The following is a 288,358-nucleotide window of genomic DNA, read 5'->3' as shown; positions in this document are numbered from 1 at the left end:
CTGCATCGAGTATCTAAGGGACATAACTCTACTATACCTATACATCAAGGGTGCAACAGGCCTTCCCTTGGCCCAAGTTAGCCTTTAAACTTGGCAACAACTTCCACATTACTGGGAAATTAACAGACAGCTTAAGCAATAATGAATCACTTACAGTTATAGATCTACACAGTAGGCCAATGTAAGTTACAACAGAACAGACTACGCGTGAAAATCCGGGGTAAAATTGGCCTTCAGCAACCCATGCTTGCTTTGAGAGGCAACTATGCTTGTTGTAAGATGCGACTAACGGGATTGGGTGGTCAGGCCTGCTGACTTGGTTGATGCATGTCATCGTATCCGCATCGTATTTTACAGACCGCTGTCATATAGCTGGAATATTGCTGAGTGCAGTGCTAAACAACAAACAAACAAACAAAAATGACAAATACAATTAAGTTCTAGTTTATGTGTAATAAACTAACAGGTGGTTATTTTGTATATTCACCATCCCAAGGGGAATCTGGAATTAATGAATGGTCCCCAGCAACCAATGCTGGTCATCAGAAGATGGATTGGGTAGTGAGGGTCATACGTGACTTGGGTGATAGCGTATCAACAAACTGACAACCTGACATCAATCATTGGTTTGTCTGGTTCAGACTCAGCTATTTACTGGTCACCATCATATCGCTGGAATATTGCTGTACCGCGCTAGACAAACAAATCAGTTCACTGGGTGCACTGAAGCATGGTGGTTGTTGTTTTTGTCTGGGGGACAAATGATTCAGTCTACAGTTCCTATATCTGTTTCACAGTCAGCTGTCACAGTTCAGTTTTGTTTTGTGTGTACACAGCCCCACCCAGCAATATTCCAGTAATATGATGCCAGCCTGTAAATCGAATCTGGACCAGACAATCCAGTGACTGGTATTGTGAATAATGATCCACATCATGGCGCAGTGACACACCATCAACCAAGTCACCTAGTCTACAGGATCAGGTGGTCATGCTCACTGGCTTGGTTGATGCATGTCATCATATCCCAATTGCGTGGATCAATGTCAATCACTGGATTGTCTGGTCCAGACTCAAATATTTACAGACCGCCATCATATAGCTGGAATATTGCTGAGTGCGGTGTTAAGCAACAAACAAATAAACAAACAAACAAACCTAGTCTAACCAGCCGATGCATTTTGTCACCTCTTTCGACCTGCAGAGGTTGCTGCGGACCAACGAGGGTTGCATTTCCAAGGAAGGGAGATTGGCTTAGTATTTCTCAGTGATGGCACAAACTATCTGTATGAAGACACTTGATGTTCTGTTGGTACATGTAACCATGACAACGCACATGATAAAGAATGTTTATTTGGGCTGTAACATCACTTCATCGAACAATACAAAGCAATGAAATGGCACACATACATAACATGTAAAAACATGGATACCGGGTAGACTACTGACAATCCAAGATATGTACCACTCGCTTCTGTCATCAGGTTTCTCTAAAATAGTTTGGCAGACTAAAAGATTTACTTGAGTATGTTTTTCACACCACTTTTAGCAATATTCCAGCAATAGAATGACAGGGACACCATCAATTGGCTTCACATGCGGTGAACCGAACCCAGATCTTTGATGTGATGAGCAAACACATGTACTACTTAGCTAGTGGCAACCCCCATCAATAACTGGTATTGATGTATTTCTAATTACAGGTAGAAAAGGTTTCCTTTAATTTCCAAAGATACTACTACAACGGTTAGGTTTTTATCCATTAACAATTGTCAAATGCATAAATCATGTACGAAAATATATAAAATGTTCCACATTCGCCAGATATACCCCATACACTTTATGATTTTCTATTTGAAACCAGCTAAGGAAACTACATACTACAGACAAGATGGATATTGTGAACTGACAAAGATAACATAGGTAACCATGGTCATCATGGCAACTACATCCTTTGTCACACACTTACAGGAGAAATACAAAAGTGAATGTTTTTTTACATCACTGCTGCACGTTCATTATCAAATCTGAACCACACAAACAAGTGATTTATTGCATGAGTAAAGTTCTTATTTAGCCAGGTCATATATTGCATAACCATGGTAACCAACGAAAACATTACCTGCAATACTGAATCTGGAGTTTATTAAATTTTATAAAATCACCATAGAGTTAGCTATTCCTTGCATAAATGGTATAAAATTGAGTTTTGTATAATAACTGGTGCCACTGCCTCCTGGTTGACCAGGCAGATGAGTGAGATGGGGGTTCACTCAACATGCTCAATAGTCCACCCCTCAAGCTTCTGACAAACGAGTGAGTGAGTGAGTTTGATTTTATGCAGCTTTTAGCAATATTCCAGCAATATTACGACTGGGGACACCAGAAAAGGGTTTCACACATTGTACCCATGTCAGGAATCGAATCCAGGTCTTAGGTCTTAGGTCTATACTACCGCTTTGTTGTGTTTTAATGAAGTACATGTCTATATTTAGTCAGCTAAAGAAATGACATTATTTATCACTCATTAAAGTCAAACAAACCCGACTCCATACAGAGCTTTGTGTGAAGCCTGCATTGCCTACATTGCCTTATAGATGTGTAAAAGCAATGTGTAGAGCTGATGATTGTATGGCTAACATAGAGAGATGCTGTCATTTGTGCAATGTAATCTGAGCACTTGGTAGATTCCCTCTCGCTGGAACCAGGCTGTCTTAAAAGTTCAAAATGGCGATTGTGGTGTGTTGGTGTTGGAGGTACATATTGTTACATACCTGTGAAGTAATGACAAGGTAATGGCTATGAGTACATGTTTTCAAGCTACAGATTGTTTTTTTTAAATACAACTAGACAGGCAACATGGCAGTGCTGTTACAGGTACAGAGCAGGATATATGGAAGAAAATTGTGATGACAGAATGGACTCCTCCACATGTGTTGGCAGAATGGATTCATCCACAAAAGAACTTATTATGAACAGGAACTATAGTACAGGGTCCGTAACCATGGATTGAGGCAGTTGGCATGGAAACTGGCACACTTCCAACAATGTTCAAACCCAATTCATTTCAAAATTAAGGACAAATGGAAATAATTAAATTTTGAGTATTTTACATCTAAACATCAGGTAAAGGACAGCTGACTTTCATACTGCTCAAACAATGCAAATTGGTTTCCAGGAAAACTACCGGAGATCATCATATGGTACAACTACCACAGAGCTCCAATATGTTCAATAGTAAACCATCCATTATCATTGCATAATTCACATGTGGTTGATACTGGTTACCATGGATATTTAATTGTCCAATCAATGGGGAACAGAGAAGCACTGGTCAGTTTCCAGGGGCTACAATCAAACTGTCCAATGAGAATGCCCTGTGAATATCACAGGTAGTTTGCTGCCTCAACACAGACGAGGTCCCATCTTGCGTGCTCTGGGCTGCTGTCACGATGTTCACAAAGTATGCACAGCTCTTCCGCTACATGTCGTCGTCAGAATCATCCATCTGACACCGTCGCCGGTCAAACTGAAGTAAGGAAAGCAGGCAATTAACACGGATAATTCATTACTGAGAGATGTCAATCCCAATTAGGAACATCTTAGAAAATTAGGGTGAAACTTTGATAAAGTGAGGTGAAATGGGATTTAATGTTGTGTAAAAAATAATATTATGGTACCCTGGGTATTCATTATTGTAAATTTTACAATAAATTGTATATTTATATATGTATCCTATCTCACAACATCTTCCCGAGGCAAGGGAGTTAACTGACTGTAAAAGTCCAGTTTCCACCCTTGCCGAACTAAGCAATCATTCGATCGTAGCGCCACCAGTGGCTATTAGAGTTATGTCCCTTCTATGTTCCTCCTGTTGACCAGTCAGTTTATACCTCTGATATCACTTGCATTTGTAACAAACAAAATGGCAGCACCCAGTGAAGGCAATCTCATTGATAATCAAGATCTATATTGTAATAGCACGGGTCTTGTTTAGCGAAGTGCATCAAATCATGTGAGCATCTTGATTAAATACATGAAAAGATTTGAAAAATATCTGTTGACACTAAGTTCACGGCAGTTTACAAACCGGATGCTGATTTTGTTACACGATTTTGATTGGACTTGATTGGACTCATAGTCCAGCCAAAATGAAACTCAATAATTCCTGCCTAGTTCGGCAAGGGTGGAAATTGGACTTTTATAGTCAGTTAACTTCCTTGCCTCAAGATGATGATCTCACAAAATCCCAAATGTATTCTCAGTTAGGTAAACGTCTGTAACACCAGGCAATAGAATTAAGAATGAGGGTGCTGTAATTTTCACATAATTATTACAGCAAGTCCATTTTTTTCTAAGCTAGACACCTGCCATGCAACTCACAAACTGATGCAACTTACTAGTGGCTTACAGAAACTGTTGGATATAAGTGTGTGTGTGTGCGTGCGTGCGTGCGTGCACTAGTCCAGACTGATGCCGATTTATAGTGCTAGCTCACTGAGATACCATGCTGCAGTTTAACATGTATACCCCACTCAGACACAGTATACTGACTCCGAGCCGACGAGTCCTTGTTTTAGCCCCTTAAGCACCAGACAGGGTAACAACAAGTACCCTCTTTTAACGTCTTATGGTATGACGCGGCCGGGGATCAAACCCCAGGGGGGATGCTCTACCACTAGACCACGGAGGTGGTCTGACTAGGTAAGAAAGACCCTCACCTTGACTGTGGTCTTCTTCTGGGTCTGTTCACTCACTTTCTCCAGCAGGCCAATCAGCTGATGCTCATCGAGCTGGAACATAACATACGTATCACACATGTGGTATAGGGTGTCATTCATATTGAAATATCCACTCCAAAGTATCACGATATATCAGTATACTGATAAATAACAAACTTAGTTACTCTGCAAACTTCAGAAATGGGTTTCAGACAAGGCTTTCTACACGGGTCACCTTAGTTTGTATTTGTCCAGTCCGTGTCATCTGTACAAGGAGGTTCTCCACCATCTGAGCCTTCTCAGGTTTTGCCACGGCTATCGTGTTTACTGAAACACATATACAACTGTGTTGGAAAAAAACTCTTACCTGCTCAGAGATACACACAAAAAGTTACAAACATTTCCTCTAGTGCTTGGATGGGTAACTCGGGTTCTCGGGTCGGGTGGGTACTGAGTAGGACCAGAGTACCCACAGGGCTACCCGGACCCTTGGTTAGTCACATGATATATTGTTTATTGACAAAACTTATCTATGCTTACACTACAAGTCACTACATTCACATTTCTTTCTGACTATGCACCCATTCCTTCTTATTTATAGTCTGAATAAAGATAAAATTTTAGTCAACTTCAGCGTATGCATGACCAGATTGTTTTATACATGTATCTAAATACATTTTGCCAGGGCTAACGTCAAACTTTTCCCGATTGGTAGGGTCAGATAATAGGGAAGTGGGTACCCCATAGAAAATTTGGACTTGTCCCAGCCCTGATTTCCTCACTGTCACTCACTAAATCGATTCCAAATCGGACTGTTGTCACGAATAGTACCAGTAATATGTCTGCTTTCTACTTGGGTGAATCCTAGTACATTTTTTAAACAATAACTGATGCTATGGGTATTAATCTATTGAAAGAAGGTCAATACAATAAATTGTATATTTATATACAATCTCATATGATGCATTTCTTCCTTCTTGTTTTGATCCATGTGACGACCATCCTAGAATAAAGTTTCCAGCTTAAAAAACCCATTTCACCCAAATATTACCCAGCATCACCATGGTCACCACCTAACAATGGGTCACACAACAAGGCACTCCCTGTAATCAACTCCAAGCTACCTGGTCACATGACATACCCTGCCACATCATTCTCTTACTTAAAGCGGATAGCCTGGTGTAACTGTGACATAGGGATGGTAGGGCACATAGCGTGTGAGACAGGATAAGTATATAAATATAAATATACAATTTATTGTAAAGAGAAAATGTTTTACGCTTTGCCATTTTTTAAATTTAGAGTGAGTGAGTGAGTGAGTTGGGTTTAACGCCGCTTTTAACAGTATTACAGTTATATCACGGCGTGTCAGCTTAATGTGGGAGGAAAGCCCGAAGTGATGCATGTCTAAGACGTTTACCACTCCGGTGAAACCCACGAGCACGGGTATGGTGCTGACAAACCTAGAAACATAATCGGGGCGAACCGGGATTCGAACCCACAATCATAGGTTTCTGGCGTGCCCAAGGGACGCAACTCTGCACAGCGAATCGCGGCGCCTTAGACGACTGGGCCACCCGTGCCCCCTTTTAATTTAGAAGTTGATGTAGGCAACTTTGTTGATATGATTTCTGCAAAATTTCTGGACTCCACATAAATGAGCATGTAAGTTATCATCACAGTGTTTTCGACTCATAACAACATCATACACAGTTCACCAAGGTACATTATAAAATATAAGGCCTGGAAAAAATGAAGGTGCTCCAATTACCAGAATGTCCCCATTGATGCTAATAAATGGTGCCAACCCAAACATTTTTATTCAGTGGCACTCACGTGACAAAATACACAAACCATTGTCAACTCAGCAGTAGTTCTCATAGTTAAAAGTTTGCTTTTTGAAAAAGATCCCAACTACCCCATTTTATTGGGGCACTTAACTACCACATTTAATTTGGCCTAAAATTTGTCTAAAAGCTGTAAAGTTCCTGTGCTCACATCTTGTCCTGGCAGACTGGTCCAGCACCTGACTGAGGATGGAGTTCTTCATATCCTGTGCCTGTTTCTGAGCTTGCTGCTGCTCCTCTTGAGAGGGACCACCGCCAGATCCCTGAAGTTCATAACAATAGGCTCTTGTTAATCAGGTTCAAGTATTGGGAGACTGAGATCATAGCCATCCTCAATGATCAAGTGTATCATATCTTCTTTCCATTACCATAAACACCCTGGACCCATTCGCCACTATAGCTTTGTATTGAGTCCAGTTCTAATAACACAGCGCTAAAAACAGATTCATGACTGATTCAAGCAATGCTATCACCAGTACTGAACTTGACTTTTGTGTGTCTTCTCATTTACAACCTGTTCATCTTGAATCAAAAGCACATTCCTCCCCTATCTTAGCAGGCTTAGTACTCTGGGAAAGTTTATTTACAAAGGTCTTATGATGCAATTAATATAACAAGGGCCCATTATCCAAAGACAACTGCAATTTTGCCGCAAATTTATATCTTTGTTGAGTGAGTGAGTGAGTGAGTGAGGTTATATGGCGCTTTTAACATATCTCGGCAGGGGACACCAGAAATGAGATCTATGTTGAACTGTCAAGGATTGTATTTTGACTGGTTGTTGATTTCAACATGTTCAAGCTTGTGAGTGAGGAGTGAGTGAGTGAGTTGGGTTTAACGCCGCTTTTAACAGTATTCCAGTTATATCGCAGCGTGTCAGCTAAGTGGGAGGAAAGCCCCAAGTGATGCAGGTCTAAGACGTTTACCACTTCGGTGAAACCCACGAGCACGGGTATGGTGCTGACAAACCTACAAACATAATCGGGGCGAACCGGGATTCGAACCCACAATCATAGGTTTCTGGCGTGCCCAAGGGACGCAACTCTGCACAGCCTTAGACAACTGGGCCACCCGTGCCCCCTTGTGAGTGAGGAACATTCTGTGCAAAGTTGGTGATTAGAGAGATGGAGCTGGTGACATCACTTCTGAAATGAAGCTGTGGCAGCAAATGCGACCATGGTAGTTATAATAATAGAATGGAGATATAATACACTGAACAATGAAGGATGGGTCATACCAATAACTTTGAGAAGAAATTCAAAATCTCATATCAATATACAGTCAAGTCCCGTTAATCCGACATTGTTGGTTGCATGTGATTATGTCGGATTAACGAGTATGTCAGGGAAAGGAAAACGTTCGTGATCGAAAATCGGACGGCTACACGATAGATAATGATTCAAACACGATATCAGTTGTAATAAAAAAAACAGGAAATAGACAATATTCATATTGTTATGTGAGGTGAAATGGGGTTTAACGTCGCGTCCAAGATTATTGCACTTATATAGCGCCGTCATGTACGTGTGTGTGTTTGTGTGGCTGCTTGTACTAGTCAGGACTGATGCCGATTTATAGTGCTAGCTCACTGAGATGCGATGCTGCAGTTTAACATGAATACCCCACTCAGACACAGTATACTGATGAGTCGACCAGTCCTTGTTTTAGCCCCTAAATGCCGAGCGCCAGACAGGGTAACAACAAGTACCATCTTTAAACGTCTTTTGGTATGACGCGCACAGGGATCGAACCCCGGACCTTCTGCTCTCTGGGCGGACGCTCTACCACTAGACCACGTAGACGGTCCCATATTGTTATGTTACATTGTTAGCAGGAATATGTTTTCTAATCATGCAACCTCTAATGTTTAACACAATGTATGACTGATTCAAAATACTTTAAAAGCATAGTCTGGAATGGAAGCAGCCAATTTGAAATTAGTGCCACAATGCTTAAGAAAGCTGCTTTCTTAGTGGCTATTGTTGACTTCCAGTCAGTAATTTCATTGGTTGCTCTAAGTTCGCGAAAGGCCGTTCTGACGTGACTTGTAATGAGATGTTCTCAGCGGTAGCGAGAACTTGTATCTCATTTTATGAGATTGAGGTAATCGAAGCATGTGATTAATTTTGTTTTGTTTATTTAAGCAGTAATTGTTTATTGTTAAGCAAGTTTATCTCTGCAGCCGTTGAAATATGCAACTACTCGTTGTTTCGTCTCACATCAAAACACAGAAGTGTATTCGTGGGCAGATGACCATGGAGTTCACTGATCACTGTGTCGGATTAACGAGACTGATTAATGAGTGATTTCGGTAATTCATTGCAAACTAGGTATGTTGGAGTGCGAGACTGTTGGATTAACGGGTCGAAATAGCACTGATTTAATCGGTTCCTATCCTAAGTGTCAGATAAAGGCGATTGTCGGATTGTCGAGTGTTGGATTAATGAGACTTGACTGTAACATGATTATCAATGTGTGTGATGCATGAACAGTGGCCTCAATATGGATATACTCAGTCATATTTTTATTCTTGTAGCATTCTCTATTCACATGGTTAGTGTGTTTGTTGGGTTTTTTAAACATGTTAAGTCCTTTATGGTGCACTTAGCAATGTCACTGAAAATCTAGACAAACCAGTGACTGATATTGAGAGCAATGCCCCACGTCGTCTGGGTAAAATATGCAAATAAACCAAGTCACTGACCATGACAACATGATTCATTCAGCCACCTCTTTTGAAAAGCATATGCCACTAGGAACCTATTCTTATCCGAAATGCCCATTAAGTAGCATTGTGCGTGTATAATAAAGAATTGCTGCCCTTATCATTTTTTGTTATATGACTGCAAGGAGGAGAATTACAGTCAGTTTTAGCCATGGTATTCAACATGTCCCAGAGCACCACGCATCTCTAGATTTTGGCATCAGCACCAACAGAATAGTACATAAAAACGCTTTGTTCATTCCTAGATTCACCGTGTTCATATTATTTGGGAATACACATTGAAAACTTGAGGGGTTGTTGTATGAACAGGTACTACAGAAATGTGCTCCAGGTACCTTCCTGTAAACGTATATAGCCATCTTATGGCCTGTCTATAATGTAAGCTTTTGGTAGCAACAATGAGTTGGGGTAAAAGATCACACACGTTATTTGCGACAATTCACAATCAAAATCGTTTCTATGCAACAGCACAGGGATTCGGTTCTGAACACGAAACCTTTCTGTAAATTTTATGCATCACTACCACATGACGCGAGCCATGAGGGTGCCCATCATTCAAAGGCAGAGTCTTGGCTTTGACGGTTGGGGCTCCTCGGGCCTCTCGATTACTTAGCAACTGTTAGATCCTACTGTTTTTGATTTGATGAGAAGTGTCAACTGATTTTGAATTTGTATTTTGGGGAAGTCGATTTGTTCTTCCATCGAAATTTTCTGTTCCCATATTAGGTTTAGGGTTTGTTAACATCACACGCTACAAGCTAAACGAATGTACCCACCCCATACTGTTGTTGAAGCTCGGCCATGCGGCGAGCACGAATAGCTTCCAAATCGTCGTCAGCCATGATTCTAGAATAAGCGGTACAGAAAAGTTCAAAACTTGATCAGCGGAACAATAAATTTTATACTTCGTTACCAATGAATACCAATGTCTAACAAAAAAAATAAAAATTACCACATAACTTTCAGTATCAAAACAAGCCACAAATGTATGGTAACTAATGTTAAAATTAATCTTTCGATTTCATTTAGAGCCTTATCACGACCCAAAAACACTAATAATCAAATTTCACTATTGCGAGTGTTACTTTTTGATAAATCGGACCACAATTCTGCTGAGAGGAGGCGCTTATAAACAATAGCTGTAGAAAAAAGTGATGTGTAGAGTTTACTCCTTTCCATGACTTCCGGTGTAAACAACAATGGCGGAAAAGGGAGCGCATGTGAATGTCATGAGAAACTTTGTTGACAATCTACAGCTAGTATTGTCGCAAATAAGAGGTTGTCATATATTTGTCGTTCGTCTACATTCAATCCTTGATTTTAATGAGAAATGGTCATAAGCCTACTTTGTAAATAGCTCTAATGTTTATATGCATCCACATCAGATTGCTCGTACGTTGTGCAACCGTGGTGTAGTGGATAGGGCGTATGCTCGGAGAGTGGAAGGACGGTGGTTCGATCCCCTGGAGCGTCATTCCAAAACATAAAGATTGTTCTTGTTTGTCACCCTGTCCTGCGTTCGATATGGGTGGCCATATCCCCTTATCTGTTTATTCAGAGGGATTATCTTCCACAGTCTGTTGTGCATTTCTGGATTCTAATTAGCACCACGTTCACAGAGAAGGATCAAACTCACATTGACAGTTTGAAGCTAGGCTAGACTGATGAGACAGATGATTAGCCAATACTTTACAATGAAACCATGGATGGCAGTGCTGATAGGTGCTAAGAGTAGTGTTTGGGGTAGGGCTGGGACGAGTAACTCAGGTACTCGGGTCGAGTGGGTACTGAGTAGGACCCGGGTACCCACAGTAATGCTCGGACCCGTGGTTAGTCATGTGACATATTGTTTAATGACAAATCTCATCTAGAACTCTATGCTTACACTACAAGTCACTAATGTTCGCATTTCTTTCTGACTATGCACCCATTCCATTCATATGTTTGAATAAAGATAAAACTTCAGTCACTTTCTTTGTATGCATGACCAGATTGTTTTATATGTCTATCTTAATACATTTTGTCCAGGGCTACGGACAAACTATTCCCATTGAACAATTTATATCTTTGAGACCTATAGTAGGTACCCAGGTAGTAAATTTGGACTCGTCCCAGCCCTAGTTTGTGGTAACCTACCCTAATTCTAAGGACTGAAGAAACATGCAAGATCAGTGAGACAATTAGCACCATATAACTGAGCTGGACAAACATGACAAACTACAGTCTTGCAGTTGTTGTTTGTGTCATGTTTGAAACTGAGATGTTATATTTGTGTAAAAAGGGTAATCATTGACTGCTAGATATTCTTGATATGCATCACAGTGTTTGAAATTAAGCGTGAAAGTAAATGGGTCCATGTCATTGCCCCATCCACTGCTAATGATATTGTTAAAAGGTTTAGGGGTCCCTAGGTTCAAACACAATCGTGACAAACCTCAAGGACCCCACTTATTTCAAACACTCCTGCATGACAAAGTAAGAAGGCAAAGTGCGTGAGATGGGGTGAAATGTGGTTTAATGTTGTGTTCCAAGATTATTGCACTTAAATTGCTTGTACTAGCGTTGACTAGATACTTTGCCACAGTTTAACATTGATGCCCCACTCAGATATATGGACTCTGAGCCAACCTCTCCTTGTTTTATTCCATTAATGCCAAGCACCAGTAGTACCATCTTATTTACATCTTATCTTCCACACCAAAGTGTATCAAGTGATGTTTGATTACTTGACTGAAACTAGCTAGACCTGCCAATTGACCTGTGCCAGGTCCCACTTAAACTACTGGTATATTTCATTGAAAGTGAACTGTGTATAAGGATTCCAGATTGAAAACGAAAGTCATTTGTTGCTCTGTGTACTGACCTACCCCTTGTGTTTATATGTCACGTTTGATGCTGATAACCAAGGGATCATAATCACGACCTGTCGGTTCAGGCACATCTAACATGTCTAACAGACACAACTTGGCTATATAAGTGCAATAATCTTGGACGCGATGTTAAACCCCATTTCACCTCACCTGCATGACAGTAATACAGCAGGGCCACCTGTGCCCTTTGTTATGATAACAGCATCTGTTGAATACCATTACCATGTTTACTCCACAGTAACTCGCGAGCAACCAGTGTAACTACTGGGGTGTATCAACATATACAAGTCAACATTTGATAGAGATATTCTCAGTGTCCAGGTGGGAGATAAATTTGGAGATGTTGTCGTATGAATAGGATGCGATTTGGTCTGGACCTGATGCATGTTAAAATGAGTTTTTTTTATTTCTTGAAATGTACCTTAAAAATGTTTACATGTGTCATTTCCAAGTCTAAAAATCATCCTATTTGTACGACAACATCTCCAAACAACCAGTCAGGTTTATGCCCCACCTGGGCACTCAGAATATCCCTTTCGAATGTTGAGTAGTGTACATGACCTTGAGAGGACCGGGAATGTATACTGTGTCTGACTGTTGCAGAGGGAGAGTCGCAGAGGGATGAAAAGGATGAGTTTGATCGTCAGGCCTATTGGAGTCACTTAGGTATGGGAAGATTCTTGCTATATTAGGGGGCACGGGTGGCCCAGTTGTCTAAGGTGCCGCGAGTTGCCGTGCAGAGTTGCGTCCCTTGGGCACGCCAGAAACCTATGTGGGTTCGAATCCCGGTTCTCCCTGATTATGTTTCTAGGTTTGTCAGCACCATACCCATGCTCGTTGGTTTCAACGAAGTGGTAAATGTCCGAGACCTGCATCACTTCGGGCTTTCCTCCCATATTAAGCTGACACGCTGTGATATAACTGGAATACTGTTAAAAGCGGCGTTAAACCCAACTCACTCATTCACTCACTCTTGCCATATTATTGTCATCTTGTTAAACATATTTAGTACCACAGCTATCACTCAGGTTGTGAGAAACAGAATTGGACCTACTGTTATCTTTGTTTAGCTGTAGCGAGAACTAAGATCTGATTTTAATGAGATTGAGACTGCTATCTATTGCTGAGTGCAGACTTGGTTGATGCATGTCATTGTATCCCAATTGCGTTGATCGATGCTCATGATGTCAATCACTGGATTGTCTGGTCCAGACTCGATTATTTACAGACCACCGTCATATAACAGGAATATTGCTGAGTGCGGCATTAAACAACAAACAAACAATGTCAAAAGTTGTGAAATGTAGACATCAAAGGCTGGAGCTACTGGAATATTCACTGGAATATTCACAGTGTTGGTTTGGGAGGTCGGGTAGCCTAGTGGTTAAAGCGTTCACTCGTCACGCCGAAGACCTGGGTTAAATTCCCAACATGGGTACAATGTGTGAAGCCCATTTCTGGTGTCTCCCACCGTGATATTGCTGGAATATTGCTAAAAGCGGCGTAAAACTATACTCACTCACTCACTCACAGTGTTGGTTTGTCAATTATTTCTGATCTCATTATCATGATTGTTTGTTGTCCTACAGAGCACATTTCCTTTGGCGTGTGCTCCCCTTACTTAATTAGCACAATACGATTATACAGCAAACTTCATGTTTCCAGGGACAATATTTACAGCCATATCAAATGAAGCTACCAAACTGTCCATGGCATTCTCCAAACCACCAGCCCCGCCACCTGAGGTGAGTAACCAATGCAACATGTTCAGGTCAAGCAGGCACATTTACTGCTAACATGCTCAGTGCAAAAGTGGTAAGATACACAATATTAATATATCTACCTGTCTGTTGATTGTTGCAGCATTCACAGCTCATGATTACATCCCTGGAGAAAGCCACCCTGGCTCTAGTGTCTGCCTACTACTCCTTTCCCAAGACACAAGGTAAGAACTGTATGTCAAGTCACATGGTAAGAACTGTATGCAAAGTCACATGGTAAGAACTGTATGCAAAGTCACATGGTAAGAACTGTATGCAAAGTCACATGGTAAGAACTGTATGCAAAGTCACACGGTAAGAACTGTATGTCAAGTCACACGGTAGGAACTGTATGTCAAGTCACATGGTAAGAACTGTATGTCAACTCACATGGTAAGAACTGTATTTCAAGTCATATGGTAAGAACTGTATGTCAAGTCACATGGTAAGAACTGTATGTCATGTCACATGGTAAGAACTGTATGTCAAGTCACATGGTAAGAACTGTATGTCAAGTCACATGGTAGGAACTGTATGTCAAGTCTTATGGTAGGAACTGTATGTCAAGTCACATGGTAAGAACTGTATGTCAAGTCACATGGTAAGAACTGTATGTCAAGTCACATGGTAAGAACTGTATGTCATGTCACATGGTAGGAACTGTATGTTAAGTCACATGGTAAGAACTGTGTCAAGTCTCATGGTAAGAACTGTATGTCAAGTCACATGGTAAGAATTGTATGTCAAGTCACATGGTAAGAACTGTATGTCAAGTCACATGGTAAGAACTGTATGTCATGTCACATGGTAGGAACTGTATGTCATGTCACATAAGAACTGTATGTCATGTCACATGGTAGGAACTGTATGTCAAGTCACATAAGAACTGTATGTCATGTCACATAGTAAGAACTGTATGTCAAGTCTCATGGTAAGAACTGTATGTCAAGTCACATGGTAATAACTGTATGTCAAGTCACATGGTAAGAACTGTATGTTAAGTCATATGGTAAGAACTGTATGTCAAGGGCTGTGCAGCCCAGACTGTCATGTAAGTTGAGACTCAAGTGTGTCATGTAAGTTGAGACACAGGTATGTCATGTAAGTTGAGACACAGGTATGTCATGTAAGTTGAGACACAGGTATGTCATGTAAGTCGAGACACAAGTGTGTCATGTAAGTTGAGACAGAAGTTTCATGTAAGTCTAGACACAGGTGTGTCATGTAAGTCGAGACACAGGTGTGTCATGTAAGTTGAGACAGACGTTTCATGTAAGTCTAGACACAGGTGTGTCATGTAAGTCGAGACACAGGTGTGTCATGTAAGTTGAGACACAGGTGTGTAATGTAAGTTGAGACACAGGTATGTCATGTTAGTCGAGACACAGGTGTGTCATGTAAGTTGAGACACAGGTATGTCATGTAAGTTGAGACACAGGTATGTCATGTAAGGCGAGACACAGGTATGTCATGTAAGTTGAGACAGACGTTTCATGTAAGTCTAGACACAGGTGTGTCATGTAAGTTGAGACAGACGTTTCATGTAAGTCTAGACACAAGTGTGTCATGTAAGTTGAGACAGACGTTTCATGTAAGTCTAGACACAGGTATGTCATGTAAGTTGAGACAGACGTTTCATGTAAGTCTAGACACAGGTGTGTCATGTAAGTTGAGACAGACGTTTCATGTAAGTCTAGACACAGGTATGTCATGTAAGTTGAGACAGACGTTTCATGTAAGTCGAGACACAGGTGTGTCATGTAAGTTGAGACAGACGTTTCATGTAAGTCTAGACACAGGTGTGTCATGTAAGTCGAGACACAGGTGTGTCATGTTAGTCGAGACACAGGTATGTCATGTAAGTTGAGACACAGGTATGTCATGTAAGTTGAGACACAGGTATGTCATGTAAGTCGAGACACAGGTATGTCATGTAAGTTGAGACACAGGTATGTCATGTAAGTCGAGACACAGGTATGTCATGTAAGTTGAGACACAGGTGTGTCATGTTAGTTGAGACACAGGTGTGTCATGTAAGTTGAGACACAGGTATGTCATGTAAGTCGAGACACAGGTATGACATGTAAGTTGAGACACAGGTGTGTCATGTAAGTTGAGACACAGGTATGTCATGTAAGTTGAGACACAGGTATGTCATGTAAGTTGAGACACAGGTAAATGTCATGTAAGTTGAGACACAGGTAAATGTCATATAAGTTGAGACAGGTAAATGTCATGTAAGTTGAGACACAGCTATGTCATTTAAGTCGAGACTAAGTTAAATGTCATGTAAGTTGAGCCACGAGTCTTGTTTGTAAAAAAAACCCATATATGTTTTCTTGGGTAATTTGTATGCCTTGTTAATCAGAATGAATTTGATCCAACACTGATAATGTCAATGCTGATAATATTGATTCCCACAATGGTTTGTCTGGAAAAGACCCCATTATTTACAAACCTGCAATAATTGGTATATTGTTGACTTTGGCACCTTACGATATTCATCCAGTGACTCACTGGTTGACAGAGATACAAGAGCAATGAAGATCCGGGTAGAATAGATCGTCAGCAACCCATGCTTGCTGTAAAAGGCAACTATGCTTGTTGTAAAAGGCGACTATGCTTGTTGTAAGAAGTGACTAACAGGATCGGGTGGTCAGGCTCGCTGACTTAGTTGATACATGTCATTGTATCCCAATTGTGTAGATTGATGCTCATGATGTCAGTCACTGGATTGTCTGGTCCCAACTCAATTATTTGCAGACTGCCGTCATATAGTGGAATTTTGCTGAGTGCAGCGTTAAACAACAAACAAACAAACAAAACAGAGATACAATGGAGTGACTTGTTTCATTAAACCATGTTTTATCAAATTAGTGTGAGATACAATTTTAGTGTTTCTATGACAGGTGTGACACTAAGAAAGGCTCTGAAGAAGGCTGTTCTGAATATAATGGAGAGTGTCAAGAGCTTGGCTCAGAACATCGCAGACTACGATCTAGGGTAGGTGAACAGGCTGGGACATTGATTCTACCATGAATTTATAAAATACTCATTTCTGATTACCCGGTAGTCAAGCAGAGGTTTAAATCCCAATACAATCAAGTCTCGTTTATCCAACAATCCGACAGTCGGCTTTATCCGACACTAATGTTTGGAACTGATTAAATCATTGCTATTTAGGCCCCATAATCCGACAGTCTTGCACTCCGACTCCGACAGACCTAATTTGCAACGAATTACCGAATTATCAGTCTTGTTAATCTGACACAGTGATCAGTGTACTCCGTGGTCATCTGCCCGCGAGTACACAGCCCCATGTTTTGATGTGAGATGAGTCGGCTGGTAGCTGCATATTACAACGGCTGCAGAGATAAACTTGTTTTGCAATAAACAATTAATACTTTAAATAAGCAAAACAGGATTAATCACAATCTCATAAAATCAGATACAAGTTCTCGAGGACAACCCAATACAGGTCACGTCAGAACGACCTTTCACGAACTATGACCGACCAATGAAATGACTAACAGGAAGTCGACATAAGCCACTAAGAAAGCAGCTTTCTTGAGCTTTGCGGTACCAGTTTCAAACTGATGACTGCCATTCCAGACTATGCTTTTTAAAGTATTGTGAATAAGTCATACAGTCTGTAACAGTAGTTTTGTTTTTAGCTTTGATTACAAAACATATTCAGCTAACAAGGTAACATAATGATATGAATATTTCATTTTTCGTTTTTTTATTTCAATATGTTTGTATTGCTATCTTTCATGTAATTTAATTTCGTTTGTCCGATATACTCGTTAATCCGACATAATCATATGCAACCAACTATGTCGGATTAACGGACTTGACTGTAACTAACTCTGAATGAAACAGCTGATTTGATTGGCCGACTACCATTAAGGTGAATATTTAGCAACACATCCACATCTCGCTTCATTGTTGTCATGCCCAAGGTATCATCTTCCTGAGGCAAGGGAGTGAACTGACTGTAAGTCCAGTTTCCACCCTTGCCAAACTAGGCTGGAATTATGGAGTTATATTTTGGCTGGTCTATGCATAGTCCAATCAAAATTGCATAACACAATCGACATCCGGTTTGTAAACAACATGGATTTCAACGTGCAGATTTCGGTCGACTGCAGGATCTGTAATTGATGTGTACCGTCAACTCAGTGATGACATATATTTTCCAAATCTTTTCATGTTTTTAATCAAGGTGCTCATGTGATTTGATGCACTTCCCGAGATGAGACTTGTTCTGTTACAATACATATCTTGATCATCGATCAGATCGTGTAGACTGGGCACCGCCATTTTGTTTGAAGAAAATGCAAGTGATATGAGAGGTGGAATCTAATTGGTCAATAAGAAGGCCATAGAAGGGACATAATTCGTAATGGCCACTGGTGGCGCTACGATTAAGCCCAGAAATTTCATCCCAATTCGGCAGGGGTGGAAACTCGTCCAAGCCCTACAGTGTTTGAACCCATCAACATAGGTTGCTTGCACGTCAAAGGGACATAACTCTGCATAACTTGTGTGGAACATCAGAAATGTTGGCTCATCATGCCAGGAAGCCAGGTTTGATTCCCAACCCAACATGGTACCAGTGTGTGAAGCACGTTTCAGTGTCCCCCGCTGTGATATTGCTGGAATATTCCTAAAAGCCGCGTCACCTTACTCCTGTTGGCTATTCTGTACCATGTTGTGTGTGTGTTGACAGGTCCCAGGAGCAGATGCGAGCTACTGGCATTGTGTGGCATGGAGCAGAAATCCTCTCAACTCTACCTAAAGGTGAGAGGGAGAGTAGTACTGTAACGTGTACCTTTATTTCAGGAAGCATCGCACCAGTGAACCTTACTGTGATAGACTGTGTCAATACCAGTAGTGGGGAAGGTAGCCTAGTGGTTAAAGCATTCGCTTGTCACACAAAGGACCCTGGTTCGATTCCCGACATGGGTACAATGTGTGAGCCCATTTCTTGTGTCCCCCCGCCGGGATATTGCTGGAATATTGCTAAAAGCGTTATAAAACCATACTCACTCACTTACTATTGCTGTTCCTGCGATGTAATCTTAATCATGTTAATGGTCACCGGTCACTGGGCACACACTGGTTTCCTTATCATTTGAAGGTGAGGTGAAATTGGAAGGTGAGCTTCTGTACCTGGGCTACCCTGGTTTTCTGTTGTCAGTCAATATGATACTTTGATTGTAAGTGATATAGGGGGCACGGGTGGCCAAGTTGTCTAAGGCGCCGCGATTCGCTGTGCAGAGTTGCGTCCCCTGGTCACGCCAGAAACCTATGATTGTGGGTTCGAATCCCGGTTCGCCCTGATTATGTTTCTAGGTTTGTCAGCACCATACCCGTGCTCGTGGGTTTCACCGAAGTGGTAAACGTCTAAGACCTGCATCACTTGGGTCTTTCCTCCCACATTAAGCTGACACGCCGCGATATAACTGGAATACTGTTAAAAGCGGCGTTAAACCCAACTCACTCACACTGTAGGTGATATAGAGAACCTATTACAAGTATAAATATTTTACTTATCCTGCATTACTACTTAATGCATCTATTGCCTTCCTTACGACAAAGAAAGACAGCACAACTTCCCAGCAGCACAATGAGCAAGAATATAATTTGGTGTGACGTCACGATCTGTCACATGACAGAAACAATGGGTCCTACAAAAAGGAGACTGAAGATGGAAACAACATTTTTCTTCACCCCGTCCCATCGCAAAACACTGTCTTTCTTTGTTGTAAGGTAATCAATAGATGCATTAAGGAGTAATGCAGGATAAGTATACAAAGTGTACAAACGTAAAAAAAATATTTATATGTTACTGAGTTTAATAAATCTCTTCCCAGATAACCAGAGAGCCGCACTGGCCATACTTGAAGAGACGTCGGAGTTAGTGAGGGATGCATTACATGAGCTGCAAGAGGTGAGACGGGGACACAGTGTTGTGTGGGAGGCTTGGGGATACAGCTCACCCATAGGTGTGAGGGTATCATAACACTACACCCATGAGAGAGGGCAGTGCTACATAGAAGATTGGTTGTTCACAATGGCTGAATACCACCCTAGGCACCAGTGATCTGTTGACTTAGGTGCTGCAGATCACTCTGTAGAGTTTTATGTGCAAGAATCCTGATTTTCCTCAGTTAGGCTAAAAAAATTAATAGTCTTGGTTCTCAGGCACCGCCTGCATCATCAGAAAGTCTGCCGCACAGTTTGTTTTTATTTCCATTTAAATTTTTCTTTAAAAATCCTAATACTTTAACACAATGCAATCCAATATAGTACAGTTACTTCCCTTTACATGCGCACTGCTTTACTGTGCATCGGTGTTATGGTCATTGGAGCTATAGGAGTTTGTATGCTTGTTTAGGTAGGGAGGCCCTTTACCAGGTTGATGGTACACAACTGTTTATTTGGTTACATACTAATTTGAACAAGCAAAAAACAAAACACTGCCCGCCCGCCCGCATTATCTTTTCAAAAGTAATTGCATGAGAACCAATTCTTTTATTTTTTTAAGCCATATGATCCTTGACCTGTTGGAACAGTGCTTGTGAGTTTCAATGAAGTGAAAAACTGTTACGAGCTGCCTCATATTTGGTAATCTGCCCACATTAATCTGACATGATGTCAATCACTGGATTGTCTGGTCCAGAGAATTTTTTACAGACCGCCGTCATATAGCTTGAATATTGCTGAGTGTGGCGTTAAATAACAAAGAAACAAAAATCAGATCTGCACATGCAATGCAATGCAATGCAATGCAATGCAATACAATACAATGCACAGTATTAACTGCTAGTTCGTCTGCTTGAGGTTTAACAAGGTTTAACACAGGTTCAATTCCTGACATGGGTACAATGTGTGAAGCCCATTTCTGGTGTCCCCCGCCATGATATTGCTGGAATATTGCTAAAAGCGGCACAAAACCATACTCACTCACTCACTCACTCACTCAATTTTCATGTACACAAGTCACTTCTGCCAACTGTATGACACCTAGTTCACTATTCGTTCTTCTGTAGGCCCTGGACAATGAAGGTCAGGCAGATGACCTTGACGAGCTGCTGATTGCTGATGGCTTTGTGATGTCTAATGAGGACACATGGACGGACTCGGACAAGGAAGTCTTGACTGCATGTATGGGTCTCATCAAAACCGTCAAGTCACTGCTGAAGAAGTCCAAGGAATCGGTCAAGCAGAACGCTGTATGTGACACTGAGGCTAACATCGCTCAGCTTGACGATCTGGTGGACCATCTGGGCAACTTGAGTCCTGCCACGGACAACCTTGCCGCCTGCCTCTACCCTCCCATGGTGTACCAGAGTATCATGAAGCATGTACGCAAACTTCCTTGTAAAGGGGGAATATTCTCAACAGGATGCGACCCGTGAAGATTCCGGGGTAGAATAGGTCTTCAGCAACCCATGCTTGTCGTGAAAGGCGACTAACGGGATCGGGTGGTCAGGCCTAGCTGACTTGGTTGATACATGTCATCGATCCCAATTGCGTGGATCGATGCTCATGATGTCAATCACTGGATTGTCTGGTCCAGACTCGATTATTTACAGACCGCCGTCATTTAGCTGGGATATTGCTGAGTGTGGCGTTAAACAACAAACAAACAAGGATGCCGGGTTAGAATAGCTCCTCAGTAACCCATACAGGTCGTAGGAGGTGACTAAATGGATGGGGTGGTCAGGATCGGTGTGTTGATTGCATGGCATCATACCCTAATGGTGTGGGGAGCATGGGTGGCCCAGTCGTCTAAGGCGCCGCAATTCGCTGTGCAGAGTTGCGTCCCTTGGACACGCCAGAAACCTATGATTTTGGTTTCGAATCCCGGTTCGCCCCAGTTATGTTTCTAGGTTTGTCAGCACCATACCCGTGCTCGTGGGTTTCACCGAAGTGGTAAACATCTGAGACCTGCATCACTTCGGGCTTTCCTCCCACATTAAGGTGACACGCCGTGATATAACTGGAATACTGTTAAAAGCGGCGTTAAACCCAACTCACTCACTCACTCACCTAATGATGTGGATCGTTGTTCACCGTATCAATCCCTGTATTTTTTGTCCAGACTTGATTACAGTAAAACTATGGCTATAATGAACTCAAAGGGACCACTTATTTCAATTCGTTATAACCATATTTTGTTATAAGCAAATGTACAGAATACATACAGCAAATGGACAAGGCCCCAAAATAGTTCTTTATATCCGTCAGTTTGTTCAGCGTGTTCATTATAAACATAGTTTACTGTATTTACAGGACTCCGTCATGTAGCTGGAATATTGCTGAAACAATACACACACATTAAAAAACATAGGTTTGAAAACCTGAAATTTTACATAACAGAATCGTTGAGAACTGAGATGCAAAATCGGAGAAACTAGTATTTTCAAAGTCTCAAGTTTTATTTGTACAAAGTTGACAACATGAATGTCACCTTTCTTTCACTAACTCCTCACACTGCATGTTACAGACGGACGACCTATCAGCTTGTGTGGAGAAGTACCTTCAGTTCCTCAAGTAAGTCCTCTCAGCAGACACTGCACAAATATAGTTTACAGTAAACTTAATCTGTACTTCACTTTCCAGTTTCACATCAACATGATCAAGATCTGATCAGTATTAAAGTTCAAACTGGTATCTGCTTAACATGTTGCTCTAAGAAGTGAGTCGGGGGGGGGGGGGGGGGGGGGGGGGGGAGGACATGTTCTAACACAACACATTCCCCATACAGAATTAGGTGTGCAAGAAACCTGTGATCATTGTATACTCCCCAGGGAGCTGAGAATGATTGTTGAGTGTACACTGATCAATTGTCTAAGCGCTTAAAGCATGCTTATGAATGCAGTACAGCGCCATATAAATGAACTTTTATTATTTTGATTATTATCGTGGGTTCGAATCCCGATCCACCCTGATTATGTTTCTAGGTTTGCCAGCACCATACCCATGCTCGTGGGTATCGCCAAAGTTGTAATTGTCTAAGACCCGCATCACGTCAGGCTTTCCATGCCACATGAAGCTGACACAAGCTCATTATATTAATGATATGTTGAAAATGGCGTCAAACACAACTCGCTCACTTAGTCCACACACGTGTGAAGATCTGGGGTAGAATAGGTCTCCAGCAACCCATGCTTGCTGTAAAAGGCGACTTTGCTCGTCGTAAAAGGCGACATACGGGATCGGGTGGTCAGGCTCGCTGACCTGGTTGATGCATGTCATCGTATCCAAATTATGTGGATCAATGCTCATGATGTCAATCACTGGATTGTCTGGGCCAGACTCGATTATTTACAGACCGCCGTCATTTACATGGGATATTGCTGAGTGTGGCGTTAAACAAACAAACAAACAAACAAACAAACAAACAAACACTTAGTCAACGAAGTGGACATGATTACCGCTGCTTCTTTCTGCAGGCACTCTCACATGACGGGGGAGGGAGACCAACAGTGGCTGGAGTTCCTTCTCAAGGCTAATCTACACAACCGGGATAAAGTTCACAGCCTTGTTCACAAGAGCTAGTTGCGATGCCAACCAGATTTCATCGTAGTTCACCAATCTGCTGAAATATTGTCTGGCTGTGTCTTTTGTGTGCTCAGCACCATTGTGTTGTATTCCCAGTATGTGTGTGAGGAAGTGTGTTAAAGTGGTGCCACACATTACCATGTTGTTGTATTCCGAGTGTGCGTGCGTGTGTGTGTGTGTGAGTGTGAGGAAGTGTGTTAAAGTGGTGCCACACATTACCATGTTGTTGTATTTCGAGTGTGCGTGCGTGTGTGTGTGTGTGAGTGTGAGGAAGTGTGTTAAAGTGGTGCCACACATTACCATGGTGTTGTATTCCCAGTGTGTGTGTGTGTGTGTGTGTGTGTGTGTGTGTGTGTGTGTGTGTGTGTGTGTGTGTGTGTGTGTGTGTGTGTGTGTGTGTGTGTGTGTGTGTGTGTGTGTGTGTGTGTGTGTGTGTGTGTGTGTGTGAGGAAGTGTGTTAAAGTGGTGCCGCACATTACCATGGTGTTGTATTCCCAGTGTGCGTGCGTGAGTGTGTGTGTGAGTGAGAGAGAGTGTTAAGTGATGCATCATCACACTATCCCATGGCGTTGTATGTGTGTGAGAGTAATCAGTGACCTCACATTACCATGGCATGGTATTCCCAGTGTGTGAGAGAGTGTTGAGTGATGCCACATTACCATGGCATGGTATTCCCAGTGTGTGAGAGAGTGTTGAGTGATGCCACATTACCATGGCATGGTATTCCCAGTGTGTGAGAGAGTGCAGAGTGATGCCACATTACCATGGCATGGTATTCCCAGTGTGTGAGGGAGTGCTGAGTGATGCCACATTACCATGGCATGGTATTCCCAGTGTGTGAGTGAGTGTTGAGTGATGCCACATTACCATGGCATGGTATTCCCAGTGTGTGAGTGAGTGTTGAGTGATGCCACATTACCATGGCATGGTATTCCCAGTGTGTGAGAGAGTGCAGAGTGATGCCACATTACCATGGCATGGTATTCCCAGTGTGTGAGAGAGTGTTGAGTGATGCCACATTACCATGGCATGGTATTCCCAGTGTGTGAGGGAGTGCTGAGTGATGCCACATTACCATGGCATGGTATTCCCAGTGTGTGAGAGAGTGCAGAGTGATGCCACATTACCATGGCATGGTATTCCCAGTGTGTGAGGGAGTGTTGAGTGATGCCACATTACCATGGCATGGTATTCCCAGTGTGTGAGTGAGTGTTGAGTGATGCCACATTACCATGGCATGGTATTCCCAGTGTGTGAGTGAGTGTTGAGTGATGCCACATTACCATGGCATGGTATTCCCAGTGTGTGAGAGAGTGCAGAGTGATGCCACATTACCATGGCATGGTATTCCCAGTGTGTGAGAGAGTGTTGAGTGATGCCACATTACCATGGCATGGTATTCCCAGTGTGTGAGTGAGTGTTGAGTGATGCCACATTACCATGGCATGGTATTCCCAGTGTGTGAGGGAGTGTTGAGTGATGCCACATTACCATGGCATGGTATTCCCAGTGTGTGAGGGAGTGCTGAGTGATGCCACATTACCATGGCATGGTATTCCCAGCATGTGAGGGAGAGTGTGACCCCCATGCTTTACCATGGTTGTGCTGGACAGATTTGTATCAGCTTACTAAAAACAACTGGTTCTATGGAACTTGGCAGTATCTCTTTTGCGTAGAAAATAAATGTGCTACCCAGGTAAAAAACAGAAATAAGATGCTGTTACATCCTGGCATTTTACTGATGAAGATGGGAAGAGAATCAAGACTATTTTCTTTTACCTATAAAATCTTCTTTCTTGACTTTCACATTGATAAATCATTATCTAATGTTAAAATATAAAAATATAATATTTTTGGTTAGAAATGTTAAGAAAAGACTGTTAGAATGGTTAGTAAATGAAAAAACAAGTCCATAAATTTTGTTGTTGCACAGAGCAATGAATGAACATTGTTGTTACCGGTAGTTTATCAAGCAGCGTATTGATGTAAGCCTGCATGTTTGTCCTTCTACCACAGTTTAGCCTTATATCACTATGTAAACTATCAGACAGCTGACTCCCACCTTCCCGAGGCAAGAGTGTCGACTAGCCTTTTTATCAAAGTCTTGTTTCCACCCTTGCCACATCAAGCCCACTTTCCTGTGCTAAATATATTTGGACTATTGCACATATCAATAGTCCAGTCAGAGACATCCACCACTGTACACCTTCGTATGAAAGTGATTTACCACTGCCTGTCTTTGTTGACATTAAAATGTCATTTTTATCCTTTAAACCCCCCAATGATTGCCTATGTTTTTGTGTCAGGGATGAAATTGCGAATGTTTTCGTTATCTGATCGACTAGGTCGTTGCCTATGGTAGTAACCAATCTCTGTGAAGCTATTGATATTTGATATTGACTGGTGGACACGCTTGCCTCAGGAAACAAGGCTTTGATATTGGCTGGTAGACATGCTTGCCTCAGGAATCTAGGCTTTGATATAGGCTGGTTGACATTGGGAAGATGGCTGTCTTCATGCACCTTTCAGTTGTAGTATACATGTCCAGTACCATTAGCCAACACCGTTCAGAAAGATGGGATGACGGACATTAATACCAATGAATGTCAATTTTGCCAAACCCGGTTCTCAAAAGAGTCCCTTCCCAATGAATCATTCCCAGCAGTAGCACAGACAGGATACAGGCCTGTCAGTGTTAAAACTCACTTGGGAATTCAAGTCTTCGCCAGGCATTTACAGGGGGACAGAACATGAAGACATGAAACTTTTCATGGATAACTTTTGAATTATTTGTTACATTTCAGGGCAAGATGAAGAGGTAACCAGTAGCCCTGAATTAATTCAAACAATAAAGAAATTGTTATCCATAAAATGGTTTCATGTCGTCACCCGTCATGAACTTGAGTCTGGACTTCCTGTCATGAACGATGGCACAAAACACAGAACCGTTTCAGTTTTACATTGTTTATTGTCATAGTTTTACATATGTACATACTTGTACATACTTTTATGCATATTAGTGTATTTAAGTTCTTCATGTACATTGATATGTTGTGTACAGGCTTGTTACCATGGTTACAGTATATATCTTGTTGGTGGCATGTACAATGGTGAAGAAATAAACTAAGTTCATACGAAGTCTAGGATTGTGTTGTAAGGCTGGAGACCCATTTTTGGCTAAAGTTGTCAAGATGGTTTTCACACACCATTGCTAGAAAGAGTTTTGAATCTGCTTTTAGCATTATCCCAAGACATCACAGGGGATACCAAGAACTAGCTTCACATATTGTACACGTGGGGAATGGAACCCAGTCAGAGACAACGCTTTTACCAGAAATCTTGTTTGATATGCATAACTTAGAAGTTGACGGATGACAAGATAGACACAATTTTATGGATAACACAGTATTAAAGAAGTTGTTATCAATAAAATTGTGTCTATCTTGTGTAACCAGAAATCTATCCAAATAACTAAAAAAGAAACCATTTTCTCTATATAACTAAAAAAGCCACCATTTTCTCTTTTTTTCAATGTTAAACATATTTTATTGTCAGAAGACAAATGGATTAGACAAGTTGTGAAACTAACAAGCCATCTCCATTATTTTGCATTTATAACATTCTAATTTCATTTCTTCATACTTATAATAAAAAAAAGACATCACAACAGTTTTTTAAACACAAAGGACCACCACATGACATACATAGACGAAACCTTCTTCCATTCCACCAAACATTAAAGTTAACAGGTCCGCCCTCGACCAGTCTGTTTATGCTGCCCTTTTTTATAGGTTTTTTAAGTAATATAACAACTTCACGTATGAATTATTACGAACTACTGTGGTGAAAAGTTGGATTGTTCATCAAAACATTATTACATTCTTGGCACATAGTGATTGTCATTGTTAATTATGCAGAGACAAGAATAAAGTAATTGAATCAAGTCTGTCACCATATTCCCCAAAACATTCATGTATGGTCACATGTCAAAAGCTATTAAATTAAATGTGTCATTTAAAAATACCATAGCAATCTCATAATAACAGCAGAAATTTGTGCAGACAAAAATCACATGCTTGCATAGGAACACGACTTGAATATGTGACTGAATATTGCTCCATGGAAACCCCTTGTAGAAATTAAAACTTGTTCTCGTAAATGTATGGCTGAAATAATGTCGATGCAGCTTTATAGTTTAACTCACTCACACAATCAAACTATGCCAACCCTGTTAACTGAGAATGGAGCGGTGTTCAGTGATGATTTGATGTACTGCTTGGAAAACAAGGAATGATTGAACCACATCAGTATAAGAAGCTGTAAATATTAAAAGATTCAATGGCGAAAAGTTTGAATCTTAAGGATCCTTAAAGAGATACTCAGCTCTGGCAAATTGACAGTCCCAGCAGGCTTGATCAAGTCATTTAAACACTACTTTGTTTGTCAGTTACATATTATGACATATATCCACCTAGTGGTTTATTATTTCCTGAACTACACATGGACAATGTTTCAGTTTCTCACAGAGCACTAATTACAATGTCTCTACACACTATACTAGAAACGGGTACCAGAACATGGAACAAAGTCCCCTTTGAACTTAAATTTAAAATCTTGATGGTTTTGCCATTGAACACAAAGTTTGCGGAAAATAAATCCCCGATCAGCAGCCATTGTTCCATCTACGAGAGCGGCTCCTCCTTCACTGGATTCTCATACTCTGATGTCCCCAGATACCAGAACAGCAGCATGTAGAGACCAATCAGCATGGCCAGTCCGGACCCTGTCACCAGGACAATCTCCTGGTGGTTACAGAAAATCCTCATTGATGCCAAGTCACTTGGGACATTGGAAATACATATATATTGGGTTATGTGTAGTTTGAGACCAGCAGAGAGTTGATTTGATATCACAGTGCTGATAACAACTCTGATGGAATGAAAAAGTTATAGTCTTTATTATGCTGAACCAGTGTTCGAATTTTTTTTTAAACCCAACAAGACAATCGGACAGGTGACCCATAAGTGTTGCCTGCCCATCGTCAAAGTTACCCGCCTGCATTCACGCATTATAAAAATTGAAAAATCGCAAAAACTAAGAGACAAATAATTTTTGATTCAGTTGAAATATTGCAAACAATTACTTGAGAATTCACAAGGAGTTATCATAAAACTGAAGTCTTAAGCTTATCTGCAAGATAATGGGGCAGGTGGAGGAAAATTTCATGCAGCCCAACAGAACAGTTACCAGCCATGGGCAGGCAGTTATTTCGGACACTGTGCTGAACAACATTATTAAGTTCAGGACTAACTATTTGATATTCAAAGGGAGGTGGGGGTTGTTTGAGAGGGAACATTTTCTCTGACTCTATATCATGGTCCAGACGTTTTTGCTGGGGACCTACAACACACTGTTGTCAGGACATGCAGTAAACAACCTACCTTTTCTAAACCCATGTCCAAATTATTATTTTCACTATTTTCTGGAAAAAAATCCTTTTTGTTCACTAGGGGTAAAGAGGTTCTCAGTAGTACCATAGGATCATGGATATTGCAGAAAAATTCAGTAAGTCTCATTGTGAAATATATGAAATTTGACCCAAACCTTGGATGTGAAGTATGAATTCATTAACAAAGTGAACTGAAAAATTATGCGTCAGAAAATACTTGCAGGGCCTACCAGCCTGGAATAGCCCCACACTCACCTGTATTGTCATGGCTGATCTCTTCTGGTCAGTCTGTCTTTTCTTGGTTTTAGCATCTTTCTTACTTTTTTTAACATCTTGTTTACCTGTGAGATGGACAAAAATGGGAAAATTGTATCATATCTGCTCCTTCATGTACATCATCTACATGTACTAACAAATCATTTTCCACTAATAATGGACACACTGTGCCTGTCCTCTTGAACTTGACTGCAACTAACAGATGAACAAAAATAATACAAGAATAAATAGCTTGGAGAAAGAGGAAACTGAGTCAGGTTTACTAATTCAGCGCTCCTGATACTATTTTACTGATAAGTATTTGACCACCATAATCATTCCCATTGGGTACTTTCATTTTATTTTGAATATTCAATATAATTATACCCCATGGGTTTTCACTGTATTTGACAAATGTCCTCCTTGACATAAAACAGTGTTATCACCATCCCCCGCCATGGGGCTCATTAGCATTTTGTTTGCTCATATAGTAGTGAATATATACCATACAAATGAGTCCTATTAAGCCTTAAGAAGAGATAGACACCAGGGTCACTTTATGTCATCAGAAAAAATGATTAAATGTGAAATTAATAAAAAGGACCCTTCTCTGGAAACATTTATGGCACCAATTATCAAACTTGTCTTGATAAGTATCTCTTAGATAAACTAACTTCAGTAGTTTATCAGAAGACTTGTCCCCACTGCAGACGTTCTGCACTAAACTAACATGGATCAAGGGTCGTAACGGCATGCTCAAAATCTAAAAACATGTAGCAAGGGAAGTAACTCTGGAGTGAGTGAGTGAGTGAGTATGGTTTTACGCCGCTTTTAGCAATATTCCAGCAATATCACGGCGGGGGACACCAGAAATGGGCTTCACACATTGTACCCAAAGTAACTCTGGAAAAAATCACAGGACCAATTTTCTAACAGTCTTGACAACTATCTCTTAGATAAGCTTGTAAACTTTCAGTCAGTCAGTAAAGGTTTCTGAGAAAGCTTGACCCCACTGCAGACACTACTAAGTTGAAAAACATGGAGCAAGACCAAAAACACTGTAAAAATATAATTTACAGCACCAATTATGAACAGTCTTGACAGTATCTCTTATATAATTATGCGAACTTTCTATCATCTAATTTCAATTTTTTCTGAAAAAAATTGTCCCCATTTCACGCAGTATGCACAAAGTTTAAAAGCATTGAGTAAGGGCCATAACTCTGTAAAAAAATCAATTTAAGACACCAATTTTCGAACTCATTTCAGATCATGACCAGTAATATCAGTATCTAAAATTTTGGAACATTTGTCCACTTTCAGAAGTGGTCAGATGGACAGAGAGACGGAAGGCTGGATGGATGAACTCTGTTCCTTATATCCCCTGCCCAATATCGTGGCAGGGGATAATAAACATGATATCATGATATATTAAATTACCTATTTGTTTTCTGTAGTGATCTACTGGAGCGAGGTGTGCACTTGTACCACTATGACTACTTGCATCTTTCCTCCCCATCCTGTGAATCTGGCTGATCTCTCACTCTTTGGGATAGCTTCCTGTCACCAATCTTATCCCATTCTAAGTCAACTCTGCAAAATATGACAGAAGAAAATCATCCTTTCAATTCGTTTGAAAAATAAATCTTTAAAAGTGAAAGTGACAATTATTTCTACTCCCTAGTTAAATTCTAACCTTGCACATACACTAAACCTATGTTCAGTGTCATCTTCACTAATTGTAACCACAGTAATACGCAGCTGTACAAATAATACCATCAAATATGTATTGCCTTCGGAGAGACGGTAAGACTTCCATCCCCTAAATAAATATGTATAGTTGGAGTGAGTGAGTGAGTGAGTATGGTTTTACGCCGCTTTTAGCAATATTCCAACAATATCACGGCGGGGGACACCAGAAATGGGCTTCACACATTGTACCCATGTCGGGAATCAAACTCGGGTCTTCGTCGTGACGAGCGAACGCTTTAACCACTAGGCTACCCGACCGCCCCATATATAGTTGGAAGAAACATGCTACATGTAAATATATATCACTTTTGGAAGGGGGATACGGGCAGAAGTCTTTCCATTAAGAAAGGATGATTACACCTATTAGAACAATAATCAACAGTAGTCTATGAAATGTTATATAACACAATATCCTTCTTGACTCTAAAAATATAAAAAATCCCTATCCTGAATAGAGCTAGCTAGAGCTTGCTAGACTTGCTTTTGTATGCGTTTCTAGATTTAAAAAAGATAAATTCATGAAATAAATATATTCCACAGTCATGGTGCAAGACTAGTTAACTGGCTATATATAATATTATCTCACTATAGTTGTAACAGTGTACCACTGGTAAACAATTCAGTTTATTCTAATGCAGTCTAGGATTGCAAAATAAATATGACAATCGTCACGAACTATTGTCAAGTTATAGCTCTGTACTTGCATGTTGTCATTTAGTTCTCAAGTGAATTCTTTGTTTGAATCGAGATACGGGGAGTACTCACATTTTGCCGTGTTGTCAATCCATTCGTTGTACTGACTGCGTTCTGGCTATACAATGTTTGAATGTCGCACGCGCAGATCAGACTGGGAACCAGCTAATCGTCACCAGAACAGGTCGTTCTATTCTCTCAGACGCAAGGTAGTATGGCATATATTTTGTTGCTACACCTTTAATGTAAAAACAGAAAAAGTTTGAGGCCACTGTCGGTTCAATTTACAGAATATATAATTTTGATAATGTTATAAGAGGTAGCAGGTATTAGGGGCTCTCACAAGATATAGTAACTTTTAAAGAATAAGCAACCCCCTCCGGGATAATAAACTCTTCTACCAAAACTTCCTGTTGGCTGACCATAAAAAGGCGGGTCCTACTAAAACGAAATCCGTGTGCGAAATACGCTGCAGTCGGAAAGCGCACGTAAAATCTCCAATATAAGTACGTAAGCAAGTAAAACGAAATAATGTTTGCAGTAACATTATCGAGAACGCCTTGTGCGCCATTTCCAATAAACCGCCGTCATAAAGCTGGAACATTGCTGAGTGCGGCGTAAAACAACAAACCAAACCAAAACCTTTCCACTAAACACAACAAATATAACAATGGTTAACTTTTTCTTAATCCATAAAAGAAATAGAACTGTGTGTCATATTACAAAACATTGTCATATTGTTGCATTTCCCTGAGCGAGAGCATTGTTACGTAGTGTATAATTATTATATAACCCATGAGGATAGAATGACCGTGTGTCAGTGGATGCAAAATGACACCGTGTTCCATTGCTGAGAAATATACGATATCGCGTCATCCATTGTTCATACGTTCTTTCTTAATTGTCTCTCTTAAATTGCCAATGGGTAACATATAGAATAATCTACTCGAATCTCGGAATTACGGATGATCTGTTCCTCTTGAATGCTGTAGTCCCTCAACGAAAGAGTTTAAGCTAATATCAGCTGTGAGGGATGGTACAAACAAACATCGATGTCAATGCCAAAGCTAAAGTTGTAGTCCAATAATCTGTCTTGGTAGATTGTAGAAACCAAAGTTGCCATCTGACGTAGGGGACTGGAATTTGCTGGAGGACCAAAATGCAGTATATCTAGTGAGTGAGTTGAGTTTAACGCCGTTTTTAACAGTATTCCAGTCATATCACGGCGTGTCAGTTTAATGTTGGAGGAGAGCCCGAAGTGATGCAGGTCTCAAACGGTTACCACTTCGGTGAAACCCACGAGCACGGGTATGGTGCTGACAAACCTAGAAACATAATCAGGACGAACCGGGATTCGAACCCACAATCATATCTTTCTGGCGTGCCCAAGGGACGCAACTCTGCACAGCGAATCGCGGCGCCTTAGACAACTGGGCCACCCGTGCCACCCGTGCCCCCCCCTGCAGTATATCTAAACAAACCTACCCGAGATTCATTGATCTAAACAGTCATTAGATGGAGTGCTTCCTCCATTACGTTTCCCCCTGTCAGACCCTTATGTATTTCGGTATCCAAATTTCATATGAAACAATAAGTATATTATATTTTTGAGAATTTTATCATTTAGTGAGTGAATGTGTTTGTTAACGCCGCTCTAAACAGTATTTCAGTTATATCACGGCGTGTCAGCTTAATGTGGGAGGAAACCCCGAAGTGATAAAGATCTCAGACGTTTGCCACTTTGGTGAAACCCACGAGAACGTGCACGAGAACCAAGAAACTTTATCCAGGATTCGAACCCACGACCATAGGTTTCTGGCGGGCCCTAGAAACGCAACTCTGCACAGCGAATTGCGGCGCTTGAGACGACTTGGCAACAAGTGCGCCCTGTTTTATTATAATTAAATAGTAAGGACTGTGTTTATCAAACGATAAACTGATCGACTACCGACTGCATAAATGCTGATTAATTAAATTATATTAATTCATGGCACGTGCTACCTACACACCCAAGATAGCCGTAATGAACTTTGAACCGCCATGCACATGGAAGGCATTCGCGTCAATTCCAAAGGTGGATACTTGTAAACCCGAATCGTTCATAACTTAATCAATCAATGTTATCAAAATGAGAATGTATAAAGGGTATAAATAAGTAATGAAGATGTGTGTTAGTGTTGAGATGTAGCAAAGACGTAAATAGATGTATGTACGTCTTTAGATGTAGCAATCTCATTGAAATATATAACTTTTATTCCGATATGATTCGACCTGTGAAGATCCGGGGTAGAATAGATCTTCAGCAACCCATGCTTGCCGTAAAAGACGACTATGCTTGTCGTCAGAGGCGACTAACGGGATCGGGTGGTCAGGCTCGCTGACTTGGTTGATGCATGTCATCGATCCCAATTGCATGGATCGATGCTCATGATATCAATCACTGGATTGCCTGGTCCAGACTCGATTATTTACAGACCGCCGTCATATAGCTGAGTGCGGCGTTAAACAACAAACCAATCAACCGATATGATTCCTCTGCGTGAAGATCTGAGGACACCTCAATAGAAGGACGCGCCGGGTGAAGTTTCAAATGAGGTGAGGTGAAATGGGGTTTAACGTCGCGTCCAAGATTATTGCACTTATACAGCGTCGTACATGCACGTGTGTGGCTGCTTGTTCTAGCCCGGACTAATGTTTATCTTATAGTGCTAGCCCACTGAGATACCACGCCGCAGTTTAACATGAATACCCCACTCAGATACAGTATACTGACTCCGAGGCGAGCAGTCCTTGTTTTAGGCCCTCATGTCGAGCGCCAGACAGGGTAACAACAAGTACCATCTTTTAACGTCTTTTGGTATGACGCGGCCGGGGATCAAACCCCGGACCTTCCGCCCTCCTGGCGAACGCTCTACCACTACACCACGTGGGAGGTCGAACTTTCAAACGAAGGAGTATAGGTGACATGCTGGCATAAGCTCCCTGGTCAAACCTACACATAAATAGGAATGAAACTGAATCTCCGTAGGCAACTTGGGACGAAGGCACAATGGGATGTAGGCACAATGGAATTGAACCCTGTCACCAAAAACTCTAGGCTGGGAATTGGAAACACATTTTACATTATTTTCTTCTTTCCCCATTATTTCATCAATAAGAAAAAAGCATACTTTTCTTGTCATTTATTCTAATGCCACTAACGCAATTCAGAGGTATTCTTCTGTAATTCGACAACCATTATGTTAAAATATTGCCACATCAATCGTTAGCTCGAGAAGAGACGAATACAATCCCACTTTTTGCGTAACCAACACGCGCCATTGAACTAAGGGGAGGTAATAATGTAAACAGGAAGCAATGGCGATTTGACAGAAGTTTTCCAGACAAGCAAAATACAAGCGTTTATCAGCGTGACGCGCGATGAATGTTGCCTTATCTCACAAGGACTGACATCCGTGTATTGATTTCTTAACTTACGAAGAAAAGATCCCTAACAATAATAAAATTACTTAGATTATGACAAAATTGTGATATTTGCAAGCTGACAGTGACATTCACAACTTCTCACGATGCCTGTAAAGATCGGCAAAATGCTGATGTGCGGCCAGACCGGTGTCGGAAAGACGTCCATGGTGGAGCAGCTGCTCTACGCGAATCACGTCATCGAAAACACGGTGAGGCATCGCCGTCTCCCGTATAGTTTTAGATATTTCTTTTCTTTATTTTTAAACTCAGGAGAAAGCATAATTCATCCTGAAGCTTTCCAAACAAAACCAAACCTAAGTGCCATATGAAATAGAAATTCGGAAGCCTTTAGTTTTCATAAATGGAACCCACTTCATAATGATTGATTAATAATCAAAATAATGTATGAACAATTGACTTATTAAAGAGTAGACAAGGTTCTTGTAGCAGAATGCTATTTGCCTACTGGACTTTCACTGATTGACAGCGCCAAAATAGCAAAGTTTGTGCACAGAGCCTTTTAGGATGAGAAACTTTTCTAATTAAAGAGTGACTATGCTTCATAATATAGAGTTCCTTTTCAGTCTTGCTCTTAGGTTGTAATTAGCTCATAAGGAAACTAAGACATTGTCTCTGTATTCTAAGGGTTATCAATTGTTGGACTAATACATGCTATAACATTTGGTTTAAACATGTAAGGTTTGTTGATTTGCCCGATCATAAACCCCCTTTAAATATTACTTGATTGATGCATTGCACCATCAAATTTACCTTAGTACCTGTTTTTATGATGATCTTAATTATTTCTTAAATGATAATGCCAGATTATTTGTATATCATGTATATTAACAATGATAAATGGAGTGTGTTCATTTGGAATTGTGTTTGAATTTAATGGATGTTTGAACACTGATTATAATGATCTTAAATAGCGTTTAACCCGTAATGTATTATGAACACTTTAATTGATCATTTCACCAGTACATGGTTACTAAACGATCAGTCTATCATCAGATCATCAATAATTATGAGTAATTATTACTGCTTGATGAATATTTGTCTGACTTTTAACAAATGCGGTGAAATGTGTGTCCATGTTGTTTCGTCAGCCGATGCAGGCCACCATTGAAGACATCTACACAGCTGTGATTGAGACTGATCGGGGCATAAAGGAGAAGATACGCATCTTTGATATTGGAGGTTTTGTAAGTCTTCTCAGATACAAAATCTTTGTAAAAACATCTTGTTTTATGGGGCCATTCATCCTTGTTTATCTAGAAAAATAAATCTCTGTTCTATTTTGATAAAAAAATTATGCTAAAAGTAGCAATCCACTCAAATTACTCAAATTACTTTCATTAGTGAGTTGTGTTTAACACCGCTTTTACTGGGTTTCACTGGGAACAGTAGAGTTCAGATTATTAGGGTTTCTATGGGAACAGTAGAGTTCAGATTATTAGGGTTTCTATGGGAACAGTAAAGTTCAGATTATTAGGGTTTCTATGGGAACAGTAGAGTTCAGATTATTAGGGTTTCTATGGGAACAATAAAGTTCAGATTATTAGGGTTTCACTGGGAACAGTAAAGTTTGGAATATTAGAGTTTCTATGGGAACAGTAAAGTTCAGATTAATAGGGTTTCTATGGGAACAGTAAAGTTCAGATTAATAGGGTTTCTATGGGAACAGTAAAGTTCAGATTATTAGGGTTTCACTGGGAAAAGTAGAGTTCAGATTATTAGGGTTTCACTGGGAACAGTAGAGTTCAGATTATTAGGGTTTCACTGGGAACAGTAAAGTTCAGATTATTAGGGTATCACTAGGAACAGTAAAGTTCAGATTATTAGGGTTTCACTGGGAACAGTAGAGTTCAGATTATTTGGGTTTCTATGGGAACAGTAAAATTCAGATTATTAGGGTTTCACTGGGAACAGTAGAGTTCAGATTATTAGGGTTTCACTGGGAACAGTAAAGTTCAGATTATTAGGGTTTCACTGGGAACAGTAGAGTTCAGATTATTAGGGTTTCACTGGGAACAGTAAAGTTCAGATTATTAGGGTTTCACTGGGAACAAGAGTTCAGATTATTAGGGTTTCACTGGGAACAAGAGTTAAGATTATTAGGGTTTCACTGGGAACAGTAGAGTTCAGATTATTAGGGTTTCTATGGGAACAGTAGAGTTCAGATTATTAGGGTTTCTATGGGAACAGTAAAATTCAGATTATTAGGGTTTCACTGGGAACAGTAAAGTTTGGATTATTAGAGTTTCTATGGGAATAGTAAAGTTCAGATTAATAGGGTTTCTATGGGAACAGTAAAGTTTGGATAAGTAAGGTTTTACTGTAACATGATTCTTGATATTCAACTTGACTTTTGTTTTAATGTTGCCATGGCTTCATGAGGGTTTCATGTGTTGTGTGTTGTAGGATGGGAGCAACACAGATCTACCAAAACACTACCTAAACTTTCCTGATGTAAGTATAGAATTAGAAACTTGTTAATTATCTGAACAACACACAATATGATATTAGAAATATTGTTTGGAGTACACATGTACAATGTAAATTATTAGTTCTTACCGAGACCATATACTGATTTATAGTCTCTGGTTCTTATCATGCTTATCATTTTCAAATAATTAATATGTACAAATGAAATTTGAAATTATATTTCTAAGTTTTATTGATATTATTTATTTGAGCCGTTGAGCTCATATCATATATGGTGATTGTATTTTTTTATATTTGCCCCCCAAATAAAATAAATAAAAAATCCCAAAACTGTTTCTGTTATAAGTCCTTTGTAGCACTGCTTATTGTAGTTTGTATGTATCTCTGTTTATAGGGCTTTGTGCTTGTGTATGATGTGACAAACTTTGAGTCTTTCAAGAAACTAGACAAACTAAAGAGAGACATCGACAAAACCAGGGACAAGAAGGAGGTGAGTTCAGGCCGTCATAAATATTCTCTTCATAATGTCCATGGCCCATGGGTAACCTGGGGCAGAACAGGTCCCTTTAAAACCATGCATGTGTGAACTAATGTAACTGAGGACTGGGTGGTCACAATGTGTGAACTGGTTGTGTGTGAAGTAATAAGGTAGATATTTGCTCATGCTGTCGACATCTAGTTTGCCCAAATCGGCAGGAATGTAGCTGAATGCATAAAACAACTCTCACCCACCCACCATTGTTGAACCCTGCTTTCTGATTCTTTACTGCTTATTGTCTTCTGTCATAAGCAGGACACAGTAATGTCCTCGAGTGAGTATGGTTTTACGCTGCCGTAATAATCCAGCGGGGGACACCAGAAATGGGCTTAACACATTTTACGCATGTCGGGAATTGAACCCGGGTCTTCAGCATGACAAGCGAACGTTCCAGTAATGTCCTCGAGGGCTTATGTGATATAAATCATATCTCCATAGCAAGGTCATTATATTAAGGGTGAAATGAGACATCAAGGTCACAATATGATACGTGTCATGATACATAGGTCACGATATGGTACGTATCGTGAAACACATATTTACGTCAAATCATGTGGAAACGTCTATATATTTATGCAGAACAAAATGTAAAGCACACCGAAATGCTTGCATTAGGCTCATCATTTGCCTCTAATAAAAAACATGACTGAAGCCAGTTTACTCTGCACAGCGCTTGCGTTTTTGGCTTCGCTGTGCAGAGCTCTATTGTTTTGGTTTGAGAATTGAATCAGGCATGTGATTTCACTTGGAAATTATTTCATGTATGATTTAAAAACATGCAGGACCATAGATGTACTGTCCCTTTAATGCAAGGCAGGGTAACAAGTACTATCTTTTAGTGTCTTTTCGTAAGATGTGGCCTGGGTTTGAACTCCAGGCAGATGCTCTATCCACTAGACCACGGAGGCGGTCCCATGCTAGGAAACATAATGCATCATCAAATGGAATGAATAATAGCCCAACCAAGACATATTTGTTTTATTGAAGTTTATTGATTTAAAAGTAGCTTGAGACCTCTTGTACATCCTCGTGAGCTGTTTAATCATTTTGCTAAAGCTTGAGCTCTGCCATTGCTGTAATTGTTTTTCTCAACAATGCTCCTTTAACAGAGTTAGAAACTTCATACCTGATGTACCTCTTCTTTAAACATTTCATTTAAGATTTGATTCTATATTTAATTGGAAGCTACTCATTCTTCTGCATCTGTATCATCTCAACACAACCAGCTCATCTATTTATCTTCAACAGATTCACATCATCGTCATCGGCAACAAGAGTGAGTTAACGGAACACAGACAGGTGGACTTCAACACTGCCATGGCCTGGGCCGGCAAGGAGAAATGTAGGCTTCTGTCTGTCAATGTCATGAAGGACTAGTTTAAAATATTACATACAGACCTGTGTCATGGTTACTGGAGAAATAATAACTTCTAAAATACTGATTATTATGATGCATAACCCTGCATGACTCCATTTCTTTTGTACCCCATGCGATTCATTATTTCCACATCAATTATGGCAACACTTTTTAACTCACCTGACTCACACGTGAGGTTGTCATAACCCTGTTCAATGTCTGGCATCTGTACGCTTTTTTCTCAGAAACAATTGACAAGGATTGGTTAAAATATAAACAAACTTGTGTAGCTGAATACTTTTTATTTTATTCGGTGAAAATTAATTTGGGACATTTTTGATAACCAAACAATAAATGCTACTTCTAGAGGATGGTTTTACAGGAACAATGTACTTGTATTTACATTGATAAATCATTATTTAAACAGTAGACAGTAATCAATCAAAGAACATGCAGTTGGGAAAATATAAATAAACTGAAAATGTTCATATTTTATGTATATTTTCTGTGTCCTGTCAGTTGAATACAAAACCAGAAATATCCTTAAAAGTGTCACCCGAGAAAGAAGTCATTGCCTGTTAGAAACTAATTTGTGGGTACATCATTCATCAAGTTCATGGACTTAAAGAAATATGTGGTTTAATTATGTAGGTATGTAATCAGCTGATATCTGAGTTACCTCGTGAAGATCCTGGTTAGAGTTGGTCTTCATCCTTGCTTGCTGTAGGAGGTGACTTATGGGATCAGGTGGCCATACTTGCTAACTAGGTGGATCCCCAGTTCTGTAGATGGATACCTAATCACTGAATTGTCTGGTCTAAACTTGTTACAAACATACAAAACAAAATGGTATCTAAGGAAGAGAATATATGGATGTCAACTTCATAATATCTATCATAATAAAGAAGTTGACATCCATATATTCTCTTCCTTATGTGTATCACTTCTAAATGCCTTTCAAAGACCTAAAATGGTATCTGTGTTTAATATATTTCACAACTCTGTTATCAGTGCGACTGTGGGAAGTCTCCGTTACGAACCGTCAGTCCCTTGTTGAACCATTTGTGTGGCTGGCCTCCAAGATCACAACACCACCAAGTAAGTACTGCCGCCATGTCTCTGTGATTGTTGTAGCTATGTAGGCAGTAGAATCAGTAAAGTCGACAGATGTATTCCTGTTATTGTTTAGTATTTGACTGTACTAATACCAATTTCACTAAAATCAGATCTTAGTTTTCGCTACCACTAATCAAAGATCTGAGAACATTCCATTTATAATACAGGTCTCGTCAAAATGACCTTTCATCTGACCAATCAGAGAGTTGCCATGAAGTGACTGAAGGGATGTTTTCTAATCATGCAACCTCAAAATTGTTATGACAACAGTATTCCAAATGACATTTAGGGGCTTACTCTTTCAAAATCAATGTTTATCTCTCACTTCAATGGGATATATATTTGAACAGAAAAAGCTTTACATAGCCAGTGTGAAGTACTATTATACATTCTCGGACATTTATGAGAAATTCCATTCTTTTGTTCATTTTTCAAATTTTGAATCGAGAATTTTTCAAAATATATTTGAAAGTGTAGTCTGGAATGGAAGTCACCAGGGTGAAACAAGTGCCGTGAAGCTCGAGAAAACTGCTTTTTGATTTGCTAATGTCGACTTCTTGTTAAGTGATTTCTTTGATTTGTCAACTTTGCTATAGGTCGTTTTGACTTGACCTGCAATGTCATGTCCTCTGATCTGTGTGTAGCAGAAGCAAACACTAAGGTTAGATTATAATTGTACAGATACTAATTCTGTACAAGACAGTAAGAGGAGAACTTCATGTAAAGTTGGTGGTATTGGTAAGATGGAAATGTTCTAAAGAATTTGGTTGTTCAACTTTGTCTGCATTTGTAATCTAGTTTCATTTGGCTCATGGAACTTATTTCAGAAGAAATCAGTATTGTGTTTAAATCAAATCCACTATGACTTGGACATTATGAAGACAATGATCTTGTGACTGCAAACAATGTATGATGGAATGTCACATCAAAATTAACACACTCACATCAATAATGGTATTAACTAGCCAATCTCTTTTGCAGACTCTTTTGCTTGATTACTGCTTATGTCACACAAGCTTGCAAACATTTACATGTATATTTTTTTGCAGGCAAGTCAACATTCCTGCCCAGCAGGAAAGCCAAGTCTGTAAGCATGGAGAGCTGAGGAAGTTCAAATGGAAGTCCAGGGTCGTGTTCATGTAACTAATGTACCTTTTAGGCCTTGTCAATATGTCATAGTCCTACGGTCAATTCACAAACGTCTTGCATCACTCACTTAGCTGAGGTCAGCTGATTAACTTACTCTCTATTTCATGTTGTCAGGCCAGAAACCACACTATCATCTTGTCATTTAAGAGAATTTGGGGAATTATATGAGGTAACAACTACCTTATTGATTTTGTTGTAACTTAGCTCATCTTCCTGAGGCAAGGGAGTTACCTGACTGTAAAAGTCCAGTTTCCACCCTTGCTGAATTAGGATGCAATTTCTGTTCTGGGCTCGATCGTAGCGCCGCCAATGGGTATTATTAGTTATGTCCCTTCTATGTCCCAGCTATTGATCAATCAGCTTCCACTTCTCATATCACTTGCATTTGCCTTAAATAAAATGGCTTCACCTAGTGAAGACAATCTGATTGATAATAAAGATCTATTTTGTATTGAAACGGGCCTTACTTCACAAAGTGCATCAAATCACATGAGCACCTTGATTAAAAACATAAAATCATTTGGAAAATATCTGTTTGACGCTAAGTTGTTGGTAAACATGCTTTGCAAATCCTGCAGTCGACTGAAATCTACACGGCAGTTTACGAACCGGATAGCGATATTGTTACGCGATTTTTATTGGACTATGCATAGAATCGTTAGTCCAGCCAAAATATAATTCCTTAATTCCAGCCTTGTTCAGCATGGGTGGAAACTGGACTTTTATTTTCAGTTACCTCCCTTGCATTGGGGAGATGCTACTCACTGTACCACCAAGGAGCAGTCTCATTGAAAGCAGATCTTAGTTCTCGCTGCCGCTAAACAAAGATCTGAGGACATCGCATTACGGGTCACGTCAGACCGCCCTTGCGCGAATTTTGACCGACCAATGGAATGACCAATCAGAAGGCAGCTTTCTCATGCTTTACGGCACTAATTTCAAATTGGCGACTATTTTGACATATTCTCAATTGCAAATTTGAGACCTGAACAAAAGAACATTCTGGAATGGCAAATAGATGGTTTACATTGTATGGATTCAGTTGTTAAAACCGTAACTATCGTTCGGAATACCCCATGTTAAAGTTTTCGAGGTTGCATGGTTAGAAATCACATTCCGACTGTCACTTTCATAATCTGGTAAGCGACGCTCTGATTGGTCGGATGAAAGGTTGTCCTGACGTGACCCCTAATGGGATGTCTTCAGATCTTAGTTTAGCGATAGCGAGAACTAAGGTCTGATTTTAATAAGATTGCACCAATGAGGTCCCCCGCCGGGATATTGCTGGAATAGTGCTAAAAAAGCATACTCACTTACTCACTCATAACGACTACATGCAGGCCAATCAAGAATCTGGCATGATGTCCAACACTGCACACATCTCTACAAAGGCATGTCCCCATAATGTTACTAAATTACCTAAAAACAGGTGTCATTGCATGAGTGGTATGTCATTACAAACATTATTTTTTCAACTATTGGTTACTGCTCAGAAACAGAATAGAGGTATTAGTCTATCAGTTCCTCGTTTTCAAATTGTTTGTTCAATAACTGGACAACCTACAAGTAGGGCTCTGACGGATACTCAATTACTTCTGGATTTAGATGGATTTGAGTACTATGTCAAGGACATACATACCCTACCAGGGGAAATAACTCACATCTTCACTTCTCTAACATGCTAGTGTCTTGATGTATATTGACTCAGATGAAGCTGAAAAATATGAAAATGTTGATTGTATGGCATATAAATCGTGTACTCTAGTCGGAAAGGGTTTTGAGACAAGGTACCTTGTTGCAAGTGACGCCAAACTGTCTGGCCCAGGCTGGAACATGGTCGGCAGACAACTGACATGAGCTGTAGTTCGTCTGATGATGTTCCACGTTGTGTTAGGGACCAGTCATTTATTAAAGGGGTGGGTGGGTCAGAAGGAATCAGGAGAGGGTCCCCCCAAAAATATGATAGTCCCTAGCGGGAGGGTCAACAAAATACATACATTTGGGGAGAGTCTTAACAAAAATGGACTTTTTATAATAAAATATAAAGGACTTGGCATGTTGTCTTTTCTGGAATCGTCATCCAAAAATATGACAAACATTAGGGGAGGGCCACTGTTTTCAGTACATTGGTGCATACAAAACCCTCAAGCACCCACTGTAATAAATGACTGGTCCCTTAGATTGAGTAATGATTACAAAGTCCTGAGAATAACCTTCGTATCGCTCAGTGGAGATGTAGTGAGGTGTTCACGTAATCCCTGCATGAAATACAATCCCTATGGACAAGTAGTACATGCATTAGGCCAGATGTATTGTTACCACACATCATGGTATAACTGTTTGTATCCCATGTATGCTGTATAGTGAATATATTGTTGATGGTGTTTACAAAATAAAAGTTTTGAGAACACTTCACTGAGTTTTCATTGCTTACAAGTTTTGACTGTCTGCAAGTAGTGGGAATCAGACATCTGTGTCTGGGGCTGAAGGTCAGGGATTATCACACAGACAATTAGTAAACAAGTGTCTGTTCCTGGAGGTGAGACATGTAGACAGGTCAACAACAGACGTTTGTTGGTTAGTGCAACAGTACAGAGTTCCACCTTCAGCCAGTGTTCTGTTGTAGACTACTCAAAGATGTTAAACACCCGATTCTTCCACAATACTACAGTTAATCTATCGTATGACATATTTAGTACAGTAATATTAAAAGAACTGTGTACTGAGAGTAGTGTATAGTGCCTTTCCGGGTACTAAATTGTAAGCTGCAGTCAGCAATATTCCAGTTATATCATAGCAGCCTGTACGTAATCAAGTCTGGACCAGACAAACCAGTGATTGATATTATGAGCAACATCCATTACCTTCAGGGCACCATGATAGGCCATCAACCACATTGCTCAGCCTCACTGTCTTAAGTAACAGCTGAGAGAATGGCCATTGTTGTGTGTTACTATTAGCACTAATCTATCCTTATCACAGCAGTGTACACTGAGGGTAGTATTGTAGCCATGTGAGAAGCTGAACTCAGGTGGAACTTTAACCACGAATCTACCTCTCTACCCGGCTATAACAAGGCTAGACCGCCTCCGTGCTCTAGTGGTAGAGCGTCTGCCCAGAGAGCGGAAGGTCCGGGGTTCGATCCCCGGCCGCGTCATACCAAAAGACGTTAAAAGATGGTACTTGTTGTTACCCTGTCTGGCGCTCGGCATTAAGGGGCTAAGACAAGGACTGGTCGGCTTGGAGTCAGTATACTGTGTCTGAGTGGGGTATTCATGTTAAACTGCGGCATGGTATCTCAGTGAGCTAGCACTATAAATCGGCATCAGTCCGGACTAGTACAAGCAGCCACACACACACACACACGTGCATGCACGTCGCTATATAAGTGCAATAATCTTGGACGCGACGTTAAACCCAATTTCACCTCACCTATAACAAGGCTATATTTCTGTACTCAGTTGTAATGATTGTTACATACTGATCATCCTCTAAGGTTATTGTCGGTTTACCGAAATTCTAGCATTAGCTCTTACCACTGGTGACCTGGGCCTAGACCCATGAAGATTCCGGGTAGAATAGGTCTTCAGCAACCCATACTTTCCGTAAAAGGCGACTTACTGATCGGGTGGTCAGGCTCGCTGACTTGGTTGAGCATTTGCCGTATCCCAATTGCGTTGATTGATTCTCATGATATCATACACTGGATTGTCTGGCCAAGACTCGATTATTTACAGACCGCCTTGCAGCTGGAATATTGCTGAGTGTGACAATAAGCAACAAACAAACAAATCAAAACAGCGTTACACCCAACACCCAACTCACTCTGTATCCTCATCAATATCCTCATCAATGTCGATCCTGTCACCCAGGCCACACGAAAAGAAACAGCCGTACTGTCTGCCGAGAGGAGTGTGTTCGATAACGACAGATTACCCCCACAAACAAGAACGTTTGGAATAACTTCAAACAATTTTTGTAAGTCCCAAACTATCTAGAAAGCCTTGTCCTAAACAACATTGAAAAGGCTTCAATGTTAGAGCACGATCACCTCAGAGACCCGAAACAAATGCAAACTTCGGACAAAACTGTTTCAACTGTTGTCTCCACCTTTAATCCAAATCACTAAAGTGCTCTTTCCCTTGTGACGCAAAATGCCAAAGGCAAAGTCATCTAGACATCATCCCGCGGGAAAGGTGTTAACTGAGTGAGTGAGTGAGTGAGTATGGTTTTACGCCGCTTTTAGCAATATTCCAGCAATATCACGGCGGGGGACACCAGAAATGGGCTTCACACATTGTACCCATGTCGGGAATCGAACCCGGGTCTTCGGCGTGACGAGCGAACGCTTTAACCACTAGGCTACCCGACCGCCCCAGGTGTTAACTGACTTCATAAAAAAGTTCACTTCCTTAAGTCAGTTAACACCTTTGCGTCATCTGCTGGAAGATGAGTCGTCTACTGGATTCTTTACTTCATAAAACTCAGATAAGCAACAAATAATTAACCTATTCTAAATTTACTCCGGTTAGTGAGTAGCAACTGTTTCAAAATACGGCGACTCTCGTTGCCTTCCTTGTAAAATATACTTCTTAGTTCCTCTTTGAATATTGCACACAACAAAGTTTGTTAGTGTGGAACAGAATCTTGAATGCAACAGCAGAACTGTGGTACATGTTTTGTTTGTTTGTTGTTTAACGCCGCACTCAGCAATATTCCAGCTATATGACGGCGGTCTGTAAATAAACGAGACTGGACCAGATCCATCAACGCAATTTAGATACGATGACATGCATCAACCAAGTCAGCGAGTCTGACCACCCGATCCCGTTAGTCGCCTCTTACGACAAGCATAGTCGCCTGGGTTATACGGCAAGCATGGGTTGCTGAAGATCTAGTACATCTAGTAAATTGGGAAAACTGAGCTAAAACTTAAATTACGTATGAATTTCATATCTCACATAGAACACAGTTTACAATTCGCACTCTGACTTTAACTTCACATTTAGACAAATGCGGAAAGGGGTAGTTTCCTTACTTACTTACTTATATTGGAGATTTAACGTGCGCTTTCCGACTGCAAGCGTATGTCGCGCACGGAGTTTCCTTCCCGATGTAGACTAAATATTGAAAACGGAAACCTGTTAGAGACCAAACAAGAAGGACTTGTTAAACTGTATTCCCCTACCTTAAAAGAGCCTTGGAGGAAACACACTCAACTGTAGATTTGACTGAAGTTGATACAGGATAAGGCACTGTAGGGGAGGGAACTCTTCACAAGCGGTTGAAGTAACAAGAACTCACCTCTAACTCCCAGAACGGTAACAACCCCCTTGTACGAGGGCTGGTCAAAAAATGTTCTAAACCTAACTAACTTTCAACTATGGACCATAACAAAGTGAACTTGTCAATGTAGTACATTGTTTGAGTAGTTCATTGCAAGTGTATTTTGTCTGTTGATGCTGTTTGTATATTAGTGACAGCCAGTTGAACGTGATAGGGGTCCAAATAGACACAGAAATGGAAAAGAACGAATACTGAGCAGTCATCAAGTTTTTGTCTGAAGAGAAAAGTGCTCCCCAAGAAATTTATGTCACAAGTGTATGGGGATAAGTGCCGTAGCTATTCCACTGTTAAACGTTGGGCAGCTATGTTTAAGGCTGCGAGAACAAGCCTTTATGATGACCCTAGGTCTGGACGTCTATCGACTTCCATCAATGAAGATTCAATCAAGGAGATAGAAAAACTTATACTGTCAGATTGACGTATTACCATTGCTGAACTTGAGGAAGACACGGGTCTAAGCCATGGATCCATTGAAACTATTATTCATGAACATTTACAGATGAATAACATATCTGCTCGTTGGGTGCCAATCTTGACCAGACAATCCAGTGACTGAAATCATGAGCATCGATCCACGCAATTGGGATACGATGACGTGCAATAAGGAAGTCAGCGAGCCTGACCTCCCGATCTCGATGGTCGCCTCTTACGACAAGCTTAGTCGCCTTTCACGGCAAGCATGGGTTGCTGAAGACCGCGCGTGAGAGAGAGAGAGAGAGAGAGATTGTGTGTGTGTGTCTGTGTGTGTGTGAGAGAGAGAGACAGAGAGAGACAGAGAGAGAGAGAGGGAGGCCTATCCTACCATATTTATAAATATCTCCTTTGATGTATGATTATGCACGGTTACGTTCTGATATTAACTACGTGATATTTTGTATGTGCCACTCCTTAGCCGACATGCTCCATGAGAACGTGATGCTGGCGAAGCTCCGGCTTGATGACCAAGCGTTACATCCTTGTAGAGGTCGTGTCTTCTGTTCGTTTATATAAAGAAGCGCTTCCTCCAGAAGTCATCTAGCCCCGTGTCCTTCGGATCCTGCAATCCATGCTAGAGACAAACCCGTACGTGTCGTTGTATAACTTGTACTTTATCTAGTCTATAACACATATACATATGAAGGCAATAGAAGTTTTATTTAAGACATATATAGACTCTCCGATTTTACATAGTTTTTAAACCAGTATGTAGAGATATAGGCTTTAGAGCTTGATTTGAGCATGAGGTCAGTTCCCGAATTAGTTCGATCCCCGCCCGTGTCACACCAAACGACGTTAAAAGATGGTACTTGTTGTTACCCTGCCTGGTGCTCGGCATTAAGGGGCTAAAACAAGGACTGGTCGGCTCAGAGTCAGTATACTGTGGAATATTCATGTTAAACTGTGACATGGTATCTCAGTGGGCTAGCACTATAAAAACTGTAATTAGTCCGGACTAGTACAAGCAGACACAAACACACATGTGCATGCACGTCGCTATATATACGTCCAGTACGTAATTTTGAACGCGACTTTAAACCCCATGTCACCTCGCCTCACCTTAGTAATACGAGAACATACCTTCTGTCAAATTGTGTACAGTGCTATATGCAGAACATCGTGAGTGCACTTGCTACATGCATGTTAATCTGTCTCACAGTCCCAGAACCACAGTGTGTTCCCCTCCGCCCAGCCCTTACTGTAATGCTACAGCCCTATACGAAGCAACTCTACATGTTTTGAAGGGTCTGAATGTCGAATTTCACTGGGGGGGCCTTTCAAATTAAATGTAGTTGCTTGTTTCTATCTAAATTATATATTTTCAGAGACTATGCGTAAGTCTTCCTGCATGCTTGCATCGATAGTTGTTTTTGCAAGCAGCAGATGTACATAATCATGTTTATGCACGACCGCGTTGCAAGCGCATGTGAATATTATAGTGAGTCATATATAGTGAGATAGTCGGTGCAAGTTACAGGACACAATAATGTAGGGATGAATATTATATTGGCGCCACAATTACATCCATGAAAGAGAGCATCATTTATGGTTGTTTGTTGTTTGTTGTTTAAAGTCGCCCTCAGCAATATTCAGCTATATGACTGCGGTCTGTAAATAATCGAGTCTGGACCAGACAATCAATTATGGCCCCGTGGAGATCCGGTATAGAATAGGTCCCCAGCAACGTATGCTGGTCGTAAGAGGCGGCGTGGTGGATCGGGTGATCAGGCATGGTGACATGCTTGATGGCGTGTCTTCAAACCCCGACGGCGTGGATCGTTGCTCATAATGTCAATCACTGGATTGTCTGGTCCAAAATCGATTCTACAGGGAGCCGTCATACATAGCTGGGATATATTGCCGAGTGCGGCTTTAAGCAACAAACAAACAACAACAGCTTAATTTGTGCTTGATGGCACATGACACGGGTTGCCCAATACTGATATTATACTCTAAAACAAAAAACAAGAACACTCACTCACATATTTAGATTTTTTTTAACATGTATAAATTCTGTTATAATAACTGTAAATGGCAGTGCATTTGATAACTCCGAGCAAATCACTCAAAACTAACAATGTTTATCTGCTCAACATGCTCAAATTGTGTAAAATTTAAAGCTGAAATTTGGGCTTGTCGTGTGTATCTTTTACAGAGTCTGTGCAATGAGCGGAGTGATAACAACTCCACGTGTTTGACCTCCTTTGACCCGCGACCTTCACCCTTGCTATTTATGTCCGACAGAGTATCTGAAAGTCGTTCTAACAGTTTTAGGCCCTGACTTGGAATCATATTGAAATTCGGCGATGTTTCGGACGGCAGAGAGACGCCTTGAGAACGCAGCAAGACGCGCAGCATGCCTTGCCCTCAGAGGAAAGACGGGGGAGAAGATGTGCACGAGAGGGAAGGTGTTGACAGTCGCAAATATGAACCCGTTCGTGAAAACGATGGAGTATGCCGTTCGCGGCCCCATCGTGATAAGAGCTGGCGAAATAGAACAGGAACTGGCAAAGGTGACGAACATTCATTTCTTCTATTTACAGCATGTATATTATCTTCGTAAATTTAACCAAGCATGCAAAACAAACGTAATCAGCTGATAATAGGTCGGTGGTTGAAATCAGTTCCAGAGTTACTTCCCCTCCCTTGTGGTGCGCGTACTGGTCAGGTGTTGTGCATTCATGTGTGGTGATGTCAAAGAAACATAAGTGTACTTTGCCCTGAGCCCTGTGTGACGTCAGACTATGACACAGGCGTCGTTATTTGTTACATAGGTCATTCAATGTGTTGTCTTGGTGAGATTACCCTCACCATGATAGTACTTCACTGTTTGTTATTTACATCTTTGTCACGTTCAGTACCAAAAGCTTCAGGAAAACTGAACTCCTGTTAATCTGGACAGTAACATTCCCATTGAAATCATCCAGATTAACCAATATCTTGAGTATAAAAAGAGGTACCCAACACTAATTGTCTTGAAGGCAGGCTTCTGGATTGATGGTTGTTTGGACTAACAAGGTCTCGCCGGACGCACATGCAGTGGTTCAAGATTGACTGACACCTGTTGATTGACATCTGAGACAAACCTTTGGGATTAGGGTATTTTCATGATTTGTTCAACATTTGATAGTACATAATTCTGTGTAATTCATACCACATTTACAAAGTGTCTGATTGGGAAAAGTTTGACCGTAGCTCTGGTAAAATGTGTTTAGATACATGTATGAAACGATCTGGTGTATGCACTGAAGTTGACTGAAGTTTTATTTTTATTCAAACATATAAAAGTCAGAAGGAATGGGCGTAGTAGTCAGGAAGAACTGTGAACATTAGTGACTTGTAGTTTAAACATAGAGTATTAGATACTTTTTGTCATTAAACAATATATCACGTGACTAACCACAGGTCCGGGCAGTCCTGTGGGTACCCGGGTCCTACTCAGTACCCACCCGACCTGAGTACCCGCGTTACCCGTCCCAGCCCTACTTAACAGGAAATAGTCACTAGACCCTTGCTGTGAATATGTAGCTATATATCAGCTGATATAATGGCACTGCCTTTGACCTTTTGAGGTTGCTGTTCAACATCTGTTGTTCAATAACAGTCAATACATGGATCGGGTCATCTGTCTCCTCAGAAAATGTTAATATTGTTGTTATCATGACCCACAGAAACATCAAGTATTTTATCTTGCCATGCTTGTAGGGTGTGAAGAAATCCTTTACCGATGTCATCCGAGCCAACATTGGTGACTGTCATGCTGTCGGACAACGCCCCTTGACCTTTATCAGACAGGTGAGTACCAATCTCATTATCATCATACAGGCAAGGTCGAATGTCATGATCATCAGACAGGTGAGTACCGATATCATCATCATCATACAGGGAAGGTCGAATGTCATGATCATCAGACAGGTGAGTACCAATCTCGTCTTCAGACGAGTACTGACGTTGTTATCATCAGACAGGTGAGTACCGATGTTGTTATCATCAGACAGGTGAGTACCCATGTTGTTATCATCAGACAGGTGAGTACCGATGTTGTTATCATCAGACAGGTGAGTACCCATGTTGTTATCATCAGACAGGTGAGTACCGATGTTGTTATCATCAGACAGGTGAGTACCCATGTTGTTATCATCAGACAGGTACTGATATCATTATCATCATACAGGCAAGGTCGAATGTCAATATCATCAGACAGGTGAGTACTGATATCATTATCATCATACAGGCAAGGTCGAATGTCATGATCATCAGACAGGTGAGTACTGATATCATTATCTTCATACAGGCAAGGTCGAATGTCATGATCATCAGACAGGTGAGTACCGATATCATCATCATCATACAGGCAAGGTCGAATGTCATGATCATCAGACAGGTGAGTACTGATGTCATCATCATCATACAGGCAAGGTCGAATGTCATGATCATCAGACAGCTGAGTACCAATCTTGTCTTCAGATGAGTACTGATGTTGTCATCATCAGACAGGTGAGTACCGATGTTGTTTTATCATCAGACAGGTGAGTACCGATGTTGTCATCATCAGACAGGTGAGTACCGATGTTGTCATCATCAGACAGGTGAGTACCGATGTTGTTTTATCATCAGACAGGTGAGTACCGATGTTGTTATCATCAGACAGGTGAGTACCGATGTTGTCATCATCAGACAGGTGAGTACCGATGTTGTTATCATCAGACAGGTGAGTACCGATGTTGTCATCATCAGACAGGTGAGTACCGATGTTGTTATCATCAGACAGGTGAGTACCGATGTTGTTTTATCATCAGACAGGTGAGTACCGATGTTGTTATCATCAGACAGGTGAGTACCGATGTTGTCATCATCAGACAGGTGAGTACCGATGTTTTTTTATCATCAGACAGGTGAGTACCGATGTTGTTATCATCAGACAGGTGAGTACCCATGTTGTTATCATCAGACAGGTACTGATATCATTATCATCATACAGGCAAGGTCGAATGTCATGATCATCAGACAGGTGAGTACTGATATCATTATCATCATACAGGCAAGGTCGAATGTCATGATCATCAGACAGGTGAGTACCAATCTCGTCTTCAGACGAGTACTGACGTTGTTATCATCAGACAGGTGAGTACCGATGTTGTTATCATCAGACAGGTGAGTACCCATGTTGTTATCATCAGACAGGTGAGTACCGATGTTGTTATCATCAGACAGGTGAGTACCCATGTTGTTATCATCAGACAGGTGAGTACCGATGTTGTTATCATCAGACAGGTGAGTACCCATGTTGTTATCATCAGACAGGTACTGATATCATTATCATCATACAGGCAAGGTCGAATGTCATGATCATCAGATAGGTGAGTACTGATATCATTATCATCATACAGGCAAGGTCGAATGTCATGATCATCAGACAGGTGAGTACTGATATCATTATCATCATACAGGCAAGGTCGAATGTCATGATCATCAGACAGGTGAGTACTGATATCATTATCATCATACAGGCAAGGTTGAATGTCATGATCATCAGACAGGTGAGTACCGATATCATCATCATCATACAGGCAAGGTCGAATGTCATGATCATCAGACAGGTGAGTACTGATGTCATCATCATCATACAGGCAAGGTCGAATGTCATGATCATCAGACAGCTGAGTACCAATCTTGTCTTCAGATGAGTACTGATGTTGTCATCATCAGACAGGTGAGTACCGATGTTGTTTTATCATCAGACAGGTGAGTACCGATGTTGTCATCATCAGACAGGTGAGTACCGATGTTGTCATCATCAGACAGGTGAGTACCGATGTTGTTTTATCATCAGACAGGTGAGTACCGATGTTGTTATCATCAGACAGGTGAGTACCGATGTTGTCATCATCAGACAGGTGAGTACCGATGTTGTTATCATCAGACAGGTGAGTACCGATGTTGTCATCATCAGACAGGTGAGTACCGATGTTGTTATCATCAGACAGGTGAGTACCGATGTTGGTTTATCATCAGACAGGTGAGTACCGATGTTGTTATCATCAGACAGGTGAGTACCGATGTTGTCATCATCAGACAGGTGAGTACCGATGTTGTTTTATCATCAGACAGGTGAGTACCGATGTTGTTATCATCAGACAGGTGAGTACCGATGTTGTTATCATCAGACAGGTGAGTACCGATGTTGTCATCATCAGACAGGTGAGTACCGATGTTGTTATCATCAGACAGGTGAGTACCGATGTTGTTATCATCAGACAGGTGAGTACCGATGTTGTTATCATCAGACAGGTACTGATATCATTATCATTTTAAGGAGTCCACACAATTCATTAATCAAAACTTTGCTTCTGAACTATTGGTCTGTTAAAGATGGACTATGTTTTTTCTGTGCTTTGGAAAGAAAAATGCTGAAATAGACAGTAGCTCCTGTTTCTTATAGAAAATGTATCTTTTGTTTAGAATACATTAACCTTTAACCTCGAGCACCAATGTATACTCCCACCAGGTGTCAGCACTGTGCACCTACCCGGAACTCCTGAATGATCCCAAAATGCCTTCAGATGCCAAGGACAGGGCAAGCAGGATACTGAAGGCGTGTGGAGGAGAGAGCATAGGTGAGGGAGAGAATAGGTGAAACTGGAGGGCATAGGTGAGTGAGAGAATTGGTGAAACAGGAGGGCATAGGTGAGTGGGAGAATTGGTGAAACAGGAGGGCATAGGTGAGTGAGAGAATTGGTGAAACAGAGGGCATAGGTGAGTGAGAGAATTGGTGAAACAGGAGGGCATAGGTGAGTGAGAGAATTGGTGAAACAGGAGGGCATAGGTGAGTGGGAGAATGGATGAAACAGGAGAGCATAGGTGAGTGAGAGAATGGATGAAATAGGAGGGCATAGGTGAGTGAGAGAATGGGTAAAATAGGAGAGCATAGGTGAGTGAGAGAATGGGTGAAACAGGAGGGCATAGGTGAGTGAGAGAATTGGTGAAACAGAAGGGCATAGGTGAGTGAGAGAATGGGTAAAATAGGAGAGCATAGGTGAGTGAGAGAATTGGTGAAACAGGAGGGCATAGGTGAGTGAGAGAATGGGTGAAACAGAAGGGCATAGGTGAGGGAGAGAATGGGTGAAATAGGAGGGTATAGGTGAGTGAGAGAATGGGTGAAACAGGAGGGCATAGGTGAGTGAGAGAATGGGTGAAATAGGAGGGCATAGATGAGGGAGATAATTGGTGAAATAGGAGGGCATAGGTGAGGGAGAGAATGGGTGAAATAGGAGAGCATAGGTGGGGGAGAGAATGGATGAAATAGGAGGGCATAGGTGGGGGAGAGAATGGGTGAAATAGGAGGGCATAGATGAGGGAGATAATTGGTGAAATAGGAGGGCATAGGTGAGGGAGAGAATGGGTGAAATAGGAGAGCATAGGTGGGGGAGAGAATGGGTGAAACAGGAGGGCATAGGTGAGGGAGAGAATGGATGAAATAGGAGGGCATAGGTGAGAGAGCATTGGTTAGATCTTAGGTTAGAGCACAATGGTTAAAGAGAATTGGGAGAAAGAGAATTGGTGAGAAAGAGTGCATTGGGACAAAGAGAACATTGGTGAGAAAGAGAGCATTGGTGAGAAAGAGAGCATTGGTGAGAAAGGGCTTTGGTGAGAAAGTGCATTGGTGAGAAAGTGCTTTGGTGAGAAAGTGCTTTGGTGAGAAAGTGCATTGGTGAGAAAGTGCTTTGGTGAGAAAGTGCATTGGGACAAAATGAGCATTGGTGAGAAAGAGAGCATTGGGACAAAAAGCATTGGTGAGAAAGAGCATTTGAGAAAAGAGCATTGTGAGAAAAGACTAAAAGAATGCATTGAGAGAATGTGCACTGGGAGAAAGAGAGCATTGGTAAAAAAGAGGGCAATGGGAGAGAGTAAGAGCATTGGGGGTATTAGTATCTGGAGAAAGAGTGTAGGTGATAGTGTACATGCTGATTCCACTGGTTCACTGTTACTCAGTCCTGATCCAATGATACTACTCTGTTTCAGGAGCATACAGTGACAGTGCTGGTGTGAGGGTGATCCGCGAGGATGTTGCCAAATACATCGCCGCCCGTGACGGCCATCCATGCAGCCCTGATGACATCTTCCTCAGCACAGGAGCCAGTGACGGCATCAAGGTGGGTGAACAATCCATCTCTGACTGGTGTGAAATAGTTTGCTCAAAACAATTTCTTTCTAATTCTTAATAATGACACTTTGGACAACTTATGTTTGAGGAAAGCCCAAAGTCATTGAGCAAAACAGGTTTTGAACTAACAAAGAGTGAAAGTCCTTGGTAAGAAACAGCTTACAAAGCTACTCATGCATTATTCCCTGCCATGGTTGTGTGATGCTACTTGTATTGTGGGTGATGACGGAAGTGAGTCATGACAGAATACAATGATAGAGCTCAATACCTGTATAACCAAAACACAGACTACATGCATGTGAGTGGTTTATTGTGATTAAACCTTGAAACATCAAAACTAAACATTAAAAGATGACTGGTAAATGGAAGTTAGATAGTAGTGTGTGCCGTGTAGCAACCTCATTGATTACAGCCATTATTGTGGCCACATTTGAAAAAATACATATTTTTCATTAACTTAAATGTTCATTTGAAAGAATTTATTACAAGGTGTCGTTATTTTAGCCCGGCTGTGAAATATGTTGCTGCAAAACTATCTGTGGCTAAGGAAGGAACTTTTGCACATCCCTTGCCAGAATGGCAGAATGTTGCTGGTAAAATGCATTCTTAGGCTTAAAAAATTTAAAAGAATTGGTTCTTAGACAATGGTTTTGAAAATACAGTGTGGGCGAGCAGTGTGTTTTTGTTGTTGTTGTTGTTGTTGTTCAAGCTAGTGTGTAACCAAATTTTCTTTACAATAATTTCAGCTAAATCATGTTGTTCTTAAGTATTGTAGCATTTCACTGCCATGGTCGTTTAAAAAATAATAATTGAAATTGAAATAGAAACGAAATGTGCAGCAGGCTTTATGATGATGCGACTAGTGCCTGAGAACCAAGACTATTTTTTTTTTTACCTTACTGAAACATTTCACTTTGAGTTGCTGCAACTGAAATCTATGGACCACCACCACCGCCTGGGATTGTGGACTCCTTCAGCTCCATGAGAGGATGACGAGGTTACAATAACATGAGATGTTCTTGTTGCAGAATGTGATGAAACTGACGATGACAGGAGAGACAGGGAACAAACGTGCGGGAGTGATGATTCCAATTCCTCAGTACCCATTGTACACAGCAACCATAGCTGAATACAACGCTCACCCTGTAAGTACAACACCCAGCTGTTGTTGTTCGGCTCTGATCCAAGTCAGTAAAGGGGCGGTGGGGTAGCCTAGTGGTAAAACTTTTTAAAGCGTTCGCTCATCACGCAAAATCCCTGGGTTCGATTCTCCACATGGGTACAACATGTGAAGCCCATTTCTGGTGACCCCGCTATGATATTGCTGGAATATTACTAAAGGTGGCGTAAAACCATACTTACTCAATCAGAGTCAGTAGGAGCGATAACATTAAACCTCACTCACCTCGCCTTGCCTTGCCTCGCCCCGCCTCGCCTCGCCTCACCTCACCTCACCTCACCTCACCTCACCTCACCTCACCTCACCTCACCTCACCTCACCTCACCTCACCTCATCTCAGCTCACCTTGTGTGCCAGATTACAAATATTTTAGAATTTACTGGTCACACGACTATTATATTTGCAGATCGGCTACTTCCTTGATGAGGACAACGGCTGGGCGCTGAGCATCGATGAGTTGAAGAGGTCCATCTCTGAAGCCAGGACACAATGTCAGCCCCGCGCCATCGTCATCATCAACCCTGGCAACCCAACAGGTGAGAGTCACTCCTTACGTTGAACATGTCAGCACTTGGTGCTGGTGGGATGGTGATAAGGCTGTAGTTGAAAGGAGTGTAATGAGATATCAAACTAACAATGTATTACATTTGTTTGCCCTACGATTGTAGTACATTGATTGGAATTTATGAATGGCATTGAATATAGTATGTATAAATAATTGATAGTTTTAATTAGTTAATATTAATAAAACATACATTATAATGCAGAAAACTCAATTTGTATGATCAAATTTCAAACCTGCATCTTGTTGATTAGCAAGGATTATTACAACTTCAGATTAGAGTTACTTCCCTTTAAAGGGGCACTGATCTAACGCAATTCCCCGGACTGGTTGTTGCCTTTGTTATTGTTTTTTCCCCCGTGAGTACCCGGATGATACGCAGCGCAACTGAACGTGACCAGAGACTGGGCTACCGTCTGCAAGGACAGCTAAATAAACTTGGAGGCTGGAGGCAATATTTGTTTTACGCATTTTTGCATAAACACTGATTTGTTTACCGTGATCTAAAAAGATTTGGACAAAGGGCGCATGTTAATTAATTTCTTCAGCCTAAACTAACAGACAAAAAGAACGGCAGAGCTCATCGGATGTCGTCATTTGGAAATACCCCAGATGGTTATAGTTAACACTAAAAAAAAGTATACATGCAGTGAAAGCATTTTCGGATTGCGTCGATAATACGATTACTACACCCTTGTTGTCATCCACGTTTTCTCGCATAACCCTACACTTGTGTATTTGTCGTCATTCACTTGATGCTCAGTTAATGAAGTTATTACAGGTACAATTAGTGGTAGCACCACATAGATTACCTGACAAAGGTTCCCATTTGGCATTTATTGTGTCTGGGGTAATTATTCAATCTAAATCCAGGTTTGAAGTGAGGTGAAATGTGTGTTAGGTAATAGGTTCCTAGTCATCAAAGGATTAACAGAAAATACGCTGATTGATTAATCACTGTTATCTTGCACAGTGGATATGTCAAAAGTGAGTGTTTACATGTCTAGGTTTACTAAAACAAAGGGAATACACACATATCCTTGCGTGAAGTGCCGATGTAAAAACAACATACTTTGTTCAAAGGGTGAACTGATAATACGTTGATTGATTGATTATTGTTATCTATCACTCAATGGATTTTTTAGGAACCGTGGACGTTATGAAAATAGTTGTCACGTGGGCTTTCTCAGCTGACCCTTGAGACTTGACACCTATGTGAAACACCTGAAACAATCCAAGTGATCAGTTGAGAAACGAACACGGGTTATAATATCCCGAAACGATATATATCTTTTAAAATATGTGATTGTTACAGAGACATGTGACATCGAATAGGTTTCTTTGTACAGCTGCAGACGAATGGGATATTGTTCCTTTGTGTGGATATTCACGGATACATTCCTCGAATAAGGAAGCTGCCTAAAATTTATACACATAAATTTGGTAGGTTGTAATTATGGTATTTGCATTTTGTTTTCCTTCATTTGCTGTAGCATTGAACCGATTCGTCCTTGTTTCTCTACGTCTTGGTTGGGAAATTCTTCAATGCGCGATAGACATTGTTTTCACAGGCCTTTTCCCTTGTAAGCGTGTATATATTACCGTCAATTTGTAAAATGTAATTCTCTCAGGCAATTTATAAAATGTGTAAATATTTCAGTCATTTTGACTAAAACATCTGTCCAGATTGATTAAGGCGATCAAAAGGGCCTGCAAACATCACAACAGATTATTATGTAGGATTAGAAGCCAAACAACATAGAAATATACTTTTCAACGTAACATTTTCAGTCTCTTGGTGATGACATTAAACATCAAAATGTTTGGAATTCGTTATCATAATAATACAGATGGAAATGTTTTTCAGTCACTTTGTTAAATAACTGAATATTTAGGCGTTGAATAAATTTGAAAATGTTACACATTTTGACAGTAAAAAATATACACACTATCAAAAAGCAATGCTCAGGTGAAATATTTACTTTGTGTTGCAAGTCAAAATAGTGTAAACGAAAATCGCAAAATTACCAAGCAAGTGACTTATCAAAACTTCGTCACCATTACCGATGCTAACCACAAAGATACCTACATTTCCTTATTATCTCCAAAACTGTATTTCATTTTGTTGATCAATGTGACCATACGCCCTCTATATTACTACCCATACAAGTGACTAATGCGCTTACGAATGGCGCAGCAGAGGTCGCGAACTAGTCTAGATTTCTGCTATACATCCGGGTACTCACTGGGAAAAAACAATAACAAAGGCAACAACCAGTCCCGGGGAATTGCGTTAGATCAGTGCCCCTTTAACTTGAGATGTTACATGGAAAAAAATTGTCGTCAAAACTTGTCATCCTACAAATTGTATATTTGAAATAGAAATCTGAAACTGTAGACAGGTGATGTAACTCCTTATCATTCATTTGAAATAGAAATCTGAAACTGTTGACAGGTTGTTGTGGAGAAAAAATAAGTAAAACAAAACAAACATTGTTTCGGTTCATGTAACATGAACATTTAGCACAAACGCAACATGCTTCGTGGAAATCAGATCGTGGCATGCGTTTCACGTGCAGAAAATGAATGCTGACATGTGATGCATTGACAATAGCAGTGCAGGATTTCATTCCTTGGGGCAAGACACACTTTACGGTCATTGACCAATATTCGTGGTCTTTATAGGAACTAGTTATCGTTGGACCAATATTCGTGGTCTTGGTATAAACTAGATGGGACAATATTCGTGGCCCTTAGAAACGTAAAGTGTGCACTTGCTCCTATAGTCAATTATTCATTCCTGCATTCGCGGTCATGTACCTTGCACAGTTTATTTATTTTTCATTAAGAAGAGAATCACGTTTAGTTCCCCACATGTCATTAAAAGAGAATCACGTTTAGTTCCCCATTAATCGTATAAATTCCAGTGGAGTAGAAAAGACGAAAGGTATACACATGAACATTGTCGCCTTCCACTGCGCAACAAACATTGGTAGCAGAGACTGCGCAACAAACATTGGTAGCAGAGCTTAGTTACAAGTGTGGTTACAAACGTGGTTTTCTGCCTATATATATTTGTCTTTTTTACTTCACTTTAATAGTTCAGATGGTTTCCTTGTAAATCAGTTTTCATTACATTACCTGTGAATATTAGGCTTTATAGGCCTACATTTAAACCAGGATAATGTCTCATAGTTCGGAATCAAAAGTAGATGCTAAAGGATCAGAATTCTCAGAGGACAGTGATAAAGTCGGGATAAAGTCCATAAATTCTAAATCAAAAGTGGATTCCAAAATGACTGAATCCACAGATGATGATTTAGATGTCACAATAGCAGCTTTAAGGCAACAAAAGACAGTTGCTAAATCAGCGTTGACAAAAAATAAGAATAAACTAATGGAGTTGCTTGAACAAGAACTTCCAACACGTAAAACAATAAGGGAAACAATTAATAAAGTCTTTTCTCTTCACAGTAAAGCTGTTTGTATAATTGTAAAGATCTTGAAAGCTTACAAAAAAGCTGGTGAAGTTGATAAGGCGAAGAAAACAAGCATTGAAATAGATGAAATAGAGGAAGTCGTAGATTCAGCTATCGACAAAGCACAAGTGTATCTTAGCAACACGTTGGATTCTAGTTCAACTAAGTCTATGCTATCGGGAATACCTGCTATATTTCATTCAGAAAAAAGTAAAACTTCTCATGGAGCAAAAGGTATTAAACAGGCATCTGATAAGGGAGCTAGTGTTGATGATGCTCAGAGCTGCAGTTCTGATGGTAAGTACACACAGCAAAAATCTAAGAATGATGAACAGGTTCCACATCCCAAACCAGAATGTGACGGAATTCGAGACTTCCATGTCACAGATATCATAGCACAGGTAAGTCTAATCAAAACAGTATTTGCTAGGATCTATGGAAGCAATTGAAACGAGTTTCAATACCAATGTTCTCTGGAAATATAAAAAACTATGAAGGGTGGAAAGCCACATTTATGGCTTGCGTTGACAGTGCTCCTGCAACAAATGAATATAAATTGTTGCAACTCAAGCAGTACCTATCAGGTGAACCTGCACAGCTTGTTAAATTAGGTCATAGTGCGGTGGCATATGATATTGCTCTTGAGAGTTTGGAGGCAAAAGACGACAAATAGCATTGAAGTTAGAGGAAATTTCTAACGTCAAACCATTACGCCCAGGAAATGCCAGAGATCTTGAAAAGTTTGCTGACATGCTAGATGTGGCAGTTGTTAGTCTCAGAGAGGCTGACAAGATAGAGGAGCTAGGTGATGGTTGTTTGTATTCGTTGCTTCTGAAAAAGTTAACGGAAAGCATGATAGTTCAGTATAGTAGATGGGTCTTAGAGCAGCAAAGATAGGAATCTGTTGAGACTCTTCGTGAATGGATTACCGTATTCAAGAAGCAGAATTCAATACTGTAGCCTCTGAAGTTAAACATGGCTTATCAGAGAAGACATCAGAATCTAGACAACATCAAGGATCAGGTATGTACTTTGGTGCACAAGGTGTAAGCAAGGCACAACATTGTCATGTCTGTAAAAATCCCAATCACAAGAATTGGCAATGCAGAATATTTAAAAATCTTGATGTTCCACAACGATGGGATAAGGCACAGGAACTGAGTCTTTGTTTCTGATGTCTTGGAACAAAACATCATGGACATGTATGTACTATTACTTTAAGTAATACGTTACCACTTGTTATACCGAGGCTGCTGTCTCCCACAACTGCTCTTATAGCGAAATCTACCACAGAGATCTCAGTTACCTCATGCAGCACGTGCGTAGCCACCTCAGCTACCATGTGACACCCGTCACTCTTGTCTCATCGCTTGCTCCAGCAAGACGTGTACCTTGACTGCTCTGAAGCGTTCCTGTTTCTCCAACCTTTGGTGCTATTTATTACTGTTGATTGACTCATATAAACTGTGCATTTCGGGGCGTTTGCTGTAACTGCGCTTGAAAATCTTTTGCCCGCCAAAAGGAAAATCTTTCCCCCCCTTTTTTCTATATACTTGCGGGGTGTCTCTTATGCACGTTGCGTCTTACATTTCCCTGTTATAGTATGTTCTGGGGGTTTACATCACCTATTTCTCTATATGCTATATGTGTATGTTCTATATTCGTAATGCTTGTTTATTTTCTTGTGAAAATGTTCGTTTGTGAATATTGGTGGTGCGTGTGTTGTAACCATGCCGAACTCAGAATAATTCACAATCTGAAGTCATTCAACGAGTTTTACCTGCACAAGCCGCCCAAGTTCAGAATGTTGACCTTGGCGGACCTGAAAGCTCTGATCATGCCCGCCGACTGGCTCACATCGATCGACCTGAAGGATGCTTATCTGCATGTTCCGATCCATCCGGACCATTTCACAAGTATCTCAGGTTTGTCTTTCAAGGCAGGCATTATGTGTGGGTAGCACTCCCATTCGGCCTATCATCCGCTCCCTGGCTGTTCACCCGGTTAACCAACCCCATAGTGGGGTTCCTCCACAAGAGGGGTGTCCGGTACTCTGCGTACCTGGATGTGATTGTCAATCCCCCCCAAGAGCGAGTTAACCCCCTCACAGAACTTGAAGTTCATCGGAGGTCGGTTCGACACGGTGACCCATCGCCTCTTTGTCCCCCCAGACCGGTGGCACAAGATTCAGGTGATAATTGCCAAAGTCTTAGTGGTGCAACAGACTGTTCACTTTTGGGAACAGCTGTTAGGGCTGCTTGTATCAGCCCAGGACTGCACCGAACGGGGTCGTCTCCAACTCCGCCCGCTGCAACGGTTTCTAATCCAGTTGTTAGCACAGGAGGAGAACAAGCGTCCGTCGCCCTCCCGGATCGGCTCAGACAGCATCTGGAGTGGTGGACGGTCCCTTGCAACGTCTTATCAGGAGTCTCTATGCGGCCCTTCCAGGCCACTTTGAACCTGTATACAGACGCCTCTCTAGTGGGCTGGGGCGCCTATCTAGAGGGGAGGTGAGCTCGGGGCTGTGGTGCGTAGACGAACTAGGTCTTCACATCAATTGCCTCGAGTTCAAGGCAGTGATCAACGCAGTCAATCACTGGAAGCATCGTCTCGTCGTCGCCCGGCTCATGCTGGCTACCGACAACACGATGGTAGCGTCTTATGTGAACAAACTGGGGGGAACCCACAGTCACTCGCTTCTCGATCTCACGTTCGAGTTTTACGCTCTGGTGGACAGTGTCCCGTGCCAGGTACGTGCCCGTCACATTCCCGGTGTGCGGAACGTACTGGCAGACGCTCTGTCGAGGCCTCGGGATCTGAGCCCCACGGAGTGGATGCTCAATCCAGTAGTGTTTCAGTGGCTGTGCGAACGTCTGGGTCGTCCGATGGTCGACCTGTTCGCAACACGGTTCAACAATCAACTCCCGTTGTTTGTATCACCAGTCCCGGACCCGAGGCCATTGATCACGATGCTCTCGCGTTAGACTGGACGGGCATGGACCCTTATGCTTACCCGCCGATGGCGTTAATACCACTCATTCTAAGCCGGCTCCGAGGATTTCGCTGTCGAATGTTGCTGATCGCGCCCATGTGGCCGAACAGATCGTGGTATCCCGACTTGCTGGCCAAGGTCACGCAGTCGCCACTTCCACTGCCTGTGAGACCGGATCTACTGATCCACCCTCACACCCGTCAACTTCATCCAAACGCAGGGCAGTTCAATCTGGGCTATTTTCACGAAGTGGTGCTGTAAACATCACATTCATTCGCCAGATAAGGTATCTGTGCAGGACGTTGCTCGTTTCATGTCTCACTTACGAGAGACCCGGAAACTCTCCGGGGGTTCCATTGCCAACTATGTCTCTTCCGTTGCTACGGTACAGGACATTGCTATGGGTACCAGTCTCTCATAAAGAGATGGTGATTCGGGGTATTATCAAGGGTTTCAAACAGCAAGATCTTAAGAAAGGCCGCCTTCGGGCTCCGGCCTGGGATCTTTCCTTAGTGTTGAAATCACTTACGGAAGCTCCGTATGTACCCTTGAGTAGTGCTTCGTTTCAGCATGTGACTTGAAAAACAGCATTTCTCCGGAGAGAGAATTCACTTTAAGATCACTCAAGGAAATCTTATGTCCTGCTGATACTGAGGACAGATCACTGTGTCCGGTTAGGGCCCTTAAGTATTATCTTAAGGCCTTGAATAAACGCAGACAAGGGCGTGACCGTCTGTTCATATCGTGTAACCTTACTCGGACTGCTGACATAACTCGCAACTTGATTGCGTTATGGCTTCGTTCTGTCATCAATCTGGCGTACCGGTCTCGGGGGATACCGGTTGCGGGGTCAAACCCGCACAAAATCAGGGCGCTAGCGGCAACTTTTGCCCTACACTCCAATATCTCTGTTCACAGAATATTACGAGGTTGTTACTGGTGTTCTGACTCGGTTTTTGCCAATCATTACCTCAGAAAGGTTTCTGATGACGACGTGGAGGGTGTGCACTGTCTTGGGCCACTGATCGCGGCGCAAGCGGTCATCTAAGGGGTGTGCCCAGCGCAATTCCGAACTCCTCAGGCGTCAGACCTTGCACGGTGGTCAATCTGGGTCGACTCCAATGTTCCCACTGCCGTGGGTACAGGAGTGGGGGTCCTGCAAACCAGCAACTCACACCACAGGTGCACTGTCCCCCGAGTACTTGCTCTCGCTAGAGACAAGAGTGAAGGGTGTCACATGGCAGCTGAGGTGGCTACGCACGTGCTTCATGAGGTAATCTAGATCTCTGTGGTAGGTTTCGCTATAAGAGCAGTTGTGGGAGACAACAGCCTCGGTATAACAAGTGGTAACATATTACTATAAAATATTCCGAATAGGAAAATTCAACAAATCATGTTTAGTTCCCCATTAATCGTATAAATTCCAGTGGAGTAGGAAAGACGAAAGGTATACACTTGAACGTCGTCGCCTTCCACTGCACAACAAACATTGGTAGCAGAGACTGCGCAACACAGGTGATGTTACTCCTTATCATATATTTGAAATAGAAATCTGAAACTGTAGACAGGTGATGTTACTCCTTATCATTCATTCGAAATAGAAATCTGAAACTGTAGACAGGTGATGTTACTCCTTATCATATATTTGAAATAGGAGTCTGAAACTGTAGACAGGTGATGTTACTCCTTATCATATATTTGAAATAGAAGTCTGAAACCAAGTAGACAGGTGATGTTACTCCTTATCATATATTTGAAATAGAAATCTGAAACAGTAGACAGGTGATGTTACTCCTTATCATATATTTGAAATATAAATCTGAAACCAAGTAGAAAGGTGATGTTACTCCTTATCATATATTTGAAATAGAAGTCTGAAACTGTAGACAGGTGATGTTACTCCTTATCATATATTTGAAATAGAAATCTGAGACTGTAGACAGGTGATGTTACTCCTTATCATATATTTGAAATAGAAGTCTGAAACCAAGTAGACAGGTGATGTTACTCCTTATCATATATTTGAAATAGAAATCTGAAACTGTAGACAGGTGATGTTACTCCTTATCATATATTTGAAATAGAAATCTGAAACCAAGTAGACAGGTGATGTTACTCCTTATCATATATTTGAAATTTAAATCTGAAACCAAGTAGACAGGTGATGTTACTCCTTATCATATATTTGAAAGAGAAATCTGAAACTGTAGACAGGTGATGTTACTCCTTATCATATATTTGAAATAGAAATCTGAAACCAAGTAGACAGGTGATGTTACTCCTTATCATATATTTGAAATAGAAGTCTGAAACTGTAGACAGGTGATGTTACTCCTTATCATATATTTGAAATAGAAGTCTGAAACTGTAGACAGGTGATGTTACTCCTTATCATATATTTGAAATAGAAATCTGAAACTGTAGACAGGTGATGTTACTCCTTATCATATATTTGAAATAGAAGTCTGAAACCAAGTAGACAGGTGATGTTACTCCTTATCATATATTTGAAATAGAAGTCTGAAACTGTAGACAGGTGATGTTACTCCTTATCATATATTTGAAATTTAAATCTGAAACCAAGTAGACAGGTGATGTTACTCCTTATCATATATTTGAAATTTAAATCTGAAACTGTAGACAGGTGATGTTACTCCTTATCATATATTTGAAATTTAAATCTGAAACCAAGTAGACAGGTGATGTTACTCCTTATCATATATTTGAAATAGGAGTCTGAAACCAAGTAGACAGGTGATGTTACTCCTTATCATATATTTGAAATAGAAGTCTGAAACTGTAGACAGGTGATGTTACTCCTTATCATATATTTGAAATAGAAATCTGAAACCAAGTAGACAGGTGATGTTACTCCTTATCATATATTTGAAATTTAAATCTGAAACTGTAGACAGGTGATGTTACTCCTTATCATATATTTGAAATTTAAATCTGAAACCAAGTAGACAGGTGATGTTACTCCTTATCATATATTTGAAATAGAAATCTGAAACTGTAGACAGGTGATGTTACTCCTTATCATATATTTGAAATAGAAGTCTGAAACTGTAGACAGGTGATGTTACTCCTTATCATATATTTGAAATATAAATCTGAAACTGTAGACAGGTGATGTTACTCCTTATCATTCATTTGAAATAGAAATCTGAAACCAAGTAGACAGGTGATGTTACTCCTTATCATATATTTGAAATAGAAATCTGAAACCAAGTAGACAGGTGATGTTACTCCTAATCATTCATTTGAAATAGAAATTTGAAACCAAGTAGACAGGTGATGTTACTCCTAATCATTCATTTGAAATAGAAATCTGAAACCAAGTAGACAGGTGATGTTACTCCTTATCATATATTTGAAATAGAAATCTGAAACCAAGTAGACAGGTGATGTTACTCCTAATCATTCATTTGAAATAGAAATTTGAAACCAAGTAGACAGGTGATGTTACTTCTAATCATTCATTTGAAATAGAAATCTGAAACCAAGTAGACAGGTGATGTTACTCCTTATCATATATTTGAAATAGAAATCTGAAACCAAGTAGACAGGTGATGTTACTCCTTATCATATATTTGAAATAGAAATCTGAAACCAAGTAGACAGGTGATGTTACTCCGTATCATATATTTGAAATAGAAATCTGAAACCAAGTAGACAGGTGATGTAACTCCTTATCATATATTTGAAATAGAAATCTGAAACCAAGTAGACAGGTGATGTAACTCCTTATCATATATTTGAAATAGAAATCTGAAACCAAGTAGACAGGTGATGTAACTCCATATCATGTATTTGAGTAGAAGTCTGAAACCAAGTAGACAGGTGATGTTACTCCTTATCATATATTTGAAATAGAAATCTGAAACCAAGTTGACAGGTGATGATGTTCCTCCTAATCATTCATTTGAAATATAAATCTGAAACCAAGTAGACAGGTGATGTAACTCCCCATGACTATCATGTGTCTGAATATATGACCCCTGATTGCAGGCCAGGTGTTAACGAGAAAGAATATTGAGGACATCATCAAGTTTGCCAAGGAGGAGAACCTGCTGCTGATGGCGGATGAGGTCAGTAGTCCTGGTACATGTTATTGACCAAAAATGTATGAAATAAGAGCAGTAATTACCTTAAAGAGTATATTCAGTAGTTATAGGTTTGTTAACACACCTTTAGAAATTCTCTCAAATTGGAAAATACAGTATTTGATTCTAATTGGTTAATCAGAGATGTCGAATCACAGATCTGCCTCTGAATTAAACAACTGATTTGAAGTTCGCATGACAGAGGAAGCTGCAATGTACATAAAATTACTGTTTTCTCAATCATGGTTGGTAGGCATGTTGAACATGACATGTACAATTATAGGTTACAAAGGCAGAGTTGTTGTTGCTAGGGCTGGGACAAATCCAAATTTACTACCCGGGTACCTGACCCCCTATTACCCGACCCTACCCGGTCACCGCTGTAGGTCTCAAGAGTTTAGTACAAAATGTCTGATTGGGAATTATTTTACTGCAGCCCTGGGAAAAACTGTACACTGAAGTTGACTGAAGCTTTATCTTTACTCAAACATATACAAGTCAAAAGGAATGTGCTCATTGTCAGAAAGAAATGCGAGCATTAGCGACTCTTAGTGTCACCAATGAGCTATAGTGACTTTTTGTCATTAAACAATATATCATGTGACTAACCACGGGTCCGGGTAGTCCTGTTGGTATCCGGGTCCCACTCATGACCTACCCGACCCGAGTACCTGAGTTACCTGTCCCAGCCCTAGTAGTTACTACAATATTCAAAGTATGTTTGTTGCCCTTTGGGTTCCAAGTTCAGTTTAGCATTGTCCAGTCTATAGGTAACATAGTTCTACATGGAAACAACAGTATGATTTTCTCCTGTATAACCTATGAACTACAAAAATTATGGACATTTGTCATATGTGAATTCATTTTCACATCTGATATTTTTTCACCAGGGATAGTGATCTGTAAGTTCTGTGTTGTGAATATGTTGTTGTTCATCTTACACATAGTCTTTTTTCTGAGAAAATGTTGCAAAATATGGATTTTTTTCTATGACAGTTAAGTACATCAGCTCAGTCAATCTGTTGTTGGGGTGACGTTACGTTATATAATTTATGACATCATTAAACAGGGATGAAATTATCTTGAGTTGGGGAAGCGGGGTAGCCTAGTGGTTAAAGTGTTTGCTTGTCACGCCGAAGGCCTGTGGTTGATTCCCCACTTGCCTGTGTTTGATTCCCCACTTGGGTACAATGGGAGTCCCCCGCTGTGATATTGCTGGAATATTACTAAAAGCAGAGTAAAAGCCAACACCCTCACTCACTCACTCACTCACTCATCTTGAGTTATTTGTGACAATGTATTTACTGGATTATGGGACACTTTCCAAACAATGAAAACAGTGGAACAATTGATATGAACTAGCCAATCAGCATGAAGCAAGAATTATAATGCTTAGTTTGAAGTACTACAAATAATTTAACTTATACCCAGCTCTACAATATGAGTAATATATGTGCTATCTCCTCTCCATGTTGATGCTGGTTTGGGGTGGTGGGGTATCCTTGTGGTGAAAGCGAAGGATGAGGTTCAGTTTCCCACAATGATGAAGCCAATAGTTGGTGTCCCTCGCCGTGATTTTGCTGGAATATTGCTGCAAGGGGTGTTAAACAATACTCACTCATTTACTTGCCTGTGAAGATCTGGGTTAGAATTGGTCTTCAGCAACCCATGAGGCGACTAACGGGATCGGGTGGTCAGGCTCGATGACTTGGTTGATGCATGTCATCGTATCCCAATTGTGTGGATCGATGCTCATGATGTCAGTCACTAGATTGTCTGGTCCAGACTTGATTATTTACAGACCGCTGTCATATAGCTGGAATAATGCTGAGTGAAGCATTAAACATCAAACAAACAATTAAAGAATCAAACACTCACTGACTCACTCACTGATCCAGGTGTACCAGCACAACGTCTACGCTGCGGAGTCTGAGTTCCACAGCTTCAAGAAGGTGTTGATGGAGATGGGGTCGCCGTACAGCGATATGGAGATGGCGTCATTCATGTCCACGTCTAAGGGGTATATGGGAGAGTGAGTATAGTTACTTTCACCTGATGATGTAGTATGGCAGTGTAGCACTGAGGCTAAAAGGCTTAAATTGTCAGAAAGACAAATGTTTTGTCGTAGCCAAATATGGGAAATCGTGAAATAAGCATTGTGTTTTCATTGGTTTAGATGTGGATTTCGAGGAGGCTATTCAGAGGTCATAAACTTTGACCCTGAGGTGAAGGCAATGTTAGTGAAGTCAATTTCAGCCAAACTCTGTTCATCCGTGTCCGGCCAGGTGAGTAGGTTGGAATGTCCACAATTAGAATATTATCAGTAGGTTACACTGTTCAAAATACATCTGAGACACTTTTTATAGCATATTTGAACAACCTTACATTTACTTAGAAATACAATATTAAATTTTGAGTTGTAATTGTCATTTATTTATGATTTTAACTATATTGCCTGGGTCAGGCATATTTAAAATAGAGAATATTTTGTCCCAAATTCAATCTCATTAAAATCAGATCTAAGTTCTCGCTGCCGCTAAACAAAGATCTGAGGACATCCCATTACAAAACGACTAACAAGAAGTCGACATCAGCCAATTAGAAAGCAGCTTTCTTGAGCTTTATGGCACTCACTTCAACCTGGTGACTTCCATTTCAGACTGCGCTTGAAAAATATGTTGACACAGTTCTCGATTAAAATTTTGAAAACTGAACAAATGAACATTCAGGAATGTCTTATATATGGTTGCGATTGTATGACAGTGCTTCCCACGTACTATGCAACGCCTCCTCCGTTCAAATGTTTATCCCACGGAAGTAAGAGATAGACGATAATTCTGAAGGAATCAGTTGTACGGCCGTAACTGTCGTTCGGAATACCCTGTGTTAACGTTTTCGAGGTTGCATGATTAGAAAACACATTCTGACTGTCACTTTCATGATCTGGTAAGCAACATTTTGATTGGTCGGATGAAAGGTCGTTCTGACATGACCCATAATGGGATGTCCTCAGATCTTTGTTTAGCGATAGCGAGAACTAAGATCTGATTTTCATTTGATTGTCCCAAATTAGAAATTGATGTAAAATCCTTACTTTCTGAAATTCAGATGTATTTTTACATTTGGATGACATCCAAGGAAGGAATATGCTCCTCATTCTGTTGTCTGTATTCAGAAAAGGTCTAGGTTTTGTAGGAGCTGTCGGGTAGCCCATTTCTGGCGTCCCCCGCTGTGATATTGCTTGAATATTGCTAAAAGCGGCGTAAAACCTCACTCACTCACTCACTCACTCATTGTGTAGCTGTGTGACACTGAAACGTCTTATGCTACGCCAAAAGAAACGCAAGCCATAGAAACATATAGAACCATATCTACCTTAAGAAGAGAAGTTTCCAATGTGTACCAATTAATGACAAAACTAACAATCAGTCAAGTGTTACCACAGAGTGACTTCATTCTTATCATGATATGCTGCATGTGATTTTCAAACTTTACAAGCTCATCCTGCATGAGACAAATGGTGAAACTCGAGTCATGGATCTACGTCATATGTGATGCATTCATGAGCATCGGTTCACACAGGATACCACTATGTTCATTTGTGCATCAACCAATCTCATGTCTCTTGATCATGAGGGGGCACGGGTGGCCCAGTCGTCTAAGGCGCCGCGATTCGCTGTGCAGAGTTGCGTCCCTTGGGCACGCCAGAAACCTATGATTGTGGGTTTGAATCCCGGTTTGCCCCAATTATGTTTCTAGGTTTGTCAGCACCATACCTGTGCTTGTGGGTTTCATCGAAGTGGTAAACGTCTAAGACCTGCAACACTTCGGGCTTACCTCCCACATTAAGCTGACACGCCGTGATATGACTGGAATAATGTTAAAAGCGGCATTAAACCCAACTCATTCACTCACTAACTTGATAATGAGTAAGTCTTCATATTTCGACCAACAAGTATAGTTTATGTGTTTCTTTTGGCAGTGAGTATAGTTAACTGTGATATAAGGATTATAAGTTGTTTGTATGAGATGAGGCTGCTGATTTGCCCAAGTCCCTGTTGAAGCAATGTTCCATCATGCACTGGCCTTCTGCGTTGGCTATGTTGCAGACCCGTGAAGATCCGGGGTAGAATAGGTCTTCAGCAACCCATGCTTGCCGTAAATGGCGACTATGCTTGTCGTAAGAGGCGACTAACGGGATCGGGTGGTCAGGCTCGCTGACTTGGTTGATACATGTCATCAATCCCAAATGGCTGGATTGATGCTCATGATGTTAATCACTGGATTGTCTGGTCCAGACTCGATTATTTACAACAGTCATATAGCTGAATATTGCTGAGTGCGGCATTAAACAACAAACAAACAAACAACTAAACCAAATCTATGTTGCAGGCTGTGATGGATGTCGTGGTCAACCCGCCACAGCCAGGCGAACCTTCGTACGAGCTCTTTAACAAGGTGAGGTAGATATGTGTTCAGGGTGACTGAACCTTGAGATGCCAGGATAGCCAAGTAGGTCTCCAGTGCCCCAGTACCCCATGCTTATCTTAAGAGTAGACACCAAGGGTACATAATTGTGTATCATCGTACCCTGGTACCCTACTTGAATACGAGGTCAAATGAAACGGAGTAGACATGTTTTCAGAGCTGACTGAACCTTGAGATGCCAGGACAGCAGAGTAGGTCCCCAGTACCCTAGTAGAGTACCCTGGGTTACCTTACCTGGCTAATTATGTATCATCATACCCTGGTGCCCAACTTGAATTTTGAGATGTCTGAACGTTGAGATGCCAGGGTAGCAGAGTCCCCAGTACAGTATGCTTGCTGTAACACAGTGGCAGTATTCAAGGGGCACTGGTGGCATTGTTTAGGGGCACTGGTGGCATTGTTTAGGGGCACTGGTGGCATTGTTTAGGGGCACTGGTGGCATTGTTTAGGGGCACTGGTGGCATTGTTTAGGGGCACTGGTGGCATTATTTAGGGGCACTGGTGGCATTGTTTAGGGGCACTGGTGGCTTTGTTTAGGGGCACTGGTGGCATTGTTTAGGGGACACTGGTGGCATTGTTTAGGGGCACTGGTGGCATTGTTTAGGGGCACTGGTGGCATTATTTAGGGGCACTGGTGGCATTATTTAGGGGCACTGGTGGCATTATTTAGGGGCACTGGTGGCATTATTTAGAGGCACTGGTGGCATTGTTTAGGGGCACTGGTGGCATTGTTTAGGGGACACTGGTGGCATTATTTAGAGGCACTGGTGGCATTGTTTAGGGGCACTGTTGGCTTTGTTTAGGGGCACTGGTGGCATTATTTAGGGGCACTGGTGGCATTGTTTAGGGGCACTGGTGGCATTGTTTAGGGGACACTGGTGGCATTGTTTAGGGGACACTGGTGGCATCGTTTAGGGGCACTGGTGGCATTGTTTAGGGAACACTGGTGGCATTGTTTAGGGGCACTGGTGGCATTGTTTAGGGGACACTGGTGGCATTGTTTAGGGGCACTGGTGGCATTGTTTAGGGGACACTGGTGGCATTGTTTAGGGGCACTGGTGGCATTGTTTAGGGGACACTGGTGGCATTGTTTAGGGGCACTGGTGGCTTTGTTTAGGGGGCACTGGTGGCTTTGTTTAGGGGACACTGGTGGCATTGTTTAGGGGCACTGGTGGCATTGTTTAGGGAACACTGGTGGCATTGTTTAGGGACACTGGTGGCATTGTTTAGGGGACACTGGTGGCATTGTTTAGGGGCACTGGTGGCATTGTTTAGGGGCACTGAAGGCATTGTTTAGGGGCACTGAAGGCATTATTTAGGGGCATTGGTCAGATAATGCAAGGAAATCTACATTGTGGGAAGATAAAGGCACTCATAAGTTATGTATACCCATGAAGATCCGGGGTAGAATAGGTCTTAGGCAATCCTTGCTTGCCAAAAAAGGCGACTATACTTGTCGTAAAAGGCGACTATCGGGATCGGGTGGTCAGGCTTGCTGACTTGGTTGATGGATGTCATCGTATCCCAGTTGCAAAGATCGATGCACATGATATCAATCACTGGATTGTCTAGTCCAGACTCGATTATTTACAGACCGCCGTCATATAGCTGGAATATTACTGAGTGTGGCGTTACACAATAAACAGCAACAACAACACAAGTTTTTTATGACTGTTACAGTCTTATTGCATTGTAAAATATCCCCAAATGGCCCACCCAGGGATTGATCTAGGTGTTCCCAGACTCCAAGATCAGGGCCCACTTGCACAAAGCGATCTTAGCGCTACGATTGTTGTATGCCTATGTTAAAGTATGGGAGTTACGATCATCTTAGCGCTAAGATCGCTTTGTGCAAGTACGCCCTAGTCCCAATGAATAAAAAAAGAAAGAGTTTTACAAAGGTGGTTAGTTTGTTACCCATTAAAGACCCAGTAACGAGAAAAAGGCTTTGCTGCAAAGTCAGTGTGAGCATATGCTGTCTCCCGTCTACAGGAGAAGACTGAGGTGCTGAGTCAACTGGCGGAGAAAGCCAAGATGGTGACGGAGACCTTCAACTCCATGGAAGGCATCAGGTGTAACAAGGTGCAGGGAGCCATGTACGCCTTCCCACGGATCACACTGCCACAGAAGGCCATCGAGGCCGCAAAGGTAGGCCACCCCTGTGTCAGGGCTGAATACATCTACATATGGTCACCCAGCAGTAGAAATAGGTACCCCGTGGGATGATATGATACTGTGACTGTAAACCCTCTAGTAGAGCCTAAGAGGGCTGTTTGGTTTGTATACTCCCCAGGGAGCTGAAAATGAACATCGCGTTCACACTGATCCATTGACCTGGTAAGAATGTAAGTGCTTTGAGCATGTATCTTGTGTATGGAAGCAAGCACAGTATAAGAACACATCATCATCATCATCATTACATAGAAATAGGCAGGATATATAGTAATGTATTATTATTATTATTATTATTATTACATAGAAATAGGCAGGATATATAGTGATGTATTATTATTATTATTATTATTATTATTATTACATGGAAATAGGCAGGATATATAGTGATGTATTATTATTATTAGTAGTAGTAGTAGTAGTAGTAGTACATGGAAATAGGCAGGAGATACAGTGATGTAGCATCAAGGTGTAAAGATGACTGATGCTGTATTGTTGACTACAGGCCAAGGGACAGGCGCCAGATGCCTTCTACTGCTTCAGTCTGCTGGAGGACACTGGGATATGTGTGGTGCCAGGGAGTGGCTTCGGTCAGCTGCCGGGGACATTCCACTTCAGGTGAGTGAGTGAGTGAGTGGGAGAAGGTGGGGAGGCCTTCACAAACAGATCAGGATTGAGTTGAGATGGAGAGTTAACAGAATACCAATGAGAATATAATCACACTACATTAATCATCCGGCTGTGCAAGTTGTTCAGTCAGTCTTCTGTAGAAAGTTATGTTGAAATCTTGTAAATTTTGGCAAAGCCACTGTAACAGTGGTAAATGTGACCATGTTAATATATGATCAGTTTGAATTAAACTGTTTTTTCTTCCTCAGAACCACCATTCTTCCTCCCGTTGCCAAGCTGGGTGAAATGATGGAGAGGTTTCGGCAATTCCACAACAACTTCCTCTCCAAGTATTCTTAGATCACTCTCACAGATTGAAAGGACAGACACAGACAGCCAGACGACAGACGACAGACTGGATGATTCCACAACTTCCTCTCCAAGTATTCTTAGATCGCTCTCGCAGAATGACTTGACAGACACAGACACAGACAGCCAGACAACAGACTGGATGATTCCACAACAACTTCCTATCCAAATATTCCTTGATTACCCTCATAGATTGACACAGACACAGGTAGACAAGAGACTATTCAGACTGGACGATTCCACAACAGATTCCTCTCCAATTATTCCAACACCACCCTTACAAACAGACAGACAGACAGACAGACACAGACAGCCAGACCACAGCCTGAGAGACAGACACAGACAGCCAGATCACGGACTGAGAGACAGACTGCTAGAGCACAGCCTGAGAGACAGACACAGACAGCCAGACCACGGACTGAGAGACAGACTGCTAGAGCACAGCCTGAGAGACAGACACAGACAGCTAGACCACGGACTGAGAGCCAGACACAGACAGCCAGACCACGGACTGGGAGACACACATTTTGCTTCAGACTGCAATACAACAGGAGTTAGGAAGTTTCTGGAGTTGAGAATCTCATACCATGGCTGGACCCATGTTATCAGAGTGCTACACACCAGGAAGTATACTGTAGCTATAGTATGTGTCCATAGACCAGGAATCACAGACAAAGAAGACATCATTGGATGGACGAGCCTTAGACGTCCTCACAACTACGTAGTGTGCTATATAGTGATGGCTAGATGTATCGATACATTGCAAACTTACTCCTGATGATACATGTGGATATGCCTACCCATTTATCGATTCAATTTGTCAATTTTCAACAGTGTTATTCTCGATGTTTTACAAAAATCTGGCCTGATAACTACATTGGCTAGCATTACCTTCCTAATTGTAAGGAAACAAAGAGTTGGATTGGATTGTGTTATACTATTAGAAAGAGCCTCAATTAACCAGTCATGTAAGTAAAACAGTCAGAATTGGATTGCGTTACACTGTTAGAAAGAGCCTCAATTAACCAGTCATGTAAGTAAAACAGTCAGAATTGGATTGCGCTATACTGTTAGAAAGAGCCTCAATTAACCAGTCATGTGAGTAAAACAGTCTTGTTGACAGCAAGTTTTTGTACGCCACTTCACGTGGAATATGGAGACTTTCATGAAAAGTGGCACAAATTAAGTATCATGATACATAGACCATGACTCCAGTATTGCAGTGTGGGTATCAGTACGGTATGTAAGCATATCGTGACACCCATGGTTGTGACCTTAGTAATGACCTTGGTGTTTAACATCAATACTGACCAAAGTGATGACCTTAGTAATACCTTGGGTGATGACCTTGGTCTTAATTTTCAATATTGACCTAAGTGATGACCTTGGTGATGACCTTGATAATAACTTATGCCAGTTAATATGTTCAGATTATGAGCTGTTATGATAAGATTATATTATATATCAAATATTTTCTGTCTGTCAGTGTGGACAAGGATCAGCCAGCTGCTACCTTCACCTTCATTACAGGTGGTCAAGGTGGGGTATTGTAACTTTGACCCCTATATGTGGTATATTGCATATAATGGATTAGGTATACTGACTTTGACCCCGATACGTGGTATATTGCATACAGTGGATTGGGTATACTGACTTTGACCCCGATATGTGGTATATTGCATACAGTGGATTGGGTATACTGACTTTGACCCCGATATGTGCTATATTGCATACAATGGATTGGGTATACTGACTTTGACCCCGATATGTGCTATATTGCATACAATGGATGGGAAAATCATCCTTATGGCTGTAGTGAAATGCATTTTATGGGAAGGATACAAGCAATAAAACAATTGCTTCCCATGAAGTGGAATTTAGAAATAGGTGCAGAAGGGTGGTCTCCTGTTTGACATGCAATTGTAAAAACACTTGTTTTTTCTCCAAACAGAAAAATAATGCTTTTTTATTGAGCTCTGGTATTCTCCCTGAGAATCAATCCTGTTTGTTAGTTGAAACAATTATCAGTACTGCGAGTGGCGTGATGTACTAGAGTTGATAGATGTGAGTGAGTTTGTTACAAGTGTGTTGAAGTGACTGCACTGTACAGCTGGTGCTATCCTCACTGGGCATGGATCTGCCTGCTGACACAGTTGTCAGGTTGGGAGGGATCGGATTCTATGTATTCAGCTATCAGTTATATCCTATAACACCCTACACAGCCATTTATACCAACTTTCATCAGACATATTTTTTCCATAAAGATCTGCTCATCCAATATTATCAGAAAATCCTCCATATTATCTGTCACTGCTTCAGTGTGTCACTTCCTCTTGTGCTGAGACTAATCTGAATGTCTACACAAATTATTCTTTTACCTGAGAGGGTATTTTGTGAAATATACCTGTTTGTATAGAAATTTGTGGTCTGTTAAGACAATTTTTTGGTTACCATGGTGACAAATAGCCTCAGTCTGACTTACACCCTTAGGCATGACATTTCCTGTTTTTATCGAAGTTTTGTGTATGAAAAGCCAAAAAATGTGTATTGTAGTTTAATGAAAATTGTAAGTTGAGTGCTATCGTTGAAGATATTTTCATTGTTTGTTAACCTTATAGATTATTATGTCAATTCTTTACACACATTTTAGTACTGGTATACAAATGTACATATTTTATATTAATGTTAACAATGAAATAGTTGAGATGATTCCACTTTATTGACATATATCAAGAATTCCATGTGATAGGGAGAGGAACTCCCTATGCTGTGTAGAGGATGTACCTGAATTCTAGTGTTACCATACTCAATGTATTTAGCGTCCAGGGGCCCACACAATTTAATTTTACAAACTGTTGAATACAAATATAATCTTGTTAAATCAGATCTTATACTCCAATACGATTCCTCACTCAATGAGCGTTCGCTCGTCATGCCGAAGACCCGGGTTCGAATCCCGACATGGGTACAATGTGTGAAGCTCATTTCTGGTGTCCCCCGGTGTGATATTGCAGGAATATTGCTAAAAGCGGTGTAAAACCATACTCACTCCTCACTGCATGAAGACCTGTGGACACGTCCATTACAGGTTGTGTCAGGTTAAAATTCTAGTTAACAAGTCAGCATTGATGCTTGTAAATTCTGGGTATGAGTGAGTGTATCTAAAACATTAATATGATCAGGGTATTCTGAATGAACAATCAAGGTTATATTGTCATAGGTATTTTGCACATCCTGCTTTAACTCGGGGATAGACATGGCCTTAGTCTGAGACTAGTGAAAATCTAGATGGACCAGTTATTTTCCTCCCAAAATCTATTGTATTTCACACAACCACTTGTCCGAAATGAGTTGCAGACTAGTTGGATATGACCAATGGTGTCTGTTGCCCCTGCTGCCTTGCTGAGTATCATTGCATCCCCATTGAAAAGGGACCAGCGAAGATCCGGGGTAGACTAGGTCTTCAGCAACCCATGCTTCCTGTAAAAGGCGACAGTGCTTAGGCGACTAACGTGATTGGGTTGTCAGGCTCGCTGACTTGTCCTGTCATTGCATGTCATGTATACCAATAGCGTGGATCGATGCTCATGATGTCAATCACTGGATTGACTGTTTCAAACTTGATTATTATCCCCCGCCGCGCGAAAGCGCGAAGCGGGGGATATAGTATTCACGACCGTCCGTACGTCCGTCCGTCCGTCCGTCCGTCCGTCCGTACGTCCCACCTGTTTGTTGCCGCGATATCTCAAGAACTAAACACTGGATTGTCTTCATATTTGGAACTATGGTGTATATACAGACTCCGCAGACACCAGTCGGTTTTGGTGACCTTGATCCCATTTTCAAGGTCACAGCAGACAAATCTGCTTTTAGAGTTGGAAAACGGTGTTGCCGGGATATCTCAAGAACTAAACACTGGATTGTCTTCATATTTGGAACTATGGTGTATATACAGACTCCGCAGACACCAGTCGGTTTTGGTGACCTTGATCCCATTTTCAAGGTCACAGCAGACAAATCTGCTTTTAGAGTTGGAAAACGGTGTTGCCGCGATATCTCAAGAACTAAACACTGGATTGTCTTCATATTTGGAACTATGGTGTATATACAGACACCGCAGACACCAGTCGGTTTTGGTGACCTTGACCCCATTTTCAAGGTCACAGCAGGCAAATCTGCTTTTGGAGTTGGAAAACGGTGTTGCCGCGATATCTCAAGAACTAAACACTGGATTGTCTTCATATTTGGAACTATAGTGTATATACAGACTCCGCAGACACCAGTCGGTTTTGGTGACCTTGATCCCATTTTCAAGGTCACAGCAGGCAAATCTGCTTTTAGAGTTGGAAAACGGTGTTGCCGCGATATCTCAAGAACTAAACCTCTCGATTGTCTTCATATTTGGAACTATGGTGTATATACAGACACCGCAGACACCAGTCGGTTTTGGTGACCTTGACCCCATTTTCGAGGTCACAGCAGGCAAATCTGCTTTTAGAGTTGGAAAACGGTGTTGCCGCGATATCTCAAGAACTAAACCTCTCGATTGTCTTCATATTTGGAACTATGGTGTATATACAGACACCGCAGACACCAGTCGGTTTTGGTGACCTTGACCCCATTTTCGAGGTCACAGCAGGCAAATCTGCTTTTGGAGTTAGAAAACGGTGTTGCCGCGATATCTCAAGAACTAATCGCTGGATTGTCTTCATATTTGGAAGTATAGTGTATATACAGACACCGCATACACCTGTCAGATTTGGTGACCTTGACCCCATTTTCAAGGTCACAGCAGGCAAATCTGTTTTTGGAGTTGGAAAACGGTGTTGCCACAATATCTCAAGAACTAATCGCTGGATTGTCTTCATATTTGGTACTATGGTGTATATGGCGGGGGATATTTCGTCACTCTGTGACAAATACTTGTTTACAGACTGCCGTCATATTGCTGAGTGCGGCGTTAAACAACAAACAAACAATCAATCAAACCATTGAAGTTGGTTACTTTCAAGGGTATATTTGTACTCTCTCGAGGTTCTCTTTTGCTAAATTGAAATTTCAGAATTGAGTTAGTAGATAAATGAATGAAAGCCGACATCTGAACCAGGGCATTTTTTATTTATAATAGGCAGTCTTCACACCTTGACAACGAGAGGCATCGCATTGGGGCATATGATCTGATTTTAATTAGATTGGTTTTATACTGCTGCATTACTCTGACTACATCAGCCTGTACATACGATCCACCACTAATTGATGTACGGAGCAACACACAAACTACCAGATCACACCGTGAACCCGATACTCATGTCTGTGTAGTCCCTTTTGTCACAACAGTTTCATTTGAGAAATTAGGTCACCACCTCCATCTTTTATATCAGTATCTTTGCAGATTTTCTCACACTAATGTGTATGATTTGATTGGATGAGTGTTTTCCCACCATAAAAAAAACGTCACTTCATGAAAATAAATCATGAAAGATTCCAATAATATCCATATTTGTGTCACTTTTTGGCCTTTATGATTAAATTTGTATAACGCCAAAAACGAGATACCTCCAATAAATGCATTGATATTTCAATAGGAGTCTTTCATGAACTATTTTCATGAATTAAATCCATGAACTGATGTTTCTTTTGCGGCTCAGTATATTTCAAATTGGACTTGAAAAGCTGTGGTGGCCATTGTGACATTGGTATTTATCATAATAGAATGAAGACTGTATGCACAGGAAAACTGCAAATGAACTGATTAATATTTGTTAATACATGTCTTGTGATACCCATCATGTATGCTATTGTGTGTGAAGTCTTGCTGTACTTTTCTGTGCATCAGAGAATATGTCACAACTAGAACATTGTTTAAAGCATATTTGGTATGGCACTAGCTTTTGGGGGATGCATTTGGGATACAATATGCAGTGTTGTAAATACATGAATAATGGCAAATAATCTCGTCACATTGTTCTGAATGGTTATACTCTGTGTATCTGATTTATCATGGTTTTGATACTATGTGTCTTTGCTTTTACCTTATTAATCAGATCTTTGTGTCTACGTAGGTGAGTAGGTCTGTGTTAACTTGTAGGAATCCAGAAGCAATATATACCGTAAATCCTTGAATAAACACCCTTTGAATACAGTCGGTTTTGACTCGTGAAACAACAGCCTTGAATAGACTCCAGGTCAAAATCAACAAAACATAGAAATACATTTAGAAACTCAAAAAGTGATATTGAAACAAAAGTTCTTTTTATACCATCATGCAAATACATACATTATATTCAAAGAAGTTAAAAGTGTTTACCATAACTAAAAAATCTCTGAAATAAATGATACACCAAGGATTTATGGTAACAAGATTGTTGTAGCTTGAAACATATTAATTTGTCTTAAATGTTTTTCTCATTAGCTGGAGCTGAGAATTTGATGGTCAGGCCACAACAAAGTGACTACTTATTTTTGTCAAAAGAACATTTTCTTTATAAATTATCATTAGAATTATGTGTGTTACATAACCAAAAATATTGCATGTTATCCATAGGATTAAAAGGCCACTGGTCCTTGATAAAGTCCCTTTAAGATCAGTTCTTTTTTTCTTGGTAGACATTCTTTTGTCCATGGTTGATTTAACTGATCAACATTATCACAACCCCATATTAAGAAGGGAATTGTGCTTCAAGATAAAGTGTGACTTTGGCCAAACTATTTTTTTCAATAGGTAGTATCAGTCATTGTGCAATTATAGGTCAGCTTGATTTTGTAGAAGCCGATACCCTGGATGGGCAGACAAAGTAGTCAGTGTACATCTTGCAATTGTTTTGTATCTTTGACTTTAGTCTCTGTTTGGCTTTAAAAGCTAGTTCAAGATCCTTCAACTTAAAGAGAGAAGTCTTGTTGCTGTGCCAGTAGTGAATACCAGAATAAAGGGAGTTCTTGCATGACTACTGAAGCACAGACCGTGTCAAGTATGGAGTGCATGGATTCACATTGTCATTACTTGCATAATTGTTTTTATATATCCTTGAATAAGCTGCCAAAGAATATCCCCTTGTCAACTACAACTCATGTAAATTATCAAAGATCATCTGGTAAACCAGCAGCTCATTTCAGTTATCAAAGAATATCCTCTGATTAACCAGTAGCAGTATCTTTAAATTATATAATGTAGTGTACTTAGTACTGGGCCTTGCGAGTCTTTTTCACAATTGGGGGTAATATTCATGGCATTGATACAGTACATATGGATTCAAACCCAGGCCTTGTCTGGCATAACTGGAGCACTACCCACTTGGTCATCTCTACTACCGTATTAAACATAATAAGCGCCCATGGTGATATTTGCTAATATATTGGCTAGTGAACAATCCCAATTAGCACCCCTTCCGATTGATTAATGTACACAGACTTATTTATTCGCGTATAATATGCACTCTTGTGTAATATGCACCCTTAATTATGGGCAATTAAATTCGGAAAAAATATATCTTGTATATAAACATTTCAGGCTGTCAGCATAAACCACGAAATTTATCTTTCAACTTTGTTTTTTACCACCAAAATAATATTCTAATAAGAGCCCCCTGGGTGCTTATTACGTCAAATACGGTATTTTGCATCTTGCTTTTGTAATGAGCAAGTAACTCCTGCTTGTAGAGGAATGTGTAATTGCGTTGAAATGTAATTGCAATTTTTAATGTAATAGTGTACTGGATGTTGAGTATTTATTTGATCTTCCACCAGTCCATTCCATATATGGTAATGCTAATTCAGAATTTACTAACATAATATTCCAGGTCCACAGAACCAGTATTTTCCCTTGGTTGATATAGACTTGGTTCAAGTCTGGTAGGTCAGACCAAACTGTAGTACCCACAGGATCGATGTATTCCATGTAAACTGCTATTTGTTACATGTTTCAGCACTGGGTTGCATTAATACAGTCAATTCATACACACCCAATTTGCTAGCGCAGTGTCTTCATGGACATACGTGTTGCTGCAGCAGAAGCAGACCACACTGCTTGTATTGAGTGCTTGGTCAGGTCATCCCTGTCAATAAACCCTTTATTGCTGATGATACTTTGTTATATGTATGTTGGCTAGGGATGAAGAGAACAGGATTAGACCACAATAGCATTAATATTTGTTCTTTAGGATTAACAAAATAAAAGAATTGGTTCTCAGGCAATGGTTTTTGAAAATATAGTGCGCAGCGGGTGGGTGGTGTCTTTTTTTCCTTTCTTTTTTTGTTATTGTTCAAACTAGTATGTAACCAAATAAACAGTTGTGTAACCAATAAACAATTGTGTACAATCAACATGTAAAAAGGGCCTCCCTACATAAATGTATTCCTTGATGAGTAAAATACGGGAATACAGTATTTGACTACTATTGAACTTGGAATATTTAAGGATTTGTTTGTGTGTTTTTAAAAAAATGTAAATATAACGAAATGTGCGGTGAACTTTATGATTATGCAGGCAGTGCCTGAGAACCAAGACTATTATTTTTTTAGCCTTACTGAAGACAGTGTTGATTAAAAAAAGTATTGTTTCTGTGTGACATTTAGGTACAAGTATTAGCACATTTATCAATCCATAAGTCTTCATTGATACAACAGCTTCTAAAATGGCACCTAAGACATTTGACGTTCAGTTATGGAAGACAAATTTGACATCGTCAGCACAGTGAAAATACCAATTTTTTAGCACATTATTCTGCCATATGTTGATGCAACATGTTACACTCTGGGGTATGTCTGTTTTCAGTTCTGAAGCTTATTAGTTTCAAATGATTTCAAAATCCAAAATACTTGCAAATACATTTTCATAAATAAATTATGTAAGCTACTGAGAAGCTAATGTTTACTATCCAAGAGATACTTGTCAAAATTGGTCCTGTCATATATTTATTTAGAGAGTTATGTCCCTTGCTCCCTGCTTTTCAACTTCGTGCATACTGTGAAGTGGAGACAAGTTTTCTCATGAACTACTGACGATACTTGCAAGCTTATCTAAAAGATACTTGTGAAGACTTCATAGGACTCCTTTTATTCTTTAAATAGTTTATTCACTTCTAATGAACAAACAAAATTCTAATGTGCCCCATGGCGGGGGGATAGTGATAACACTGTTTTCTTGTTTTAATTAACTTGGCTTCACTACAATGTAAAAATAATCAATATTTTGTGGCTTTAAATGATGGATGGGTATGAAAGGTGTTAAGATTCTTTTGACAATAACCAGCAGCAATATGCGGGTGTGACAAGAATGATTCCAGACAACCAACTACTGGAAACACGCAAACACTCACCAAGTAATATTTCACTGCTTCAAAGAACACTAAACACATTATGTTGATGCAAAATATTTAATAAGATGTTTGCTGAAATGATAGAAATTTTGTGAGAAAATCAAACAGACGTATTCCTCTGCAAATTAAATCAAATGTCATAAATACTTGCTGGAGTGTCTGAACTAAACTGATACTGATAAAGTGCACAAAGTAATTAGTGAACTGAACTTAAAGTGAAGGCTATACATTAACTCAGGGGAAAATGGCATCACAGAGATATTGAAATGAGATGCATAGTATTGGCGTGAAACAGGTAAGATAAAAAAGTTTGAGGTTCCTTTTTATCAGCCTACCGGATTGCAAGTTTGCAACTTCAAATAAGCAGTTATGAGTGAGTGAGTGAATTGGGTTTAACGCCGCTTTTAACAGTATTCCAGTTATATTGCGGCGTGTCAGCTTAATGTGGGAGGAAAGCCCAAAGTGATGCATGTCTCAGACGTTTACCACTTCGGTGAAACCCACGAGCACGGGTATGGTGCTGACAAACCAAGAAACATAATTGGGGCGAACCAGGATTTGAACCCACAATCATAGGTTTCTGGCGTGCCCAAGGGCCGCAACTCTGCACAGCGAATCGCGGCGCCTTAGATGACTGGGCCACCTGTGCCCCCTTAAGCAGTTATGAAGCATGAAACTAAAATCAACTGCCACATGAAAGGGCGTCAACAATTTCCTTGGTTTGTTATTCAGAAACTCAATAGTTTACACATTGTTACCTTAAGAGTAAAATGCTTTCAAAATAATAACCTCAGTTTCAATTATATGGGTTGGCAGGTAAATAATTTTGTCAAAATTTTAACCAAAAGGCCCAATATGCTTAAGTTTTATCACATAATGAGAACATGACATTACCAGGAAAAACACATAACATAGCTTGGGGGACACTTAACAGATTTCACATCCTGTAAATGTGAAATTTACTCGCCAAAAGAAGTTAAGGACTACCTGATTCTTCGATATTACGATAGTTAACTAGTTAACTGAAAGATTTGTGTATTCTTTAACTTCTTTTGAGTAGTATAGACGAAACAAAAAAGTTCATGAATGATCTCCAAAAATTCTTAAGATTGTAGAGGAAAATGATTTGAGAAAAAGTGTTCCATGGTCTTCCTGGAGAAACCCATCAACATAACAAGGACTGCTCTGATGTTATCTCGTCTACTTTCAACAAGAACTCAAAGATATATCATTCATCATGATCAGTGGTGTCTTCAACAGGAAACATAAAATGGAAGATAAACAAGAAAGCATGTAGCTCACCTACTGATGGTACATACCTCAAACACTCTTGTGAAACAGGTACATTAAAAACATCGTAAGGCACATTATCATGGTATTGTTAAAACTCACAGACCTGTCAACAGTGACACCAGGTAGATACAATGAATAAGAATCTGATTAGATAGACAGTCAGACTGATTGATAGACAGACAGACAGACTGATAACTTATAGATACAGATTGATTAATTGATTAATAGATTGATTGACTTGGGGGTTGGGGTTGGGGGGATAAGGGACACCAGAAAGGGGCTTCACATATTGTACCCATTCGGGGAATCGAACTCAGGTCTTCAGTGTGACGACTAAACTCTTTAACCACTTGGCTACACCACCATCAAGATCAAGAACTTGGCCATGTTCACCTAACTTATGGACTACTTCAAAAAAAAAAGGAATGTAAGTGCTACAACATATGAATAACTGAAATATTGCTGAGAGTGGCGTCAAACAACAAGGAAAAGAAACCAAGTAAAATTTGAGCTTAATTATATTTTTGTGAAATAACAGTCTTGACTTATCAGACCTATATGTGATTACATGAACAATCAATTACGGACACGTTCTCAGAATTCCTATTAAACAATTTTCAGAATGGTTTCAGGACAATAGGGGAAAATATGAAACAAGTTACTAAATTTTAAGGATGGATGCAAGGTATATTATGCAACACTCTTCTAAAGTTAAATTCAATTGCTTCACAAAAAGTCAATTTTCATGAGAATCTAATCAGAACATGGTTGGTGGTTACAAGTGAGCCAAATTTAAGCTTCATTGCTCTAGTAGTTCTCATAAGAAGATGTTTACACACACTGCAGATATACATTAGCTCATTTGACTTTCATTCCAATGACCCAAACAGCAAACATTATGGAACAACGGCTCCTAAGCAACCAGTAACATCTGGTTTCCTAGCAACCAGTGGTGACAGGTCATGTGATTAATCATGATCAAGACACTGACAAGTAAAACACAGTGCAGCACTTCAATGCTGGTAAAAGAACAAGTATAAAATTGTAGTGTAAACTGGCAAGAAAACAACAGTGGCATAGCAGCATGTACTTCCTACTATAAAACACTGGTGGAGCATGACTGCCCAACAGCCATGAGACATAATACCTCCACAAAATACACCGTAATCCGACACAAGAACACAAGTCCGAATATCATAACACAAGTCCGAATATCCGAACACACGTCCGAATATCCGAACACAAGTCCGAATATCATAACACAAGTCCGAATATCCGAACACAAGTCCGAATATCCGAACACACGTCCGAATATCCGAACACACGTCCGAATATCAGAACACAAGTCCGAATATCAGAACACAAGTCTGAATATCAGAACACAAGTCCGAATATCATAACACACGCGCAATCTCCCATTAAAATCAGATCTTAGTGCTCGCGACTGCTACACAAAGATTTGAGAAAATCCCATTATGTCAGAACAACCTTCCATCCGGCCGATCAGAGCATCACGAGATCGAGAAGTGTAAGTCCAAATGTCTTTTCTAAGCATGCAACCTGGAAAAGGTTAACAAGAGGCTTTCTAAATAAGATGGGTTCTATGACAAGATTTGGTCAAAATCATCATCTATCTGTCGCTTCAATACGATAAACATTTGAAACGGAGGAGACTTCCCAGGGCATGTGGAAACTACTGCCATACAATCTCAGCCAAATAATTTTTTAAAAGGTAATTTGAATTAGAAGTTTTCAGTTTGAAACTAGTGCCATAAATTTCGGCAAAGCTGCCTTCTGATAGGCTAATGTCAACCTCCTGTTAATCATTCAAAGTTCATGAAAGGTCATTCTGATGTGGCTTGTAATGGGATGTCCTTAGAATTTCGCGAAGTTGCAGCGTGATTTAAGATTTGATTTGAATGAGATTGACACAAGCAAGGACATTGGTAATTAAAAATGCATTCACAAAACATAATTGAATGCCTCTGCATTAAAACATTTATCTTAAATGTGATCGATGCCACACAAATGACTTCCTGAAAATCAGCAATGTTAATACTTCAGATCTGACTAAAAATAATGTTGATTTCTAGATTCAAGAAAAGACGATGTTTCAAAGACATACCAGACAAGCATGGAGTCTGATATTATGTTCAGTGCTGGTTCCATGGCTAACTGAATTGCCAAATCAAACATTTCACTTTAAACAGAATTCTCTATTTGCCTATCATTAACAACAATGTCTATCTAAAACACATAATATCAAATCAGTTTTACAGCAAGCAAAATATCCTAAATAATAAAATAACCCTTCATTCTCGTATATTTAGAATATTCATATTTGCAGAATTCTACACAATACAGCTTAAAATCAGCCTATGTGAATCAGTACATCAAACATCCATCCAGATATTACTGTATTAGCACTAGAGAATGAACAGGATACAGCTATGTCCAAACACATGAACAAGTATCAAATTAAATAGGTTATAAATATCTAGTCATAAAACCTTGAAGAAAACATTCTGTTGGCAAATGCCAGAGAATTTTTATCACCAAATTAACCATCTTTAACCATCGGGTTTCTTAACAACTTATTGAGCATAGTTCCTCTAATTCTACTCCAAAGGTAGTCTTAGCATTACAACTTTAATGAATCAATGTTATACAACACAAAGTGAGTGAGTTGGGTTTAAGGCCGCTTTTAACATTATTTAAGTTATATCACGGCGTGTCAGCTTAATGTGGGAGGAAAGCCCGAAGTGATGCAGATCTCAGACGTTTACCACTCCGGTGAAACCCAGGAGCACAGGTATGGTGCTGACAAACCTAGAAACATAATCGGGGTGAACCAGGATTTGAACTCACAATCATAGGGACGCAACCATGCACAGCGAAACCTGCCTTAGACGACTGGGCCACCTGTGCCCCTACAACACAAAGAACAGAGTCTGACACTGTTGCCTGCCTGTTAGCTATGGCTAGTAATATATCCATCTAATGTATTCTCTAATAAAATATTGTCATCTGTCATACTGAAAACATTTGTGAACTCTCGAAATCAAATTTCACTTCTTTCTATGTGATGACCAGTATCAGTCTTGGCCCCACTCCACAGAGTGATAATCTCAGTGCAACAACGACACTTCCACATGGACTGATCAGTGTTTCAAATAAAGTGAGTCCAAGAATACATGAAGGCTGCCATAGTATACTCACTGACAAATGAAACGTGAATACCATACATCAGGGTTAGAAATTAACACTAGCCCACCAGCCCTGGGCTAGTACAAATCCTGCGGGCTAGAACAAATTTCCAAATTATTTTATCTTTACGTGGGCTAGTAAAGTCTTTTAGTTTAGTTCTAAGCCTGTACATGTTGGTTAATATATGAAGAATTACTCAAATTCAAGAGATATAAGATTGGTTCTACGCACAAACGAACATACTGGCATGTTGTGTGAATTGAGTCTCAAGAATGTATCACATGTGACGTCATAGACCCATGACTTGAGATGCACCATTTGTCTCGTGCAGGATTAGCGTGTACATTTTGGAAATCAAGTGCAGCATATCGTGATAACAATAAAGTCACTCTGTGGTAACACTTGACTGATTGTTAGTTTTGTCATTAAGTGGTACACATTGGAAACATCTCTTCTTAACATACATACTTCTCTATATGTTTCTATGGTTCGCGTTTCTTTTGGTGGTGAGTTTATTTGCATCTTGGGCACCCGCAAAATCTGCAGTTGTAAACATTAGGGCTATGACGTGTACCCCTTGACTTTCATGGTTATTTGGAACACTGTTTACGATAGTCATAGCGCAACGTGAGTGAGTGGGCTTTAACACTGCTTTGAACAGTACTCTAGTAACTGTAAACCTGGAAACAAATGCGTTTCCAAATTAATACGACTGCTGACCCCTAGCCAAAAATGCGTCTTGATATCAATGCGACTGCCCCATCCAATCCCCAGCGGAATGATGCATATCCTAACCTTAATCCAACCTTACCTTAATCCAAGCAAACAGCAAATAGCATCGCTTTTTAGCACTGAGTAGAGAACTTCCTCAAAAACAATAAACAGAGTTTTCTTAAAAACAACACACAGATTATATGGTAAATTTGTTAACTTGCATTAAAGAAGTTCAATGGCAATAAAATGTATTCACCAACAACAGTTCACTGATTGGTATGCGGAGAAGGTGTCAACAACCTTGACACGAGTGTGTACAGCTCTTGACCCCAGCAGTGATAACTTACCGAATGCCCATTGGGTAATTCCGATTCTTTAAATGGCAATGTTATATACTTGTTACAACAGCTGCTTAATAAACTGTGTTTGTGTTTATATTCAAGTTGGCATTTCCTCTATCCAAATTGTGCAGTGAGGCCATCTTTTTGTTGACAGTCATTTTGGAGACATAAATGCGAAGTTAATTAAAGCGAGCATAGACCACTCACATTTTTTGCATTTTATTCACACTTAATTTCGAAATTTACAGTATATCACTGCATGTCAGCTATGTGTGGGAGGAAAGCCATAAGTGATTTTTTTTGCTAGTGACCTTGGCCTGTAAAGTTACAAACGTGATAAACTACAGTGTTTACCTTATCACTTGAAACAATAAACCTAAAACAATAACAACTTAAAACAGATATAACATAGATTTAACACACATATCTCACATACACTAACATATCTTGCATTCAATAATAAAACAAAATCCTAAACTGGAATGATAGCTTCCAGCTAACTTCATTACAGGTTTACATCAGAGACCAAATATATGGTCTCTGTTTACATGAACGAAAACATCATGTGAATCAGAGGGAAAACAATGTTGCTTATTATGTTTAGTCATAGGTTTATCCAGACACTTCATAATGGGGTATCTATCCTTCTACTGCCCTGGGGTCAACTTTCAGCTCAGGCAGTACCCAGGAACTTCTCATCTTCGGCGATCTCCTTCAGAAGTAAACTGAATTCAGCCTTCAAACGACATTCTTCAGAATCATCAACTTCCTTTATAGCATCACTGGATTCTTCTGAACAGTTGGTCTTGTTATTCCGACTTGACCACACAAAGTCCTCGGTTACCTCTGCATCTACACTGTTTTGACCAGGAGATGTAAGTTTCCTTCTCTGCTTCGACCATACTAAGCTCTCAGTCACCTCATCACCTACACTGCCTTGACCAGGAGATGCGTGTTTCCCATCCAGTTCTGACTGGACCAGACTCTTAGTTACCTCAGGATCTACACTTTCCTGACTTTTGTTGGTATAGCCCGGAATTTTTGAATTCTTATCCTTGCCAGTCTGAATCCAACTCTCAGTCTCAGAACAGTCAGCACCTGCGCTGCTTTCATCCTCGCTGGAGTCTGTGTAGTCACACAACAGTGTGATATTGCACTGGTGAGATGGAAGAATGTCTGATGGAATTGCAGGCAGTTTCAATGGTAATGGCTGAATGCTGTTCGATGTGCAGGATGGTGTTGATACTTCCTTGAGTGGACAGTCTGCTGGTGGCAAGATAGGTGCACAAGGATGGTCCGTGTCTGATGCTGAGGCAGTCTGGGTTTGCTGTGGGTCATTGCATGTCAAGGAGTCATGAGGTCGTTTATCAACACATGTGTTTGTGGCGTCTGATGTGCTAGTAACTGTTGACAACATCAGTGGGGCAGGTGGACCAGTATCAACATCAACCATGTTTGTCAAGTTTAAACACAGAGGACCCTTACTATTTTCTGTTCTGACAACTCCCTTTTCATTGTGATCAGTGTTGACATAGACATTCATATCACTGTCGCCCAGATGTGTGTCTGCTATAGCAACACTCTGACCATACTTCAGGCACCTCTCATTATCACCACTGATCTCCGCAGGGAGTGCTACTGAAGAAAGACTTTTGTCTATGGGACAAATTGTACTGTCACCAAACTCAGTGATGACCTTGACATCTGTGGTGAGAGTTGCTTCAGTCTCCTTCAGAGGAAAAGAAAGAACAGAGCAATTGTCCTGACAAGTTGAAAGTCTTGTGTTTATGTCTATAACGCTGGATGACATCTTTATAGGTGTGCTGGTAAATGTCACAGGCCATACTGATGGCACCTGTTCCTGACTCCTGTTGGGGAACAACAGATGTCGAGACATCTTGTGAGGGTCATCCCAATCTGAGAAGACAGACGATTCTGTGGCCGAGTCTGTGACTGGCTCTGTGTCTGTCTGATGCTCATACATATCTGTATGTGGTGGCTCACCCTCGCTACAGATGACCACACTGGATGGCTGATTATTACTGTCTATGGATAGCAGTTCTATGTTTGTCATGTTGTTGTCTGAAATTAACTGTTCTTTACTGGCATACACATTTGAAATGTTCTGGTTTTCGGAAACCCGTCCTGATAGAAATGGATCCTTCCACTCTGAAATAGCAGTTCCCAGAGCTTCACTGAGACTTAAATCTAGAAGGTCTCTGTCCTGTAAAGTTATCTGTGTGGATACCTCGGTCTCAGATTCTGTCTCTGTTGTAAGAGTCCAACTCTCTGAGTCCTGCACAGGAGGCAGAGGGAAGAAGAAGACATCTGACTGAGGGTCCGTGTAGGACACTGTTGCTGAAGAATCCCCGGAGCCAAGTGCTAGAGTCTGGGCAGGACTACATTCCTCAAACTTCTTCACCATTTGTCCTAGCTCTGGATTGTCGTAGTAGAAATGGCGGAGATGAGAGAGGTTGGGAGCAGGTTGGGGAGGAGGGACAGGCTCATCCTCTGGGGCTGCGAGAGCTTTTTTTCCACATTCCCTCCCTGGGTTCCACAAACCTGTTTCCTGGCTCTGTACCTTTCTGAGAGTGTCTACAGATAAAAAGAAACATAGAATATGTTCCATATTGAAAATCAATAAAACTCAAAGAACTCACTTTGTTTCAAGAGGCTGCTAATAATAAACTAGAAACGTTTTCACTGGTCCTCCGAGTTTGTAGCCTAAGTACTGTCGAAAATTCAAGAAAAATGCTTCATATATTAAATATGAATAACTGGGCTATGAAAATAGCATATATCAAAATAACGCAAAACTACCTAATCTTGCCTGTCCTAGCAGACACTGTGATTAACTTAATAAGGTACTTTTACAAGTTAAATGATGATAAACTTAGAAAATATTCATGTGTTGTCATGCATGAATGAAACGGCCTGATGTAACTACCTAACACCTTTCCCGGGGTGATGACCCCACACCGGCCCGTGCATTCTCACAGGTGTTAAAATCAACTTGGTGTTGGGGATCGTCTCAAAATATTGCTGTTAATGTACTTTATTGAGATATGCGTTGACAGGTGTAGCAATAAGGATATGTACTGCATAATATTTGCTTATAAAAATCATGGAACAGTTAAAAGGTATCAAAGCTGTCTAATATCCTTGTATGTCCCGGTTTTGTTTTTGAGATGTCCCTACCTTCTTTGTTTCATTTATCGTATTGTGGACTTGTTGAAATGAAAGCCCCAGAGCTTGGGCAATTCAGTAATCATGGTAATACACCCTATCTAAACTAATTAATAGTTTCCCTCAATGAATGACAGACAATGACACATTGAAACATCAACATTAGTCACTCAATAGATTTATAGTTTCAGGCCCAACCTTTCGTTCGACATGTACAAACTTTTACCTAAAATACATGTTTTGGGGGCTACAAACGTTTTCGAGGACATGGCATGGAGTTGACTTTGCTGGATTACTGCTAAAATCTGTGCAAAAACCCTGCTCACTCATTCACTCTCAGTCATCTCACCTGCAAAATCCTCCTGACCTCCCTGAAAGAACGCCCTGCAGATGGCCCCAAGAGCCTCTCGCTGAGCCTCCATCAGACGCAGGTGAGATTTGCACTGGATGTGTCTCTCATAGCGGAGTCTAGACGTCAACACTTTGTGACACAGCATGCAATGGTGGACCTCCTTCAGATGCCGGGACAGCTTGTGTGCCCGTGCCTCCAGCTAAAATCAGAACATATCTTACAGATTTAACCCTAGCATCAAGTTCTTAAAGATCAATACAGTTCAATACCACACATCTTTGTTCCTTGGAACTGCAAGAAATATGCATGATGATTTGCCACTGATGTTTTCTTTACCTTTGTTGTTTGACAATTGTTTGTGAACAATTTCAATCATATACAATCATAACAGTCAAAGAACACTAAGCAGGCACGTGATTGGATGACAAAAACCCAAGAACTCATAAACCTCATAAACCACCAGAAATCATTATATATCAAGTTGGCAAACATGCAGAGGTAATAAAGATGGAATTCTGACTTTAAACAGAAATATCGCAAGTCTGAAAGAGGTACAAATTAATCCAAAAGTTTAATCTACAAATATGGACTTGAATTGTCATCTCAAAAAAATGAAAAATATGTAGTCAGCAATATTTCAGCAGTATACCCAAATGTTCAGTTGATAACTATAAAACTAAAAATTGGTGTATAAGTACAGAGTCAGGCACCTTCCTTAAGTTCACAGAGATGCCAACTCTAATTGAAGCTTTGGAGGAATTAGTGTGGTTAAAAAAGATTAATTTTATGTCAAAAAGAGTAATGTTAACAGTACCATGATAATCATGATGATGACAAAGATATTTTAAAACAATTATGCTAATAACAGTGCGCACAATCATATATTTTCTTGTTCAGGGCAGAGTGTGTGGCGCTTTGACATTTCTAAGTAGTTTCTTTTAAGATATTTGTTCATCAGAGTGTGTGGCACTCTTGACCTTTTTGAGTAGTTTCTTGGTAGGTATTTGTTCATAACAGGCAGTTAACTCTGCAGCCATTGACACCTCCCTTCAGAATGTTCAGGATCATCATTGATGAAAGTACATTAACTGACAAATTTAGTCTGAAGTCAGTTTTGTTCTTTCTGACTTGGCTAAATATGTGCTCACTGTCAGCATTAATTTAGAAAGTACAGAAAGGCTTTGTAATGCACTGTCATCGATCGATAATGTGAGTAGGTCGGCGATCAGACTAATTTTCTTCAGAAAAACTTAGAATATAACAACAGATTGTTTCCTTATTTAGATTCTACATGTATAACATCCAGTCGTAAAATAATACACTGTACTTTGATTAACTACCTACCTTTGATTAACTACCTACCTACCTTATTTTTAAAGGCGATATGGCAGGTGAGACACTTGTGTGGATGAACGACTGTGACATGTTCCCTCATGATGTGTGTGAGACGGGTACAGAAGGAGCCGCAGTAGACACACTTTCTTAGTCGGAGGCGTGGCTGAGTCAACTGATCTCCCTGGATTATGTTGAACGTGATGCGATGTGTGTTCTCCTTCTCTACTGCCACTCGGCTGTCAAATTGACATTTCGCCTTACCATGTGACTTGCTGGCCGGGGACCTTGGCTTCAGGGCACTGCTGTTGGAGGAAACATTTGATGTCCCGTCCTTGGATTTCCTCCTATGCCTATCCACATGGCTCCCACTCTCTCTACTGGACAATGCCCTGTTATGCTTGCAGTCAGAAACCTCAGATAAGTGCCTTTTCCTCTTGGAGACTTCACATTGTTTTGAATGTCTGCCTCTACGATCAGTTCTTCTACCTACCTTACAGCTGCATTTGTATTTTGAGTTAACATTCTCGCCTTCAGAGTTGCTCCCTTTCTTCCTTGAATGTTTGTGATTCACTGGAGCATCCCACATGCCGACAGAGCTTCTGTTCTTTTCAAGACTATTCGACTTCCTTTTGTTTCTCAAATCATAGTCCTTATTGCCATTGATATGCTTCTTCTTATCACCTCTATTTTGTTTTTCTGATGATCGTACGACGACTTCAGAATCTTTCCTAGGAGACTGAATTTCCTGATTCATCAGCATATCACTTGAGACAGTTGATACTTCAGGAAAGCTGAGATCAGTAGTGTCCACTATATCTCCTTTCATCTGAGGATGTACATCAACATCAAGGTTCACATCTTGACTCCAGATCTCCTGGTCATTGGTATGGCTTACAGGATCCTCATTGTCAGCTGGACGGTTTTCCATCTCTGAATCAGAGACTTCACTATTTGATAGTCTTGCCTTCTTTGAGGAGCAGTGTGGATTCACATCAGATGAAGGTTTATCTACTGACCTTTGCTTCCTCCAAACGTCTGTGTAACTAACATTGACAACACATTCAGCACTGAGCTGTTCCTCAGAAGACTTTAGTTGACCCCTCTGACAAGCACCAAGTCTACTGTGAGGAAAACTCTTTCTAGTAGCAGTACCCTTCGTATCCTGAACACAAGAGAGTACTATACCATCTTCTATATTACTTGATGAAGAGCAAAATGGCTTCCGAAAGTTGTCTTTCTTGATGCTAGTAAACTTTAACTTAATACCAGGATTCGTGTCTGTCTCTGACTGGATACTTGTCACACTCAAAGCAAGTTCCGTGACATTTTCAGTGTTGTCTCTGTTCTCATCCTCGCTACTTCCTGTATGATCTGAACAGTTCCTTGTTGTGCCCTCATCATTTCTGCAATGAGATCCTTCCTCATTACCACTCCAGGCTGTTGTTTTGGTGCCTAGGCCCCATGATGCCTTCTCTGGCTCAGCGGTTCTCTGTGTCTTAGCAGTAACTGACTTCATGGACATCTTCAAAGGTGTCAGTGACTTTAAGTTCATGGTGGGAGTCACACTGGAACGGGAATGAGTATTCTCACTCCCTCTCTGCCTGGAGTTCCGGGTGCGAGTCACACAGGTACGATTTGTAGGGGAATGAGTGGACACCGCCCTAAGGGGTGTTCGTGTCTTCTTACTCCATTTTTGTCCCCGGTTCATGGGAGGAGTCACATTGGTACTATGAGTGCGGGAATGTGTGTGAAACATTTGTGACTGTTTTGAAGACACAGGAGTCCCTACCTTTTGAGTAGAAGCTGTTGGTGCAGCTCGATGGTCTCCACATCTGGACGTCATCACATTGGCAGTCCCTTTCTTTGTCACAGACAACCTGAGCGGGGTCACACATCTCGAGCCCAAGCTTTGTGTCGAGTCTGTCTTGATAGGTTTCTGTTGAAGATCTCTTAGTCTACGCATGGGTATACTCAATGGTATCACCTTGCCAGATGGAATGACTTGGGACTTCAGGTTTCTTTTTCGATCACAGATCTTGCGTTCAAGGGAACGTGTTGATGGAGTTACAAATGTCTTGCTTTTACTTACAGGAGACTTGATCAGATTGAGAGGTGACCTTGCTTGAATGGGAGGTGACTTAGTATGACTTGATTTAGGCTTATCTTGACTGGGGGTTAACTTAATGTATTTTAACTGACTCATTGGAGATTGAGTGCGGCTTATCTTTGCTTTACTAGGGAGTGATTTAACATGATGAAGGGGAGTTTTCAATAGACTCAGTGGAGATCTAGCATGGCACAGAGGTGTCCTTACTTTACTAGGTGGTGGATTAATGTGACGAAGAGGAGACTTTAATTGGCACATTGAAGCGTTAGTGTGGCACAGAGGAGTTGCTGCTTCACTTGGAAGTGATTTAATGTGACTTTGAAGGGATTTTGTGTTGCTCTCAGCTTGATGCCGGGATTTGGTTTGCTTCACAAAGGACTTTGTATGACTTAAAGGGGACTTGAGTTGTAAACTAAATCTATCTCCCAGGCATCTCCTGGTCATCCGCTTCCGACCCTGTAGCTGGCAATGCCCTTCCTTTTTGACATCCATTGGACTGCATTCTAATGATCTTGACTTCCTCACTGATTTGTTCTCTCCTGTAACTACACTCTTTCTTGCAGACACACATGTGCGAGGGTTTGTTCGTCGTGATACTGGAATTGACTTTGGTTCACTACCTTTGTTACTTTCTGATGGACCTTGTGAGCCTGGTTTTACACATCTAATGAGAGTTATTTTCAGACCACTTCCTGACAATTTTACTTTATGACTTTCTTGAGTTTTGGGGGCCCGTGCTCCAGAATGCAGAGACATGTTGGCAAGGGTAGGAGGAAGTGAGTTACTCTCAACACGAGTGTGTTCTGACTTTCTGGACAAACTGGAAAGTTCAGGGAGATGCATAGCTGATGATGTTTCTTTGAATGATTCATGTTTTTGTTTATTTAAGGAAACTGTATTCTTAGTGGCTACAGTGACTGGATCAGGTGTAAACAACTGATCCTGCTTGACTGGTTCTCTGCTCTTCATACGGCTCATTGCTTGTGTAACTTTGTTTTTTGCACCTTGTCGGGCAGCACGACCCAAACTGACAGATCGTGGAAGGAAACAATATGAAGATTTTAGCTTGGCTGAGCTGGTTTCACTATCACTATCATCAGTGGAGTTCTTGTGAGTCTTTCTAGAAGACACATAGTTCAAATATTCAGAAGACCAGAATCTTGGAGGACTTTTAACCTTAGAGGATATGTGTTTTTCACCTTGTTTGGGCTTCAAAAATGAAAATCCTAACCCTTGAGAGTCCATATTTTTCAGATTATTCTTTTTCAACTCCAATGATACGTCTGGGGATTTCATGGTTGACAGTTCAATTTGTCTTTCACATGTTTTTGTGTCATCATGCTTTATGATTTTAGAAGACTTTTGTGGAGATCTTACAATCACAACAGTTCTTTTGCTATGAGAGGCATGTCTATTTTCTGTACTGTACGAAGGAGAAAAGTCAACATGTTCATTTTTCTGCTGATCATATGGCTGTTTCGCTGATGTGATGATAGGATCTGAATGTCTTCTTGCATCCCTGTTGACAGTCTTTGAACAATTTTCAGTCTTATCCCTATGTGATCTCTTTTTCTCAGAATACATCTGATCCACTGATGTTCTGTTTTCATCCCTGTGTCTCACAGCTTTGCCTTCTTCATGTGAAGACGGACCTTTGTCTTTACCTCTTGGAGAATATGACCGAGTTGCTGATGTATTGATGGGATCTGCTTGTCTCACTCCACTGATGACCTCACCACATGGAACACTTCTTACTGTATCCAGAGATTGTAATTGTGTACCAGTCTTGCTCTTGACAACTGATGGATGACTCTTCTCTTTTCTGGATCTGTGATGTCCTCTTTCTGTTCTGTGCTGATATAACCTATTCTCTGGTTCGTCTATTGGAGAGGACCGTCTTTCAATTTGTCTGTCAGATTGACGTAAATGATTTTTGATTTCACTCAAGTGAACATGGCATGAAAGACCTGCACTGTTTCCCTTTGATCTTAATTGTGAGTATTTGTCAGGGGGCGAAAAAATATGTTCATTTTCTTTTATTACATCTGGTGCTTGCCTCCCTTTCACTGTCTTCGAATCTGACTGCAGGCTATCTTCACGACTCTTGTCTTCTGTTTGACTTCTTTTTGCTGTGTTAACATGATCAAAGGAGAGACTTTTGTCTACAACAGGTGGAGGGATCTTTTCCATGCTTGTGGGATGAGGTTGAATACTTTGATTAACTTCTTCACCTGGCTTGTAATCGGTCCATCTATCTAATCTAGACCTGCGATGACGATCTTCTAATCCACGAACGAATGATTTGTCTCTACGTTTCTCTGTAGATGTATCACTTGGTACCAGTTCATCGACTGAAACTATAAGACTACCTCTTGATTTCAACTCCTTCTCTGTCTCTGGAGAACTATCTACATTCACATCCAGGTTATCTGAGCTGGCCTTTCCTGCAGAATCATTCTCATTCTGACATTTTCTGTGATGATATTCTCTTACAAGTGTCTTTACATCCGCACCACAACTGCGATTCCTGCTCATGTCATCACTCTCTGTTTGATCAGCTTTTTTAGCAACTTGGGACTTAGCGTCTGCATCTCCTCCACTGTTTGTATGACTGTGATCTCTGCAGAGAGAGACTGGTTTGGCACCACCAGATGGGTGTGAGCTGTTTGTATGACCATGATGACTGAGTTCTCTGCAGAGAGACACTGGTTTGGCACCACCAGATGGGTGTGAGCTGTTGTGGTTGTACTCAAATACTTCCTGTACTGGGGTCTGCCTGAAGATAGTCTCTCTGGTCTGCACTGTGACAGTCTCTTTCCCACAGGTCTTGTCATCCTTCTGCATGTGAGACCTTCGTAGAGTGCCAGTAACCGTCCGACATGTGACAACTTTCTCCACATGTACTTTCTCTGTTGCACACTGGTCACCCCAAGGCTGTTGCTGGTATCCTGAATTGTCTCCTGGATTAAAGTTCTGATTGAGAAAGGTGGGATAATTTGTATTTGATTGCATACTGTTCATCATATTGCTACTGTCTTGAGCAGTTTGCCACCGACCAATCCTAGAGTTGTGTAATGGCAATGGCTTACTGTCTGTGGACACACAGCTGTCCATGGACATACCATGGGCTCTGTAGAACATCTGCTGCTGCTGCAGACACATTCTCATCTGTGATATGTTTTGCATACAATTCCCACTGAAGTTCTGTTGCTGGATCATCATCATTCTGTGTGCACTGTTCTGGTTTATCTGTGGATTTAGACTATGGTTTTGCAACATTCTTGGCTTGAGAGAATTCTGAGACATTGGAAACCTTGGCATATTGTTCCCTTGATTCGCCTGATTGTAGCTAAAGTTTCCCTGGTTCCAGTTCATCATACCACACTGATTGTCATTCAGCATTCCAGCCGCAACCATGTTGTGCTGGGCTCCTCCAGTCCACTGATTCTGTCCAACGGAACCATTCTGGTGGATTGCTCCACCTGCCATATTCAATGGACCATACTGTCTAGAACATATACCGATGTTGTTCGGTGTTGAGTGTTGAAAATGTCTACACCCAAAATTACCCCTTCCTTCAGCAAATAGCCCTGGACCACATGAGCTCAAGTTCACATTTCCTGAAGCACAGAATCCCATGTTTGCCTGTGCATGGTGATTGTTTCCAAAGGCTTGAGTGGGATCCCCAAGCAACCCTGGACGAAACCTGAAATTCATTCTTTGACTGCTTATCTTTTCATTTCTTTTTTCAATCAAGGAAAATTATCACATTCTTTGGAAAACTCAGTTTCAACTTCAGAGTTCTTGTTCTAGTTGGTGTCTGTCTTGCAAGGAAGCAGGCTGCACTTTTCCATAGTGTCCTGATATAAACAGAAGAATCATTGTTACAAAACATTGCTAGAAAAATATTAATCATCATATTAGGTAAGTATCTACAGTGTTCAAAATTCAGATAAACTTCAGTCATACAGATGGACTGGCAGGTATGGTAAATTGCCAGTCAGGTAACAAATCATCCACCAATAAAGACTGAACAATAAGACAAATAATTACAGATGATAATACTCTATACTCACTTAAGAAGTTCATATTCAATGTTTTATTAACTAATGGGATATGTGCATTTTTAAAAAAAAGGGAGAGAGCATCTGAGAACAGCCCGTCGGCAGGTAGGTATCACTGACCAACACCCATGCACATTATAGAAACAAATTCTACATCATTTCCTGTTTTGAACAGGTTCATTTCGACTGGACCAAAGCCTTTTGAACTTCTTAGTCTAAACTTGTTTTGTTTTTTTTGCATCATTTTCAGAAGATTGTCTTATTGATTGAAATTAAAAAGTAATTGTATTTAAAATGCCAGGCTTTTGCTAAGTGCAGTCTGTGCCCAACACTTATGAGTCTACTAGTTCGAACTTGGCTCTTAGCATCATTATTGGTATCTTTTAGTGTTATCCAATCTCATTAAAATCAGATCTTAGTTCTTGCTACCGCTAAACAAAGATCTGAGGACATCCCATTAGATCTGGGTCAAATCAGAACGACCTTTCATCTGACTAATCAGAGCGTCGCTTACCAGATCATGAAGGTGACAGTCGGAATGTGATGCAACCTTGAAAACTTTAACATGGGGTATTCCGAACAATAGTTACGGGCTTAACGACTGAATCCATACAATCTAGCCCATCTATTAGCCATTCCAGAATGTTCTTTTGTTCAGGTTTCAAATTTTTAATCAAGAATTTGTCAAAATATGTTTCGAAGAGAAGTCGCCAATTTGAAATTAGTGTCATAAAGCACGAGAAAGCTGTCTACTGATTGGCTAATGTCGACTTCTTGTCAGTCATTACATTGGTCGTCAAATTTCGGGCAAGGTTTGTCTGACGTGACCCGTAATGGATGGGGTGTTCTCAGATCTTTGTTTAGCGGTAGTGAGAACTAAGGTCAGATTTTAATGAGTTTGAGTGTTATCATATGGTATTTTAATAGCAGATCTTATGAGACCAAACAGAACTTTACTAGACTCTGTCTTTGGACTAGTGGCTATGATTTTTGAGTGTGGCTGAATGAAAAACTCTCGGGCTGCTAAATTTCCAAAATGTATTTTTAATCTTTGACTAGAGCAAAAGAACAGGGAGTAACTAAGAAAATCAACTGATTTGCCTCACAACTGTTGAATACTACTGTTGTCATATTGAAAACCACATAGAAGTCAAATTTCGGGTCCCCCATGTGATGTACAGCCTGTAATAGAAAGAACAAAGATCAAAAACTTTCTTGGTTATTTTATTGTCCCCGAACGTTATAATATTTTGAAAGTCAAGTTTTTTAGTCCAAATTGTATTGTTGCACACTCTTTATAAAACTCTAGGAACCAGAACTTCGCTTATGGCAACATGCAGTTTCTTAACCAAGGCGCCTTTGTCTTTGACTGTGTATTAACTAACTGAATTATTAGTAATACAACTACTTTTTCCCCCTAAACTTTAACCTTGATGACAGAACATGTTCATGAAAGATGTGTGTCGAACCCACAAAGTCCGCATCGAAGTCTAATGAATGTAGTCTTCTGCCACGGCGAAATGGGAGAAATTGTATGAAATTAACAACTAAATATTTACATACATCAGGACTAATTGTTTATCCATTAATGAACTGCAAAATATGTGTTTTATGCAGTTTTAATACAGTATGTTACTCCATGTATTGTAGAATTTGTACATACAAATCAGGCCTCAAAGTTGTGACTAAAACGGTCGCCAATGCGACTTAATTTTCAATTTGTCTACTGTCTAAAATTCAGAGGTACATTCAGGTGTATTCAGAATGGTATACTTGCCCAAGGCACATGCATTTCTGAGTCAGCAAAGTGTGAGGTGCACTTACAAAATTTCATGTGCATTACGCAGGGACAACTCACAGTGTCCTCACAGTTAAGCATAGAGTTCCTGAATATCTTTCAAAATACCTTGAAAAAAACACAACAACAATGTTTTTTAAATATTTTAGGTGTTTTAAATATTGGACATGCATCATTGACATAGTTAGTTAGTCTCAACGATTAGACACAAGGTCCTTGTGCTCTAACCCATACTTAGAAACTGATCAATATCTTGTACTTGTAGTTGACAATTTTCTGAGGTACCAGGGTGTGGTCTTAATTCTTAAAACCTTGAACATGTTGAACATGTCTAAACCTTCACATAATGAACTCTCAGCCCCAACTAAGGCCAAGTTATAGGTGATATCCAAAGGACTGAATTTTCAGTTACATTTATTTCCCTCACAAGAAGATTGAGCGAGTACGATGAAGTAGTTTCATGTTAAAAATTTTGGCTGCAGGAACTGTCATGGAATTAAAAGCCACTAAAGCCACTTTCACTCACTAAACTTTGTCAGTAATCATTCAGTAGCAATAATTATGCCTTCCTAGTTCCTCACTATGATCCACGTTATCCTTACAATGTTAACACTTTTCTGACAAAAAAATTACCCAACAAATGATTAAAACCCTGTCATTCATGCATAGGTGTGAATTCAACATCTGACGCCAGGAGTTGTTCGCGTCATATCGGCTCATTCCTCACCACTCAGTATCTTGTAGATTACAGAATGGGACAAGTGTGCATCAGGATCATTCATAAGTGTTTGTAGACTAAAGTCACGAGACACCAGGCCTACCCGTAATCTTCGGAAGTGTCTGTCTGGTCACTTATTTGACCCTTTCCATTCAGTTCTATAATCAGTGGGGGGCACGGGTGGCCCAGTCGTCTAAGGCGCCGCGATTCGCTGTGCAGAGTTGCGTCCCTTGGGCATGCCAGAAACCTATGATTGTGGGTTCGAATCCCGGTTCGCCCCGATTATGTTTCTAGGTTTGTCAGCACCATACCCGTGCTCGTGGGTTTCACCGAAGTGGTAAACGTCTGAGACCTGCATCACTTCGGGCTTTCCTCCCACATTAAGCTGACACGCCGCGATATAACTGTAATATTGTTAAATGCGGCGTTAAACCCAACTCACTCACTCACTATAATCAGTGTTCCTGTTGGCTTTTGAAACTGCCAGTCCAATGGACTGGTAACACTTAAAATTACCAGTCCCCTCTTATTTTTGTCAGTCCCAACTTTCAACAAATAACAAAATGTATGCAAATTACCTGGTTTAATTACTTCAACATCATGTTCAATGCAATGACGTCATCTCTGAAGCAGCTTAGTTAGATCTACACGTCATTCACACAAAGTTCAGTCACAATTCTCTCTTCTTCTTTTTTAATATTTCGAGACTAAGTCGCTACAAATATATACTCTAATGTTATTTTCTTGCACTAGAAATAGACAAGGGGAAACCCTAGACAAGCTGACTTTATTCCAAAAATATACTTATAGGAATATCGCCGATGTTTTGTTCAACAAAGATTTGTAAGGTACTTAACTTGCCGGTCCACAAGGACTGGCAGTCACATGAATTACCGGTCCAAGCCTAATTTTACCGGTAAAAAAATGGTAATTACCAGTAAACGGGAACACTGATAATGTCTTAGGCATGACTAGGCAAATTTGCACTTAGTCTAAAAGTCTGAATGTAGCTCAGTCGGTTAGCTGTCGGGCTAACAATCCGAAGGTTCGGGAGTTCATGTCCAATTGATTCTCACAAAAGCTGGTTGCTTGTCTTTGAGACATGTGACCTATCGCGGAGATTGTCCTCCTGAGAACCCATATTACACGGGGATATTTGATCAATAAATGCCTAGATGATTAAACTTCCTATTGAGTGAGTGAGTGAGTATGGTTTTACGCCGCTTTAAACAATATTCCAGCGATATCACGGCAGGGGACACCAGAAATGGGCTTCACACATTGTACCCATGTCGGGAATTGAACCTGGGTCTTCAGCGTGACGAGCGAACGCTTTAACCACTAGGCTACCCCACCGCCCCACTTCCTATTAAGGAATGAATCGATGACTTTTTTTAATTATCGAACTTTATTGAAAACCACTTTACTGTAAACAACAAGTCAGTAGTAGATATAAATTCTAAATTCATTAAAAAATATTCACGTCTGCTCGTGATGTTCCAATGAATTTGAAAAGATGAAACTATTTGTACATTAGATTATGTTATTGTCAGTGCATGCAACATGACAACACAACCCGACTCTCCACCAAGTCTGTCGCTGTCGCTTTAGGCATGGACGAATGTCATTTTTACTTGATCAGTGTGTCTGACGAGACGGACAGGCATTTGGTTCAGAACGCTAATGGTTCCCCACCAAAACAAACACAATATTTTGCATCTGCCAATTCTGAAAGTGACATGTCCTAGGACTCTTTACGGAAAATTTATGCACATGACAGAAGTTTCTTACCAAATTATTAAGATTCCTCTGCCATTGACTTGTACAACTTCTCTCTGTTTTCCCCTGGACTCGCCATTACTCACGTGCGTGAAACGATCGGAACTTCTCTTCGTTATGCATAACGACGGGCGTTCCCGAATGATATGCCGGAATAATCCGAAATATGACAAACGATAATCTGCCGAAAATCATCATTCAAAGGGTAAGGGAATATCAAGGGAAGGGTTTATTTAAAAAAACATTAAGGTCAGGGACTTGAGACAGATACTTTTACAATGATAAATAGAAGAAAGGAGCCAATACATATAGCCATTCCTCTTTTACTATAAGTTCCATGTTTTGGGAATGTGTGTTTTTGTGCTACTATCTTATACGATGATACGACTCTAGCAGTCAAATTAATTTATCAATAATCTATGGTAATAGCAACTAAATCCTATCTACATTTCATTTTAAAATATTGTTTTTGTTTAACGCGGCACTCCAATATTCCAGGTATGTGATGGCGGCCTGTAAATAATCAGGGTCTGGATCAGACAAACCAGTGCTCGATACTGTGAGCAACGATCTAAGCTGTCGGGGCACGATGACACGCAATCACCCAGCCCGACAACCCGACTTATCTAGTCACCTCTTACGACCAGCATAGAGTGCTGGGGAACAATTCTAACCCGGCATCCCCACGGGGTCCTACCATTCGTGACCAACTCGTGTTATTCCGGGACAAGCCGAAAATGGCTTCTTGCAGGGTACGGAAATGGGCGAGTGGTGACGAGCCCCTGTACGATTTAATTACGGGTGCTATCGGAAGAATAAAAGAAGCAAAGTGTCTACAGCGGTTGGTTTTGGTTATTGGACTGGGGGCATTAACAGGCAGGACATGTTTACCCTTTCAGCGAACACCTGGTGTCATTTTCACCACTATTTTGCCTTTTACGCCCAATGGAATCTGGTTTCGTCAGGTAATCGCGACTGGTTATTCTCTGGCGTTTACGTTTTATATTATACAGCTCTTACAAACAGATAGGTTGGATTAAGACAGAAGGACCTCTATGAGTATTATTTCTTGTCAAGTAAATACAATATGTTAAGAAATACAGCTTAGGTGCATCATGTGTCTATCGCCTCCAACTGCAGGAGTAAGTGAGTGAGTATGGCTATATACGCCGCTTTCAGCAATTTTCCAACTTTACCATGCACGGCGGGGCACCAGAAATTGGCTTTACGCATTGTACCCATTTAGGGAATCAAATTGGGTGTTCGTCGTGACGAGCGAATGCTTTAACCACAAGACCAGCGGTCATTGACGTCAACGCATGGTCAACCTACGTTGTGTAAAGGAAGCTCCCACTGCACGTGGGATTAACGTCACGTTAAAACTCACAGAAGCGTTAGTAAAATATTACGAAGACGCTGCTACCGTTTGTTCCATTCTTGTTTCCCGTTGCGTGTTTGTTGTTTAACGACGTACTCAGCAGACTTGCAGCTACACGACGGCGGTCTGTAAATAATCGAGTCTGGGTCAGACAATCCAGTGATTCACTATAACACAACAAAGCGGTATTCAAAGGTGATGGAGGAACATATTCAAAACCAGTGAAGTATTGATGCAGCCATTGTATCTTATTAAGCAATGGTTGGTTGGTTGGTTGGTTTGTTGTTTAACGCCGCACTCAGCAATATTCCAGCTATATGACGGCGGTCTGTAAATAATCGAGTCTGGACCAGACAATCCAGTGATTGACATCATGAGCATCGATCCACGCAATTGGGATCGATGACATGCATCAACCAAGTCAGGGAGCCCGACCACCCGATCCCGTTAGTCGCCTTTCACGACAATGGAGAAGTTTGTTTATAATTTACTGTATGGGAGCTACTTCTTACTATTACTCAGCGATGTCTTCATCATGGACTAGTCACTCGGTGTGTGAAGTGATGAAGAGACAGGAGCCCCTTAACTGTCATGAACGATGTCTCAGAAATACATATTACCTTAAAGTGTTAACTAAGTCACCGAGCTTGACCACCTGATCAATTTTGTTGCCTCTTACTTCCGGCATTGGCTGCTGGGGAACTAAATTTGTATTTTATTTGAAGCATGGACACACATTGTGCACTGATACAATTTCTGTCATCGACTTAAGGACTTTCTTTCTTAAATGTCTGCACCAAAGTCTTGGCCAAACTGCTTCTATCACAAACAGTTAGTGAGTGAGTTATTCTGCGTGTTTTTCCCCAGCTGCATGATGGAGACAAACACACGTTGACCATATATGGCATGCTCTTAGAGTGAGTGGGTAATATATTTCAAACCGTTCGCTAACTATTAGTGTTACAAGTCCTCAGGCAATTGACATTGTTTTCAAGTACAGCATTAACGTGAACACTGGCGGTGCACTCCTACTTTTTCCAGAAATCCTACATGTTGACAGTGCACTCGGCCAAGTCACTTCATGACTCTACCCCGAACTCCCACCACCACTGCACACCACCCAACCATCCCTTGGACCGCACCACCGACAGCAACCACCATTGCAACCCCATCCCCTCCCAATCCACACCCCCACCCAACCTCCACCTCTTGTACTGTCTAACCCTCCAACCTCCACCCCCACCCCACCCGCCCTGTTCATGCAAGCTGGAATAGTATTTCTGTAGAGTAATATACAGAAGTTATGAGCGTTTTATCAAATAAATGCCAGTGTGTGATATCTGTACATTGCACTATCAGCACAGCACAGTCAGTCTTCATAGATAAATAAGATCGTAGTCTACACGCTTGTTTGTCTTTTGCTTGTAAAACCACTGTATTCATATTTGTGAGATACGTAAACGTCCCTTGAAACTAACGTTTATGTACCTGTCAGGGCTGTGATGTAATAAGACGGGGCGATATGAAGATGGACTATTTACCTCGCTCCCTGAGTGAGAGGCACGCTTGTGTACTTCCGATTTTATATGGTTAACTCACTGAAATCAGTGATATGTTTGTATAATAATTACAGCTTTTAGAATAACATGGATCGCTTCGGGGTTATAAAGATACTATGTTTCCCCGTCTTCGAGTTCAGGGTAATACAGATGCCATATTTCCCTGCCTTCAGGTCAATATAGATTCCAAGTTTTTCTGCCTTCGGGATAATATAGGTAGGATGTTTCCCGACCTTCAGGATAAAATAAATAGCATGTTTTCCTGCCTTCAGGGTAATATGGATACCATGTTTCCCTGCCTTCAGGGTAATATAGATACAATGTTTCCTGCCTTCAGGATAATATAGATAGCATGTTTCCCTGTCTTCAGGATAATATAGATAGCATGTTTCCCTGCCTTCAGGATAATATAGATAGCATGTTTCCCTGCCTTCAGAATAATATAGACAGCATGTTTCCCTGTCTTCAGGATAATATAGACAGCATGTTTCCCTGTCTTCAGGATAATATAGATAGCATGTTTCCCTGCCTTCAGAATAATATAGACAGCATGTTTCCCTGTCTTCAGAATAATATAGACAGCATGTTTCCCTGTCTTCAGAATAATATAGACAGCATGTTTCCCTGTCTTCAGGATAATATAGATAGCATGTTTCCCTGCCTTCAGGATAATATAGACAGCATGTTTCCCTGCCTTCAGAATAATATAGACAGCATGTTTCCCTGTCTTCAGGATAATATAGACAGCATGTTTCCCTGCCTTCAGAATAATATAGACAGCATGTTTCCCTGCCTTCAGGATGATAAATAGCATGTTTCCCTGTCTTCAGGATAATATAGACAGCATGTTTCCCTGTCTTCAGGATAATATAGATAGCATGTTTCCCTGCCTTCAGGATGATAAATAGCATGTTTCCCTGCCTTCAGGATGATAAATAGCATGTTTCCCTGCCTTCAGGATAATATAGATAGCATGTTTCCCTGCCTTCAGGGTGATATTGATGGCATGTTTCCCTGCCTTCGGGATAATATGGATACCATGTTTCCCTGCCTTCAGGGTAATATTGATGGCATGTTTCCCTGCCTTCAGGATAATATAGATAGCATGTTTCCCTGCCTTCAGGATAATAAATAGCATGTTTCCCTGCCTTCTGGGTAATATTGATGGCATGTTTCCCTGCCTTTGGGATAATATGGATACCATGTTTCCCTGCCTTCAGGGTAATATTGATGGCATGTTTCCCTGCCTTCAGGATAATATAGATAGCATGTTTCCCTGCCTTCAGGATAATAAATAACATGTTTCCCTGCCTTCAGGGTAATATTGATGGCATGTTTCCCTGCCTTCAGGATAATAAATAGCATGTTTCCCTGCCTTCTGGGTAATATTGATGGCATGTTTCCCTGCCTTCAGGATAATATAGATAGCATGTTTCCCTGCCTTCAGGATAATAAATAGCATGTTTCCCTGCCTTCTGGGTAATATTGATGGCATGTTTCCCTGCCTTTGGGATAATATGGATACCATGTTTCCCTGCCTTCAGGGTAATATTGATGGCATGTTTCCCTGCCTTCAGGATAATATAGATAGCATGTTTCCCTGCCTTCAGGATAATAAATAACATGTTTCCCTGCCTTCAGGGTAATATTGATGGCATGTTTCCCTGCCTTCAGGATAATAAATAGCATGTTTCCCTGCCTTCAAGGTAATATTGATGGCATGTTTCCCTGCCTTCAGGATAATATAGATAGCATGTTTCCCTGCCTTCAGGGTAATATTCATGGCATGTTTTCATGCCTTCGGGATAATATAGATAGCATGTTTCCCTGCCTTCAAGGTAATATTCATGGCATGTTTCCATGCCTTCGGGATAACATAAATAGCATGTTTCCCTGCCTCTAGGATAATATAGTTACCATGTTTGCCTGCATTGGAAGTGTCAGGATAATATAGATACGATGTATCCCCACCGTTAGGATATTACTTGCTTACTCACCGTGCCGTAAGGATAATATAGATAAACTGTTTCCTTATCGATAGGACAATGTTGATAATGTTTAATTAATTCATCATGACCCATTTGTCCTTGCTTAAAAATAATAAGAGACTCCAAGGTTCTCAGTCTTTAGTTTCATAGGGACTCCATGATTCCCTGCTGTGAGTATACTATAAATCCAGAGCTCCAGATAAGCTTTTGGTGTTGTGGGTATTTTACCCATGCATTTTAAAATCATTGGGTATCAGTAATTCACTCTGGGTATTCAAATTTCTGTTACCCACTAGTTTTTACACATGTGGGTATTTAAGTTAAATATTTAAAAACACTATTCATCTAGTCCCTGCAAACTGGTGTCGTGTGGGTTCGAGAGCTTTATAGGACTAAAAAATACCACGATACTTCCACAAGAAAGTGTGATGGCAAATGATCATGATGTAACTGTCATCGTGGAGTTTGGCAAGGTTGACGGAATGTCCGTTTATAATTTCAAAATAAGTTGATGATTTGCTAATCGAATACGCAGGGTTACTTCATAATATTTAGATGATACGCACAAGTTTTATTTTTGTAGCGAATCTGTAATGTTCGTTGCGTATTTGATACGCTTGGATTTTATTTTACTGCGTATTTCTGCATTTTTGATGCGTATTTTACGCAGATACGCAGCTTATCTGGAGCTCTGTAAATCCTATATCTCCCTGCTCAATAAATACCTACCAACCTCCCTACATACCTACATACACATGTGTTGTGTTACATACTAGATTTCTCTGCTATTTAAGTACAGTATAGAACTTATGCATCCTAGTTTTTAAGATGATATAAATACTCTCTCTCTCTCTCTCTCTCTCTATATATATATATGGAAACAGGGGTTGTAAACGGTATCTGCTATAAAGTACAAAGGAGGTCTTATGCGTATTTTCCTAGTGTGAAACTCACTTGTTAAAACCGCATTACAACACTTGTTTCCCCGCATACAACAATTTTGCAACCCTTGTTACAATCTTTGTTTCCCTGGTAACAACCGTTTACAACCCCTGTTTCCATGGTGACAACCCTTGTTACACCGATGTTTGGCTCCTTCCAAACGACAACTGACCCGTGAAGATCCGGGGTAGAATAGGTCTTCAGCAACCCATGCTTGACGTTAGATGCGACTATGCTTGTCGTAAGAGGCGACTAACGGGATCGGGTGGTCACGCTCGCTGACTCGGTTGATGCATGTCATCTGGACTGATTGGCCAAGACTAGATTCTTTACAAACCGCCGTCATATAGCTGGAATGTTGCTGAGTGCGACGTTAAACAAACAAACAAACAACAAAATCACATCTATTGATTTGATAAAAAGGAAAAAACACACGTGAAAAGATGTGATCGTACTTCAAACACTAAAGGGGCGGTCGGGTAGCCTAATGGTTAAAGCGTTCGCTCGTCACGCCGAAAACCCGGGTTCGATTCCCGACATGGGTACAATGTGTGAAGCCCATTTCTGGTGTCCCCCGCCGCGATATTGCTGGAATATTGCTAAAAGCGGCGTAAAACCATACTCACTCACTCACTCCAACACTAAGTACCGACATTAGAACGAGACGTACCAAGCACAAGCCACGGTAATGGAGACTTGACCGGCCCACGTGTCCAAGTTTACGTGCCTTTATTCTTTTATTGTCTGACACAGTCAAATACATGGTATCTACAGCCAGAGACCTCGTGTCAGTAGCCCCCGCTCTCGTATTGACACAAAGACGGAGATTGTCCGTTATAGATGACAGTCCACTTCAACATCTCCTCCCTGTCCTGTTAAACGTCTACTTGTAGAGTTTATTGATTATCAAATACAAGAGGCACTTAAATTTTATCTGACCGAGGACCATTTGGACCAGATACTATACTAATTGTACAAACCGGCCCTTTCACGTATGTACATTTCAGTGTTATTTGGAGATAAATCTCTGAAGTAGATTTATTGCATACGCTGACAATAATTTTACGGGGATAACATCATATACCTTGCTGAAGCGGCATAAAATCCCCACAGTTACCTGTTGACACACGTAAAGGATGTGAATTTTTCCATCTTTCATTACCTGTGGAATTAATCCCCCTTCAAAGATTTATAAAAATATAATGTATTTTTTCCAAGATTACTGAAGCTAAAAAAATGAACTATGTAACACTTTTATTTGTTACACTTCTAAATTATGTGTGACGTATTTCTAGTACACTTTGCGTTGTAGTATTTGTAGTGAGTTTCCACTACAGGCAGAATCAGCGAATGAACTGCCGAGGTACCTGCCACACACGCGGAAGTAGAACATGTTGCGCTCCAGGGGTTCGTGATTCCTGCATATCACACTGCATCAGTCAGGTCAGTGGGGGAGACGTTGTATTCGGCAATATGGTTAACTGATCACGATTAATCTAAAATGAATTTCAGCAATATAACAGATCGTTACTGAACTATGACCACGTGGATTTCATTCTAAAGAATCAGTTTCACGATTCGGTATGGGCTTATGGATGCTTTCGACCCCACGTGGGCACATTTGCAAGCCACGATATGTTAATATTCATACGAGGAGCTACATACTTTGCTTCCAGATTAAAACCTTATTGTCACGGGAAATATCATTCGTGAGACTTCGTTTATTGTTTAGGTTTTGTCCTATCTGGGTACTGCACTAGAAATATGGGTGCCTTGTGTTAGGGACCCGTAAAGATCAGGGGTAGAATAGATCTTCAGCAACCCATGCTTGCCGTAAAAAGCGACATTACTTGTCGTAAGAGGCGACTAACAGGATCGGGTGGTCAGGCTCGCTGACTTGGTTGCTCCATGTCATCGATCACAATTGCGTGGATCGATGCTATCAATCACTGGATTGTCTGGTCCAGACTCAATTATTTACAGACCGCCGTCATAAAGCTGGAGTATTGCTGAGTGCGGCGATTAACAACAAACAAACCAAACAAACCAAGCCTTGTGTTAGGTGGGTGGTACCCTCTGTATACAGGACCGTACCGGGGTTCTCACCAGTAATATCCATCCCACGCTGCTCACGGATCAGCGCGAGTAAAGCAAATTAAGGAACAAGTAAATGAATTAGGTTTCCTGCCGCTTTGAATAGTCTTTCAGTGTAAGTTACAACTTACTGCAGGTGGAGCGCCTAAAGTGACCCACGAGCAGGAACTAGTCGGGGGGGTCAAACAACGATGGCAATAACGGCAAATTTGGGATTTGAACATACTTTAAGCGGATCCTGGCACGACTAAGGGGCAAAACCGTGCAAACCGCATTGTATTGTTTTAGACCACTGTGCAACGCTTGAAAATGAACATGACGCATCCAGCCCCATTCATATCGCAGACCCAGCTCATTCGCTGTCAGATTGGGTTAATTTCACCCCATATTCTCAGTAACACTTCCGGGAGCGACTTCCGGGCGATTAGCATCATGCCACTCAGTGTCATGTGGTTCAGATGCAAATACGTCTTTTTAGCAGGACAAAGTGTTGAACAGAATGCTTATCTGTAAACGTTATCTACTCGCAAACAGAAGTCTACAGATATTCAGAAACAATTCTTGAAGACATTGTCACGTGATTACATGGTCAAGGTTAACTTCGTGTAATCGTCTTTGATAAAGAACTTGAAACATACAAAGTACACTATAGCTTTGTGTTAGGTGTACATCCTTTTGAAAAGCACAAAGTGCTTAATTTTGAAGAGAAAATTATAAAACAATAGCTATAGCTCCCCCAAGATCACGTCTGTTACCGCTACTAAGCTCCCGACAGAACCACTGCTGGGTTCGCTGTGAGGAGATTAGTGAGCTTTAGACAAAGAAGACGGTGGGTATCACGTCTTACCGCCAGGAACAGGGAAGCAGACGACATAACCAGTGTAAACCACCGAGGGACATGCCAGCAAACAGCTCGGATGCTGACCACAGGATTCTGACTCTCCCACGCTTAAAGAACAGAAGCGCGTTCCTTTGCGAAGACTGTGAAGACTCGCAAACAATCTACACGTGGATGAAAGGAACTACCACGTTAGGACCACAATGGTGGCGGTTTGTGTGTCGTGGCGTGGTCTGGTTTGTTTGTTTGCTTTTTGTTGTGTTTTTTAAATTTTTTAACGCCGCACTCAGCAATAGTCCAGCTATATGACGGCGGTCTGTAAATAATCGAGTATGAACCAGACAATCCAGTGATTGACATCATGAACCTCGATCTACGCAATTGAGATACGATGACATGCATCAACCAAGCCAGCGAGCCTGACCACCTGATCCCGTTTGTCGCCTCATATATAGTCGCCGTTTACGGCAAGCATGCTTTGCTGACGACCTATTCTAATGTACATTGAAAATTTGCATTAATTATTAACTTCAACACTGGGGTTGTTGACATAAAATTTAACATTCAACTCTCTAAAACAATGTCCGTATAGGAAAATATAGCGCATATTGAATTCAATAAAGTAGACATGTAATAATGATATGGTTTGATTTTAAAGGTATACAGTATTTACAGAATTTCAGCGCCTTGTATAGATACTACACACGTAATGTAGTGATATTTCCATTGTACTCCATGTATGTTACGTCATTGTCTCAAGGAGCACAAGGAGTATAGGTATGTAAAAACTACAAAGGATTTTAAGTCCGATCGTCTTTTAAAAGACCTATCTGGCGTGCCCAAGGGACGTAACTCTGCACAACGAATTGCGGCGCCTCAAATGACTGGGTCACCCGTGCCCCATCTTGGTGAGGTGAGGTGAAATTGGGTTTAACGTCGCGTCCAAGATTATTGCACTTATATAGCGACGTGCATGCACGTGTATGTATGTGTGTGGCAGCTTGTACTAGTCCGGACTGATGCCGATTTATAGTGCTAGCTCACTGAGATACCATGCCGCAGTTTTAACATGAATACCTCACTCAGTCACAGTATACTGACTCAGAGCCGACCAGTCCTTGTTTTAGCCCCTTAATGCCGAGCGCCAGACAGGGTAACAACAAGTACTATCTTTTAACGTCTTTTGGTATGAAGCGGTCGGGGATCGAACCCCGGACCTTCCGCTCTCCGGGCGGACGCTCTACCACTAGACCACGGAGGCGGTCGCCCCATCTGGGAGTGGTACGTATGCATACGAACTTCTGCGGCAATGGTCGGCAGAAGTTCTGCGGGGATGTACAAAATGCCTATAATACTGGGCTCCGTCTCATTAAGCAACACTACTACCATGCTTTACAGTTATATTTGACAGCATTGTTTCAGTTGTACCAAAGCGTGTCAGCTAGATGTGGGACAAAAACCCGGCGCGATGCAGGTCTTAGACGTTTACCACTTTGGTGAAATCCACGAGCACGGGTATGGTGCTGTCAGGGCGAAATAGGGATTCAAACCCATGCGCCAAAGTGTGCGGAGTGTCGCACATATATCGGCGCTCATACCGAGTATTTTGAACCGTCCAGCGCCCCTCAAGTCGGCGTGTCGTGGTTTCCCGTTACGCGGCTTTGGGATCAGGTGTAATTAAATCGGTTTATGTGGCACAAAGACAACATATAAACAGCATATCTGGATATATATATAACAGCAACGTGTAGAAACTTGAGGTGTAACCGGGTACGTAGATCTGGGGTCGGCGTTTCGGGGACAAGGCATCAGCTGCCACAGGGGTAGACTGGTCGGTGGTTATAGATTTAAGGTTATATCGGGATAAAAACTCAAGATGTCACAGGCTCTTAGTTTCAATTAAAAATATGTTTTTGCATCTGTAGCTGAAAAAAACATCCAGTCTCCCTACCTCCACCACATATCGACTCCTTACCATATACCATACGGCAAACAGGGGATTTGTTTTAGGTGACAGTATTGTATATAACATATACACGTCAACCACTTAACGGCAATATAGTGATTTTACAAGTTTCAAGGGGTAGCAAGGCCGTATCACTTGTCTCCAACTTGTATTTTCATGAGTCAAATAGAACTGTTTTCTATAAAATAAATTCGGGGGGGGGGGGGGGGGGGGGGGACTGCCCAGCCACCCCCGGCTGGCTACGGCACTGGGTAGAACAAGTTCCTAATGCCATAACAGGACATTATCACCATACCACAAACTACACACAAGATAAATAGTTTTAAGGCAATGCTGCAACGACAATTTATCACAATATTAACAGCTACCAACAGAAAATTGTTTCGACAATATTATCCACGTCCCGGGACAGATAATAATAATCCGTCACAGGTTGTGAGACGTTAAAGCAGGCAGCGACTCGAGTAAAGCGAGCCTCGTCGGGTGAGCACCCGCCGGTAGTGTTACTACTGTCTGTAGGCTTCACCCACAACGTGGCGGGGAGGGTTCGTTTCCAGCTAATTATTATGTGGATTGAAGAGAAATACTCTACGGGTGGGGGAGTGCGGGATTTGAATGCCTGGTTCCGCACTACCACTTGTCCTCGATATAGCGCGGCCGAAGCAATTATTCGTTACTTAATGACATTAATAGACATGTCTACGTATAGTTGGGGAATACTGATACCCAGGGAAGCATGGTCTCCTCATTGATCACAAATATAAGACGTGTCATGCACGCCTCATTGCAGGGGGAGTCACCTAAAAATAGAATACTTCCACGTAGTGAATAGGCACTAGACTAACATCTAGTCTCTTAATGAAATATTTTACAGAATAAAATAGTTGTTCAATCATCTAAATGAAATGTAATAAAAAGGAACCCAGATATTATTTTCATTTTCCTGAAACGGTAGTAATCTGGACTTGCCGATTGTTATAGACATGCATGAACTGTATTGGATATATATGTTTCAGGATCTGTATGGCAGACTAAATAGGCTACTACCGCGTAATGAATAGGCATCTTAGCGTAGGGAATAGAATACTTCCACGTAGTGATTTGGTATCTTAGCGTACGGAATAGAATATTTCCAGGTAGCGAATGGGCATCTTAGCGTAGGGAACAGAATACTTCCACGTAGTGAATGGGTATATTAGCATAGAGATTATAATTCTTCCACGTGGCGAATGGGCATCTTAGCGTAGGGAATAGAATACTTCCACGTAGTGAAAGGGCATCTTAGCGTAGGGAACAGCATATTTCCATATAGTGAATGGGCATCTTAGCGTAGGGAACAGAATACTTTCACGTAGTGAATATGCATCTTGGGATAGGAAATATATATCTTTCCATGCAGTGAATAGGTATCTTATCGTAGGGGATAGAATAGGCTTCCACGTGATAAATAGGCATCTTAGCCCGAAGAATAGAATGATTCCACGTAGTGAATGGGCATCTTAGCATAGGGAACAGAATACTTCCACGTAGTGAATGGGTATATTAGCATGGACATTATAATTCTTCCACGTGGCGAATGGGCATCTTAGCGTAGGGAATAGAATACTTCCACGTAGTGAAAGGGCATCTTAGCGTAGGGAACAGAATATTTCCATAAAGTGAATGGGCATCTTAGCGTAGGGAACAGAATACTTTCACGTAGTGAATATGCATCTTGGGATAGGAAATATATATCTTTCCATGCAGTGAATAGGCATCTTATCGTAGGGGATAGAATAGGCTTCCAATTGATTAATAGGCATCTTAGCCTGAAGAATAGAATGATTCCACGTAGTGAATGGACATCTTAGTATAGGGAACAGAATACTTCCACGTAGTGAATGGGTATATTGGCATAGGGGAAAAAAAATCTTCCACGTAGTGAATGGGCATCTTAGCGTAGGGAACAGAATACTTCCACGTAGCGAATGGGCATCTTAGCGTAGGGAATAGAATACTTCCACGTAGGTAAAGGGCATCTTAGCGTAGGGAACAGAATATTTCCATATAGTGAATGGGCATCTTAGCGTAGGGAACAGAATACTTCCACGTAGCGAATGGGCATCTTAGCGTAGGGAATAGAATACTTCCACGTGGCGAATGGGCATCTTAGCGTAGGGAATAGAATACTTCCACGTAGTGAATGGGCATCTTAGCGCAGGGAACAGCTAGAATACTTCCACGTAGTGAATATGCATCTTGGGATAGGAAATATATATCTTTCCATGCAGTGAATAGGCATCTTATCGTAAGGGATAGAATAGGCTTCCACGTGATAAATAGGCATCTTAGCCCGAAGAATAGAATGCTTCCGCGTGATGAATAGGCACCTTCGTGGGATGAATGGTGCACTTCGCCTTCAGTTAACAAGACTGAACAACCCACACCACAGCATATATACACGTACTCAGCTTGGGCGAGGGGAGGGGAGGGGATTATTTGACGGAGGTGTGAGTGTGAAGGAATATGAGGTTATCCAGCATCAGCATTTTTACATCTTTATTGTGCCATGACATCATAACAAACAAATAACGATACACAATTCTAACGGATATGAATTACAAGTGACATGTATGTACAACAAAAAGATATACAAAAAGTCTCATGTATGCCCTTGACGCAGATGTTACAGCCATGCTGCCAGTAGCACCAGCCGTTGCCATCTTCCATCGCAGGACAATGGAGTGCAGAGGACTTGCATTCGTCCTACACAGGGACGTTATAATCGTTTAGTTACAATGTGACACGGCAAAATCTAGATTGTACCGCTAGACAATTTACATCCATCTAATCATCCCCGGGCATCTCATTTAGATCCATGATCATAAGTACCATTTCTGTTCGAGACTATACAATGGATTGACCGGAACACGTGCGATCGTTCCAATTCTAACAGGTAGTATAACTCCAATACCGAAGAATATTTCATTAATATTCTTTTCACATGGTCCCGTGGTAGCTCTGGTGCAATGTGATCATAAAAGCGAGTCTTCTTGTAAGGCACGAGCAGTCATTGTGCGCTACACAGGTGCGCGTGGGGAGATCGTGGTGGGGGAGTACGGGTCATAGCTGGGAGAGGGGGTCGGGGTGGGGGAGGCTGGTAAAAAAGGGGTTTGGGGTAGCGTGGTGGGGGGATCGGGAAGTGGGGATGGGGGTGTTGTGAGGGTCGGGCTATAGCAGGTGGCAGAGTCGGGTGGATCTAAAGGAAACGGAAGGGATATAATGAGCATCACGGTGCTTGCGTTAACACAAATATTCTCCGAGGCTTGAATAAAACCATAGTAATATGTATCGCTTGTTCTGGTGAACGGAAACATGACAAAATTCCCATCGCGACACATACCATTTTGCAGGCGGTGGTGTTAATTTGATTTATATGCCGTGGTCGTTCGATCATAGGAAAATATCAATTATAATACGTTTTCTTTATTTATGCTCACAATACTACGGGGAGCTAGCTTCCAACAGCTGGAGCCGACTTCATATATAGAAGCATACATGTAGAACGATATGGTGGTTAAAGATCCAAACGTTTATTTGTAGGTTCATGATAAAACAAATAAATCGTGTTTAATGGACCGAGTTCAATCTCCGTTTCAAACATAACCGAGGTAACATTTGTTGTGCTCGTGGGTTCAAATTGCATGAAATTCCCTGAGATGAGATTTTCACTGTCTTGCGTAGGATTATAGATTTCTTTTTAACAAACAAATAGGTAGGTATATAAGGTTGTCCCTCGTATTAAACAAAGTATATTGGATATTGAATGCTTAACTTCAGTCAGAAACCTGAGAACACGGTGGTCGATTGCGCTCTGCACGACGCAGTAGATGTCGATCTGATGGAGGTGCAGCTGTCACCGTCCCTGCCTCCTATATTACCACGCAGCAGCTGCTCAGACTGATAATATATAATCAACAGTACACGTATAAGTATTTACTTTTATGATTAAAGTCAACGTTTACTTAGGTTTTACTTGTAATTACTTTGAAAATATTAAGAGCTGTAACAAGTCATGCATGTTACTATTTTGATAAATAAAATTATCAAGGAATGTTTAAATAATAAAAAATATAACACGCCCGGGGGATGTGTAATCGTTCACTGAAGTTTTAAGTCCCAAGTTTGAAGGCTGTAGAATTAAACGTACCACTGACATGTGACAAGTTTCATTGTTCCAGCATTTGGTATACATGGCGGAGGGATCTGGGATATTTGTGTGGAGACAAGATATTTAATTCAGCTGCAGCTGCAAAACCAGATATTAAAAAAATAAATAAAACAATGAGCCATGATATTTGGTAAAAAGTGAATTAATGGTATAATGAAATGAGATTAAAGTTAAATTGCATTTTAAGTAGGTAACCAAGTGATTAATGTATTACAACAATATGTCATGTGATGAATGCTTAGTCCCTAAACGAACGCCAGTGTACCCCCAAAATGAGACTTCAAACATTTTGGGGAATGACAGGATAGTAGTATTTCACCGAAATTTGTGAAAAGTGTAGATGAGCAATGTACAGTAAAACCTCGCTTATCCGGAATCTCGTTCCCATTGACATAGATATATATTTATAATGCGCCACATCGATGCCCAAAGCACTTATTATTACACTGGTCAGTGGATCTGTGTGCACTCGTTATTCATTCTCAGCTCCCTAGGGAGTATAAAGTCTGAGAGTACACATTTCCGGTTAAACGGGAGAAGGGTTTGGAGGGATATCACGTCATGGTACTCGGAGTCAGAAGGGGTGCATGGTACCGGGGATAAATGGAATATATTCCAGCACTGATAGCTTTGACAGCAAAACAAAAAAACCGTGCCCAAACACAAACACGTTTTGGACGAAAAGGGAATATATCTCCGCACTGAAAGGTTTGGTATTCTGCATGCAGTGATAAAGACATATATCTCCGCACGGGTTGATTGTGAGAGGTTACGATGAGCAGCGTCGGTAATGACAAGGGTGAGTGAGTGAGTGAGTGAGTGAGTGAGTGAGTGAATGAATAAATTTCACGTCGTTTAAAAACATTCCAGCAATATCACGACGAGATACATCAAGTGTGGGCTTCACATCACAGTGAGATGACGACAGACAGGGTTGCTTTAGACAAGTGACGGTAGACAGGTTTGCTATAGACAAGTGACGACAAAATGGGTTGTTATAGACGCGTTATGACAGATTGGGTTGCTAAAGTCACGTGACGACAAATTGGGTTGCTATAGACACTTGATGACAGATAGGGTTGCTATAGACACGTGATGACAGACAGGGTTGCTATAGACACGTGATGACGGACAGGGTTGCTATAGACACGTGATGACGGACAGGGTTGCTGTAGACGCGTGATGCCGGACAGGGTTGCTATAGACACTTGACGACAGATAGGGTTGCTATAGACCAGTGATGACAGATTGGGTTCTTATGGACACGTGATGACAGATTGGGTTGCTATAGACACGTGACGACAGATATGGTTGCTATAGACACGTGATGACAGACAGGGTTGCTATAGACCAGTGATGACAAATTGGGTTACTATAGACATGTGATGCCAGATAGGGTTGCTATAGACCAGTGATGACAAATTGGGTTGCTATAGACACGTGACGACAGACTTGGTTGCTAAAGACACGTGACGACAGACTTGGTTGCTAAAGACACGTGACGACAGATAGGGTTGCTATAGACCAGTGACGACAGACATGGTTGCTATTGACACGTGACGTCATTCAGGGTTGATATAAACCAGTGATGAAAGATAAGGATGATATAGACACGTGATTTGGAGGTGATGGCGCAGAGTTGATACATAGAGGTTTTGACGCTTACAGTTGGTATGGAGAAGAGATGAAGGTCGTGGTTGTTATAGTGAGGGTAGAGGCTAGTTCAATGACCCCGACACCTCTGCCTATTACTCAGAATCCCGACCCAGCAACAGCTGTCATGGCCGCGAGTTCAGACCACCATGGCGGACCTAACTTACAGATGGACGTGGAGATTGAATTAATGAGTTTCAGTGTCGGCAACGCGTGTTGCACTCAGTGGAACAAACCCAGACCCTCAGACTGGTTCGACCTTTGTCCAGACTCCCTGGGTAAATATGGCGTGCTACCACCATCCAGTCACCCGCCGGATGTTACGTCACTAAGACAACGTCAGCATGTCTGATACTACGCACATGCTTCAATATATACGTTTGATCTAATCTTAATGTATGCACAGAGAGAGAGAGAGAGAGAGAGAGAGAGAGAGAGAGAGAGAGAGAGAGAGAGAGAGAGAGAGAGAGATTTTCGGAAATAGAAAACTTTTGGGGTTCATCAATATTTGAACCGCTAGATCTCCAATAAATGCAACTTCTTGTGTGTGGTTTAAGTAAGTGCGACATTTTGTTAATTAGTGCCCAGGATGCTAATTACAATGAATATGGTCCTAATATTTATGCTTGTTGTCTGTGCCTGCAAGTCTGCAACGATAAACGTTGTCACAAGACGATATCCATCTGGAGAGTAATGTAACCGTGCACTTAATGAAACCTTGTATACAGACTTATATCCCATTTTACAGGAAACGACTGGTATCTAAGAGTAGCTGAATGGGTTAGTGGATAAGTGGGAGAGTGGATGAGTGAGTGGGTGGATGAGTGAGAGAGATAGCGGGTGAGTGAGAGAGAGATAGCGGGTGGCCCCGGTTAAAAAAAAAGAGTTTAAACTGGTAAACGTTTGTTATCGAGGTCAAACCCCAACCATTCCACTTGTTGCCGTCATATATCTCCCAGGAGTGCGTCCAACATCCCACTCCTAGTCCCCGTGTATAAACAGACGTTCACTGCAAGGAATAGCGATATGAACTAACACCTGACAGCTGACGAGATCTCGTGGGGTAGGTTTAACTCTTATATCGAGCAGGCGTGATGAAACAATACTACTGCGGCTAGAAATACGTGTGCTCAAACAGGTGGGGCTCTACACGTGAGACAAGAGCCGTCCGCTTCCCTCCGCATAATTTCGGCAGTTGACTCAGGCGAACAGATGGACAACCCAGCTGTAAAGGACTATAGGCGAACACCTATCTCGGTTTGGAGACGTGCACAGCTGCGAGCCTCACACATATATAACACTCCACACGTCGATAGTTTAGGGATTCTCACACATGTATACAAATATACGCTTGGCCACAGTCTACATAGCCACTGTCACGTGACACGTGCCTCGACGTAAACATTGATTTTTCTTTATGTGTTATTTTGTTAAAACCACGACCACGTATACGAGACGTCAGTATCCTCCCCTCGACTCCTACACTGTGACAACATTCTATAGTTGCTATGGAAACTCGGTTTTGTCACCAGCTGGTTCTGTCATAAAGACAATATTACAGAAATATCTGAAAACTATGCTTATGCATAAAATCCGTCCGGAATTATGGATTGCTTTCCCCAACTGATGTTGCCATGCCCAAAAAAAACCGCACTTTGTTCAACGAACGCACGCGTCGGACTATAAACGTAATAGCCAATGTACTGTAACTAATGGTAGTTATTTAAACCCAATTTTTCTATTCAGACGGCTGTGACCCAGGGTTGTTTTTTTACCTGCATGGTCCTGTGGTCTTGTACGGAAGCCTTTTAGGACCATTTGTTTTTTGTCTTTTGATCTTGAAATTTCAAGATGTTATGTTGAAATTTCAAGAAACTAAGTTGAAATTTCAAGATACATACTAAGTTGAAATTTTAAGATAATGATCTTGATATCTTTAAGATAAAATGTTGAAATTTAAGGATTATAACTTGAGATTAAGATAATGATTTGAAATTTCAAGAGAATGATTTGAAATTTCAAGAGAATAATTTGAAATTTCAAGATACTAACTCATTCCGAGGTTGCTCATTATCTTGAAATTGTAAGTTGATATCTTGAAATTTCATGTTGGTATCTTGAATTTTTGAGAAAAAACAAAACAAATGGCCCTAAAAGGCTTCCGTTGTCGTGACCGAGATTGCGATTTATATTGAAACAGAATATGTTTTTTTTTCTGAAATAAAAAGTCGAACATTGTTTTCAGGACATCGGGCGTGTCCAGTGAATATTATTTTTAAACCTGAGACAAAACTTTAAAAAATCAAGAATTTATTTGGAAATGTTAACGAGATCTATGTGAACAGATTGTAGCAATGCATTGGATGTTAACTGCCTTTATGCTTTCCTGGTGAATATATCTTTATCACCTTCACTACAAATTCAATAACACACCTGTATGTATAGTATAGTTAATGCCTGTGGTGTGTCGGAAACAGCCCTTGGCAAAGGATGTTCTACACTTAGTATGAATAGAGTGTGTAACATCTACTTCTGGATTCAGAGAATTAGAACGATTTTGTATAAAGTGAGTTTTCTTTTCTTATATTTAAATCCGTATTTTTGTGACATCGTATCTCTTGCTACTTTTCATGAGCTTCATATTCGTATTTGATGAGTGAAATGACAACAAAACACTGTTTGAATAAGAGAAGGGGTTTATTCACGCCTCCAATAACTACATTTGTTGAGGCCTAGAGTGCCAGGCAAACGAAAGTACATAAAGTGTATAAACCCATGTTGGATGGTGGCTAAAAATGAAACATACAAGAAATGGTAATTCGATGGTGATGTACAGTAAACTACGTTTATAACGAACACGCTTATAAGGAACAGACCGATATAACGAACTTATTTTGTAGTCCCGGCCATTTGTTGTATATATGTTGTTACATGCTTATAACGAACTACAGTTATTACGAACTTAAATTAGTGGTCCCTTTGAGTTCGTTATAGCCGTAGTTTACTGTATTTGCTACGGGTATCAAAGTTGTATTTTGGACCATAAAAGTTGGCAGTGTTTCGGCGACTGGTTTCAGAATACTAACGTTTTAATAACGTTTGTAATTGGTTTGTAATTCCATTCTTCAAGGGTACATGTATATTTTCTAAATACTAAATGCCCGGCATTTTATGATAGAATGTTGCAAGAACATGGATCCATACACCTGGAAAAAAGTTAAGCACCACCATATATTTTCAAATCCCCCTAATAACCGCGTGGTTGGGAATATCTACACATAACATTGATGTCATTTTAATAAATATACAAGGTTTTAATAGGAAAATATACAGAAAATGGTGCTTCACGATTTTCCAGGTGTACAAATTGTAAATGAGTCATATTTCATGACTTGCATTTATATTGAGGACGGGCCCTGTGCAATTACTTTGAACATCATCTACACATATTCTGGAAACTGTATAAACGCTATGACTACCACGCATTGCACGTGAGAGGCCAGTGCATCTGATGGACAATGCACAAGAGCTGGTGCATGTTTCCTGATAAAATTCCTTACATAAACGTATTGGACTTTAGTTAATGATGACAATAAACTCTACTCTCCTTTCATGTTGCGTTGCATTATAACCCCTGCTGTCAGCCCCCAACCCCCCTGCCGTCCGCTCCACCCTCAATACCCCACCCCCATGCTCCCTGCGAGGTCCCGTTGAAACAAACATTAACTGGCTACTTTTATCATCTTCATTAATATATAAATACCCTAGGGGTCGTCGTGCCGCTTTTTCCAAATCACCGAATAATCCTCTCTTTGTTTACTACAAACATACGGCACAACGCGCCGTCACTGACGACGTCTTGGGATGGGGACGTCTTAGAGAGTTTGCCCCCGGCAGGTCTCCTTAATGAGTGTCCCGAGGGGTGGGGGGAGGGGTGGGAGGGTGTCCTCAACCATGCAGGATCCAATATGTCGCCACCGTCAGATTATGGCAAGGGGAAGTCACTCGTGTGTGAAACAGTTAGTCGTATCTTAAATCAGCTTCTCTTCCTTCAAACTGACAAGCGAGCCCCGGGGCGGGATAGAGATTACTACCCCCGGGCAGACGGGATAGGCTTGGGTAGCAGAGGGGTGTCACGACTTAACGGCATCTTCTCGGCGACGTGATTGACAATGCGCCAGCATGACGACTTCCGCGTTAGGACCTCATCGTTGTAACCGTCTATCGACTAATTTGTTAATTTCTTATTATGAACGCCATATCATCATAATTTTTCAGTATGAGATCAGCGAGTCGGGCGGGGTCAGAGGTGAAAGTTCAATCAAGATAGCTTCAGGCTATGAGATGGTTGAGACCTAGGTATACAGTCGAATGGGGTATGACTCACGCTAACCCTTTTTTGATCAGCATTCTTACAGAGACAAATTGTCCCGCAAAGTGCAAAGTTTACCTCATTAGACAAGAGCTTTCGTGGTGTCTGCGCATCAGCGGTAATACGTCTCCTAGATCCAGGGTATCACAGCTAGCTACATGTACGTTGTTAAGGGGGCGGTTGGTTAGCCAAGTGGTTAGGCGTTCGCTCGTCACGCCAAGGACCTGGGTTTGATTCCTCACATGGGTTCATCGTATGAAGTCACACTCGGTGTCCCCCGCCGTGATATTTCTGGAATGTTGCTAAAAATGCTTTAACCCCACTTTCTCACTGCAATCCTCCGTCATATAGTTCCAATATTGCTGAGTGCGGCGTTACACAACAAACAAACAAACAAACAAACAAACAAACACTGCAATGCAGACTTATTACAGGTTCATTCATAACATTAGTTCATGTAACCTTGTAATTAAACATATCAGTTGTACTGTAGAAGATGTAATATATTTATGTGTACGTTGCTTCTTTTCATACAGGGGCGGTCGGGTAGCCTAGTGGTTAAAGCGTTCGCTCGTCGGGTTCGATTCCCGACATGGGTACAATGTGTGAAGCCCATTTCTGGTGTCCCCGCCGTGATATTGCTGGAATATTGCTAAAAGCGGCGTAAAACCATACTCACTCATTCACTGTTTTCTTATATATCATTCAAACTCGGTCTGGGCTCAGTTCTTTGTAATATTTTGGGTTACGCATACCCAGGTTTTAGAAATAAAGTCAAAAGTCGGCTACAATACGGTGCAACCACGTCAAAGACACAGAAAAATCCAGGTGTGTTATAACCGATTTCGTCTACTCGCATAGAGATGAGATAATCCTCCGTCTGGGGGATACATTAGTTTCGTAACAGCCGATGTCACGCTACCCATGATTCGTCATATCCGAAGTATATATATATCTTGTGAATGTTGAGTTAAGGAGAATGCTGGAAATTATCTGCAAGGAGTGCACATAGAGAAGTAGAAATACCATAGCAACTCAGACCAGTTAATAGATATATTGCATTATACTACTTAATATATGATAGGAATATTCCTTGTCGCCCATGTCACAGCACAGAGATTAACTATAATATGTGAATAGATGTAAAGTATATGAAACATCTCTATTAAAAGTGGAATAGTATATATCACTTTTTCGTAGAATATAAAAATGAATAAAAGCTGTAACATTTCATGTGACCGTGCCTTCGATTTTTTACGATAAGTCAAGGTTGTGAGATGATGCAACTCGATCGTGGTGTCATGAGTAATGCTCACGTCTACATAACCAAAGCATTCCCCCTGCAGTAGGTAGTGTTAGGCATATGCAGCATGATGTCGCATACTCTGACGTCTCTTATGTGAATGTATGATATAACTGTGTATATCTGAAACACGATTCGGTTAAACTAGACGTGTATATAACCATGCGTGCGAGAGTAGGGCGACGTGTGGAGGCCGGCAGATAGGGAGATATAGATAGATATACACCAGTCTGGGAATACGAGAACATCACACTAGGGGCGTGAGGCAGATAGTGAGAGGTGTATTTATTACCTTGTGTCTATCAATATTTGTCTATGACAGGGAAATCCACTTACGCTGATAAGTTTACATTCAATCCGACAGGTTTTGACAATGTCGTCTTGAGCTCTACCACCTCTCTTTCTGTTTCTACTTGTCTTGAGACCTTGTGTGTTTTCCTCACAGCGTTTACAAGAGTATCAACGTGTATTGTTATATGGGCACTCCATGGTTTTGTCGTGACGTTTGTCAATATGTTAGTACACACATTGTGTATAGCTGATATCAGTACATAGTGTGTATAGCTAATATCAGTAGATAGTGTGTATAGCTAATATCAGTACGTAGTGTGTATAGCTAATATCAGTACATAGTGTGTATAGCTAATATCAGTACATAGTGTGTATAGCTAATATATGTACATAGTGTGTATAGCTAATATCAGTACATAGTGTGTATAGCTAATATATGTACATAGTGTGTATAGCTAATATCAGTACATAGTGTGTATAGCTAATATCAGTACATAGTATGTATAGCTAATATCTGTACATAGTGTGTATAGCTAATATCAGTACATTGTGTGTATAGCTAATATAAGTACATAGTGTGTATAGCTAATATCAGTACATAGTGTGTATAGCTAATATCAGTACATAGTGTGTATAGCTAATATCAGTACATAGTGTGTATAGCTAATATCAGTACATAGTGTGTATAGCTAATATCAGTACATAGTGTGTATAGCTAATATCTGTACATAGTGTGTATAGCTAATATCAGTACATAATGTGTATAGCTAATATCAGTACATAGTGTGTATAGCTAATATCAGTACATAGTGTGTATAGCTAATATCAGTACATAGTGTGTATAGCTAATATGAGTACATAGTGTGTATAGCTAATATCTGTACATAGTGTGTATAGCTAATATCAGTACATAGTGTGTATAGCTAAATATCAGTACATAGTGTGTATAGCTAATATCAGTACATAGTGTGTATAGCTAATATAAGTACATAGTGTGTATAGCTAATATCAGTACATAGTGTGTATAGCTAATATCAGTACATAGTGTGTATAGCTAATATCAGTACATAGTGTGTATAGCTAATATCAGTACATAGTGTGGGACTTATGACGACAGTGTAGGTGATGGGTGATAAGGTAGGGTTAAGTATACATATTTTACAATAAACATTATGAGAGGGTTCATCTTTTTTGCATTTGTTTCATCTGAAAAGTCAGTCTGGTCATTTGTTTGAGCCTTTGAACTTTGATAGTGACTAGAATACATAATTTCTGCCTGTATGGACCACATATCACTCGCTCACGAAACGTTTTAACCAGAAACATTTAAAAACATCACACGGACACTGATTATACTGAATATAAGTCTCGAATGCTTACAATACACGCCGGGCAGCAATGTGAGTACTGCTTTGTGTGTTGCTGTAAGTACATACATGGTGTATCGCATGACTGTGGTTAACCTCAACTGAAATACGGATCTGAAGGTTACATTTTGTGACTTGACTGAGCGCTATCGAACCCCAACGACGTTGATCGTTGTGCATGCCATCACCCACTGGTGCCCTGGCCCAAATTTAGCCGCCCTGATAAAAAACAACAACTGTCAATGAAAGTATTTTCTCATATTCGAGGATGGTGGCTAAACACAAAACAAACAAAAAATGATTATTCGACGGTGATGTATTTATAACGGGTATCATATTTGTGTTTTGGACCTTATGTTTTCAGTGTTTTCAGCTTAGTAACGTTTTGATAATGTTTGAATTTTTTTGGTCAAATCCAATTTTCAAGTGTATACTTTCTTTTGCCCGGTAGTGTAGTGGTAACATTGCCGAACAGAAACCCCCAAAATGTCCGTTTTTTACCCAACAAATACTGTGTATATAGTGTTGTTGACTATGAGGTTCACTGGTGAAAACATATCTCTTCAGTATGTTGACATAATACTGTCTACCACACGACTCAAATCACTGTAACTGTTTAACGGCGACAAAGCCTCGGTGTGGAACCGCCTCACGGACCGACTCCCAGTCAGTTGGGAGGGAAACATTCCCGAAAACTGGACACTTTGGTGACCTTCACGTGACCTTGAGGTCAGACGAGCGTGTTATGATGGGGAGAAATCATCTTTATTCCATCGGCTGAGATCTCAATCAGAGGGCATTTATCACGACCGACTTAAACCTGGAGTTTAACCTATGTCACCTAATGTGGCCCTCGCGGTGATGAGTATGAGACGGGCCCTCAGCGATTATACGACTAAACACCAACGGATAAGCATTCTATCTATTCTATAGGTTGTGTATCTCCTGCAGTGACGTGAGTGGGGATGCAGTGTTTCTCTCCACAATGGAACGTGTATTTCTGCCATATAGCATTGCGGTGCATACCAGGAATACAAGCAAGTGAATCTATTTTGGGAATCAAACTCAAGACTTCAGCATGAGCGTCTCACCGACTGGCGAGTGAGTGAGTGCGTGCGTGCGTGCGTGGGTGCGTGCGTGGGTGCGTGGGTAGTTGAGTTTAACGCCGCTTTGAACAGTTATAGTTTGTTTGTTTTTTTGTTTAACGCCGCACTCAGCAATCTTCCAGCTATATGACGGCGGTCTATAAATAATCGAGTCATGACTATTCTGTGACTGACATCATGAGCATCGATCCACGCAACTGGGATACGATGACATGCTTTAACCAAGTCAGCGAGCCCCATCTCGTTAGTCGCCTCTTACGACAAGCATAGTCGCCGTTTACGGCAAGTATGGGTTGCTGAAGACCTAGTCTACCCGGGATCTCCACGGGTGTGAACAGTTATAGCAGGGAACGTCAGGTTAATGTGGGGGAAAAGCCAATGCAGGTCTTAGACGTTTACTACTTTGGGTATGGTGCTGACAAACCTGGAAACAATCAATGCGAGCCTGTGATGAGAACCCATAAGGGTCCCTAAGGGACGCTGGCAAGTTGTAAATTTCGTGTTTTACCTTGGGTTTCCATCGGATTGTGTAAATACTAAGAATCAAGTTCACGTTGCAGTTTAACCACATTCCTTAATTTATCACAACTGTCTTACAACCTTGTCTAACTTTGCACCGACGACATTGACAACCGTTATACCATCTCGTGGTAGATCAAGACGGAAACTGGAGACAAACGGCGTGTGGATGCCCCAAACTTTCTCCAGATTATCTCCCCTGATACAAGGTCATGGATACTGATGCGGGCCGATAGGGACTCTGATCACCCGCGCGTTAAACGTCAGACGAAGATTGCACGGAATTGTGTTGACAGACACCGGTATATGTATATACGGTGCTAGAACATGTTTGTAACCGCGAAACCTGAATGTACCAGACAGCTTTCCATAGTGCTGGTCGGAATCTTTACTCGTTACATCACATAAACGGACCAGGGCCCATTCGCACAAAGCGATCTGAGCACTACGACTGTCGTAAGTCTATGTTAAACTATGGGTGTTATGATCATCGTAGCGCTAAGCACGGTACGTATCTCTGTAGTAATGACAAAGTAAACGGATCAGGGCCCAGTGGCACAAAGCGATCTTAGCGCTACGACTATCTTAAGTCTATGGTAAAGTAAGGGGCACGGGTGGCCCAGTCGTCTAGGGCGCCGCGATTCGCTGTACAGAGTTGCGTCCCTTGGCCACGCCAGAAACCTATGATTGTGGGTTCGAATCCCGGTTCGCCCCGATTATGTTTCTAGGTTTGTCAGCACCATACCCGTGCTCGTGGGATTCACCGAAGTGGTAAACGTCTAGACCTGCATCACTTCGGGCTTTCCTTCCACATTAAGCTGACATGCCGCGATATGACTGGAATACTGTTAAAAGGCGGCGTTAAACCCAACTCACTCACTCACTATGTTAAAGTATGGGTGTTATGATCATCATAGCGCTAAGCACGGTATCTCTGTAGTAGTGACAAAGTAAACGGATCAGGGCCCAGTCGCAGAAAGCGATCTTAGCGCTACGACTATCTTCAGTCTATGTTAAAGTATGAGAGTTATGATCATCGTAGCGCTAACATTGTTTTGTTCAAGTGGACCCAGGTGTGCTGAAACTACAAGAGCTATGGGTTGTAAACCAGAGTGTCGTTGTACAAAACAACCCTAGCGCTACGACTGTCGTAAGTCTATGTTAAGCTATTGGAGTTACGACCACAAAGTTCGCTCTGTACAACCCTGAACATGCACACGTGACACTGACGGTGAAAGAAATACATTTATGAATGACATAAATATCCTCACAGCCATAAACTCAGGATGCAGAACGCGTCCCACACACTGAACATACATCATGCATGGAATAACATGTTAAACATATGTCGTTTCACTGGAGTGTTAAATAAACATTTGTATTCATGAGTATTGAGTTCTAGTGTACCCTCAGATATGGGCTTGTCATTATACACCAGTCATCTGGGCTAATATGTATTATGTCTAAACGTACAGCTATAATACATAGGACTAAAATTGATGATGTCTGAACTACAGATCTAATTTATTTCACCATACTAATATTTATCTTGTCTGAACATTCAAAGAACCAATTTATTTCACCATACTAATATATATCTTGTCTGAACATTCAAAGACCAATAAATATTATGTCTGAACCTAGATACATGTATCTAATTCAAAGAACTAATATATATTCTGTCTGAACCTACAGATCTAATTCAAAGAACTAATATATATTATGTCTGAACCTACAAATCTAATTTAAAGAACCAATATATGTTATTTCTGAACCTACAGATATAATTCAAAGAAAAATTATATATTATGTCTGAACCTACAGATCTAATTCAAAGAATTAATATCTATTATGTCTGAACCTACAAATCTAATTCAAAGAACTAATATCTATTATGTCTAAACCTACAGATCTAATTCAAAGAACTAATATCTATTATGTCTGAACCTAGATACATGTATCTAATTCAGAGAACTAATATCTATTATGTCTAAACCTACAGATCTAATTCAAAGAACTAATATCTATTATGCCTGAACCTAGATACATGTATCTAATTCAGAGAACTAATATCTATTATGTCTAAACCTACAGATCTAATTCAAAGAACTAATATCTATTATGTCTGAACCTAGATACATGTATCTAATTCAGAGAACTGATATCTATTATGTCTAAACCTACAGATCTAATTCAAAGAACTAATATCTATTATGTCTGAACCTAGATACATGTATCTAATTCAGAGAACTAATATCTATTATGTCTAAACCTACAGATCTAATTCAAAGAACTAATATCTATTATGTCTGAACCTAGATACATGTATCTAATTCAGAGAACTAATATCTATTATGTCTAAACCTACAGATCTAATTCAAAGAACTAATATCTATTATGTCTGAACCTAGATACATGTATCTAATTCAGAGAACTAATATCTATTATGTCTAAACCTACAGATCTAATTCAAAGAACTAATATCTATTATGTCTGAACCTAGATACATGTATCTAATTCAGAGAACTAATATCTATTATGTCTAAACCTACAGATCTAATTCAAAGAACTAATATCTATTATGTCTGAACCTAGATACATGTATCTAATTCAGAGAACTGATATCTATTATGTCTGAACCTAGATACACATATCTAATTCAAAGAACTAATATCTATTATGTCTGAACCTAGATACATGTATTTAATTCAGAGAACTAATATCTATTATGTCTAAACCTACAGATCTAATTCAAAGAACTAATATCTATTATGTCTGAACCTAGATACATGTATCTAATTCAAAGAACTAATATCTATTATGTCTGAACCTAGATACATGTATCTAATTCAGAGAACTAATATCTATTATGTCTAAACCTACAGATCTAATTCAAAGAACTAATATCTATTATGTCTGAACCTAGATACATGTATCTAATTCAGAGAACTAATATCTATTACGTCTAAACCTACAGATCTAATTCAAAGAACTAATATCTATTATGTCTGAACCTAGATACATGTATCTAATTCAGAGAACTAATATCTATTATGTCTAAACCTACAGATCTAATTCAAAGAACTAATATCTATTATGTCTGAACCTAGATACATGTATCTAATTCAGAGAACTAATATCTATTATGTCTAAACCTACAGATCTAATTCAAAGAACTAATATCTATTATGTCTGAACCTAGATACATGTATCTAATTCAGAGAACTAATATCTATTATGTCTAAACCTACAGATCTAATTCAAAGAACTAATATCTATTATGTCTGAACCTAGATACATGTATCTAATTCAGAGAACTAATATCTATTATGTCTAAACCTACAGATCTAATTCAAAGAACTAATATCTATTATGTCTGAACCTAGATACATGTATCTAATTCAGAGAACTAATATCTATTATGTCTAAACCTACAGATCTATTTCAAAGAACCAATATACCCACCTATTTTGTATATGCATGTACATACCATTGATGGTTTCGCCTGTTACAGACTCGATTAATTACAGGTAGACAAGGATACAGGTGGCATGGAAAGCAAATCACGCGCATAGCACACACAGCAATGTCTCTGTCAATTCACACGCATTTTCCCACATGGGGATTCTGGGGAAGGATAGATCTCGTGTATCCGTGACTTGTCGTCAAAGGCATCATTGGCTCCGATGTCGTGGATCGTTGCTCATGTGTTCAGTCACCGGTTTGTCTGGTCCAGACTCCATCATTCATATGCCGTCGTGATAAGGCTGGAATAATGCTGACTGGTGTTCAATTTTCACTCACCCACTCACTCATATACGCGTGTTTCATTGACTAACGTCTCGTGTGCAAACTACGAGTATATAGCGTAGAGTAAGGGTTCATGCGAACCATGACTATATTGAACAGCACACAGTGAGTGAGTGAGTTGGGTTTAACGCCGCTTTTAACAGTATACCAGTTATATCACTGTGTGTCAGCTTAATGAGGGAGGAAAGCCCGAAGTGATGCAGGTCTCGGACGTTTACCTCTTCGGTGAAACCCACGAGCACGGGTATGGTGCTGGCAAACCTAGAAACATAATCGGGGCGAACCGGGATTCGAACCCATGATCAAAGTTTTCTGACATGCCCAAGGGACACAACTTTGCACAGCGAATCGCGGCGCCTTAGACGACTGGGCCACCTGTGCCCCGAACAGCACACAGCCTCCTGCACACCACGCATGTATTTCATAGTACAAGATCCAGTACAAACTGCGATGTATTTCATAGAACAAGGTATCGTGCAACCTACACGTGTTTTATGTAGAACAAGATCTCGTGCAAGCCACGTGTGGGTGTGTGGGTGGATGGTGCGGCGCGGTGCGGTGTGGTGGTGCAGTGCGGTGATTCGCGGTGCGGTGTTGTGTTGGGTGTTGTTGTGTGGTGCGGTTCGGTGAGGTGTCGAGTGGTGCGGTGATGTGCGGCGTTGTGCGATGCGGTGCGGTGCGGTGCGGTGTTGGGTGGTGTTGTGTGGTGCGGTTCGGTGAGGTGTCGTGTGGTGCGGTGCGGTGCGGTGCGGTGCGGTGCGGTGTTGTTGCATGGATGTATTGTATAAATCCGAGTGTATCTTGTTATAATGTATTCTAGCATGTGTTATAATTAGCATAATCAATTTATTTTAAATGCCATGTACATGTTATAAAAGTGTCTCATATTTTAAATATTGTGAATGAGTATTGATTTACAGCACGTATATAGCACGTGACACTATATAAAACTATCATTGTTATCGTTATTATTATTATTATTATCATCATCATCATCATCATTATTATTCTAAACACCTATTAGAAGCCAGTAATACAATCCAAGACATATTTTAATGGTTAAAGTATTTACACGCATTCCAAGGTGTGCTAAAAGCTACAAGTCATAGCCGTCACCTCGGTATGACACACGTAATATATCTCTGTCATTAAGGTTCATCAAGTTTGAATGATTACACGATTCAACTTCTTTATATTAGTGAAATTGTTAATAAAAAAAATGGAAAAATACATCTGAGCTCGGTACTAGGTCGAGTGTCACGTAGCTACTGCGCATGTCTGCTTCTTGGTGATTTGCTACGACAAACAGCGAAACTACTTATAATGAGTAAGATGATCGGTCTCAGGCAGAGCATTCATCATCGTCCCATCTGACGTCTGCGCATGTAGTTATCAGAATCACGGCTGTGCTGTAATAAGTAGTATAGAAATTAACGTTTAATGACGTGGTGAAATTACTTATTTTACTCCAGGTGTAATCTGGGCGCAAGGTTTCCCGGCGCAATGCGGCACCATTTCCATAACAGGTTTTCGCGGCGGTTTTGTTGTTTATGAGGATGGGTTTAGAATACACAGGCAAGGTATAGTGTTGTTAAGTCTTCGCTCTCCTAAATGAAGCATAATAATATACGGACCACTGACCGAGAATATTTCAGGTCTAGAATCACTGAACATAGTGACGAATATGAAAACAGTTTGGCGAATAATATCGCCCGGAGCCCTATACCCATAGATGTGGTTCGTACTAATGCAGTTTAATTTATAGTTTGTTCACCTAAGTGAAACGGGTGAAGTATATATCTTAATCATGCAAACGTATCTTTCCGAAACATAAGAGGACAAACTTTTAAACTAGATAACCCTTTGGCTTTACTTGTCTGAGTATATATCAGTAATATTTAGGCTACCCATATGTCAAATTATCAAAAAAGGCATCCGTCACCCCTCGCCCCTTTCCGTAACCTGCAAGAAGACGCTATTCGGCTTGTCCCGGAATACCACGAGTTGGTCACGAATGAGCAAAATTATAGCATCTGAGAATACAAGATACATCAACGGAAGTATAAAAGGGTTTAAATAAAAATGTTTGTACTAAACTGCAAAAGAAAGTAAAAACATGAAAATTGGATTTTGACCCAAAAAATACGAACGTTATCAACACGTTACTAGACTGACCTGTTGTGCCATACTCATTGATATGATGCATGTCATATCGCCTGTGATACCCGTATCAAATGCATCACCATTGAATAACCATTTCTTTCTCCGTTCTTTTTTCCGTGAGTGTTTTTATACATGAGTGTATATTTTCAGTTTATAAGTTAGCAGACTAATGAACTTGGAAAATGCGCCAGTGTTAAGTAATTGTGTTTTTTGCAAATTATATGAAATGTAAGGTTCTACACTCAATGTTGTTTTTCGTTGATACAAAAATATAACATTTCAAAAACATTTTTTTAACTTGTTACACTTAATAAAAAAGATATGTGATTCGATGTTAATTTTCAAAGTATAAACTTGAGGTTAATGTGACCTTTTGTCATGCAGTCATACGACGATCTGTTTACTGAAACTGTTATTAGTGCTGCGCAGTGTATAAATAAACATTTTAAATCAACTTGAAATACCTAGCTCCTGAAGTTTGACAGAGACGCATATTTAACGTACCCTCGGGGCCCCAGACTCTGTCTGCCTTTTGTTTATGCTAATTATTGTCTTACAAATACATCCACCCATATGACCGCATAATGACATTTCAAGCAAGCCGGTTTTTACATAAAATTTTATTTACTTGTCCAATAAAATAGATTGCTGCTATTTGTCTGAATTATTATCGCTCAATAAAGCTGTCAGTTGTAGCGAGTAAAAGCTGACATTTCGCTTTATGGCCACGCCCCTTGGGCTGTCACGTGACCGACTATGAATAGCAATTAATGTTATTCTAAAAACATTTTATTGGTCGTGGCATTATCGGGGCTTAGCGATACTGAATTATAGCAGTATAAGCTCTTTCCTCGGGCAAAACGGATTAGAAAGAAAAAAACTAACACATACGTAGACTAAGTTTGTATAGTGTGACCTCTACCGGTTGTGTAGTAAACTGTCTTAACTAGATTAGTGCGCATGAGTGAGAACTTGCCCTGGTCTGTTCGGTAGGAAACTCTTACAGTTGAAACACAATATATCATCTAACGGAATTGCCGAAGACGAAGTATTTACTAGTAAATTAACATGATGACATATCCCACATCAAAGACATCTTCATGCTAGTGGCTCTTGCATCTTTATGTCAATACGTGCCAAGCGTTTTTCTCCGTCGATATGTAGTTAAAAACATCGCCTTCGTGTTGGCGTGTGATGTTCTACATTGTTGGACATAGTACATGTACTATAAAGATACATTTAAGTTGTGACTTGTAGATATTATTCAGTGTGCATACATTTTCAAGAACTGAGTATTAGATATATTAATAATATATTAGTATAAGATATAGAGATGTACAGATTATACAAAATATGGAGCTGTGGTGTGGTTACCAACATGTGCATGTGGATTTCTACATTCCGTCCGCCTTATGTCTGTGATATTTTATATATCTCAACGATCTCTATCAATATCGTCGCATAAAGATATTTCATGCAAATAAGTTTTACTTAATTTTGTATTGACTTGTCCTCTAAGGAGGTTAAACATATAAACACGATTATAGAGCACAACATTAAACAAGAAATCCGAGACATAAAAGATGTCTTTAGTTAGACACAGAAAAATGTCCTCTGTATGCATACATATACGTAATAGTATATGAAACGATAGCAAGGTATTTCTTGAAGCTGTGAATAGAAGATGCACATATAAATCTCTACACGTAAAACCGGAGAGTGCATGTGTTCCGACATGTGTCTATGACGTATAGTGATATCGCAGGTTGGGGTAAAAGTTGGATTTGGGTTTATGAGAACAAAAATCTTATACATGAGAAGGTTTCAAGGAGCAACAAGTCTAAACGTCCTCCATATTGCACCAGCCAAACGGTGGACGACCATACCGCGACTAGTGTCAAGTCAGTGACTTTGTTACATTTACATTGCTGGAACTTACAATCGAGATTAGAATCAACATATCTAATCATTGCTTTTTACATGTATGTGAACTAAAAAACTGCATTGGCAAACGCTTTTCATTGTATTGCTGAAGTGAGATTTATGACTCGCCCTCCGCTGTGTTTATTTGACGCTCGTTGCGTCCAATCTGAGTTAAATTAATAAAAGGCATGCAAAAAGTGTTTCTAACTGTAGTTTGTTATTTGTTTATCACTTACATTAGACTGTGTAATGGAGTGTAAGACAATACCACATGGTAAGGAGACATCACCGCGAGTTGTGTTTTGTCTTGTGTCGGCCGAGGTGTGATATGAACGCTCTCAGCCATAGAGCACTGCTAGCTTAATAACAAACCATGCCAAACACTAAATAAACTTCACTCACGTTAAAACTAATCTTCCTCACTACTTAAGAGGTGTGAAAGTTTTCTGCCTGGGGTTAGGCTACTTGTTAGATCTGAACCCAGACTGCGTCGGATGTCGTCTGCCGGGAAGGGTTTATTGTGTAGCAGACGACACTTTTGAGGTCACGAACTAACCCAACCGGTCCAGGAAATGACGGGCGCTCGTTATAAGGCGCTGTGCGACGCAACAGGTAGATCAGTTACCTGAGTGCCGAGGTAGGAGAAGCATCTCACATACGACATTCGGGACAGACGAAACACGTCGCCATATTGAATTGTGGAAAGTTTACGGTTAGAGAAAGTGAAATCCCCGAGTTTATCTACGGTAACAGCTGGGACCTGTCCACATACCTGTCAGGTACAAGTTGACAGAGGTGCGCGCGCATTGGGTATTCAGCGCCACGTTCAATGTATTGCACCAATCAGCGAGAGGGTGGCCAGTAAAGTTGAGTGTCGGCACATGGTCTAGAAGTATAACAAAACATTTGGTGGTGGTCTTGCCTCGAGTTCTAGTCAGTTAGCAAGACGCAAGGGACATGGCCCCATATCTGGTAGCGTTGTTTTGCGCCTCAGCTGGGAAGAATGGAGAAGAACTGGGTTCGGATGAGGAACAGATTGTGTTATTCGTCTACCTGTTGTTTGATGTCACCAATAACAAGGTGAGTCAGTGGGAAGTCTGTCAGTGTCACTCACCTCCATCTGGGACCATCTCCGTAACACCCAGCCCCCCTTGCTCGGGCCCAATTTCTACCTCTATCGTTTGTTTCAGGTGATTGCAGTTCAACATCACTATGTGAAACCACAGCCTAACGAACTGTCGGAAACTTTGTTGACTGAAGACTGCAAGACAGAAACTGGGATAGATGAAAACGCTGTTAAAAACGGACAGTCACTGGACCATGTATTGGAGGAGGTACGTTCACAGCGCTAGCCCTACCTGTTGATTACAGGTATTCTTTTTGATCTTACCGACGCTCAGGCGAAAGATGCATGGATGGGACAGAAGGAAAAACTAGCCTTAGCATGCCTGACACTGTTTTGGGGACACATTGTGCTGCGATTAATTATAAGAGTCCCGAGTATCTCGCCATGCAACCTGTTGCACGGATATCGATCGCGCTAGGCTCCAGCCTGCGACGTTGCAGTGGAAGTGTGTAGTAGTCGTTGAAAGGGAGGGGGGCACAGGAAAGGGGACACAGGAGGGGAGGTCGTTATCACAACTCCAGACGCAAGGTTCTCATGCCCCCACAAATATAACATCAACACCTCCCACTGATAACACTATCTTCCTACCTACCTACATTCACGTACACCTGTCTCCTATTGTACACAAATAAGTATCTCAAACTTTCCCAGTATCAGGGATGTTTTCACTGTAGCCAAGGATCTGATTTCTTCTCGACATCCAACCCAAACCTACCTAGAAACTAACTCCATTATTTACAACTTTGATAAATGTTTGATCGTCAATCTACAAATTAGTCATTTTGCTCAGTGTCGAGTGTGTATTACAGGTAATGAGAGTATTTAACTATAGAGTAAACAATCCCCTTGATGTAGAAACGTGACCATACTGTAATTTAATCATATACTAAGCAAATCTGTATTCATTTAGAGAGAAACTAAACTGAGCTACCATATGGTAGATTCTTAACTTATAATTCAATGGCCTCAGCTGATCGATTTACATATAACTTTCATGAAATTGCATATGTGAACGTTACAATTACGAGTCGGAAATAATTTTTATCAAAAACATTCACTTTTCAAGATAATTTTGTGTGTTGTTGGATTGTTGATACTTGTGAGAATATCGCACACACGGCCATGTGTAGGTGTCACGTGACTTGCTCGTTGAACTTTCATTCATTGTACAAGGGAGAATATTGAAACATTAGCAACTCAACAGCGACACACATTCCACTAGAATCGACGTATACTCCTTGGCTTGTGTAAACAAATTTATGTAACTTTTGTAGCCGATCATAAATTCAAGTCGTCTATATTATCACTTTAATCCATGTTGGTCTCTCGATTTTATCTTCTAATTGACATGCACGTGGATCCGATGTATGGGGACATATAGGCACCTGGTACCTGGTAGTATACAATGTTTATTCCACATGAACGAGACCTGCATACGATCACTAAAACATGCCCTCGCTATACTGTGCCTCGCTATACGGCTTACCCTAATTCGCAGTGTAAACATTTACAGTAATGTACACGATACGATTGACATACCGTATGTTGTTGTTGTATAGGTTGTGACACTTTATTGTACATATAAACAAACAGACACATCCACAGTAACAGGCTAGATAATACATATGCAGTAATTATGTCACAACGTAAATGACCTATCCCGTGTGGTCGTAAATATATGTCATAGTGGGAGTTAGCGTTAATATGTGGCTTTACCTGCTAGGACCAATAGACACACTCGCAAACTGTTTTCAACAGAAGTCTAAAAAATGTCTTTGTTTCGATTCCAGGCTCGCAATATGCGAGCATTATAGTTTCAGTATAATTTGTTACAAAATTCAAAAAAATATTTGGCACTTTTTTATTTGCATTCATGTTGTGTCAGGTCATCACTACTATACAGGTGGTGATATTATTTTTGTTTATATTCATAAAAGAGTAGGCTAAATTATTCAGGGTAATATTTTATTATTTGTGTTTTGGTATTAATTCAGGTAATATTTTATTATTTGTGTATTGGTACTAGTTCAGGTAATATTTTATTATTTGTGTACTGGTACCAGTTCAGGTAATATTTTATTATTTCTGTATTGGTACTAGTGTAGGTAATATTCTATTATGTGTATTGGTACTAGTGTAGGTAATATTTTATTATTTGTGTATTGGCACTAGTGTAGGTAATATTTTATTATTTGTGTATTAGTACTAGTTCAGGTAATATTTTTTGTGTTTTGTATTTGTACTAGTGTAGGTAATAATTTACTAATATTTTATTATTTCTGTATTGGTACTAGTTCGGGTAATTTGTTTTCATAATAAATTTGTAGTTACTTCTCGTAAGTCATGCAGCTTTTCTTTCATGCGCATTCCTGAAGACTAGAGGATTATGTACCAAAATCTTGGGTACGCTCCACTAATAAATTTTATAAAGAGTTATTTATTTAAAATATGCAAACAAATTATCACTTATCTTAATGACAAGTTAGTGTTTGAATATAAGAATATGTTTACTTCTCACAGGTCAGCTGTTCACGTTATCGGCTAGTTTATCACGTGACCTATATATCCTTGTTAAATGTAAAGTTAAGTTTGCGCACACAGAATGGCAGAAATCCTGCAAACCCAATCATGACATGGTTTCTCTTTTCCAGTTTGACCGGTTCCTGTGTGCTAAAGGTGCCCACCCTGACCACGGGTCAAGGACATTCTGTTTTGTGACGGATGGTCAGAACCATCTACGTCAGCTGCTGCACCCGGAGGCATGTACCAAGAACATCTCCCTTCAGTCTTACTGTGGCTCCTTCTACGATCTCAGGAGGGAATTCAAGAGATTCTACAAAACGGACACTATAAAAAATATCAAAGAAATGTTGGAATGTATCCTTTTACATTGAATGTGACAATGTGTGATTCTGTTGGAGTACATGGGTGAGTTATTTCGTTTTGTGTTTAAGCGGTGTGGCATTAGAATTATTACCACAACATGACCCTTAGAAGGCTTTAGCCGTTGCTATAATCCAACACACAGACGCTGGTTACATCAGTATTCGTCCTATTATATACTTCGCTGTACAAATTCCACACGAGTCTCCTTGTCTCACGTCGGTCAAGTTTGGATATCATTTGTTGGATATGGGGGCTCATGCTCAGTCACTGGTTTGTCTGGTCCAGAGTCGATATTTTAAAGGCTACCGAGAAATTGTTGTAGTGTTGCTGATTGGCTAGTAAGTAGCATCGTCATTCTCCATCTGGTCTCTAACGCTTTGGGAAATGTGTGTATTTCGTGAGTGGCATGGGGCAATGTCGAATAGTTCTCCCATCAATATGGACTATATCACCTGACGATGTCGAATGGTTAACCGGTCAATATATAATATTTGACTGGGTAATATCAAATATGTTTCAAGGAATATAGATTTTCACGAGGCATTATCGAATAGATTACAGTGAAATGTCGAATTTTTCGCCCAGCAATATTGAATAGATCCCCGGGCAGTATCGTATGATTTAACCGGCAATATATATTATTTCACTGGGCAATATCAAATAGGTTTCAAGGCATATAGATTTTCACGGGGCAATATCGAAAAGACTACCAGACAGGATGTGGTATTACACGAGGCAGCGCATTAAAGTCTCTCCACTCTGTGTGTGGAGTGTCCCGACAGTCTCTGGGCTTCTGGACGTCTCGGAATGTCTCGTGTTGACATGCGGACCAGCTCATGCAGGCGTTGGGCTGGAGCTACTGGTCAGCCCGCCAGCTCGGAGGGACCTGGTGCAGCTTTATGGCTTGACATACTCGTCTTGGGTCCTCGAGCATGTGTATGTTGACGAAGTCTTGTGACGGTTGAAGTTGGCTGTAGGTGGATGTGATGGAGTTTAAGGGATGCAGTTGTAGATGAAACAGATGTTGGTCATGTAGGCTTAGATGTTGCCGTGGGTCATTTTGCTGTAGGTGATGTAGCTGTAGGTGATGCTTAGGTGATAGTTGTGATGACTGTAGTGTGTGATGGTTGTAGCTGTGGGTGATGTTTGTAGCTGTGGGTGATGTTTGGGTGATGTAGATGATGTTTGGGTGATGTAGATGTAGGTGATGTTGCTGTTGGTGATGTAGATGTGGATGATGTAGCTGTGGGTGATGTAGATGTGGATGATGTAGCTGTGGGTGATGTAGCTGTGGGTGATGTAGATGTAGGTGATGTTGCTGTTGGTGATGTAGCTGTGGGTGATGTTTGTAGCTGTGGGTGATGTAGATGTGGGTGATGTAGCTGTGGGTGATGTAGATGTAGGTGATGTTGCTGTTGGTGATGTAGCTGTGGGTGATGTAGCTGTGGGTGATGTAGATGTGGATGATGTAGCTGTGGGTGATGTAGCTGTGGGTGATGTTTGTAGCTGTTAGTGATGTAGATGAAGCTGTTAGTAATGTAGATGTAGGTGATGTTGCTGTAGGTGATGTAGATGTGGATGATGTTGCTGTAGGTGACGTTGCTGTTGCTGTTGGTGATATTGCTGTTGGCAATGTATCTAACCTGGACAGTGGTCAGAAACAACTTGACACATGAACGTACCCGAAGTCCTAGCTCACCTTTAGCCAGGGTATCTGTGCTAGCTAATTGTTTGGTGACTAAATAAGATGTATGTCTGACAATATAGTGTCCTGAGTGAACTGCCACCAGCATTGCCGGTTGATGTGTCAGGTCTGAGATGCCATACACGAGATAATGCATTCTCCATGCCTGGTAGGTCTGTGTGTCGTGAGTTACGGAGCGTCACAGGGCCAGGCCCCATGCACTCGGGTGTAGTGTCATATACATCAACCAGTATTCACATGCAACGGACCATAGCGCGCCTCCAAAGGCGTGGCGCTAAACATTCTCACAGCCAGCGTTGTGTGTAACACTGGAGGGGCAGGCCCTGGGGATCTCTTTCCCCTCTTCATTTGAAACAATCTCATCCTTGATCTTCGGTTATTTAAGATATAGAAATGCAGGAATGGTGTGTCGAATGTACATGCATATAACGGGGTACTGAGTATATATACTGAGTATGTGGTAAAACCGGGACTTAGTCTTAACACTCCCTGAAATGATGAAGCGACGGAAGTCCATTAAGTGACGGAAACTTATCACGTTTTTAAAACGGAACGGGTTGTTTAAGGGGCTTTTTCGCGGTATATCGGGGCTCTGGGGCGGAGTTGCTAAATATGAACTGCTTGAGTGACTGGGGATATATCGTGATGATATCACCAGTAGCTGAAACAGCGGTGAAGCAGGTCACGTGATCAAACTTTATTTACATCACGTAGTTACTGTTGAATTAAGCTTATAAGTTGTAGAATTAAGCTTTAAGGTGAGTGTGAAAGTGAGTGTGAGGGAGAGGGGGGGTGAGTGATGGAGAGATGGTGAGATGGTGAGGGAGGGGGTAAGAGATAAAATACCGTGGCACCTCATGTAAGGACATGCGGGATATGAGAATATGGGATATGAGATCATCACTTTCTTCGCCTATAAGTGTACGCCATATTTATATATTTGCGACCAATAAAGTTACACATTAGTCCATCAGACCGATAGGTACACCACAGATATGGCCAGCTTAGACACATATTGTTTACGAATGATACTGCCCTGACCCCTTCAGCCACTGGGTAAACAACAGACTTGACCCTATATATATATAGCACACAAAAATAGCGCTGTCTCGTCCTTACAGCGCCCCCATCATGCAGCTCCGTGTCCTCAATGCCCAACTGTGTGATATGTCCCACTGTGTGATATGTCGTAAATGCCCGACTGTGTGATATGTCCTACTATGTGATATGCCCAACTGTGTGATATGTCCTACTGTGTGATATGTCCTAAATGCCCGACTGTGATATGTCCTATATGCCCGACTGTGATATGTCTATATTCCCGTCCTATAATAAGTATTAACGCCCGACTGAATTACCCGTGTTAATGTCCGATTCAGTGATATCTACTGCTGCCAGACTCATTGATATGTAAAAGACACATAATTTGTCCTTTATACACGTAGGAAATCAGGGGAAATATATGCTCAAATTGTCCCTGACGAGCAAAACAGCGGTTATGTCTGGCACACATCGACTAGATTTCCAATATACATGTCATGTTCGGTACACTGCATACGCTGGATTGACAGCAACAGGAGTCTAATGCTTAATGCATGTAGTGTAGAGCCTTGCTGTCCACTTTAGGTATACGAAGTGTGAGACTATATGTTGTGGCGAGAACAGGTGCTCGATTCAGAATGAAGACATGTATACATTAATATGTATGCATCGTTTGGTAGCAGTGCGCCGTGGTTCGCTTCTCGGCAGTCTGTGTGGACTTGCGTATGTGTCAACCTAAATAGTCCATCTATGTGGTCTACCTAGATATTCTACCTCGTGGGGATTCCGGGTTACAATAGGTCCACAGCAACCTATGCTGGTCGTAAGAGGCGACTAAATGGATCGATGGTCAGGCTCAAAGACTTGGTTGATAGCGTGTCATCGTACCCCGACGGTGTGGATCGTTGTTCACAATACAGTAAACTACGGTTATAACGAACACGCTTATAACGAACTGACGGATATAACGAACTAACTTTTTAGTCCCGACTATTTGCTGTAGTTATGCTGTATATATGCTTATAACGAACTACGGTTATAACGAACTAAAAATAGTAGTCCCTTTGAGTTCGTTATAACCGTAGTTTACTGTATCAATCATGGTCAAGACTCGACTATTTAGCCACCGTCATATCTGGAATAATGTTGAAAGCGGCGTTAAAACAAACAAGCAAACGAAACCTTCATAGTCGACACATTCAGTCTACCAATATGATCTACCTGTGTGCAGAACACATGGAGACAGGTAGCCAGGTAGCCAGGGCCGCTTGATGTCCAGGGGTTAAGGGTTAATTACCTGAGGTCAAGGTTCACCACCGGATTCTCTGGTGATATAACGTATTATTCGACATGACGTCATGTTCAAGATAAGCGTAAATTCAAGTTTCTGGTAGTTATACAAGGGGGATCAACTTCGCGTCTTTCATCAACTTGTTTGCCATTGTTTACAGTATGGGACAATTGGGAGTGAGACTGGAGGACAATAAACGTGATTTGGTCGGTGTGGCCCAGTGCGCCGCAGTCATAATGCCCCCTGTTGCCCGTGGCGGGTGTTACAGGCAATCAGGGGTCCGTGAAAAGCCGGGTCTGCGTTGTCCGGTACAGCCTCACTCTGGTGTCAGCTGGCCGGAGACGTGGTTGCTGGGCCGTTGGTGACGGCTGGCCCGAGACGTGGTTGCTGGGGCTCTGGTGACGGCTGGTCGGGCTTGCAGGGCTTGCTGGGACCCAGTTTGGTTCAAGGGGCATTCTTGGGTTAAAGGTTCCAACCACGCTAGGGTTTTGGTTTGTGTGAGATCAGTGACTGGCTCTCGACCCAGTGGACTGGTTGAGATATGTGGCTACCTGTACCCGGGGTGGAGTTGTTGGTGTACACGCTCAGACTGCTGATCTACCCGAGATTAGCGAATCCACTTTCCTTGAAGGTCCGATCAGGTTCCCCAGCTTGACTTTCTATCACTCTTCCCATCTTGAGTTAGCCCTGCACCCGACTGATCAAATCAGAGCCTTTCTACCCTGGCGTATCAACCGTAATGCCAACCCTACACGATATATCTACAATGTCGGCTACCTTTACAATGCCAATGCATTGACTCTGGATTTCTCTTACAATGGTCAATCATGGCATGTATCACGAACACAATTTGCATGTTTCGCTTTATCTGAAGTCTTAAATTTCACAGATGCTTTCCAAACCAAGTTTAAACATGGCAGTGAACAGCTTCACACCTCTATAATGTGACACCCAGACGTCGATATGTTTGGCAGAAGTCTTAAAACAAAACCCCTATCCGTGATTACGCTGAGACCAGGTTTCCCCGGTTGAGTATCTGTATGATCAAGTGAGTTTGGCAAACTGGTTCTCCAAAATACCAACGTTTGAATGAATTTGACTTTCTCACGCTGGGTCCTTCTTCAGGGCGGGCTTATGTCCCTGTTAAAAGCAGACGATCTATCTCGCACATATTACTGAGCTTGCTCAGTGGGAAGCAGACGATCTATCTCACACACATTACTGAGCTTGCTCAAGGTGAAGCAGACGATCTATCTTATACACATTCCTTCTTAAGCTGTCAGAAGCAGACGATCTATCTCACACCTTTTGCTGAGCTTTCTCAGTCAGAAGCAGACGATTTATCTCACGTTTTTGAGCCCATCCATAAGCAGACGATCTACCGCATGTTGCTGAGCGCTGTTAAATGCAGGCGGACTATCTCCCACGATATGTACAGACGTCCCACCTCCCACCTTCCCCGGTGTTCCCTCTCCTTATTTTATCTATCTTTGTGTTCTTCCATCCACTAAGTGACCCTCCAGTTTTCTTCAACATGGCGACCGTGTTTGTTGATGGGGCTGTTTTTGTCGTGGTGTTGATATTACTGATCAGTCCGTACAAGTGTTGATTTAACCCTCTGTCTCAGGATGAAGGATGTAGCGTGACCTTCCCCTCTATAACGCAGAGCGTGGTGAGTTGTAGGGTATGCGTGGGTGCATATCCACCCGTATTACCCACATTGATACACTGTGGCCCCTTATACCCGGTCTGGGATCGGCAGTAGGGAGATAGCGTGTTTGTATGTACACGACATGTTCAGCCAACACCCTTCTGTCACGTTTGACAGCGACGATGCACAGATCGCGTATATAAAAGAAATTTACATATTTGTATACGTTTTGTCGCGTCAGGGGTTAAGTTTGTGTACATATTTACACTCTGTATTTTCTCCCCGATATTTAACCACAAACTGGTATCGTAATCAACTTGTCCCCATAATTATACTGAGAACCGAACGGAGGTCGGAGTTGACACGGAGGTGTCGGAGAACAGTTCTGGGAAGTAAGTCATCGATATGTCGGAACCAAGAATAAATCAGCTCTGGTAAATAGGCCACTCGTAAATGCAACAACGCCGGTGATGTCCTATCTATACCTGGAATATGATGATAAATATGATTCAAGTCCGGGTGTATAGAATTACATGAAGCGACTGTGCACGGTACAGACACGTGGTGTAGGTTAAGAGACATAAAGTGCCTGAGCTAGTACAGTATTGTGTAACTTGAATTTATCACTCCCGTTGAAGTTGATAACAGATGTCATCACTTTACGGTCATGTTTTATCTTGTCAAGTTTCATTACCCCCTCACCCCCACCCCCCACCCCCTCAAGTCGTTTAGAGCGCATGCGGGTATTCACTAATATATGTTTGCTGATAATCTGCCGGCATTTATTATGCTTCACGGAGATTGTCAGCTTAACGGTCTGTGTGCTGTTTATCAATAAATTGGGCCCCGTCGTGTGTTCAATAACGGCGTTATTTAGTAAATTTATCATATTCCTATAGAAATCCATATGTGCGATGCCTAGCATGGAAAGGCCATTGTTGGGTAGATATTACATTAACATGTTGCTCGACTGAGACGAGAGCACCAGTGAAATGGAGGGAGTGGTGAGGGGGGATTCTGCTGTGAGGGACTGACGAAAGATTATTAGATAGCGTTCGGAATTATGGAGTGACGGTATTATAACTGTTTAAAATGAGGTTACAATCCCTGTGTATAATTAATCTCCATCCCATGTCAGCTTCATCGATCAGCTGACAGGCCTCTGCGGGGAGGGGGAGGGGGAGGTGTGTCAGAGGGGCAAGGGGATAGTGTAGATATATGGGTCATTGTACCAAGGAGCACGAACGTCGAACCCACGCCCATCAGTGCAACCACATAGAAATAATCTTCAGTTGTTATTGGAGTAGTAAAGTTTTGTCCAACTTATGATTCCGACCTGAAGTCGAGCCAAATTGTTTGCCTCCCTAATTACTATTACCCGATCTGCGCCGGGGACAAAGGGTGCGTGAACGAGAGGACACGGTTCAGTAGCCAGATGACGGCCTGCCAGATTCAGTTACGTGGTCTGTTGTTAGGATAACAGTACATTGTAAAAATACAAGACTTTTGTGACAAAAGGCGCTCACAGGACGCCGCCATTAGGCCCCGAGTTCCCATGGTTGGCCTTTCTCGTCCTACTAACGATGTCCACGTACGTCGTCCACAGCACGGAGCCACAGCGTCAGACTCCCGAGTGAGACCGTGACGAAATGTGGGAGAATGTGGCTCGTGTCAACACGCACCGTTTCACTCTTGGATGCCGACAGTCGGTTATGCTAATATGACAGCACCCGCAGTGTGCGATACGGGTGCGGGGATCAAGTCGCATATTAATCGTGTTAACAATTTATAGGTGCATTAGATCCGTGACACGGGTGATGACATAATGGATGCTAAGAACACGACAGGCGTTGGGATGGGTATCCCGGGGCCTCGGGTCATTGTTTGGGTTTATACGGTATCCAGATTATGCAGCGGTGAAGAGGTTTTCTTCAGAGACAATGCACGACGCATAAACACCATCATATCACCACGGTCTCACTTGGTGCTGTTGGGGCGAATGCTCTCCGACGTGATATATGGCTGTATTATTGCGGATTGTGGGGGCATTCAACCTATTTCCCTCACTCACCCAAAAGTCAACTACGATTCTAATTGTTGATTATTTTTGAGAGCTGGAGGCTAGGCGTGACAGGAAGGGAATCCATAGGCAGTCCACACCTGCTGTAGATGCATGATACACCCTGCATCCCGTTCATCCTCCGACTTCAAGTAGCGGTAGTCGTTGCAAGGAGGAAGTAGAGTGAGTGAGTGAGTTTGGTTTTACGCCGCTTTTAGCAATATTCCAGCAATATCACGGCGGGGGACACCAGAAATGGGCTTCACACATTGTACCCATGTCGGGAATCGAACCCGGGTCTTCGGCGTGACGAGCGAACGCTTTAACCACTAGGCTACCCGACCGCCCCTAGGAGGAAGTAGATGTAGATGTACCTTAGTGACACTTTTATGGTGACCGATGTGATTGATCCGGGCGAGTTATCTCGCCAGCAGGAGATTATGACAGATCAACGTCTTCCCCAGTTAAAGGTAACGGTTGTCACATTGGACTGATTTGCGATGTGTTTGACTCCGGGGTACGGAGACTCCTATTGCTGTGGGTGATGGATGATGCGTGTCTCCCTTGCCTCAGGCTAGGTCACATCTAGGTCACGTGACATCGTACCCCCTCGGGGTGCTGGCGAGATAGCCATGCATAACGTTTAGATGTGTTGTTTTTGTTGGTGTGGTGTTCGACGGCCAAGGTATTCGGGGTTAATGGCTGTCTTGAATATGACGGATGAGAGACCAGCCGTTTTCTTTCTTGTTAATGTTTATGGTTTTTCCGCAGCAACAAATGAGCAATGTAGTGTCTCAATGATCCGCATAAATCGTTCAGACACTTGCAACGCCTCGCAAACAATCTAACTGTTGAACGTTAAAGATGCTATGTTGCTACGAATGTCGAAATTGAACATATTCCCTGAAGCAGTTGCGTCATAATGGCACGAGCAGTCAGTACCGGTATTTGTACAATCTACCGTTATCTCGGTGTCTGCTGGGCTATAGATAGAAGATTAAGGAGTACAACAGGTGCGCGATTTCAATGACGTGTGATTGTTATATATAACTCTATTGTCAACGCATTGCCATCCCTCCAGGCTCGTCCCACAAAATAACCGTATTCTATTCGCCAGCCAAACTTAATCGCCAATCTTTAGAAAAACGTTTTAATGAACAATTTTATGCATGCTTGGATATCCGATGTTTATCTCGTCTTGTTGCACAGTAACATTTGCCGGTGTAAATTTGACATAGGTTGTTACAGTTTCCTGAAAAGTCTCAAATGAATGCGGGTTGGCACCTTTACGACATAACCTAAGACCACATTGCGGCACCACCCGTCGTGCCTATTTACGGCATGCAGCGATATCGGCATGTTTTATTTGCTATCCAAGGCAGGGTGCTGCAGTCTAAAATTCCTAAATATGACACGCTGTCATGCAAATGTCGGGTCACAATCCACAGCGCATTCAAGCATTTTACGACAGTATATGCCTTACGTCACTGTCGCTGAGTTTATTTTCACATTGCATAATATTTGCATATCGTTTACATATCATTAGTAAGGACACGGTTCATGCTTGAGTCGTACAACCATATATTTAGCCTATATACAATGTATGTCACAGGTGGGGGCGAGGGTTTGTTGTCATGGCAACAGAACCATGATAAATGGACTGTTTTACTAATTGCACGCAGGGGGATATTGATGTCGTGAAAACGCAGGGACGTGTCATGGCAACACGTGGTATTTGATATGCGCATGCGTACACGAGCTGAGTATGGATTGCACTTGCGAACTCTTGAGGACGATAACCATACTCCACCATGGAGACTCATGAAATATTTTCAAAATGGAAAACCGTTTTCTCACATGTATGTTCCGTGCCTGACAGCAATGACATCATCGCTGTGTAATTATGTATTGGGGTGGATACTCCCTATTCACTGGATAGACTGCTCACCAGGAACCTGAAGCACCCAAATTACAGGGACATACCGGGTTGGAATAGGTCCCCATCATCCTATGATGATCGTAAGATGCGATCGGTCTTCCAGCAAATTGGCGGCGGCCAAGTGATCCGAGTGTGGACCAGAAAACCCAGTGATTGATATCATGAGCAACGATCCACGCCGTCGGGGTATGATGACACGCTATCAACCAAGTTGAACCTGACCACCCCATTCATTAAGTTGCCTCTTACGACCAGCATAGGCTGCTAAGGATCCATACTGACACCGAATCCCCACGCCGTTGGGTATAGTATAAACACCATACTACACCAATAAGGATTGTCTATAGGCAAATACCCTTGAAGATCCGGGTTAGAATTCGTCATCAGCAACCCTTGCTTGCTGTAAAAGGCGTCTATGCTTGTCGTAAGAGAAGGCTAACGGGATCGGGTGGTCAGACTCGCTGACTTGGGTGATGCATGTCATCGTATCCCAGTTGCGTGGATCGATGCCCATGCTATCAATCACTTGACTGATTGGTCTGGACTCGATTATTTAAAGACCGCCGTCCTATAGCTGGAATATTGCTGAGTGCGGCGTTAAACAACAAACAAAATCGTTCGCCACAAAACCGGTCATCGCCGTCAAGTGATGAACACCATACACACCCGAGCTCGCCGATCCAACCGGACGAGGGAACACAACACAACGATTCAGCGAGGTATGACCCGCACACTTGAGGGTCGGTCGGCACCTCCTGTGTTGCGAACGCCACTGAATAGCCGACAATACACTCCCCAATGTACAGCAGTGTATCAATTAGCCGTAGTGCCGGATTAGAGGTGTGGGCAACTCCTGCATTGGTATATCCATATGTTCAATATACAGTGTGCTTCTATAGACGTTACCCTTCACAATAATGACATACATGTGACTAGCATTGACGTGAATAATAGCAGCGCGTGTAATGGGGATTAACGACTATGCAACGATGTGGCACGTTTAGTGGATCTGCTGCATACAATCTGTAAAGGAAGCAGTTCTGTCTCTTCTGATCTGTGATGATGAGAGATAAAGTGCAGAGTAATCAAATTTGATGGCTGATAATGCTGATATGAATGTCAACAATCATCTACATTCTGTCAATACGCCACCCTCCCCGTACTTATCTGCCCTCAACGCCCAGTCTCTATAACCTGTTGATCCGATTAGAAATATCATACTGCCCCTTGTTAATCCTCGCAGTTTGTGGGCAAATATGAGTATCTGCTTAAGTGAGATATTTACTAAGTGTATTTACTCTCTGTATTACCAAGTAACCGGGCAGCATGCGATAATCTTGAAATGAGAATTTGATGTAATTTATCCACAACAGCGTATTATCCCTTGCCCCCCACCTCCACCTGTGGGTAGTACTGACGTGTGCGCCACTGGTATTGAGTTTCTGGGGGGCACGGGGGGCTTAGTCATTTGTCGTCGGAATTGTTCGTAGTTGTGTCCCTTGGGCATGCTAGACTATGTCCCAGGCTACTGGTTAAAGCGTTCGATCGTCACGCCGAAGAACCGGGTTCGATTCCCCACATGGGTACAATGTGTGAAGCCCATTTCTGGTGTTCCCCGTCGTGACATTGCCTGGAATATTGCTATCAGCGGCGTAAAACCATACTCACTCACCAGTCCTCAAATAGGAGTAAAATGGATCGGATGGTCAGGCTAGTTGACCTGGTTGAATGCGTATCATCGTACCCCGATGGCTCGGGCGTTGATCACACTGTCAATCACTGGTATGACTTGTTATTCTTGAATATCATGACTAGCGTTAAGAAAACTGACTTTTCACGCCGTTCTTTTTTCACCAAAGAAGTATAAAACACATATTCCGCATGAAGATACAACCAAACAATATATGAAATAACGTTCCAATAGGCACTGACTCGCTGACGTCATTCTGTTTATATGTGCTACTATTGTAGAGATGAATCGGCTCAGATTCCATTGCTTGTCCCACCCAGCCGTGTGTTTAGCACTTAAGATTATATCATGTTAAGAGGATGCTATTGTCGTCCCTTTCAAACGACTGAAATAGAAATGTTCAACAATCTGGGTATTTAACGGTATGCTTTCTGTCATAAACTGAATCTGGAGGGATTCCTTTCATTTGCTTCAAAAAGTCCGTGATTGGAGCGTGCTCTGATCAGGAGGCGACGTGACCTTGGAGGCTAAGTCTGTCTCTTAATGTCTCGGGGTAGTGTTTGACGGGCTTTGCGATTGTTTGAGTTGAGCATGGCCAAGTTTGATCAAACATGCAATTCTTGATCTAGCTAAGGCTGCATTCAGAGGCTGGTCAATCTACAACTGGTACTCACTACTGTTTCTTGTTTTCTCCGTCCTATTGTTTGTGTGCAGGAAATTGACGCGTTAGAGCAAACTCGAGATATGGATCTTTCACAAACACTGAACAGACCCAGCTTATAGTCGAGGCCTAGGTCGCGTTATAACGTTTCTTAGTCTTCATTCCTGTTCCGTTTCTCCATCACTTTCACTGTCTAGTTTTTTTACAAGACTTGGTCTTTGGTGATTGTTTAAACGCTGCAGGCTGATATAATCGCCCATCATTCACTTTCGTCTACCCAGAGTAAAACCTCTTGAACGAAGGTGTTATATTAACGCTAAAAGAACACACACTTGTAACATAGCTGTCGCTTTGTGATGCAGGTTACACTCCAGGTCATCTCGACCCTTGGAGTGCAATTGAAACACGATGATTCAATCTGACAAGACTTCAGTCATCAGAAATGGAACGATCAGAAATGATAGTAGTTATGAATTACAACTTATAACACGACAGCCGTTTTTATTTCAGTGGATATTTAAACAACATTGTCAGAACAAAATGTTATAAGTCGTCATGTAACTCATTTTATCGACGCGTTATCCAGTAACGAATAGATCCGCTGGACATGTGGAACGTTACGACCTCACTATCCCACATACTATTTCCTTAACGACATGTTCAGACCTGGGTCTACAAGAGGACCAGTCCGTGGAGTATGGCGTCAGACAATGCCAGGAAATGGCCAGCATCCTACACAGACTCATCAACGATGGTGAGTATTATAATTAGTTGTGTTGTTAGTAGTACATGTTTGTCGATACTTTTTAATTTTGTGTTTGCTTCAACTGAAAGTAATACAAGAAATGGGAAACGTAGATTTACAATATTCAGAGGTGATGTTCCAACTTCGAAAAAGAATCCAGTTTTATCCTCTGCGACATCTTTGCGCATGCGCGAGACCTTGTGACCTTGAACGTAAGTCACGTTGGGGCGACTGGTGTTGAAGGTGTACATTGGTTCGGGCTGCGCGTGTGTTTGCCGATGGAGTAGCCACAGGGGGGGAATTCAGGGAGTCTTAGTCAAATATTTATTTCTGCCGCAATCCCTGGCTCCCATCTTCTTAGCTTGTCGTCTGTTTTCACCTTCGACCCCATTCGGTTGACCCCCTGCTGCTCGACATGAGTTGTCATGGTAACACAGCAGAGCCCTTATCACGGAAAAGCAATAACATTTAAAGTTTAATTACACATAAATTTACGCTGCAGCTTTAATATCTCTCTACTCTGTACTTTAGAAATGCTATTCATGTACCGATCCAACTTGATGCACTTAACTGGCGGTAGTGGGAACCATTAAAAGATTATCGTTTATGAACTTATGATGAAAAGCTATATCATATGGACTTGAAAATATCGATCGACTTGAGATTAAAAGTAAGCCGGGACTATTTCAACCTATGCAATATATTTGATATTGAAAATCTTCAACCATATTTTTGTAGACCTCATTAACATGACACAGATAGATACAGCGTAGGTTGTAAGCTTGATATCTTTGGGAGAGAAACACATGTTGTCAGGGAGATTGCGATAGGGTGACTGTGACTCTACAAATATCATGTTGCCATATAAAACTTGCTTATCTATTAATATTCAACAACAAGATGGCGCTGCGCATATTGATCTCATTGCGAGCTGATAGTTGAGCAGCAGATGGCGCTGTGCTGTCAGACCTGTCGTCACAGATGGGGAGCCAACTCGAGTTCGTCTCTTGTTCCCAGCTCCGTCTCTGAAAATTCTCCATAATATACACTCATTATTGGGAATCGATCACGTGACTAATATCATACCAGCTGTTGAGTTGTTAATCGACTCTGCCTGAATTCTAGTATGCGAATATGCATAATTTGTTTATCATGTGTTTCGGCCTGTTAGAAAAGTGTATCAATGTCAGAATACATTTGATTAAGTTACCATGGTAACGAAATAATAACCGTATTTATTCATATATAATATTTTTGTATACATATTTAATGCAAGGTTTTTCTTATCGTGGATGGTTGCAAGGGGTCACGGTAGAAAATTTGCGAGAGTTGACGAGAGTATGGTATCGCATTACTTCACTAGACGACTATCACGTCATTGAGCTATAGAATTGTTGGTGTAATTACCTGATAAAATCACAACCTTAGACGGCTAAGACTCCACATCAACGGCATTTGCGGTGCCACGTAGGCGTCTATCTACACGTACGTACATGTTTAAAAGATGAACTTTGATATATGACGCTCCACCTTGACGCCAATATGCTGTTAGAAGTTGTGTCGTGATAACGATATGAAAATATTCAGGTAATATGGAGCAGCATGGTCATGAGTCGACACAGACATGCTCCACTGAGAGGATTTAATCCTGTGCTTCCTCAAGCGTCTGCCATAGCGCGACCCTGCTTGGTTTGCGCATGCTTGTGTGTAGAAGACTTCCGGTTGTGCCACAGCGTTGTGGGTCACGGTTTCGGCGTTAAAGTGCCACATGCCATGTTGCCCCGTTAGATCTGTGGCTACGCCCGTTAGCGTGATCGCCGTCAACACTCGCCATATCTCGTAACCTTTCAGGGTGTACATTTAATTGGTAGCAAATGACAAACGCTGTTTCGTGCACCATCATACGACTCCGCGAAGGTGTGGGTAAATATAAGTGTTATCTCACAGTTAAAGTCAGCAAGTAGTTACCCCGTCCCTTCCCAGCCGAGACCTACATGGTCCCTGTCGCTAATCCAACATCACACCCCTTCCGCGTCCCGGCGTTCACCTGGGAGCCATGAGCGTTCAGACACACCTGTGAAGTGCAGCAACGGTGCAGTCGGTGCACCAACCGCACCGACTGCGTACTTGCTCACACAGGGAATGCAGTCGCAGCGCATCGTGTTTCCCCGCATCGCATTTACACCGCCATTTACCCACCTGACAAAAACCGTTAGTTCTGCTTGATGTCGTCCGACAATTCGCAGATAATGACTATCTGGGTGTGTCAGAAAGGGCACGCTGGAACTGACAGGGTTTTACAGAAAGGGCAGTGTCAGGGGTGAATGACATTTTGGCCATTATGCTTATGGTATACAGTTTTCAAACCATTCGGAAAAACGCATTGACCTGCATTGTCAGAAAGCTATATCAAAGAATGTATACTACTGGAAACAAGTTAAAGAGCGCCCACAATTAGGAGGCTTTGTGTTGCTATAGCCACCAACCATTACAGATTAACTATAGTCATATGAAAACATAATCTTTTGAGTAGTATAGTTCAAAATGCGCTATGATATCACCTAACTTTCCATATATACTCGCCCAATCTTTTCTGTTGTGTAGTGACACCTAGGTTCAAGGGAGAACCTTTTCGTACACTGAACAAAAAGAGCTAGGGATCATGATTATTTTGGGGGATATTTTGATGACATTATGTGCTAAGTCTTCACTACCAAAATTACCTCTCAAACATACGCATGATCCGTAACATTTATGTTCAGTATATATGAATCAAAGTATGTTTAAAGTAACTTCTTGCGATGAAAGACTACGACTGTCGTACTTCACAAGAACATGAAATCAACGAGGAACACATATCAGATCCATTCTTCCCTTTTCTCCTTCTGATGCCAACCGTCTTGGCGCTGCGGCTTTGCCGAACCATGACATTGTTTCTGCAAGGTGAAAAACGGGTTATATTCAGTGAGCCAACTGCTAATACGCATATCCCATTGGTAACTCGAGCTGGACGTCGTCTCATCTGGAACATGATAATATTGTACGTTTAATCATCAGAACGGCCGATAGAGCGACACGTGGGCACGCGTGTGGTGTCACGAAGACTGGTCTGTTGTTGAAGACAAGTGGTGACAGGTCACTCGATGTTTTGGTCGATTACTTTGTTATTGCTCATCTTACTTACGTAGAAGTTAAACAATGACAACAGACCAGTGATGGGTGTTCAACAATGAGTTCTCATGACGTCATTTCTTTGTAGGTCACGTGCTAGTCGAGCCAGAAATCATCAGTGAGCGCCTGGAACCAGGGATATGGTAAGCATAACATTCATAGATTTCCAATTAATATTTTAAAATCAGCTTTGAATTCTCATTGCCGCATTTGTCCAACGTTTGATATCCGGGCTCTAAAGATACGGTGGTTTTCCATAGATCAACTTCCGGTATTTGCGGGGAGACACTTGTGGCTTTTTAATTGTCTCTGTCAGAGCGCGCGCTCCTGTTTCCAGGAGACATGGCATCGGAAATTCTGCCAGAATTAATAAAAGATGGAATTAGCGATAAGGCGTAATAGAATTACCATTGTTTGCTAAAGTAACGACATTCTTCTTCTTCCTGAATGACAATATTAAAACCAGTCCACTAGTGGCGTTGTTCGACGTCTTATCATGTTGGATTCTCGCACCACATCTCTCTCTGTCTACAGCAGCAAGACTGACATCGTCGACGACAATACGGTTGTCCGGGCACGTGGGTTGCCATGGCAATCATCAGACCAGGACATCGCACGTTTCTTCAAGGGCTTGAATATAGCAAAGTAAGTTTTCATACATGAAGCTGTTTCTAATTTACGTGAATTCCATAATTAATATTAAATATCATTGAGTAAGCAAGGCTGTTTTTCTTCTCCTATTGAATTGAAAATAGTTTTAAAAAAGACCTGAAGTATGGTTCTATTCCCACAAGGGTACAAGGTATGAAGCCCATTTCTTACTGCTAGGAATATTGCTAAAATTTTGCTTAAAAATAGCACAAATATCGCCTAAATATTGTTAGAATATTACTTACAGTAGCGTTAAACCCAAACAAATTCACTCAACCGCTAACATAACGGTAAAAATAAACGAAAATACCCATCTTCTCGTACATTGATCCTATTAGCACGTACGACTAAATTTCCTCAGCGCCGCTGTTAGTAGTGGACTGTGCTCAACAGTGGGGTACAACAAGGAGTATTATCCAGTCAGCCTCTTTAAAGAAACACTGTATTTACAGGGGAGGTGTGGCGCTGTGTTTGAGCCCTCAGGGACGACGGAATGGTGAGGCCCTCGTGAGGTTTGATGGGGAGGTTCACCGCGATTTAGCGCTAAAGCGTCACAAACATCATATAGGACAGCGTTATATCGAGGTGTACAAGGCCACAGGCAAAGACTTCGTCAACGTGGCAGGAGGTAAGATCGTTTGTGTTTCACGAGTTGCCTCCCCTGTGTGGGGTCGTAAGGATATATCCAAGACGTGTTGAGATCAATCGTAAAACACTCTCAGTCAATTTTACAATCTAGTTACATTTGACAATAATTTGTTACAACAATGAAAAAGATGCTGTTTTTTTATCACCCAATACACTACCGTAAAGACCCAGGTTAGAACTGATCTTCCACAACCCATGCTTGTCCCATGAGGCGACTAACGGGATCGGGTGGTCAGGTTCGCTGTTTTGGGTGATGCATGTCATCGTATCCCATTTGCGTAGATGGATGTTCATAACATCAATCACTGGATTGTCAGATCCAGATTGTTTACAGGTCGCCGCCATACAGCTGGAATATTGCTGAGTGCAGCGTTAAACAAACAAACAAACACACAATGCACTACCAACAATCTGTACAATAGTGTTACCAAATTAAAACTTCAGTGGAGTTTTTGTGTGGAATCTAATCAGTAGAACCTTTTCTTCCACAGGGAGTAATTCAGAGGCACAAGCTTTTCTTTCACGTGGAGGTCAAGTTATAATACGCATGCGCGGACTTCCCTTCACGGCGACTTCTCAACAAGTGGTGAGTACGAACACTTTGGATTTGTTTGCGGTGTAGAAAAAATGCATTAGTTATCTGTGAAACAGACTTACAAATGCACATATGAAGACATATTACAGTGTAGACGTATAAACTGTAGTCGTGGTGACTGGGATGGTGTAACAGAGTACAGGCTGCACGCCACATCATTCTGTCTGTGTTATTTTCAGCAGTGCTGTGTATGATCACGTGACTAGTGGCTCTCCCCCCTGGAGGTAAGTGCTGGGAAAGGCTAGTAACAGACCTGGCGTGTGGTGATTCTTGTTTGGTTGGTCGCATCCACGGTGTTAATGGTCCAGTCGAATTGCAGGTGTTTTGGATTTGGACGGTGCGGGGCGGTTGCTGGCTACTTTCAATTACCTTTCTCACTTCCGACGTCCATTCCTCACTGGTGGTGCCTTTTGGGCGTGGATGTGGGCGTGTCTACTCGAGTAGTGGGCAGGGTCGGGTGGGGGTGCTGCATGTCGGTGTAATGTCCATGTCATCTACTAGCCATGCTATTTCCTGTGTTTGCGCTTGCAGCTGGAGTTCTTCGCGAGAGAGCCGAATCCATGTCAAGTATTGGACGGAGAGGACGGTATCCTGTTCGTCCACTACCCTGACGGGCGCTCTACCGGAGATGCGTTTGTTCTGTTTACCTCCGAGGACGAGTCAAACAAAGCCCTGAAGAAGCACCGGGAGATCATGGGCACACGATACATCGAGCTGTTTAAGAGCACGACAGCGGAAGTCCAGCAGGTAGCTCTCCTGCTAAAGAGACCCAAAGTTGCGTCACTTCCGGATAGTTCGCGTCGCCCAATACACATAACTCGTGGAGTAACCGTCATAGTAATGTAGACACGCGAGAGAAGACCCGTGGAGGATATGTTAATTTGAGGAGGAGGAACCGGCAACAACCCTAGGGTCAGCCCCCAACACCGAACATCTGCTTCCTACTTACCCTTTATATGTCAGTTAACCCTTCAGCAGCATTTTGTATATTTTGTGGTTTGAGGTATTTTAGAATATTTGGTTCAAAGGTGGTGAGAGGGCGTCTGCTCGCAATGTGGTTTTGGGACTGTTTGTTTACTATTTGGTTTGAAGTGTTACCATAATGAGATGAAATAATTTTCATTGTCTAACAACGCATATTTTTTTCAATGTTCAGACATCATTCATGATTTGTCATAATTTTATTTGAGAAATTCTCCAAAAATATAAAAAATGGTAAATGAAATTTGGAAGATATGCTGATGACATTTTAGAGATAGTTGAGTTGGGTAAACACTTGAACCACATGTCTAGCAGTACTGTTATATAACGTACATATAGACGAGGGTATAGCATAACATACCGCACTTAGTGACACCACGTGACAAGGTGCTCGTCACGTGACGATCCATGCACCAAATACGCGCTCAGCTTTTGGTCTCTTGGCAAATATCTGTCTTTCTTTCCACTCTTTCCATGAAGAATATCCTCTTTTAATTGTAAAAATTAATTATGCTCTCATTTCGTATAATTTTGTTTATGATAAAAGCTAAATTGAATCGTTTTCCTTATGTTTTTTTTCGTGAAACAATTTAACAATTCTAATTCAGATTACACAAGACAACTAATCTGGTTTTGTTGGTAACATTTGTTTGTGTTCTTGTAACGAAATTTGTCTGTTTATTTGGTTTGAGGAGTTGTACGTCACTAACCCTTTGCGGTAACTGTAGCTGTGTAATGTGCTCTACAGGTTCTCAATAGGAGCATGGATCCTCGCAACCCCGAACAGCAGGATGGACAACTTCCGCCACTCATTGCGCAGCTTCCGGCGCAAGCAACAACAGTGCCTACCATCATTCCTCAAAACCTAATCACTGCTGGGACAAGGAAAGACTGTGTGCGCCTGCGCAACTTGCCTACCATAGCACAAGTGACAGATATTCTGACATTCCTAGGCGAATATTCTCAGTTTATCGTGTATCAAGGAGTACACATGGTCTATACAGCTCAGGTTGGTGCACTTCCTGCAGGGGAGATAATCCGTCAATACCGCGTCTTCGGTGGTTGTTTACACTTTGTAAATTGTGCATGTCACACATTGCAGTGTCACACATCACATCTAAAACCTTATCTGGAAATGCATTTTATTTTGATCGTCTTGAGTTTTGCATGGACTTGAGTGATTAATATAATCCTTGTGTCATTGATCTGTAAAAGATTCCTGCCCCTCATGGCTACTTTAAACGATTAATCCAGGCCAATGTTTATACCTCGAAAAGAAAGGATTCATCATTACATAGCATAGTTTCTGAATACTTTAAGTGCCAACCCCCTCCCTTGAAGTCTTAGTTTCCCACCCCTGAACGGGGACACGGGTGGCCCAGTCGTCTAAGGCGCCGCGATTCGCTGTGCAGAGTTGCGTCCCTTGGGCACGCCAGAAATCTTATTGTGGGTTCGAATCCCGGTTGGCCCCGATTATGTTTCTAGGTTTGTCAGCACCGTACCCGTGCTCGTGGGTTTCACCGAAGTGGTAAACGTCTGAGGGCTTTCCTCCCACATTAAGCTGACACGCCATGATATAGCTATGATACTGTTAAAAGCGGTGTTAAACCCAACTCACTCACTCACTCACTCACCCCTGAATCAAGGGTACTAATTTAAAGATGAACATCTTTTAATACACGTTCCCAGGTCATAACTGGTGCAATTTGAAGTTCAATTGCTGACAAAAACCATCGAAAAAATAAAATATATAAAGGAACTCTTTACATACACCATTATTTGTTTTTACATGTTTAATCTGCGTTCAAAATATGATATTTGCGTCCCTCAAACGACACTATTGAGTCTCGAATACCCGTACGAAAAGGGCATGGCAGCTCAATACTGTCAGTGCCCCTTGTGTTAACGTTGACCTAACTCTGTGTCTTCGTGTTTAGGGTGAGCCTTCAGGAGAGGCGTTCATACAGATGGACTCGGAAGAAGCCTCCAGCATGACCGCAATCAACCGACACCGGCGACCGATGACATTTGCCAACAAGAAGCGCTTGATTGACGTCATACAGTGCTCTGGCGATGACATGAGCCTCGTTCTGACAAATGGCATGCCAATGGCCACCATTCCCCAAGCACCTGCACAGATGATACAGAGACAGATCTTAACACCTGGTGAGTGTTCCAGGAACCCGAGACAACATTCCAATTAACCAGTATTTTCTGTAACGAATTTTTTAATAAAATAATCGACACATTTCCACCCGTAATCCCTGCTTCAAATTGTGTCTGTATTAACCTGTGAACATGTTTAATATCAGGATTAAAATACATAAAATTGCAGTGAAAATGTTCCGACCCTGTTGTGAACAGTTCCGGTTGACACATACAACTGTTTGGTGTATATATGAGCGAAGTTCCTGTATATTGTTGATTTTTTTTGTGCAACATTAAAAACTGGGAAAATAAGACATACAAGCGCAATACAAATAGACATATCTGAAAAAAACAACCCAAAAACAAAAAGTATGATGAAAAATGAAAGCATGAAACAAATTCCGATAGTTAATTAATGATAAAGGCAAATGTGATAACATGTAATTATGCCAAACGGATTGAATGCAGAGCCCCAAACGAATACCAAATCAGAAGTACTGCATCTCGAGAATTCCGTGAAATAATTAAACAAAAACGCAGCCGCCAATGGCTGTCGGGATGCTGTATCATAAAGACTTTAAAAAAATGAGGAAATGAGAACTTGTTTTACCATGGTAATAAAGTTATATTAAAACACATTTTTTTTAAAGAATCTGTTGGGTATATTTGAATGTTAACGATACGTCAAACAGGAATTTTCACACATAGAGCATATTGCAAGTATTTGTTTCATGCATACAATATATGTATCCTTTGTCTCTCCCCTCTGTTAACTCTGTATTTTCCTCTTCTCTAGTAACAGCACCGACCATCATGCCGTCATTGGGGACGTTGCCATACGCCCAGTTGCCACAGCCACTGCCAGCCGCCTTTCCCCCGACGATGACTCACATCCCCCAGCGTCCGGCGACATCCTTCTACCCTCCCATCCTCTACTGGTACCCCAGCCCCCCTGTCTCCCCTCAGACTTATCTCACCCATACTGGCCCCTCGGTCATCGTAATGAGAGGCCTGCCCTATAATGTAACCGTCCAGGACATTATCAATTACTTCCAAGGATTCCCAGAGGTATTTAAATTCTCTTACACTGCCTTCTGCCGAACACTGACAAACTGTTGCTTCACGACCACCCTGAAACAAGCAGCAATGTTCTACAGAAAGATCTCTTTACGCTTTACATTCTGAAGATTTAGTTTGGTTACATGTATATTTGATAGGAATAAACAGTACATTTGTGTGTTTTTAGTAACTGCCTGGATGATGGTGGTCGCGAAGGTGAGGGCTAGCCACCCACCATCCTTTGTGACTCAAAAGACGGGGTTCTTTTGACTCCGGGTAGGCCCAGATTGTCTGTGTTCGGCACATCGGGATATTGTCAGCAGCAAGTGCCTCCGAGTTCCTGCAGCTTTGGACCACGTGTCGTAGTGATATCCCAGTCCGCCTATCTTTCGCTTGCCTCCGTTTGTGTTGGTAATGGTTCTGCCCATACTGGGTATTCCTGTCCCCTCTGCCTGCGCCTCTCATTACCCGAGGTGGTCTCAACACACCACATGGCTACTCTGCGTGTCACGTGATAGTCATATGATCTCGCGTCACCCACAGGTCTCGCGAGATTGGATAATATAAAGTTGGACATCGCAGACTTGCACTGGCAAGCCTTGTTGTGTGTGTTGGGTATGGGGTTAAAGCCGTGTATGGTTTTTTTGTCAACAGATTGCTTCAGTTTTGTTTTAATTTCAACGTTTTTGTTCAGTTGCTCCCTATTTCCTTGCATTATTTTTTGTTTCCTGTAAAAGTTCTTTTTGCATGTTGCACAACCCTGTAGCAGTATGATAAATACCAAATAATAATAGTAATAGATCATGTTCGGATTTGTCCTGGCGTAAATTTAAATAAACCGAACGTAAACATAGACCTACTTAAGAAGATTTAAACAAACTGTTAATCTCTAGCATTCTAATTTATGGGTTTTGCTTTCAGGTGAGCCCAGACACAGTCCAACTTCAACACAGCGCTGACGGGAAGCCCAATGGCGACGCTTTGATCACGTTCTCGTCACGTGCTGAAGGCGAGAGAGCTATCATCGAGAAAAACAGGCGCCATTTGGGCAACCGCTTCATAGAGCTTTTCATGGCATGATCACGTGATGATCACGTGATGATCACGTGATGGGAGTCCATGACAACAGACCTGCGCATTATGACTGAAAATGGTGACACATCAATTCTGCCCGGCCCGGCAAACGTGCTGCCTGACGTTGTTTTATTATATTTTACGTCCCCTCCACATGCCAATACGGCCGATCTGGAAGGAAAAACGCCAGCTTTTAGTTTACCAGACTAAAAAGGGTACTTTTTATTGTGTAATTTGAGAGATTTATTGTGCTTTCTGTACAGTGTCGACTGTCGCAATGTTTGAGAATAAGCTAAACCAGATCTTATTTATTTTGTGTTGAAATTTTAACACATATTTTTCTAGTTGTAAAATATTAAAACCACTTTCATATTTATATACACTATCAACCATGCATTCCTCATCATGTCGACTTGTAGACAATGAAAATTGTAACTATTTATTGGATGTCGATATTACTGTTGTATTTGTAAAATAACGTGTTTTATCTTGTTACTGAATAGATGAATTATATATACATATACATTAATTTAGAATATTTTAACGAGCGGTCTTCTACAGACCACTCCAGTGTTGTACATAGAGACTTGTATAGGATTTGTTGTGTACATATTTTGATGACGTCATTGTTATTTGTTATGTCTGTTGATGACGTCGCGTTTTGACGACGGCCTTATTTTGTGTATAAGCCCTCTGCGCAACTGGTAATCTAGTCACTTACACGTTACCACACCCTGGCCGCTGAAGCCTGTCTCTGGCCCCATCCACGGACTCATGATAATCGTATTTCCGTGATGAAATAATTTGATCTTTTTGTCCTGCATTTGACCGAATGTTGTACATGTCTGAGGGTTATTACCGATCTTGATTATTTTTACCATATTAAATTCCCTTCCAAAGGTATTGCCCTATTTTGGAAATGTGCCTTACTTACGAAACGCCAAAATATCTGTGATTGAACCAAATTATTTTTTAAGGATGGAGTTTATGGTACGACTTTGCAATAAGAATTTATGAATTGGATAAAAAAAACCACATTGGTCGAGCCTCCCTCAATCTTGACTTCCACTTGGACCAAAGATAAGGAAACGTGTTCTCCTTTGAGTCATAGACGTGTATAGAAATTCATGGCTACACTCGAAATCAAACTTAACAGCTGCAATTACCTTCTAGTTATTTGTGATGTATTTAATCACGACAATGAATATGTGCCTTTATATCATATTTTTTTGCAATATTGCAAACATATTGAGTGCATGTTATATCTATGGCTGACAGCTGATTATTGTAGTAGTGATGTCGTGTGTCGTGTAGATGGCGTGGGGTCGAGATGCCGGTGCTCACCGCAGTTATTGAAAGGTCTGAATGAACCCAATTACCATCAGGGATCTATCTGTACACTTTCTTTGCCATAAGTATGGATACTGCAGTTTCTTTTGCATGCTATTTGTATCATTTTTATTTATTAATATACATATGAAGGTAACGTTTGAGGTATACCTGTACATCATTCTGAAACTTGGGTTCTAGATATTGTCAGTATTATAACGCCCACATTAACAGTGCAACGAAACTTTCTATTCTGGATCTGTCCCAGACATATTCCCTGAGCCTTCAATGATTGTGGTGAGCAAAGCTTGAGGTTATGTCGTCAGTGATTGCTTCCTCGGTTAGCGTGCAAAACTCAAATATTTGATTCTAATTTGCTCAATATTTGATTATTTGAAATTTGTACACGTATCGTACTCGGAAGAAATACGAAATTAAGTACATGTAATGGCAAATTGTTAACGCCATTGTCTAGCCTGTCTCACCGGAAGTGCGATCTTGCCATGCGTCTGCCGAGGAAGCAGTTCCGGGTCACGGTTCGTAGGGTATGGGCACTGTGATGCATTTTTGAAGCAATCTCATTTTACTGTCTGACGTCGTTGCGGGTGTTAAAACACCAACTAAATGGCGATATTATGGAGTAAGAAGTATAATGTTATGGCACAGTCGTGCAGGTAGATGTTAGCTATGCTGGCACCCATAGGGTGCGGTCCTTGTCTAGTTGATCTACATTATTTTAATGTGCAATATCATCATTTGTCAACAGTGCATGCAAAATGTGCAGGTTGCTGCGCATTGTATATTTACTTGGGTTTTGTAGATCTGTGCTTTATTTCTGACAGCAATCACGAATCATGACGTCGTTGAGTCGTCACCTAGATTTACGTCTATGATTGTATTTTTTGCGGGCACCTGTCCATCTGATTGTACTAAGTGTAGCTAGTAAGCTCATACTCCTGAATAAACTCCCTTCATACACTTGGTGGTGGTGCTGATGCTTTTATCATGGTGATGGTTCGAAACTATCTTTACTGCTGACTCTACTCGTCAACGAATATGGCGTTGTCAACACTTCCTATACCGGGACGAAGCCAATAAACCCGTTTATCCAGCCCCTCCTCCTACTAACTGTCTCCCCTAAACCCCTTTGCTCATGCGCGGGACTGGAAAGCGATTGTATGATACTCTTTCGTGACAACGTGACGTTGCTTTAACTATGTAACAAAATAATCCGTTTTGATCAAGCTTAATACAAATCTATTTTATCAATCAACGAGGGAAACGTAAGTTATGAGTGTCGCAATATCATGTATTAATCTTAACGGTTGCTGTAGTGATGGTTGCTATAGCAGCGTATCTCTCCCAATTTTCACCTAATCCAATGGTGGTGGGATGCGCACGCAGCTTTCTGCGGTTTACGGGCCTTGTGTTTCAGTTTCAACATTGCCGAGGTGTGAGTTACGCAAACCCCTCACGTAAAATTCTAATAGATCACTGGTTTGCTTATATTTGTGCTATGTCCGTCCCATTCACAGGTCTCCATACTTTTAATCACTCACCCCTAGCAGCCCCGTCAAGATCACGTCAAGATCACGTTATGATCATGTGACGATTTGACCTGGGCTGGTCAGTGCTTCTCTTTCAGAAAAGAGGAGAGAGATACGTGCCAGAGAAACTAGTCATATTTATCTGATCTTAATATTTTTAAGCGATGCCTCCATGCCCTGCTTGGAGCTCAGGCCACGTGTCCTGGTGACATGGCCGCCATTATACGCCATCACTCATGTCAAGATTTTTATCTTGTCTCCTATTTTCATAGATTTATTTAGAAGTCGCCACATTTGGCAGTTATAATGTATTCTATTCGTGTAAGTATTGCCCTTTTAATTTATTTCGTGAAATAAACGTATCGATCGTTAGTTAAAATATTGAATACAACAGTGTATTGGTTTTGCTTATTTCACGAACCTGTCTCCATCCACATTAATCAATCGGATTCTTTATAACGGCAACTGTAACCCTGGTAGCTGACCAATCAAATCCGCGCTTGCTTCGAGGGAGAAAAATGTGCCAGTAAAACGGACAACGGAAGAAATGGAATCCCCTTCAAGGCCGTAGTTAACTTGTCCCCAACTTGATTCAAATAAAACTGTTTTCTATAAAAGAAAAATCTAGAGGGGCAACTGCCCCTCTTGTCAGGCCGGCCGGCTACGGCACTGCGTTACTGTTACAGCATTAAAGAAGGGTTGTTACAATATTGAGGGTGGTGCAAAAATAGGGATCAGTATATTTATAGGCATATTGCACCTGAAAGGTTTGGGAAGTAATTTTGCCATAAGTGGATGCATGGATAAACAAGAATCCCTCTTTCTCTCCATTTTCTGTGTTGACGCTTTCTTGTTTAACGCCTCACTTAGCAATATTCTAGCTCTATGGCAGCGGCCTGTAAATAATCGACCCGGGACCAGACAATCCAGTGATCGATATTGTGAGCAACGACCCACGCCGCTGGGTACGATGACACGCTATCTAACCAAGTCACCGAGTCTGACCACCCGATCCATTAGCCTATCTCATAGACCATCATAGATTAATGGGGACCATTTCAAATCCGGGATCACCACGGGGATTATTTTTGTGAAATCATAATGAATTAATGTTGTATATATTTGGGGGCCCATATGACGATATGACGATGTATCGGCTCTATTGAAATGTTTGTTTGTTGTTTAACGCCGCACTCAGCAATGTTCCAACGGAATGACGGCGATCTGTAAATAATCGGTGAACGAGACAATCCAGTGATTGATATCATGAACATCGATCCACGCAATTGTGACACGATGACATGCATCAATCAAGTCAACGAGCCTGACCACCCGATCCCGCTAGTCGCCTCTTAGGACAAGCATAGTCTCCTTTTACGACAAACATGGGTTACTGAAGACCAATGTAGCAGTATGGGAGATTGAGTCAATGAGAAAGCAAGCCTCGTAACACCACCCAAGGATTACGATTTCTATAGGCAAGATCACTCTTCAGCCCTCGGTATCATTTTCAAATGATGTTCTCGGACATACATTATTACCTCCTACCTTGTATGGGGGGCACGGGTGTGCCAGTCGTCTAAGGCGCCGCGATTCGCTGTGCAGAGTTGCGTTCCTTGGGCACGCCAGAAACCTATGATTTTGGGTTCGAATCCCGGTTCGCCCCGATTATGTTTCTAGGTTTGTCAGCACCATACCCGTGCTCGTGGGTTTTACCGAAGTGTTAAGCGTCTGAGACCCGCATCACTTCGGGCTTTCCTCCCACATTAAACTGACACGCCGCGGTAAAACTGGAATAATGTTAAAAGCGGCGTTAAACCCAACTCACTCACTCACTCACTACCTTGTATGCGCGTCCTCGTGTCGCCATGACAAAGCCGATAGTTGACTCAATGGTAGACTGACACTCAGTCTATGAAATCTTATATCACACAATACTCTTCTCACCTCTAAAGTTAATCAAATATTGTTCCTGATGCTGTGGAATAGAGCTAGCAAGAGCTGGCTTTAACTATATTCCACAGTCATTATGCAGGGTTAGCTCAATGGTTACAGCATTCGTTTATCCCAATGCAGTCTTTGGTTCGATTCCCATTCCGTACTAAAGTAAAGCTGTTATGTTCCCCAGTAAAGTAAGCAATAGGGATATGCAGTCGGTTTATCAGAGCTGGATTATCAAAAGAAATATCGGCGAAATACGTTTACAACCTGAAGCACAGTTAGAGGCTCTTGTGGCTCTCCCCCTATATACATTCACATAATGAAAGTTGTATGACCCTACGGGGGCGTCAGTGTATCGGCCCCTAATCTAAGAAGCAGCACAGAAAAACATGGAGTGGGATGGTGTCACAAGACTTGAACATGCCTTGAACATGCAACACTTGAAGTTGATGCGGGGCGGTAGCCTAGTGGTTAAAGCGTTTGCCCGTCTCGCCGAAGGCCCGGGTTCGATTTCCCACATGGGCACTATGGGTGATCCCATTTCTGGTGTCTTCTATCGTTTATTACTGGAATATTGCTAAAAGCGGCGTAAAACCATAACCACTCTCACCAAGCTTGGTGCCCCCGAACCTTCAGACAAAACGCACTACTCTCCTCGTGGAGTTTCGTGATGTAACGGGAGTGACAGGATGAAGTCGCTGAAATGTTGGTTTCGTGGTACCAATATATTACAGTGATGGTAGGTCAACAGACTCGCGTTATAAAATTAGAGTAGCTTCTTTTTTTCGGTTTCCCGTTACAGAGCTGAGAGCCAATACCATAAAAAAACCAAAAAACTAATGTACTTCTGGGTCAGAAATATATCACACAACTAGAGAAATGCAACAAAGTGTTAATGATGCAGTTTGTATGTGACCAATTGAAACACTCGATAAGAGCACAAAGCCTTCTCCGACCGAAGAGAATAATTGGAACATATGTATGTGTATGGGCATCATATTGATGATACATGTGCACGTGAGCACAACGTGTAGTTTGACCAAAGTGCACGTTAGGGCAACATTTTGTTCGCACACACATGCACGTAAGGGCAACACTTTGTTCATACACACATGCACGTTAGGGCGTCACTTTGTTCACACACGTATGCATGTTAGGGCGTCACTTTGTTTACACACGCATGCACGTTAGAGCAACACTTTGTTCACACACACATGCACGTTAGGGCGTCACTTTGTTCACACGCATGCACGTAAGGGCAACATTTTGTTCACACTCGCATGCATGTTAGAGCAACACTTTGTTCACACACACATGCACGTTAGGGCGTCACTTTGTTCACACACGCATGCACGTTAGAGCGTCACTTTGTTCACACACGCATGCACGTTAGAGCAACACTTTGTTCACACACACATGCACGTTAGGGCGTCACTTTCTTTCACACACGCATGCACATTAGAGCGTCACTTTGTTCACACACGCATGCACGTTAGAGCAACACTTTGTTCACACACGCATGCACGTTAGGGTGTCACTTTGTTCACACACACATGCACGTTAGGGCAACATTTTGTTCACAGACGCATGCCCGTACGAGCAACACCTTGTTCACACGCGCATGCACGTTATAACAACACCTTGTTAACACACGCATGCACAAAAGGGCAACATTTTGTTCACACACACATGCACGTTAGGGCGTCACTTTGTTCACACACGCATGCACGTAAGGGCAACATTTTGTTCACACACACATGTACGTTAGGGCGTCACTTTGTTCACACACGCATGCACGTAAGGGCAACATTTTGTTTACACCCACGCACGTTAGGGCGTGCCTTTGTTCACACACATGCACGTTTGAGCAACACCTTGTTCACACACGCATGCACGTTAGAGCAACACTTTGTTCAGACACATGTGTACGTTAGGGCAACACTTTCTTCAGACACGTATGCACGTTTGGGCGTCACTTTGTTCAGACACGCATGCGCGTTAGGGCAACACTTTGTTCACACACGCATGCACGTTAGGGCGTCACTTTGTTCACACACACATGCACGTTAGGGCAACATTTTGTTCACAGACGCATGCCCGTACGAGCAACACCTTGTTCACACGCGCATGCACGTTATAACAACACCTTGTTAACACACGCATGCACAAAAGGGCAACATTTTGTTCACACACACATGCACGTTAGGGCGTCACTTTGTTCACACACGCATGCACGTAAGGGCAACATTTTGTTCACACACACATGTACGTTAGGGCGTCACTTTGTTCACACACGCATGCACGTAAGGGCAACATTTTGTTTACACCCACGCACGTTAGGGCGTGCCTTTGTTCACACACATGCACGTTTGAGCAACACCTTGTTCACACACGCATGCACGTTAGAGCAACACTTTGTTCAGACACATGTGTACGTTAGGGCAACACTTTCTTCAGACACGTATGCACGTTTGGGCGTCACTTTGTTCAGACACGCATGCGCGTTAGGGCAACACTTTCTTCAGACACGTATGCACGTTTGGGCGTCACTTTGTTCAGACACACATGCGCGTTAGGGCAACACTTTGTTCACACACGCATGCACGTTAGGGCAACACTTTGTTCACACACGCATTCGCGTTTAAGCAACATCTCGTTCACATACGCATGCATGTTTGAGCAACATCTTGTTCACATACGCATGCATGTTTGAGCAACATTTTGTTCACACACGCATGCACATTAGAGGAACACTTTGTTCACATACGCATGCACGTTAGGGCAACACTTTGTTCACACACGCATTTACGTTTGAGCAACATCTTGTTCACATACGCATGCACGTTTGAGCAACATTTTGTTCAGACACGTATGCACATTAGAGGAACACCTTGTTCACATACGCATGCATGTTTGAGCAACATCTTGTTCTGACACGCATGCACGTTAGGGCGTCACTTTGTTCACACACGCATTCACGTTTGGGCACCCCTTTATTCACGCAAACGCACATGCACGTCAAGACAACATGGACTTCAAGACAATATTGTTCAAACGTGTCAGAAATGAAAGCTACAGCAAGCGGTACTCATGCAAAGAATGCGCCAGTAGAAACCATGCCTTTAAAAGAGACATTACTCATGTTACAGAATTACATTATTATTTCTTCTTATTTTCTATTTTCTTCTTAAAGTTGGTAGGCTTAAAATAAGAAAATAAAAACGGCGGTCAATAGATATATTAATGAATTTATTTTCCTCTGTGTATATTATTCAATGCGGAAACATAACGTGACGAATAAAATATATTCCGCTCTTTTACACAAATGATTTCAATATATAAAAAATATTAAAACTCCTCATGAACGTATTATGTAAAAAAAATATTGTGACAGGTTGTTGATTCTACACCAAAAAGAGCACCTTAGTATGAAAACTCCAAACATTAAGCAGTCCCCGCCTACCGAATAGCGCCTTGCTCTCCTTGACGCCATATCAACTCTTCACATTGTTACTGACAGCCAAATGGCGAGGGGAAGGAGGACGATGCATCCCGCCAGCCCCTCGCCGTTGATGAGCCACTGGGGACCGACTACGATGCCCGGGGCCTGAGTGTAGATGCTGCCCAACATGACGGGATTCACTTGGTTCCACAATGCGTGCATCAAGCCACTCGCCCACACCGAGTACCTGAAACACAGGGTCGGGGATAAAGTATACATAGACACGGACACGCCGAGTACCTGGAACACAGGGTTGGGGGGTAAAGTATACACAGACACACCCGCACCGAGTATCTGAAACACAGGGTTGGGGATAAAGTATACATAGACACGGACACGCCGAGTACCTGGAACACAGGGTTGGGAGTAAAGTTTACACAGACACGCCCACACCGAGTATCTGAAACACAGGGTTGGGGGGTAAAGTATACATAAACACGCCCACGCCCACGCCGAGTACCTGAAACACTGGGTTGGGAGTAAAGTTTACACAGACACGCCCACACCGAGTATCTGAAACACAGGGTTGGGGGGGTAAAGTATACATAGACACGCCCACACCGAGTATCTGAAACACAGGGTTGGGGGGTAAAGAATACATAGACACGCCCACACCGAGTATCTGAAACACAGGGTTGGGGGGTAAAGTATACATAGACACGCCCACACCGAGTATCTGAAACACAGGGTTGGGGGGGTAAAGTATACATAAACACGCCCACGCCGAGTACCTGAAACACTGGGTTGGGAGTAAAGTTTACACAGACACGCCCACACCGAGTACCTGAAACACAGGGTTGGGGGGTAAAGTATACATAGACACGGACACGCCGAGTACCTGAAACACAGGGTGGGGGGTAAAGTATACATAGACACGCCCACGCCCACGCCGAGTACCTGAAACACAGGGTTGGGGGGTAAAGTATACATAGACACGCCCACAACGAGTATCTGAAACACAGGGTTGGGGGTAAAGTATACATAGACACGCCCACGCCCACGCCGAGTACCTGAAACAAAGTGTTGGGGGGTAAAGTATACATAGACACGCCCACAACGAGTATCTGAAACACAGGGTTGGGGGGTAAAGTATACACAGACACAGGGTTGGGGGGTAAAGTATACACAGACACAGGGTTGGGGGTAAAGTATACATAGACACGCCCACACCGAGTACTTGAAACACAGGGTTGGGGGTAAAGTATACATAGACACGCCCACACCGAGTATCTGAAACACAGTGTTGGGGGGTAAAGTATACATAGACACGCCCACACCGAGTATCTGAAACACAGGGTTGGGGGGTAAAGTATACATAGACACGCCCACGCCCACGCCGAGTACCTCAAATGCAGGGTTGAGGGGTAAAGTATACACAGACACAGGGTTGGGGGGTAAAGTATACATAGACACGGACACGCCCACGCCGAGTACCTGAAACGCAGGGTTGGGAGTAAAGTATACACAGACACAGGGTTGGGGGGTAAAGTATACATAGACACGCCCACGCCCACGCCGAGTACCTGAAACGCAGGGTTGGGAGTAAAGTATACAAACACAGGGTTGGGGGGTAAAGTATACACAGACACAGGGTTGGGGGTAAAGTATACATAGACACGCCCACACCGAGTAGTTGAAACACAGGGTTGGGGGTAAAGTATACATAGACACGCCCACACCGAGTATCTGGAACACAGTGTTGGGGGGTAAAGTATACATAGACACGCCCACAACGAGTATCTGAAACACAGGGTTGGGGGGTAAAGTATACATAGACACGGACACGCCGAGTACCTGAAACACAGGGTTGGGGGGTAAAGTATACATAGACACGCCCACACCGAGTATCTGAAACACAGGGTGGGGGGTAAAGTATACATAGACACGCCCACGCCGAGTATCTGAAACACAGGGTGGGGGGTCAAGTATACATAGACACGCCCACACCGAGTATCTGAAACACAGGGTGGGGGGTAAAGTATACATAGACACGCCCACACCGAGTACCTGAAACATGAGGGTCGGGGGTAAAGTATACACAGACACGCCCACGCCGAGTACCTGAAACACAGTGTTGGGGGTAAAGTATACACAGACACGCCCACAGCGAGTACCTGAAATATGAGGGTTGGGGGTATAGTATACATAGACACACCCACATCGAGTACTTGAAACACAGGGCTGGGGAGTAAAATATGCACAAACACGCCCACAGCGAGTACCTGAAACATGAGGGTTGGGGGTATAGTATACATAGACACGCCCACACCGAGTATCTGAAACACAGGGTGGGGGGTAAAGTATACATAGACACGCCCACGCCGAGTATCTGAAACACAGGGTGGGGGGTAAAGTATACATAGACACGCCCACACCGAGTATCTGAAACACAGGGTGGGGGGTAAAGTATACATAGACACGCCCACGCCGAGTACCTGAAACATGAGGGTCGGGGGTAAAGTATACACAGACACGCCCACGCCGAGTACCTGAAACACAGTGTTGGGGGTAAAGTATACACAGACACGCCCACAGCGAGTACCTGAAATATGAGGGTTGGGGGTATAGTATACATAGACACACCCACATCGAGTACTTGAAACACAGGGCTGGGGAGTAAAATATGCACAAACACGCCCACAGCGAGTACCCGAAACATGAGGGTTGGGGGTATAGTATACATAGACACGCCCACACCTAGTACTTGAAACGAGTGTTGGGGGTGTAAAGTAGCAAGGGACACGCCCACACGGAGTATCTTAAACACAAGTGTCAGGCACGCACACACCAAGTACGGTGGAAAGGGGTGTCATAGGAACTTTTGTTGCTGAGCATTGTATCAACCAGTTGGGTTTCACAGCTGCTGACATCTGATCAAAAACGCACCAGGCAACAGCCGTCCGTCCCATCAGCTTGATAGGTTATGGCTTCCGGGTTCTTGGATGACAAGGGCGTCATTATCATCGATTGTCTTCAAAAAGGCCAGACAATAAACGGAGAAAAATATGCAGCTCTTTTGAGGCAATTGCGGGATGAAACTAAGACAAAGAGACGTGGGAGTGAGTGAGTATGGTTTTACGCCGCTTTTAGCAATATTCCAGCAATATCACTGCGGGGGACACCAGAAATGGGCTTCACACATTGTACAAGAGACGTGGGAAGCAGAGGAAAGGTGTCTTGTTCCACCAGAAGTGACAGTGCACAAATTAGTAATGGCTACAACCCACGACTGTGGCTTCGAACTCATTCAGCATTAACCTTATTCTCCTGATCTGGCTCCGACTTCCCTGTGCCCAAACATGAGAAAAGTCTCCATCCGGAGCCAATTTCGACTGGTGACGCCATAGCAGCAGTGAAAACCTTTTGGAAAGCCAAGAGAAGGACTTCTACAAAACTGGGGAAAAATTCCCCCAACATCGTTTGCAAAAGCGTATCAATGTGTAAGGGGGTGGTGTTGAAAAATAAATCATTTTAATGTCTTTAGGACAGTTCTTTCTATGAGGGGCTCTGAACTTATCATTCCCCCCGCGTGTCAGTCACACACTTACCAACTCCCGCCCAGCCTGGTTCCCTGGGTATGCTGCGCTAGCGCTCCCTCCCCACACACTTCACGGTGACAACCATGCACACGACGCCATCACGCTTTGTCCTCATCAATCTCATTAAAATCAGATCTAAGTTCTCGCTGCCGCTAAAGATAGCGAGAACTAAGATCTGATTTTAATGAGATTGTGTCCTCATCTACATCCAGCATTGTTTGTACAGAGACAGACCTACCCTGACTTGATCGCCACCCAGCCATGGGGGAAAGCCGACAGCATGACAGATAAACACTGCACCAGCACGGTAATGCGTGGCATAGGGGTTGACAGTCGTGACGTCATCAGTATCAACACGGGCACGTGAAACAGTCCCCATGCGACACCGCTGGAAAAGTTGAAGATGGCAAAATGTTAGTACACATGTGTGTAGTAGGAAGCTTCAAATGTTAAACATATGCATATATGAATCCGTATTGGTCATGAAACGGTCATGTACCTAGATAGTATGGGGCACACAGTGGCGTGCCAAGTACAGGGGCAACGCATTGATATACCTGAGTAGCAGGGAAATACAGTGACGTATCGTAGCTGAGAACACAACCACGTGCCTTGGTAGCATGGGAACATAATGACGTACCTTGGTGACATGGGAACACAGTGACGTACCTATATGGCTTGGGAACAAAGTGACATACCTCGGTGGCATGGGAACACAATGACGTACCAAGGTGGCATGGGAATACAATGACGTACCTCGGTGGCATGATCAATGACGTACCTAGGTGGCATGGATCACAATGACGTACCTAGGTGGCATGATCAATGACGTACCTAGGTGGCCTTGGAACACAATGACGTACCTAGGTGGCTTGGGAACACAATGACACGTCGAGGTGGCATGGGAACATAATGACGTACCTAGGAGGCATGGGAACACAATGACGTACCTAGGTGGCATGGGAACATAATGACGTACCTAGGTGGCATGGTAACATAATGACGTACCTAGGTGGCTCGGGAACACAATGACGTACTTAGGTGGCATGGGAACATAATGACGTACCTAGGTGGCATGGGAACATAATGACGTACCTAGGTGGCATGGGAATACAATGACGTACCTAGGTGGCATGGGTACACAATGACGTACCTAGGTGGCATGGGATCACAATGACGTACCTAGGTGGCATGGGATCACAATGACGAACCAAGGTGGCATGAGAATACAATGACGCACCTATATGGCATGGGAACACAATGACGTACCTAGGTGGTATGGGAACATAATGACGTACCTAGGTGGCATGGGAACATCATGACGTACCAAGGTGGCATGGGAATACAATGACGCACCTAGATGGCATGGGAACACAATGACGTACCTAGGTGGCATGGGAACATAATGACGTACCTAGGTGGCATGGGAACATCATGACGTACCTAGGTGGCATGGGAACATAATGACGTACTTAGGTGACATGGGAACACAATGACGTGTCTATGTGGCATGGGAACATAATAGCAACGTTTCCAACTTGCAATATGACGTACCCAAGTAAGAGAGCTACACCTGGTGAGAAGTGGGACATCAATGACGGCAGCAAGAAACATCTCCATCCCACCTCCTCCCCCGCTGCCCGAAGAAAGCTGCTGAAGAAGGTGCCGTTGAAGAGCGTGCCGTTCAACACGTCCACTTGGTAGTCAGGCTGGAGATCTGGCGCACAGAATTGGGGGAGAGTTAGAGATTAATCCAGCTGATTTCTCTTCATCTATACATGTGTACCAATACAGTTAACTGACCTTAAAAGTCCAGTTTCCACCCTTGCCGAACAAGGCTGGAATTCCTGGGCTCGATCGTAGCGCCACCGGTGGCTATTACGAATTATGTCACTTCTATTCCTCTCCTATGGATCAATCAAATTCAACCTCTCGTATCACTTGCCTTTACTTCAAACAAAATGGCGGCGCCGAGTCAAGACGATCTGATCGATAATCAATATCTATATTGTGATAAAATGGGTCTTACATCCCGAAGTGAATCAAATCACGCGAGCAGATTGATTAAAAACATGAAAAGATTTTAAAAATTTCAGTTGACATCGAGTTGGCGGTGTACATGCTTTGTAAATCCTGCAATCGACCGGTTTACGAACGGTACCGGATTTCGATTTCGTTGCGCAATTTTGATTGGACTATTCATAGACTCGTTAGTCCAGCCGAAATGTAACTCCATAATACCAGCCTAGTTCGGCAAGGGTGGAAACCGGACTTTTATGGTCAGTTAACTCTCTTGCATCGGAGAGATGTGCGTTTATAGGATACAGAGAGTCTGCCCGGAGAGCGAAAGTTCGGTCCCCTGGCTGCGTCATACAAAACCCCGTCTGTTGTTACCCTGCCTGGCGCTCGACATTGAAGGGATATAACGAGGACTGGTCGTCTAAGAGTTTAAATGCAAGAACCGTTATTATTATCATCTTTATTCCTCCATAGGAGAGTTACATGCAATTCATTACGGTTATACACATATTAACAAGAGAAATAACAAAAGAGTGTCAAACACAGTTGGTGTATGTTCTGGATCACAGTTCTTGCAAACAGCTCATTGTCTTCTTCACTCGCTTGTACAGGAGGTGTGCATGACAACAGACTGCACACTAGGTCAACGTCACACATGGAGTGTTAGGTAACACTCAATTCTACTGGACAACAGTTAACAATTTCACACCACATACGATCCCTGATGAATTCTGATGCTCTGCAGTGGCATATCATATGGACCAGAAGATCATTATACCCTTTGTCACAACGTTCGCAGTCACCATGTACTTTGCCTGGCCGCCAGAGTGCGCACATGTCCACAACAAATTTGCAGGAGTCTTTAATAAGGGCCAATGCTTAGCAACTTTCCATGCTTTGTGAGGTTTGATTTTGTTGTGTATTTTTGAAAAATGGTGTAGGTCCGGGTCTGTTTGTAGACGCTGTTGCCACTCCGAGTCATGATGTTCTTCGATTTGCTTCTTGACCTTTTTCTTCCAGACTGATGGTTTGCAAAACTGCCCTGTGTCCATGAATGCTGTTAGATGCTCAAACATTAATACTTCTGTAGAATCTGAACAATGTTTGGTACAAGGCCACGAGACCTTTTGATTACATTTTACATGATATTTCAAGTCACGTTGATCATATTAACATGATACCCGTTATACATCACGACATACGACACCATAACTATTACCAAACATATATGAGCGTTCATTACTACAGCTTTGTATTTTCTTTTATCTCAATATCATGAATGGAAGATGTGGTTCAGATGCAGGTGTGAGTGAGTGAGTGAGTGAGTATGGTTTTACGCCGCTTTCAGCAATATTCCAGCAATATCACGGCGGGGGACACAAGAAACGGGCTTCACACATTGTACCCATGTCGGGAATCGATCCTGGGTCTTCGGCGTGATGAGCGAACGCTTTAACCACTAGGCTACCCGACCGCCCCCAGATGCAGGTGTGGGTGACTTTACATCTATTTCAGCAGTGCGTACAAGTGTCATTGTTCACATTCTTACTTCAAGCCCTTTGTTCACATTGTTCCATCAGTTCGATATCGTTACGAGGTCAAAGTCCGATCATTTCCGTGTGCGACGTTCATTTCAGTCACGTGACCTACACGCCACGTCCCGCGAGGATGGTTACGAAGCACACGACGCACGCGGCAAGGGTCATACTATAGTTTAGATGTATGTTGGACATGGTCAAGGTCAGTGTATACAGGGAGAATTTACCTTCACCTGATACATCAAGCTTGCTTGATAGCTTTTGTGACACAGTTTCTGTAATTAATAATGCAGTGCGACAATCCGGGGTAGAATAAGTCTTCAGCAACCCATGCTTGCCATAAAAGGCGACTATATATGCTTGTCATAAGAGGCGATTAACGGGATCGGGTGGTCAGGCTCGCTGACTTGGTTGATGCATGTCACCGTATCCCAATAGCGTGAATCGATGCTCGTGTTGTCAATCACTGGATTGTCTGGTCCAGACTCTATTACTGACAGACCGCCGTCATATAGCTGGTATATTGCTGAGTGCGGCGTTAAACAACAAACAAACCAACAAACATATGCAACACGTGTAGCTGCACAGGGTGTGAAACGCAAACAGCATAAATAGACGAAATGCACAATCTTGGTTTGATGAAGAGTGCACATCACAGAACTAAAATCATCTAAGATCATATAGCAGGGTGCCGTTGTACAAAACAACCTTAGACCTAAGACTACCGTAAGTCTATGTTAAGGTATGGGAGTTGCGATCACCTATACGCTAATATCGCTTTGTACAACGACACCCAGATCATAAGTTCTCTCAGAGTAGTTTAGTTCCCTTTATTCAAAGGTTATCCAATGTTCTGTTTGATCGATCATGTTTTCCAGAATCGTGATGCAAGGGCCTAAGTGTACCTATACATAGTGAGTCAGTGAGTTGGGTTTAACGCCGCTTTTAACAGTATTCCAGTTATATCGCAGCTTGTCAGCTTTATGTGGGAAGAAAGCCCGAAGTGATGCAGGTCTCAGACGTCTACCACTTCGGTGAAACCCATGAGCACGGGTATGGAGCTGACAAACCTAGAAACATAATCGGGGCGAACCGGGATTCGAACCCACAATCATAGGTTTCTGGCGTGCCCAAGGGACGCAACTCTGCACAGCGAATCGCGGCGCCTTAGACGACTGGGCCACCTGTGCCCCCGTACCTATACATAAGAAAGGGGATACTAGTGTAGCCAACAGTTACAGAGGTGTATTAATAACAAGTATTGTAAGCAAGTTGTACATACACATTCTGAATAAGAGACTAGCATTTTGGTGTTCTTACTTTGACAAACAATGTTGAATCTCAAGCGGGTTTTCCTAAAGGTTACGGTTCTATTGATATAACGTTTCTATCCTACAGTCTGTTATTGATCTTTGAAAACAGAGGTCAATTGTATGCACGTTTCACAGAGTTTCCAAAAGCTTTTGAACAGGACAAAATTGGGGTCTATTTTAGGGCAATGAGATGGTTCAGCAGTAAGATGTTAAAATCAAACCAAGCTCTCAAGTGTGAAAGCATGTGTCAAGTATAATAATGATATTTTTTCAACACGCTTTGCTTGTCAATTGGGTTTACGACAAGGGTGTGTATCTTAAGCCCTCTTCTCTTATCAACTAATTAGCTTATGAAATAGAACTGTTCGAAACAGGTTATAGTTTTCAATAATGGCTGGAGATGACTGTGGAAATATGAAGACTGGCTGAACAATGGCATAAAAATAGACTGTGTTTCCTTGTATAAATATTAGGGTATTTGATTCAGCTGGTTATTAGTATAGACCAAGCATATAGAAAATGTTCGCAGGCTAAACAAGTATTATGTGGAATATTTACATCAGTGCCAATGTTTAAGCCGTTCCTTTTTGTACCAAAGCTTGTCCTATTATATTATACAGCGAGAAAATGTGGACTTGATAAGCACTATAAAACCGGCATACGTCCAGACAGTACCAACAACCACACACATAGACCCACGCACGCACGCACGCACGCACTCGCGCGCAAATGCTGTAGTTTAAACGCCATCTTCACTCAACATTGATACTCACTGAGTTTTGCCCAGCCCATGAGGAGGTCGATGACGACGCAAGCTCCGACCATGGCGGCGACAGAGTATACCGCTACCCCCGAGAAGGCCACAGCGTCCAGGGGCTGGTACAGGCATGGAAGGGTCACTCAGAGTACATACACGTACATATAGTAAAACAGCAATGGAGATATCAAACCGAAATATTTCTACTCATGAAACACTTAAATTGATAGGTGAGTGAGTGAGTGAGGTTTTACGCCGCTTTTAGCAATATTCCAGCAATATAACGGCGGGGGACACCAGAAATGGGCTTCACACATTGTACCAAAGTCGGGAATCGAACCCGGGTCTTTGGCGTGACGAGCGAACGCTTTAACCACTAGGCTACCCGACTGCCCCTGATAGGAGATGGAGAGAGTGAGTGAGTGAATATCGTTCAACGCTACTCTTTTTAGCAACAGTTCTTCCTTATCTAGGATGGGGAATTAAACCTGAGCCTTTGGAGTGAAGGGCGCACGCATTAACCACAAGGATGCGTGAGAGAGAGAGAGAGAGAGAGAGAGAGAGAGAGAGAGAGAGAGAGAGAGAGAGAGAGAGAGAGAGAGAGAGAGAGGTTAACGTGTCGAAGGGTTGACCCACATAGATAACCTGGCGTCAGGTGACGGTGAAACCTACCTGCTTAAAGCCCACGACACGGACAACGAGGGACCACAGATCGTCAGTGAAACACAGCGCCATGGCAGTCGGCAGGAACATCGCCAGTGCCAACGTCTGGAAACTCAACCATTTCACATGGCCTATATACACCCATACTGTTGTTACGGCGTTGACTGCAACGACATAGGCCAGGCACTGGAACACAGTCATTGACGACATGGCGGGTCACCTCTTGGCGAGATCTCCGCTGATGAATTGAAATAGGGAGATATTAGTATTTGTTACGGCGTATTGCCGCGGACTGTTCGAGTGCGTTCTTTTCGAGACGAGAACAGATCGATAACACAACAGGATTGTACGCTGTTTTAGCGTTATTACATCGATATCACGACCGGGGGACACCAGATATGGGCTCCACACAAGATATATATATTTATGAGGGGAATCGAACCCGGAAGTTCTGGGTGATGAACATCAGTTTAACCTAGCGACGTTTTTTACCGTGCTGTCTTAGCACTAAGATTCTTGTAAAGGTGTCGTGCCGAAAAATAGATTAGCTAAGTTAGGCTATTCTCGAAGCAATCGTACGTTATCTCAAATTTACGACAAAATTAAGACATAATCGTACCATTCTTAAGAGCTTACGATCACGACAGGTAAGATGGCGTACAATAGACGTCACGTTGAAGAAAACGATTCGGCAGTATTGGAATACTGTATCATCTCTGACAACAAAACCTAGTTTCCACTTACACTTTTAAACACGTACGACAGGTCCTAGACATGAACACACATCGCATTGACCGATTATAACGGTTATGCCTTACAATGGGTCCATAACAGATGATGGCATAACAATGAGGCGAGTCGGCCGATTTGACGCCAGGTGGCGTGACCGCTCTATCAGTCCTAGACTGGTTCCCGTTCGTTCCTGCGACAGACATGACACCAAGCGGAGGATCCGGGAACCAGTCTATATCAGTCCTTCCCTACTTCCGGCCGTGCTAAGTTCAACGAGTGCGCGTCGTCTGCTAGCTGTCAAACCGTTGCAATTTTATAAACCTGTGAGGCATCCTTGATGTTATTTGCCTCTAACATGTCTAGTTACGGCAAATGGACAGTAGAGAAGTTAAAAACAGAGCTAAATAGAAGAGGGGCACATACAAAGGGTAGAAAAGATTTGATAAACAGGTGAGTAACGATCCCCATGTTCATTCATCATGTTGTTTTGTTGATGGTCCGATCGGCTTGTTTTTCAGTGAATATTCACATTTTGATCAGTTGTATCGAAAATGTATCATACTTTAAACGTTTAATATTAAACGCTATTAAACTTAACTTGTAGAAACTTTACAATCTAAATGAAAATTGCACGATACGCTATCGCGGTACGCCTAGTTAATTTATAATGGATCGTGAATGCGCGCGCTTACTAACCTATTGGGCCCTAAATGTGTCATTGTTTCTTTTTCAACTTTTATGACACATCACTCATAGATGCTGATTTCGGTAAACAAAATACCTGTCATCAGCCACTCAAGGGCGGGTAACTCTATATTATGACGATAGGGCTAGTGTGTGGTGTGATATGCGTGAAATATGTCCTTTACATCACTTCCTCTTTTGGGTTACGCAAAATCAGTATTCATTCGACCAAGGTTGGTCAAGGGACTTCGTTCAAACAAATGGATTCTTTTCTAATCAATTTCGAATGGAGGTACGGGTTATTCCCCATCAAAAACATTCCAGAAACAATCATAAAAAAGTTAACGTGTAGGGCATATACTTAGACTAGAGTAGCAGTAACACTAATTAATACCTCATTATAACAAGAGAATATTTCAATTTGTACTTGGGATATAATCAATAAAAGATTTTTGTTTGTTCAGATTAGAGGCATATGACAGAAATGACAACTTTAGAGGAGAGTTGGTGTCAATGCCCATGCAGATCATCCCAGATTGGCCAAGTTCTGGTTTTCGACAGTTGGTACCAGAACACAGACATCTGCTTCTGAAGCTATCTGAAGGACAAATAGAAGTGTATCTGAACCACCGTGCAGCTGTTGACAAGCTGTGCATGTCAGACCTAAAAGCATTGGAGAAAGGGAAGTTGATGTTTGAATCCAAGCGGATAGATGCCTGCAGCGTTCACATATCGCAGGGTGATCTGTACTTCACTGGCATTGTCAAAGCACCTATGAAGAAAAAGGTTGGTTTTCTCAAGTACAATTTTTGTCTCCCACTTAATAAAACCATGTATCCAATATTTTTAAAGTCATATCATTAATGATGTCACTACAGACTTTTCATCCCAATTAATACAACATAAAATGCGCAGATATTTGCTTCAATTTCATAATTAATGTGGAAATGCAAGTGAAGTTTAGTGACCACTATTTATGAAATGTGCATAAAGTGTGGGTGATAATCCTATTGTATGATTTGATAAATATCAATGCATATTTTTTATATGACAAGTTTTCATCCTACAGGTGTCTTACAACTTCAAGCTTCGGATAAGTAGAAGAAGTGGTGAGGTGATCAACTCACACTGTGAATGTCCTGCAGGGAAAGGGCCACATGGAACCTGCAAACATCTAGCTTGGGTGCTGCTCATGCTACAATCCTTCGCAGAAGGTTCAGATGCACCAACAGTCAACAAAACTTGCACAGAAAACTTACACAACCTTCCACAAGCCTAGATGTACACATGATGGTAATCATATATTATAAAATAAGACTGTTTTAATTAGTCTGTCACACACAATGAGACAAATCTCTTCAATACAGCCCATGCAAGTCCATAATACTTGGCAAGACTGAAGTCTAGGTTATAACAGTATCTGAAATGAAGTCTCTTGGCTCCTTTTGGTTTATATTGTATGACTATGAATTAACAACTGTTTTTCACTGCAAACTATTTTCATTTCAGAGACTAGATGTTAGTGTATTGTTTTAACAAAATAGTGTAGATATGCAGAGAAACTCTTTATGTATTTCACAATATTTGCAGTATACCATTTGACACAATATGACCTTAATGATTTTAACAGATATCATTTTCACTTTACTCCACTTGATTGTTTAGGATCTCCCATCAGAGCTGAAGATCTCCCAACTAAGCAGAAACCATCAATGTCTGATCCACGACCGATGCAGTATCGAAACCTCCCAGGCTATCAGGGCCATGTTAGAAACCTGGTATTAAACTTCTGTGCAAACACAGGACAGGATCTGGCTCTAAGATACATTTATCCCAAGGCAGATATACTGACGGCAACAAAAGGATCACGATTATCTTCCCTTGCCATTAACAGAGTACTGGGTTGATAACACTCTGCTTGTAAGTATTTCCTAAGTTTTTTACACATCATTTCTGCAACACCAACAGTCTATAGAGTCAAAATTTCATGGTGTTTGTTATACATACAGCATATGTTTAGCATTTTTTCATTGATTGAATGGGGTAGTATAGTGGTTAAAGCGTTCGCTCGTCATACCGAAGACCTGGGTTCGATTCCCAATATGGGTACAATGTGTGAAGCCCATTTCTGGTGTCCCCCCGCCATGATATTGCTGGAATATTGCTAAAAGCGGCGTAAAACCATACTCACTCACTCATTGATTGAAGTCAACATTTTACGATTAGGTAGATGTAATGATGTAAGTAATGTTTGCTGACATTTCAATATTGCCTTTAAAATGTTAACTGAGTAGAACAATGTTTTAATTTGAAATATCAAAATCTTGTCAGATATTGCCAAAAATTAAGTTTTATTTCATAATTTATTTACAGGTGACTAAGGAATCTGCTCAGCTGCTGGAAGTGAACACTCGCACCCAGGCCAAGTGTAAACTTTGGCATATCAAACGCAAATGGAGGATTACTGCATCACGTTTTGGGGATATTGCTCATGCAACAGAGAGAAGAAACAAAGAAATTAGTAATGTGCCAGTCTATTGTCTTTCCACCAAGTTTGTCTGGGGCACCTGTTGTTCATGGGAAACAGTATGAACCTGTGGCAGTGAAACAATTTGAGTCCATGTATAACTTAAATGTTCAGAAATGTGGGCTGTTTGTTTTGCCAGAGCTTCCATATTTAGGGGCTTCACCGGATGGAGTTTTTGACAATGACACCATTGTGGAAATAAAATGTCCATATGTAGGAAAAGATTGTGAAATTGTACCTGGTAAAATGTTCCCATTTCTAGAATACACCAGTAATGGTGTTGTTTCTCTCAAGAAACAGAGTTCATACTATTGTCAGGTACAAGGTCAATTGTATTTGTCACGTTCAAAAACATGTTACTTTATTGTTTACACTCATAAAGATTTGCTTCTGTGCAAAGTCAATTTAGTCAGAGATTTTTGTGAAATTTCCATGTTGCCAAAGTTAGAATTATTCTATAAGAAGTACTTAAGACCTTTTATTGCAGGACACTTTTAACTATTGCATGAATGTGTAGCTGTCTGATATAGGAGATATCACAAGATGCCAATTCATGTATTTTAATGCTACCTAAAATATTGCTCTGTGTGTGTCCATCCTTCCCAAGAGTTTGTTTGGGATTCGAACCCACACTCTCGGACTAACATATTCATTGCAAACAAGTCTGTTTGGGTAAAGCTAAACTTTATTTCATCACAATAGTTTATGTAAGGTATTATCGATGACACGATTTTCATATCAATAATCGTTAATATTTTTTCCCATTAGAGGTGTAACGAAATTCCCATCGATGATAAATCGATTATTGATTTCTTTTTGCCAGCCCTAGTAATGTAAAAATTTATACAATTAATATACGGGTAACACTTTTTTAAGAGCATTATCATTTGAGAAGCCCGAGGTCTTCCATTAACTGCCTGACGAAGGATGGCAGTTAAAATGAGCGAGGGCATCTGCAAATGATAATGCCCTGAAAAATAGCGTTACCGTTATTATAGCTAAAATGGATGGAAATTTTTATCAAATCAAAAGAAACAACAATATCGATTTTGAAACATTAGATGCAATCAACAAGAATGTCACGGACCCTTTTTTACAAATATGGAAACGTCATTGAACAAACCAGATGACGTCACTATTTAACGTGACGTCACCTATACCTATCCTATGACATCACCTAACAACGGGCGTGCTAATGGCCCATCGTCAAGCAATTTGAGGGCATTATCAAGTTACAATAGCCCTATAATCAACAGATACATTGTATACATTTGTTTCTTATGAAGAGAATTATACCTGTAATATGATTTATTCTGGATCATAACATGGAAATGGTTCAGATCTTTATGCTACATTTGTATCAAGAGAAATACATGTTCATGCTGTTAGATTTGCCATCCACCCCTTTTAAATGCTAAGTCAAAATTACGAAATATTTGCAGTATTACATACATATACAATGCAAATATATATTTTGTGATGATTGCGTAAATATACAGGTGAGCGATACAGGCCCTTTGGGCCTCTTGTTTGCAGACCGTCGTCATGTAGCTGGAATATTGCTGAGTGCTGCGTTAAGCAACAGAGGACATGTTTATTGTGTACATTTTAAAATACCAAAATTTCAAATACATGTACTGTGAGTGTGATATGAAATTATTGATGACAAAAGAAAGTGTTAATTCTCTTTCATGTAAATGATGTATACCCTTGTAAATACTTTACCACAGCAACAAACTAGTCTCCCTTCTGACAAAAGATGGACATTTTTATCTATGCAAGCAATCCCATGATTGAATTTCTGAAGTTATTTATACTGAAACATATGAAGGCAATCCTTTCACCCATCAGAACCTCACTGTGTGGTAAGTCTCTTTTCAGAATTTTGAAGGTTTTACCCAGACCAATTTTACGTTCAATGTGCATTCGCTTTGATGCAATTCTCCTGTCATGAACAACTTCCTCTGGCTCGAGGTGAGATTTCCCCTGGAGCATGGTAGTGTTCACATACACATCCTTGGTCGCTAATAAGTCCTGGACCATGATGCCTCTGTCGGCCATTATACTGTATTTCATGGTTTTAAGTGTGTTCTTATTTTTGTAAGTAGAAAAGGTGGCACTCTGGGCATTTACATTTGATGGCTTCTGGATAGGGATTTCTGTTGCATCAAGTATGACCCTTTTGGATGGAAATTGCTTGTTAAAATTTTCTGGCATGGTATCATGTATAACTTCCTTTGAGGGCCATGTGTTTACCTCTTGTAGCTGGAAATATAGAAAGTTCATCCAGGTGCTGGCAATCTGACCTACAACAGACCGACTGACTTCAAACATAATAGCAAGCTCCATGTCATCTTTTCCTTGTCTCAAATTCATTAAAGTCATGAATAGCTGGTTTTGGGGTTATTTATTGCCCCACTAAGCAATATCCCAGCTATATGACGGCGGACTGTAAATAAGCGAGTCTGGACCAGACAATCTAGTGATTGACATCATGAGCATCAATCCACGCAATTGGGATACGATGACATGTACCACTGGGTCAAGAAACGATTGAAGAATAGTCTGTACGTTTTGTGCAAAACACACACATATATTTGCTCAAAGTGTGTCATGCAATCCGTCTATTTTTGACATGTGACCATACTGATATCCTTGCTTGGTAGATATTTTTTCCGTTTTGCTACATGTAAAAGCAATATGTGAAAGCTGCATAGTTTACAAGATATCACAGGGAAATCCTGAACATACAAACATGCATGCATGACTACACACACACACACACACACACACACACACACATGGGCACAATGTGCACGAGGTGTATGAAAACCTGTGTTTGGATATGTCGTGACAGAATCATTATCAGAGAGCACAACATTTGCTACTGTGGATTGCATGCTTGAAACTGTGTCAACACATTGTCACGTTGCAAACTGCCACCACACTCAGAAATGACCTGCGGAACACCAGTGGCGTTAACGTTTCTACTCAGTGTGGAATCGTCTCCATGAGGCTGGTCTCTGGTCATGGAGGACAAGCATTCGCATCCCCCTGACCCGGCATCACAGGCAGGGGCGTTTGGATTAGACTGAAGATCACGTCAGTTGGACAGACCAGGACTGGGCTCCAGTACTTTTCACTGATGAATGGATATCTTGTCTAGCCCTCACAGATCGTTCAGGATTCCAACGTTGCCTAACATGACCGCTATGGTGGGACCGCGGACTTGGTTAAATAGGTCCGTGGTGGGACTCGAATCATGATTTGGGGAGGTATAAGATGTCATATCGCGGGGCAAGATGACAGGTGTGCTCTTCAGGGCTTACATTCTGGATAGGACGTGAGACCGTATGCTGATGCAGTCGGATCGGACTTCATGCTCATGGACGATAAAGCACGGCCTCGTCGTGCCAGGGTCATTGATGCCTACTTAGAGCAGGAGACCAATGTCCGTATGGAGTTGCCAGCCCGGTCACCAGACCTCAACCCTATCGAACACATGGAACGAGCTGCAGGTCGCCCTCTCACGACGACCTGTTCTTCTGTTAACTCTACAGGAACACGGCAATGTTCTTACTGAATAGTGGATAGGGACGTGCATGCACGTATGTGTGCGTGTCCACGGTGTACGTATGTGCGTATATGTAAGTGTACGCTAGCCTACTGACATACCATGCCGCAGTTTAACAAGGATACTCCACTCAGACACAATATACTGAGTCCCAGCCGACCAGACTTTGTTTTATCCCCATACTATCGAGCGCTAGACAGGGTAACAACGAGTACCATGCTTTAAAGTATTTTAATGTGATATGGCTGGGGGATCGAACCACCAACCTTTTCGTATTCCGACCAGACGCTCCATCCACTTGACCACTGGCGCCGTCTTTCCTTTCCTCGGTTCATTATGAGGCTGTTTAGTTGGCAATGGTTGGTTACACTGACTGCTGTATATGGGGAATACTTTGATGGATGGTAAATGGCGAGTCCATGTGCGCGCGTGCGTTCGTTCGTTCGTTCGTTCGTTCGTTCGTGCGTGTTATTACAAGTTGATCTTCAAATTGAAACGCAGAGATTAACCCAGACCTAGGTACGTATCTAACACAGTTGTGAAATCACTAAAATAACCACGCAAGCTCAATGAATAATCATTAAGTTGTATTTATATGCATTATTAGGCTTACAATAAAAACACAATACAATGAGTCAAATGAGTGGCAGTAGCAAGAAGTAACAGGCCCTAGAATTAATGGTAGTGCACTCACGAATGTTTAGAATATTGTCAGTGTCGAATGTCAAGAAAGACGCATGTCTCAGTTTTTTTAATCCAGACCAGTGTTGGAAGCTGACAGGACTTAGGTGTTTCAACGTATCCAGCCGGCACTGAAGATAACAAACAAGTCAAGTCGAAAAAGGCCTCGAATCGCCGTCTTGTCAGTGTTACATAGGTACAGCCAGCCTTCTAGAAACTGTCGGGTCGGTCGGGTAGCCTAGTGGTTCAAGTGTTCGGTCGTCACGCCGAAGACACGGGTTCGATTCCCGACATGGGTACAATGTGTGAAGTCTATTTCTGGTGTCCCCGCCGTGATATTGCTGGAATATTGCGAAAAGCGGCGAAAACCCATACTCACTCACTCTAAAAAATATCCAGACACTTCTTGAATCAATCAGGCCCCGACAATCTTGACTTGATGGTTTTACAAGCAGTTTAATTATGTACAAAACTAAAATTTCTTACAGGTAACACTCTCACCCTCCATGAGAACTGCGCGTGCGTGTGTGTGTGTGTGTGTGCGTGCGTGCGTGCGTGCGTGCGCGCGTGCGCGCGTGCGTGTGTGTTGTTTAATGCCGCGTTTAGCAATATCCCAGCTATTATAGGACGGCAGCCTGTAAATAATTGATTGATTGGTATTTTGATGAACGACACACGCCGTCGTGGTGTGATGACAGTCTTCAATCAAGCCACTGAGTCGGACCACTCAATCCACTTGGTCGCCTCTTTAAGCCCAGCATAGGTTGCTAGGGACTAATTCAAACCAGGAATCCCCACGGGGCTAAACATGTGACAACACTTACTGGTAAAAAACGTATTTTATTACAATGTATGTAATCATATTAGGTGATACATTACAAAGCCATGTAACCGATGAAGAAAATAAATAAATCGCCCGTGTACATAGACTGCAGGGGACTTCAATCAATATGGACGTACAAGGAAGGCTCTTTAGACAGCGCTTCTTTGTTTATCCATGTATCTCCATTCTGTTATGACGAATACCCATTCCTTGTCATGTTTTCATTTTGAGCCTGATTCGAATGACTCGACGCTAACAACAGTCCAAACAAAGTACTCAATAAGAGAGACATTAGGTCCTATGTAAGCGATAAGATTGGTTGGTTGGTTTGTTTAACGCGGCACTCAGCAATATTCCAGCTATATGGCGGTCTGTAAATAATCGAGTCCAGACAATCCAGGGATTGATATCAAGAGCATCGATCCACGCAATTGGGATCGATGACATGCATGAACCAAGCCAGCGAGCCTGACCACCTGATCCCGTTAATCGCCTCTTACCACAAGCATATTTGCCTTTTACGGCAAGAATGGGTTGCCGAAGACCTATTCTACCCCAGATCCCTTTGTAGAACAACCTTTGATAAATCACAGCTGCCATGGACAATTTCATCTCTCATCTCTCACTGAAACTTCATATTTAGGCCGCAATAAATCAATAATTAGATTTTAATCCAAATAGTTTCTTCTTGCAAAGCTTGAAATATTTTTCTTCTGATCATATTTCCCTTCAGGATGTAATTTCAGATTTCCTATGAGGATGTTCACTGGTGCATGAAGGACGCCGGATAGTTGACAGTTACGAGTGAAGACAAAGATACACATGCGGACAAGCTTAACATGACAGAGTTTCTTGCCGACTGTACATGGAGGGATATTCATCTCTGACTGTCTTGACAGTGACTACAACACAGATTTGAATTACTCCTTACAGTGTTGTCATTTATGACTCAAAACAAATCTCAATAGAGTGAAGGAATTCTGAAGTTGATCAGGCGAAATTGAACTTCTAATAATTAATTCATTTGGACCTAAAAAAGCACTTCAGCAAGTAATGACAAACAAAAAGCATAACACTGGTAAGACTTACAGCAGCTATACAATGACTGGAGACTGTCAACCTGGTTCAACAATATTCTGTAACAAATGATCACAAACTGTGAATGAAACAATAGGCTGGATTTCCAGATCTTGCAAGAGAGATTACATACAGTAAACTACCCTTATAACAAACTCAAAGGGTCCACTAATTTTAGTTCGTAATAACCGTAGGTCATTATAAGCATGTATATACAGCATATATGCAACACATGTCCGGGACTCAAAAATAAGTTTGTTCTATCGGTCAGTTGGTTATAGTGTTCGTTATAAACGTAGTTTACTGTATTTAACAAACTTCCAGACCAAAGGTACACCCCACCTTTGGTCGAAGAGATTTTGCACGAAGGCCGTAATGTTAGATTATATTTTTCCTTCTTGCCTGGCAGCCATTTTGAGTTTTTGAAATTTAAAACAAATATTATTTTATTTTGTTTGCCAGCGTGGATTTGTTGACAGGCCCCTTTCAAAGGGATGTTAGGGTGGATTTGTTGACAGGTCCCTTTCAAGGGGATGATAAAGTAACACATGGAATGGATATTTGCTATGTTAGAACAAAGAAGCTAAAATGAGGTAGGACACAACCACATTAAAAAGTGTAGTTGTAGTGCATATTCTATTGGTAATGCATCAACTCCACACCCTGCTCAAAGTGATACATTGTTGCCCCAGTCAAGACATTTTTCATTCTCAACTCCCTGCTGTATATAAAAAGTCACCATTACAATTTCATCCTACCAGGTACCCATTCAATGCTGGGTGAACAGAGGCATATTTCAAAAACTCAAAGTCACTAACCTTAAAAGAATAAATTGTGCTTAAGCCTTCTGAACTAGAGTTCAAAGCTTTTCTATTTGAAAAAACTGCAGAAAACCATCGTAACGGGATTAACAAATTTTATCTTTATGTTTGCTTGTTTGTTGTTTAACATCTCACTCAGCAATATTCCAGCTATATGACAGTGGTCTGAAAATAATCAAGGCAGGACCAGACAATCCAGTGATTGACATCATGAGCATCGCTCCACAGTCCAAACAAAGTACTCAATGAGAGAGACAGTAGGTGCTATGTCAGCGATAAGATTGTTTGGTTGGTTTGTTGTTTAACGCGGCACTCATCAATATTCCAGCTATATGGTGGTCTCTAAATAATCGAGTCCAGACAATCCAGTGATTGATCTCATGAGCATCGATCCACGCAATTGGGATACCATGACATGCATCAACCAAGTCAGCGAGTCTGACCACCCGATCCCGTTAGCCTCTTACGACCAGCATAGTTATGAATCAGTAGTATGAGCCTAAGGATATATGTACTGTTCATTGAATAGAGGATATTACTGACACTACATTGTCAAGTTAACCGACAGGAAGGCTTTCTGCAGTCATTAAATCTCATTTTCCCATAGAAAAGTTGGTTCTCTATTTGGTTATTCATTCTAACATACCACTTATTAGGATGGTTGTTTAACAGGTGAATGGACATACTTTGACAAACAAAGCCGATGATAATAGGTAACGTCACACTGATGATGTCAAAGTGTGCTAATAAATACAAGCAGCCTGAGTGAGTCATGAACAGTTGACTGAATGTGTGGAGCTATTTACAAGGCAGGCTTTACGAGATGAAATATCAACACATTAAAGTTATTTTCAATATAAATATACATTCTCTGAGATGTTTTTTGTTTGTTTGTTTGTTATTTAACACCGCAGCTATATGATGGCGATCAATAATCTAGTCTGGACCAGATAATCCAGTGATTGACATCATGAGCATCGATTCACGCAGTTTGGATATGATGACATGCATCAACCAAGTCAGCGAGGCTGACCACCCAATCCATGTTTAAATCATTAACTGAAATGAACAGAGAGAACACCCAAATACAAGGTTTCTCTTTTGAGACAATACATCCAGTACTATAATCTCCATTCTATCATGATACATACCCTGAATCTATTTGTTACCATAGCTATGTTCTGAACCCAATTCAATTGGCACAAGGCTAAAAGTTGTCCAGACAAATAACACACATGAGCGAGGAAATTCTTGCTAAAACAGAGACCAAAGACTAATATATGGTCTCTGCTTGGATAGGATGGAGAGATGAGAATGTTGATGTCACTTCTGGAATAAAACTATGGTGGCAAATGTGTCCTGGTACTTAATATTACAATAGAATGGAGAAATAATCAATAATGTGTAATCAGTAATGGTTATAATCATGAATAACTTCTAATATCCACTATAATGGAATTCTTTTTACTTAGACTTATAAACACCCACATTAAGCCATTCAGAGCAAGGGAGGTAACTCCAAACAAGGGAAGTAATCTTTAACATTGTGCAAGTACAAATCAAACTTAATGTTTTATCCTGTTTACACAATGTAAAACTAGTCACAAAAATACATAAAGCAAACCTATATTTGTTGATGTCAAAAAGTGTAACACTTGTATTGTCCAAGAGCAGAAATAGATTTATTTCATGTACCCAGTTCTTCCTCCGATGGATACCACTGTGGTACCAGGATGTGTGTGAGCCTCGTCTATGACACTAATGTAGATACTACTTCCTTCCAAGTGTTGTAAGTGTGAAGTCAATGCTCCACACAGACAGATTAAGTAATGGGGGGCAGGGGGTTTGAAGCCAAATTATGGATCAATGTGGTATTATGGTGGGAAAACAAATATTGTACCTAACTCCTTACTTTTGATAAAAATTGGGGCTGAGAAACATTATTTCTTTATGCAGCCTCAGAGACTAGTCATATATATACTACCTTGTGTATCGATACATATCACGATACTTGGCTCATGACTCGATATGTATCGTGGTACAATGTTACTGATGTCATACTGGGTCTGCAGGCTACAGTTGTAGGCATTACTAGTATCACGATACATCTACATTGTGTATCGATACACATCACGATACTTGGGTCATGACTCGATATGTATCATGGCACAATGTTACTGATGTCATACTGGGTCTTCAGGCTACAGTTGTTGGCATTAGAAGGATCATGGTACATCTACATTGTGTATCGATACATATCACGATACTTGGGTCATGACTCAATATGTATCGTGGAACAATGTCACTGATGTCATACTGGGTCTTCAGGCTACAGATGTTGGCATTAGAAGTAACATGATATGCCTACCTTGTGTATTGATACATATCACGATACTTGGGTCATGACTCGATATGTATCATGGTACTCTGATTGTTATATGCAGTCAGATTTAGAATTTTGTTTTGTGAGAGGCGGTAATTCAACGCTAGCCTGAATAGTGATTAGACCTGGTTACTGAAAATAATACTCATTGAAAATCGATACATGGTTAGGTGTATCTTGCATTGTATTGTCAGGTGTAAATTTTTGGTGAATCAATGACACCTTTGTTAGACATGATATGAAGTGGTATGTACTTGTTCCCTGTCTATATCACAGATTAACATCTCCCACAGGCCTGGACAGACAACTGATGTAACAAAATGAAAGCTGAAGTTTGTAAAGAGATGGCTGAAACACCTGGCTTATTCACATCACTGCAGGAAGTTGTCATGAAGACTGATGAAATGATCTTGACCTGCATCACACCACATAATGTCCAAGGTTCCTGCCTTAAGGGAAGTCTGTCCAGGTCACATGACCCACTCACTTGTTCCAGCCGTATCGGCTGACCATTCGGTTGAAGGCGTCGCGGGCTTCACGTTCTGTGTAGGAATCGTTTGGTCTGCTGGAGTCGAGACTGGCATTAGGGTCAGACATGATCTCTGCTCTCACTTGGACCAAGATGCTCTGTAACCATGGTAAGAAATCATATTATCAATTGTTCTTATTTTCTACTTTTAAAAAAGTCATAAATGAAAAAAGATTAGACAACATATATCAGTGCTTTCATGCACCAGTAAATACAGCATTTGATTAATAAATTATTCCTAGGACTGGGTCCTATTCAACATGTGACCTTGATGCCATGACCGTACACATTCCTGCGCCCTAACTTGTGATAAGATTCCCTGGTTGAATGGGTTCCAGGTCTGTTTGAGTGAGTGAGTGATTTGGGTTTAACGTTGCTTTTAACATTATTCCACACCCCAGGGACATGCTCAAAGTGCTACACTGGTATTACCCTGGTCAATGGATCAGTGCGCACTCAACCATCATTCTCAGCTCCCTAGGGAGTATACAACCCAAGCTGCCTGTGAGGCGCTAGAAGGTTAACAACCACTCATCCTACCGGGTACCCATTCACTGCTGGGTGAACAGAGGCATATTTTGAACAAAGTCACTTGCCACATGCCGCCATGTAGATTGATGCTCATGCAATCACTAGATTGACTGGTCCAGACTTGATTATTCACATATTGTCATATAGCTGCAATATTGTTTGAGTATAGAGTTAAACAATAAACAAACAAATGAACTAGAGCACTGTTAAATATCTAAGCCAACAGAGGTTCTGTTCTGTTCAATTTTTAATGCTGTACTCAGCAATAGTCCAGCTATATGATGGTGGTCTGTAAATAATTAAGTCTGGGCCAGACAATCCAGTGATTAACATCATGAGCAATTGCAATTGGGATATGATGACATGCATAAACAAGAGTCAGTGAGCCTGGCCATCCTCTTACAACAAGCACAGTCACCTCTTACGACAAGCACAATCGCCTTTCATGACAAGCAGAGTCACCTTTTATGACAAGCACAGTCGCCCCTTACGACAAGCACATTCGCCTTTTACGACAAGCACAGTCACCTCTTATGACAAGTACAGTCGCCTCTTACTACAAGCACAGTTGCCTCTTACGACAAGCAGAGTCGCCTCTTACGAAAAGCACAATCGCCTCTTACGACAAGCACAGTCGCCTCTTACGCTAAGCACAGTCACCTCTTACGACAAGCACAGTTGCCTCTTACGACAAGCACAGTTGCCTCTTACAACAAGCACAGTCGCCTCTTACGCTAAGCACAGTCACCTCTTACGACAAGCACAGTCGCCTCTTACGACAGGCACAGTCTCCTCTTACGACAAGCACAGTCGCCTCTTACGACAAGCACAGTCACCTCTTACGACAAGCACGGTCGCCTCTTACAGTCACCTCTTACGACAAGCACAGTCGCCTCTTACGACAAGTACAGTCGCCTGCCAACAGAAGTAAACTACAGACACAGTTGCCTCTTACGACAAGCACAGTCGCCTCTTACGACAAGCACAGTCGCCTGCCAACAGAAGTAAACTACAGACACAGTTGCCTCTTACGACAAGCACAGTCGCCTCTTACGACAAGTACAGTCGCCTGCCAACAGAAGTAAACAACAGACACAGTCGCCTCTTACGACAAGCACAGTCGCCTCTTACGACAAGTACAGTCGCCTCTTACGACAAGTACAGTCGCCTCTTACGACAAGCACAGTCACCTCTTACGACAAGCACGGTCGCCTCTTACAGTCACCTCTTACGACAAGCACAGTTGCCTCTTACGACAAGTACAGTCGCCTGCCAACAGAAGTAAACTACAGACACAGTTGCCTCTTACGACAAGCACAGTCTCCTCTTACGACAAGCACAGTCACCTCTTACGACAAGCACGGTCGCCTCTTACAGTCACCTCTTACGACAAGCACAGTCGCCTCTTACGACAAGCACAGTCGCCTACCAACAGAAGTAAACTACAGACACAGTTGCCTCTTACGACAAGCACAGTCGCCTCTTACGACAAGTACAGTCGCCTGCCAACAGAAGTAAACTACAGACACAGTCGCCTCTTACGACAAGCACAGTCGCCTCTTACGACAAGTACAGTCGCCTCTTACGACAAGCACAGTCGCCTGCCAACAGAAGTAAACTACAGACACAGTGATGGCTCACCTCTATGTCATTAGCTGGCACCCAGCCTGACTTGGTCAACATCTCCATACAAATGCTGCCTCCAATTGTCACGTGACCTGCAATTGACAGAGAAATGTCAGCAGCCGTGGGACTGGGGGGTAGGGGTCAAGGGTCAAGAATCAGAGAAACATGATGAGGTTTGCATTGGCAGGATTCAAGCCATTACCAGCAATACAGCAGAACTACCGCTGGAACATCAACATAAGGCTTCCTGTATCATTGCTGTATGTATAACGAGAATCACTTTGCATCACACTAGAGTGAATGTTGCCTGCAATGGGCCTGCTATATCATGGTGGCCAGTAATACTGTAAATCTTGAAAGTTATGCGTCTCCAAATTAATATGAATGCTGACCCCTGGCCAAAAATGTGACTCAATATCAATGCGACTTTCCACACCCCATCCCCAGTGGAATGATACACATCTTTACCTCGATCCAACCTTAAATTAATCCAATCAAACACAAATAGCTCCGCTTATTAGTGCAGAGTAGAGCACTTCCGTAAAAACAATAAACAGTGTTTTCCTAGAAAACAACACACAGTTTATATGTTTATTCTGTCGACTGGCATTACAAAGATCGGAGTGAGTAGAACTCTTGAACCCAGCAGTGATAACTCAACGGATGCCCATTGTGTAATTCCTATTCTTTGAATGACATTGTTATATACTTGTTACAGCTGCTGCTAAATAAACCGTGTTTGTGTTTATATTCAAGTTGGTATTTCCGCTATTCAAAGTGTGCAGTCTTATTGTTGATAGTCGTTTTGGAGACATAAATGCGAAGTTTCATTAATGTGAACAAAGATCACTCGCATTTATTGCATTTAATTCAAGCTCATGTTAATTTCAATATTTACAGTAATAGACCGTGAACCGTGGACTGATGATTTCGATGAATGGCGAGTACCTACCTGTCAGGAATTTACCATGGACTGATGACTGATGAATGGCGGGTACCTACCTGTCAGGAACTTGAACCGATGACTGATGAATGGCGGGGACCTACCTGTCAGGAACTTGACCCGTGGACCGATGAATGGAGGGGACCTACCTGTCAGAAACTTGAACCGTGGACTGATGACTGATGAATGGCGGGGACCTACCTGTCAGGAACTTGAACCGTGGACCGATGACTGATGAATGGCGGGGACCTACCTGTCAGGAACCTGAACCGTGGACCGATGACTGATGAATGGCGGGGACCTACCTGTCAGGAACTTGACCCGTGGACCGATGAATGGCGGGGACCTACCTGTCAGAAACTTGAACCGTGGACCGATGACTGATGAATGGCGGGGACCTACCTGTCAGGAACTTGAACCGTGGACCGATGACTGATGAATGGCGGGGACCTACCTGTCAGGAACTTGAACCGTGGACCGATGACTCTGATGAATGGCGGGGACCTACCTGTCAGAAACTTGAACCGTGGACCGATGACTGATGAATGGCGGGGACCTACCTGTCAGGAACTTGAACCGTGGACCGATGACTGATGAATGGCGGGGACCTACCTGTCAGGAACTTGAACCGTGGACCGATGACTCTGATGAATGGCGGGGACCTACCTGTCAGGAACTTGAACCGTGGACTGATGACTCTGATGAATGGCGGGGTGAAGGGGTAGTCCTGGGGAAACTGCATCTCCAGTTTCACAACGGGCTGTCACAGAAAGACCATAAGTTCATGCCATGCATAGTGCAGTCAGTGGGTGTTAATGGTAATAAAATCACTAAACGTGAAATGGTGGAAGGAAGTTTCTGGGACAAACTTTATGAACAACTATTATTCCATATATTTCGATACCTCTTAATCCCAACAGCGAGAAGTTAGCATATAAACATAACAAAGACAATTAAATGTGCTTATTTGGGTAATTTCACTGAAAACGGTTATGTCTGAATCTACAAAAATCCTAGATGTTTGTTATTGCATTACTCCTTCATGCATCTACTGCTTGTTCTTGACAGAGAAGATAGAGCAGTGTGAGGTCTTGCTGAAGAAGAAGTTGTTTCAACTACCTGAGAGCTCCATCACACAGCTCCACGGAATCGATGACATCAGAGATCATTACTGCTAAAAACTGGAACATATGAAGTCATCATTGGGAGGCAGCTCTGTGATGGGTGGAGCTTCCACGCCATGGGAGCGACTTTGTCCGGCCTGGAGAGGGCGTCTGCCAGAATGTTGCAACAACCCGAAATGTGTTGGATCTGGAATTGGAGCTCCAATTGGTCGACAAGGCTGAAGAAGTAGAACGTTTGTTGTAGGAGCGAGTAGGAATGGGTCGTTCCTTGATTGCGGAGGCACCGGACGATAGTGATGTTGTCCGTTGAGATGGCGATCTGTGTGCGTCAGAGGGTCTGCTTCCAGTGAGAGAGAGCCAGTATGAGCGCCTCCAGTTCAAGGTTGTTGATGTGCCAAGGCTGTTGAACAGCAGACAAGAGCCCCAAGGTGACTTGACCCACGAGGTGCACTCCCTATCTTTGGATTCGGTGAGAGGAGGTCTTGGTCTGATTGAAAGAGGCCCCTGATGAATAGGAGATGGAACTAGGGTGTGAGTTCAGATTTCCAGAGATTGATCAACCATCCCAGGTGGAGGAGGAGTTGTTGCTTGAAGCCCCTGTGACGAAGGAGTGTGGCTGTGTTCTGGTGGTTCAGGAGGCTATGTACGCCTTGAATTGGAAACCCCTCATGTGGAGAAGAGGCTATTGGCTTGGTGATGCGTGTAAATAGCCATGGGGTCGAGGAAATTCGAAATGGGAGCACCGCCAATTGAAAGTGGACTCCCATGAAACGGAGGAATTTCCTGCCGTCGGGATGGATTGGTACATGGAGGTACGCGTTCTGGATGTACAGGCTGATGAGAGAGTCATGAGCCTGTATCCTGGAGGAGCCTGAGCGTGGCCATCTGGAAGTACAGTGGACGAGCCAGCTAGTGCTTGTTGAAGGTGTAGAGACTGTGGATCATTCGGTATTGGTCCTAGTCCTTCTTGGGGACAAGGAATATTGGCGAATAGAAGCCGGGTGTTATGGCTGGGGAGTGCACTATCACTATGGGCTCCTTGGCAAGCAGCGTGTCAATGTTTGAGCAGAGGAGTTGCCTTTGAGTAGGGGGGTAGGTGTCTGCTATGGGTGACGATGTTGGAAGAGGTCGTCTCTCAGAGTGAGTCTGTACCCTAGGTGCAGTGTGTTGGTGATATATGGGTCCCCCAGGATTTCACAATTCCGCCAGAATTGCCCTAGCCTCCCACCTACTGGGGTCTCGATCAGTAGAACGACTGGGGGTGGGAGGTCCAAGTCGCTCGTGACTGCCGATTCACTTCCATGCCTTGCCATCACCACTCGACGGGGCTGGTAAGATCCGGAAGACTTTCCTTTTCCACGGTTCTTGCCCCAAAAGGAGGAAAAGAAGTTCCGGACACGTGACTGAAGAGTGTTCCTCCTTGGCTGATATGTGCCTGACTTGGATGACTTGAAAGAGGCGGAATGAGAGACGTGAGCCAGAGCCTTGAGGGCAGGTCTCTTCCCTGGCGAAGAGGGAAACCCGAGCGTGGGTCCTTGACAAGTGCCCGTTGAAGAGTGAGGGAGACGACCAGGGCCGACGGAGTAGGCCTCTCTTTAACTGCGGATCCCAGTCTGAGAGAGACAAGTAGGCGAGGCAGCGAATGGTCGTAATTTCCATCAGCACACCGTGCATATGCGTGAGCAAGTGTTCCACCTGTCGCTGTAGGTAGGAAAAGACAGTGGTGAGGTGGTCTAGAGGGTTTGGATTGTCCACAGACAGGTCCTGGAGTATAGCCCCGGAGGCGGAAGCCATGACTGAGGGATGCTTGAGAAAGCGTCTGAGTTCAGTTTCAATGTACGTGAGCTTGTTGTTGGGGTGCGGATAGTAGTGTAGTGGTTGGAGTCCGTCATGCGATGGATGTCCTCATCAAGAACGTGGGCCTGAATGGAGGTAGGGTTCGACCATATAGTGTCCTCCTTGTCCACGCCCGACCCCAGGGAAAGAGCCACGGCCTCCAGCTGGTCGGCAGGGAGCCACATTTGACACCGAACACTCGTAAGCTGGAATGAAGGAGCCTTCCAACGAGTCAGTCCTACAGCCACTAGACCCATGAATTGGCTCTGTGAAGAAGTACCAGGTGAAGTGGGGTCCTGGGATATAGTGGACCGAGCTGTAGAGATGCCACAGATGTCCAGGTTAGACGTGTGTGAGGGTGCCTGTAGAGACGCCTTTAAAGGCGCTAGGTGAGGCGTGTGTGAGGGTGCCTGTAGAGACGCCTTTAAAGGCGCTAGGTGAGGCGTGTGTGAGGGTGCCTGTAGAGACGCCTTTAAAGGTGCTAGGTGAGGCGTCTGCGGGGCGACCTGTAGCAATGGTGTCGTGCCTGGTTAGCGAAAATCCAATTTTCCCTAGTACATATAGCAGTAAAGCAAAAACCCAAGTTGGGGTATTTGTGCCTGTAGAGATGCTAAGAGCGGGGTATGAGACGCTATGAGAGACGCCTGGGGAGGCGGCTGGAGAGGTGCTGGTATAGACGCAGACAAGGTCTCCAGGAGAGACGCTGAAGGAGCCGAAACCGTGGCCGAAGCCGAAGGAGGCGGTTATCTTGGCAGGGACTGCTACAGCAGTTGTAGGTGCTGACTGGTACGGCTGAGGAGAGGCATATATTAGTCCATTGGCGCTGGGCGTCATCATAGTGGCAATGGACGTAGCGCGGCAGGCTGACAGGGGTGAAGCAGGTTCAGAAACGACCAACATTCTCACACGTAGTTTACAGGCCCGATATACAGAAACATGCAGATATTTGCCAAAAGCTGTGGGGGAAAGTGGGAGACAGTCTTTACATATTGCAGTCTGGGAGCACCGGGACGTGCAAATTAGGCACAAGGGATGAGGATCGCTCCCAGATTGATTATGGCGACACTGCTTGCAAGATGGCATGTTATCTGCAATGAAACAGAGTGTAATCACATTGCGTCCCCGCCCGATTATTTATGTCATAATCTTTTTTCCAAGCCATGTGGGTTTAGGAAAAACAATTTTACGCAAACACCGCAAAACAATATTCAAGATGGCTACTTGAAACAACCAAACATCTGAGATTACCATGGTGAAAATCATCACCAGGTGTAAAATCGTTATGCTATGGCATAAATCATATGAAAGATATGAAAACACAAACCATAGGCACAATATAGTCACAAGACAATTCACTAGAGATATCAATACACAAAGCATCAATGAAAAACTGGAGAGAGTTCAACACAGGTCTTCCTGTGGGTTGACAGCAGTAATATGCTGCCCCGTGACATCATCGAATCCGTGGTCACGTGGGAGCTAGGGCTGGACTCTCAGTTAGGTGAAACAACCTCTTCTTCAGCAAGACCCCACACAGCACTTTCTCACGGTCAAGAACAGGCAGTAGATGCATGAAGGAGTAATGCAGGAGAGGTTAAAAGTTGAGTCTTTGCTGTAGAACAGTCTCTCATCTCCAGTTGGTGACAAACAAAACCTACCTCCTGCTTGTACTTTGTTGAGTACTGCTGCAGATCCTTGCCGAGCCGACTGTCAGTCGGAACATCAGTCAGCTGCACATCCTGGAACAGTGAAACATCACTCCTTCATCCCTTCCTCAATCTAAAACAACTGACAAGTCTCCACCCCTCCCTCCCTCGCTCCATCTTCAACCAACCATCCACTCCTTCCTCAATCTAAAACAACTAGCAAGTCTCCACCCCTCCCTCCCTACATCCATCTTCAACCAACCATCCACTCCTTCCTCCATCTAAAACAACTGACAAGTCTCCACCCCTCCCTCCCTCCATCTTCAACCAACCATCCACTCCTTCCTACATCTAAAACAACTGACAAGTCTCCACCCCTCCCTCCCTCGCTCCATCTTCAACCAACCATCCACTCCTTCCTCCATCTAAAACAACTAACAAGTCTCCACCCCTCCCTCCCTCCATCTTCAACCAACCATCCACTCCTTCCTACATATAAAACAACTGACAAGTCTCCACCCCTCCCTCCCTCGCTCCATCTTCAACCAACCATCCACTCCTTCCTCCATCTAAAACAACTAGCAAGTCTCCACCCCTCCCTCCCTCCATCTTCAACCAACCATCCACTCCTTCCTCCATCTAAAACAACTAGCAAGTCTCCACCCCTCCCTCCCTCCCTCCATCTTCAACCAACCATCCACTCCTTCCTCCATCTAAAACAACTAACAAGTCTCCACCCCTCCCTCCCTCGCTCCATCTTCAACCAACCATCCACTCCTTCCTCCATCTAAAACAACTGACAAGTCTCCACCCCTCCCTCCCTCCATCTTCAACCAACCATCCATTCCTTCCTACATATAAAACAACTGACAAGTCTCCACCCCTCCCTCCCTCCCTCCATCTTCAATCAACCATCCACTCCTTCCTCCATCTAAAACAACTAACAAGTCTCCAGCCCTCCCTCCCTCCATCTTCAATCAACCATCCACTCCTTCCTCCATCTAAAACAACTAGCAAGTCTCCACCCCTCCCTCCCTCCATCTTCAATCAACCATCCACTCCTTCCTCCATCTAAAACAACTAACAAGTCTCCACCCCTCCCTCCCTCCATCTTCAACCAACCATCCACTCCTTCCTCCATCTAAAACAACTAGCAAGTCTCCACCCCTCCCTCCCTCCATCTTCAATCAACCATCCACTCCTTCCTCCATCTAAAACAACTAGCAAGTCTCCACCCCTCCCTCCCTCCATCCATCTTCAACCAACCATCCACTCCTTCCTCCATCTAAAACAACTAACAAGTCTCCACCCCTCCCTCCCTCGCTCCATCTTCAACCAACCATCCACTCCTTCCTACATATAAAACAACTGACAAGTCTCCACCCCTCCCTCCCTCGCTCCATCTTCAACCAACCATCCACTCCTTCCTCCATCTAAAACAACTGACAAGTCTCCACCCCTCCCTCCCTCCATCTTCAACCAACCATCCACTCCTTCCTCCATCTAAAACAACTAACAAGTCTCCACCCCTCCCTCCCTCGCTCCATCTTCAACCAACCATCCACTCCTTCCTCCATCTAAAACAACTAACAAGTCTCCACCCCTCCCTCCCTCCCTCCATCTTCAACCAACCATCCACTCCTTCCTCCATCTAAAACAACTAACAAGTCTCCACCCCTCCCTCCCTCGCTCCATCTTCAACCAACCATCCACTCCTTCCTCCATCTAAAACAACTGACAAGTCTCCACCCCTCCCTCCCTCGCTCCATCTTCAACCAACCATCCACTCCTTCCTCCATCTAAAACAACTAGCAAGTCTCCACTCCTCCCTCCCTCCATCTTCAACCAACCATCCACTCCTTCCTACATCTAAAACAACTGACAAGTCTCCAGCCCTCCCTCCCTACATCTTCAACCAACCATCCACTCCTTCCTACATCTAAAACAACTGACAAGTCTCCACCCCTACCACCATCTCCATTACCAACCATCCACTCCTTCCTACATCTAAAACAACTGACAAGTCTCCACCCCTCCCTCCCTCGCTCCATCTTCAACCAACCATCCACTCCTTCCACCATCTCAAACAACTAGCAAGTCTCCACCCCTCCCTCCCTCCCTCCATCTTCAACCAACCATCCACTTCTTCCTCCATCTAAAACAACTGACAAGTCTCCACCCCTCCCTCCCTCCATCTTCAACCAACCATCCACTCCTTCCTCCATCTAAAACAACTGACAAGTCTCCACCCCTCCCTCCCTCCCTCCATCTTCAACCAACCATCCACTCCTTCCTCCATCTAAAACAACTGACAAGTCTCCACCCCTCCCTCCCTCCCTCCATCTTCAATCAACCATCCACTCCTTCCTCCATCTAAAACAACTAACAAGTCTCCAGCCCTCCCTCCCTCCATCTTCAATCAACCATCCACTCCTTCCTCCATCTAAAACAACTAGCAAGTCTCCACCCCTCCCTCCCTCCATCTTCAATCAACCATCCACTCCTTCCTCCATCTAAAACAACTAACAAGTCTCCACCCCTCCCTCCCTCCATCTTCAACCAACCATCCACTCCTTCCTCCATCTAAAACAACTAGCAAGTCTCCACCCCTCCCTCCCTCCATCTTCAATCAACCATCCACTCCTTCCTCCATCTAAAACAACTAGCAAGTCTCCACCCCTCCCTCCCTCCATCTTCAACCAACCATCCACTCCTTCCTCCATCTAAAACAACTAGCAAGTCTCCACCCCTCCCTCCCTCCATCTTCAACCAACCATCCACTCCTTCCTCCATCTAAAACAACTGACAAGTCTCCACCCCTCCCTCCCTCCATCTTCAACCAACCATCCACTCCTTCCTCCATCTAAAACAACTAACAAGTCTCCACCCCTCCCTCCCTACATCTTCAACCAACCATCCACTCCTTCCTCCATCTAAAACAACTAGCAAGTCTCCAGCCCTCCCTCCCTCCATCTTCAATCAACCATCCACTCCTTCCTCCATCTAAAACAACTAGCAAGTCTCCACCCCTCGCTCCATCTTCAACCAACCATCCACTCCTTCCTCCATCTAAAACAACTAGCAAGTCTCCACCCCTCCCTCCCTCCATCTTCAATCAACCATCCACTCCTTCCTCCATCTAAAACAACTAGCAAGTCTCCAGCCCTCCCTCCCTCCATCTTCAACCAACCATCCACTCCTTCCTCCATATAAAACAACTGACAAGTCTCCACCCCTCCCTCCCTCCATCTTCAATCAACCATCCACTCCTTCCTCCATCTAAAACAACTAACAAGTCTCCAGCCCTCCCTCCCTCCATCTTCAATCAACCATCCACTCCTTCCTCCATCTAAAACAACTAGCAAGTCTCCAGCCCTCCCTCCCTCCATCTTCAATCAACCATCCACTCCTTCCTCCATCTAAAACAACTAACAAGTCTCCACCCCTCCCTCCCTCCATCTTCAATCAACCATCCACTCCTTCCTCCATCTAAAACAACTAGCAAGTCTCCAGCCCTCCCTCCCTCCATCTTCAATCAACCATCCACTCCTTCCTCCATCTAAAACAACTAGCAAGTCTCCATCCCTACCTCCCTCCATCTTCAACCAACCATCCACTCCTTCCTACATCTAAAACAACTAGCAAGTCTCCACCCCTACCTCCACTTCCAAGCCTTACCAACCATCCACCTCTTCTACAATGTCCATTCACATCTCATCATCCAAGCCTTCTCCAAGCATTATGCTAATCATCCAAACTTTAACATTTTTCAATCACTTCCACAAGCTCCAGCCACAGCCCATCATCCACATGTTTCTCTATCTCCAATCGCTGCCGAAATGGCCAACCATCCAAATTAATTAAAAGCAAACAAAATAAGAAGTGTCCCTCACCGCCTCCTCTAAACAATCATGCTCTTAGTGGCACTTGCATTACAGATGTAAATTACTGTTCAGCTCACCCACAAAAATAGGTTGTCTCCCCTTGGTTTTGCCACAATGCCATACTGAGGACCAACTTTGAGAATATTCTTTAAATCTGAAACAAATAATGAATGATTGACAGACGTTTCTTTCTGTGGATATGCATCCTTGGGACTCACTTTTGATAATAATATTTAATGAATATGTAATAAATTACCAAGTGTGGCTCTTAAATGGTCTTCACCCTGGATTTGACGAACTATTTCACACTGACACAGGGTCGTTTTTGCCACATTTTTATGTTATTTCCACTTTAACGGTTTTCAGCTTCAACTATACAAGTTTTGAGAATGTGCAAGGCCTACCTCTCTTAAGTCTTTGTATGGCAGTGCTTGTTGCTGTGTTCATTGGACCAAAGAATCCAGGTCCATCTTCCAATTCCACATCACTGAAAGAAATCCAAAGAATTTAACATGAATAAATCACTCAGACAGTATACTGACTCCAAGCAGACCAGTCCTTGTTTTACAGCCTTAATACTGAGTGCCAAGCAGGGTAACAACAAGTACCAATTTTTAACGTCTTAAGGTTTGACGCGGGCGGGGATTGAACCCACGACCTTCCGCTCTCGGGCAGATGCTCTATCCACTAGATCACCGAGTGTTCCCTTCATGGATCAGGATGTGCTCCACCCACCTGCCCTCCTCATGACCAGTGCTGATGGTAGCCTGAATGTCATCCAGGAACTCTTCAGACTCAATGTAGTAATCATCGTTTTCATCGTCATCTTCATCCTCTTCTTCTACCTCCTCCTCCTCCTCCTCCTTCTCCCTGTCTTGGTCATCCTCAGCCTGGTATTAATGGGTACACAACTTGTAAGTCAGGCATGTTTCACAATGATAACTTGATTATTGCAAGGCACCAAACAAGGGATATCATGGTACAGTTTTGTTTGTTGTTTAACGCAGCACTCAGCAATATTTCAGCTATATGACGGCAGTCTGTAAATAATCGAGTCTGGACAAGATAATTCAGTGATTGACATCATGAGCAATGATCTACGCAATAAAATGATGTGCATCAACCAAATCAGCGAGCCTGACCCTCCGATCCTGTTAGTCACCTCATTGTTGTTATACATACTGGTGGTGACTGTTTGATTGACATTCTAGAAGTTGGTTGGTTATTTTTTTTTTGTTTAACGCAGCACTCAGCAATATTCCAGCTATATGATGGCAGTCTGTAATTTGTAAATAATCGAGTCTGGACTGGATAATTCAGTGATTGACATCTAAGCAATGATCTACACAATAAAATGATGTGCATCAACCAAATCAGCGAGCCTGACCCTCCGATCCTGTTAGTCACCTCATTGTTGTTATACATACTGGTGGTGACTGTTTGATTGACATTCTAGAAGTTGGTGAGTAAATAAGGAAACGTACAACTTTATTGATAATGGTGTAAAAATCTACATCGAAACATTGCTATATGTAATAAACCAGAAGTTGTTATCGATAAAGTTGTATGTTTTTATAGTGGTGGGGACTGAATCTACTGAATGAGCATGATGAGGAAGATAGCCAACCTCACTGTGGGATATAGGACACATGAGCATGATGAGGAAGATAGCCAACCTCAGTGTGGGATATAGGACACATGAGCATGATGAGGAACATAGCCAACCTCACTGTGGGATATAGGACACATGAGCATGATGAGGAAGATAGCCAACCTCACTGTGGGATATAGGACACATGAGCATGATGAGGAAGATAGCCAACCTCACTGTGGGATATAGGACACGTGAGCATGATGAGGAACAAATCCAACCTCACTGTGGGATATAGGACACATGAGCATGATGAGGAAGATAGCCAACCTCACTATGAGATGTATGACACATGAGCATGATGAGGAAGATAGCCACCCTCACTGTGGGATATAGGACACATGAGCATGATGAGGAAGATAGCCAACCTCACTGTGGGATATAGGACACATGAGCATGATGAGGAACATAGCCAACCTCACTGTGGGATATAGGACACATGAGCATGATGAGGAACATAGCCAACCTCACTGTTGGATATAGGACACATGAGCATGATGAGGAAGATAGCCAACCTCACTATGAGATGTAGGACACATGAGCATGATGAGGAACATAGCTAACCTCATTGTGGGATATAGGACACATGAGCATGATGAGGAACATAGCCAACCTCACTGTGGGATATAGGACACATGAGCATGATGAGGAACATAGCCAACCTCACTGTGGGATATAGGACACATGAGCATGATGAGGAAGATAGCCAACCTCACTGTGGGATATAGGACACATGAGCATGATGAGGAACATAGCCAACCTCACTGTGGGATATAGGACACATGAGCATGATGAGGAACATAGCCAACCTCACTGTGGGATATAGGACACATGAGCATGATGAGGAAGATAGCCAACCTCACTATGAGATGTAGGACACATGAGCATGATGAGGAACATAGCCAACCTCACTGTGGGATATAGGACAATTGAGCATGATGAGGAACATAGCCAACCTCACTGTGGGATATAGGACACATGAGCATGATGAGGAAGATAGCCAACCTCACTGTGGGATGTAGGACACATGAGCATGATGTGGAACATAGCCAACCTCACTGTGGGATATAGGACACATGAGCATGATGAGGAACATAGCCAACCTCACTGAGGGATATAGGACACATGAGCATGATGAGGAACATAGCTAACCTCACTGTGGGATATAGGACACATGAACATGATGAGGAAGATAGCCAACCTCACTGAGGGATATAGGACACATGAGCATGATGAGGAAGATAGCCAACCTCACGGTGGGATATAGGACACATGAGCATGATGAGGAACATAGCCAACCTCACTGTGGGATATAGGACACATGAGCATGATGAGGAAGATAGCCAACCTCACTGTGGGATATAGGACACATGAGCATGATGAGGAAGATAGCCAACCTCACTGTGGGATATAGGACACATGAGCATGATGAGGAACATAGCCAACCTCACTGAGGGATATAGGACACATGAACATGATGAGGAACATAGCCAACCTCACTATGGGATGTAGGACACATGAGCATGATGAGGAAGATAGCCAACCTCACTGTGGGATATAGGACACATGAGCATGATGAGGAAGATAGCCAACCTCACTGTGGGATATAGGACACATGAGCATGATGAGGAACATAGCCAACCTCACTGTGGGATATAGGACACATGAGCATGATGAGGAACATAGCCAACCTCACTGTGGGATATAGGACACGAGCATGATGAGGAAGATAGCCAACCTCACTGTGGGATATAGGACACATGAGCATGATGAGGAAGATAGCCAACCTCACTGTGGGATATAGGACACGAGCATGATGAGGAAGATAGCCAACCTCACTGTGGGATATAGGACACATGAGCATGATGAGGAAGATAGCCAACCTCACTGTGGGATGTAGGACACATGAGCATGAGTGGGGTAGGAAAGTCCTGTAATTTCGAATTGGCACATATTGTGATTAGCTGTTAGAACTGAATGTGTATCACATCATAGTGAAAGACCAGACTCTGAAGCCAAGTCCAGCTTACCTGTTCCAAGTCTTTAGAACAGCTGGTCAGAATATCAGCCAATGACATCGCTTTACCACTTGTCACATCCTCTATACTTGGCTGCAGCTTCACCAAGACTGAGTCGCTGTCACTCCACACATGCTGAAACATAACCATAAAGCCACAGTTGTAATCATTTAGGAAAAACCTTTAAGTGTGTGTACCAATGGGCTACTTCACTGTTAATCAGGTTCATGGTCATGTGTCATGACTATTGATGTGGAAATATGTCTTCAAATCTGACCACTGACAAGAACTATCCCATGTGTGGCCTTCGAAATTCACACAAGTCTGCTAGACCCAGACTACTAAATTATCACATGAAACAATGTAGGCAATGGTAGGTTCATGATCAAAATTTAGCTTATAAAGCGGGAAAACTAAAAAGTTTCCACATGCTTCTAAATGTTCACTGAGTGGAATCGTGCGGTTGTGTGGCTGCTTTATTTGTGAATGGTGAAGATTCATTCTTCTTTTTAATTTAAGTTCTGTCTTTCCGATATACTTTCCAAAACGGTAACATTTTAGTTTTTCCGCTATATAAGCTAAATTTTGATCTTGAACCTACATTGTTTAAAAAAGAGCAACATTTCATTCATAAATACGCGCCTAAGTTAAATGTAAAGGCGTAAGTTATTTGTCCATTGTCACCTTGGTATTGTGACGTCATATGTTACTACTTCATGTCTGTTATTCAGTTATGTCCTGATGAGACTCGTACACTTCATTGTCATTGAACCAGGTTCCATATGGAAAAGGTCATCGGGCATGGCAATCAGATCCTGAATTGTTGCCTGGGTATTTGTTCACCCATTCAACTGTCGGATGTTCTGTGGCCATTGCTGACAGGCTCTCAGTTGTTGATCCAGTGTATCCCATAAATGTTCGATTGGGTTTAATTCTGGAGACCTGGATGGCCATGGCAGGGCCTGGATGTTGAGATTCCTCAAAATCGATGTTGTCAGTCTTGCCCTGTGAGGTTGGTGTTGTCTTTTTGGAAAATGACGTTCGCTTGTCACATAATGGGAAAGACGTGTGGCCGAAGAATCTCATCTGTGTAAAGTTTTGCTGTTAAATTCCCCAGAACTTGCACCAAGTCTGTTCTACCAGTGTAGGAGATGGCCGCCCACATCATCACACTACCACCACCAAATGTATCCACTTTCTGCATGCAGTTTCGTGGATAACGTTCCCAGTGATGCCTTTGAACAGGATGTCTATCATCCGCATGGTGAAGCATAAAATGTGACTCGTCACTCAACAAAACTTGTCTCCATTACCAGTGGTCATACTCTGTGACCTTGACACCATTGATATCGCAGCCGATGATGCAGGTCATTCAATGACACCTCAAATTGGTATTCTAGCGCGAATACCTTTAGTGCGTAAATGGTTCCTAACTGTCTGGGCTGATATCCTAAGCAATTCTGGTACTGCTGCAATGCCTAAGGTGGCTGTGGTGGTTCTTTCACATAAGTGACATTGCCTTATGAATCTGTCCTGTGCTCAAGTAGTGATACGGGGTCGACCGGATGTGGGAAGGTCACGTGTTGTCCCTTATGTCTGATAACGGCTCCATAGTCTTGTAATGGTGCTTGGTGCTATGTGCAAAATCTGGATACAGCTGAAGATGATTCTCATGTTTGCAGTTGGCCAATGGCATGGTTGCGTTGGGCTTCCATCAGTTGTGGCATGTTTTTGCTGTTCACTTGCTGTAAAATTGTGATGGCATTCAAATGAAATCCGTTTTTATAGCCCAACAAGTGATTTTGCATGTGCATGTCATGTTGGTGTATTTCGGCGCCAGGCTCTTACGTGTTTGTGTTTTTGCGATTTTTCAATCTTTTCACCAAATTTTTGCAGTACCACATTCTTTCCACACAAATCAATTCCAACCCATGCAGAAATGACCAATTCATTTTTGGTATAATAAACATTATAGAGGAAAGGGTCCTAAAAAAAATTGTGAACTGATAAAATAATGACTATGTTCTAGAATTATCTTAAGAGTTATTTGTTTCTGGCTAACTCACTGCTCATCACAATCACCTAGGAACATCTTACTCATGTTAAACACACAGGAAGAGAATTAACCTCTCCTACAATACAGTATCTATGCATGTTTTAAGTATAATGTCATGAAGGTGCTCATAGCATGGATATACAGTAGGGGTGTCACAATAAATCGAAATATCGATATATTGCTATTGGTAAGCACTTAAAGTCAATAAATCAATTGTTAAATCAGTTGTATCGATCAATAGTATCGATTTCAGTTGGAATATCGATAGTTTCGATTGTATTTACCATAGTTTTACAGTTGCAATAAAATACATGCAATGCTGTTCAAATTTGTTTTCCTTTTGATCATGAGTGGTAGTAATTTACACAAGGTAATGTGGAAGTTTCTTTTTCTTAAATTATTAGGGTAAAGAAATAACAAATCAGTCATATCTCAAACTTAATTTTCACATTCAAAGGAAACTTCAGTTCCAAGGTTTAATTCAACTCTAAAATCCATCTAAAATGATACACTGAAAACTATCGATATTTATCGCAATAGTTGCTTGCAATATCAATAGTTATCGCAATAGTTTCTTTCAATATCAACATGATCAATAGTTATCGCAATAGTGATTTTCCAGACCAATAGTCACTCCTAATACACAGCATGCTGCGAAACCATTTGTATGGAAGATTGGTACATAATCTCTGCTGGGGTTGTTGTGTCACAGGTACTTCAGAACCCCAGGTACCTTTCTGTATACACGGATGAACCCTAACCAAAATTGGAGAACAGAAATATACCCTTGCCTGGCACTGAGGTCAGGACAAGTCTATTTTGGTAGTGTACCAAACAGGTTCCTATGCAGATCTCCTCTATGCCAAATTCTGGTCAATTCAATAATTGCAGGGGGGGCATGGGTGGCCCAGTCGTCTAAGGCGCCGCGATTCGCTGTGCAGAGTTGCACCATCATCCGTGCTCGTGGGTTTCACCGAAGTGGTAAACATCTGAGACCTGCATCACTTCGGGCTTTCCTCCCACATTAAGCTGACACGCCGGGATATAACTGGAATACTGTTCAAAGCGACGTTAAACCAAACTCACTCACTCACTCAATAATTGCAGTACGTCAGAATCCATACTCAGAGGTGACAGTTATATTACAGTTATAATTAGTGCTAGAACCACTCAGATTACATGACAAAGACGATGCAAAATAACTCAATAATGTTCACCCTTGCCTCTGAGGATGTCAAGAATATTGCAATCAGTGGTTCCCATTTGACATTACTTGTGTCCTGGGTAATTATTTAATCATAGATTGGGTTATAAATCCAGGTCTGATATAGTGAATATATTACATGTTATGTAATATGCACATGGCAGCGCAGCAAAAGAATAACTTTCAGTTGAGTTGCAAAAAACATTGATCAAAGGATTAACCGATAATATGTTGATTGATTAATCATGTTACTTACTGTAATCTTGCACAGTGGATTTTGAAAAAGTAAGTGTTTATACATGTAGGTTTACCAAAGCAGACAGAATACACCCATATCTGGGCTTGAAGTGCCTATGTAAAAACAACATACTTTGTTCAGAGGATTAGTTGATAACATGTTGTTTGATTGCTCATTGTTATCTAACTCAATAGATTATTTTAAAGAACCATGGACATCATGAACAGAGTTGTTACATGTGCTCTCACAGCTGACCAATGAGACATGACACTTATCATGCTTATGTAAAAGACACCTGAAACAAACTTATGTGATCAGTTGAGAGAAGAACACAGATTGAAATATCCCAATTATGCCGTATATGTATATTCTAAACTATTAGATTGTTACAAAAACATGTGACATCGAAACAAGTTTCTTTGTACAGCTTCAGATGTATGGGATATTGTTCCTTTTTGCGGATATTGACGAAACATTCCTCGAACAAGGTAACTGCCCAATCTCATTAAAATCACGTCTTAGTTTTCGCTACCACAAACAAAGATCTGAGGACATTCCATTACGGGTCATGTCAGAACGACCTTTCGCGAATTTTGACCGACCAATGAAATGACTGACAACAAATCGACATTGGCCAATCAGAAGGCAGCTTTCTCGAGCTTTACGACACTAGTTTCAAACTGGCAACTACGCTTCGAAACATATTTTGACGTATTCTCGATTAAAAATTTTAAAACAGATAAGAAGAACATTCTGGAATGGCTTATAGATGGCACAGATTGTATGGATAATCTTAAACCGGTAACTGTCGTTCGGAATACCGAAATATATCGTGGTTGCATGATTAGAAAACACATTCCGACTGTCACTTTCATGATCTGGTAAGCGGTGCTCTGATTGGTTGGATGAAAGGTCGTTCTGACGCGACCCCTAATGGGATGTCCTCAGATCTTTGTTAAGCGATAGCAAGAACTAAGATCTGATTTTAATGAGATTGGGTAACTGCCCGATATTATCATGATTATACATTTAACTTTTGTTGATTCTAATTACGATATTCAAACTTTCTTTTCATTCACATGCTGTAGCAAGAACATGGGAGGCCTTAGTGGTGACTGATCAAATTGTTCCTTACGTAAAACATATCCTGCAATAGCAATCAGTTGTTCCAACAATGTGAACAATGTCCAAAGTGCCAGACTTATGGTTATTATTATTATAAATATATATAGCAAAAGCTGCAACTAAAATAACTCAGTATTGGAACATATTATTTCTGATAAAATAATTTTTGTTAAAAGTTTAAGATACAATTGATCTGATCATTTACATCAAAATTCCTTGAAGTTATATTATTAGGTATTTTTTTAACCGAAGTGCTGGTAGATTGGTAGAAAATGTGTGTACAGCTGATTGCTATATCTGGCTTAGTAAAGAGAAAATACACACAGTAATCTATATTTCTGCATATAAAACAATGCCTGGCAGATCATAAAAACAATTTAAATGGAAAATTATCATGTCTAGTGATCATTTTTCTCAAATTTCACATTTTTATTGCCCAAGTTTGTTATCACCTGTTTGTTTACCTGAATTCTCTGAACATGCTAAAGGGATAGTATGTAGCTTTTACCGTACATAATATGATGTTAACTGAAAGCTTCACCCTTTCAAGCCCTGTATGCATTAATCAACAACAAAAACACATGTCAGTGTTATGATATACAGCGTCTCACTCTTTGATCATCCTGTAGCAGGGCATGGAGTCGTCCCACAGATGACATCCTTACCTTGTCAGCTTGCTGATGGGGTTAACCTCTTTGGTCATGTGGACAAGGCGTCTGACCTCGGATCAGAAGGTCCGTGGTTCGAATCCCATCACATCCCATCACAAATTTTATGGCCGCTACATTGGCGCCCAAACGTGGGGCAACAACTCTTTTGCTATCCACAGGAGGTGGAAGCACATGCAGCTGAAACCCAACCAAACCCAGACCCAACATCAGCTACATAAGTGGTCTGAGGCGGATGTAGATTAGCGTCATCTGCTAGACGGGTGAGTACGCTAGTACGGACTAAGGGATCAAGCTGATGGATGAAATCCACAACCTGATCAACCTGTGATCTAACATCACTGTCAGATTGAGCCATGATGTGTATGATAAAACAAGTATGACAAACCTCCAAAAAGGCAACAAGGATCCTCTAGGATAGATGTTGCTTCATGCAGCGCAGCCAGAATTGTGTTAAACACAAGTCAAACCAGTCGAGATTACATTTCATAACAGGCAAACTTTGAATCCGCGAAGAAAAAGCTGATCCATATTTCAATACTTTCAAAGTTGGAGTGTTGTTTCCTTTAAAATAAAATAGTATTTCTTGTAGGGGGAACAAAATGAACAACGGACCTGCTACATACTGCATATGACACTGAGTTAAAAACATGCCAGATTCTGCTGGACTCGAACTGTCAAGCTAGGGTACATTACTGCTTTATGTGGTCAGGCTCGCTGACTTGGTTGATCCATGTCATCGTATCCCAACTGCGTGGATCTATGCTCATGATGTCAATCACTGGATTGTCTAGTTCAGACTCGATTATTTACAGACCTCCGTCATATAGCTAGAATATTGCTGAGTGTGGTGGTAACAACTAACAAACAAACAATACTGCATTGTGTATACAGAACAGTACCCCTGTACACTTCTGTGGTACCTGAGATGTCAATGACCCTATCATGCCAACAACTATAATAATGATTGTGATCATGATTTTGATACTCAGATCTGGATATATAGGTTAGCCAGCAATGATAATCTGAAACTGGACTGACATTCAAATCATTGAAAGCAATATTTGTTCATTACTACATCGAACTGTGATATAAACCAAGGCCTAAAGAATAATATTATGACTCTAATCTGATTAGAGGGATTTAGCGAATCAATGTTGACAAACATTATATAAACCTTTCAGTAGATATGTAATTACCCATTTCGTCTGATTGTCATCAATTGTGACATCAATATAAAATCTTGTATCCGTATTCTGAACTTGAAAATTGAGTCTCCTCGGCGTATTGTCAACATCAACCAGATCCAGATGCGAGTTGCTTGCGGTTTTCCAATCTTTAAACTCTTTGCTTAATGCATCAAGATCCATTATAACGGTATGAAAACAACACGTAAACGTCAACGTATATGCAATTACTACTACTCTAGTCCGACAATGAATCTGATGAGGAAGTTTCTCACTTTCTGTTTCTAAATTTAACTTTTGGGTATTCTTGCAACATTACTTGGAAATACTCAAGATCGCTTACGGTATGCAACATAATATTACCGCTGGACTAAAGTACGTCTCAGTTATTGTACATGCGTTTAAATATTTAGCATTTATTTTAGAAACGATATATATTTTGCATATGAAGTAAACGATACAATATGATAATTTCAGCGTTATCAGCATTTGTTATTGATGTAAGTGAAGATATGTCAAAATGGCCGCTGTTCCCTCAGAAGCAGACAAATTGCGTCAACAAATTGCATTTTTAACAAGTTAGTACATTATATCGATTTCCTATTACTGATTGTAAGTACACTACGTTAATACATGCACGAGTCCTCGTACTGCAACGAGTTAATCATGGTCACATGGTTGTGCAGGTGTTCACCATTGATCACAGTCCTCAATGTCATTGTTTACGCTATGTCTTGATTAGCTGCGCATTCTGTAGCCAAGAAACGCTCATTATTACCAAGGCTCTTACATTGGTCGAGATTCTGAGTTACAGACACATCAGTAGATTTTGCCTTGTAAAACGTAAACCCAATTTAGTTTCGTAAGTATGAAACAACTTATCGTAGGTCGACTAGGGTCTAGCCATTTATTGCAAACATGCTGGAGGTACGCCACGCCCGACTCTCCTCCAAGAAAATATAATGAAATGTCAAAAGTGTTACTAGCATAGTTGAAATTGTTGTAAATTTTATCTTAAATGGAAACATGTTTCCATTTTTATCACTGAACCTTGTTCAAAATGAATATCCCTGTTATGGGTTTTCGGATGCTTAAGAAACATTGATAGTTTTCTCACTAATCACATGAACAACTATTAAACATCTCATTCACTTATAAATGACAACTTTCTCTTAAAAACAAGCCATCATCTGGGTGTCTGCAATGTCTGTGTGATGCTACACCCCCTGTTATAGCATGAGTAACTGTGATAAACATGGCTGTCAGAAAACATATGATGTCTGAAAACCTATGATCTGATGATATAATCCCATACCATATTACTATAGGGACACGTTTAATTTTCTCGCATTAAAAAGGTTTTGGAAGGCTGATTTAATATTCTATTCAGGAGTAGTAAAGTGAGAGAATTTTTGTTCTTGGTGTTATGTTTGATATTTACAAATACTAAATTAGGCAAAAGCTTGATGAAGGTTTATGGGCCCTGAGTCATCATGGTCACTGAGTGAATTAATTTTGTAACATCAATGACTTCAACATGATCTGTGTATGGTCATGTATTACCAGTATGTTTCATTACTGGTAAGGTGTACATATTTTTTTTTTCATCTCCTATTGAAAAGAATTGGATTTGGGCTTAGGAATGCTAGACCAGGGACTTCATTTAAAAATTAAGTAGTGGTAAGTGTTTATGTAAAGCATGTTTAACATAGGTATATGCTCTTATTTCTATGCTAACATATGGAAAATATCACAGACAGAAAGAAATATCAACTGGCTAAATATTTAATTTTGCTTATTACAGATCTGATAAATTCTGCTCGTACCCCAGGACTGCCTTCTGCACCTACCATGAGACATCCATCTCAAACCTCACCAAGCTATGGGCCGGTCAGAGGTCAGATAAGGCCTCAATGGAACAACTCTTTCAATATTGGACCAAGATTTCCTACAAGTTACCCGTACGGTGTTTCTAACCGCACACCTGCTGTTGCAACACCATCCCGTGTGTTGATGGGAGCAGGTAATGTGCGGTTCCCACTAGCCAACTCAGCACCTGTTGTCTCTCCCCAGGCCCACAGAGGTGTGGGGACTTCTCTCTTTAACAGACCAACACAAATGAACAATTCCAGGACAGTGTATCAGACAAATTCAAACCAGCTAAGCAATCAAAATATGTCTGTGAGTTCAAGTAATGTGAGGAGTGTGCTAGGACCACCTATTGTTCAGCAGCAGCAGCAGCAACAACTACTGTCTCATGCTCGGATGCTTCAGCAGGATGTGTTACAAAGGCAGAGGATTCCACAAGATGCAAAGATTGGTGCTAATTTTATGCAGATGTCTCGTCACAATGCAGATATATGTGTGGTGACATCACAAGCAGGACGCACTGGCATGCTTTCCTCACAAATGCAGTCTTTACAGACGAACACCACCTCCCAGGATGTACTCACACCAGGTTACCTTGGATCTGCCCTGGTTCCGTCAAGACCTGGGGATTCTGCATCAGCCTCCAATTCTAATGGAGAACCTAAAATGCAGCAGATGGCAGTATTAATGGAGGAATTACAAAAGACACAAACTAAGATCCAAGCCCTGCAAAATCAGCTTCTGAATACCTCTCAGAACACACAGACGCAACAGCATCCGCAGCAGCCAGCTGCCTTCCAGCCTCAGGTTGCTATTCAGTCCATTGCTACTCCTGGGGCAATGGCAATGAGGATGCAGACAGCGATGGTGAATCCAACTCCTGGAATTCCAGCAGTGCATGTCTCCCCTGCTCTGGGTCACCCAATGGCCCAGACAAACAAAGTGTGGTCAAGATATGGAGCTGGTCAGCCTGTCCAGTTTGTGAGGAATATGAACAGCCAACAGGTGGTTGGGAGGCCAATAAGTGCAGCACCAGTTTGGAGCAACCTCCATGCTGGACGTCAGGTTTCTCATCGCACAGCAGCTCTGACAGGTTCCGGTTTAGTGAAGCCGTTACGTAGACATGTCTCCCCAGCAGTCATCAACACCAGGTTTGAGATGAATAGTGTGCGGTCTCAGGTGATAGGTAACAGCATCCAGCAGTCAGTCCGAGCTTCCCAGACTCGTAGGACCCAGCAGTCTGTGCACACATCAGAGGTGATGATGAGCAAGTACAAGCTACAGAAGGCAGTGCCAGGCCTTGGTCATGCTACTGCTCACACTATTGTCAGCAAGTATAAGATAGAAAAGTCAGACATGTTTGGTAGCAGAAGCATACAGATGAACTTCTTCAACAGCAAATACATGATCCAGCCTACTCGATACAGACCCAACTACTATGCACCCCGGTACATGTCCCGGTATGCCACTCGACCCACCATGTACAGGGACCCCCGGCGCTCCATGTGGAGAGGAGCCCCAAGGGTGTGGCAGACCTATCAGCAGAGGGCTGCACCGTGGAGCACACATCCACCTTCATCATACAAGCATGCCAGAGGTAGGTTCTTTAAGTGGCACATCAAAGTTGGACAGTGAAACACACTGAGAAAAGAACAATATATACAGAAGTGAAATCTCAAAGCCCTTTGAATCATCAAAATAATGCTGTGTGTCTTTTGATATCGTTGAGTTACTTAAGAATTGACCTCAATATAGTTTGCATTTATGGAGGTATAAACATGATAAACGTAAAAAAAAATGTTGTGCACACTGTGTAAATCTGTGTAAAGGATGTACACAACGTGTGCACACTAGGGCTGCAACGAATACACTATGAGGCGAATACGATTTGTATCACGAATATAGGATAATGAATATGAATAATAATTCACGAATACAATAAGTGAGAAGCTGATGTATTATTTGTTATATTCAGTGAAGCAATAACAGCATACATTATTTGACATGGTTTGTTAATGATTAATATATTATACATTTATATAATGCACTTATCCAGGTTCTAGTATCTGCTCAAATGTGACAATGACCAGTGACCACAATACTGTCAAATTAAATAGTATAAGAGTGTTTTCTTTTGAAGAAATCTATGCATATAATATGTTCTTATTGATATTTTTATGTAAATGCACATGCTTGCATATACATAAATATTCGATTCTAGTGGCCACGAATAACAAATTCAATTCATGAATGGATACGGTTCGATTCACCGAATACGCGAGTGAATCGTAACAGCCCTTATGCACACTGGTTTTTACGTTTAGAGATAAACGAATGCTAAAACATATTGATGTCAATTCTTATAAATAAATGCATCTGAAATAAACACTTCACATATTGCTTATTTAATCATTAACACAAAAGCACTGAACATGCTGAAGACAGGATGGCAATACGAAAACAGTACATATATATATCTGAAGAAGTTCACCAAATAATCACATGACACAGATTATTCTCTACATGTTTCAGCTTTATCTTAACATGCTTAAGGGGGAAGTAATTAATGTTACAGATTATATTATGACGTCCCTATGCATGCTATGTCATGATGTCACAATGCAACTGTATACACATACTGTGATGCAGTGTTGCCATGATGTCACATTGGCAGCTTTAAATTGACACTGACAGTGGTAACATTCACAATAAAAACAAATATGATTCATATACATTGTGCTACCTATTTAATGATGGACACAACTTTTTGATGAAGTAGTTTTATTCAGCCTTACGCTGCATCATTGTGGATGGCATCAGCAGTATTATTTTTAAAGAAAGGGAATACACACAATTTGTTTAGAGTGAAATACCCAGTCACATGCAGCATATTTATTGGAATTTAATGCCAGTGAGATCGGGGTTTGAGTAGGTCTTCAGCAACCCATGTTTTCCATAAAAGCAGCTATGTTTGTCAAAAGAGACGACTAACGAATTGGATGATCAGGCTCACTGACTTGGTTGATGCATGTCTTTGTGTCCCATTCATGTAGATCGATGATCATGATGTCAATCACTGGATTGTCTGGTTCAGAGTTGATTATTTACCGACTGCTGTCACAAAACAAACAAAACAAACAAATATTTGGATTTAAGAATTTATGAAACTTTACACCTCAGGCTCATTTTGCCCTGAACATACTGAACTTTGACTCTGCAGGTTTCACAGACAGGTATCCACAGTCTACATCACGGGTCTGGAAGAAGCACCAGTGGTTGTCATGGAATCACAAGTCTCGTTTGACCATGAAAAACCTTTTGCAGAAGAGGTTACAGCTATTGAAGAGATCCAACAAGCATCGAGTGTCTCGGTAAGGACTCACCATTGCAGAGTGGTGATAGTGAGATATATTAATGGTGACTATGTTGAAGAATAGAATTTGTCAAGATCCTCTCAGTAAGAACTATTCATTTTGATGTTAAAGCTATTCTGAGGGCTAGTAGTATTTCAGGTTTTAGGGTGTGTGCTCATGATATATGTTATCACTATTCCGGTTGTTAATCTTTGCTGTTACATGACAAAGGGTTGCAATTTGGACAGCAAAAGAAAGAAGAACTATATTTTTGGTATGGTTCCATTGCTCAGAGCTTCCTTATCAAAAACTACATGATTCAGGCAGTCTAAATGTCATGATGTTCAAAAGAGTTTGCAGGCAACCACATTTTTCTGGTAGTGTGTCCTGAGACTCCACAGTTCCTAGTCATATGAAGACTTTCTTTCTGACCATCATGCCACAACAATAAAAACCTGATACCATGTGAGGGGTAGTGGGGTAGCCTAGTGGTTAAAGTGTTTGCTTGTCCCGCTGAAGACATGGGTTCGATTCCCACAATGTGTGAAGCCCATTTCTGGTGTCCCCGCTGTGATATTGCTGGAATATTGCTAAAAGTGGCTTAAAGCCCTCCCTATTCACTCGCTCATTGTGGTTAATATGAACAAAAAAGTCTAAGTTTCTCTAGCGGGCGGTGGGGGTAGCCTAGGCTCTTCATGTCGAAGACCTGGGTTCCATTCCCCACATGGGTACAATATGTGAAGCCCATTTTCCAGTGTCCCCTGCCGAGATATTGCTGTAATATCGCTAAAAGAGGCGTAAAACCATACTCACTCACTATTTTTCACAGACTGAAGTTAGATCGACGTCAAAAGGCCACTGTTCGAAGACTGGCTATTGAAGACAGCCCAAAGCCAAAGACCACTGTGCAAAGACTTGCTATTGAAGACAGCCCAAGGCCAAGCTCCTCTAGACATGTCCTCATCAATGGTATACTGTACAAGTCTTCCAGTACTTCTCTGACCAAGGCTTTACCCCCTCAGCAGGCTCCATCAGCAGGGGAGGGGAGTACAGCCCTGCCCCTCATCAGCAAGAAGAAATCAGTTGTTGTCAAACGTGAGTGTGTGTTTAGAGGTTGTCTACGGGAGAGGAGCACCGCGGGACTCATGCATTATGAAAAGAATGTTCCTACAAATTGAAAATTTGGAGAAATGCATAGGTATGGTGTCGCTGAGCAGTTTTGCATCACGCCAGAAACCTATGATTGTGCGATCAAATCCCAGTTTGCCCCCATTTTGTTTCTAGGTTTGTCAGCGCCATACCTATGCTCGTTTGCTTCACCAAAGTGGTAAATGTCTGAGTCCTGAATCACTTTTGGCTTTCCTCCCACATCAAACTGAAGTGCTGTGATATAACTAGTGGTGGGACGTTACATTGATGCATCGCTGGATCAATATTGTTTACTTCTCAATACAAGTATCGATCACAGTCGCATACTGAGTATAAAGTATCGATTCATACCTTCAATGTTTGCTATAATTAACGTTACATCAAACACTAATTACTAGTAAAAATTAGTTGTGAAAATGTTGCCAACTGTAAATCGTCAGTGTGCCAGGTATTTGGCCATCCTGTCAATGAAAAAGATGGCTTATACACCACAGATAAGGAAGCTATAGCCTAGCTATCTTATAAATGTCACTCATGTTTGCTGCAGAGCTGAATGCAGCTGCCATGAAGACCATCTCTGTGAGGGGCGTCAAGTTCCGTATGGATTCCTCAGGACGCAGTCTGCAGCGTATTGACCAGAGTGAGTAGTATCGTCTTTGCTTAACACCCTTGACTATTCAACTGAATATGCTAATGTTAATGTTCTTTTGTATTTACACCTTAACTCTTTGAATTTGATGGTATTGATCATGTTGCTGACACAGACATAAACATAAAGGTGAATAGTCAGATGAACATGATTTAACCCTGATGAATATGAACTAGCCCAGATAGACATGATCTTGTCCTGAATATGAATATGATCCAGTCCTGGCCTGCTAAGCATGGCCTAGCCCAATTGAATATATGATCTAGCTCAGATGAATATGAACATGATGAAATGTCCCTGTTGAATATGAACTGTTCCTCATAAATATGAACTAACCATGCTATTAGCATTAACATGAACTAGCTCTCTGATGAACATGAACTAGCCCTGATGAACATGAACTAGCCCTGATGAACATGAACTAGCCCAGATAGACATGATCTTGTCCTGAATATGAATATGATCCAGTCCTGGCCTGCTAAGCATGGCCTAGCCCAATTGAATATATGATCTAGCTCAGATGAATATGAACATGATGAAATGTCCCTGTTGAATATGAACTGTTCCTCATAAATATGAACTAACCATGCTATTAGCATTAACATGAACTAGCTCTCTGATGAACATGAACTAGCCCTGATGAACATGAACTAGCTCTCTGATGAACATGAACTTACCCTGATGAACATGAACTAGCCCTGATGAACATGAACTAGCCCTGATGAACATGAACTAGCCCTGATGAACATGAACTAGCCCTGATGAACATGAACTAGCTCTGATGAACATGAACTAGCCCTGATGAACATGAACTAGCCCTGATTAACATGAACTAGCCCTGATGAACATGAACTAGCCCTGATGAACATGAACTAGCTCTCTGATGAACATGAACTAGCCCTGATGAACATGAACTAACCCTGACAAACATGAACTAGCCCTGATGAACATGAACTAGCCCTGATGAACATGAACTAACCCTGATGAACATGAACTAGCCCTGATGAACATGAACTAGCCCTGATGAACATGAACTAGCCCTGATGAACATGAACTAGCCCTGATGAACATGAACTAACCCTGATGAGCATGAACTAGCCCTGATGAACATAAACTAATCCTGACAAACATGAACTAGCCCTGATGAACATGAACGAGATCCCCGATGAACATGAACTAATCCTGTTGAACATGAACTAGCCCTGATGAACATGAACTAGCCCTGATGAACGTGAACTAGCCCTGATGGGCATGAACTAGCCCTGATGAACATAAACTAATCCTGACAAACATGAACTAGCCCTGATGAACATGAACAAGCCCTGATGAACATGAACGAGATCCCCGATGAACATGAACTAATCCTGTTGAACATGAACTAGCCCTGATGAACATGAACTAGCCCTGATCAACGTGAACTAGCCCTGATGAACATGAACTAGCCCTGATGAACATGAACTAGCCCTGATTAACAGAAACTAGCCCTGATGAACATGAACTAGCCCTGATGAACATACACTAACCCCGATGAACATGAACTAACCCTGATGAACATGAACAAGCCCTGATGAACGTGAACTAGCCCTGACAAACATGTACTAGCCCTGATTAACATGAACTAGCCCTGATGAACATGAACTAGCCCTGATGAACATGAACTAGCCCTGATTAACAGAAACTAGCCCTGATGAACATGAACTAGCCCTGATGAACATACACTAACCCCGATGAACATGAAATAACCCTGATGGACATGAACAAGCCCTGATGAACATGAACTAGCCCTGACAAACATGTACTAGCCCTGATGAACATGAACTAGCCCTGACAAACATGTACTAGCCCTGATGAACATGAACCAGCCCTGATGAACATGAACAAGCCCTGATGAATATGAACTAGCCCTGATGAACATGAACTAGCCCTGATGAACATGAACGAGATCCCTGATGAACATGACTTAATCCTGATGAAGATGAACTAACCCTGATGAATATGAACTAGCCCTGATGAACATGAACTAGCCCTGATGAACATGAACTAGCCCCGATGAACATGAACTAATCCTGACAAACATGAACTAGCCCTGATTAACATGAACTGGCCCTGATTAACATAAACTAGCCCTGATGAACATGAACTAGCCCTGATGAACATGAACTAGCCCTGATGAACATGAACTAGCCCTGATGAACATGAACTAACCCTGATGAACATGAACTAGCCCTGATGAACATGAACTAACCCTGATGAACATGAACTAGCCCTGATGAACATGAACTAGCCCTGATGAACATGAACTAATCCTGACAAACATGAACTAGCCCTGATTAACATGAACTAGCCCTGATGAACATGAACTAGCCCTGATGAACATAAACTAACCCTGATGAACATGAACTAGTCCTGATGAACATGAACTAGCCATGATGAACATGAACTAGCCCTGATGAACATGAACTAGCCCTGATGAACATGAACAAACCCTGATGAACATGAACTAGCCCTCTTGAACATTAGCCACACTAAATTGCTTACTTAGTGATGACTAAATGGTATTAGTTGGCCAGGCTTGGTGACAGCATTGGATGTTGTTCTTTATATCACTGCTCTTTATTTCAACCATGATTTGATAATATGGCTGAAAATACTGCTAAGTGTGAAAAACTGTGTCAAGCCGATGTATCTATTACAGCCCTGTCCCCAACCAAGTCCGTAGGTAGGAAGCAGCACAGGGCTGAGGTGAAGCGTGTGGACATAGGAGGCGTCACATTCATACAGACCAAACCTGGGACACTGGTTCGATCTACAACTGTCCGAACCAGAGCTGTGGCTAGGTAAGGTTGTCCTGGGAAATATTGGATTAATACAATGCTGAATATACTTAAATTACCATGGTTACATATAGCGTGATAACACCAGTATTTTGTTGACACCGCTTCACATCATTATTTTTACAGATAATTTTATTGTTATTACCAATAACTCTGGTGTTCTTTAGCTTCTTTTGAGTAGTATATATAAGACTTGGGGAGAAAACAACTTTTCTTGTTTTTTACTCTAGTGTACTGAAGAGGTTTTCCTATCACAAGACCTCATCTTCCCGAAGGGAGTTACCTGACTATAAAATTCCAGTTTCCACTCTTGCTGAACTAGGCTGGAATTATGGTGTTATAATTTGGCTGGACTAATGAGTCTATGCATTGTACAATCAAGATCGCGTAACAAAATCGATATCTGGTTCGTAAAACTGCTGTGCAGATTTCAGTCGATTGCAGGATTTGCAAAGCATGTGTACCGTCAACTTAGCGTCAACAGATATTTTCCAAATCTGTTCATGTTTTTAATCAAGGTGCTCACATGATTTGATACACTTTGCGAAGTAAGACCCGTTTTATTCCAATTTAGATCTTGATTATTGATCAGATCATCTTCACTGGGTACCACAATTTTGTCTTAAAGCAAATGCAAGTGATATGTCAGGTGGAATCTGATTGGTCAATAGGAGGGACATGGAAGGGACATCACTTGTAATAGCCACTGGTGGCGCTACAATCAGGCACAGAAATTCACCTTGTTCGACAGGAGTGGAAACTGGACTTTTACAGTCAGTTAACTCCCTTGCCTTTGGAAGATGTAAGACCTAGGTACAAGGTTGAGCTTTCAGTACTAATCCGTGTGTTACTGTGTTCTACTTTAGTCGTGTGAAGAGTCGAGTTATCATTGCTGCGACACACAGCCTGCATAAGGACAACACCAAATCTGTGAATGGCTACTGCGTCTTCTATAACAAGTTTGGCCGGTGCAGGCTGGGAACGCGATGTCCTTACAAGCATGATCCCACCAAGGTTGCTGTCTGTACACGGTAAGTACACGATATATCAACCATTACAATTATTGTCAGTCGTTACAATACTGTGAACCACATTCCGCTAATACCATTGAGTGAATCATATTGCGAAATTTATCCGGATAGGACAAATGTTATTTACACTAGATATTGACCTCGCTACAGCCATTGTCACATATGCTACCAAATAATAATCAAATAATATTAATTTGTTTTAGGTTGTGAATGGTCATTTTGGAGATAATGTAACTCAAATGAGATTATTTTCATCAAAACCTACAGTCACCCAAGTGTTTTGGGTAGTGTTTAGTTAATGGGGGCTGCCTGTGTTATATCATGGATCAGGTGAGCTACAGTATGAGTGACACCTTGTTGCAGGTTTCTGAGAGGCACATGCAAGGTAGAATCCTGTCCCTTCTCACACAAAGTGTCACGGGATAAGATGCCAGTGTGTTCCTATTTTTTACGTGGCTTGTGCAACCGTGACGACTGCCCTTACCTGCATGTCAAGGTCAGCAAGGATGCAGAGGTTTGCCAGGACTTTGTTCGTGGCTTCTGTCCACGCGGGGAGCAGGTGAGATTTGCCAGGATTGGATTCTGTCTTAGAGATGTCAGTGTATAGTTTCAGGATTTATATGAACTGTCATTGATTCATAATGGTTGAACAGGTTGGTTGGTGAATGTGTACGTTAATTTGTTGTGTTAATTAAGTCATGTAACAAACCTCGCCACACTAATGTCCGTTTCATTAGTTGTCTTGCCCTGTGGAAGAAAAGATGAAATCTTTACAATCATATGGAAACCAGTGAAAACTATCAAGATTATATTTAATGGCTTCCAATTTCTGTGTTTAAGAATTGTCTACACATAATCATTGGTCAACTTTTTCACAGTGATACAAAACTTTGTATTGACTTCAGATAATGATAATGAAATTGAATGCTTGACAACTTTGTGCCTGTTGTAGTGTTCAAAGAAGCACACCCTGAGATGTCCAGCATTTGCTGAATCAGGGTCGTGTCCACGAGGCAAGAAGTGTCCCATGCTGCATAAGAGAAGCGCCAAGAGACTACAGAGGAACAGGTAACATACCAGCAGTCTTGTATGGGGTGGCACGAGGTTAAGCATGCCGTTAATGGTCTGAGGATTTCCTCAATGGCTACAATGTGTTAAGCTTTGTGTCCCCAGAGTGAGTGAGTTTGGTTTAACGCCGTTTTTAACAATTTTCCAGTTATATCACGGCATGTCAGCTTAATGTGGGAGGAAAGCCCGAAGTGATGCAGGTCTCAGACGTTTACCACTTCCGTGAAACCCACGAACACGGGTATGGTGCTGACAAACCTAGAAACATAATCGAGGCGAAGCGGGATTTGAACCCACAATCATAGGTTTCTGGCGTGCCCAAGGGACGCAACTCTGCACAGCGAATCGCGGCGCCTTAGACGACCGGGCCACCCGTGCCCCCTTGTGTCCACAGAATTTTATTTGCCCATCTGGGTCTCGTTCCACAAAGCGATCTTAGCGCTAAGATGATCGTCACTCCCATACTTTAACATAGGCTTACGATAGTCGTAGTGCAAAGATCGCTTTGTGGAATGGGGTCCTGGGGTAGGTTGTACCTGTCTGATTGAGTGACATTGTCCCTTGATGGCATGGATTATTGCTCATGCTGTCAACCAGTGGTTTGCCTGGCCCATCGCCAGTTATTTACAGGCTGGCGTTGATAGAGCTGGAATATTGGTGTTGGTATTGGTCTTCAACAACCCATGCTGGTGTTAAGAGGCGACTATTGAGTGGTCAGGCTGGTTGATGCATGTCATCATATGTCAATTATGTAGATCGATGCTCATTATATCAATCACTGAATTGTCTTATCCAGAATTGATTATTTACGGACTTCCGTCATATAGTTAGAATATTGCTGAGTTGATTGATGCATATCATCGTATCCGAATTGCGTAGATGATGCTCATGATGTCAATCACTGGATTGTCTGATCCAGACTTGATTATTTACAGACTTATATGGCTGGAATATTGCTGAGTGCTGTGTTCAACAACAAACAAAACATGTCAATCATCAAGTTTTTCTATTTTGTGTTTATCTGACAATGTTTAAGATAATGTGTCGGTGGCTTGAATATCCTGCTTAGCTATTGAAACCTGTGGCAATGTTTCTATGTCTATTATCTGCAATTTGCTGGTACAGTGTTTTCTATGGTTAATGTGCTTTTTATTTAGGCCTAATGGTTCCGCGAAGAGGCAATCTGAGGGTGTGACGGGAACAGAAGCAGAAACTGCATCCGACGAGGCTACAGCTTCAACAGCTGCTGATACTGCTGCCAGACAGACAGTAAAGGCAGATGGAACCACAGACACAGAAGAATACTCTAGTCAAAAGACATCTGTTGATGCCTCGACCATGGCATGTGATGATTTGCCAGATTTAAGCTCAAGCACAGCCACAGGCACTACCATGGATTCCGAATCTGGGCCCAGTACAATGCCAGTGCTTGAAGCTATGTCAGATCTTGCAGAAAAGTCGGAAGGTGATTCTGTGAATGATTCCAAGCATGCTGGATCAGAAGTGAAGACTGTGACTGCACCGACAGAGGAAACAGCAACATGTGATGGTGGTGAGGCTGCCAGTGCACAAGCAGGTGACAGTAAGACCACAGCAGACAGTTGTGTTCAGACAAATGATCCAGACTCCCCTTCTCCAGAGAAGTTACCTTCGTTCATATCCCTGGCAGACATCAGTGTGAGTGAGGAGAACCTTGGGAGCAAGACTGAGGAGGGGCAGTCCAACACAGGTGAGTTGTCACATCACCCTGGATCATGATCTTCAGCCTACATACAGCCTCAACAGTTTCAATCTTGCAGATACTGGAAGGGTTGGTTGGTTGGTTTCTTGTTTAACGCTGCACTCAGCAATATTCCAGCTATATGACGGCAGTCTGTAAATAATCGAGTCTGGACCAGACAATCCAGTGAAAAATATCATGAGCATCAATCCACACACTTGAGATCGATGACATGCATCAAGTAAGTCAGTGAGCCTGACCACCTGATCCCGTTAGTCGCCTCTTACGACAAGCATAGTCGCCTTTTACAGCAAGCATGGGTTGCTGAAGACCTATTCTACCCCGGAATCTTCACGGGACAGATACTGGAAGGGGGTACAACACTCACTGTGTTCGAAGATGGTTACTAATCATTCTTCTTCTTGTCACAATTGTATTTCAAGGGTTTCACCTGAACATGTGTACCCCGTGAAGATTCAGGTTAGAATTGGTGTTCAGCGACCCTTGCTTGTTGTAAGAGGTGACCAACGGGATCTGGCGGTCAGGCTCGGTGACATGGTTGATGCAAGTCGTATTCCATTGCGTAGATCAATGCTTGTGATGACAGTCACTGGATTGTCTGGTCCAGACTTGATCATTTACAGACCGCTGTCATATAGCTGGAATATTGCTGAGTGTGGTGTAAAAAAAGAAACCTAAACATCTTTTGGAGTGCCCTGTGACGATTGAAGAAATATGCATTTTTACAACCTTTCAATTTCGTTTTTTTAAAAGACTAGTCAGAGGGCAAGTGGAATTTTTATTTCACTAGTCCTCACAGTGTGTAGCTAGTCCTGCTTGAACAAGACAAAAATGTTTGCAATGTTTTCATTTTCTGTCAGCATGGTCAATTTTGTTCAGTCCCAATTTGTAGCAAAATTGAATTATTGAGAGCTGGTCCAGAATTATAGCTGTCAGATGCTACTACATGTACTAGTCCGTGTTAGATTTTCATTTGTCCTCGGCACAATTAAGAAGTCTCGAACTAGAAGACTAGTGGACTAGCTTGAATTTTGAAGGCTTTTTTTTTTTATCACTGTCTATGTGTTTATATTAAAGACAAACTGTAAATTATTTTACCTCCATAATTACTAGTGGTGGGACGATACACTGATGTATTGGTGGATCACGATTTTTACTTCTCAATACAAGTATCGATCACAGTCACACATGAAGTAAATAATATTGATTCTGACCTTAAACGTTTGCTTTAATAATTGTTCCACTAAACACTAATCAGTAGTGCAAGTTGATAGTGAGAACATAAATATTTTCATTTGTTGTGCCATACTTGACACTACCAACTGTAAATCGTCAGTGTGCCAGGTATTTGGCCATCCTGTCTATGAAAAAGATAGCTTACTCACCGGAGAGAAGTGCACATGCAATTTGTGATACATACCGGAGTAAGGTATCAAGGTATCAAGGTATCAAGGTATCAAGGTATCATGATACTTATCGGATCTCACAGTTGGTGTGTCATCCCAGCCCTAATTATAACTGTTTACTTAACCAGTGACCGCCTCCGTGGTCTAATGGTAGAGTGTCCGCCCGGAGAGCGGAAGGTCCGGGGTTCGATCCCCAGCCGCGTCATACCAAAAGACGTTAAAAGATGGTACTTGTTGTTACCCTGTCTGGCACTCTGCATTAAGGGGCTAAAACAAGGACTGGTCAGCTCGGAGTCAGTATACTGTGTCTGGGTGGGGTATTCATGTTAAACTGCGGCATGGTATCTCAGTGTGCTAGCACTATAAATCGGCATCAGTCCGGACTAGTGCAAGCAGCCAGACAGACACATACACGTGCATGCACGTCGCTATATAAGTGCAATAATCTTGGACGCGACATTAAACTCTATTCCACCACACTTAACCAGTGTTAACAAGGAATCCTTTTCTCAAAGTTCTTTTTTTCTGTGTGTTTCAGACACGTCCCTGCACATCCGGCCTCGCTTGTGATGACAACTTACTGTACTTTCCTACGATTGTCATTGTAGCAGTTTATGGAGGCACTAGCAAGAAAGTGCATGGCGGACAACTTCTTCATTAACACTTGAATTGAATATCTGTGCAGATACTAGCTCTGTGATGGAACATGAGCACTTTAGCCACATTTTCCTACCAACACTTATAAAGCATGTATGGAGCAAGTACATGTATTGGGTTGTTGGTGAAGTTGTCAGCCATGTTTTTTCTTGTTGCTTGCAGTATTTGTTAAGTGAAACTCCTGGTACAAGACAGAGTGTGTGTAATATATTATAAAATCATTTGTAACAAAAAGCGATTATTTGTATCTTTGTATATTGACATTGCTGATCATGGTCTATGTTTGCTCTGTGATTGGACAAATAATCAATCTTGTATATTCAGTGTTACTGGACGATGTAGACATATTTGATGTACCGGTAGTGATCCAGATGTATTGAGATGATGTGTTGTGGACTAAGCTAGCCTGGCTGGCTGGCTGGCTGTTTGTGATGTGATATGACGCTGATTGTTATGACTCACCTGGCCTGAAACACCTGGATGAAAATGTATCCCCTTTCTGAAATCTTTCACTTATTTGTATTTTTTGTAGTTTCTCTGAGCTGAGCTAATGTTTGATTTGATGTGTTTTGGCTTAAATTGAATCAAATGTGTCCATAAACTCCTGATGTTCAATTAGGATGCATGGCAGCTACATTTGATATTCTATTAAACATCTTGATATGAGCTATAGTGAATGCCTGCAGAGTTTAAGAGATGAAGAGACAGTAATGTTCACTTATAGGCTTCTGGATGACTTGCGATAATAATGAGCTCTTACTCTCATACTTTCAGTCTAAGCTTGAAATGAAAATACAAGAACTGTTAGGTACAACATGTTCAGGGTAGGCAAAAACTATATTTTGTATATAGAATATTGTCTCTTCATGGGGACTCAGGTGGCCCAGTGGTTGAAGGTGACATGACCGTTTTGCAGAGTAATGTACGTTAGCCATGTCAGGATCTGCTTGGGGTTGGTTTGATACCCAGATTCTCCCTGATTTTTGCGCTTGACATATCAATGCCATACTTGTGCTCATGGGTTTAACCAAAATCGTAGATGTCTACACTATGCGTCACTTTGGCTTTTCCTCTCACATTAAGCAGATATCACTGAAATTCTGTTCAAAGCAAGGGTAATCCCAGTTGACTCACTGTAAGATCTTAAGTTGTCATGATGAACTGCAAAATTGTTTATGTTGTGTTTAGCACTTTCTCTCATTAAGATTAGTTTTGTTTGTATTTGTTTTAAAGATTTATGTACCAGGGCCGTGTTTTATGAAGCAGTCATAATGCTACGATTGTCGTTACTCCCATACCTCAACATGGACTTACAATATTTATATCACCACAATCGCTTTGTGAAAAGGACCCTGCCTGTTAATTATGTTGACAGTATTTTCATGAGAAAACTATGGAAACAGTTCAGATACATCTATGGTTGTTGAATTAACAACTTCATAAATAAATTAATATATTGATGTTTTCAGTTTCAAATGTGGAAAACTGAATCTGATTGTGAGTCTTGTTTTCCAACAACCATTTGACAAACTATTATGATTGCTCTTGGCTTCAGGTACGTGGTTGCTGGCAACTTGATGTTTAGTGTTAGTGTTTCCTTGTGTGAGTGTCAGTGATGTGGTTGTGTGATCATTTTCTGGCTCTAGCTTTTTTTATTACAAGCAATTCAGAAGCCAAAGGTTTTTAGTGATCTCTTCATTAACACATTTATAAACTAGCACTGAACCACACAGAACTACCGTATATCATTGTCTATGATGTGACTTTTAGTACCTGGCATGAGGGGGTATATGACAGGGTTGTACTATTGTACTATGCATGAGGGAGAAGATCTCACAGTATTTTTTTGTAGCTGTTTCACTTACCACTGGCAATGTCAACCGGCGTTGAAACTAACTTGAAAGACAGTCTGGCATTGACGTATATATTTTTTTGTTGTTGAAACATTTGCAACTTTGTATGACCTGCTGATGTTCTTCACTCGGATCACAGTATTGACTGATATAAATTAGCATTGATTTTGAATGTTTCTACGGGAGTCGTATAATCGTATTATAGGCTTGGAGGTATTATAAACAGTGATATACGGTAGCCACACTGTCAATCTGTACTTGTTTCTTGAGTCGAGTCCATTCAGGTTGATTTACAGGTCAACGACATTGATCATTTTGTGTTCTTGTCAGACAACCACAGGCTACAGCATTATGTTTGCTGACAAATTCATGTGCTATTCCCGCCATGCTGACATCCGACATCTGTGACATGGCAATACTTGCAGTATCATAGATGTTGTCAATACTTGTGATATCATACGCATTGTCAATACTTACAGCATTGTACTTATTGTTAGAATTGCAGTATCATACATATTGTCAATACTTGCAGTATCACATTTGCAATACTTCATGGGTTTATGCACTATGTTGTTCCATCACTTGTGAATAAGTACAGCTGGTTTGCAGTGTAGGAGCTACTTTTAGCCGTTATTTCTTGTGCAACATGTGCCATAGCTTTTTGCCCAGCTACTCTACACATTGCTTCAAAAGGAGGCAACAGTAGTGTTCGCACAAAGTCCTTATACGGAGTAGGGCTCGTTGGACTTCCATACTTCATTCGCTAACTAAAAATAAGCTTGCACCACTACTACACTGCATAGTGTCTGTATGTATTCACGGGCGACGGAGGAATGTAGTGTATACAAACCTGTGAAGTATTCACATTATCATCCATCGTAATAGCATGTTCAGGCTAGACCAAATCTTATTCTTGCTTCACAGAATGTCTGAACATTGTAAGAAAGAAATGTTGCAATCTTATTATAAAATGAGATCTTAGTTTTTGCTACCGCTAAACAAAGATCTGAGGACAACCATTACGACCTTTCGTGAATTTTGACCGACCAATGAAATTACTGACAAGAAATCGACATTAGCCAATGAGAAGGCAGCTTTCTCGAGCTTTTCGACACTAGTTTCAAACTGGCGACTATGCTTCGAAACATATTTTGACGGATTCTCGATTAAAAAATTTAAAAGTGATAAGAAATTCTGGAATGGTTTACAGATGGCCTAGATTGTATGGATATAATCATTAAACCTGTAACTGTTGTTAGGAATACCCTCTGTTAAATATTTCAAGGTTGCATGACACATTCTGACTGTCACTTTCATGATCTGGTAAGTGACGCTCTGATTGGTTGGATTAAAGGTCGATCTGATGTGACCCATAATGGGATGTCCTCAGATCTTTGTTTAGCGATAGCGAGAACTAAGATCTGATTTTAATGAGATTGGAAATGTTGTTTGGGTTGATTTGAGTTCATTTTCAAAAAGAAACCTTGAAATTAAAGTGAAAGCAAAAGGATGTTTAACCATGTTAAAAAAAATAATGTTTTTCTTCAGAGACAGCATTTTGCAAATTGATGTGCAGAATCTTCTGTAACACAAGAAAAAATATTGGTCTGGTTTCTGTAACTACCAGATTATACAACTCACTTATTCATAATAAACCTGTCAATGATTGTATAATCCTACTGTTTTGTTATTATCGTGATTATCGTGCACCCTGTGTGGACCTGGGTTAGAGGATGTCGCCAGCTCTCTATAGCTTGTCACACTGTGGGACCCAGGTTAGAATAGGTCCCCAGCTCTCTATGGCTTGTCACACTGTGGGACCCAGGTTAGAATAGGTCCCCAGCTCTCTATGGCTTGTCACACTGTGGGACCCAGGTTAGAATAGGTCCCCAACTAACTATGGCTTGTCACACTGTGGGACCCAGGTTAGAATAGGTCGCCAGCTCTCTATGGCTTGTCACACTGTGGGACCCAGGTTAGAATAGGTCCCCAGCTAACTATGGCTTGTCACACTGTGGGACCCAGGTAAGAATAGGTCCCCAGCTCTCTATGGCTTGTCACACTGTGGGACCCAGGTTAGAATAGGTCCCCAGCTAACTATGGCTTGTCACACTGTGGGACCCAGGTTAGAATAGGTCCCCAGCTCTCTATTGTTTGTCACACTGTTGGGCCCAGGTTAGAATAGGTCCCCAGCTCTCTATTGTTTGTCACACTGTGGGACCCAGGTTAGAATAGGTTCCCCAGCTCTCTATTGTTTGTCACACTGTGGGGCCCAGGTTAGAATAGGTCCCCAGCTCTCTATTGTTTGTTACACTGTGGGGCCCAGGTTAGAATAGGTCCCCAGCTCTCTATTGTTTGTCACACTGTGGGACCCAGGTTAGAATAGGTCCCCAGCTCTCTATGGGTTGTCACAGTGTGGGACCCAGGTTAGAATAGGTCCCCAGCTCTCTATTGTTTGTCACACTGTCGGGCCCAGGTTAGAATAGGTCCCCAGCTCTCTTTTGCTTGTCGCACTGTGGGACCTAGGTTAGAATAGGTCGCCAGCTCTCTATTGTTTGTCACACTGTGGGACCCAGGTTAGAATAGGTCGCCAGCTCTCTATTGCTTGTCACACTGTGGGACCCAGGTTAGAATAGGTCCCCAGCTCTCTGTTGCTTGTCACACTGTGGGACCCAGGTAAGAATAGGTCGCCAGCTCTCTATGGCTTGTCACACTGTGGGGCCCAGGTTAGAATAGGTCCCCAGCTAACTTTTGTTTGTCACACTGTGGGGCCCAGGTTAGAATAGGTCGCCAGCTCTCTATTGCTTGTTACACTGTGGGACCCAGGTTAGAATAGGTTCCCCAGCTCTCTATTGCTTGTCACACTGTGGGACCCAGGTTAGAATAGGTCCCCAGCTCTCTATTGCTTGTCACACTGTGGGACCCAGGTTAGAATAGGTCCCCAGCTCTCTGTTGCTTGTCACACTGTGGGACCCAGGTTAGAATATGTCGCCAGCTCTCTATTGCTTGTTACACTGTGGGACCCAGGTTAGAATAGGTTCCCCAGCTCTCTATGGCTTGTCACAGTGTGGGACCCAGGTTAGAATAGGTCCCCAGCTAACTATTGCTTGTCACAGTGTGGGACCCAGGTTAGAATAGGTCCCCAGCTAACTTTTGTTTGTCACACTGTGGGGCCCAGGTTAGAATAGGTCGCAAGCTCTCTATTGCTTGTCACACTGTGGGACCCAGGTTAGAATAGGTCGCAAGCTCTCTATGGCTTGTCACACTGTGGGACCCAGGTTAGAATAGGTCCCCAGGTCTCTATTGCTTGTCACACTGTGGGACCCAGGTTAGAATAGGTCCCCAGCTAACTATTGCTTGTCACACTGTGGGACCCAGGTTAGAATAGGTCCCCAGCTCTCTATGGCTTGTCACACTGTGGGACCCAGGTTAGAATAGGTCCCCAGCTCTCTATGGCTTGTCACACTGTGGGACCCAGGTTAGAATAGGTCCCCAGCTCTCTTTTGCTTGTCACACTGTGGGGACCTGGGTTAGAGGAGGTCCCCAGCTCTCTATGGCTTGTCACACTGTGGGACCCAGGTTAGAATAGGTCCCCAGCTCTCTATTGCTTGTCACACTGTGGGGACCCAGGTTAGAGGAGGTCCCCAGCTCTCTATGGCTTGTCACACTGTGGGACCCAGGTTAGAATAGGTCGCCAGCTCTCTATTGCTTGTCACACTGTGGGGACCTGGGTTAGTGGAGGTCCCCAGCTCTCTATTGCTCATCACTTCCTGGGGACCTTGGTCGGGATAGGTTCCCAGCACTGTATTGCTTGTGGTGAGAGGCAACTAAATTCCGTCTGGAGAGTGGAAGGTCCTGGGTTTGAGTCCCGGCTGTGTCATACCAAAAGACGTTAAAAGATGGTACTTGTTGTTACCCTGCCTGATGCTAGACATTAAGGTGCTAAAACAAGGCCTGGTTGGCTCAAGTCAGTTTACTGTGTCTGAGTGGGGTATTCATTGTTATCTCAGTGGGCTAGCACTATAAATCGGTATCAGTCCGGACTAGTACAAACAGCCACACACACTCACATGCATGCACGTCACTATATAAGTTCAATAATCTTGGACGCGATGTTAAACGCCATTAAACCTCACCTGAAATGGGGACAACATTTCTCATTTCTTCACCACTGAAGTTACAATTACATGAATGAAAATTTGCATGCTCATCCATTAGACAATCTAGTAGTTGATTCTTACCTGTGTTGCACAGAGACCATGTTTCAGTTTTATATATAGGACTAGTAACAGTACTAAGTTGGAAGTGAACAGTGTCTTGATGGAGGCGTCAAATGGCTTCTAGATCAAGGACCATATTTCCTCTTTAGGTTTGTATTGCAGATCTCCAGATAAGCTTTTGGTGTTGTGGGTATTTTACCCATGCATTTTAAAATCACTGGGTATCAGTAATTCTATCTGGGTATTCAAATTTCTGTTACCCACTAGTTTTTACACATGTAGGTATTTAAGTTAAATATTTAAAAACACTATTCATCTAGTCCCTGCAAAATGGTGTCGTGTGGGTTCGAGAGCTTTATAGGACTAAAAAATACCACGATACTTCCACAAGAAAGTGGGATTGCAAATGATCATGATGTAACTGTCATCGTGGAGTTTGGCAAGGTTGACGGAATGCCCGTTTATAATTTCAAAATAAGTTGCTGATTTGCCAATCGAATACGCAGGGTTACTTCACAATATTTATGATACGCAAAAGTTTTATTTTTGTAGCGTATCTGTAATGTTCATTGCGTATTTGATACGCTTGGATATTGTTTTACTGCATATTTCTGCATTTCTGATGCCTATTTTACGCAGAAACGCAGCTTATCTGGAGCTCTGGTATTGACAGGGGATCAATATTGAGTTTCTGTACCAAACCATACAGCCCCGTGAAGATCCTGGGTAGAATGGGTCTTCAGCAACCCATGCTTGCCATAAAAGATGACAAGGCTGTTGTAAGAGGCGACTAATGGGATTGGGTGGTCAGGGGTCAGGCTCCCTGACTTGGTTGATGCACATCATCGTATCCCAATTGCGTGGATCGATGCTCATTATGTCAAACACTGGATTGTCTGGTCCAGACTTGAATATTTACAGACTGCCTTCACATAGCTGGAATATTGCTGAGTGTGGCATTAAACAACAAACAAACCAAACCATACAAACTTTCTTGATGTAAAGGGTTTGATCAATGAACATAATGATAATAAAGGGAGGTAACCCTTGAGGGTCTGTTGAAGCATAGGAAGTGTGACTGGAAGTTTCCTTAAATGGTATACAAAGTAATGTGTTTTTGAAAACAAAATAAAAATGGACACCATAACTTCACTCAAACTGTGAATTGTGAATATGAAATCACAAAAATATTGAAACACACTTTCATAATTTGTGAGAATATAAAATATTTAAAGAATATTATGTTATTTGGGCTTAAGCTTCCATTTGTGAAGCACTGTGAATATAATGTGTGTACCATAGCATGAAGCTTCCTCACAGCTAGGGGAGCAGCCCGGAGAAGCACCAGCCTACTATGTACAATACACTTACAGGTCATACAGAGACCAGCCATGCAGTAGTATTCTTCCCAACACAGGACAGTGCCTGGGTCATATAAAACTAGGTCAAGGCATTGATGAGATTGTTGCATTACATAGGTCAAGGCGACACTTTTCAGTTTGACTTCACAGCTGTATGTTCAGAGTCAAATTAGGCTTCACTAATCAATGACGGCTACAGGAAGCTCCCTTCTGTTGTATGCTTGTATTCTGTTCAGTATGGCAAATATAAATATATTTCATCATTGTTATTTTTAACTCACATGAAGTATGTCTGCTTGTCTGAATGAAAAGTATTACAGTTTTGTAAGATAGTTTTTCAAAAAACCTTTTTGGTGTTTACTGTCCGATTGAAAGAGAAATGAGACACTCAGTCACTGTGCATGTTTCTTCGGCCACTTGTTAACCAGTTTGCCCAAAATAAACTTTTGATACTGTGTTGGCATAGTGAGCATTTTAACCATGTCAACCATTTTGTATAAACATCATCAATATCCACCTTTTTTTTAACAAGTTTAAGGATTGATGTCAATATTTTTTTCATTTTTAAATTGGTTTATGCATAACAGGTTTTACATTTTTACGTTTATAACTCAATAAGCGCAAAAACATGTTGAAGTCAATTCTTATAACAAACATGTCAACCACAAAAACATCACACACTGCTTATTTAATCTTTAACACACAAACTGTAGACAGCAATCTGATATCAGTGACATCTTTCATTGCAATAATTCAACACAATCCCCACACATTCTAGTATCAGCCTGACCGTCTCCATGTTCTAGTGGCAGAGTGTCTGCCTGGAGAGCGTAAGGTCTGGGTTTCCATCCCTGTCCGCGTCATACCAAAAGACGTTAAAAGATGGTACTTGTTGTTACCCTGTCTGGTTCTCAGCATTAAGGGGCTAAAACAAGGACTGGTCGAGCTCAGAGTCAGTATACTGTGTCTGAGTGGGGTATTCATGTTAAACTGTGGCATGGTATCTCAGTGTGCTAGTACAATAACCGGCATCAGTCCGGACTAGTACAAGCTTGCACGCACGCACGCACGCACGCACACAAACAAAATGGTTGCCATGACAAATATGGTGTTTGTGAAATCGGTTGAATGTTGAAACATTTGTATTAAGTAAAGAGAACCACTCATGCTTGAAAATTTGAAGCTTGATATCAGAAATATTTAAATATTGTTTTATGAATGCCATTGAATATTACTGTTTTAAGTTTGACCAAACAGATTTTTTTTAAAGAATAATTTCTGAAGTATGATAGTTTTCATGTGTTTTTGCCATCTGTGTGTAAAATTTGAGTGATAAATTATATTGGGACTTTGAAATTTGTTACATTTATTAAAATAGCCAAACACTTTGATAACTAATTACCTGAAGCAAGTGCACTTATCCCATTTTTAGTTCACTTTGACATTCATTGTTCATGGTTCGCATTGCGCTGAACTTACACATTTCTTTATAAGTGCAGTAATCTTGGATGTCAGGGTAAACCCATGTCACCTCACCCTGATACTGGAGTAGTTGCTGCTCACTGCTTCTGCTACAGCAGACTTAGTGCGCATTGTATTATATTCAACATCAGTACTGTCTTGTATATAACACATACGACATCAGTACTGTCTTGTTTATATAACACATACGACATCAGTACTGTCTTGTATATATAACACATACGACATTAGTCCTGTCTTGTATATAACACATACGAAATCAGTACTGACTTGTATATATAATACATATGACATCAGTACTGTCCTGTATATATAACACATACAACATCAGTACTGTCCTGTATATATAACACATACAACATCAGTACTGTCTTGTATATAACACATGCATCAGTATTGTCCTGTATATATAACTCATACAACATCGGTATTGTCCTGTATATGTAACACATACATCAGTATTGTCCTGTATATAACACATACGACATCAGTACTCTCCTGTATATATAACACATATGACATCCATACTGTTCTGTATATATAATACATACGACATCCATACTGTCCTGTATATATAACACATATGACATCAGTACGCTCCTGTATATATAACTTGCAAAAGAAACGCAAGTCGAGTATGCAGTATACATGTTATTTATTTTCAACAGTAAAGACAAGAAATACTAATAGGGCAAGATTGACAAAAATTTGACTGAAGACAGTTTAATGGATTAAAAGGCAGATGACATTATTGTTTTTTTCAAATAATGGCTTACACAGTTTCGGGTCAATACCCAAAATGTCAGTCAATACCTGGTGTGACCACCATTAGCATTGATCACTGCCACACATCTCCTGTACATTGAGTGGATCAGTCGATTTGTGAAGGGCCTAGGGATCCTCCTGCACACATCTAGAGCAGCTGTGCGTAGTTCATCGGCAGTTGTAGGGACTGGGCGCACATTGTGCAGACGCCTTTGAACCTCATCCCGCAAGTATTGTCCTGTATATAACACATGCGGCATCAGTACTGCCCTGTATATATATAACACACAACATCAGTACTGTCCTGTATATATAACACATAAGACATCAGTACTGTCCTGTATATATAACACATACAAGACAGTACTGTCCTGTATATATAACACATAAGACATCAGTACTGTCCTCTATGTATAACACAGACAGCACCAGTACTCTCCTGTATATATATATAACACATATGCCATCAGTACTGTCCTGTATATATAACACATACAAGACAGTACTGTCCTGTATATATAACACATAAGACATCAGTACTGTCCTCTATGTATAACACAGACAGCACCAGTACTCTCCTGTATATATATAACACATATGCCATCAGTACTGTCCTGTATATATAACACATACAAGACAGTACTGTCCTGTATATATAACACATACGCCATCAGTACTGTCCTGTAATAACACATAAGACATCAGTACTTTCCTGTATATAACACATACGACATAAGTATATACTGGTTTATACATTCAGGTCACATAACGTTGTGTTCATATTCGGTTTGAAACACAAACAGTATTGTCAGGGACGTTCTATAAACCGATCATCAACTATAAAGCCCATTTTCTACCCTTGACAAACTAGGCTGGAATTATGGAGGTATATTTTGGCTGGGATAACGAGTCTATGCATTGTCCAATTAAAACTGCCTAATAAAATTGACATCCGGTTCGTAAACTGCCGTGCAGATTTCAGTCAATTGCAGAATTTGCAAAGCATGTGTATCGACAACAGATATTTTCCAAATCCTTTCATGTTTTTAATCAAGGGGCTCACGTGATTTGTAGCGAAGTAAGACCCGTTTTATTACAATATAGATCTTTATTATCGATCAGATCGTCTTTACTGTAGGACGCCATTTTATGTTAAGCAAATGCAAGTGATATAAGAGGTGGAATCTGATTGGTCAATAGCAGGGACATAGAAGGGACATTACTCGTAACAGCCACTAGTGGCGCTATGATTGAGCCGCAAAACAACAGCCCAGTTCAGCAAGAGTAGAAACTGGACTTTTACCATCTTCCCCTTGGGAAGATGGTGTCGTCAAATCAGCTGTTTCAATCGGTGGTGATTATTGTGATTAGAAACCTCTCATTGACTACATTCAAATCCATTGTATTTCTCAGAGATTCCTTGTAAATGGGATCATTTAAGTTGACATTCATGAAATGTAGGAACATGTCTGGGTCCCCGGGTTACTTCACATAGCCCCTATGATCATGTTGCAAGTAAATAGTTGTATTAATCATTCATGACAGGTGGGGCTGCAAGTGTTCAGTTTCACCCTGGCTGTCACTGAATGCTAATGGCTGCATACAATGTATGGAAACTGAGACATCGTCTCCGGTGTAAGTCGGGTAATTATTAACATTAAATTAATATATAAGGAAGAGAATTTATGGATGTTGACATCCATAACTTCTCTTTCTAATGTGAATCACTTCTAAATGCCTTTCAAAGACTAAATTAATATACCGGGGTACATCATACAATTTGAAATTGCAGACAAAGAGTGTGTTTTTTAATTGAGCTGAATGAAATTTTTGGGCTGCCAAATAACCCAAGTCTTGTCTTCCCTTCAAACATGAGTTGATGTTTTGTTTGTTTGTTTTTTAACGCCACACTCAGTAATATTCCAGCTATATGATGGCAGTCTGTAAATGATCGAGTCTGGACCAGACAATCCAGTGATTGATATCATGAGCATCGATCCTCGCAATTGGGATCTGATGACATGCATCAACCAAGTCAGCAGCCTAACAACCTGATCCTATTAGTCGTCTCTTACGAGAAGCATAGTCACCTTTTACAGTAAGCATGGGTTGCTGAAGACCTATTCATCTTCAGGGGTCAAGAGTTGATGTAACACCAGTGTGTGAACCTCAGGATCCTCCGAGGACAGGGCAAGGTTGTTTGAAATATTGATAATTTTGATCAACATCTGTCCATGCATTTACACTTTGTCACCAAAATAAATATACAATTATCAATACATGTTATATGAATACAAGCTGGGACATGTTTGTATAACATTGAAGTATGTTGTATTTTTAGATGTACAGCTTTGTTATCAAGTGAAGTATATGATGTTTTGCCTTGTTCAGTCTTCAGTGGTTTTGAAATTTGGCTCATTTGGCAAATGGGTTGTGGAATACTCAATCAGGAGAAGGTTTAAGATTCAAAATCTATTGGCCGACATACCCGAACTGATTGTGGCAGTGGGATATGGCATGTACTGCAGTCCATGTTATTTATCAGGATGGTGTAGTGGATAGAGTGGATCCGTGGTCAGGCTCTGTGACTTGGTTGAAAGAGAGCCCTTGTACCCCAACAGCGTGGACCGTTGCCCATATTATTGATCACTGCATTGTCTGGTCCAGACTCAATTATTTACACGCTGCCATCATATTGCCGAAATATTGATGAGTGCGTCGTGAACAAACAAACGAACATTGATGAAAATACTGTTGGAAATATCAAGGCAGTGCATATTATAAGAAAATTTCATGAGTCAATGCAGCTCATCCTCAGTGCTTATGCATCATGTGATGAGACTTATCTATGTTGAAGTTAGATGAGTCTGTGTGTCAGACAGGTCTATGGGTTTTATTGGTCCCTAGCATGAAGATTCAAGGTTATTTGACCACATGGGAGAAAAGAATCCCGGCTCACGTCCGGTATATACAGTGTGCTTAACTGAATACACATCATTGTGGTCTTCCATGTACCCTTCCATGTACCCTTCCATGTACCCTTCCATGTACCCCTCCATGTACCCCTCCATGTACCCCTCCATGTACCCTTCCATGTACCCTTCCTTGTACCCTTCATGTACCCTTCCTTGTACCCCTCCATGTATCCCTCCATGTACCCTTCCATGTACCCTTCATGTACCCTTCCATGTACCCCTCCATGTATCCCTCCATGTACCCTTCATGTACCCTTCATGTACCCTTCCTTGTACCCCTCCATGTATCCTTCCATGTACCCTTCCATGTACCCTTCCATGCACTCTTCATGTACCCTTCCATGTACCCCTCCATGTACCCTTCCATGTACCCCTCCATGTACCCCTCCATGTACCCTTCCATGTACCCCTCCATGTACCCTTCCATGTACCCTTCCATGTACCCTTCCATGCACTCTTCATGTACCCTTCCATGTAGCCCTCCATGTACCCTTCCATGTACCCCTCCATGTACCCCTCCATGTACCCCTCCATGTACCCCTCCATGTACCCTTCCATGTACCCTTCCATGTACCATTCCATGCACTCTTCCATGCACTCTTCATGTACCCTTCCTTGTACCCCTCCATGTATCCTTCCATGTACCCCTCCATGTACCCCTCCATGTACCCCTCCATGTACCCTTCCATGTACCCTTCCATGTACCCTTCCATGTACCCTTCCATGTACCCTTCCATGTATCCTTCCATGTACCCTTCCATGCACTCTCCATGTACCCCTCCATGTACCCCTCCATGTACCCCTCCATGTATCCTTCCATGTACCCCTCCATGTACCCCTCCATGTATCCTTCCATGTACCCTTCCATGTACCCTCCATGTACCCTCCATGTACCCTTCCATGTACCCTTCCATGTACCCTTCCATGTACCCTTCCATGTACCCTTCCATGTACCCCTCCATGTACCCTTCCATGTATCCCTCCATGTACCCCTCCATGTACCCCTCCATGTACCCCTCCATGTACCCTTCCATGTACCCCTCCATGTACCCTTCCATGTACCCCTCCATGTACCCTTCCATGTACCCTTCCATGTACCCTTCCATGTACCCTTCCATGTACCCTTCCATTCACCCCTCCATGTACCCCTCCATGTATCCTTCCATGTACCCTTCCATGTACACTTCCATGTACCCTTCCATGTACCCTTCCATGTACCCTTCCATTCACCCCTCCATGTACCCCTCCATGTATCCTTCCATGCACTCTTCATGTACCCTTCCTTGTACCCCTCCATGTACCCCTCCATGTACCATTCCATGTACCCCTCCATGTACCCCTCCATGTACCCCTCCATGTACCCCTCCATGTACCCCTCCATGCACCCTTCCATGTACCCCTCCATGTACCCTTCCATGTACCCTTCCATGTACCCTTCAATGCACACTTCCATGTACCCCTCCATGCACTCTTCTATGTACCCCTCCATGTATCCTTCCATGCACTCTTCATGTACCCTTCCTTGTACCCCTCCATGTACCCCTCCATGTACCATTCCATGTACCCCTCCATGTACCCCTCCATGTACCATTCCATGTACCCCTCCATGTACCCCTCCATGTACCCCTCCATGCACCCTTCCATGTACCCCTCCATGTACCCTTCCATGTACCCTTCCATGTACCCTTCAATGCACACTTCCATGTACCCCTCCATGCACTCTTCTATGTACCCCTCCATGCACTCTTCATGTACCCTCCATGTACCCCTCCATGCACCCTTCCATGTACCCTTCCATGCACTCTTCATTTACCCTTCCATTTACCCTTCCATGTACCCTTCCATGTACCCTATCATGTACCCCTCCACATACCCTGCCATGTACCCTTCCATGAACCCCTCCATGTACCCCTCCATGTACCCTGCCATGCACCCCTCCATGTACCCTTCAATGTACCCTGCCATGCACCCCTCCATGCACCCTTCCATGTACCCCTCCATGTACCCTTCCATGTACCCTTCCATGTACCCTTCCATGCACACTTCCATGTACCCCTCTATGCACTCTTCATGTACCCTCCATGTACCCCTCCATGCACCCTACCAGTACCCTTCCATGCACTCTTCATGTACCCTTCATGTACTCTTCATGTACCCTCCATGTACCCCTCCATGTACCCCTCCATGCACCCTTCCATGTACCCTTCCATGCACTCTTCATTTACCCTTCCATGTACCCTTCCATGTACCCTTCCATGTACCCTGCCATGTACCCCTCCACGTACCCTGCCATGTACCCTTCCATGTACCCCTCCATGTACCCCTCCATGTACCCTGCCATGCACCCCTCCATGTACCCTTCAATGTACCCTGCCATGCACCCCTCCATGTACCCCTCCATGTACCCTTCCATGTACCCATCCATGTACCCTTCCATGCACTCTTCATGTACCCTTCCATGTACCCTTCCATGTACCCTGCCATGTACCCCTCCATGTACCCTGCCATGTACCCTTCCATGTACCCCTCCATGTACCCCTCAATGTACCCTGCCATGCACCCCTCCATGTACTCTTCCATGTACCCTGCCATGCACCCCTCCATGTACCCCTCCATGTACCCTTCCATGTACCCTTCCATGTACCCCTCCATGTACCCTTCCATGCACCCCTCCATGTACCCTTCCATGTACCCTGCGATGCACCCCTCCATGTACCCCTCTATGTACCCTTCCATGTACCCTGCCATGCAACCCTCCATGTACCCCTCCATGTACCCTTCCATGTACCCCTCCATGTACCCTTCCATGTACCCTTCCATATACCCTTCCATGCACACTTCCATGTACCCCTCCATGCACTCTTCATGTACCCTCGATGTACCCCTCCATGCACCCCTCCATGCACTCTTCATGTACCCTCCATGTACCCCTCCATGCACCCTTCCATGTACCCTGCCATGTACCCTTCCATGTACCCTTCCATGTACCCTTCCATGCACTCTTCATGCACCCTTCATGTACCCTGCCATGTACCCTTCCATGCACCCTTCCATGTACCCTGCCATGTACTCCTCCATGTACCCTGCCATGTACCCTTCTATGTACCCCTCCATGTACCCCTCCATGTACCCTTCCGTGCACCCTTCATGTACCCTGCCATGTACCATTCCATGTACCCCTCCATGTACCCTTCCATGTACCCTTCCATGCACCCCTCCATGTACCTTTCCATGCACCCCTCCATGTACCCTTCCATGTACCCCTCCATGTACCCTTCCATGTACCCCTCCATGTACCATTCCATGCACTCTTCATGTACGCTTCCATGTACCCCTCCATGCACTCTTCATGTACCCTTCCATGCACCCCTCCATGCACTCTTCATGTACCCTTCCATGTACCCCTCCATGTACCAGTCAATGTACCCTGCCATGTACCCTTCCATGTACCCTTCCATGTACACTTCCATTTACCCCTCCATGTACCCTTCCATGCACTCTTCATGTACCCCTCAATGCACTCTTCATGTACCCTTCCATGCACCCCTCCATGCACTCTTCATGTACCCTTCCATGTACCCCTCCATGCACTCTTCATGTACCCTTCCTTGCACCCCTCCATGCACTCTTCATGTACCCTTCCATGTACCCCTCCATGTACACCATATATGACACAGTTTAGTACACCATGTATGACACAGTTTAGTACACCAACTGTATGACACAGTTCAGTACACCATGTATGACACAGTTTAGTACACCATGTATGACACAGCTTAGTACACCATATATGACACAGTTTAGTCCACCATGTATGACACAGTTTAGTACACCATGTATGACACAGTTTAGTACACCATGTATGACACAGTTTGGTACACCATGTATGACACAGTTTAGTACACCATGTATGACACAGTTTGGTACACCATGTATGACACAGTTTAGTACACCATGTATGACACAGTTTAGTCCACCATGTATGACACAGTTTAGTACACCATGTATGACACAGTTTAGTACACCATGTATGACACAGTTTAGTACACCATGTAAGACACAGTTTAGTAGACCAACTGTATGACACAGTTTAGTACACCATGTATGACACAGTTTAGTACACCATGTATGACACAGTTTAGTACACCATGTATGACACAGTTTAGTAGACCAACTGTATGACACAGTTTAGTCCACCATGTAAGACACAGTTTAGTACACCATGTATGACACAGTTTAGTAGACCCACTGTATGACACAGTTTAGTACACCAACTGTATGACACAGTTTAGTACACCATGTATGACACAGTTTAGTACACCATGCATGACACAGTTCAGTACACCATGTATGACACAGTTTAGTAACCCATGTAGGGCACAGTTTAGTACACCAAGTATGACACAGTTTAGTAACCCATGTATGACACAGTTTAGTAACCCATGTAGGGAACAGTTTAGTACACCATGTATGACACAGTTCAGTACACCATGTATGACACAGTTTAGTAAACCCACTGTATGACACAGTTTAGTACACCATGTATGACACAGTTCAGTACACCATGTATGACACAGTTTAGTAAACCCATGTATGACACAGTTTAGTACACCATGTATGACACAGTTCAGTACACCATGTATGACACAGTTTAGTAGACCCACTGTATGACACAGTTTAGTCCACCATGTATGACACAGTTCAGTACACCATGTATGACACAGTTTAGTACACCATGTATGACACAGTTCAGTACACCATGTATGACACAGTTTAGTACAACAACTGTATGACACAGTTTAGTAAACCCACTGTATGACACAGTTCAGTACACCATGTATGACACAGTTCAGTACACCCTGTATGACACAGTTTAGTACACCAACTGTATGACACAATTTAGTACACCCACTGTATGACACAGTTTAGTACACCATTTAAGACACAGTTTAGTACACCGTGTATGACACAGTTTAGTAACCAATGTATGACACCGTTTAGTACACCCACTGTATGACACAGTTTATTACACCATGCATGACACAGTTTAGTACACCATGTATGACACAGTTTAGTACACCCACTGTAAGACACAGTTTAGTAGACCAACTGTATGACACAATTTAGTACACCCACTGTATGACCATTTAAGACACAGTTTAGTACACCATTTAAGACACAGTTTAGTACACCGTGTATGACACAGTTTAGTAACCAATGTATGACACCGTTTAGTACACCATGTATGACACAGTTTAGTACACCAACTGTATGACACAGTTTAGTACACCAACTGTATGACACAGTTTAGTACACCATGTATGACACAGTTTAGTAAACCCACTGTATGACACAGTTTAGTAGACCTACTGTATGACACAGTTTAGTACACCAACTGTATGACACAGTTTAGTACACCATGTATGACACAGTTTAGTAGACCATGTATGACACAGTTTAGTACACCATGTATGACACAGTTAAGTGCACCATGTATGACACAGTTTAGTACAGCAACTGTATGACACAGTTCAGTACACCATGAATGGCACAGTTTAGGAACCCATGTAGGGCACAGTACGGGACATCCTCTGTATAATCACGTAATTCAAACTGTGCGGGTTCTGTCGTGCTTTATTCATGACTCATAACATATTCAGAGAATGATTTGACCCAGATTAAATATGTATGTGATGTGCAAACCACCAAGAGCCATGGTCTTCGATACTGCGGGCCCAGGTGTCCAAGTTGTCTAAGGGGCCACAATTCGACGTGCAGAGTTGCATCCCTTAGGCGCGACAGTAATCTATAATCGCCAGTATGAATCGAAAATTCTCCCTGATTATGATTCAAGGTTTGCCAGCGTATCTGGCACAAATCTTTGGTGAAGCCACAATCAGCAGATCTGAATTTAATCTGAACTTGAATCCTCACCACCAGCAAATCCTGACAGCAGAGGAAAGCAACTATGCAGAGGTAGCAGCCATGTCTTGTTGACCATGAATCCCAGTGCCGTGCATACAAGAGTGAGTGAGTGAGTGAGTATGGTTTTACGCCGCTTTCAGCAATATTCCAGCAATACCACGGCGGTGGACACCAGAAATGGGCTTCACACATTGTACCTTTGTCGGGAATAGAACCCGGGTCTTCGGCGTGACGAGCGAACGCTTTAACCACTAGGCTATCCGACAGCCCCTTGCACACAAGAAGCCTTATATAAGAAACAGGTTTGGCCATTGTGGATTGTGAATCTACCATACGCAGTTCTGTGTTTGACCTCTAGACCCAGTAATCAACCTCAATGTTTGTCTACAGAACACACATGGTCCACTTGGCTTATCTACAGAACACACATGGTCCACTTGGCTTATCTATAGAACACACATGGTCCACTTGGTCTATCTATAGAACACACATGGTCCACTTGGCTTATCTATAGAACACACATGATCCACTAGGAGCGTCTACAGAACACACATGGTCCATTAGGTCTGTCTAAAGAACACACATGGTCCACTAGGAGTGTCTACAGAACTCACATGGTCCACTAGGAGCGTCTACAGAACACACATGGTCCATAAGGCCTATTTAAAGGACACACGTGGTCCACTAGGAGTGTCTACAGAACTCACATGGTCCACTAGGAGTGTCTACAGAACTCACATGGTCCACTAGGAGTGTCTACAGAACTCACATGATCCACGAGGAGCGTCTACAGAACACACATGGTCCATTAGGCCTGTCTAAAGAACACACATGGTCCACTAGGAGTGTCTTCAGAACTCACATGGTCCACTAGGAGCGTCTACAGAACACACGTGGTCCATAAGGCCTATTTAAAGGATACACGTGGTCCACTAGGAGTATCTACAGAACACACGTGCTCCACTAAGTCTGTCTACAGAACTCACATGGTCCACTAGGTCTGTCTACAGAACACACGTGGTCTACTAGGTCTGTCTACTGAACTCACGTGGTCCACTAGGTCTGTCTACAGAACACACGTGGTCTACTAGGTCTGTCTACAGAACACACGTGGTCCACTAGGTATGTCTACAGAACACACGTGGTCCACTAGGTCTGTCTACAGAACACACGTGGTCCACTAGGTCTGTCTACAGAACTCACATGGTCCACTAGGTCTGTCTACAGAACACACGTGGTCCACTAGGTCTGTCTACAGAACACACGTGGTCCACTAGGTATGTCTACAGAACTCACATGGTCCACTAGGTCTGTCTACAGAACACACGTGGTCCACTAGGTCTGTCTACAGAACACACGTGGTCCACTAGGTATGTCTACAGAACTCACATGGTCCACTAGGTCTGACTACAGAACTCACGTGGTCCACTAGGTCTGTCTACAGAACTCACGTGGTCCACTAGGTCTGTCTACAGAACACACGTGGTCCACTAGGTATGTCTACAGAACTCACATGGTCCACTAGGTCTGTCTACAGAACTCACATGGTCCACTAGGTCTGTCTACAGAACTCACATGGTCCACTTCACCTGCCTACAGAACTCACGTGGTCCACTAGGTCTGTCTACAGAACTCACATGGTCCACTAGGAGCGTCTACAGAACACATGTGGTCCATTAGGCCTGCCTAAAGAATACACGTGGTCCACTGGGAGCGTCTACAGAACACGCACGGTCCACTAGGTATGTCTACAGAACTCACATGGTCCACTAGGTCCGTCTACAGAACTCACATGGCCCACTAGGCCTGTCTACAGAACACACGTGGTCCACTAGGTCTGTCTACAGAACACACGTGGTCCACTAGGTATGTCTACAGAACTCACATGGTCCACTAGGTCTGTCTACAGAACTCACATGGTCCACTAGGTCTGTCTACAGAACACACGTGGTCCACTGGGAGTATCTACAGAACACACGTGCTCAACTAAGAGTGTCTACAGACCTCACATGGTCCACGAGGTCTGTCTACAGAACACACGTGGTCCACTAGGTCTGTCTACAGAACACACGTGGTCCACTAGGTCTGTCTACAGAACACACGTGGTCCACTAGGTATGTCTACAGAACTCACATGGTCCACTAGGTCTGTCTACAGAACTCACGTGGTCCACTAGGTCCGTCTACAGAACACACGTGGTCCACTAGGTCTGTCTACAGAACACACGTGGTCCACTAGGTATGTCTACAGAACTCACATGGTCCACTAGGTCTGTCTACAGAACACACGTGGTCCACTAGGTCTGTCTACAGAACACACGTGGTCCACTAGGTCTGTCTACAGAACACACGTGGTCCACTAGGTATGTCTACAGAACTCACATGGTCCACTAGGTCTGTCTACAGAACTCACGTGGTCCACTAGGTCTGTCTACAGAACACACGTGGTCCACTAGGTCTGTCTACAGAACAAACGTGGTCCACTAGGTATGTCTACAGAACTCACATGGTCCACTAGGTCTGTCTACAGAACACGCGTGGTCCACTAGGTCCGTCTACAGAACTCACATGGTGCACTAGCCCTGCCTTCAGAACTCACATGGTCCACTAGGTCTGTGTACAGAACTCACATGGTCCACTACACCTGCCTACAGAACTCACGTGGTCCACTAGGTCTGTCTACAGAACTCACATGGTCCACTAGGAGCGTCTACAGAACACACGTGGTCCATTAGGCCTGCCTAAAGAATACACGTGGTCCACTGGGAGTGTCTACAAAACACGCACGGTCCACTAGCCCTGTCTACAGAACTCACATGGTCCACTAGGTCCGTCTACAGAACTCACATGGTCCCCCAAGCCTGTCTAAGGAATACACGTGGTCCACTGGGATTGTCAACAGAACACACATGGTCCACTAGGAGCGTCTACAGAACACACATGGTCCATTAGGCCTGCCTTAAGATACACGTGCTCCACTAAGTCTGTCTACAGAACTCACATGGTCCACTAGGTCTGTCTACAGAACACACGTGGTCCACTAGGTCTGTCTACAGAACACACGTGGTCCACTAGGTATGTCTACAGAACTCACATGGTCCACTAGGTCTGTCTACAGAACACGCGTGGTCCACTAGGTCCGTCTACAGAACTCACATGGTGCACTAGCCCTGCCTTCAGAACTCACATGGTCCACTAGGTCTGTGTACAGAACTCACATGGTCCACTACACCTGCCTACAGAACTCACGTGGTCCACTAGGTCTGTCTACAGAACTCACATGGTCCACTAGGAGCGTCTACAGAACACACGTGGTCCATTAGGCCTGCCTAAAGAATACACGTGGTCCACTGGGAGTGTCTACAAAACACGCACGGTCCACTAGCCCTGTCTACAGAACTCACATGGTCCACTAGGTCCGTCTACAGAACTCACATGGTCCCCCAAGCCTGTCTAAGGAATACACGTGGTCCACTGGGAGTGTCAACAGAACACACATGGTCCACTAGGAGCGTCTACAGAACACACATGGTCCATTAGGCCTGCCTTAAGATACACGTGCTCCACTAGGTCTGTCTACAGAACTCACATGGTCCACTAGGTCTGTCTACAGAACACACGTGGTCCACTAGGTCTGTCTACAGAACACACGTGGTCCACTAGGTATGTCTACAGAACTCACATGGTCCACTAGGTCTGTCTACAGAACTCACATGGTCCACTAGGTCTGTCTACAGAACACACGTGGTCCACTAGGTCTGTCTACAGAACACACGTGGTCCACTAGGTATGTCTACAGAACTCACATGGTCCACTAGGTCTGTCTACAGAACACGCGTGGTCCACTAGGTCCGTCTACAGAACTCACATGGTGCACTAGCCCTGCCTTCAGAACTCACATGGTCCACTAGGTCTGTGTACAGAACTCACATGGTCCACTACACCTGCCTACATAACTCACGTGGTCCACTAGGTCTGTCTACAGAACACACGTGGTCCACAAGGTATGTCTACAGAACTCACATGGTCCACTAGGTCTGTCTACAGAACTCACATGGTCCACTAGGTCTGTCTACAGAACTCACATGGTCCACTACACCTGCCTACAGAACTCACGTGGTCCACAAGGTCTGTCTACAGAACTCACATGGTCCACTAGGAGCGTCTACAGAACAAACATGGTCCACTAGGTCCGTCTACAGAACTCACATGGCCCACTAGGCCTGTCTAAGGAATACACGTGGTCCACTGGGAGTGTCAACAGAACACACATGGTCCACTAGGAGCGTCTACAGAAAACACATGGTCCATTAGGCTGCCTAAGGAATACACGTGGTCCACTGGGAGTGTCTACAGAACACGCACGGTCAACTAGCCCTGTCTACAGAACTCACATGGTCCACTAGGTCTGTCTACAGACCGCCCACGAGGTCTAATAGATAGTTTGGTGAATGGTTCGAGCCCCGGCTGCGTCATACCACAAGGTGTTAAAGGATGGCACTGGTAGATTACTCCGTACTAGTGCAAGCAGTCACACACACACGCACGCACGCACGCACGCACGATCACACATACAAGATTGGATATTTTCTTACACCACTACAGAAGGTTGATTTAGTTTGTTTTCTTAACCCAGAGGCCAGCATCGGCGCTCACAATATCCGTAACTGCTGTGTCTAGCCTATAAAGCTTAACGATTTGCAGGTCTCTTTAAATTTGTTAACACAACCTAGGAATTCGTTCACTGCAGGTTGGGCTAACAGGAAATGCACTCGTGTCGTTTATTGTATTCTTTCTCCTCTGAACGTTCCTCGTTCACAGAAAAAACCCATACATATACACGGAAAGCCGGACTGCTCGACTAGCTGTAGATATGGATATTCTCCCTGTGTCACCGCCTTGCCTGGGACATAACACACCACCATGATCAGTCGAGCGTTACTCCCTTATAACCAGATGTCCCTCACACTGCAGATGTGACACTGTTCCTGCCTTACTGCTGTTTATGATGTACTTCCCGCAGTGTACACTCTAGACATATAATGACCGAATTATTGTTTGTCTGCTAACCAAGTGTTATAGGTTGATATTTCCCTCACACTGCAGATGTGACACTGTTCCTGCCTTACTGCTGTTTATGATGTACTTCCCGCAGTGTACAGTCTAGACATATAATGACCGAATTATTGTTTGTCTGCTAACCAAGTGTTATAGGTTGATATTTCCCTCACACTGCAGATGTGACACTGTTCCTGCCTTACTGCTGTTTATGATGTACTTCCCGCAGTGTACACTCTAGACATATAATGACCGAATTATTGTTTGTCTGCTAACCAAGTGTTATAGGTTGATATTTTTCTGATATCTAATTAGCCAACATCACAGACACTTCAGTTGTTGGTTCCTTTCTTACAAATGAGAAATAGCAGCATTTATATAACTTTGTTATGCCGGTAACTGGACTGAATGAAGCTGAGTGTGTGTGACATTTTAACAGATTTTCAAACTGTCAATAATTTTATTCGATTAGACAAGTTAAATTGTTAGCATATTATGGCCATATGGTGAAACTAGTATTTATACGGTGATTTAAAAAATATATACTCTTAAAAAAAAAGAAACTTGACACTGACTTTCAAAATGTAATATATACTAGCCACATAAAGAAACTGTGCACGGAGAAAATATATTCTGGACTGAAATACAACACAGCAAGAACAAAATGATGCAGACGCTGTAGCAGCTGAATGATCGGACCATAAGAAAATGTCAACGGGACCTGAACAACATCTGTTACGATGAGGTCAAAAGATCAAAATGGAGTAGGGGGTCAAACGACAAAGTCACAAAGTCAATAACGGGTATGACCACCCTGTGCGTGAATCATAGCAGTGCATCGGCGACGCATGGAGTCCACCAAATGGGCATGGAAGGCCTGGGGAATGGCCTGCCATATCCTCCTCAAATCCTGTGCCAAGTCACGGACGTTATCTGGAGGATGTGGAAGACGACGCAGACGGCGCTCCATTTCATCCCACACATGCTCTATTGGGGAGAGATCTGGAGAATTTGCAGGCCATGGCAGTAACATGACATTGTTATGGTGAAGGAAACCCATTGCGACCCTAGCCGTGTGAGGACGAGCGTTGTCCTGTTGAAATGTCAATCCAGGGCCATGACGTTGCAGGAAAGGAATGACCACAGGCCTCAGAATCTGATCTCTGTAGCCAACACCGGTGAGATTGCCCTGAACAACCACCAAAGGGGTTCGGTGCCCTGCTGTTATTCCACCCCATATCATCACAGAGCCACCTCCAAAACGATTCCTCTCCACAATACAGTTGCGTGCATAACGTTCTCCCAAACGCCGGTAGACACGTTGGCGCCCGTCACTGTGGGAAATGTTGAACCTCGATTCGTCTATAAAGACAACATTTCTCCACCATATTCGAGGTTGGCGAACATGATTTCGACACCATCTTAGACGGTTGACTCGATGACGGTGTGTCAGGATGGGACGTATGGCAGGGCGTCGTGGTCGAATCCCGTACTGACGTAAACGATTCCTGACAGTGTTGGGATTGATACGGCGCAGTCCAGGAATTGTCTGGGACGTCGTTACTGCCGTTTGGAACCTGTGTCGGAGATGTGTAACTCGAATCCATCTGTCCTGTCTTGGCGTCGTTACTCGGGGACGTCCTGAACGTGGGTGGTCGGCAACGTCATTTGTGTTCTGATAACGCCTCACCAATGCCGATATCGTGTTACGATGGCATTGGAAATGTGTTGCCACCTGTTGTTGCCTCATTCCCGCTCGGATCATTCCAATGGCTTCATGACGCTGTGCAGCTGTCAATCTTGGCATGATTTGCTTGTGATATGCTTGTGTCTGCGCCTGAGAAGTTTTGAATTTTTGAATGACCATGCTTTCCAAAGTGACAGCGAATTTTGAGTTGCACATCCTGTGTACAGCTGCACAGGATGCACGTGCAGTAACACATTGCACGTCCATAGGCCCCCCTCAATGACGTCATATCGAATGGCACGTGCATGAGCGTTTGAATGTCTCCAATACTTGCTGTGTTCAAACCAATATTTCATATATGGACGGTGTGCCCTTATATCTATATTTTCTCCGTGCACAGTTTCTTTATGTGGCCTCTACTGCCGTTATAAGGACTGTATGAACAGCCGTTGATGTGGATTTTTATACCCATTCAGCAGGGGGGGCTGCATGCCTAAATGCAGGATCCTGTGCTGCACGTTTTTTACGATGAAGCTGTAAAATTGATCCCCAAACGCTACGTTTATGTGCTTTGCATGTGTTTTCGCGAATTATAGACACATCATCTTTCTGTTTGACTATTATTTGGTTCTCATTTAATGTAATTATTTTAGATATTTGGCAAAAAGTGGTTTTACATCTATGTCAAGTTTCTTTTTTTAAAGAGTATATAAACTGACGCCCAAAAGAAACTTTACAAGAGTTTGAAATCACTCTTGCTCAAAAACAACAAAACATACATGCGTGAAGTAAAGTGTATTGAGAAGATCAATATATCAACATAATCAACACTGAAAATGACAATCATACCGAGACCGAGAATGACGTCAGAGCCCCCCAAAGTTGGGTGTGGTGCAAAACTCGAGCTTTCAGAACCATGGACAATAGGCAGAGTATATAAACAATCGCTCCCGTTCCATAACAAGTCATTAGTAGCGTGTGTGACCACCAAATGCCCCAATACACGCACAGACTCTTCGACGCACAGAAAAAGTCAGTCGTCTGATGAGGTCACGTGGGATTTGACGCATTTCTTCTTGGCGGGCCAAGATCAGTTCTTGCCGGTTGGCTGGAGAGTGTGGTCGTTGTCGAACACGACGATCCATCAAATCCCAGAGGTGTTCTATGGGGGACATGTCGGGTTAGCGTGCAGGCCACGGCAGGACGTTGACGTTGTTGGCTGCGAGGAAGTTAGTGACAATTCTGGCTGTATGGGCTCTAGCGTTGTCATGCTGATAAATGACACCACGTTGCTGCTGTTGGAGAAATGGTAGGGCAACTGGACGAAGAATGTTATCCATGTAACGCTGAGCTGTCAAGTTTCCGTCAACGATGACCAGCGGTGTCCTCTCCTGCCCACAGATCCCTCCCCACACCATGACAACCCCTCCACCATATGGTACGACCTCCTGCACGCAACACACCGCCGTTCGTTCACCCCTTCGGCGGTAAACACGTTGTCTTCCATCAGCCCTAAACATACAGAATCGACTTTCGTCAGTGAAGACAACCCTCTGGCAGTCACGTCGTTGCCAACGTCGTACAGTCCGGGCCCATCTCAATCGCAGACGACGATGTTGCGCTGTCAATAGCTGTCCTCTGTATGGTCTAAAAACCCTGATCCCATGAGCCCTGAGTCTCCTGGCCACTGTCTGTCGACTAACCCTGTGACCTAAGGCATTTGTCGCTGATGACGTCACTGTCAGGAAGCGATTTCGGAGCTGCAAGGGCGTACCGGTCATCATGGGGCGTGGTTTACCCTGGGTCTGCCTGTTCTTGGCCTGTCAGCGGTCCGCCCTGTCTGTCTGTAACGTTGCATCAAGTTGGTAACGGCAACACGGGAGCAACCGAAGGTTCGTGCAATATGGGCGTGGTGGCTCCCATCTGTACCATACCCAAGGCTCGTTCACGTTGTTCGACTGTGAGTCGTGGCATTTCTTTTGTGTTTTTTTTATCACTGTGGATGTCTGACTTGCCGTTGCAATCGTTTTATACCCTTACCCGCACGCGCATTTGTAGTTGTCCGTGGTGCACGTGTTTTTCACTTTTTCGCGTATTATCTCGCAAACATGTAACAGACGATTAACATTTTCTGCATACACTATTGTTGTATTTAGGTTATGTGTTTTAGATAGACTTCATCGAAAAAAAATTAATACTTTGTCTGAAATTTATACTTTCAGTTGGTACTACTCAAAATTTGATAAGGATCACTAGGTGATATGTATGTAAGTTACCACAAACATAACAAAAGACATGACTCTGACTAAGAAACGTGTTTAATCATGTTATGAATGAAAATGCATGAACGGCATGAACTTGTATCAATATGGAATGTTTGAAATCTGCAAACACCAAAAGGCATTTCATTAAAAAATGTTAACAGCAAACAAGAGAAAGAATTACACAGTTATGAGGGATAGTCCATCATTACACTTAGTCGATGAAGTGTCAATATCGAGTATGACCTCCCCTTGCATCAATGACGGCCTGACAACGTCGAGATATGCTGTCAATAAGCACCCGGATGTTCCCAATGGAAAGGTTGTTCCACTCTTCCACGAGGGCATGTCCGAGCTCTGCCAAAGTCGTGGGTTGTGCTTTACGGCGTGAAAGGGCAACCTGCAGCATGTTCCAGACATGCTCAATCGGGTTCAAGTCCGGCGAGCGCGCTGGCCAATCCATGCGGACAATTGTCTCCTGCTCAAGGTACTGCTCAACCACCCTGGCGCGATGAGGACGGGCGTTATCATCCATCAGGATGAACTCAGGGCCAACAGCACCAGCGTAGGGTCTGACGTACACATCGAGGATCTCATCCCGGTACCTCACCCCCGTCATTGTTCCTCTCTCCAGGACATGAAGATCTGTCCTTCCATCTCTGTTGATTCCACCCCAGACCATAATGGAACCACCACCATAACGGTCATGTTCACTGATGTTGGCATCATGGAAACGTTCACGTTGTCGTCGCCACACCCGCTGCCTCCTGTCTGTAAAGTCCAAACAATACCTGGACTCATCGGTGAACAGAACTGGAACCCAATCGTTCCGTGTCCAAGTGACATGATCTTCAGCCCATTCCAATCGCTCCCGCCGGTGTCGAACACTCAGGGGGATTCGGACACATGCCCTGCATTGTGAAGACGATTCCGTATCGTCTGAGTGGACACATTCACCCCCGAGGCGTTCAGGAGGTCGTTACGTAGGCTGGTTGCTGTCCAGAAGGGATGACGTCGTGCCTGAAGAGCCACAAAATGATCTTGGCGTTGGATTGTCGACCTCTGACGACCACCCCCATGTCGGTGTGCTGCTGTACCAAAATTTTGCTGTCGGGACCAGGCCCTGCTTACAACGCTCTGGCTGACGTTTAGTGCATTGGCAACGTCACGTTGTGAATAGCCAGCATCAAGCATTCCAATACATCTGCCCAGTTGTTCTGTCGTCAGGCGACGCCTTACACGTTGAGGGGGCATTGCGTAGATAAACGTAGTGTAAACACTCAATTGAGTTTAAAGTTTCAGAATGAATCAGACACCGTTGCCTGATTGGAAATCGTGCAATGGTAGCAAAAGCATGAACTGTGATGTGAAACGCATTTCCCATGGCATGAAATGCACGTGCAAGTGTGTTGGAGACGTTTTTGATTTCACTTGAACACAATATTGCCAGTTATGCAGTTATTTTGTTTTTTTATTAAGAAAAATATCTACGATCCTTATCAAATTTTGAGTCGTATATATCACGGCGACCTGTAAATAATCATTTGGGGCTATATAAACCAGTGGTGGATATTATGAGCATCGACAAACGCCACCGAGAGATGATGACTAAGACACCTAGCCTGACAAACCGATTCATAAATCTGCCCAGTCAGTACCAATATGCACATCTTACAAGATATTTCATTTATTGGGGTGTGTTGTACACTACATCCAACCCAAACCCAAACCCTCACACACACTGGGAACAGCTTCCCTATATCTGTGTTGGTAATCGTGTTGTCGAGTCCAACACATCCATGCAACTACACGGTGTAATGTACATAACAGAAAACTTCAGTGTATATAAAACAGAACACATCAATGTGGTATAACACATCACTGCTAACTTGCATATAACATAGAACACATCAATGTGGTATAACACATCACTGCTAACTTGCATATAACACAGAACACATCAATTTGGTATAACACATCACTGCTAACTTGCATTTAACATAGAACACACCAATGTGGTATAAAACATCACTGCTAACTTGCATATAACATAGAACACATCAATTTGGTATAACACATCACTGCTAACTTGCATATAACATAGAACACACCAATGTGGTATAACACATCAGTGCTAACTTGCATATAACATAGAACACACCAATGTGGTATAAAACATCACTGCTAACTTGCATATAACATAGAACACATCAATTTGGTATAACACATCACTGCTAACTTGCATATAACATAGAACACATCAATTTGGTACAACACATCACTGCTAACTTGCATATAACATAGAACACACCAATGTGGTATAACACATCACTGCTAACTTGCATATAACATAGAACACACCAATGTGGTATAACACATCACTGCTAACTTGCATATAACATAGAACACACCAATGTGGTATAACACATCACTGCTAACTTGCATATAACATAGAACACACCAATGTGGTATAACACATCACTGCTAACTTGCATATAACATATAACACATCAATGTGGTATAACACATCACTGCTAACTTGCATATAACATAGAACATATAACACAGAACACATCAATTTGGTATAACACATCAGTGCTAACTTGCATATAACATAGAACACACCAATGTGGTATCAAACATCACTGCTAACTTGCATATAACATAGAACACATCAATTTGGTATAACACATCACTGCTAACTTGCATATAACATAGAACACACCAATGTGGTATAACACATCACTGCTAACTTGCATATAACATAGAACACACCAATGTGGTATAACACATCACTGCTAACTTGCATATAACATAGAACACACCAATGTGGTATAACACATCACTGCTAACTTGCATATAACATAGAACACATCAATGTGGTATAACACATCACTGCTAACTTGCATATAACATAGAACACATCAATTTGGTATAACACATCACTGCTAACTTGCATATAACACAGAACACACCAATGTGGTATAACACATCACTGCTAACTTGCATATAACATAGAACACATCAATGTGGTATAACACATCACTGCTAACTTGCATATAACACAGATCACATCAGTGTGGTATAACACATCAGTGCTAGCTTGCATATAACACAGATCACATCAATGTGGTATAACACATCAGTGCTAACTTGCATATAACACAGAACACATCAGTGTGGTATAACACATCAGTGCTAGCTTGCATATAACACAGATCACATCAATGTGGTATAACACATCACTGCTAACTTGCATATAACACAGATCACATCAATGTGGTATAACACATCACTGCTAACTTGCATATAACACAGAACACATCAGTGTGGTATAACACATCAGTGCTAACTTGCATATAACACAGAACACATCAATGTGGTATAACACATCAGTGCTAACTTGCATATAACACAGAACACATCAGTGTGGTATAACACATCAGTGCTAGCTTGCATATAACACAGATCACATCAATGTGGTATAACACATCACTGCTAACTTGCATATAACACAGATCACATCAATGTGGTATAACACATCACTGCTAACTTGCATATAACACAGAACACATCAGTGTGGTATAACACATCAGTGCTAACTTGCATATAACACAGAACACATCAGTGTGGTATAACACATCAGTTCTTACGTGTATATAACACAGACAACAACAGTGTGGTATAACACATCTGTACCAACCTGCATATAACACAGAACACATCAGTGTGGCATAACACATCAGTGCTAGCTTGCATATAACACAGAACACATCAGTGTGGTATAACACATCAGTGCTAGCTTGCATATAACACAGAACACATCATTGTGGTATAACACATCAGTGCTAGCTTGCATATAACACAGAACACATCAGTGTGGTATAACACATCAGTGCTAGCTTGCATATAACACAGAACACATCAGTGTGGTATAACACATCACTGCTAACTTGCATATAACACAGATCACACCAATGTGGTATAACACATCAGTTCTTACGTGTATATAACACAGATCACACCAATGTGGTATAACACATCGGTTCTTACGTGTATATAACACAGACAACAACAGTGTGGTATAACACATCTGTACCAACCTGCATATAACACAGAACACATCAGTGTGGTATAACACATCAGTGCTAGCCTGCATATAACACAGAACACATCAGTCTGGTATAACACATCAGTGCTAGCTTGCATATAACACAGAACACATCAGTGTGGTATAACACATCAGTGCTAGCTTGCATATAACACAGAACACATCAATGTGGTATAACACATCAGTGCTAGCTTGCATTAACACAGATCACATCACTGTGGTATAAAACATCACTGCTTACTTGCATATAACACAGAACACATCAATGTGGTATAACACATCAGTGCTAACTTGCATATAACACAGAACACATCAATGTGGTATAACACATCAGTACTGACGTGTATATAACACAAACAACAACAGTGTGGAATAACACATCTGTACCAACCTGCATATAACACAGAACACATCAGTGTGGTATAACACATCAGTGCTAGCTTGCATATAACACAGAACACATCAATGTCGTATAACGCCAACAGTACTGACGTGTATATAACACAGACAGCATCAGTACTTTCCTGTATATAACACATACTCGACATCAGTATATACTGGTTTATACATTCAGGTCACGCGACATAACGTTTCAGCAGCTGTGTTCATATTAGGTTTGTAAGACCAAGAGTATTGTCAGCGACATTCCATAAATCGATCATCTTCCAGAGGCAAGGGAGTGAACTGACAATAAAAGTCCAGTTTCCACCCTTGCCGAAGTAGGCTGGAATTATGTTGTTATATTTTGGCTGGACTAACGAGTCTATGCACAGTCCAATCAAAATCGCGTAACGAAATCGACATTCGGTTCGTAAACTGCCGTGCAGATTTCGGTCGATTTGCAAAGCATGTGTATCGACAAACTTAGCGTCAACAGATAGTTTCCAAAGCTTTTCGTGTTTTTAATCAAGGTGTTCACGTGATTTGATGCACTTCTCGAAGTGAGACCCGTTTTATTACAATATAGATTTTGATTATCGATCAGATCGTCTTCACTTAGCGACGCCATTTTATTTGAAGCATATGTAAGCGATGTGAGAGGTGGAACCTGATTAGTCAACTGGAAGGACATAGAAGGGACATAACTCATAACAACCACTGGTGGCGCTGCGATCGAGCCCAGAAATTCCAGCCTAGTTCGGCTAGGGTGGAAACTGGACCTTTACAGTAAGTTGCCTCGGGAAGATGTAAACCGAATAAAATGAAGAAAATAATTTTCAGTTGACTCAGTAAGATACAAAAATACAAAAGAGAAAGAGTATTTCCTGTAGCAATCCTTACAATATTCATATACATTCGTAATATGCAATTACAAAAATGATCAAGAGATCAGTTTCTTGATTTCAGTGGACATCTGTGAGATTAACATATCACAAAATAAGATTACTGATAAAACAAATAATTTTAAAGAAGACAATTAATGGATGTCAATAAAGAAGTTGACATCCATTAATTCTCTTCCTCCTGTGTATTACTTCTAAATGCCTTTCAAAGACTAAATAGTTCTAAATTCTCTGTAGTATGTTCTGTTTTATTTGCTTTGTTCTTTGGTCGTGCGACAAACAGAAACAGCAACTAATGGACACATGCACAGCAGCAGCTGTCTCTCTTGTCACGGGAAACAACTGTCTCCTTGCAACGTTACCTTTCTGCTGAGAAACACGAACAGCCGGTAATGCCAGCCACCAGTCCTGTACCAAATCGGGCCTTTCCATGACTTTAGGCAGTGACACACAGACGCACGCATGCACGCACTAACGCACGCACGTACACAAACACATATCTGCGGGCAATGACACCACATCCTCCGGATATTAATCATCTTAAGCCTCGTGGGCAGTGATAGCCGAGGGCAGTAACTCACATTCCCATTTCGTCACGCTAGCGATGCCGGTAACTACAGTTACAGAATCCGACCACTCGTCCGACACTTCGGTCGGAATATTTTCATAAGAACATATCCTTCTTTTCTAGAAGAACCTAGGAGACTGTGCGTACAGCAAGTCTAGCGCCGTGGCCTGGTTAATCCCCCCCTCCCCCCCCCCCCCCCCCCCCCTGTATTCCAGGTCACACCAACCTGCCCTGAAGGCTGAGATCCGCTACTGTGGCCGAGCAGCTGGGAAGCAGGCAGGGTGGGAGTACTTCCCCAGTGGTGGGGAGGAGCTACAGCCGGTTGTACAGACACGAGTAGACCAAACAAACATGTGGGGAGCTTGAGGGAGTAGGCCTAGCCTGCTGATGGCGTTACAACTCGCCATGCTGTGTGTCACAGTGGCGTCACGACGTGCAGTTATCTGCTTGACTATGAGGGAGAGTTGGGCATAGCTGTCAGTGGCGATAAAGGGTCGGTGACACACATCCTCGCATGAATGGTGCCCGTCCCGATGGATGAGTGGATAGGTGCGAACGCCTTGGCGATCTGTTAAACATCAGTGTACCACTAAATTACGTAAAAATCTACTACAGAAGCAGAAAAATCTACCACAGAAGCAGATAACATCACATTTGATTCAGATTTGTATCTGAAAAAGCTATATTATCGATACAGACAACATATTAGATCCAATAGACCGCATCCTTGGTGTAGCGGATAGAGCGTCAGCCAGGAGAGCAAAAGATGGTTCGTTCCTCTGACCGCGTCACACCAAATACGTTAATAGATGGTACTGGTTGTTATCCCGCCTGGCGCTCGGCATAAGGGGGATAAAACAAGGACTGTTCGGCTCGGAGTGTCTAATTGGGATATACATGATACAATGCGGCATGGTATTCAGTGAGCAAGCACTATGAAACGGGTATAAGTCTGGACTAGTACAGTCAGCGACGTTAAACCCAATTTCACGTCACAAATGCATACTGTTTATTACACTCGATACAGACAGAGTATAAGTTTCGATACAGACAGTAAAGTTGATCCGATACAGACATTATACTAGATATAATACAGACAGCTTTTTTATATCGGATGCATTATACATAGCATATCGGGCGGGAGTAGAGGTGAAAGACGGGTGCCTAGTCGTCTAAGGCACTGCGAGGTATCGGTGTGCAGAGTGGTGCCAAAAGGCACGTGCTAGAACCAAATGCTCGATCGTGAGTTCGAATCGTTGAGTCGCCCTTGTAATGTTTCCTAGTTTTCCAGGTGTGTCAGAACCATACCCCTGCTCGTGAGTTTTACCAACGTGGCAACCTATAAGACCTGGACCACTTCGGGCTTTCATCCCACATTAAGCTGACACGCCGTGATATAACTGGAATACTGTTTAAAGCGGCGTGAGACCCAAATTACTCACTCACGAATTACAAAGTAGGCCAAATCACTCACTCACGAATTACAAAGTAGGCCGGGACATGACGATGTATGATGATCAGGTGGTCCAAAATAACAGTTGATCAGTTATGACGTCAGCATGAATAGCGCTTCTGAATGATTGGACAAATCATGGCGGATGCATATATCAACTTGTCAACAGTTGCACCAGATCTATTTTCGTTATGAAATTATGTCACGCGTTAAACTGATGTAACCGTTTCGCAGAATCGTCAGTCGTTTATCCAGATATACAGTCCGAGGTGATAGTGTCTGAGAATATTTCGTAGAGCGGCATATCTTTGACTATCAGCAAATACATGTCCCTTCCATACATCTGTCTCTGGCAGATACGTAGAAACACCCTAAGGTTGTAGTGTAGGCAGTGGGTGTCACTTCAATCTAAGAAATACAAGGTTGTAGTGTAGGCAGTTGGTGTCACTTCAGTCTAAGAAATACAAGGTTGTAGTGTAGGCAGTGGGTGTCACTTCAATCTAAGAAATACAAGGTTGTAGTGTAGGCAGTGGGTGTCACTTAAATCTAAGAAATACAAGGTTTTAATATTGGCAATTGGTGTCACTTCAATCTAAGAAATACAAGGTTGTAGTGTAGGCAGTGGGTGTCACTTCAATCTAAGAAATACAAGGTTTTAATATTGGCAATTGGTGTCACTTGAATCTAAGAAATACAAGGTTGTAGTGTAGGCAGTGGATGTCACTTCAATCTAAGAAATACAAGGTTTTAATATTGGCAGTGGGTGTCACTTCAAGACACGTGATACAAGGTTTTAATGTTGGCAGGGGTGTCACTTCAATCTACGAAATTTAAGGTTGTAGTGTAGGGAGTGGGTGCCACTTCTAGACAAGTAGTACAAGGTTTTTGTGCAGGCAGTGAGTGTTCAAGACACGTCATACAAGGTTGTAGTGTAGGCAGTGGGTGATCAAGACAATTAATACAAGGTTGTAGTGTAGGGAGTGGGTACCACTTCTAGACAAGTAATACAAGGTTTTTGTGCAGGCAGTGAGTGTTCAAGACACGTCATACAAGGTTGTAGTGTAGGCAGTGGGTGATCAAGACAATTAATACAAGGTTGTAGTGTAGGGAGTGGGTACCACTTCTAGACAAGTAATACAAGGTTGTAGTGCAGGCAGTGGGTGTTCAAGACCAGTAATACAAGGTTGTAGTGTAGGCAGTGGGTGCCACTTCTAGACAAGTAATACAAGGTTTTTGTGCAGGCAGTGAGTGTTCAAGACCAGTCATACAAGGTTTTTGTGCAGGCAGTGGGTGTTCAAGACAAGTAATACAAGGTTGTAGTGTAGGCAGTGGGTGCCACTTCTAGACAAGTAATACAAGGTTTTTGTGCAGGCAGTGAGTGTTCAAGACCAGTCATACAAGGTTGTAGTGCAGGCAGTGGGTGTTCAAGACAAGTAATACAAGGTTGTAGTGTAGGCAGTGGGTGCCACTTCAAGACAAGTAATACAAGGTTTTTGTGCAGGCAGTGAGTGTTCAAGACCAGTAATACAAGGTTGTAGTGTAGGCAGTGGGTAATCAAGACAAGTAATACAAGGTTGTAGTGAAGGCAGTGGGTGACACTTCTAGACAAGTAATACAAGGTTTTTGTGCAGGCAGTGAGTGTTCATGACCAGTAATACAAGGTTGTAGTGTAGGCAGTGGGTGACACTTCTAGACAAGTAATACAAGGTTTTTGTGCAGGCAGTGAGTGTTCAAGACCAGTAATACAAGGTTGTAGTGAAGGCAGTGGGTGACACTTCTAGACAAGTAATACAAGGTTTTTGTGCAGGCAGTGAGTGTTCAAGACCAGTAATACAAGGTTGTAGTGCAGGCAGTGAGTGTTCAAGACCAGTAATACAAGGTTGAAGTGTAGGCAGTGGGTGATCAAGACAATTAATACAAAGTTGTTGTGTAGGCAGTTGGTGTTCAAGACAATTAATACAAGGTTGTAGTGTAGGCATTGAGTGTTCAAGACCAGTAATACAAGGTTGTAGTGTAGGCAGTGGGTGCCACTTCTAGACAAGTAATACAAGGTTTTTGTGCAGGCAGTGAGTGTTCAAGACACGTAATACAAGGTTGTAGTGTAGGCAGTGAGTGTTTAAGACCAGTAATACAAGGTTGTAGTGTAGGCAGTGGGTGTTCAAGACCAGTAATACAAGGTTGTAGTGTAGGCAGTGGGTGCCACTTCTAGACAAGTAATACAAGGTTTTTGTGCAGGCAGTGAGTGTTCAAGACACGTCATACAAGGTTGTAGTGTAGGCAGTGGGTGATCAAGACAATTAATACAAGGTTGTAGTGTAGGGAGTGGGTACCACTTCTAGACAAGTAATACAAGGTTGTAGTGCAGGCAGTGGGTGTTCAAGACCAGTAATACAAGGTTGTAGTGTAGGCAGTGGGTGCCACTTCTAGACAAGTAATACAAGGTTTTTGTGCAGGCAGTGAGTGTTCAAGACAAGTAATACAAGGTTGTAGTGAAGGCAGTGGGTGACACTTCTAGACAAGTAATACAAGGTTTTTGTGCAGGCAGTGAGTGTTCAAGACCAGTAATACAAGGTTGTAGTGCAGGCAGTGAGTGTTCAAGACCAGTAATACAAGGTTGAAGTGTAGGCAGTGGGTGATCAAGACAATTAATACAAGGTTGTTGTGTAGGCAGTTGGTGTTCAAGACAATTAATACAAGGTTGTAGTGTAGGCATTGAGTGTTCAAGACAAGTAATACAAGGTTGTAGTGTAGGCAGTGGGTGCCACTTCTAGACAAGTAATACAAGGTTTTTGTGCAGGCAGTGAGTGTTCAAGACACGTAATACAAGGTTGTAGTGTAGGCAGTGAGTGTTTAAGACCAGTAATACAAGGTTGTAGTGTAGGCAGTGGGTGTTCAAGACCAGTAATACAAGGTTGTAGTGTAGGCAGTGGGTGCCACTTCTAGACAAGTAATACAAGGTTTTTGTGCAGGCAGTGAGTGTTCAAGACACGTCATACAAGGTTGTAGTGTAGGCAGTGGGTGATCAAGACAATTAATACAAGGTTGTAGTGTAGGGAGTGGGTACCACTTCTAGACAAGTAATACAAGGTTGTAGTGCAGGCAGTGGGTGTTCAAGACCAGTAATACAAGGTTGTAGTGTAGGCAGTGGGTGCCACTTCTAGACAAGTAATACAAGGTTTTTGTGCAGGCAGTGAGTGTTCAAGACCAGTCATACAAGGTTGTAGTGCAGGCAGTGGGTGTTCAAGACAAGTAATACAAGGTTGTAGTGTAGGCAGTGGGTGCCACTTCTAGACAAGTAATACAAGGTTTTTGTGCAGGCAGTGAGTGTTCAAGAAACGTAATACAAGGTTGTAGTGCAGGCAGTGGGTGTTCAAGACAAGTAATACAAGGTTGTAGTGTAGGCAGTGGGTGCCACTTCTAGACAAGTAATACAAGGTTTTTGTGCAGGCAGTGAGTGTTCAAGACCAGTAATACAAGGTTGTAGTGTAGGCAGTGGGTAATCAAGACAAGTAATACAAGGTTGTAGTGAAGGCAGGGGTGCCACTTCTAGACAAGTAATACAAGGTTTTTGTGCAGGCAGTGAGTGTTCAAGACCAGTAATACAAGGTTGAAGTGTAGGCAGTGGGTGATCAAGACAATTAATACAAGGTTGTTGTGTAGGCAGTTGGTGTTCAAGACAATTAATACAAGGTTGTAGTGTAGGCATTGAGTGTTCAAGACAAGTAATCCAAGGTTGTAGTGTAGGCAGTGGGTGCCACTTCTAGACAAGTAATACAAGGTTTTTGTGCAGGCAGTGGGTGTTCAAGACCAGTAATACAAGGTTGTAGTGTAGGCAGTGGGTGTTCAAGACCAGTAATACAAGGTTGTAGTGTAGGCAGTAGGTGATCAAGACAAGTAATACAAGGTTGTAGTGAAGGCAGTGTCACAATAATGTGAAGACTGATGCCGTGTTAACATAGGCTAATATATAGGCCATCAAATGTGCACTTACATATATACCAGTATCATGCCACTGGTTTGACTGTTTGTCATTGCGTTTAGGGCTTCTAAGGTGTTTCTTCAAAAGTCTATCCCGTAACACTGATTAATTACACTTACCAATAGACGTTCTCGGTACAAAATCTGCAGAAAAAAATCAGATATATATGCTTAGTAAAATTGTGTTTATATGTTTAACAATTTTAACCTGAACGCACCATACAGTTGTTAAAATTGTTTGTTGCAATAATTTACCAAAGCAAATCACTTCCTTTAATTGTTTCCTGGTTGGGTTTAATTGCTTCGCAAATGTTGGTTTAATTGCTATTAATACCTGAGTAATTTGCACTTCGGATAAGAACCACGTTGTCCCCGCGAAGAGCAAACTCACGAGAAGGGTCACAGCTCTGAAGATCGATACAACTTCTTAACCAATCATCATCCTGATTGTAAATATCTCAGCCAACCATAGCGCGGCTCACAGAAGATTTTCTCACTGGTATTCCACTTGCCGGAGTTTGATTCAACACTGAGAGTTTACCCAGCATGCCACCACATCGCAGATGTACTCACACTGGCTCCCCTTCCCCCGGGCCCCACTTCCGGGTGGGGGTCGGGCTCCAGTTGAGGAACTAGGAAATGCCGTCACTGTCGCCTTGACATAAACATCTACATGTTGGGAAGTAAAACATGAACACAGTACGAATCAAGTGACCGAGGGCCACTACGAGACTTAATCTGTTAACAGATTCACAGATATGATGAAACTTCAATAATAATAAAATAAATATCATTATAATTTGAAGTTTCATCTTCTCTGTCTCTCTCTGTGTGTGTGTCTCTCTCTCTCCATTCATTCATTCATTCCATACATACAAACACCACACAGACACACACACAGACACACACACAGACACACACACACAGACAGACAGACAGACAGACACACACACACACACACACACACACACACACACACACACACACACACACACACACACACACACACACACACACACAACACACACACACACACACACACACAGACACACACATCTTGCATTGAGTCTATGATATCATGCTATTTCACTCCATTCATCTCCGCCGTGTCTTGCTAGTGAGGACAAAGCTTCCGCTCCACTTTCTGGGAGAGACAGAGCGGCCTCAAAATAAGTCAATAATACGAAACTAGTCCAATTATGCTGTATCCGTCGTTTACAAAAGACAGAGACGACGAACAATACAGAGAAATAGGTACTCGTGTATAATTTAGGGCACGTCTTGTGAGGGTTAACTACATTATATCTTCGTCTAGTGATGTACACCTGCCCTAGCTACGTCTAGTGACGGATGCATGTTCTAGCTACGTCTAGTGACGGACACCTGTCCTAGCTACGTCTAGTGACGGAGGCCTGTTCTAGCTGCGTCTAGTGACGGAGGCCTGTTCTAGCTGCGTCTAGTGATGTACACCTGCCCAAGCTACGTCTAATGACGGATACCTGTCCTAGCTACGTCTAGTGACGGACACCTGTCCTAGCTGCGTCTAGTGACGGATACCTGTCCTAGCTACGTCTAGTGACGGATACCTGTCCTAGCTGCGTCTAGTGACGGACACCTGTCCTAGCTGCGTCTAGTGACGGATACCTGTCCAAGGTACGTCTAGTGACGGACATCTGTCCTAGCTATGTCTAGTGACGGACACCTGTCCTAGCTGCGTCTAGTGACGGATACATGTCCTAGCTACGTCTAGTGACGGATACCTGTCCTAGCTGCGTCTAGTGACGGATACCTGTCCTAGCTACGTCTAGTGACGGAGGCCTGTCCTAGCTACGTCTAGTGACGGACACCTGTTCTAGCTGCGTCTAGTGACGGACATCTGTCCTAGCTACGTCTAGTTACGGAGGCCTGTCCTAGCTACGTCTAGTGACGGATACCTGCCCTAACTACGTCTAGTGACGGATACCTGTCCTAGCTGCGTCTAGTGACGGAGGCCTGTCCTAGCTACGTCTAGTGACGGACACCTGTCCTAGCTGCGTCTAGTGACGGATACCTGTCCTAGCTACGTCTAGTGACGGATACCTGTCCTAGCTGCGTCTAGTGACGGACACCTGTCCTAGCTGCGTCTAGTGACGGATACCTGTCCAAGGTACGTCTAGTGACGGACATCTGTCCTAGCTATGTCTAGTGACGGACACCTGTCCTAGCTGCGTCTAGTGACGGATACCTGTCCTAGCTACGTCTAGTGACGGATACCTGTCCTAGCTGCGTCTAGTGACGGATACCTGTCCTAGCTACGTCTAGTGACGGAGGCCTGTCCTAGCTACGTCTAGTGACGGACACCTGTTCTAGCTGCGTCTAGTGACGGACACCTGTCCTAGCTACGTCTAGTTACGGAGGCCTGTCCTAGCTACGTCTAGTGACGGATACCTGCCCTAACTACGTCTAATGACGGATACCTGTCCTAGCTGCGTCTAGTGACGGAGGCCTGTCCTAGCTACGTCTAGTGACGGACACCTGTTCTAGCTGCGTCTAGTGACGGACACCTGTCCTTTCTATGTCTAGTGACAGTCACCTGTCCTAATTCCGTCTAGTGACGAACACCTGCCCTCGCTTTGTCTAGTCAGGAAACCTGCCATAGCAACGTGCAGTAACGGGAATCTGTCATAGCTACGTCTAAAGACGGGCACCTGCCACATGGCAACTCTTAGTGACGGACACCTGCTATAAGTATATAGCGAATAATTTCCCCATACAGCTACGTCTAGTGATAGACATGTCATGGCCTTCGTTAATATAACGAACATTTGTCATACTGCTACGTCATTAGTGACTGATACTTGCGGTATAGCAGACATGGTGTTGTCTATGTGGCAGGCACTTTAATGTTTACAGTCACAGTTCATGCACTGGCAAACGATACATTAATGGACACTACGTTCCAAAACAAGTTTATCCAATTATCATAGCACTTAATCGATAAACACTCTTACAGCCTTCCACTGCTGTAAGTAATGTAACGTGTTGTATAAATGTTCACTGTTGCATTTCCTTGAGGGACATACCCTACCTGCAACAGTGTTTCACTGGGATTTGGGGACATGCTGTTCAATGTTACCGTACTTCAACTCACAATCTGACAGTCTTTGATGTTTCAGTTGTCGAACAAACACCTGTGCTGAAGTGCTGTAGTGTTGCTGTATTGTGATGGTGTCGTGTGATGAAGTGTTGCTGTATTGTGATGATGTCGTGTGCTGTAGTGTTGCTGTATTGTGATGGTGTCGTGTGCTGTAGTGTTGCTGTATTGTGATGATGTCGTGTGCTGTAGTGTTGCTGTATTGTGATGGTGTCGTGTGATGAAGTGTTGCTGTATTGTGATGATGTCGTGTGCTGTAGTGTTGCTGTATTGTGATGATGTCATGTGATGTAATGTTGCTGTATTGTGATGGTGTCGTGTGATGTAATGTTGCTGAATTGTGATGGTGTCGTGTGATGTAGTGTTGCTGTATTGTAATGATGTCATGTGATGTAGTGTTGCTGTATTGTGATGATGTCATGTGATGTAATGTTGCTGTATTGTGATGGTGTCGTGTGATGTAGTGTTGCTGTATTGTGATGATGTCATGTGATGTAATGTTGCTGTATTGTGATGGTGTCGTGTGATGTAGTGTTGCTGTATTGTGACGGTGTCGTGTGATGTAGTGTTGCTGAATTGTGATGGTGTCGTGTGATGTAGTGTTGCTGTATTGTGACGGTGTCGTGTGATGTAGTGTTGCTGTATTGTGACGTCATGTGATGTAGTGTTGCTGTATTGTGATAATGTCATGTGATGTAATGTTGCTGTATTGTGGTGATGTCATGTGATGTAATGTTGCTGTATTGTGACGGTGTCGTGTGATGTAGTGTTGCTGTATTGTGACGGTGTCGTGTGATGTAGTGTTGCTGTATTGTGATGGTGTCTTGTGATGTATGTAATGTTGCCGTATTGTGATGGTGTCGTGTGATGTAGTGTTGCTGTATTGTGACGGTGTCGTGTGCTGTAGTGTTGCTGTATTGTGACGTCATGTGATGTAGTGTTGCTGTATTGTGGTGGTGGCATGTGTTGTAGTGTTGCTGTATTGTGACGGTGTCGTGTGCTGTAGTGTTGCTGTATTGTGACGTCATGTGATGTAGTGTTGCTGTATTGTGGTGTTGTCATGTGATGTAGTGTTGCTGTATTGTGACGGTGTCATGTGATGTAGTGTTGCTGTATTGTGACGGTGTCGTGTGATGTAGTGTTGCTGTATTGTGATGTAGTGTTGCTGTTTTGTGATAGTGTCATGTGATATTGTATTGCTGTATTGTTATGGTGTCTTGTGATGTAGTGTTGCTGTATTGTGATGGCATGTGTTGTAGTGTTGCTGTATTCTGATGGTGTCATGTGATGTAGTGTTGCTGTTTTGTGATAGTGTCATGTGATATTGTGTTGCTGTATTGTGATTGTGTCGTGTGTTGTGGTGTTTGTGTATTGTGATGGTGTCGTGAGATGAAGTGTTGCTGTATTGTGATTGTGTCCTGTATTGTAGTGTTTCTGTATTGCGACGTCATGTGATGTAGTGTTGCTGTATTATGAGGTCATGTGATGTAGTGTTGCTGTATTGTGATGGTGTCATGTGATGTAGTGTTGCTTTCTTGTGATAGTGTCATGTGATGTAGTGTTGCTGTATTGTGACGTCGTGTGTTGTAGTGTTGCTCTATTGTGATGATATCGTGTGATGTAATGTTGCTTTGATGTTGTCGCCTGCAATAGTGTTGCTGTATTGTGACGGTGTCATGTGATGTAGTGTTGCTGTATTGTGACGGTTCGTGTGATGTAGTGTTGCTGTATTGTGACGTCATGTGATGTAGTGTTGCTGTATTATAAGGTCATGTGATGTAGTGTTGCTGTATTGCGACGTCATGTGATGTAGTGTTGCTGTATTATGAGGTCATGTGATGTAGTGTTGCTGTATTGTGATGGTGTCGTGTGATGTAGTGTTGCTGTATCGTGATAGTGCCATGTGATGTAGTGTTGCTGTATTGTGACGTCGTCTGTTGTAGTGTTGCTCTATTGTGATTATATCGTGTGATGTAATGTTGCTGTGATGTTGTCGCCTGCAATATTGCTGCTGTATTGTACGGGTGTCGTGTGCTGTAGTGTTGCTGTATTGTGATGGTGTCGTGTGCTGTAGTGTTGCTGTATCGTGATGGTGTCGTGTGATGTTGTGTTGCTGTATTATGATGTCATGTGATGTAGTGTTGCTGTATCGTGATGGCATGTGTTGTACTGTTGCTGTATTGTGAGGTCATGTGAGGTAGTGTTGCTGTATCGTGATGTCATGTGTTGTAGTGTTGCTGTATTGTGAGGTCATGTGAGGTAGTGTTGCTGTATCGTGATGTCATGTGTTGTAGTGTTGCTGTATTATGAGGTCATGTGAGGTAGTGTTGCTGTATCGTGATGTCATGTGCTGTTGTGTTGCTGTATTATGACGTCAAGTGCTGTTGTGTTGCTGTATTATGACGGCGTCAGGTGCGCGTGCATTTCGATGGTTAAGTACGAAATGACTTCAGTGGGTATACGCAGGGCACCTGTCTGAATCTACACGTGAGGAATGCATCTACACGGGGAGCTATAATATAATATATATGTATATGTTTTATGTGTGTATGAATGTATCAGCTGAACTGAACACAATTACACAATTATTTGTAATATCTACCACATTGCGCGTACAGGAAAAAAAGGACTACAATACAAGTTAGGCCGCCATGCATAGTCTACGCGTCTTATACAGGGGCATTGGAACCTCGCGGTATAACGAAGACCAAGCAAAACGTAGTAAACCGCAACTCGCTGAATATTTTGTTAAGTTCTTTGACTGTGTGACATGAACACATTGATTGACAACACCAGTCGTGGGGTCGTGGGAGGGTTGTCACGTGACACTTGAGTATAGGTCTATGGAGATGTGCCATGTCAACAGCGTATGTATAGCGAGTGGCCTTGGGGGGGGGGGGGGGGGGGAGGGGAGAGGCGGGAATGCTGGGAGGGGAGTTTATATACAATGTGGTTAGAGAAAAGGGCTTAGCCTAGGACGGTTTGGGGATTGGGAGGGCGGGGGAGGCTCTTAAGGGTGCAGGCCAGCTGATGTATCTCCTTTCAATGAACTGATAACACATAAACGTGTGTCCCATAGCAAGAGATAGGACAACTAACTTCAGTCTATTTATCAAACAAATTGTAATAGTGTTGCTGACAGGGACAGGTAGCGCCATATGTATCGATTAGAAGGCACATCCTCTGATCAGAAATAGCTTAATAGCTAGGACCTGCATTGGTTCGCCTGTACCAGCCATCTGATAGATAGAGGGCAGACTGATGGCCGACATTCATAGAGATTCCTGTCCCTCCTTTGTTACACGTGTATGTGTGCGTACGGTGTGTGGGGTGGTGGTTGTTCATTGAGGTGTGTTTGATAGGTGTGTTTAGGCTATGGTCATAAAATTGGCATTAGACGTAGACGTTTTGTGTCGTTACGGTGGCATAGCAGGCTGTGTGATTCGGGGCCCACAGATTGGGATGTTCGATAGTCTTAATGTGAGAGGGATAGGCAACAGGTGTACTTGGCAGAATCTTTAAGCAGGGTGGCATGTCAACACGGTATGGCTAAAACAGATGGAGGCAGCAGATCCATGACCGCATTGCATCCGGCCACGCTGAAAGATTCCAGGCCGCTTTAAAGAGGGACGGGTCGGGCTGCAGAGCCTTGTCCCCAATTCCAGTCTGGGTCTAGACTTTATAATTAGTGCCTTGTGTGGAACTGAGAAATCGTGTGTAATTAACTGGCAGATTATATTAAAAAAATTAGCTGGCATGCAAACAAACAAACAAACTGGTGTTTGAATGAATTGACTCAACCAAACACTGCATACTTACCCGTGATTTGTACCCCTTTAATGCGTAAGTTTCCGTGTGAAACTGTAAGCGGTGCTTTATACTGAAATAATGGCACCGATACCATTCCTTCAGTGGTGATGTTATTGTTAGTACCAAGATGAGGAAATTCGGAAATCTTAATATGAATATTATCACTTACAGTTGGTGAGCTACACGAATATTGTAAGGGGATGTCCTCCGCCAATCATCGTCACCCTTCTTAGGGGTAGAGAGCAATCTCTATTTATAGCCTGGTCAATCTGGTTCCATCCAGTTTTAAGTTTTTTTAGCCTTATAGGGATGTAGTTTATTTAAAATGATAAACTTTATCTGATCAGAAAAGGCTGAATATTGTCCCGAATAACACAGATGCAGGACAAGTAATTTACATCATCTACTTAAATTATCGATATTCTATTGATTAAATGTTGGCGGTTTCAAGGAATTGAATGTATGGAAATTACAGTGAAAAAATACCCCTGGTACATTAGAACACACAGAGTGGGTCTAGCATCCTGTGTTATGGGTTAGGACAGGCTGAGACAAGTCTGTAGCTTGGCGGATGAGGGTCACTCATTCCTGCTTGCATCAGTGAGGCTTGTGAAGCTGGCTGCATGCTCACTCGATACGACCAACATTTCCCACCGACTGTTCTCTGTGAAGGCCTGTCATATCAGGGGTACCGACTGTAGCACTTGCACTGCTGGGTCTGAAGGAAGATTAACAGATTATGAACCCATGTTGTACGCGAGTTGTCAAACTGGCTGGTACTGACAAGGTAGGAAGTAGCGATTAACCACGGAACGAAACTCTCCATTTTGACACCCAGTCTGTCAGGTTTCCTTCCAAAATTCACCGGTTAGGAATTTGTGACAGTTGATTTTGATTTTGGATTCGGGAAACAGCTTTATTCGGGTCAGTACATGTGTATTTGAATGTGTGTAAGACTTGATAACACTTGGCAAAACAAGCTCTGAAAAATAGTTTTGAGAGCGACTTCGACACCGGCTCCATGTGCTATTGCACAACGGTGCGCCATATTGGATCGAATAGTTCGGCCTCGAAGTGAAACTGACACGCAAGTTGCCAGAAATAGTAACACTGAAGCGCAACGATTGGTCCACAGTGACGGGTTTCTAAAACGAACCTGGTCACGTGACGGTTAGTATATAAGCAAGTGGGATTCCCCTGGCCACTTGTTGTTGCCTGCTCGATCGGACTGTGCACATCGTGGTGGTTAGGCCCTTGAACCACCGACGATTGGACTCCGAGGCTCCCAAGTTGTTGTCCACGCCGCTTCTGTGAGGACTGCGTAACTTACAGACTCTAGGTGAACAACGAGGCCAGTCGGAGTGTTGGGATCACTCATTAGCTTGCTGACGGCCTTCACTCGTATTGTCTTGCTGCTCGCCGGCTGCCAGCTGATCTGCTAGCCGTCAGGTCGCTTGTGACCTACTTACACAGGAGAGAAGAGAGAGCACGGCAACACCCGGCAGTCAGACAGCCATTGCTCTTAACTCGGGTACAAACAGACGGCAGACATGGAGAGCTTAGCTGAGGAGTACATTAATACATTCGATCTGGACCAGTTGGACTTTGCTGAAATCAAGCGTGAGTTTGACGGGAGGGTCCGGTCGGCTTGTTGTGTAGCCGATGCCCCTGGCCCAGTGAGCCCTGCAACCCCTGAATGCTGTCTACCTCCCTCCCCCGCGCTCACGGACGATCTTCCCAGCCCCAAGGAGCAGAAATCTTTGCTGGAAGATCTCAACTGGCTCCAGTGGAGTGCAGGTCTGCAACTGAACGCCCTGTGTGCTCCTGACTTCTCGCCAGAACATGCCCTAGAGGAAATCATAAACTCAGTGGAAAGTGCTCCTCCGTCTGTTGCAACGTCGATAGCGGACGACGAGGAAGACGATGACGAAGACGAAGACGAAGACGACGACGACGACCTGATTACCGATTTTGATGACATTTCTGACGTTGACGAGAAGGTGAAAAAAGAACTCGACGACTCGTCTCAGGTGCCCCAGTCCAAGTCACGTGCGAAACATGCTCGTGGAGAGCGTGCGACTCGTCTTGGTGATGAGGAGTTGGTGACATTACCGGTGCGGGAGCTCAACAGACGCCTGCAAGGGTTCCCTAAAGACGAGGTTCTCAGGCTCAAGCAAAAACGCAGGACACTTAAAAACCGAGGCTACGCACAAAACTGTCGCTCTAAACGTCTGCAGCATAAATACGAACTAGAGAACACTAATACGACATTGCAGCAGCAGATTACATCCCTGCAGCGTCAGGTGAACCACTTGACACGTGAACGAGACTTGTACAAGCAGCAGTGTGGCCTCCTGAGGTCACAGGTCAAGGCAGCAACACCCCCCCGGGGGAGTCGGGATGGCTCTGTCAGCAGTAGCTACCCTAGCTCTCCCGACGACAACTTCTAACCCTACTTCCCTCCACCCTCCCTCCACCCAAGCTGACAGATGGGGACTTCATGCTGTGCCTAAATTCTGTGATTCTAATGCTAATTCATTTTTTCTACATGGAGATTATATTTAGACTGTGCGTGCAAGTAAGGAGTGCTCGTGCCCGGTGCACGTGAATTGATGTTGCCAGAACGAGGATTGAGTGCTAGCTAAGACCGGCAGCGTGCAGCCGACATGGAAACCTCGCTGTTCAAGACTTGGATACTTGCCAGCTCAGCTGATCGTCTAACCAGTCCTGCCTCAGCGAAACTAGGTCATCACATTCACTACACTACAAATACGTTATATATTCTGCTAGACTTTTCATCAGTCTCCTCTACAATGCAAAATAAGTGTATCTACTGCAATGACTGTGCAACTAGGCCTACCGACTACACAATTCACCATGGACTTCATGCCATATGCTGTTGGTCGACTCACGGCGCCTCCCGCTTGCTGGAAGTGTATTGATTTTCTAGGTAGGCAACATATAGTCGATGTGTCTTCTTTGTGTCGAACCCACATACAAACTGAACGCTTCGATGAGTTATCGATTATGCCGGTGTTCCACAGATGTTCAGCTGCACACTGGCAAATAATCCAATAGTTTCTACATAGTGCTCTAATCATGAAAGTAATGTAGTGGCTTTTGGTAACTTAAAACACTGTTGTTACAATGAATTGTTGAAATTGTTCTTCAATTTTATTAATTATTGTTGAGTGTTAAGACCAGAATGCAGACATCATGCTATTTGATCATATCAAACACATGTTTATTGTTTCAATAGTTTTCAAAGTCATGTCTCAAATAGTATGATGTTTGCCAAACGGACTGACAATTTATCTTTGAAAATCTTGTGATAAGAATATTCTGCCTCGAGCAGACTGAAGCTGTGCTATTGCTGTATTTAGTGCTGAGTTTCATGGTTAATTGTGTGATAGCGTGTCACGTGACACTTTTACATGCGTACAGCAGTCTCCACTTATTTGTTAGTACAGTCGAACCTTGTTGTGTCGAATTCCGGTGGTCTCGAACTCATTTGGGAGCCCCTGTGTATCCCATTTAGCTTAACATTTTCCTGATGTCTGGAACCCCGGATAACTCGAACTTTTTTCCAGGTCCTCACGTGTTCGAGACAACGAGGTTCAATTGTAGATACCTATGTTACACCATATGAAAGTTTAAATGTTTATATTGTTAATTGATACTATTTAGTAGTTGATATTTTTATGGTTATTCCTGTAATTTAACCTGTTTTAGTTCACTGCATGTTTGATGTTCGTGTCGACTGTTGCAGAACTAACCTGATAATAACACTGAACATATCCACGTGTTAAACGTGTACATAGTTCACTGCTGCACGTATACAGTTACACACGTGCGTGTGTCCCATTCTGTCACATCTCCTGTGCATTCTCTCACCAAATAGTGCTGAAGCACTACTGGATGTCTCCGGTGTGAAGACCTGACCAAGGGCAAACAACTCAGTAGTTTGCACGCGGGACACCTTCTTGACTGTGATATATGTAAATGTCAGTGCACTGACAGCCATGTTGTCATGGTGATGAATCTTTACTGCAGGAATGTGCTGTTATACCAATATACTGTCGGTTGAAGGCGACTGACGTGTACCGGACTTGTAAGCCTATTTTGTAATGCTTATATTTCTCCCCCCGATTGAGTGCTGGGGAGGAGTTGATCTCGGACAAACCGGCAGATGACGATTGACTATGAAACTGTGTGTGTATGTATGAAGTATATAAGATTAAAACGACAAAAAAAGCAAAAACTAACATAAAAAGGGCCACAACAACCAAATACCTTGTATACGTTTATCTACTTGTATGTATGTGTATGTATGAAAAAAAAAACGAAAAAAAATCTTATTCCTTGCTGTGGAATGGGGCAAAAAAAAATAGCAAAAGAAAAAAAATATACAAAAATAAAAAAAAGCTTGGACGAGCAGATGTAACACTACTGTTGCTGGGTCCAGCTCCCGAACTTGCCAGTCAAATTTTGTTGTCTCATTTGGGACAATCGCACCCAACAAGGTGTGACCAAGGCTTGACCAGGTCGGTTACCTCCCTTGGCCTCGCGTGAATTCCATCCTCACGTGCAGGCTGAAGGGGTTGTCATGAATGATGTAAATCCCATGTCTGCCGAGCGAGTCGCCACCATATTGTCATCTCGAGGCACCTCCTCGGTGGGACCTTTTGTCAGGTTCAGTGATGTGTTGATTCATTGTTGCAAACTGTCGTAAGTAAAGCTCTTAGTTGAAACTGAAAGAATGTGATATTGCTTATGACACTGACACTTATGTTAACATGTTACCATTTGCTGTAAATAGTGTACATACCTGTTACGTGGGAGTTACCTCCCCTTGTTATGTCAGTAGGCGTCAGACTGAATGACCTGTCAAGAGTGTATCACGTATGTCTCAGAGCGTGACCCCCACCAGGGGGCGCGTTGTTCACTGCATTTGTTGCTATTAGCTTTACCTATGGTTCAGATTGTCAGCTGACCTATTTAAAGCATTAAAGCATAAAAAAAATGATTTTCTCGTTTTGTCTTGTATTTGTGATGTAGCTTACGGTGACACTGGGCTTACCCACCGTCAGAGTTGTGTCCTTAGGCGTGCGAGAGACATGTGATCGTGGGTCAACGCAGTTTATTGAAATAGGTTATAGCACCGTGTTTTCAACATTGGAGATATTATTTTAAGGTAGGTGCCCAGTGGTGTACGCGTTCGCTAATAACCCAGAAGAGCAGGTTCGATTCCCTACATGGATATGCCGCTGATCCTTCCCCGCCGGGATATTGATGAGAGTGCCAGCCCCACTCTCTAGGCATGCGGCATAACTCTTAATTTGTCTTGGCATCCAGTGTCAGTGTACGAACAATTTAGACTGGGATTTTCACGTAGAACGCATCACCACGCGTGCTCACAAGCTGCGAGTTAAATATTTTATTGAGTTGTCACTATTTGCACACAAAAAAAGGGAAGAAAATAAAAATAAAAATTTCACCATTCGAATATTGGCATCCGCGTACCAGATAAATATTTCATGGTATCAAGCGTTATGCACTGCTGCATCCGTCGTACCTAAAGGAGTTTGGCACTCTTATTGATGGAATATTGCTAAAAGTAAATAAATTGAGAACAACATTGACTCGTTTTCGGCTTAGTTCTCACAATTTAGAAATTGAACGTGGACGACATTATAATATTCCTCGTGAATTTAGAAAATGTAAAGTTTGTAACTTAAACCATATCGAAAATGAATATCACTTTTTGTTAATTTGTCCAGCTTATAGCCATCTTAGGCAAAGTTAAATAAAATCTAAATTTTACATCTTTCCAAATATTCTGAAGTTTAATACACTACTGTCATCGCAAGACCCTATTATCAATATGAATACAGCAAAATACTTGTTTTCTGCCAATGTTGTAAGAACACAAATACTCCAACATGTATAATGTGCAATTATGTTAAAACTGCTTTTGTTAAAAACAACAAATGTGTATTATATCTTATACTGTTTGCACCTTAATTGTATTTGGTCTGTACAAAAAGGCCCGTGGCCTACATGTACTGAAGAGAGTGAAGAGCTAAAAGGGGCGTAGACAACTGCGGATTCCTTATGCTTGTGTTTTAGTATTTATACTATAATAGTAGATTGTACAGTTAGGACACACAAATTTTAGTGTCGTTGCACGATGTACGATTCTAAACAAGCTCTTGTCAAAACCTTACCAGACTATAATTTTATTAAAATCTCGCCGTGTGAGGAGCAGTCAAAAGTAAAATGAGTTATAACTGTATTCTGAAACAACTTTAGTTTGATAATTTTGATAGGAAAATGACTATCGTTGCTGAAATGTCAGTGTCGGTTTGTGGCAAGCTGTGTCAATAGACATAAGTTAAATATGGATTATTATAAATGGGCAATGGCGTTAAGTGCTGCAATTACATTTCAGTTTGGGATGGTCGATACAGGGATATTGTATAGACAAGCA

General features: G+C 42.2%; 12 protein-coding genes and 1 long non-coding RNA gene across 17 annotated transcripts; 8 read left to right on the top strand and 5 right to left on the bottom strand.

Annotated features, from left to right (window-relative positions):
- Positions 1-1,332: 1,332 nt before the first annotated feature.
- LOC124133921 (programmed cell death protein 5-like) lies at positions 1,333-10,220 on the bottom strand. Its single transcript, XM_046498502.2, has 5 exons — positions 10,067-10,220; positions 6,717-6,828; positions 4,954-5,045; positions 4,719-4,790; positions 1,333-3,526 (listed from the first exon to the last, which is right to left on the bottom strand). The coding sequence occupies exons 1-5, from the start codon at positions 10,130-10,132 to the stop codon at positions 3,479-3,481; spliced, it is 390 nt and encodes a 129-aa protein (XP_046354458.1). The 5' UTR covers positions 10,133-10,220; the 3' UTR covers positions 1,333-3,478.
- A 197-nt stretch (positions 10,221-10,417) lies between these two features.
- On the top strand, positions 10,418-26,634 carry LOC124133919 (cyclin-D1-binding protein 1 homolog). Its single transcript, XM_048397681.1, has 11 exons — positions 10,418-10,568; positions 12,764-12,826; positions 13,826-13,905; positions 14,024-14,105; positions 16,830-16,923; positions 18,653-18,723; positions 19,800-19,876; positions 20,979-21,293; positions 22,439-22,485; positions 23,388-23,593; positions 23,815-26,634. The coding sequence occupies exons 1-10, from the start codon at positions 10,490-10,492 to the stop codon at positions 23,491-23,493; spliced, it is 1,014 nt and encodes a 337-aa protein (XP_048253638.1). The 5' UTR covers positions 10,418-10,489; the 3' UTR covers positions 23,494-23,593; positions 23,815-26,634.
- LOC124133920 (triple QxxK/R motif-containing protein-like) lies at positions 26,445-31,848 on the bottom strand. The gene is made up of 4 exons (XM_046498501.2): positions 31,718-31,848; positions 30,641-30,793; positions 29,201-29,286; positions 26,445-28,298 (listed from the first exon to the last, which is right to left on the bottom strand). The coding sequence occupies exons 2-4, from the start codon at positions 30,717-30,719 to the stop codon at positions 28,179-28,181; spliced, it is 285 nt and encodes a 94-aa protein (XP_046354457.1). The 5' UTR covers positions 30,720-30,793; positions 31,718-31,848; the 3' UTR covers positions 26,445-28,178.
- Positions 31,849-34,981: 3,133 nt separating this feature from the next.
- On the top strand, positions 34,982-42,313 carry LOC124133918 (NF-kappa-B inhibitor-interacting Ras-like protein 2). Its single transcript, XM_046498499.2, has 7 exons — positions 34,982-35,319; positions 36,220-36,315; positions 37,535-37,582; positions 37,953-38,048; positions 39,345-39,438; positions 40,465-40,551; positions 41,619-42,313. The coding sequence occupies exons 1-7, from the start codon at positions 35,215-35,217 to the stop codon at positions 41,672-41,674; spliced, it is 582 nt and encodes a 193-aa protein (XP_046354455.1). The 5' UTR covers positions 34,982-35,214; the 3' UTR covers positions 41,675-42,313.
- A 7,433-nt stretch (positions 42,314-49,746) lies between these two features.
- Positions 49,747-75,942, top strand: LOC124133914 (alanine aminotransferase 2-like). Its single transcript, XM_048397680.1, has 13 exons — positions 49,747-50,054; positions 51,247-51,336; positions 54,050-54,158; positions 55,564-55,694; positions 56,734-56,850; positions 57,292-57,421; positions 67,930-68,009; positions 69,923-70,056; positions 70,201-70,309; positions 72,417-72,482; positions 74,505-74,660; positions 75,190-75,302; positions 75,563-75,942. The coding sequence occupies exons 1-13, from the start codon at positions 49,848-49,850 to the stop codon at positions 75,651-75,653; spliced, it is 1,533 nt and encodes a 510-aa protein (XP_048253637.1). The 5' UTR covers positions 49,747-49,847; the 3' UTR covers positions 75,654-75,942.
- Positions 59,721-67,382, top strand: LOC124133915. Of its 3 annotated transcripts, none has more exons than XR_007221747.1 (3): positions 59,728-59,849; positions 65,434-66,024; positions 66,133-67,382. It is a non-coding gene; the product is annotated as an uncharacterized LOC124133915 (long non-coding RNA). The 3 variants fall into 3 exon arrangements; XR_007221746.1 differs by having other exon boundaries at positions 59,732-59,849; positions 65,434-66,617; positions 66,726-67,382; XR_007221745.1 differs by having other exon boundaries at positions 59,721-59,849; positions 65,434-67,382.
- A 10,566-nt stretch (positions 75,943-86,508) lies between the features above and the next one.
- On the bottom strand, positions 86,509-101,000 carry LOC124133912. The gene is made up of 3 exons (XM_046498496.2): positions 95,436-101,000; positions 94,067-94,268; positions 86,509-93,126 (listed from the first exon to the last, which is right to left on the bottom strand). Exons 1-3 carry the CDS (start codon positions 100,998-101,000, stop codon positions 91,205-91,207), a joined length of 7,689 nt encoding a protein of 2,562 aa, XP_046354452.2. The 3' UTR covers positions 86,509-91,204.
- A 39,018-nt stretch (positions 101,001-140,018) lies between these two features.
- LOC124133911 (RNA-binding protein fusilli-like) lies at positions 140,019-169,740 on the top strand. 2 transcript variants are annotated; one of them, XM_046498494.2, is made up of 13 exons: positions 140,019-140,432; positions 140,543-140,686; positions 143,130-143,355; positions 156,066-156,155; positions 159,406-159,460; positions 159,852-159,962; positions 160,421-160,596; positions 161,108-161,202; positions 161,743-161,958; positions 162,941-163,201; positions 164,130-164,358; positions 165,137-165,408; positions 166,321-169,740. In XM_046498494.2, the coding sequence occupies exons 1-13, from the start codon at positions 140,310-140,312 to the stop codon at positions 166,477-166,479; spliced, it is 2,157 nt and encodes a 718-aa protein (XP_046354450.1). In that variant the 5' UTR covers positions 140,019-140,309; the 3' UTR covers positions 166,480-169,740. The 2 variants fall into 2 exon arrangements, with proteins under 2 accessions (XP_046354450.1, XP_046354451.1); XM_046498495.2 differs by having other exon boundaries at positions 140,026-140,432; positions 165,137-165,278; positions 166,321-166,461.
- Positions 169,741-174,518: 4,778 nt separating this feature from the next.
- On the bottom strand, positions 174,519-185,521 carry LOC124133910. Its single transcript, XM_046498492.2, has 6 exons — positions 185,366-185,521; positions 184,631-184,859; positions 183,975-184,077; positions 179,886-180,048; positions 178,570-178,719; positions 174,519-174,979 (listed from the first exon to the last, which is right to left on the bottom strand). The coding sequence occupies exons 2-6, from the start codon at positions 184,829-184,831 to the stop codon at positions 174,793-174,795; spliced, it is 804 nt and encodes a 267-aa protein (XP_046354448.2). The 5' UTR covers positions 184,832-184,859; positions 185,366-185,521; the 3' UTR covers positions 174,519-174,792.
- A 78-nt stretch (positions 185,522-185,599) lies between these two features.
- On the top strand, positions 185,600-188,942 carry LOC124152775. Of its 2 annotated transcripts, none has more exons than XM_048397677.1 (5): positions 185,600-185,803; positions 186,502-186,823; positions 187,107-187,330; positions 187,703-187,957; positions 188,411-188,942. In XM_048397677.1, the coding sequence occupies exons 1-3, from the start codon at positions 185,691-185,693 to the stop codon at positions 187,314-187,316; spliced, it is 645 nt and encodes a 214-aa protein (XP_048253634.1). In that variant the 5' UTR covers positions 185,600-185,690; the 3' UTR covers positions 187,317-187,330; positions 187,703-187,957; positions 188,411-188,942. The 2 variants fall into 2 exon arrangements, with proteins under 2 accessions (XP_048253634.1, XP_048253635.1); XM_048397678.1 differs by lacking the exon at positions 185,600-185,803 and adding an exon at positions 186,040-186,270.
- Positions 188,943-193,643: 4,701 nt separating this feature from the next.
- Positions 193,644-220,520, bottom strand: LOC124133908 (ubiquitin-conjugating enzyme E2 Q2-like). Its single transcript, XM_046498491.2, has 9 exons — positions 220,202-220,520; positions 213,724-213,846; positions 210,778-210,932; positions 210,447-210,529; positions 210,120-210,196; positions 206,171-206,251; positions 202,219-202,312; positions 200,625-200,701; positions 193,644-198,550 (listed from the first exon to the last, which is right to left on the bottom strand). Exons 1-9 carry the CDS (start codon positions 220,370-220,372, stop codon positions 198,407-198,409), a joined length of 1,005 nt encoding a protein of 334 aa, XP_046354447.2. The 5' UTR covers positions 220,373-220,520; the 3' UTR covers positions 193,644-198,406.
- A 179-nt stretch (positions 220,521-220,699) lies between these two features.
- LOC124133907 lies at positions 220,700-239,473 on the top strand. The gene is made up of 11 exons (XM_046498490.2): positions 220,700-220,767; positions 221,994-223,655; positions 225,279-225,429; positions 226,241-226,506; positions 227,108-227,200; positions 229,905-230,046; positions 230,910-231,074; positions 231,438-231,633; positions 232,027-232,142; positions 233,300-233,871; positions 235,828-239,473. The coding sequence occupies exons 1-11, from the start codon at positions 220,710-220,712 to the stop codon at positions 235,857-235,859; spliced, it is 3,453 nt and encodes a 1,150-aa protein (XP_046354446.1). The 5' UTR covers positions 220,700-220,709; the 3' UTR covers positions 235,860-239,473.
- A 43,020-nt stretch (positions 239,474-282,493) lies between these two features.
- LOC124133905 (transcription factor MafB-like) lies at positions 282,494-286,894 on the top strand. The gene has a single exon (XM_046498489.2). It carries the CDS (start codon positions 283,419-283,421, stop codon positions 284,316-284,318), a length of 900 nt encoding a protein of 299 aa, XP_046354445.1. The 5' UTR covers positions 282,494-283,418; the 3' UTR covers positions 284,319-286,894.
- Positions 286,895-288,358: the final 1,464 nt, after the last annotated feature.

The sequence above is a fragment of the Haliotis rufescens genome, unplaced genomic scaffold, assembly GCF_023055435.1.
Source record: "Haliotis rufescens isolate VD_foot unplaced genomic scaffold, xgHalRufe1.0.p SCAF_17, whole genome shotgun sequence".
Lineage (NCBI taxonomy): Eukaryota > Metazoa > Mollusca > Gastropoda > Lepetellida > Haliotidae > Haliotis > Haliotis rufescens.
This window is presented reverse-complemented; position numbering and strand designations above follow the sequence as displayed.

Bases quoted from the DNA above. Each gene is read 5' to 3' on its own strand.
- LOC124133921 (XM_046498502.2), bottom strand. From the start codon at position 10,132: ATGGCTGACGACGATTTGGAAGCTATTCGTGCTCGCCGCATGGCCGAG. The intron at 5,046-6,716 runs GTGAGCACAGGA...TATGTGTTTCAG, and splicing joins CCAGTCTGCCAGGACAAGAT to TAAACACGATAGCCGTGGCA. The intron at 4,791-4,953 runs GTGACCCGTGTA...GTTATGTTCCAG, and splicing joins CTGGACAAATACAAACTAAG to CTCGATGAGCATCAGCTGAT.
- LOC124133919 (XM_048397681.1), top strand. From the start codon at position 10,490: ATGGCGGAAAAGGGAGCGCATGTGAATGTCATGAGAAACTTTGTTGAC. The intron at 16,924-18,652 runs GTAGGTGAACAG...GTGTGTTGACAG, and splicing joins ATCGCAGACTACGATCTAGG to GTCCCAGGAGCAGATGCGAG. The intron at 18,724-19,799 runs GTGAGAGGGAGA...ATCTCTTCCCAG, and splicing joins CCTCTCAACTCTACCTAAAG to ATAACCAGAGAGCCGCACTG.
- LOC124133920 (XM_046498501.2), bottom strand. From the start codon at position 30,719: ATGGGGAGGAAAGATGCAAGTAGTCATAGTGGTACAAGTGCACACCTC. The intron at 29,287-30,640 runs GTAATTTAATAT...TCCATCTCACAG, and splicing joins TCACTACAGAAAACAAATAG to GTAAACAAGATGTTAAAAAA. The intron at 28,299-29,200 runs GTGAGTGTGGGG...TGTAACCACCAG, and splicing joins GATCAGCCATGACAATACAG to GAGATTGTCCTGGTGACAGG.
- LOC124133918 (XM_046498499.2), top strand. From the start codon at position 35,215: ATGCCTGTAAAGATCGGCAAAATGCTGATGTGCGGCCAGACCGGTGTC. The intron at 36,316-37,534 runs GTAAGTCTTCTC...TGTGTGTTGTAG, and splicing joins TCTTTGATATTGGAGGTTTT to GATGGGAGCAACACAGATCT. The intron at 37,583-37,952 runs GTAAGTATAGAA...CTCTGTTTATAG, and splicing joins ACTACCTAAACTTTCCTGAT to GGCTTTGTGCTTGTGTATGA.
- LOC124133914 (XM_048397680.1), top strand. From the start codon at position 49,848: ATGTTTCGGACGGCAGAGAGACGCCTTGAGAACGCAGCAAGACGCGCA. The intron at 55,695-56,733 runs GTGGGTGAACAA...TTCTTGTTGCAG, and splicing joins GAGCCAGTGACGGCATCAAG to AATGTGATGAAACTGACGAT. The intron at 68,010-69,922 runs GTCAGTAGTCCT...TCACTGATCCAG, and splicing joins TGCTGCTGATGGCGGATGAG to GTGTACCAGCACAACGTCTA.
- LOC124133912 (XM_046498496.2), bottom strand. From the start codon at position 101,000: ATGGCAGGTGGAGCAATCCACCAGAATGGTTCCGTTGGACAGAATCAG. The intron at 94,269-95,435 runs GTAGGTAGGTAG...TTCTGATTTTAG, and splicing joins ATATCGCCTTTAAAAATAAG to CTGGAGGCACGGGCACACAA. The intron at 93,127-94,066 runs GTGAGATGACTG...TTTTATCTGTAG, and splicing joins AGGTCAGGAGGATTTTGCAG to ACACTCTCAGAAAGGTACAG.
- LOC124133911 (XM_046498494.2), top strand. From the start codon at position 140,310: ATGGCCCCATATCTGGTAGCGTTGTTTTGCGCCTCAGCTGGGAAGAAT. The intron at 159,461-159,851 runs GTAAGCATAACA...CTCTGTCTACAG, and splicing joins CGCCTGGAACCAGGGATATG to CAGCAAGACTGACATCGTCG. The intron at 161,959-162,940 runs GTAGCTCTCCTG...TGTGCTCTACAG, and splicing joins CGACAGCGGAAGTCCAGCAG to GTTCTCAATAGGAGCATGGA.
- LOC124133910 (XM_046498492.2), bottom strand. From the start codon at position 184,831: ATGTCGTCAATGACTGTGTTCCAGTGCCTGGCCTATGTCGTTGCAGTC. The intron at 180,049-183,974 runs GTGAGTATCAAT...TCTGTGCGCCAG, and splicing joins CATGGGCTGGGCAAAACTCA to ATCTCCAGCCTGACTACCAA. The intron at 174,980-178,569 runs GTAGGTCTGTCT...CCTGTGTTTCAG, and splicing joins TGGGTGGCGATCAAGTCAGG to GTACTCGGTGTGGGCGAGTG.
- LOC124152775 (XM_048397677.1), top strand. From the start codon at position 185,691: ATGTTATTTGCCTCTAACATGTCTAGTTACGGCAAATGGACAGTAGAG. The intron at 185,804-186,501 runs GTGAGTAACGAT...TTGTTTGTTCAG, and splicing joins AGAAAAGATTTGATAAACAG to ATTAGAGGCATATGACAGAA. The intron at 186,824-187,106 runs GTTGGTTTTCTC...TTCATCCTACAG, and splicing joins AAGCACCTATGAAGAAAAAG to GTGTCTTACAACTTCAAGCT.
- LOC124133908 (XM_046498491.2), bottom strand. From the start codon at position 220,372: ATGGATCTTGATGCATTAAGCAAAGAGTTTAAAGATTGGAAAACCGCA. The intron at 210,530-210,777 runs GTGGGTGGAGCA...GATTTCTTTCAG, and splicing joins ACTGGTCATGAGGAGGGCAG to TGATGTGGAATTGGAAGATG. The intron at 202,313-206,170 runs GTAGGTTTTGTT...TTTCTGTGACAG, and splicing joins CAACAAAGTACAAGCAGGAG to CCCGTTGTGAAACTGGAGAT.
- LOC124133907 (XM_046498490.2), top strand. From the start codon at position 220,710: ATGGCCGCTGTTCCCTCAGAAGCAGACAAATTGCGTCAACAAATTGCA. The intron at 227,201-229,904 runs GTGAGTAGTATC...TATCTATTACAG, and splicing joins TCTGCAGCGTATTGACCAGA to CCCTGTCCCCAACCAAGTCC. The intron at 232,143-233,299 runs GTAACATACCAG...CTTTTTATTTAG, and splicing joins AAGAGACTACAGAGGAACAG to GCCTAATGGTTCCGCGAAGA.
- LOC124133905 (XM_046498489.2), top strand. From the start codon at position 283,419: ATGGAGAGCTTAGCTGAGGAGTACATTAATACATTCGATCTGGACCAG.